Below are 257646 nucleotides of genomic sequence, written 5' to 3'. Positions count from 1 at the left end.
TGTGAAGGGAGGTGGCGAAGGGAGGTGGCGAACGGAGGGGATGGCGGAGAGACGCCCTCAAGACCCTGCTGAGCACGAGCACGGACTGCCTGCCACCCGGGCTCCCGTGTCCTTGAGAGGTAAGAAAACGTCCTCACTGCCGGCGCCGCTGCTCACTGGGCGCTCGGGCAGCACAGCTCCCATCGGTCCAGCAGCCTTCTTTTGACCAGCGCGCCTCTGAGCCGGGTCTGCAGCTCAAGGTCGCCCACAGGGGGCTCCTCGGGCTTCCGGGCTCCCCGGGGGCAGGGGAGCCGGCAGGCCACAGCGCCTCCGAGCCCCGCTCATGGAGAGGGGGCGCGTCGTCCGAGCAGGCCACCCTCATGGCCACCAGCTGCGTGGCTGATGGTGACACGTGGCTCTGAGGCTGCCGCTTCCGCCTCGCGACCCGCCCCTTCCCGGCCCCGGACCAGGGTCTGCTTTCTTTCCGGGTCTGGACGTCCTGTGGGGCTCCACCCTCTCCCCTTCTGTCCCCGGATTACCTCCCCCCCACTCCCTATCCTGGGCGAAGTTGATCTTTGTCACGTGCTGGCCTCGTGTCCTCAACTTGGAAACATTGGCACAAGGTTGCCTTCGTTTTACTCCATCTAGTTTCTGGAGTTGCGGCTCTTGTCTGGGAATACACATATGAAAGGATGCGCTGAGACTGGTTCCTGGAGGGGGCACGGGGTAAGGCGGTGACCGTAACGGGACACGGGGAAGACCCGACTCTCCCCAAAGGCGTCTGACCTTCTGTCCGTCAGGATGTGCAGATTCCTCAGCCTGTGCACGTGTGAGGAGGGCTCTTTTCCGGACCCGTGTAGCACGACAGTAAACAGGGTTTTGTTTACGGTTTAAATAAAGGGAACAACCAGAGGAGCATTTCGCTTTGGTGAACAAAGAGGACACAGATGCGGGTTTTCCTTGGGGCCCAAATCCACTCCCAGCCAGGTTTCGTGGTGGCAGCTGGAGGGAGCCGTGGGGACCTAGATGTCTTTGCCGCTGTCCGTGCCTTTCTTCCCCGTGGTGCCCTCAGGGACTGCCCCTGGATCTGAGTTCTGACTGTTTACTGCTCTGGAATTTCCGTTTTGCTGGTTTGTGGCGTGGCTGCTGCAGCCCTGGGGCTGTTGGGTGTGGGTTTCCTCAAGCACGGCGATGTTTATATCCATACATGGCTCTGCAGCATTTTTTGGAAGAGAATTAAAACCAAAGTAACTGCCATGATAAGCGTCCATACCCTTGGCTCCTACCAGACCTTCCGGTAGAACTTGGAACTGGTCAGTTCCGAGGAGGATAAAGTTAATGATAATAATACTTTGCACTTGGTCTAGCAAAAATATTTTGAATACGGTGGAGGCAAGGATATGAATGTTTGCTTGGCACTGTTTATCAGGAAGTGCTTCTGCTTGTTTGTTATGTTAGGGCTTTGTATACAGAAATCAATTTTTCCTCTCTCACCAATGGGGGGCCACATTTCTTGCCAGTTGCTACATCCAAAGTTTAACAGGAAGTTGCCGTTCATATTTAAATGGTATATTTTAAAAACATATCTGTAAATAGCTGAAGACAGGACGGCTGAAGGTGTGGAGTTGTTTAATATTCTCCCTGACAGATATTTTTGCTCGTGAAATTACATTTCAGTAGTTGTAAAACAGGAAATTTAAAAGCACCAAATCCAGGAGATGGTGACATTTTGATGCTTATCCATCTTTGAATCTGTGGAGGTTCAGAGTTACTCAGGGGATAAGGATTTTTTTTGGTGGGGAGAGGGTGGCTCTGAAGAATTATTCTTAGTTGTATCCAAACATATAATAGGAGAGCAGGAGATAACCTGGGAAAAGCAAAGTGCATACCAGTATTCTCCCCTAGTTGAAAGGGGGGGAGAAAAAGCCCCTTTATATGCAGCATGGTAGCTGTCTTTTCTCCAATAATTATTAAGAGTTTTCTTGCATATCTTTCACTTCCTCCAGGGGCCATCTCCCCGCTGTGTAATAATACATCACCTATGGGGACTCTTTGGCATCAATAAAACAGCACCAGAATGATGGGTTGGAGCTGTACACATCCCAGCAACAGGTCCCTTGGATGGGTATTAGGGCAATCCGTCTCCAGCACAGGGCTCGGGTAATGTATTATTCACAGGATAGAATCACCCAAGGACCAATACACTCTGGCTGTAACTCAGATCAACCCAAGATGCAGCTCCAGGTTGCTTATTGGGTCTACACAGCAGTAATTCAGTATTTTGTAATCCTTTGGAGTCAGAGATCTTGCTACAGCAAATCTGGCTTCAGATCCAGGGGACTCTGTTACCCCCACAAACCAGCAGACATCAAGTCTGTGCACCACAGACCCATGGCACCGGCTGGCTCAAGAACTTGGAACGTTCTTTGACTGCTACTTAGACGTTTGTCTCAGTTAAGGAAAAACCAATTATGTGTTTATTCTGCAGAAGCTTAAGGGCTCATAAAACTGGGGAAAAACAGACTTCTGGTTTAAGATGGTGGATTTTTCACATGGATTTTTCTTTTTCCTTCCAAATCCAATGAGGAGTTACAAAATGAAAAAATATCCCCAAACAGGAAGGGGGTTGGAGAAAGGGTTATAGGCAAATAAGACATTAAAATGGATGTAGGGAGATAGAGAGCAGAAGGCATAGGTAACAGATGGGAAAAAGCCAAGGATCGGTGTGCAGTGCAGAGAACATGGCAGTGGGGCTCACAGCAGTGGCCAGTCCTCCCAACTGAACACAGAGAGACTGGAAAGTGAAGGAGGGCATCAAACAGAATGTTTAATTAAAGGTTTGTCAACAGTTGTGCCAATCGGTCCCTTCTCTAAATCCCCGCTCACTTCACAGGGAGAGACCAACATTAGATATTTACTCCTAAGCAAACTAAAAAACCAGAAGGCTCTTCCTAAAGACATTTGACCAAGGAGATCCAAGGTTCCTAGTGTCAGTATTGGTGACTTCCCATTCTAATATCAAAGAATGGTCCCAAGAGCACCAGCATCCTACTTGTGAACCCTAAAGCAAAGTCTGCTGGTGCACAAGGCCAACCCCACACATGATACTCCGGTCCAGGCCTTTTATTAGCTCAAGGGTGTGGCTTGTTGACAAGACACAACATGCCAGCTACTGTAAATACGGTCCTTCAACCTCAAATATGAACAGAGGACTAAACATAACCAGACACATGGGGAAAGCTGGCCATCTGTAAAAAAAAAAAGACCAAGAATATTGAACAGAATAGCTGACTGCATGAGATTAAAAACACAACCCAGGGAAGAGAGGGAACCTGACAAATCTAGTTAGTATCCTCAGAGAAATCTGGGGGAGATTTTGCATCCACAAAATCAGAAGTGGATGCTGTGAAAAGAGAATGAGAAGGAGCGGTTTTTGTTTGTTTGTTGTTTGGTTTCTGGCTTAAAACAACAAAAATTCTTTCCTTCACAGTTCTACAGGTTAGAAGTTTGAAATCAGGTGTTGGCAGGTCTGTGCTCCCTCTGAAGGCTCTAGGGAAGAACCCAGAAGGCATTTTTTGAAGCTAAACATTCAGATGAAGAGCTGAGAGATAAAGTTGAGGAAACCTTTTGGATGTGAAACACAAGAACAAAGATATAAAAAATATGAGAGAAAACATAAGGGACCTAAAGCATTACTCCAAGAGGGCAGCACCCAACTACTATCCATTTTCAGACAGAAAATGGAGAGAAGAATATTACCAAAGAAAAATAGAGATTTTTTTTGTTCTTTTTTTAAAATTTTTTATTGAAATATAGTTGATTTACAATGTTGTTTCAGGTGTACAATAAAGTAATGCAGACGTATATATATATTTCTTACATTCTCTTCCATTGTAGGTTATTACAAGATACTGAGTATAGTTTCCTGTGCTGTATAGTCTGTTCTTTTTGGTTATCTATTTTATATATAGTAGTGTGTATATTTTAATCCCAAACTCCTAATTTATCCCTCCCCCCACCACCTTGGTAACCATAAGTTTGTTTCCTATTTCCGTGAGTCTATTTCTGTTTTGTAAATAAGATCATTTGTATCCTTTTTTTTAGATTCCACTTACATATCATACGGTATTTATCTTTCTCTGTCAGACTTACTTCACTTAGTATGATAATCTCTAGGTCCACTCATGTTGCTGCAAATGGTATTATTTCATTCTTTTTTATGGCTGAGTAATGTTCCATTGTATATATGTACCACATCTTTATCCATTCATCTGTCGATGGACATTTATGTTGTTTCCATGTCTTGGCTCTTGTAAATAGTGCTGCAGTGAACATTGGGGTGCATGTATCTTTTGGAATTATGGTTTTCTCTGGATATATGCCAAGCAGTGGGATTGCAAGATCATATGGTAGCTCTATTTTTAGTTTTTTAAGGAACCTCCATGCTGTTCTCCATAGTGGCTGCACCAGTTTACATTACCACCAACAGTACAGGAGGGTTCACTTTTCTCCACACCCTCTCCAGCATTTATTGTTTATAGACTTTTTGATGATGTCCATTCTGACTAGTGTGAGGTGATACCTCATTATAGTTTTGACTTCCATTTCTCTAATACTTAGCAAAGTTGAGCATCTTTTCGTGTGCCTCTTGGCCACCTGTATGTCGTCTTTGGAGAAATGTCTTTTTAGCTCCTCTGCCCATTTTTTTTACTGGGTTTTTTGTTTTTTTGATATTGAGCTGTATGAGCTATATGTATATCTTGGAGATTAATCCCTTGTCAGTTGCATCGTTTCCAAATATTTTCACCCATTCTGTAGGTTGTCTTTTTGTTTTGTTTATGGTTTCCTTTGCTGTGCAAAAGCTTTTAAGTTTAATTAGGTCCCATTTGTTTACCTTTGTTTTTATTTCAGTTACTCTAGAAGATGTAATCCAAAAAGGTATTGCTTCGATTTATGTCAAAGACTGTTCTGCCTGTGTTTTCCTCTAGGAGTTTTATAGTATCTGGTCTTGCATTTAGGTCTTTAATCCATTTTGAGTTTATTTTTGTGTATGGTGTTAGAGAATCTTCTAATTTCATTCTTTTACATGTAGCTATCCAGTTTTCCCAGCACCACTTATTGAAGAGACTGTCTTTCTCCATTGTATATTCTTGCCTCCTTTTTGTAGATTAATTGACCATAAGTGCATGTGTTTATCTCTGGGCTTTCTATCCTGTTCCATTGGTCTATATTTTTGTTTTTGTGCTAGTACCATACTGTTTTGGTTACTGTAGCTTTGTAGTATAGCCTGAAGTCAGGGAGCCTGATTCCTCCAACTTTTGTTTTTCTTTCTCAAAATTGCTTTGGCTATTCGGGGTCTTTTGTGTTTTCATACAAATTTGAAAAATTTTCATTCTAGTTCTAAGAAAAATGCAGTTTGTAATATGATAGGAATTGCATTGAATCTGTAGATTGCCTTGGTAGTATAGTCATTTGGACAATATTGATTCTTCCAATCCAAGAAAATGGTATATCTTTCCATTTGTTTGTGTCATTTTTGATATCTTTCGTCAGGGTCTTATAGTTTTCAGAGTACAGGGCTTTTGCTTCCTTAGGTAGGTTTATTCCTAGGTATTTTATTCTTTTTGATGCAGTCGTAAATGGGATTGTTTCCTTTATTTCTCTTTCTGATATTTCATTGTTAGTGTATAGAAATGCAACAGATTTCTGTTTGTTAATTTTGTATCCTGCAACTTTACCAAATTCACTGATGAGCTCTAGTAGTTTTCTGGTAGTGTCTTTAGGATTTTCTATGTATAGTATCATGCCATCTGCAAACACTGACAGTTTTACTTCTTTTCCAATTTGGATTCCTTTTTCTTCTCTGATTGCTGTGGCTAGCACTTCCAAAAGTATGTTGAACAAAAGTGGCAAAATGGGACATCCTTGTTGTGTTCCTGATCTTAGAGGAAATACTTTCAGCTTTTCACCATTGAGTATGATGTTAGCTGGGGTTTTGTCATATATGGCCTGTATTATGTTGAAGTCAGTTCCCTTTATGCCCACTTTCATGATAGTTTTTATCATAAATGGATATTGAATTTTATCAAAAGCTTTTTCTGCATCTATTGAGATGATCGTATGGTTTTTATTCTTCAGTTTGTTTATGTGGTTTATCACACTGATTGATTTGCAGATATTGAAAAATCCTTGCATCCCTGGGATAAATCCCACTTGATCGTGGTATATGATCCTTTTCATGTATTGTTGGATTCAGTTTGCTAGTATTTTGTTGAGGATTTTAGCATCTATGTTCGTCAGCAAAATTGGCCTGTAGTTCTCTTTTTGTGTGTGTGTGGTATCTTTGTCTGGTTTTGGTATCAGGGTGATGCTGTCCTCATAGAATGAGTTTGGAAGTGTTCCTTCCTCTGCAATTTTTTGGAATAGTTTTAGAAGTTTAGGTGTTAATTCTTCTCTAAATGTTTGCTAGAATTTGCCTGTGAAGCCATCTGGTCATGGACTTTTGTTTGTTGGAAGCTTTTAAATCACAGATTCAATTTCAGTACTTGGAATTGGTCTGTTCATATTTTCTGTTTCTTCCTGGTTCAGTCTTGGGAGATTGTACCTTTCTGAGATTTTGTCCATTTCTTCTAGGTTGTCCATTTTATTAACATATAGTTGCTTCTAGTAGTCTTTTATGGTCCTTTGTGTTTCTATGGTGTCAATTGTAACTTCTCCTTTTTCATTTCTAATTTTATTGATTTGAACCCTCTCCCTTTTTTTCTTCATGAGTCTGGCTAAAGGTTTATCAATTTTGTTTATCTTTTCAAGGAACCAGCTTTTAGTTTCCTTGATCTCTTCTATTGTTTTTTAGTCTCTGTTTCATTTATTTCTTCTCTGATCTTCATGATTTCTTTTTTTCTGCTAACTTTGGTTTTTGTTGGTTCTTCTTTCTCTTGTTGCTTTAGGTGTAAGGTTAAGTTGTTTATTTGAGATTTTTTCTTGTTTCCTGAGGTGAGCTTGTATTGCTATAAACTTCCCTCATAAAACTGCCTTTGCTGCATCCCATAGCATTTGTATTATGGGTTTTGGGTTGTTGTGTTTTTGTTTTCCTTTGTCTCTAGGTATTTTTTGACATTTTCTTTGACTTCTTCAGTGATCCATTGGTTGTTAAGTAGCATATTGTTTGGCTTCACGTTTTTGTGTTTTTTTTTTTTTTTTTTTTTGCGGTACGCAGGCCTCTCACTGCTGTGGCCTCTCCTACTGCAGAGCACAGGCTCGGACACGCAGGCTCAGCGGCCATGGCTCATGGGCCCAGCTGCTCCACGGCATGTGGGATCCTCCCGGACTGGGGCACAAACCTGCATCCCCTGCATCTGCAGGCAGACTCCCAACCACTGCGCCACCAGGGAAGCCCTGTGTTTTTGTTTTTTTGCAGTATTTTTCTTCTCACACTTGATTTCTAATCTTATAGCATTGTGGTTGGAAAAGTTGCTTGATACAATTTCAATTTTCTTAAATTTACTGAGGCTCACTTTACGGCCCAGCATGTGATCTGTTCTGAAGAATGTTCCATGTGCACTTGAAAAGAATGTGTATTCTGCTGATTTCAGATGGAATGGTCTATAAATATCAACTAAGTCCATCTGGTCTAATGTGTCATTTAAGGTCTGTATTTCCTTATTGATTTTCTGTCTGGATGATCTGTCCATCAATGAAAGTGAGTGTTAAAAGTCCCCCACTATTATTGTGTTACTGTCAGTTTCTACTTTTATGTCTGTTAACATTTGCCTTACATATTGATATGCTCTTATGTTGGGCGCATATATATTTACAATGGTTATATCTTCTTTGTGGATTAACCCATTTATCATTATGTAGTGTCTTTCTTTGTCTTTCGTAACAGCTTTCATTTTAAAGTTTATTGAAAGTCTATGCTACCTTGGAACTTCCCTGGTGGTGCAGTGGTAGAGAATCTGCCTTCCAATGCACCGGACAGGGGTTCTATCCCTGGTCAGGGAACTAAGATCCCACATGCTGTGGGGCAACTAGGCCTGTGCACTGCAACTACTGGGCCTGCATGTCCTCAACTAGAGAGCCCGCATGCCACAAACTACAGAGCCCACATGCTCTGGAGCACACGCACCACACTACAGAACCCATGCTCTCTGGAGCCTGCACGCCACAAGTAGAGAGAGAAAACCTGCATGCCACTACTAGAGAGAAGCCCGTGCGCCACAACAGAAGATCCCATGTGCCACAACTAAGACCTGACAGCCAAAAATAAAAATAAATAAATAAATAAAATAAATAAATACTAAAAAAACAATAAAGTATATGCTGTGTTGTAGAGAGCATATATATGAGTCTTGCTTTTGTATCCATTCAGCCAGTCTGTGTTGTTTGGTTGGAGCATTTTATCTGTTTATATTTAAGGTAATTATCAGTATGTATGTTCTTATTTCCATTTTGTTAATAGTTTTGGATTTTTTTTGTAGGTCTTCTTTCTTCCTTTCCTCTTTCGTTCTCTTGTGGTTTGATAACTGTTTTTAGTTTAGATTCCTTTTTCTTTTTTGAGTGTGTATATCTATTATAGATTTTTGGTTTGCAGTTACCATGAGGTTTTGCTATAGCAGTCTATGTAAATACATGATTATTTTAATTTACTGATCTCTTCATTTCAAATGCATTTCAAATATCCTGGATTTATACTCTCCTCCTCTTATGATTACTGGTTTTGATACCATATTTGTGTGTATCCAACCTTTCCTACCTTTACTGTATGTTGGCCTTTACCAGTGAGCTTTCCCATTTTGTACTTTCCTTGTTTCTCATTGTGGCCTTTTCTTTTCTGGCTGGAGAAGTACCTTTAGCATTTGTTGTAAAGCTGGTTTGGTGGTGCTGAACTCTTTTAGCTTTTGCTTTTCTGTAAAGCTTTTGATTTCTCTGTCAAATCTGAACGAGAGCCTTGCTAGGTAGAGTACACTTGGTTGTAGGTTTTTCCCTTTCATCAATTAAAAAAAAATATTTCTTTTACTTAGTTGTCTTTGGCTGCACTGGGTCTTCGTTGCTGCATGCGGGCTTTCTCTAGTTGTGGCAAGTGGGTCTACTCTCTGTTGTGGTGCATGGGCTTGTCATTGTGGTGGCTTCTCTTGTTGCAGAGCACGGGCTCTAGATGCACAGGCTTCAGTAGTTGTGGCACGCGAGCTCAGTAGTTGTGGCTCATGGGCTCAGTAGTTGTGGCTTGTGGGCTCTAGAGCGCAGGCTCAGTAGTTGTGGCGCACAGGCTTAGTTGCTCTGCGATATGTGGGATCTTCCCAGATCAGGTCTTGAACCCATGTCCCCTGCATTGGCAGGCAGATTCTTAACCACTGTGCCACCAGGGAAGCCCCCCTTTCATCATTTTAAATACATCATTCCACTCCCTTTTGGTCTGCAGAGTTTGTGCTGAAAAATCAGCTGATAAACTTATGGGGATTCCCTTGTATGTCATTTGTTGCTTTTCCTTTGCTGCTTTTAATATTTTCTATTTATCCTTAATTTTTGTCAGTTTGATTACTATGTGTCTCAAACTCAAAGCGTGGTCCTCCTTGGGTTAATCCTGTAAAGGACTCTCTGCACTTCCTGGATTGGGTGACTGCTTCCTTTCTCATGTTAGGGAAGTTTTCAGCTATTATCTCTTCAGATATCTTCTCAGGCTTCTTCTCTCTCTCTTTTCCTTCTGGGACTCCTGTAATGTGAACATTGGTGCATTTGACATTGTCTCAGAGGTCTCTTTAAACTGTCCTCATTTTTCATTTTTTCTTTATTCTGTTCCAAGGCAGTGATTTCCACCACTCTGTATTCCTGGTCATTTATCCATTTTTCTGTCTCATTTATTCTGCTATTGATTCCTTCTAGTGTATTTTTCACTTCAGTTGTTTTATTCTTCAACTCTGTTTGGTTGTTCATTATTTTTTTAAATTCTTTGTCAGAAACTTTGTGGGGCTTCCCTGGTGTGCAGTAGTTAAGAATCTGCCTGCCAATGCAGGGGACATGGGTTTGAGCCCTGGTCCGGGAAGATCCCACATTCTGCGGAGCAACTAAGCCCATGAGCCACAACTACTGAGCCCGTGCTCTAGAGCCCATGAGGTACAACTACTGAGCCCACGTGCCACAGCTACTGAAGCCTGCGCACCTAGAGCCCATGCTCCGCAATAGGAGAGGCCACCACAATGAGAAGCCTGTGCACTGCAATGAAGAGTAGGCCCCGCTCACTGCAACTAGAGAAAGCCCCCACACAGCAACAAAGACTCAACACAACCAAAAATAAATAAAATAAAAAGTATATAAATTTTTTTAAAAAAAAGCTTTAAAAATAACTTTTTATAACTTCTTGCTCTATGCCTCCATTCTTTTCCCAAGTTCTTGGATCATCTTTACTATCATTACTCAGAACTCTTTTTAAGGTAGATTGCCTGTCTCCACTTAACTTAGTTGTTCTTCTGGGGCTTTATCTTGTTCTTTTGTCTGGAACATATTCCCTTGCTGTCTCATTTTGTTTAAACTTATATTTGTATTTTTTATATATGTATTTTTATATAGTAGCTTAGTTATGCTTCTTGACCTTGGAGAAGTGGACTTCTGTAGGGCAAGTCCTATGTGTCCCAGCAGTATACTCTCCTCTCATCACCCAAGGACCAGGGACCAGCTGGTCTCAGGGTAGGTTCTGACCTGTGTTTACAGACTCAGTTCTGCAGGTTAAGGAACATAGTTTCCTTTCTTCTGGTGTCTGCTCCCTGGTGGGTGAGGCTGGACTAGAGGCTTGTATAGGCTGCCTGGTGGGAGGGACTGTTGCCTGCCCACTGGTGGATGGAGTTGGGTCTTGGCTCTCTGGTGGGCAGGACCATGTCACGGGGCATGTCTAGAGGTGGCTGTGGGCTCAGGATGTCTTTAGGCAGCCTGTCTGTTGATGGGTGGGACTGTGTTCCCACCCTGTTGGCTGTTTGGCCTGAGGAGTCCCAGCACTGGAGCCTACAGGCTGTTGGGTGGGGCCAGGTCTTGGTGCTAATGTTCCAAGCAAGATGTCAGCCCTCAGATGAGTACTCTGTGTATGTTCGCCACCAGCTTTTATGTCCCAAGAGAGAGCCACAGCTGCCCCTTGCCTCCCCAGGAGACCCTCCAAGACCAGCAGGTAGGTCTGACCCAGGCTCCTTTGAAGTCACTGCTTTTGCCCTGGGTCCCAGTGTGCATGAGATGTTGTGTGTGCCCTCCAAGAGTGGAGTTTCTGTTTCCCTCAGTCCTGTAAATTTCCTGCGATCAAGACCCGCTGGCCTTCAAAGCCAAATGCTCTGGGGGCTCCTTCTCCTAATGCCAAACGTGGGGCTCAGAACTCTTCCGTCGAAGAACTTCTGTGATATAATTATTCTCCAGTTTGTGGGTCACCTACCCAGGGGAGTATGAGATTTTTTTCTATCATGAATGTGCCCCTCCTACCATTTCATTGCCATTTCTTCTTTGTTTTTGGACGTACAGTATCTTTTTTGGTAGGTTCCAGTTTTTTTTATTGATGGCTGTTCAGCAGTTGTGATTTCGGTGTTCTCATGGGAGGAGGTGAGCTCAAGGTCTACTACTCTGCCGTCTTGTCTTCAATCTCAAGAGTATATTATTCTTATTCAGGATACCCGTGTTCCTCTGCCTCACAGTGATGTTGTTGCCTTGGTTAAAATCCACACTGCGAATGGGAAGTCCCTCACTGAAAAACAGAGACTCTCAGATTGGCTTAAAATTCTGCCATATCCTGCTTATAAGGTACATGCCTTTGCTCTCAGTGCTGGGCAGTCTGAAAACACCACATAACAGAGCAGACAGAAGTGTCAACAGGATGACCAGGTCCAGAGAAGGTAGGGAAACCGGTGGGGCAGTCAATCATCAGGGAGGCCCGAGCCCCAGTGTACAGCTGCTCATGCTGCAACCCCGGCTGTGCTCCAAATAGAGATATTTTAGACATAGATCTATCTTCTGGTTTAACATGGCAGAGAAAACACCTGAATTTATGGTTGCTTTCTCATAAAGGAAGCAATTTCAATAAAATGAAAATGGGGGGATAGATCTGTAAGGGCAAAGAGAATGCGAGGAGAGACTGAAGCAATCTGTTTGGAAGCTGGGAGGTAGATGGCTGAGGAATAACTGTTAATGGACCCATGAAAGCTGAAGTCTACACTAGGGGAAAATCTAGAAACTGAAGAACTACCAAAAGACTCTGGAGTTGAAAGCATCAGTTAACTCTGAATGAAGGGATTAGGTGAGGCTCAAATGAGGAAGAATGTTTGAAAATCTTTACATGAAGTAGGTAGACCTCCTGGGATTCCCTCCCTCATCCTGTGCATCCTGATGAGCATCACCCTCTTGTGATGAGCAGAAGAAAGCTTAAAAAATCATAATTGAAATCTTGGAAACAAATCTACCCATCAAACAGGATTACTGGACTTCTATTTTACCTGATGATAAATGTAACAGGAATCAGATTTGTCCTCTCTTCTAAAACAACTAAAAATCTGGAAAAATGAATGAAACTGAATTGTAGGGCAACTTGAAATGGCCTATTGTATGTAATTGGAACTCTAGAAGGAGAAGATAGTGGGGTGAGGTTGTGGTAGGAGACAGAAAAAACATTTGAAGAAATAATGGCCGTAATTTCCCCAATTTTGATGAAAATTATAAATCCACAGGTCTAAGGAATTTGGTAAACCCCAAGCACAAGAAATGTAAAGAAAACTACACAAAGACACATCATAATCAAATTGCTTAAAACCAGAGGTAAAGAGAAAATCTTAAGAGCAGCCAGAAAATAAATACACTGCTATTAGATAAAAGTGATAGCAACTTCTTGTTGGAAACAAAGCAAGCCAGAAGACAGTGGAGCAACATATTTATGTACCAAAAAGAAAAAAACATTGTCAAACTAGAATTTTATACATGGAGAAATTGGGAAACACTAAAGCAGAAAAAAGTTACCACTTGCAGAAACAAACTAGAAGAAGTTTTAAAAGAAGTCATGGAGACAGAAGGAAAATGATCCTAGAAGAAAAACTGGATCTGCACAAAGGAATGATAAGCACCAGAAATGATGTGTATGTGAATATAAGATTTCTTTTTTTGTTTTTAAAAAAGTTTTAATTTTAAATATAAAAATAGTAACCATAGAGTTTATAACATATGTAAAATCTAGACAAAATATAGCGCAAAATTCAGGGGAGGAAGAATGGAAATATACTGTTGTAAAATTCTTATACTACACACAGAATGGTATAATATTACTTTAAGTGAGACTGTAATAAGTTAAAGATGTATACCATAAACCCTAAAGTAACCAGTAAAATAAGAAAGTAAAGGCTTACAGCTAATAAGCCAAAAGAGGAGATAAAATTAAATTATAAAAATACTCAATCTAAAAGAAGCCAGCACAAAAGGAAAACGGGAACAAATAAAAGATGAGACAGGGGCTTCCCTGGTGGCGCAGTGGTTGAGAGTCTGCCTGCCGGCGCAGGGGACACGGGTTCATGCCCCGGTCCGGGAGGATCCCGTGTGCCGCAGAGCGGCTGGGCCCATGAGCCATGGCCACTGAGCCTGCATGTCTGGAGCCTGTGCTCCGCAGCGGGAGAGGCCATGACAGTGAGAGGCCCACATGCCACACACACACACAAAAAAGATGAGACAAATAGGAAACAAATATCAAAATGATGTATTTAAACCCAAACACATTAATAATCAGACTAAATGTAAATGGTATAAACATCCCCAATCAAAAGGCAGAGGTAGTCAGAATGAATAAAAAAAACAAGATAACTATTTGCTTTCTAAAAGAAATCCATTAAAATATAAGGACACAAACAGGTTAAAAGTAAAAGTTGAAAGAAGGCATACAAGGTAAAAAATAGATTTTAAAAATTTAGATCCAGTAGTCAAACCAATTTAAAGAAAGAAGGAGTGGCTCTCAGAGAAATTAAATTTCAGAGTGAAGAATATTATTAGGGATAAAGAGGATAATTTGGTAATGATAAAAGAAGCAAGTTACCAAGAGTGTACAAAACAAATGGAAGCATTAATGCACATCATAACAGAACTTCAAAATTCTTGAAGCGAGAGTGAATAGAATTGTAAGGAGAAATGGACAAATCTTCTACTCTCAATAATTTGAATAAAAAGTAGATCGAAAATCAGTAAAGATATAGAAGCCTTGAACAATACTTTCAACCAACATGTTCTAATTGATATTTATAGAACTTTACACTTAACAACAGAAGAATGCACATTCTTTTGCAGTACATATGGAACGCCCACTAAAATAGTATATTCTTGGGCAATAAAAAATTCAATAACTGTATAAGAATTTAAATCAAACAGTCTGTTCACTGATCACAATGGAATTAAAAGTTAATAATGTAAGGATTGCTGAATATCTTCAAATGTTTGGAAATTAAACAGCACATTTTAAAATAACCCAAAGGTCAAGGAAGAAATCAAAAGGGAACTGAATCAAAATGAAAATGCAACCTATCAAAATTTGTGGGATGCAAAATTTGTGGGATGCAAGTATGCTTTAGTTAGGGGAAAATTTATAGTACCAAATGCATATACATTAAGTCTCCTACATACGAATGAGTTCCATTCCAAGAGTGCGTTCGTAAGTCCAATTTGTTCATAAGTCCAACAGAGTTAGCCTAGGTACCCACCTTTTACAGATAATGCCAGACATGTGAACTAACTTACATGATTGGACATGCAAATGCATGTTTGCCTCTTTGAAAGTTCACAACTGGAAGGTTTGTATGTAGGGGACTTACTGTATTAGAAAAAAGAAAAGTCTCAAATAAATTACTTCAGCTTATACTATAAGAAATAAGAGGGCTTCCCTGGTGGTGCAGTGGTTGAGAGTCTGCCTGCCGATGCAGGGGACACAGGTTCGCGCCCTGGTCCGGGAAGATCCCACATGCCGCGGAACGGCTGGGCCCGTGAACCATGGCCGCTAAGCCTGCACGTCCAGAGCCTGTGCTCCGCAACGGGAGAGGCCACAGCAGTGAGAGGCCCGCGTACCGCAAAAAAAAAAAAAAAAAAAAAAAAAAAAAAAAAAAGAAATAAGAGAAAGAAGAAAAATTAAACTCAAAACAGAAGAAAAGAAACAATAAAGAATATAAATAAATAAAATAGAGAATAGAAAACAAAAGAAAAAATCAGTGAAACCAAAAGTTTGTTCTTTGATAAAATCAATAAAACTCAAAAGCTTCTTGCCAGAAGTATCAGAAAAAAATATCAAAGATACAAATTACCAATATCAGGAATGAGAGAGGGGACATCACTACAGACTTTATATATATTAAAAGGAAAATTATAAAGTATTATAAATAACTTCATATGAGTTAGTTTAATAATTGAGATGAAAGAGACTTCCCTTGAAAGATATAAACTTTCAAAGCTCACTCGGAAAGAAACAGCCATAATAAAAAACAACATTCTGATACTTGCTACAACATGGATGAACCTTGAAAACATTATGCTGAGTGAGTAAGCCAGACACAAAAAGACACCTGTTGTATGATTCCACTTGCATGAAATATCTATAATAGGCAAATTTTATAGAGAGGAATAGAGGTTACGGGACTGAGAGGAAGGGGAAAAGCGGTTTACTGTTTAATGGGTACAGAGTTTCTGTTTGGAATGATGAGAACGTTCTGGAAATAGTGGTGATGGTTATGGGACATTGTTTATGTGCTTAATGCCCTTGAATTGTATATTTAAAATATTTGAAATGGTAAATTGTACATTATGAATATTTTATCACACACAAAAAATAAAAAGAATCTGAATTTGAAATAGATAATCTGAATCAAAAATACATAATCTGAATATGAATAAATCTATTAAAGAAATTTAATTTGTAAGTAAAAATCTTTCCAAAAAGATGACTCCAGGCACAGATGGCTTCGCTGGTGTATTCTGCCATACATTTAAGGAAGAAATAATATCAGTTCTATACAAACTCTTCCAGAAAATTGAAAAGGAGGAAATACTTTGCAACTCATTCTGTGAGGCCAGCATTACTCTGATACCAAAACCAGACAAAGACATTATAAGAATACAATACTACAGACAAATTCCCTTCATGAATTTAGATGCAAAAATTTTTAACAAAATTAAGCAGAGTGAATCTAACAGTAAATAAAAATTACAATACATATTGCCAGGTGGGATTTTTCCCAGGAGTGCAATGTTAAACATTAAAATCAAGTAACTCATCATATTAGCAACCTAAAAAAGAAGAATCACGTGACCATCTCAGTATATGCAGACAAAGCATTTAACAAAATCTAACATCCATTCCTGGTCACAACGCTCAGCAAAGTACAATTAGAAGAGAACTTCCTTGACCTGATAAAAGGTGTCTATGAAAAAACTATAGCTAACATCAAATTTAATGGTGAAAACCTGAATGCTTAAAGCAACAATAAGATACTGCCACACACCTGTTAGAATCTAAATCCAAAACACTGACAACATCAAATGTTGGTGAGGATACAGAGCAACAGGAATTCTCATTCATTGCTGCTGGAATGCAAAACACTAAATCCACTTTGGAAGACAGTGGTAGTTTCTTACAAAACTAACCATATGCTTACCATACAATCCAGCAATTGCACTACTTGGTATTTATCCAAATGAGTTGAAAAGTTACATCCACACACAAAAACTGCACACAGATATTTATAGCAGCTTTATTCATAATTGCCAAAATTTGGAAGCAACCAAGATTTCATTCAGTAGAAGAATGGATAAACTGTGGTACATCCATACAATGGAATATTATTCATCACTAAAAAGTAATGAGCTATCAAGCCATGAAAAGATATGGAGGAAACATAAATGCATATTGTTAAGTAAAAGAAGCCAATCTGAAAAGGCTGCATACTGTATGATTCCAACTGTATGACATTTTGGAAAAGGTAAAACCATGGAGACAGTGAAAAGACAGTAACAGATGTCCCACTCTGGGGCAGGATGTTGATAGTGGATGAGGCTGTCCATGTGTGGGGGCTGGGGTGTATATAGGAATTCTCTGTACTTTCTGCTCAATTTTGCTGTGAGTCTAAAACTGCCCTGAAAAATAAAGTCTATTTAAAAAACAAAAAAGGAAAAGCACCCACAATGTTATGTTTCAGTATGTTGTGCTTTGTTAGAAAAATTCACCTTTCCCTCACAAGATTTCTTTTGTGATTATTACGTTGTACCTCTAAGAAAGTGATCTTTTAAGTTTAAAAAAAAAAAAAACTGAATGTTTTCCCTCTAAGACAAGAAACAAAGCTAGGATGTCTGCTTTCAGTATTTCTATTCAACCTTGTCCTGGAAGTTCTCGTCCATTCAATAAGGCAAGAAAAAAATATAAGGCATCCAGATGGGAAAAAAGAAGAAAAACTGTCTTTATTTATAGACATGATCATCCTTGTAGAAGTCTTTACAAAATCTACAAAGAGCTACTAGAGCTAAGAAGTAGTTACAGTAAGATTATAGGATATTTGATCCATGTACAAAAAAAGTTAATGTGTTTCTATATACTAGCAATGAATAATTAGAAATTAAAGTTTCAAAAACAATACCATTTACAGTAGCATCAAAAAATTAGATATTTAGGGATAAGCTTGATGAAAGATGTGAAACACCTTTATGCTAAGAGAAATTAAGGAGGATCTAAACAAATGGAGAGATAATGCCTTGTTCATGGATCAGAAATCTCAATATTATTAACAGGATGGGTCTCTCCAAATTGATGTATAGATTTAACACAGTCAGAATCCCAGCAGATTGTTTTGTAGATATTAATTCACTATTTCTAAAATTTATATGTAAATGCAAAGGACCCAGAATGGCCAGAACAACTTTGAAGAGAAGAACAAATGAGGAGGGTTTTCACTACCTGATTTTCAGACTTATGATGTAGCTACAGTAATCAAGTAGGATGGTATTGGTGTAAAGATACACAAGCAGATCAGTGGAGGAGAGGAGAGTCCAGACATAGACTCACACATGTATGGGCAATTAATTTTTGAGAAAGACCCCAAGGCGATTCAAGGAGAAAGGGATAGCCTTTTCAATAAATAGCACTGGAACAATTTGATACACATATGCAAAAAAAAAAAGAACCCTGTTTATTGGTTTACATTGGATCATAGACCAAAATGTAAATCCTAAAACTACACATTTTCTAGATAAAGAAAACATAGGAAAAAAATCTTTGTGAGCATGAGTCAGGTAAAAATTTATCAAAACCGTAATTCATCTAAGAAAAAATTATTATATTGATTATGGTGATGGTTTCATCGGTATATACATATGTCAAAACTTATCAAATTGTATATTTTAGATGTGGACAATTACATATTAATTATACTTCAATAAGGCTGATCAAAGAATATTGCTGTAGAAAGGAGGATTTAGAACACAAAAATGATTTTGGAATTTAAAAATAAAAAAGCAGAAATGAAATATTTAGTAGAAGCCTGGAAAGAAAGTTGAGGAAATCTAATAATTAGAACAACTTCAACAAAGAAATGGAAAATAGAAGCTAAAAGCTAAGAAAATTAGACTAAGGAGGAAATGGAACAGTTTAAATTATAGAACTTTCAAAAATAGAGAAGAAAGAAAATGGAGGGGCAATATACCAAAGAAACAACTCAAGGAAATTTCTTGCACACAAAAGACTGGATTTCTAGTCTGAGGGGTTTACCACTTGTCCAGCACGATGAGTGGAAACAAAGCCACACAAGACACACCAGTGAAAAGTTTTAAAACACTGGGGACAAAAAAAAGGCACTAAAGTTCCCAGAGAGAAAGAATAGGCCCACAAGGCCTAGTATTAGTCCTGTATTAGACTTCTCAGCAGCAAGGCTGAAGGTAAAGGATAAGAAAGACCTTCACAGTTCTTGTTGAAAATGATGTCTTAGAATTCTGTGTCCTCAGACTCTCATCATGCTGTTACTAATGGACACTTTCAGATATGCAGTGTCCTGAATTTTAAAAAAATTGCTCATATTTTCTTTCCCAGGAAAGGGGAGATTTTTTTTTCTGTTGAAGAGTTTGGGGATGAATTTGTGATAGGTACATAAAAAAACTAAACAAATGGAAAAAAAAATTGCCTCCAGTGAAAACAAAAAATTGTATAAGAAAGAAAATTTTAACGTACCACATGCTACAGCCTCAAATAATATATACAGTCATAATAATATAAATGCTAAATATTGATTTGTCCAAAAATTATTATACCATTCTATTAGAAGAATGGGAAGGGAAAGAAATGTATTTTAGGGTATGGGAGTGGAGTGCGAGAGCTGAACCCTTATTGTCCATTGTCTGAAGTAAATACATTATATTTAAAATAAACAAAAATCAATACATTGGAATTTAAGCATGTGATTTACAAATATAGAGGCAAATATCAGAGGCTAAAAACATCAGAAGTAGTGGCTTCTGGGGTGTGGAAAGGAAACAGCTAACTTCATGTAAGACCTATAGAACTATATGATTTTTAAACCATGTAAATGTACAACTTTTATTAAAATTAAAAGAACAAAGACACTATAGAAGAAAGTTTCTCAGAACTGAAGAAACATAGTTATCTCCGGACTAAAAGACCCTCCAAGCTCCAAGTAGGACAGAGAATAAAAGATTCATGCCTTGATGCAGACTCAAGAGATTTCAGGACATCACACATAAAGGGAAATTCCTAAAGCTTCCAGGAGAGAAGAAGTCATCCTTGAAAGAGCAAAAATAATGCTGGCCTCAGACATCTTACCAGGAACATTGGATATTAGAAGAAGAAAAAATTCTGAAAAATATAATTTAAAACCCAGTATTCTATATGAAGAAAATTGTTATGCCTGTGAGAAAACAAAGAGTTTTAGATTTATAAGTACTCTAAAAACTGATCTCCAAAGCGCTCTTTCTGTTACTGCAGGATATATTCCAGCAAAAAACTTCAAGAAATAGTAGAATTAAGAGGCTTGGTAATCTCAAAGATCCAGCAAAGAAAAAATAAGGCAAATAAATATTCCAAGAACAAAAAGTTATGTGAGAAGCTCATGTCTGCGTCTAAATGTGAAGGAAGCAAAGTGACATGAATTTAATGATTGACCATTCGTGATTCTTGTAGTTAATGACACTGGACCCACAGAGAAGGAAATAAAATCCTACTATCCTGACTGACTTTGAAGGAACAGTATTTACTAACTCATAATAGCGTAAACAGTGTTTATTGTTTTTTAGATTTTAAGAATCAGCTTATGGACAAAACATGAAAGAATTATGTTCATAAAATAGTATATAAAATTATCAACTCTGACAATTTAAATGTTGTCAGGGTATAGTTGAGAGAAATTAAGAGATTGTCTGAAAACAATAGAAGAAGTAAGATTAGGTGTGAGACAATGTTTCAAAGGTAGCCAACAGAAAAATTTAAATAGTAACTCTTAAAATTTAGAGGAGGGAGTAGTGTGTTAGCTAAAGCCTGTGTTTCATAGCAAAGAGTCAAGCTGAATATCAAGATAGAGCCATAGTGTGCTAAAATTAAGATGCTAACCACCAGAAAAGCCAAATGCAGAAATGGTTAAAGATGGCCCCAAAAAAAAGGATGGCAGCTTCTGGGACTGTGGGTGGGGAAGGGAACGGAGTGGGTGGCCTTTGCTTTTCATTATGTGGCCTCTTCTACCGCACGTATTCAGAAAAGCATTTTGAAATGCTTTAAATGAATAAAATAAAATAAAATGTTGATGTAGTGCAAGCCCAGACAGTTTTTCGTTTCTGTTTGTCTTTTCTGTTTTGCATTGCAAGTGCCTGACTTACTCTCTGATCGCCTAGGCATCCACTTCAAAGACGGCTGTCTCGGTAAACACACAGCCAGCCACAGGGCTGGATAGAGAGCCAAACTGCCTCCTTCACTGAGGTTCCCCGTTTTAGAGATCTTGGTTGATTTCAATAACTAACCATTTGGGCCACTTGGGGTTTTTTTTTCCCTTCCTGCTCTTGTGTTTTAAATTCAGCAATAAATAGTGAGCGAGCCTGTGAAACCCTAGGCCCCTCCCTCAACCCCAGTAAAAGCAGAACCCCAGCACCGAGAACTCTCTGTGTGGCTGTGTAATTTCCAGGTCCTGTAGGTAATGAACCTTTATTTTCTCCAAGTTTCCTGATGGCTGTTGCTGAAGGGTATCTTGCAGTCATAATAAGAACCACAAGGGCCCATCCATCCACAACACTGGTTATTGATAGGCGGAGACAGGCACAACACAGTTGCATTGTGAATAAATACATCCTTGTTCTGAGAACTAGATGTGAAAAAGTTGATAGTGAAAAGCAGTGTCTTAGACCATCAGGACACGAGGGTCTTCAGCATTTGTCATCAGGCTTCAGGATGGTGGCCTTGCTGGGAGTAGGAGGGACAGTCCCTTCCTCATTAGGACTTCTGCAAAATTAAGGATAAGCTTACTGTGGACACAGGGTGTTGTTTTGATGGCTGTGTGTGTGCACGCGCGCATGGGTGTGCGCATGCGTGTGCCAGGTGGATGATAAGAAAAGTGTCCGAGTTATGAATCAAAGTGGCCGAGTGGTTTTGGTAGAATGTGATGTAGAAGACCTAAGAACAGAACAAGACTAAGTATAGAAGAAAGTCCATTATTATGACCTTTACTGATAGAGCCAACTGCCAGCTGGAACTCTCCCCCAGCCCCTCCACCCGCCGCCGCTCTGACAGATTTCTGTAGTGGCCTCTGCTCGGAGAGGGTCCCTTGCATGCTGGTCTTATGAGAGAATCATGTAAGAAAGCCCAGGTTAGTTCAGAAGACTTGGAGACCCTTTTTGCTTCCTGTTTACCCGCCTCCTCACCCCGACAGCAACCTCTGGGTTCCAGCAGACAGACCCCAGTGAGCTGGCAGCTGACCCGCCACCTGGCAGGTGCCCACGGCCTCCTGTTCTCCCAGTTCCCTTCCCGTCTCGTTGTGGGAGGTAGTTCCTACATTGCATGACCTCTTACATGCCAAGCTAAGCCTCCAGTGGACCATGTCTAACAGCCCAGGTCACAGGCCCAGTGTCCGAAGGCCTCGGAAACGGCAGGCATGTGGGCCCAGCCCCAAGGGATCTCCCTCCTCATGTTCACCCCTACCACCCCAAGAGCCGAGGTGCATAAGGATGGCGTGGACAGCCTCGGCGACCCCTGAATTTCAGCATCAGTGAATGCTCTGACCCTTAGATCCAATCCGGTGTTCAGGGTTGGTGGAATCTGTACATCCTTACATATTTCACATGGAAAAAATCCTCACCTGGGCAAAAATGCAGGCCATCTTGCCAGCCCCTTCAGGCTATTTTCAGTGCCATTGTCTTTTCCACTAGCACTTAGACTCTTATCTTGATTGCATTTGTTCAGTTTTAACGACCACTTGGTTATCTTTGCCTTTGGGGCTGTGGGTCGGACCCTTTTGGCATCTGTGGGAAAAGCTTTGAGTGATGTATGTCTGCACGGAGGTAGTGTGCATCTCGGTCTCACTTAAAACGAGAAACCGCGTCACCTTCGTGTGAAGCTCTGAGAAGAGCAGTGTCAGGGCCGTGTTAGAGGATCTGGGGCCAAGATGGGCTATTAACGCTTGGTTGGTCTGAAAGGCTCCCAGACACCCACTGACATGGTGCATCCTGATTGCTCCTCCAGCATGAGGGATGACCCCTCACCCCACATCAGGGTTTGGTCCAGGTCCCTGGTGACCGCCAGCGGGAGCACCCCCCTTGCCTGGTGAAGCACAGGGAGGGGTCGATGTCACTGCAGATGCGCTCGGCTGGAAAAGCGTTCAAATGATGGGCTGGTGGCAAAAGTTTGACATTTCGATATCTCTTTGCCTTTTAACGTGCTCATGTGGGGACAGCCTGTACCTGCTTTTCTGCTTTAATCCATCATTTTTCTCTGGGCAAAAGCACAAAATAATACAGAATAGGAAGAATTTTGGGTCCAGCGATGGTAGGTACAGCCAGCTCTCCATGAACCTGACAACACGTAGATTAGTCAGAACATGGTTGGCTCCCTGTTCCCGTGTGTGGCAGACGTGGATGACAATTTTCATGTAATTAGAGAACAGTTCAGTAAATTACTGTATCGTAGATTCTCTTTAACCCGTGGCTCAGACAACCCTAGGACTGCTTACAGCCTTGACACCGACAGTCCAAACATTGTCATTATTCTATAGATCCCCAGAAGGGCTGGTTAATGTAGAACTGCAGTCGCTAACCCTTAACCCTGCCCCCTCTTTTGGACTAGAAGACAGTGCTGTTGACATTCCTCCTGGACTCCTCCTTGCAAAGCGCGGTGTGTGTCCCCATGGCCTCCTGCCTGGTGTCCGAGCTGCCCCACGTGCTGTGTCTCTCACCACGCCTGCCCCAGCAAAGCAGAGTTCACGGAAAAGTTCACGGGTGCCTAGTCCCATGGGGCAGAAAGGGCAACAGACACAATTCACGTTGGGTTATATATAGGCATAGGTGTCTTACTGACGATCAGAAAAACATTTCTGGGGGGAAAATAAGTAACAAGAAAATGGAGGAAAAACAATTGAAAACTCAAGAAGACAGATAAGATGTGAAAGGAAATGACAAAATAGAAGAAATAGGAATTGTTTGGGAGGGGTGCCTGTGACTTGGACAATTGTCCATTTTGCTGGGGTGTCAGGGTGGGTAGTGGGAGCAGGGAAGGACCCTGGAGGGTGGGGAACGAGCACAGCAAATGGGTGCTGCGGCACTCCTGGCCTGGGCAGATCCCGCTGGGGCCAGGATGGGAGGGGGACTGGCAGGCAGAGGGGTGCTTCCCAGGTCACCCAAATACTGCCTGATACACCAGCTCGCAAAACCTCCCTGGCACGAGCCACTTCCGAGCCACCACTTCTCCCACGGATGCTGCTGCCTGAGGCCCCAAGGGTTATTACTGTAGTCTCAGATGTTTCATTTAGTCTTATCTCCCTCCCTGTCGGTGTCTTTCTTTGTTTTTATTTATTTTTACGTTATTTTAATCTGTCTAGATGCCTAATGGCCTGTATCTGAGCTCAGCAAGATACTTTGAATGGTTTGAGTAGCTTGATTCCTGGCCCCATCAGAAGGTGTTCTGAATTCTTAAACCAAAACCTTCGCCTGGCACTTCTTAAAGTATTAGTGATACCCTGCCCTCCCCAGTTCCAGCTGAAGCATTTGGTCCCCATCAAGAGTTGCCAGGTTTAGCAAAGAAAAATACAGGACAGCCAGGTAAGTTGGAATTTCAGATAAATAGCAAATCGTTTTATAAGTATATCCCAACTATTGTGTGGGATATACTTCTACTTAAAAAAATTTTTTTTCCCATTCTTTATCTGAAATTCAAATTTAATTCAGCATCTAGTATTTGTCTGGCAACCCTGCCAACTAATCCTTCAGCCATTCTAGGAAAGCACTTAACCTGCAGGCTCATATACACTAGACCCATGTAGTCCTATTTATCGCCTAGCAATCACCCATATTGTTTGTTCATGGTGTGCACATCTCTGTCTGGATGCAGACAGCGGGCTCCAGGGGAAGGGGCTGATCGCACAGCTCGCCTTTGAACAGTGGTAAGGCCACTGGAGGGGAAGATGTGGGGCACTCACCAGCTCTGCCAGAGGTGGGTGGGTGGGACTTGAGGCTCTCTACACTGAGTTCTGGAATTGGGGAGCTGGCCCTGGGAGTCAGTGTGAGCTCAGCTTCCTGAAGGGTGAAGGAGGCCCCTCCTCACCATCTCCAGCAGGTACTGCCCCAGCTCTTCTTGAACCCCTCCCGCTCAGGAGGCTCATCACCGCATGGGAGCACAGCACCTGTGGGAACAGCAGTCCCTGTCGGTCTCCCCTTCAGCCCAAGTCCTTCATTTTCCAGCCAGGGAAAGCCTGGCTCAGGAGGGAAGGGCATTTCCCTCAAAGCAGGGTGTCCAGTGAGGCCTTCTGATCTCGAATCCTGCTCCTCTCCCAGTGAACTCTGCATTCTGTTTCCTTCCTTCCCTTCACCTTCCTTCCTTCCTTCCTTCCTTCCTTCCTTCCTTCCTTCCTTCCCTCCCTCCCTCCCTCCCTCCCTCTCTCTTTCTCTTTTTTGTTTTGCCTATTAGAAGACCATAAACAGTTGTTATTTTTTCATGTCAAAAAGGACATGTGTCCCAAAGATGTGACTAGAGGTCGTGGGAGGTTTGTGTGGACTAGTGGGGGGACCCCCAAAGGGTGGAGTGGGGCTGCTCCCCAGGTGACAGGCATGTAGTTACTGCCGCTTCGCAGCCCGTGGCCGACAAGGGGAGCGCAGTGGCTTGACAGGAGGATTTATTTCCACCAGCGAGAGAATGGCTTATAATTTACAGCCCACTGAGCCAGCTTCCACCACATCATTAGAGCCTTCTTTTTGTAGACAGTAATAAATTGTCTTATCACCAGTGCTGACATAACATGCTCCTTTTTAAGTACACCATAATTTTATTTTTAAGAGAATATTCATACTTGATAGCCTAGCTCATGGGCATGTGAATGCTGCCCCGGAGAGAAGACTTTTTCTTTTCTGTTTTAAAAAAGAAGGTATAATTCAATTTCCAAATACCACTGGCAGGGTGTTGCCTTCTAAACAGACATTGGGGGCAGAAAGATGTTTCTAGACCCTTGATAGACAGAGTGCCTTGTCCTTCGGTAGGGAGGCATCAAAAAGATGAAAGCAAGACACTTTGAATGGTTTGCATTGCCTTGATTCCTGGCCCCATCAGAAGGTGTTCTGAATTTTTGAACCAAAACCTTCACCCGGCACTTCATTTGTAAAGTATTAGTGATACCCTGCCCTCCCCAGTTCCAGCTGAAGCATTTGGTCCCCATGTAAAGTTGCCAGGTTTAGCAAAGAAAATTACAGGACAGCCAGGTAAGTTGGAATTTCAGATAAATAATTGGTGTAAGTATATCCCAACTATTGTGTGGGATATATTTATACTGAAAAATTTTTTCATTGTTTATCTGAAATTCAAATTCAACTGGGCATCTAGCATTCATCTGCAAGCCTACCAGCTAGTCCTGCAACTGCTCTGTGAAAATGTGCACCCTGGGCTGGTCGGCGGTGCCCGTCCTCAGATGTGGCCACGCTCCTGCCTCTGGAGGAAGGCCATGGGGTGTGGGTGCATCCTTGGGCTTTGTGTCCCAAAGGACCAGTTTTGCCCCCACCCAGGGCACTCACTTTCTTGAGTTCCTCTGACAGGGAGGTGACACAGGCAGAGAGTGGAGGCAGCTCCGGGGCTGGTGGGCACCCCACCCAGGGGTTCCCCAGCTTGGAAACCCTGGCCTCCCTCCTGGCCTCCCTGGGCCGGCTGCTCCAGACACGGCTCCTCCCTCCTCTGTCTCCTCTAGGGGCAACGGTGTAGCCTGCTGACCCCGGGGGCAGTTCTGGAGGGACCCTGAGTGCCCAGGAGCACAGCCCTGGGGTGGGGATGGCAGAGATGGTCACCATCAGCCAGTGACTTCCCCAGGCCTGTTGCCCGTTTCTGCCGACCCCCAGGTGGACCAGGGGAGGGTTCTGCTTCCCCGCCCTCCAGGCCTCGCGGGCCTTGCCCATCATCCAGGGATCTCGCTCACTGTCTGCGGGACAGGACAGGCACCTCTGGGCGTGACTTGGCTTCCTCCTCCACCTTTGTCTTGTGCCTTCACAACCACCCCTCCACCCTGACTACAACATTCACTTTTATCTGTAAAATGGGAGGAATCATAACCATTGTACGGGGCGGCTTTAAAAACAAATGAGACACAGATGTACGTGAAAGCCTGGCAGAGGCCTCAGTAGGACATGAGTGTTTCTCTTCCTTGCCCCCGCTTTGTCCTGCCTTCCTTGGCCCCCACTTCCTCCTTCCTTCCTTGCCTCGCTCCCTCCTGACGGCCCTGGGGCTGTCTGTGCGCCGCATGCTCCTTCTGTGTCTGGGATGTGGAACATCTGTCTCCGTGGAGCGGCGCCATGGGGCTGGCCGGCCTGGAGCACATTTGTGCTCACACACCGCACACAAACTTCTGCAGCATGTGTTTACAGGTAGCAGTCAGATGTCTGGCCTCATAATCACACCTCTTACGTGATGCTGTCTAAGCGCAGGGCACAAGTCAGAGCACTTTATCTACCTTGACTCATTTGAGGTGAACACAAATTTTGTGCCCATTTTATCCTCAGTTGGGAAAACCTAGGCCCAGAGAGGTTAACTGACTTGCCTGAGGTCACACAGCTAGGAATGGCAGAGCTGGAATGAGAACCTAGATGGTCAGTTCAAGAATCTCTGCTCTAACCACAGTGCTCCACTGCCTCTCCTTCTCCTGCCTGGGCATCTGCTCTGTCCAGACCCTCCCCTGCCTGTTCCAGGAGACAGGACCTGAGCTCACTTCCTGCTGTGCTGTCTTGTGGTACTGCTTGTGCCCCAAGCCCTCCATGAAGTTTGGCCTGAGAGGTGCAGCATTTTGGCTGTGAGCGAGAAGGTTCCCAAGGGTAGGGACTGAGAGAACGAGGGTGACGACCTGTGACCCATGATGACTACATGCTTGGGGGGAGCACGCTGCTCCATGTTGCTGGTTTGTAATGAAAGATCACCTTACGGGATTGGGGTAAAAGGGGCTTAGGAGAAAGAAAAATAATAAGGGAATTAGCCCTGATCCAGATGAAGACAGCTAGACGCAAAATCGTATGGGTCACAGAAATATTGTTTGGTTACCAAATTTTCCACCTTTTGGAAATGACCGTATGGAACGGCAGGCTTGGTGGCGTTGTTGGTGGGACTGGACATGGTGGCCAGTGGCCTCGCACAGGGCAGAGGAGTTCCTGGGTCTCGCTCCCTGAGGAGAAAGAGTGCTGGGCTTGCTGGGGCTGCAGTTCACGCTGCTGTGTTCCCTGCTGCTAGTGCGTCTGGGTGGAGAGAAAACACAGCAGGAATGATTTTGGCTGGGTTGGGGATTTGGGAGAGTTTAGACTATAAATAGTGAGTATATAAAAAGCCTCAAGTGGATTTTTGGAAGCCCTAAATTCACCACATAGATCCAAGCAAGATAACAGTAACCATTTAGGTTTTAGTAACATCTAAATGTAACTCGGCACAGCGCCCTGCCACCCCACGCTTCTGCTGTCACCACAACCCCTGCCAGCATCTGCCAAACCAGAGACACACGTCTCAGGAGCTTTGCTGCCAGCCTGCTGGCTGCCCTTGAGGTCCTGGCCCTGCATGAATGACCTTGCCTCCTCTCCATGGAGGGGCCGTTTTAAGTCTCATCTACAGCGGAGGAAACTGAGGCCTAGCAGGCGAGGTGACCTGTCCAAAGTGACACAGCCAGCAAGCACTGGGCTGGATTCCACCCACTACCCAGAGCCCACCCCACTGCCCGCTGCCCCGCCCTGCCTGAGACCGGACTCCGGGGCCCGCACCAGGGCAATGCTGCAGGAAGCTATGTTCAGGTCAGCAGAAAATTGAAGCAGCATGTGGAAAGGAACGTGGGTGCCTTTGCGTCTTGCTTCTCGGGGCCTGTGGTCACCAGGCTTCTCTTGTCTCTAGGCCCCTTGTTTCACGTGATACACCGACTTGTCATAAAGCCCCTCTGCGCTCCTGCAGCCCCGGCTCGGCAAGCCCAACGCCTGCCCTGGTCCTAGGGCTGCTTGGCGTCGATGAGACCCGGCTCTACTGCCCTTGGCCCTGGATCTGCGCTGCTCTTGGCCACCTACAGTCAGGTCTTCTGGTCTTGATTCTTTTAGCAAAATCATTGTCACCTGATACTGAGGGCTAGATAACCTGGATGGTGTGACATTTAGGATGACAGCAGTCATATTTATAGGAAAAACCCAGGGCTCCAATGGATTGTATTTAAACCTGTAGGATTCCCTTCACAGTCCTACCTGCCCACGTCAGACTAGCTTATCCTCCTCCAAGGTTCTGGAAGAGACTGCTGTAGGAAACCCCAGAAGGAGGTTCTAGCTTGTTTGTATAGGGAAAAGGCACCAGGTCTGAGGCTTCTTCCTACCAGGGAGGAAAGGGAGGTCCAGGGAGCCCCAAGAGCTGGAAAGCAGCTTCTGAGACTCAGCCCCCAGTCGGCACTGAGCTGGGTGTGAGAGATTCCAGAACCAGAACATAAGGCAGCACAGCCAGGTGAGCAGCTCTGCCGGGGGACAAGAGGGAGAGGGCTGGGGCAGGGGAGGGATGCTTTTGGTGAAGGAAGGCTTCACAGAGGAGGTACCCTGCGGCAGGAGGAATTTGCATGTGGGGGCGGGGAGGGGAGAAAGGCACACCCAGGGAGGAGGTGTCGAAATCCAAGCAGCCTGGGCCTGAAGGGCTGGTCCATCTGGGAAGGTGGTTGGCCCACGATGGGGCAGGAAGAGCAAGAAAGACAGCGCCAGCTTGCTAAGGCCATGAGGGCTCTGCCTCATGGAGTTTGGTCTCCACCCTGTTGGCTGCAGACATTCACAGTGGTCTTATTAGTAGGCTCCCAAGAGCACGTGGGAACCAGGCCTCAGGTCGAGGGTGGGGTTAGAGGGGCAGTGAGCTGGAGCAGAGAGCCAGGTTGGAAGTTATCCTGACAGTCTGTGTGTGCAAGGTGAGGCCTCCGCTGGGACAGGAGCCCAGGGGGTGGGGAAGGATGGGGAGCCAGGCAGGAGCCAGGTGAGGGAACAACACTTCCATGGATGTCACAGGGAACGTTTGAGGCCAGGGTCTGGGCAGGGCAGAGGTGAGCAGGCTGGTGTTTTTAAGAGACCAGAACGGTGAGGGTGTTGAGTAAAGAGCTAAAGGTGTGGGACCCAAAGTGTGTCCTTCTGAAGATGGGAAGGGCTGCAGAGAGCCATGAGGCTTGGCTGGTCGCAACAGCGGGAGCGTCTCTCCTCTGCTTTCCACTTCTCTTGGCATTAAGTCCAAATTCTTGCCAGGGCTGGTGAAGCTGCCCCAGCCTGGCCTCGTGTCCCTTCTCAGGCCACCCTCCTTTCACTATCAATGCCCCTGCCCCTTTGTTCCTCTTCTAGCTCTCCCACCACACCACCTTCCTCCTGCCTCAGGGCCTTTGCACATGCTGACCAACTGCCAGGCGCTTTGCCTGGAGCCGGGTGATACCGGGGGGTGGGGGAGTCGGTGTTAATGTCGGGTTGCCCCTCCCTTCCCCATCTCAGCTCTTCCATCATCCATGTCACCAGTTCCCTCCACTGTAAACACTTGGTGCAGTCTCTGTTTTCCTACTTAGACCTGACTGATGTCTGCTCATCTAGGTATTTCCTGTTTATTTCTTTGAGCTCAGCTTAAAAGTCACTTCCTCCGGGAAGCTCAAACCATCCAGTTCAGTGCTCTTCCAATATCTGACCAACGGGCTGTGCATGGTGGGTGTGGAGGCTGGCGTGGGTTGTAAGGGACTTCTGGGGCTGCAAGGACTTTGGTTTTGCTCTGTTTGAGCCTGGAAGGGCTCTAAGCTGGGGAGTGGCCTGTGTGACTCTGTTTCACATGATCCCCCGTGTTGAGGGCTGATTCAAGGGGCAAGGGCAGAATAGGGAGGGCATTTAGGAGACTGCTGAGTTATACCAGGGGACATGTGAGCGTGGCCTGGCCCAGGGCGGTAGCAGTGGGAGTGGTGAGAAGTACTCAGGCTCTGGATGGATTTCCAAGGTAGAAATGACCAGATTCCCTGAGAGCCTAGACTCGGGGAGGGGTCAAGGGGGCTGCAGGCTTTGGGGCTGCCCTTTACCATGATAGGAAATCTGGGGGTGGGTTAGGGGGCTGGGAAGAGCAGGAGCTCAGTTTGTGTGATGAGCCTTAGACGCAGAGGGGAGATGTCTTCAGTGTCTGGAGCTCAGGTGTGATGTCCAAGCTGGTGACACAGGTTGGGAACCATCAGCTGGTAATGGGCACCCGCAATGATGAAAATGACTGATGTCTCCGGTGGGGCGATAGAGGTGGGTGGGCGGGGGAGAGGGAGGAAGCCCAGAACTGGGGCTTGGGGCCCTTGATGCTAAGAACCAGCAGTGGAGACTGAGGAGCAGCCTCTGTGCTGGGGGGACCAGCGCGGTGGAGAGGGGTGTCCCAGAGGCCACGTGGGAAAGGCTTCAGGGATGAGTGGTCACATGCTGCAGGAAGGGCTCGGGGGACCAGGGCTGAGAACTGGGCCCTGGCCTCTAGCCACCCGGGGCAGTGGTGACAGCAAGCAGGGTGTGGCTTCAGGCAGTGAGGGGTGATCTGATTGGCATGGGTTTGAGAGCGCCAGAGAGAAACTGAGACACTGGGTGGAGACAACTTTTTGAGAGTTTTGTTTTCCTATAAAGGGAGGAAGAAAAATGGGAGGGTAGCTGGAGAGTTCGTTGTTATTGCTGTTTTAAAGATGCTGGAATCACAGCAGCAAAGAGAGAACTCAGCAGCTGGTGCAGGGACACCCTTGAAGAACCACATGGCAGGGCTGGGGGGGCGGCGGGCGCAGGGGGGCGCCCAGGAAGGGAGTGGGTTCCTTGGCAGGAGCGGGGCCCCCTCGGGCAGCAGGGTTGGGAGACAGAGCCCACGGGTGCAGTGGGAGAGGACGGTTTTCCCTGAGAACCTGATGAAGAAAGACGCGGGGCCTCGGGAGAGTGAGGGTGGGGACAGGGTGGGAGGTGGAGAAAGGAGCATGGGGATTTGCACGACTGCGGAGGTGTGGATGGTGCATGTCAGGGAGACGGGTGGCTGGTTCTCCATCCGCCGTCGGCTGCGGTCGCAGGTGCCGACACAACGGAGAGCCAGGCGCAGAGTGACCCTTAGGTGAAGAGCCAGGTGACCTTCTCCAGGGCCTGGGGTGGGGGGTGAGGGAGCCTGTTTAGGGTGGGGGGCAGGGCGCTGGGAAACGTGCAGATGAGGAGAAGGATCTGGGAGAGGAAAAGATGAGTGTGCTTAATTGCCAGAGCAGGAGCCCACGGGGTGGGGGTGGGGGTGGGAGGGTTCCCTGAGGAACCAGGGAGGGGCAACCAGGGAGGGGCAGCTTGGAGGGGGCGGGGGGACAGAGAAGAGACCGACCGCGTTGCTGCCTCCGGCTGCAGCAGCCAGTTCCTCTGCTGCACCCAGCCCGGCCCCTGAGATGCACGTTCCCCATTATCTCTTTATACACTCGGGTTCCCGAGACAATGGTTGTCTAGAAAGGACTGGATTTCGAGCTCTTCTCTCCAGCTTGTGCCTCGCTCAATTTGCAGAGAGTGGGGGGGGCGGAGCCCAAGTTCCTAATTTATTCTCACTTGGAAAGAGTGCTCAGGCAACGAAGCCAAAACTCATCCTGGCATCAAAGGAATGATGTCCTCACCCAGGAATAAGACGCAGATCCCGCTGCCCATCTGCTGGGCTCGGGTAGAATGCAGTGCGATCCTGGGGGTCTGCTTGGCATGGGGGGGGGGACTCTTCCTTCCCTCCCTCCTCCTTTGTGTTCTTCCTTTCAATAAATATGCATTTGCAGTCTGAATCTATATGAAGGTGATGGAATAGAAAGGGAGGGGAGGAGATGGTAGGCCCAGCCAGCAGCCTTCCTGGACCAGCGTCTTGCTAGCAGATCTCTGATTTTACTCAGTCTGGGGCGGTGATGTTTCCCCAGGAGGAAAACCAAGACTGATGCAAACCAACGTGGGTGACCCCGCTTACTCTGTCAATGATTACCTGGGAGGGGGAGGGTTTGTGATCCAGTTCGGGTCAGTGGGGCCTGAGGTGAAATGGACTGGACATTGGGTGTGTTCCCCTAAGGAGATGAGACAGTCAGGAGAGGGAAGGTCGCTCCTGCCATTCCTTCCTTGGAGGCCATCTTGAGATGCCCCAGGGTGGGGCAGTTGTCTCTGTCCGTGAGGAGAAGGCCAGGCAAAGGACAGGAAGGCTATCTTGAGCCCTGCTGTCACTGAGCTGCTGAATTAACAACCCTGGATCCAGCTCTCACCAAATTCCTGTTCATGGGATAGTGAGTCATCTTTATTGTCCACGTGCCTTTTACTTGGATATTCCAGTACTTGTAACCAGAGGCATCCTAACTGCCGCGGCAAGGAGAAAGTAAACCATTGTGGTTTTCTATCACATGGGGCGCGGAGCCTCCTGGGAGCCAAGGCAAGAAGGGAAAACAGAGAAATGGCAAAGCTTTCATTCTTAGTTGGGAAGAGCTTCTGAGGGAGTTTCAGCTGTTTTGCTCCTAAATTCCTTGTTTGACACTAAATTTTTGCCTGGGAGTTTATGAAAGGAACACTGAGATACATAATTGCTAGATTCAGGATAATTGTTTTGCAGGAGAAGCAGTTTTCACAAGACTCTTAAGACAACGAGGATCTAGGTATAAAGGGAGAGTCTAACCAGAGAGGCAAAGAGTGGGTGGGAGTGGGGTGGGCAGAGAGCTGCTCCACGCACCCCCCAAGATGGTCAACCCCCCACCTCGAAAGGAGTAAAGCCCAATATGAATCAGAGCCCACACTGAGGAGATGATGAGATAAACTGGCAATAACACAGAGTGGAAGGTGGAGCAAGACAGAAAGGGAAGACCCCTGACCCACCAGAGCGAGAAGGATTTGGGGTGAAAAGACTTGGAGTCATTTGGGGGACCCCTGGTTTGTAGAAGCCCTGGGCCTGGATGCTTTCTCGGGACCGGGGGTGGGGGTGGGGTGAGGAGACGGGGTGTGTGTGGAAGGGGTGGAAGGAGGCAGTGGTCTACTCTTCTGCGGGCCCACTCTCATCACAGGCCCACTCGCTATGTGGCGTCTGTGTCAGCATCTCCTGTCCCCCAGGCTAGGGACCATGTGTGTTATCCAGGCTTGGTGTCAGGGCTGTCAGCTCTACAGAATGCGTCCTATCGGGCATCACACCTCTGAATGCTGTGTAGTCTAAACCATCCAGGTGTTCTCCTGAGAGAAGGGTAGAATTTGAAAATTCACACTAACCAGGCGATGGGAGACCTTTGCTTTGCCAAAGGAGTCAAAACAGATTTTCATTAAAAACACGGCACTTTCTGTACCTCTGCTGTAGAATGTTAATAGATGCCACAAAAAGAAACATCAGAGCCATTTGAGAGAGTCAAATAGGCATCTCCACTGCAGTACGTCTTGGAGGCATTAATGCCATATTCACCAAATCCAAGAGACACCCTTAAGTGGGAGATGCGCCAGGAGTTGACATATTGCTGAGAAAGCAAAAGTGTCCAAGTTGGGAAGTGTCATGGGGACTCTTCCATTCATGTGCCAGTGAAAGGCTGCACCGTTGGTGCAGGAGAAGATGAGAAATAAACCCACCACCAGAGAGGGACAGCAGGGAGCCCCCTGGCCTGTCCCCTGGCCATGGTGGAGGCAGGGAGAAATGCTTGTACTGATCATTTGAACCATAAGCTGGTTCTCAGCTGGGGGTCACACCACCCATGTGGTCCCCAAGGGGTCTCAGGAGCTGTGTCCCAGACCACTGGGGGGAGCAAACACAAATCGTCTCAGGAAGAAGTCAATTTCGGTCAATTTCGGTCCAGGCCAGTGGTGATCACAAGACACTGGACTGTGAGATTTTCCCCGATTTCAGGGATGTTAAGATGTGAGGAAATGTGCAACTAGGCCTGGTGGAAGGACAGGACATTTATGTGCCCGTGAACCCCACAGAGGGACAGAGTGTGCAGCCTTGCCCATCTTACCCCACTGGACGCTCCTGGTGCCCGGCGGCAGCAGTGGTCACCGGTATCACCATTTGCGCAGCGTGTACTTGGTGCCAGGCTGGGCAAGGGGCTTGGCCCCTGTCAGCTTTGACTGGCTCCACAGATCCCCTGCATCGGCACAGCATCATTACTGCCATTTTGGCAGAGGATACTGGAATAGCTTTGCCCGGGGTTGCACACAAGTGGCAGGGAAGCTCTGCTGAGTGCGTGCTCTTCTCCCACATCCTGAAGGTGGTGCCCATCAGACGTTCTTTGAGGGATGCCACCCCAACCTAAACCTACCGAACCTAGCACACTTCCGAAGTTTTAGAAAACTTCCCTTCAGAAGTTTTAGAAAATGCTAATACAAAGATGTGATATTTATGCTAGTATCTTCCCAAATCAGACAAGAGGAGGTGGCATCACTGGGAAGATGTTACTGAATTACAGTGTGTTCTCATGCCCACCATTGATCCCTTCACAGCAAGTACAGGATTACACAGCTGGGGCCAAGGGGTGCCCAGTGCTGCCCGGACCACTTGATAGCAGAAGACTTCACATAGCCACTTGGGGTGTGTTGAAACAGAATTTGATCCAGAAATTGCCTCCTTCCGAAGTGGTTAAGATTCCGCGCTTCCAGTGCAGGGTGTGTGGGTTCTATCCCTAGTCAGGGAACTAAGATCCCACATGCCGTGTAGTGTGACCAAAAAATAATTTTAAAAAATAATAATAAAATTTTTAAAAAAAACCGAAAAATTTCCTGGCTCCAGTCACCTTTGTGGTCTATGTCCTGTCCATCCACAGGCCTGCTGACCTCAGACTAGGGAAGCAGCAGGCCCCCCACCCCTGTCCCTACAGAGCTGTGTGGCCCTCAAGGGCCATCTGGAGAGCTGGAGCTGGAGTGAGTGGTAAACCCCCTCCCTACAGGAAGACGAGGCAGGTCTTATTGCAGATCCAGTCACAGTGCAAAGGGCTGGTCCTTCTGGGATCAAGCTGTCCTGTCACCTTGTAAATCAATGAGCAACCCACAGCAGGTGCTTTAAGATGTTCATTTTGGGAAGCTGGGCTCCCGACAAAATTGAAGCCAAGATATTGTCTGGGCACATCCACAGTAAATGTAAAGTTTACCCCAAATGAGCAGATCTATTAATAAAATAAATTCGGATCCCTCCAAATAAAAATTCAGATGCATTTTAGTCTCCTCTCAGTTCAGTGGGCTGAATCCCTTAATCTACTAAATTATTATGGAAAAACCCTTATCTCTATCTGTCAAAATCACTGCTGCTTTGGCAGTATCCTCTGGGGACACATGAGCCGCTTCATAATAACTTAGACTATGTGCATTGTAGCCTTAGCTTGAAGAGGGTCACGTACTTGAAGGAGTACAACACAAGGTCCAGGACAGGGTCGAGGGACAGTCTGGCCAACAGGGGCCAGAAAGGTGACAAGTGTATTGCTGGTAAGTGACAGAGGGAGGCCTTTAATCCAGTGTCCCTCCTCTGTGGGCAGCCAGGGTGGCATTGGGAAGAGACAGGCTGTGGGTTCTGGGTACTGTTTCTGCCCTGTCAGGGCAGTGCGATTTCCCGCAGGGCAGCCCAGCCTGTGCTAGGGCCTCTGTCTCTCACGTGGGCAGGGTGAGGCCATCTGCAGGAGGGAAACTCAGGGCCTGCATTCTGCATCGTGGGCTGAGCCCACTTGGCCAGGGGAGGAAAGGGAGGACAAACTGCATTTAGTGCAGAAAAGGGAAGAAAGTGTGGGAATTCAGTCCCCAGGTTCCAGAGGGGCCCCTGGCAGGAGCACTTGTGAACAAGAATTTGGCTGGTCCCTGTTCTCCCACCTCCACTGGGGTGAGTCACGCCAGCAGAAAGGATGAATCATGTGGGTTATGAAACCGAAGGGCTCCTGAGAGGGAGGCTGGAAAGGACCCGGGGAAGCCATCGGCATGGGTCCTGCTCTGTCCCCACCTGCTCCTGCCCCTCGTCACCGACCTTCCACCTGCCACGCCACAGTCTCGCACAGTGAGCTCTCTACAGCAGCCCGAAGGCAAGGGGCTGCTCCTGGAGACAGACCATCAGGGCACGATTCCCTTCCCACCTCAAGGGCTTCCTGGCCTAGTTTTTGTTTCTTCACCAGCCGGTAGTAATCAGGGTAATAAAGGCTTGCTTTCCACATGTGGCCAGTTGGGACCAACACCCCTTGGGAGGAATGGGAGAAGAGATCCTGCCATTCACCTGTTGCAGGTGTGAACATTTCTGCAGCTCTCCAGGTGCACCAAATAAGTCTCTGTTGGATTCTAGGCTGCTCCAGGCAGCCGGGGCCAAGATGATTCCACTTACTTTCCCACTGATTGGTCCCAGGTCAGCGGGAGCTTTTAAGAGTCTACACAGCTAGTGATCACCTACCATGCGGCAGGCTCTGCGCTCATGTAAACATTTATCAACATCCGATTGCAAGGCCAGCGCTCATGTCATGCCCTAAACAGCCCCACGGGGTAGATAGCTACTGTCACCCGCTATCACAGGTGGAGCCCTGTGCTCAGAAAGGACAGCAACTTGCCCAGGATCACACAGCTAGGAACTGGACAGCTCGGGATCCACAGCACCGTCTACCCCGCAGTGGGCTGCAACCTCGGCTGTCCCCCGAGGTTCCTCCCGAAGCCAGCTAATCTGCCAAACGTCTTTGCCCGCCTCACCAAGCCCCTTCCATCAGGCCTAGCTCTGAACGGGCCCTGACCTGTCTTTCCTTGTGGCTTCTTGCCCCAGAATCCAGGACCTAGGGCGAGCCGCTTGTCTCACGCAGGGACGAGCAAGAGCAAGGCCTCGCACGCAGGTCAAAACACCATCAGGCAAATGAGGCCCCCAGGCTGCCCTACCAGAGGGGGGCGCCGGCCCCCAGCCCGCCAGGCTGGGAACGGGACTCACCTGAGACAACCCGGGCCCTCCCGGACGCCAGTGGAACGCGTGTCCCGAGGGTCCCCGAAGTCTGCGGGAAGTTCCAGGCGGGAGCTTCGCCCCGGGCTCGCGAAGGTGGGGTGCGGGCCGCTGAGCGCGGGCCAGGGCGCCGCCGGGCCGCGCGGGCGGGAACGCGCGGCGGCCGTCCCCTCCTCCCTCGCTCCCGCCCGCAGCGGCGGCGGCGGCGCTTCTCCGGCGCGGAGCGGCTTTAAAAGGCGGCACCCCACCCCCTGGCGCACTCGCCGCTCGGGCGCCGAGCGAGCCTGCCGTTGCCATGCCTCCGCGCGCGCCGCCCGCGCCAGGGCCCCGGCCGCCGCCCCGGGCCCCCGCCGCCGCCTGGGACGCGGACACCGACACGGACACGGCCGGCGCCGGCGGGCCCGGGCTCCGGCCGCTCGCGCCGCGCCCCTGGCGCTGGCTGCTGCTGCTCGCGCTGCCCGCCGCCTGCTCCGCGCCGCCGCCGCCGCGCCCCGTCTACACCAACCACTGGGCGGTGCAAGTGCTGGGCGGCCCGGCCGCCGCGGACCGCGTGGCCGCGGCGCACGGCTACCTCAACTTGGGCCAGGTGAGTGCGACCGGCCCGCGCGCCCGAAACTTTCCCGGCCTCCGGCGGGCGCGGCGCGAGGGGCCGCCCTGCAGGGAGTCGCCTGGGAGCGCGGCGCGCGGGGCCCTCGGCGGGGACGCCGGGGCAGGCCCGGCGCTACGGGGTCAGCGCCCCGGGTGCGGGCACCTGCCTAGCCGCGCGAGAGGAGAGCCCGTGGCGGGAGCCGTCCTCCGTGTCCCCCGAGCTTGTCCCGCCGCCGACGCCGGCCTCTCCGCGCCGGGCCCTCTGACCTCGACGGGCCGCGCGGGGCTCAGGAACCTGTGCGCGGGGCTCAGGAACTTGTGCGCGCGCCGGAGGGGCAGGCGGCTGCGGGGGTGACGTGCGCTCCCTAGGTGTCCGCGACTCCCGGAGGGAGGGCGGCTGGTGCCTGCGCCCGGGAGGCGCGGGACCGGGCAGTCGCGTCGAGGGTCGGAGGCTGCGGTCCCGCGTTTGAAACCCCTCCAGGCTTCTGGCGGCGACGGCGGGGGTGGAGGGAGTTGGCTTTGTTTCTGGGCCTCCGCGCGGGGTTCTGATGGTAGTTTTCTGCGGACCAGATGTATGACCTTAGGCAAGTCACTTCCCGTCTTCTCCATCTGTCCGGACAGTGACAGTGCGTACGTGCGCAGTGGTTGCGACGATCCTGTGTTTTCTGGCCGCAGGGCACCTGCCGGGTCTGACCCTGGCCGGGGAGCCAGGCGTCCTCCCGTGGCCTCGCCCTCAGGACTGCTGTCAGTTAGCAAGAGGGGACAAACTCCGGGCACAGAGGGTGCATAACTCCAAAGGACCTCGGTGGCAGGTCCCTTTTTCCAGCTCCAACCCTGCAGGGTGGCAGTGGGGCAGGTTGATCCTGATTTATGGCGGGGGGAGGGGCCGCAGCAGGCTCAAATGTGCGGTCCTACCAGTGGATCTCTCTGTGCAGTGAACAAGTCTCCTACAAACTACACACTTAGAGGATCAAATGGAGTGACAGGGACGCGCGCGCTCATAACTCAAGCCCTACTGCCAAGTGGCGTTAAATTTAGTTTCATCGTTATCCGTGACAGAAGCCAGCAAAGTGTGGTGCGGCCCTAATGTAAATGACATCTCTTTGCATCCTGAGTCTAGTCCAGATGCTGCTAATGTGAGATGTGCCACCTTTGGGAAAAGTGGATTCTACCTGTTTCAGCTGTACTTCACACCACAGGTTAGAGTGTATCTGAAAGAACCCATCACATCCTTTGTATATCTTTTTTTGTTGTATTTTGACCACTCAAGTCTGTCCAAACATCCTGTGATTTAAGATTTGCCTTTGAGTAGCACTGGCTTCAATTCTCCCTGTGGTTCCTAAGTCTCCCTGGTTCACGGTCCAGACTGAAGAAGGGGCTCCTCAGGGTCCATCCGGCGCCTTGCTTGCCCTGTTGGCTTAGGGCCCCAGCTCCTGCTAAACTTGGCTGCTCTGCCCAGATGGTCCAGCAATTTGTCTTCCGCTAGAAGTGACTCTTAAATGGCGTGGTAAATTACAAATTACAAAGTGCCTGGGTTTCTGGCTCTTATAATTAAATGAGCAGAGGGGAACTGAAGTTGAGTGGAGAGCTCCTGGACATTGCAGGAGAGAGGCATCGTGACTCCCCCTCATGACTCCTGTCCTTGGGGATCAGAAATGCCAGTCCCCTGGCCACGCCCGATCTTTGAAACAACTTCTGTCTGACTCACTGAGTTGCTTGTGCATGAAGTCTGCTGTCCTCACTTTGCCTGTGGGAGAGAAGTTTGCTCAAGGGTGTGCACCCCTCCACCCGGGACCTTCTGGGGGAGCGTTTCAGTGTCTCCCCACTTGGTCCAGGGCAGCCAGGGTGGACTGCACACAACGTGGTCGCTCAGCCTGGTGGGCGTGCTTCTGGGGCTGCCACTGGAGGCACTCTCAAACGGAGGGGCTGGTTGGTTTGGGATACGAGCTGTGTCAGGCGAGTGTGTGTGTGTGCGCGCGTCCACGCGCGCTTGCAGTTACTCAAAGAGGGCCTGTTATTCTTTATTCCCAAACCTGCTTTCCTGCCCACCTCCCCCAAGTGCATTGCTAATGTGGAAAAGGCCTGGAGCACTCCACCTTCTGCCTATTCACTAAGAACTCTTTAAAAACCTTATTTGCCTTTTTCAGCCAGGAGAATTTGTGACTCATAAATAAGATGTAGATATTATTAGCTTTGATTTATGGGTGAGTGAACTGCGGTGAAGCATGGGCTGGAAGCTGTTTGTGTTCACACAATAAGAGTGTGTCACCTCCAACAGTTGTGATTCGTCCACTTCGTCTCCTGCTACGTTCTCTGGTCCCGGGTCTCCTTTGGGCGACTCTTTCCCCCAACCCTTCATGGGCAGTTAGTGTTATGCCCGGTACCTGCCCTGACTCTTTTTCTCCCAAGTCTTTGCTGCGCTCAAGTTCTGGCTTGATTGCTTTACTTTCTTTCTTTCATACAACTGATAACCTGATTCTGTTTATTTTATGTGGTGCAAAGGTAAATTAGACCAATGGTTTTTCATCTTTCTTGAATCGTGGGTCCTTTTCAGAGTCTGATAAAGGCTCTGGATCCGCTCCATTTAAAAATATGCATCATCAGGAACAAGACAAATGAGCCTCTTTTGGCCCCGGGGGCCCCAGATAATGCAACACAATTTACAAAAAAAGGAATAAAAATTGGGAAGAGTCAAATGTCACTCTTGACAGATGACAAAATTAGCCACAAGGATAATCCGAGAGAACCTGGAGACCAACTAATGAGAGAGTTGAGTGGGTGCTTGATCAACAGGAGCTGCCCGACAGTGGCCACAGCTGCAAAGATAAGAGGAATTATAATTCCCTGCAGCATAGGCACTGTTAGAGACTTAGGAATAAATCTTAGAGTAGCGCGAGACTTGCGTGGAGAAGATTACAAAACATTTAAAGAAGCATTAGGAGAAAGAAGGCCTGAATGATGGAGAGACAGATTATGTTCTTGATGGGAGGGCTGACTGTCACAGGTCCCCTGAATTAACGTGTAAATTGAGTGTCATCTAGTTGTGATACCGATAGGTTTTGTTTTCTTTTTAAGCCAGGTATGAGCTATTTATTTATTTTTGATTTTGACAATTTGGGAATTTTTATCTTTTAATAGTGGAATTTGACATATTGACATTTACTGTTCAAACCATGTGGTATTCATTTTTTTTAACAAAGTATTTTTTTAATTAAAAAATTATTTTAACATCTTTATTGGAGTATAATTGCTTTACAATGATGTGTTAGTTTTCTGCTTTGTAACAAAGTGAATCAGCTATACATATACATATATCCCCATATCTTCTCCCTCTTGCATCTCCCTGCCATCCTTCCTATCCCACACCTCTAGGGGTCACAAAGCACCGAGCTGATCTCCCTGTGCTATGCGGCTGCTTCCCACTAGCTATCTGTTTTACATTTGGTAGTATATATATGTCCATGCCACTCTCTCACTTCGTCCCAGCTTACCCTTCCCCCTCCCCGTGTCCTCAAGTCCATTTTCTATGTCTGCATCTTTGTTCCTGTCCTGTCCCTAGGTTCATCAGAACCATCTTCTGTTTTAGATTCCATATATATGTGTTAGCATCTGGTATTTGTTTTTCTCTTTCTGACTTATTTCACTATGTATGACAGATTCTAGGTCCATCCACCTCACTACAAATAACTCAATTTCATTTCTTTTTATGGCTGAGTAATATTCCATTGTATATATGTGCCACATCTTTTTTCTCCATTCATCTGAAGATATATAGATTGCCAACAAACACATGAAAGGATGCTCAACGTCACTAATCATTAGAGAAATGCAAATCAAAACTGCAATGAGGTATCACCTCACACCAGTCAGAAGGCCATCATCAAAAAATCTGCAAACAATAAATGCTGGAGAGGGTGTGGAGAAAAGGGAACCCTCTTGCACTGTTGGTGGGAATGTAAATTGATACAGCTACTATGGAGAACAGTATGGAGGTTCCTTAAAAAACTAAAAATAGAACTACCGTATGACCCAGCAATCCCACTACTGGGCATATACCCTGAGAAAACCATAATTCAAAAAGAATCATGTACCACAATGCTCACTGCAGCTCTGCTTCCGATAGCCAGGACATGGAAGCAACCTAAGTGCTGATAGGTTTTGATATGGAGTATGAAATCACACAAAGGAAGAGTAGGGTCTTGGAATACCAGAGACAACTCTGAGAAGGGAGATGGGCAGCGTCTCTGCCACTATAAGCCTTGGTGATCACAGCAGCTCCGCCTTGGCCCAGTGATGGTCTGGTCCATTGGTGGAGTTGACTCCAACCCAGGCATATGTGGGAGCTTGTATGTAAGCAGAAGAGGCTCATGTGGATGGGAAGTCTGGGCAGTTCAGTAAACGGCGCTGAGAGGGCCGACTCTGCAGGGAAGGGCAGCCAGACCCTCACCTCACACTCCATAACAACAGACTCCAGATGGAATGAGAGCCTGAATGTGTAACTGCCATGGAAGGCCTTTATGACATAGGGAAAGGAAAGGATTCCTTTTTTAAAAAAAAACTTATTTTACTGAATTATAGTTGATTTTCAGTGTTGTGTTAATTTCTGCTCTACAGCAGAGTGATTCACTTATATATACATTCTTTTTCATACTCTTTTCCCTTACGGTTTATCCCAGGAGATTGGTTATAGTTCACTGTGCTATACAGCAAGACCTTGTCGTTTATCCATCCTATGTATAATCGTTTGCCTCTGCTAACCCCAAACTCCCAATCCATCCCTCCCCCACCTCCCGCCTCCTTGGCAACCACCAGTCTGTTTTCTATGTCTGTGAGTCTGTTTCTGTTTCGTAGATAAGTTCATTTGTGTCATATTTTAGATTCTACATATAAGTGATATCGTATGGTATTTGTCTTTCTCTTTCTGACTTACTTAGTATGATAATCTCTAGGTCCATCCCTGTTGCTGCAAACGGCATTACTTCATTCTTGTTTTATGGCCGAATAATATTCCATTGTATATATGTACCACATCTTCTTTATCCATTCTTTTGTTGATGGACATTTAGGTTGTTTCTGTGTCTTGGCTATTGTGAATAGTGCTGCTACGAATATAGGGGTGCATGTATCTTTTTGAATTAGAGTTTTGTCCAGATGAATGCCCAGGAGTGGGATTGCTGGATCATATGGTAGTTCTATTTTTAGTTTTTTGAGGAACCTCCATACTGTTCTCCATACTGGCTGTACCAATTTACATTCCCACCAACAGCGTAGGAGGGTTGAGAAAGGAAAAGATTTCTTAAACAAGATGCAAAAAGATCAAATAAAAAAGGGAAGAGATTGATCCATTAAAAGTTCTGTATAATAAAGGCTTCATAACAGTTGAAAAGCAAATAAGAGAGTAGGAAAAGTATTTATAACATATAACAGATTAATGCGTAGATTATTTAAAAAGTTATAAATCAATAAGAAAAAGGATAAATGCCAGGTAGAAAAATGGAGAGGCATGTGAGTAGGGAATTGAATGAAAAGGAAACCCCGATGAGAAAAGATGCCCAGCCTCCCCGGGAGCTGTTGGGGCAATGCACCTTCAGGCAGTAATCCCATTTCACACCTATCTGATTGGCAGACTGGGAACGTGTTAGTATGAAGTGTTGCCAAGGCTGTAGAGGAGCTGGAACTTTCAGATGCTGCTGACAGAGTGGAAATGGGGACAACTACTTGGAGAGTAATCTGGGGTCAGGTCACATCAGCAAGTCCACATCTCAGCTTTGTCATAAGAAACTCTTGCACAGGTGCACCGGGAGACTTGTACCAGAATGAACGCAGGGGCATTTTTAAACGAAGGGAAACACAACCTAAATATCCATCAGCAGAAGAATGGAGAGACATATCGAAATAGCCACACCATGGGGTACTCAACAATACTTAGAAATGAGTGAGCTAGGCATGTATCTACACAGATAAATGTCAGAAATAATGTTGAGTGAAAGAGGCAAGTTGCCGATGTACAATGTAATAGTATTTATGTAAACTTAAAAAAACACTGAGCCATTCTGTAATATTTATGAATGTTTACACATGTAGTAAAAGTATAGAAGCTTGGGCTGGAAGGATCCACAGCAAATTCTAGTTAGTAGTAGAATTTCAAACTTCATCTGCAGTGTTCTAATTCTTAATGCACTTTGTAGACATATATGTAATATGTGCACTTGTAGGGACTTCCCTGGTGGCACACTGGTTAAAAATCTGTCTGCCAACGTGAGGGACAAGGGTTGGAGCCCTGGTCTGGGGGGATCCCACGTGCCACGGAGCAGCTGGGCCTGAGGGTCACGGCTGCTGAGCCTGTGCTCTGGAGCCCGCAAGCCACAACTGCTGAGCCCACGTTCCACAACTGCTGGGGCCCGCGTGCCTGGAGCCCGCGCTCCGTAACAGGAGAGGCCGCTGTGGTGAGAGGTCCACACACTGCAGCAAGGAGTGGCCCCCGCTCGCTGCAACTGGAGAGGGCCCGCACATAGCAAAGGAGACCCAGCGCAGCCATAATAAATAAATAAATAAATAAATAAATAAATAAATAAATACACACACACACAGTTGTATACAGACATCCATAAGTACATGCATATATACATGTGCATATTTATACGGGTATACACGTACACCTACACATGTGCACGTACACAGAGATACACATGAAATGTTAAAGGGGGGAAAGAAAAGAAAAATGCACATCATACACACATACCGCTGTCTGTGTTCCTGGGCCACCTGTGGGCATACAGGTAGCTGTGGGCCCAGCATGAGAAGCCCGTGCTTTACACTCCCCAGGCTGGGCTGATCCACTTGTCAAGGAAATGGTGACCTAGGGAAACAATGCCTGGCTGCAGCTCACGGGGCTGTTGGGAAAGAGCTGGACCCAGAGCCCAGGAACCCTGCTGCTGGCCACTGCCTTCTCCCTCTGCCAGGCTTCTTTCTCCCTCAGGTCAGTTTGTGGCAGAGGTGGCCTCACTCCAACCTACATCGTTACCTTTGACACTAATGACTCTGAGAAAAGACAAGTTGTTTATTCACGTGAAGAGAAAGGCAACAAGCCATTTGCACAAACCAAATCACAGCAGCTCAACGTCTGCAGCTCTTAGAAGTGATGTTTACTTTTAAGGTGGCGCTGAGGCACCACGCTTGCCCTTACGTTTCTGCTTTGCCTGGGGAATTGACTAATTTGTTGGTTCTGAGTCTGAACATAAAACGGTAGGCTGGCTGTCAGGGCCCTAAAAGATCTAAGAGCCTTCAATGATTTTGAACTTGCCTTAAATAGTTGTACTTAAAATAGCTGCTGAGTGGAGCATACCTGGCTCAGAATTTCAGGTGGGCCTTTGTCATTCACTTGTCAACAGAGGAAAATTGTCATGCTGTGGATGGCTTGTTCCTACAACTGAAAACAAGCTGAAGCTTTAGCTGGGTGTTAAAATAATGAGCCAGAACTTGTTCCAGGGAGTGTTGGGAGGGGCAAGGGGAAGCCCTGCAGCTTCCCCAGTCACCTGCAGCATAGTTCTCTGGTATTGATTTTCGGCTGGAGGCTGTCTTTTATGCTCTGAACCAGGAGCCATGCTGGTGGCTGGCCTGCAAATGGCAAGGGAGAGGTTCTGGTGTGAGCTGGGGCTGGGGGTACAAACAAAATTGGGATTGTGAAGCTTGTGTAGTATCCCACCTTCCCATTTGCTATCTTTATTCGGATGGTAATGGATCAAAGTGGACAGGGTTTTATTTGATGGGGGTGGCGGTGGAGAGATGCGTGCCAGGCTGAGTTGCAGTACATGGAGCCGGGAGAGCTCCCAAGGGCAGCGTCCGAGGGGGACTCAGAACCAGGCCGGGGTGGCTGCCTTGGCTGTCTGGTCCCTTGGGAGGGTTTGAGCTTCTCTAGGCAGAAACCAAGGGTGCAAATGAGAAACACAGCGGCTGATGGGGTGAGAGAGCCAGAGGACTGTCTGGGGCCCCCTCCCTGGTCTTGGGCTTTGCAGGACTGTCCACATCTTGGGGAATACTCCGGGATCCTCGGGGTCTCTGAGTCTCTGCACAGATCTTGCCTCTAAAACGTAGTTCCTCCGGTCTAACCCAGCCCAGCCAGGCGCTGACACCCTCCCCCTGCTCCTCCCATCACCCTGCCCAGGGAGGCCTTCTGACTGCGCTTGTGAGCGCCATCTCCTTTCCAGCCTGGACTGTGGCGTGGCCTCGCACTGACCGGAGGCCCTGGCGTGTGCTTGCGCCTGGCGGGCAATTCCCTGGGAGTGCTGTCGCCCACGGAGCCTCATACCACCCTGCAGGCAGGTGTCAAGGGCCTGTTTTACTGTGAAGAGATCTCAGGTCCAGTTAAGTGTGACTTGCTGCAGGTTATAAACCGGTGACTGACAGGCCAGGGCCCAAAGCCCTCCCATTCGGCTCGCCTGCCCCGTCCTCCCCTCTGGCAGAGGAACCTCACCTCTGTGTCTCAAACGAGGGTGAGCAGTGGACAGACCTGCCAGCCGCTGTCCCTCCTTCCTGCCACCTGCTTATGTGCACGCAGGGTGCTGGAGGTGACGTGTTCCATCCTGAGTAGCTGCGCTGGCTCCTTCTCATCAGCACTGAGACTCACAGTTCTCCACGTGGAGGGAAAAAAACCAACCCCTCCCTAGGATGCCACACACAGTCCCTCAAAGTCTGCACATTCTCCAAGGGACTGATCCTCCTTTGCTGCGAACCTCCTCCTCTATGTGTGTCCCCGTCCACAGGGGGGACCACCGTCCACCGGACGCTCAAGGCCTGGAAGTCACCACTGCTCCCCTGCTCCCGCGCCTCCTGTCCTGTCCATAACCAAGCTTGTCTCTTTGGCCTCCTGGATGGCTCTTAGGTCCCCCCAGCTTCTCCCCGCCACCACCCGGCACAGGCCTGGGCCTCTCACCCGTCCATGCCATGCAGGCCCAGTCCACTGCCTTCTGCTCCGGCCCCGCTGATCCCCTCACTTTGTGCACTTGCTTCCCTTTCAGCTTCCTTGTGCTGTTCTTTCTGCCTAGGATGGCTTTCCCCTGCCCACCTGGTCAGCGCCTCATCCTTCCTGGCCATCTGTGGCCGGACCTGACTTCCCCAGCTCTGCAGATGTGCCCTCTGGGCTCCCAAGCCTCCATCATCCTGACCCTGTCTGCTGGCTTGTGTGTTTCTGCCACTGGGCTCTGGACTTTGTGGTGCCTCAGTCCACATCGGCTCTCTGGTTGCCCTCTGAGATGAGGTCCGATTCTGCCGCTTCTCTGATGGCAGAGCCGTCTTCCCAGGGCAGCCTGGGCCCAGCAGACACGCCCTCATTTATTCAGCCAGTGTTTGTTATGTGCACGTGTGCGGGTGCTGGGCCCTCAGAGATAAGGAAAACATGGCCCCTGCCCTGTGAGAGCCTTTCAGTGGAGGGCAGGATGTGAGCATTTTGACCGAGCAAGGTCAGGCTCCTCTCGGTGTCTGGACTGAACCATCTCCACCCACACCTTTTATCTTAATCCCTTGCTTCTCAGAGTCACGCTCAGCCGGCAGCTCCCGCCTCTGCGAGGATGCATGGGGAGGAGCCGGCCCGTGATGCTCTAGTTTGCTCCTAGGTCTGGTGGGCTACACACTGTGGCCCAGCCGTGCCCTGGAGCCCACCGTAGATTCTTCAGATCCCAAGGGTCGCATCATCCTGCTGAGTCCTGGGTCTTCCTGAGGTCCGGTGCCTCTGCTTTAGGAAATTTTGAAGACCCGGCAGCAGGCATAAGGCCCTCGGTCCAGTGCTGCGCAGAACGGGGATGAATAGCCGTCAGCTGTCGGGAGGGAGCCTCACGCTCCACAGGATGGGATGGGATCAGCAGCTCAGTTCCCATGGTAACCAGCCCATCAATGCCCTCAGTGTCAAGTCGATGGCACCGTGGAGAAGAAGAAACAGTCTCATTGTCTCCCCCTTGGCCGCTTGGGCACAAACCAGCCGTGCTCCACAGGGCTGGACAGCCATGGGCCACCGTGGGGCACGATCCAGCCAGAAAGGGGCCGTGGGGCTTCAGCTTCCTAACCCTTCCTGGGGCCTCATAAATTCCTACCGCTGGCCAGCATCTGTCACTTACAGAGTCCTTGTTGGGTGACTGTCTTCTCAGTGGGAAGAAACGGCCCATCCACCATGGGGGTGGATAAACTCTGTCCAGTGTCTCGGTCGGGTGCTCGAAAGGGACCTCGGTGTCCAGACCTCCCCTTTTTGTTTGTGCAGCGGTTCTCAGAGATGACCTCCTGTGTTTACTTGACCAGAACCTCGTTGCCCCCTCAAGGCCCCAGCCCAACCCGGGGTCTTTGTCAGACTGCCTGGGGTGGACAGTCTGGGCAGGAGGGGGTGAGGGGGAGGGCAGGCTGGCCTGCTCATCAGATAAGGGCCTGGAGTCCCCTGGCCTGGAGGAGGCGAGGCTGTTCCTCTGCTCACCCGCCCTCACCCTGTCCTCCAAGCCAGAAACCAGGGCATCGCTGAGTTTCCCTCCTCCGCTGGTGCCTGTCTGCTGGCTGCAGCTCCTTCTCTCTGCCTCCTGGTCTCGCCTGCAGCCCTTTCCCTGCCTCTGACAGTGCCTGGGTTACTGCCTCACTGCTCTCTAGGCCGTTCCCCACCTCGTGCTGTCGTTTCCCTGCTTTGAAACCCACAGAGGCTCCTCCACAGCAAAGCCTGACAGGCTCAGCCCTTGGGGAGCGAGCTGTCCCCCTGTCCCTGCCTCTCCATCCTCCACACAGAACCCCTCACAGTTGCCAGATGCTCCAGCCGGTCCAGACCTCTGCTATGCTGGAAATGTTCCATGTGCCTTTTCTTTCTTTTGCACCTGCTATTTGGGGGCAGCTTTTTTAACCTGGGTGCCCATTCCCATGTGGTCCACTTGGAGAACCTGCTCTTCTTCAGGATTAGCTGAAGTACTGTTTCCTGACCTGTCTGCTGCCCAGCAGGGCTGAGCTCTGGCTCCCAGGCTCCAGGGCCACGGCCTGCGAGGGTGTCTGTCTCCCCACCAGACCGCAGCCCCTTGTGGTCAGCGTCTTTGTTCTTTTTGTTTGCTCATGCCCCGGCCCCGCCCTCAGCTCCCACACCACCTCCCAGAAGCACCTGATGACTGTGTTTTCCTTAGAAGGGGGTCACTTGGTCACTGGGTTCCAGGACCCCCATCACCACTGCCGCCGGCCAGCCCCTGCGCTGTTCTTACTGTTCACCAAGCACTGCTCTGATCATCACCCCAGAGCCCTATTACCCCGTTACACAGAGGAGCAGACTGAGGCACCAAGCAGCTGAGTAACTCCCTAAGGCTCAGTCCAGGTCAGAGCAAGGCTTTCCACAGGGGCGCCTTCGATTCCAGCGTCCACGTCAGGAAAGGCTGCAGAGAGCAGGTGGCAGCGGGGCTGGCCAGGGAGCTGGAGTCGGGGTCTTGTAACTGGTAAGGCAGAGGGTGCAGTCCAGGCAGAGGGAAGGCTGAGACACAGGGGTGCCCTGGGAAGGTACCTGCACTCTCCCAGCGAGGCAGAGGGCTCGGCTGTACCTTCGGACCCTCCCTTCTTATCAGGCCTCTGGCCCCGGGCTTCACTTCAAAGGCTTATCTATGCAGCAATGAAGGCAGCCCGGAGCTTTGGAGTCTAAGAGCCTCAGGAGCGGGGAGCTTTCCTTGGATGCCTCACCAGCCTACCGGAGCCGGAGGAGAGTAGAAAACTGTCAAGCAGACACCCAGGAAAAAAACCAGAACTGGAGAGAAGGGGCTTCATGACCCAGGGTTGCACAGAGAGTGGCACAGCCTGGAGGTGAAATGGTCATTACTTGATTTTTCTTTGTATAATACAGAAAGAATACGCGATATAGAAAGTTTGGAAGATATGGAAAAGAGCAAAGAAAACTTAAAAAATCATTTATAATTCTTCCACCCAAAGATAATCACTGTTAACATTTTGGACCGTGTCTTTTCTTTTTTTTTTTTTTTACACTGTGTGAGTGTGTGTTTGTGTGCGCGCATGTATCTGTATATATATCTGTATATACGGATGCACACACTCACACAAATGTCTTAGGCAAATAAGGTTGTACAGTTTTGCAGCTGTACTTCCCAGGTCTATAACGGTTCTGTGGTACAATTTTTTAAAAATATTTATTTATTTATTTAGGCTGCGCCAGGTCTTGGTTGCGGTGCGCGGGATCTTTAGTTGTGGCATGTGAACTCTTAGTCACAGCATGCCTGCGGGATCTAGTTCCCTGACCAGGGATCGAACCCGGGCCCCCTGCATTGGGAGTGCAGAGTCTTACCCACTGGACCACCAGGGAAGTCCCTGTGGTGCAATTTTTAATGACTGCTCAGTGCATCATTTAGTGGCTGGCCCGTAACTTACCTAATCTTTCCCCTGACATTTAGGTCAGTGGATTCTTTGTGAGTCCTCAGGAAGGTGGATATTGCTGCTGGTCTGGAATGCCAGCACCGGGTAAGGAGGTGGATGGGTTCCGTCCCTGCCCGGTTGCCTGCTGCCAGGCCTCACAGCCCTGGTTCCCACGCCCGTCACTTTCCCCGTCTCCCCACCCTGATAACTTGTGCTTAGTTCAACTCATAAGGATTGTATGCAGTACTTTTTCCTTATTTTATAAAGTTACACATGTATTATAAATATTCTCCCGTCATAAAGATTCAAACGGTGCAGATGTATAAAGAAGAAAAACCCCAAATCTCCTTCCTCCCCTCATCCCATCCTCAACTTAACCTTCCCCCCAGACGCCACCACTGTCCACACGTTAGTATCTGTGTGTCCTGTTTCACAAACACATTGGCACACTTACATGGAGAGTTTAGGGGGTTATTTTTCACGTAAACGGGATTGTGCCAAACATGTTTTTCTGCACCTAGCTTTTCTTAGCCTAACAATACATCTGGGAAAGCTTTCTACGCAAGTACACAGAGATCTACCTCATTCTTTTGAAACAGTTTAAAGCTATTGTATTGAAGCAACATATTTGGTTTACAGCATTGACTTAATGTTATTTGATTTGCCTCCAGGTTTTTGGGGGTTTTCTGGGGGATATTATAAACAACATTGCAGTGACCATCTTTATTCATCCTCTCTGTGCACATGTATGAGAATTTCCGTAAGATACATAATAGCAAAAACAAGTAGTAGTTAGAGTAGTGAATAACGATTACAGACACCTACTGGCCCTTATGTGCTTTCCTGGAATTGACTCGTTTAATCTTCTTAGAAACCCTGTGAAGTAAGTACTGTCATTATCCCCATTTTACAGATGAGGAAACCAAGGCACAGAAAGGTTAAGTAACTTGCCCATGGTTGCAGAGCTTGTAAGTGCCAGAGCCACGATTTGAACTGATATGGTCTGGCTCCAGAGACTGGGGAACTGCTGAGGCAAAGCTGTTTTCAGCATGGGGGCGGGGGGGGGGGGGGCGTCGGTCCAGGCAGGTGGCTCCGAGTGGCACTGCCCCCAGAAGTGTGTGGAGGCCAGGCCCTCAGCGGTCCTGTGGGGAGGTCATCAATGCCCGAATTTCTAGTTCTTACAGGTGAAAATGAGCTCTCGTGGTTGTTTTGCCTTTTTCTGATTACTGTTAAATACTTCTTCATAAAGTTATTCATCACTTTAGTTCTTCTCTGAATGTCTTATCTTCTTTGCCCATTTTTCAGTTGGGTTATTTCCCTTTTCTCCTGATGGTCCAGTCGCTGTATTGTGGATATGAATCTCCTGTCTGTAAATAGACTCTCCCGTCTGTCACTTTTCTTTGAACGTTGTTCAGAGGGTGTTTGCTGCTTGTTTTCGGAAGTAAAATCCGCAGTTCCCTTTGTTTGCAGGGCTTTGGGCTGGTCACTTGATGTAACTCAGAGTGAACAAGACAGGGTCCCTACCCACAGCAGAAAAGAACTTAAGTAACCGTTGCAAGAGGAATACTGGAAATAATACAGGGGTGAAGTCCACATGCTTTAGGATGATAGGAGAGCGGGGCTGATTTTCACCTGGGAGGTTCAAGGGTGGCTTTGTGACCAGTGGCCTTTGAACCAGACCTGGAAGGGTCCATGGGTTGTCATAGGCAAAGGAGAAGCGGGGAGCAGGTGGGCCATGCGTGGGAGCATTAATCTGCGTCCCGTTGGGAAGCAAGCCAGCTCAACGGCTCAGGCAGAGGCACATTTACAGCGGGGCTGCTTCTAGACGTGTGAGCGGCGTGACAGAAACCAGCCAAGGCTGTTGGCCAGCGCGGAGGGGGAGCTGCTACCCACCTCGGGCTGAGGGGACAGAGGGAGGAAACAGGGTCAGCAGAGCCTGTGAGACCTGGGGTGGTGAGGATGCAGCCTCCTGGCACCTCCCACTGGCTCAGCCCTCAGGGGGTGTGTTGTCAGGAGGGGTGCAGGGCAGGGCGGAGAGGAGAATACCAAGAGAAGGAGCAAAGTCCTGGGTACGATGTCATCAGAGGGCAGAGGAGTTCACTTGCTGCTGCTTTTATTCAGCAGGCATTTATCGGGTGCTGGCATGAAGCCTGGCACCATGCAAAGGACTGAGCGGGTAGAGGTGTATCCGGCTGGCGTTGCCCCTGGGGACGGGGCCTCGGCGCCACCATTAACTCTCCGAGTGTCCTCTTGGCGGGTACGGCAGAGGTATGTGGTTGCAGCCCTGCTAGACCCCACGTACCTGGATCTATGCCTCCTTGTTCCAGTCGGGGTTTATTTAGGTATGTCTGGCTGAAGACAGATTTTAACACGGAAAAATAAGTCCATTTGTGGCCACTAGGCACTCGGTCTAACACACGTCTTGATCTTCTGCTGTTTTCCTAAACGTAAACAAACAAAAATATCCGTATTTGGGTTCCTCTTGATAAAGCCCAATTTCTGTGAAAAGAAAAGAAACCTTATTTCTGTTCTGCTATCAAAGTAGCCGTTCATGGACTTCCTTGGCAGTGCAGTGGTTAAGAATCCACCTGCCTATGCAGGGGACACGGGTTTGAGCCCTGGTCCGGGAAGATCCCACATGCCGCGGAGCAACTAAGCCCCTCTGCACAACTACTGAGCCCACGTGCCACAACGACTGAAGCCCGGGCACTTAGAGCCTGTGCTCTTCAACAAGAGAAGTCACTGCAGTGAGAAGCCTGTGTGCCGCAATGAAGAGTAGCCCCCGCGCGCCACAACTAGAGAAAGCCTGCTTGCAGCAACGAAGACCCAACGCAGCCATAAATAAATAGATAGTTAGATAGTAGTCGTTCATGCCTGAGATCTTAGGCACGTCTCAATTTCTCTTTTGCAGGAATATGAAATTATTAGCTGCAGACAAGCAGCGGGATTTGTTTCAGTAGCTTAAACAAATTTATATACCACAACTTTGTCAATTCCATGCCCTCACACCCCTCCATTCAAGTTCAAGATGCAAAAACCCATTTGTAGGAAAGGAAGCTTTCTGTTCCCAGAGTTTCGTGTCCTTGTATAAAATGAACTTTCTGGTACTTTCTAGGTCTTTTTTTTTTTTGGTTTGCTTTCTCAAGGAACATGGTTTTCTACCTTCCTGTGATATATGGCCACAGCAGGAACATCCTAAAACCAAATTGTTACTTCTCACACCGAGTAGCCTTGAGATCCAAACAAACCCCAGAGGTAGAGGTGGGTTCGCGAAGTCAGGAAGACCATCTCTGAGGCTCGTGGCCAGGGGCCAGGACTGACCACCCCACGTTATGACAAGCTGTGTCATCCTTACTCCAACTGAGGAAGTGCGTTTCCAAATCCTAACCAGGAGCATCTTTCCACTTTCCAACTTGACTTTTACTTGCAAAGAGCCCTGGATGTGTTTCTGTTTTCTTCTTGTGTCAGAAGTTCGATTGCTACATAGAACCATTAGAAAAGCCTCTCTGCAAGCCAGTTGGTTTGTCTCACTAAAATTTGGTCTTACTTTCCAGCAGTTGGTTCCTTTCCTGAAGTTTGTCACTTGCGGTGCCTTGAGCTGTGCCAACGGCTGTGCCAGCCTGGCCTTGTCTTGGGGCCAGGCAGCCGCTCAGCCTCCTCCCCGGGGTCTCCCCAGCACACTCACCTCCTCGGGGGAGTCTTGAAATGACTCAGCGCCTCCACTGAGACCCCTTTTCTCCCGGCAAAGCCAAGGAAACTTGTTTGCATGCTTGCCACTGCTTTTCTCCCCTTGGTGTTTGTGTTTCGTATGAATCGTGTGGTCAGGCTGCATGCATTAGACTCCAAGTCTCCAGGCAGGGCTGTGTTCCTGCACGCACCCTGGGCACGGAAGAGATGCTCAAAGATTGTTATAGACAATGGATGCAGCCAGGAGGGAAGAGCCATCTTGCTGGAACTGTCCAGTTTGTTCTAAATGACCGCCTTTGTCCTGAGGTCTTTTGGGGGAGTTTTGTTAGCATTGAGCCCAGTTTGATTTCTGCATCAGCCTTTCATAGCAGAAGATGACATGTTGGCCGCTGTGACTAGCCTTCCTGTGGCCAGCAGGAGCGGGTGCCATGGTTTCCCCAGCAGGTCGTGGTGCTTTGCTGAGAGAATCAGACGGACACGTGTTTCCATCCCTCAGAGCAAGACACCAGCCTGCCTGTCCCCCTGCTGGTTTCTCAGCAATCTGGGGGCAAACTCTGTTTGACTTTTTTCCCCCAGAGGCTTATGGAGTTTCCTGGGTTGTTGAGCTTGTGTATCACAATTCCTTAAGTTTCTGAGGTCCACCAGCAGGAGAATGGATAAACCAATGTGATGTATTCCTTCGATGGGCATCTTTATTCAGCAATAAAGAGGAATAGGCAACTGCTTTGTGACAGCGTGGATGAATCTCAGGCTTTGTACAGAGTGAAAGAAGCCTCACACAAGAGAGCCATCTGACTCCATTTCTAGAACAGGCAAAACCAATCTGTGGTGGAATAAACACTAATCTATGGGGTGGGGATTGACTGGGAAGGTAAGGTGCATAGGGAGACTTTCTGGGGGTGATGGCTATGTTCTCTATCTTGATAGGGGCTTGGGGCTATACAGGTACACACGGTTATGAAAACTTAACAGATGTATAACTTAACAATTACTCATTTCCCCATGTGTAAATTTTACTTCAAAAGAAAAAATCTGTAAGCAAGTATTGAACTCCCCATTATGATGTATATTTTGAAGTATTTAGGGGACGTATACCGATACTGCAGTCTACTTTGGAATGCACTGGAAATAAGATGGATTGACAGATGGATAGAAGCATGGATAGATGGAGAGGAATGTGATAGAGTCACTGTAGCGATTGTCAGTGGTGGAGCCAGGGCAGTGGGTATTTGGGTGTTGGCTGTACAGTTCTTTCAACTTTGCTGTTTGTTGAAAATTTTCACAGTAAAATGTTGGGAGAAAAAGATCTTTAGGGTTGTGGTGGGGATAGGACCGATTTGGAAGACATCCCCTGCTGTCCTTGGAGACATATCATAAATCTGTGTGTAGAGATAAGGATGAGAAACCTAGGGATTTCCTGGGGCCAGTGAGGTCATCAGAGAAAGCCCCATGGAATCTGGGTTTGGGGGACGTTTGCTTTGGTAAGGTGTGTTCTGGGGTCACGCCCGCATCTGGAAGGATTACTGTGGCTCCCTGAGCCCTTAACTTGCTTGTTTCCCAGGAGCAGAGCTTCAGCCTGGGGAGAAGCACCCAGTCCACGTAAAAGAGCAGAGTCCTGCTGTTGAAGGACCTTCCTGCAGGTAGATAAGCCTGCAACAGACACCCCTGGCACGGTGGTGCTGGTCTGGGCTGCTGGCCTGCTACTTACCTCCTTGGGCCTGTTCTGCAGTGCTTTTCTAGTTCCAGGATTTGAATTATTGACTTTGTACAGAACTTTCAGCCTCTCTTGAGTCATTGGATTGGAGAGCTGGACTAGCAGCCGTCCTGCGCGGAGTCCTAACGGAGGGCTGTCCTAAGCTGGGATCCTGCCCCTGCCTTGCTCCAGGCTGCCCCAGGCCAGACGCACCAGAGATACTGCCCTCAGGCTCCTCGTCAGAGAATCTCTGCCTGAGAGAGGAAGCTCCCCGTCTGCTGGTAAATTTAGGGCATGTGTGAGAAGGCGGGGTAGGGAGAGTGGAGAAGAATGAAAGCATTATTCTAGGAAGCTTCTTTTATTTATAGATTCTCCTAATTCTATTAAAATGAATGCCGGAGGGTTGTAAAACTTGGAGCACGGTAACATAATAGCCGTGAAAGGATGTTAAGTGAAAATAGAGAACGATGATAAAGTAAGAAGAGTCTTAGTACTGAGAGGAAGATGTGACATTTTTCGGAAGTAAAATCGTCTTAGAGCACACTGTACAGGGAAAGTGAATTAAAATAAGGACTTGGGGGCTTCCCACTTGGTGCAGTGGTTAAGAATCTGCCTGCTAATGCAGGGGACACGGGTTCGAGCCCTGGTCCGGGAAGATCCCACATGCTGCGGAGCAACTAAGCCCATGCGCCACAACTACTGAGCCTGCGCTCTAGAGCCCGCGAGCCACAACTACTGAAGCCCGCGCACCTAGAGCCCGTGCTCCAAAACGAAGAGAAGCCACCACGATGAGAAGCCCGCGCACCACAACTAGAGAAAGCCCACGCGCAGCAACGAAGACCCAATGCAGCCAAAAATAAAATAAATAAATTTATTTTTAAAAAAAAGATAAGAAAATAAGGACTTGGTTAGGATAGAACTTGGAAGGAAACAGAAAATATTTCATAATGAAAAAGAGACAGTGTTAACTGACATTACACTAATTACATTATAGCGACAAATAAAATGTCATCGTTCTAAAAGGAAATAAAACTAATTATATACTTAATGCGTTTTAAGAGGAGTTGGCAAAATAAGATGTGTTAAATATGAGAAATATGTAAACAGCCATAAGTTGCCCGCTTTGTTCTGGCAGCCGGGACAGTGCCTTATCTCCCACATGTAAAACAAGGGATCTTTGATTCCTGACATAACATATTAATGGGACAAAAAACTAAGTAGCCCCTTATATTAGAAAAGCTGGAATCAAACAAATGCTTTTAAATGGATGAATTGATGAATGAATGAAGAGTTTAAAAATACACACTCAAAAGGGAAAACAACAGAACTACCTTCTAAGATAAAAATCTAATGAATGAAGGCATGAAAGAAGGTGCTTCTCTTTACCGCCAGTAACTTAACCTCTTTGTGCTTTTTCTACTGGAGAACGGAAGTTATTGGTGCCCCTGACAGGTGCTTGGAAAAAGCCAGGCCCAAAGTGGACACTTACGCATGTTAATACTAATAATATTATCATCACGGTGATGACTGTTAATACCAAAAGAGGGGAATGACATGTCCTTTCAATGTCAGGCATCGGAGTCAGACTAGGAAGGCACCGTCTGTTTTTCAAGTTGGACTTCAAAGCTAGCAAAAGGTGTCATGGAGAAGATTTCAGACATACTGCTTCTTTTACCTTTCATCTTTTCTTTGGGAAAAGACGAGCTGATGTGAAAAGTTTAGGGTGGGAAAGATAGAAGTTAAGCCAGACCAAGAAAGAGCCAGTGAGCCATGGTTTGGGAAGCCAGGACACCCCAGCCGCAGAGCCTGCCCACCGGCTCCCAGGGAGGCACCTGGCCAGTGGCCGCTCCAGCCAGCCCCACATGGGATGCGCCCTCCTCAGCCGTCCCCCTGCCTGGCAAGCTCAGCCAGACTCATGTCCACCACCAAGGATGCAAAAGAGGACACTCCTGCTTGAAATTAACTAGTTAATGATCCTCTCTGGAGGATGAAAGAAAATTTTAGATTAAGTAAAACTTATTATCAGTTAGCCTGTGTGGGCACCTGGGAGCCAACGCAGAAGCTCAGGAAGGAATAGTTTGTTACCTGGACCCGGCAACCTGGGGCCTGGAGCAGCTCTGTACAACGTGCGTTTGCCTGTTGATTACAACCGACAGGTCTACTTTTACTCCTGACGGAGAAGAGTGTGCCTGGGGATGCTGGATTTTATCCTTTTCCCAAACTGTTTTTAGTCTTGACATCACTCAGGAGGGATTGCACAGAGCACTGACTCTCCTAATTCAATGAGCAAGAGTCGTAATCGGACTTCAGGCACAGGAGGGCAAGAGGTGGTTGTTCTCTCTTCTGCTGCTCTTCTTGTAAGAGCCAAATCTCCCCACAATGGGTGTTTTTCATTTTATCAGGCAATTTTGATCTGGTAGCTCTTGCAGTCAGAGCCAGTGGCCAAAACACAGACTGTAGGATCAGAAGAGCCGGGTTCTAATCCCAGCACTTTGTCTGCAAATTGGTCAGCAGTTGACGAGCCAGTTGACATCTCTGGGTGTCAAGTCATGCATTGATCTATAACGTATGATTGTAATAATCACTTTCTAAATAGCGTTCTCATCTGGCTGTTGTGAGTGTCACGGTGTGGACCTCAACATCTGCATGACTGAAAAGGGATGGTGGTTATTAGTGCAGCTGTGAGTGAGCCCACTGGACCAACAGATGCTCTGTGCAGGCCTCCCGCGTGGACACTGTGACCACCAGCCCAGGGCCCACTCCCATTTACCAGCGCCTGCTGTAGCTTCTCCCCCACATCTTGCCTGGGTTGGTTCCATATTGATTTTGAAGGAGCTGTGGAATGCCGGGTGTTTGAGGCATCCTGGGGTCACAGTCCATCTTGGGGTGTGAGAGCTGAAATATGAAATGATCAGATTGCTACAATTTAATTTAAGCGGTAATCTAAAAGCTCCCCTGCTGAGAGTGGAGCGTGTTCATTCTGCTGAGGGATAAGACAATGTGCCACCAATTTCAGAGCATCGTGGGACAGTAGCTCGGGATGCATTCAGCTGCTAAACAAGAAGGTGGTGCCTGAAACAAAGGCTCACACAGCACGTCCGGAGATGGGCCCTCCAGGGTTGGCGCGGGACCTATCGGTGTCTCCCTCCCCTTCAGGCCTCACGTCCAAGTTCCAGGCAGGAGACAGGGCTGGGGGCAAAAGGTGGAAGGGTGAAGTCTTTCCCTTTTTATTCAGGAAAGGTCACCTTCCCCAGGGACTTGTGCTGACAGCTCTTGGGATAGAACTATGTCCCTGGCTGGCTATGCTGGCTACAAGGGAGTCTGAGAAATCAGGATTTCAGATTCTACAACCTCTACAGAAGAGGCGGGTAGAAGAGAAAGTGTTGGAAATTGAGGTAGTGTCTGCCAGCCATGCATCACAATGGCTGTAGTACGCTTCTAGTGTCTTATGGAGAATCAGGAAGGAGGGCGTCTTGTGTTGTAACAAGAGAGAAACCGCTTCTTAAAGTTGCTCAGAGTAAGCAGCAGTTCAGGGAAGGGCAGGCTCTGACTTAGCTGCTATGGGAACACAGAGAGCACCAAAGAGGCAAGCTGGTCTCAGGACTTGCTCTCCAGCCAGGGAGACACCTGCACCAATAACCAACCAGTAGAATGTGGTAAGTTGGCTGGGAGGAGTGGAAGTGATACTGGAGGACTGGGCAGTGGGGGATCACTTGTACGTTCCAAAGGAAAATACTGAGGAAGACGATGATGATGATGATGATAAGGGTAATGATGGTGAGGATGACGATGGTGATAAGGATGAGGACAGTGACAATGACAAGGATGGTAAACGCTTATTGGGCCAGAAACCGCTCTACATGCTTGATCTCATTTACTCCTTACAGCCACCTCCTTACCACTGTTAAAAGATAAACCAAGGCATATTGAAAATTTTAAGAATTTATTTGAGCAAAAATCGATTTGAATCAGGCAGTGCCAACAGGAAGTGGTTATTAACGCTGTACAGACAGGAGCAAGACTTTTATAGGGGAGACACAGAAGCAGAGCAAGGAAGCGATTTGATAGGCTGTAGCTGCAGCAGTTGCCTTATTTGGGAAAGCCTAGTTAGCTGTTCCTGATTGGCTGTCCTTAGGTTGTGATTTCTTAACCTTGAGGCATTTACAAGCTTGGGTTTGGCTGCTTGTAAATGCAGGCTGCTAAGGCCTTAGAGCCACCTCAGCCTAATGGCCTCCTCGTGTGATTAATTTAACCCCACCCTGCCCCCACCTCTCCAACCCCACAGGGTAACCGCTGTCCAAACAGTGCATGTAGCACAGGTGAAGAAGACATGCTTAGACAGTACCTTGCTTTGTTTCGCTTTTGAGCTCTCTAAAAATGATATACTGTGTGGTGTTCTGGGACCTCCCCCCCAGCCCCCTTTACATGTCTCTAAGGCTCAGCCACATTGTAGCCACAGCCCCAGCTTAGCTGTGGTTCATTTATTTTCACTGCTATACAGTATTCATTGGCCAACAAATCATGATGTATCTGTCCTTCTCCTGGCAATGCATGTTTGTGATTTTTACGAAGAACATTGTTGCTAAGAACAGCCTTGTGTGTGACCTGTGGTGACCTGTGGTGCGCATATGCCAGAGTTTTTCTTGGGCACATGCCTAGAATTGGGATGACAGGGTTTATGTGTACTGGATACCAGTGCTTTATCAGTTACAAGTGAGGGAAATAGTATTTCCCAGTTTGTGAATTTTTTAAAAACTTGTGTACGTGTCTTCTGATTAAATAGGAGAATTAACTTTTACGTAATTGTATGTATCAATCTTTCCTCTTTTTTATAGCCGTTTTATTAAGATATAATTCATGTGCCGTGTGATTTACCTATTTAAAATATACAATTCAGTGTTTTTAGTGTATTCACAGGGTGTGCTACCATCAGTGCAGTCAGGTCTAGAGCATTTCATCACCCCAGGAAGAAACCCCACACCCACTGGCTGCTGCTCCTCGTCCCGTCCCCACTCCCCCAGCCCTAAGCCACAACTCATCTGCTTTCTGTCTATAGCTTTGCCTGCTCTGGACATTTCATAGAATGGAATCATACAGTATGTGGTCTTCTTTGTGTCTGGCTTCTTTCCCTTAGCGTGTTTTCAAGATGATTTTGTAATATGTACCAGTACTTTATTCTTTTTATTTCCAAATATTCCACTGTATGGATATACCAATATATGGATGTTTTATTTGTCTATCAATTGATGGACATTGAGGTTGCTTCTGCTTTTTTGGCTCTTATGAGTAATGCTGCTGTGAGCATTTGCATGGAAGTTTTTGCGTGGGTGTGTACTTTCACTCCTTTAGGATAATATTGAGGAGTGGAGCTGCTGGGTCACTTGGTAACCCTATGTTTGACCTATTGAGAAACTACCAGGTTGCTTTCTAAAGCGGCTCCACCATTTTACAATCTCTCCGGCAGTGTATGAGTCTTCCAGTTCCTCCACACTGTCATCAACACTCGTTATTATCTGTCTTTTGTACCCATCCTAGTGCTGTTCTGGTTTTGGTTTGTGTTTCCCTGATGGCTGATGATGTTGAGCATCTTTTCATGTGTTTCTTGGCCTTTTGCATGTCTTCTGTAGAGAGATGTCTGTTCCAATCTTTTGCCCATGTATTGTTTTGTCTTTTATTATTACATATTTTAGATGCAAGTCCATACCAGATAGGTGATTTCCAAATACTTTCTCCCATGTCGTGGGTTATCTTTGCACTTTCTTGGTGGTGCCCTTTGCAGCACAAAAGTTTTTTTTTTTTTTCATCCATTCTTTCTCTGGCTTTTAGTTGGTATGTTTAGGCCATTCACATTTAAAGTGATTGCTGATATCATTGGCTTAATATCTACCATGTTTCTAATTGTTTTCTGTTATATTTGTTCTCCTTCCTGCTTTTTCTACATTCTCTGATTATAATGGAGCCTCTTAGATAATTCTATTTTATCTCCTCACTTAGCATATCAATTATAGTTCTTTAAAAGTCTTTTAAGAGATTTCCTTGGAGTTCACAGTATGCATCGTTAACTAATTTAAGTCCACCTTCAGATGGACTTCATGGGTAGCGCAGGTGCCTTGTAACAGAGTATTCCCAATTCCCCCCGCCCCGCCCCTGGTGATGCCAGTCTCTTCCTCTGTGGATAGCGCTTCCTCTGCTCTCGTTGAAGAAACCCTTCCTTACCTGAGGTCAGAAGGCTCGCCCAGGGTATCACTCAGCATCACAGAAGGAGCAGACAGCACCACGGCCCTTTCTTTATAATAGCCCCAGCCCCCCACCCCAGAGCCAAAGTGGGGCCATGGCCATTCCCTGGCGTGCCTGCCAGGCTCTGTGTTCTGGAGCTGGGAAATGACCCAGCAGGGGCCCTCGGGGGCACTGGACACAGCGTCAGGGAGACCTGGTCCATGAACAAAATAAAACAATACAAGGAGCGTTTACATCAGTCAGAGACAGGACCCGTGGGCCACGGTGGCATTCAGGGATGTGGGATCAGTGCGAGTTCAGAGCTCAAGTCTCATAGCTGCCAGGAGGTCTGGATGCCCCTCCCGCAGTGCACCGCCACCGGGAGGGGGCTGCAGGAGCCTGGGGAGGTGTGAGGAAGGGCTCTCCCCTAAAGGCACCCGGTCTTTCTGTGCTTGCTGTGGAGCTCTGGGTCTGGGCACTGAGATACTGGGGATCCCCACTGCAGGGCTCTGCAGCAGCTGAGTAGGCTTCGGCTTCTCTGTGTCGAGAGGCTGCCCCTCTTTTCCTGGGTCTCACTCCATCTCTTTGCTCGGGGTCATCATCGCACCTACCTCCTGGCCTCCATCGGCTGTGCCCACCGCTGGCGTCTGCCTCTCAGAATCCCGTGGTTCCCACTGAGAGGCGCTGGAGCAACCCTTGGTCACCTGCCTGACAGAGAGGACGGCCACCTGGAACCCTTGAAGGGTGCTGCCCTGCCTCCCCCAGGCACCTTCTGAACTCCTTGGTGAGGGGTGGCTGAGCAGGTTTCAGAGAACAGATCCCTCCACTGACCTGTTTCCTGGGGTCCCCACTGACCACCCACAGCAGCATGTTGGACCCTGCAAGAGATACAGTTGCTTGGACCCCACTACGGCCCTGCTCGATGAAAACCCCTGTGGGTAGGCCCAGCCGTCGGGTGTGATGAGCCCCTGGGGACCCAGCGCCCTCGAGTCTGGAGAGCCACTGCCTCACGGGCATCGGTAGTTCCAGCATCCTGACCTCACCAGCCATCAGATTTAGTTCACTCTCTATGTTGATCGGCCAATCTTACCAACTGTAAACACACCCTGCGTATCTGAGTTACACATTACACACCCCGTTTGTGGGGAAAGGACCCGTATCTGCGAGTCTGGCTCTGTCTGGACCATTTACATCCCATCCGCCTGCTCTCGTGTGGTCCAGGCTCCTGCTGGTACATACCGGCTCTCTCCTCCCAGGGTAGCTCCTGGATCCCTGGGACGCAACTCATTTTGTGGGTGTAGGCGGCGAGGGGTGTGGACTGGGTCCTGAGGAGAGAGGCCCCCCCGCCTGCTGTGAGGCAGTAGCTTTTCTTGCAGAGGTGAGCCTTTCCCCTCACAGCTGGTGAGAGGGTTGTTTCTGTAGATCGGGCAGGTCAGTTCTCTGTTGCAGCCAGTGTCTGCCTGGCTCTGATGGGCCCTCTTCTTCCCACCTTTCCCAACTGTTACTTACCTAGGAGTGTTGTGCGTTTCAATTTTTTTTTTTTTTTTTTTGACTCTGGAACCTTAAAATCACACTCTGGGGCTGCCATGGGGGGGGGGCCTTCTGGTTCTCCACATGTGTTCTTAGTTACTGATTCTTAGCTTTTAATTTCTCCTTTCCCCCATGTGTGCTCTCTAGGGTCATAAGCAGAATCGACCCAATTTTACAAGCTTTGCAATCACATTTGCCATGGCCCCTGTTCTCCCAAGGCCCCACCTCCTCCTGCACTTCATCCCAGTATTATTATGTGTAATCACGGATGCTCTGGATTTGCGTGTAATCCAGTGCTGTGGATTACCCTCAGTCACACATGCACACACACGTCCCCAGCAAGGTGGTTATCTCAGTGCTCCGGAAATGTATGCACAACCCAACCGCAGTATCCCATTTTGAGGGTCTATTTTAGGATCACTTCCAGTAACAATTACTTTATCAGTCAGGGTCTCAGCAGGAAAGATTAGGCTACTGTGAGGAGGGTAAATAGATAGACTCACCTTTTCCAGAGATGTGGGTGGACTGTTAACAGCAGAGTTGCCTTTATCCCATGGCCCTGAAGGAATAGGGAGGGAAAAGTGGTGGAGCCTGGGAGGAGAGCTGTCTTCGACCAGGTGCCTTGAGAAGAGCAGTGACTTTCAGGGAGACACGGCAGCCTGAAGAGACCCCACAGGGAGCGTCAGGGGAGTAAATAGGACAACTTCACTCTCTCCGTCCTCCCTCTGCTACCTTCCCAAGGTTTTCCAGGGCCAAACCCATCCTCAGCCAGAGAGCTCACTGATGCAGTCCTTGTTACTGGGGCTGAGAGCCGGGGTTGGGGGGGGTCGGTGGGGAGGAAAGTATTCAATAGATTTAGGGAGTTAATTAGAAGCTATCTGGCCCATTCCCGTAAGTTCTAAAAGCTTTAGTTAGACTTCTCACACTTAAGTACTTAATCTGACTCCAGTTTGTTTTTGTATTTGATGTGAAGAAGGGATTTAACTCCCCCCTACCCCATGAATTTCCCAGCATCATCATTTGATAAGTCCCTCATTTTAATTGATGTTTCCTGGTAAATCAAGTTCTGTATTGGCATGAGTTTTTCTCTTTTCTGTTCTGTGAGTTTATCTGTCCTTGACCCAGTGCATCACAAACTTTCATACTGTAGCCTTATAATAAGGCTTGATATTTTGTAGGACAAGTCTTATTCTTTTTCAGGAATATCTAGGCTATTCTTGGCCCTTTGTTCTAACATGTTAACTTTGAATCAAGTTTCACAAAACAAACAAACAAAAACCCTGTTTGAAATTTGACTGAAATTTTATTTAATATATAAATCTGTTTGATGTATTTGTTATAGCTTTATGATATGGGGTCCTCCTGTCCATGAACATGGTATGTCTATTTATTTACGTCTCCCTTAATGTCTATTAGCAAAGTTTTATAACTCTCTCCATATAGGACTTACACATCTTTTGTTAAGTATATAGGTACCTTAAGTTTTCTAACATTTGTTGCTAGTATGTAGAAATGCAATTTATTTTTAAAAAATACTGTTCTTATATCCAGCCACCTTGCTACAAACTCCCTTATTCTTTCTAATAATTTGTCTATAAATTTGTTATGGTTTCCTAAGTAGATAGTCATATCACCAGTGAATGATGGTAGTTTTGTTTCTTCCTGATCAATATTTAAGCTATTTACTTATTGTTGGTGATCCTGGACCTTCAGTATAATGATAAATAAAACATTGGTTATTTGGACATTCTTACCTTGCTCTTGATTTTTTTTTTTTTTTTTTTTTGCGTTATGTGGGCCTCTCACTGTCGTGGCCTCTCTCGTTGTGGAGCACAGGCTCCGGACATGCTGGCTCAGCGGCCATGGCTTATGGGCCTAGCCGCTCTGCGGCATGTGGGATCTTCCTGGACCAGGGCACGAACCCGTGTCCCCTGCATCGGCAGGCGGACTCTCAACCACTGCGCCACCAGGGAAGCCCTGCTCTTGATTTTAAAGAGAATACTTTCAATATTTCCTTGTTAAGATTGATATTTGCTATTTGTTTTTATAGATAACTTTTTAACAGGTTAAGAAAGTTCCCTTTTCTTTCTAACTTGCTAAGAGCTTTTTATCATGGGTTTTGCATTTTAGCAAAAGTTTTCCTGCATCTCCTTTAATCTATTCATGTAATGAATTACATTTATTGATTTTCTAATGTTAAAATACCCTTGCATTTCTGGAATAAACCAAACTTGGTCCTGGTGGACTACCCGTAAAACTTATAGGCCTGTTTGTGTGATAGAAAAGATGTTTAACTACTGCTTCAGTTTCTTTAATGGAAAGCCTGATGTCTTGTATTTCTTTCTTTGTTAGTTTTTATAATTTTCCAGGGACTTGTTCATGTTGTCTAAGTTTTCAAATTTGTTAGCTTACCATCGTTGATAGTGTATCCTTATTATTTTTAAATTCTCTGCTTTATCTGTGGTTATATCTCTCCTTTCGTTCTCTTCTTCCTAGGTTTTGGCCTTGTTTATTCTCTTTATTATAAATTTATTTTCAATTTTTGCAGAATTCTCCTAAATTTATCTCCTTTCTTCACTGGTTTATTTACTTTTAAAAATTTTTAGTAAGACACTTAATCTCATGAATTTTCAGTGTGTTCACTTCTAATCGGAGCACCTAAGGTTATACACTTCCCTTCCACTGTCATGTTCACTGATGCTCCTAAGTTGTTGTATGTAGTATTCATTCACTCATTCCATTCTACGTATTTTAAAATTCCCATTATGGTGTTTTCTTTGACCTATGAGTCACATAAACATGTTTGTTAATTTCCAAGTGTGTGGGATTTTTGAATCCCTCTTTACGTTACTGACGTCCAGCTGAATTACACCGCCATCAGAGACTGTGTTGTCTGGGAGATCAGTTCTTTGATGCTATAGCAGACTTGCTTTTAGCTCTGGTCGTGGGTCAGTTTTTGAAAATGTCCTGTGTGTCTGGAAAAGAGTGCTGTCCTCTGTGGTTGGGTGCAGAGTTCTGAGCCCTCTTGAACACGCCTCTGGATAGAGCTGCTCAGACCCTCTGCATCTCCGTTGACTTTTTGTCCACGCGCCTCTCTGCTCTCCGGGGATATCTCTGCCTTACGGCTTCTGGAGTTGGGGCTCATTAAGGAGAAACAGATTTGGGCTGACCGTGGAGGATGAGGAGGATTCTGTCCGTTGTGGGGGGGCAGCTGGACGAGAGCAGCATGAATACTGGTGGGAGGAGGGCCAGAGAGAAGGGGCAGTTTGGGGCAAGGACCAGAGGCCCTGGGAAAGGCCTATTTTAAGAAGAGAGGCAGGAGAGAGTTGTTGGAGGGCTAAAAGAAGGGGACCCACAGGAGGGAGAAAGCCGAGGGGCTTTGAGCTGAGTGGGCCTGTGCTGTGGTGGAGGGTGTCCTCTGGTCACTGAGAAGCCCGGCAGTGCTGAGGGTCTAATGTCATGACAGCTTGACCAGGCGGGAAGGATGCCCTTAGCTGTGCCGGGGACTGGAAAAGCAGGATGGCTGAAGGTGGGAGGGACAGGCAGTGTATGGTTCTAAGGACAACATGGTTGAAACAGTGGCCCCAAAGGACCGGGCTGGGGTAGATGGATGGGGCAGGATGGACCAGTGATCGGGGCATCCAGGTCATGATGGACGGGAGGGGAGAGTCGTGGCGAGGGAGGGGTTTGGGTGTGGGGGCCTGGCTGGGAACGTGCTCACGGTTGCTGGAATGGGGGGGGTGGTCTGGGAGAGAATGAGGGGAGTGTTGAGGCCAGGGTGTCAGGAGCGTTGTTTACCAGGGTGTCAAAGTCATGTGTCAGTGGCAAAATGGTGATGAGAGGAGGGTGAGCCCTTTGACAGTGGCATGAGGGGTGTAGCCAGGAACACGTGGTGGTGGGTGGTATGGACTCAGGGAAAGGAAACTCGGGTCGGCCTGCAGGCGATCTTTCCTGGGAGGGGCCTACGGTCACGTTTCTGAGAGTGAGGAAAGCCGTGAATAATCAGGTCAGACGCCAGGACTGAGAAAACCAGGACACACACAGTATACTGGGGGGTCCCAGGCAACTGGAGGCTTTCAGCTAAGACGAGGCTGTGTACGGAAATACCAGACCGGTAGAGGGATGTTTGTTTGAGGCTTTTTTTTTATAAGTTTATTTTGTTTTATGAATTTATTTATTTATTTGTTTTTGGCGGTGTTGGGTCTTCATTGCTGCGCGCCGGCTCTCTCTAGTTGCGGCGAGCAGGGGCTACTCTTTGTTGCGGTGTGCCGGCTTCTCATTGCGGTGGCTTCTCTGGTTGCGGAGCCCGGGCTCTAGGCGTACGGGCTTCAGTGGTTGTGGCTCACGGGTTTAGTTGCTCTGCAGCATGTGGGATCTTCCCTGACCAGGGCTCGAACCCCTGTCCCCTGCATTGGCAGGCGGATTCTTAACCACTGCGCCACCAGGGAAGTCCCTGAGGCTTTTTAAAAAAGTGGTCAACTGTGGTAAAATATGTGTAACATAAAATGTACTATTTTCACCATTTTTCAGTGGACATTTTAGTGGCATTGGGTACATTGACATTGCGGTGCAGCCGTCACTACTGTCCGTCTCCAGAGCTCCTTGTCTTGCAAAACTGAAAATTTCTATCTAGTAAACACTAACGTCCCACTCCCCTCCCCCTTCACCCCTGGCAACCATCATTTTACTTTCTGTCTCTATGAATTTGGTGACTCCCAAGTGCTTCGTAGGAGTGGAATCTTACAATATTTATCTTTTTGTGACTGGCTTATTTCACGCAGCAAAATGTCCTCAAGATTCATCTGTATTGTAGCAGGTCTCAGGATTTCCTTCCTTTTCAAGGTTGAATTCCGTTGTGTGGATAGAGCACATTTTGGTTATCCATTCGTCTCTCAGTGAGCACCTTTGGCTCCTGTGACTAGTGCTCCTGTGAACACTGGCTTACAAAGATCTCCTTGAGATCCTCTGTTTCTAATTCTTTTGGGGCATATACTCAGAAGTGGAGTTGCCAGATCATATGGTAATTTTATATTTACCTTTTAGAGGAACCACAATGCTGTACCATTTTACATTCTCACCAGCAGTGTACAAGGGTTCAAATTCCTGCACATCCTTGACAACACTTGTTATTTTCTGCTATTTGGGTTTTTTTTTTTATAGTAGCCATCCTATCTGGTGTGAAATAGTATTCCATTATGCTTTTGGTTTGCATTTCCCTAATGATTAGTGATGCTGAGCATCTTTTTATATGCTTATTGGCCATTTGAATATCTTCTTTGGGGAAATGTCTGTTCAAGTCCTTTGCTCATTTTTAATCTGGGTTTTGTTATTGTTGAGTTGTAGGAGTTCTTTATACATTCCGGATATTAGCCCCTTTTCAGATATATGACTTGCAAATATTTTTTCCTATTCCATTTTTTGTTTTATTTTTAAAATTAAAAAAAATTTTTTTTTGGATTGCACCACAAGGCTTGTGGGATCTTAGTTCCCCGACCAGGGATTGAACCTGGGCCCTCGGCAATGGGAGCACAGAGTGCTAACCACTGGACTGCCAGGGAATTCCCCTATTTTTAAAAAATAATAGGGATTCCCAAGGGTTCAGTGAGAGGAGTTAGGAGCAGGGCTGGGTGAGGACATTCAGGGGGTAGGGGGTGGGGAGCGGGGACCTGAAGGAGGCTTGGGGGTGTGGAGTGCGTGAGCAGTTGGTGTCTGAAGCTGGGGCGATTCACCCACGTGGGTGCCCAGAATGAGAGAAGTTGGGCTGTCACATTACATGGCAGTGGATACGGCTGGCGGTGGATTAGGGGGTCCACACGCGCGGCTTCCCCCGGCACGCAGGTGCGATTCACAAGCCCTTCCAAACTCTGGGATCTCCAGGTGCCCGGAGCAAGGCGGTGAAGGCTTCTTTGACTTGGGGGCAGGATAGCCTGTCAAGACAAGTTGCGTTTTAGTTTCTTTTTCTGATCTTTTCTTCTTTCCCAAAGCCTCTCTCCCTTGGCTGAGAAAAGGCACACGTGCAGCCATTCTGGTTGATGAGGCCTGCAGAACCACAGCAGAACTGCTGGCGGTAAATAACCAGGCGTAGAAAAGAATTCTCGAGGAAAGTTCCATGGCAGGTAGGGGTCATCAAATGAAATGGAAGGCAATTTGTTTCTCTCGAGGTGAGGCGCATGTGGAGGAGTGATGTAGAAGCTGACAGAGAGCTACCAAAAGCTGCTAAACGTAGCTTGGATTTGGGGAAGAAAGAGGTTTGAGAGGTGATGTGTTGAGTAATTAGACCATCGCTGAGAATCTGAGTCACCATTTGACAACATTCACGTCTGTCGTTGTCACTGGGGAGAAACATCACAGAGCAGAGGTCTTTGAAAGGAGCTGATCTACAGAGAACTCCCTCCAGGCTGCTGGGTCTGTTCCTCTCGGGGAGACCCCTGAGAGGGGTATGTGCTGTGAGATGCAGAGCAGGGCGGGGGGCCCTAGAGGTGGGAGATGGTCCCCAGAGGGGGGAGTGAACTCAGAGGGTGTGGCAGGCGAGCCAGGTCCCACGGTGGCCCAGGGGTGTGTGCAGCCCCCCAGGTGTATTTTATTCTAATTAGAATGCTTTTAGAAAATTGGAATAGTTATTAACATTTAAACATTGGGAGGAACTCTGCTCAATATTTTGTAATAACCTAAATGGGAAAAGAATTTGAAAAAGAATGAATATGTGTATGTGTATAACTGAATCACTTTGCTGTACACCTAAAACTAACAAACATTGTAAATCAACTATAGTCCAATATAAAATAAAAATTACAAAAAAATAAACGTTGGGAGATTTCAGATAGGAATTTAAGTTTCCGGCTTCTCTCTTTTTTTTATACCATTTTATTCAAGAAAAAGAAATTCAGTGCTACCTACTTTTTAAAAATAATTTTTTTTAAATTGAAGTATAGTTAATTTACAGTGTTGTAAATTAACGTCCCTAATTTATTCCTCCCCCGCTTCAGCTTCTCTTGAAAAACGGAAGAGCAAGTCCCTTCCTCACAGCGAGACAAGGAGGGAAAGTGACCCCAGAGCACCTGTGTCCTGTTGGGTCTCGGGACAGTTGCTCCCTTTGCCACAACTTGGCTCTCCCTTCCCCTTTGCCCATCATCCTCTGGCAGGGGGGCAGGTCCTCACTGCTGACCCAGCTCTGGAAGAGAAGCCGCTGGGCCCTGGGAGCGCAGGTGTGCGGCCGCGACCTTGTGGGTCACCCGGAAAGCCCTGGACCCCGTTCCCCTTGGAGGAGACGTGTCATCTGTGTTTGCTGATGCGGGTGTGGAAGTACCAGCTCTAGGCTCCAGTGAGTGGTGATCATAAATCAGACAGAACTTCACAGAACCCAGTGAGCGAGTCACCCGGAGTTTGTCTCTACAGACTTGTGAGCATGAATGATGACAGAAGCATGAATTCGTTTTACAGAACTGAAAAAAATGGCTCAGCCTGGGATTGATCGTATATTGCAACCTCATTTTATACGAGTGGATGAAAATAAGAGGGACAAGAAGTTAAGTCGTAAGTCCATCTCAGGGACATGAAACATCCTGAGGATGCCCGGACAGGGCGGGCAGCGTGGGGCATGCATGGAGGCCCCCAACCCTGCGGGTTCCCACGTGCCCCCAGCGCAGACCTGGCCAGTCGCGGATGGGGAGTGTTCGCACTGGCCTTTCTGGCTCTGTCTAGGTGGGATTATTTTCCCCACAGGGACCACTAATAAAGAGGGGTATGTTTATGGGTTTTTTAAAAATCTTTATTTATTTATTTATTTGGCTGCACTGGGTCTTAGTTGCGGCCCGCAGGATCTTTTAGTTGCAGCATGCATGTGGGATCTAGTTCCCTGACCCGGGATTGAAACGGGCCCCCTGCATTGGGAGTGCGGAGTCTTAACCACTGGACCCCCAGGGAATGTATATATATGTTTTTAATTGAAATCAAAGGGCAAATGGGATTTGTTACCTAACTAACTTTGCAACTGGCTTTGTTGCAAACCATTTTTTCCCTCCCAAAGTGGGATGTATATTATTTCTTACAGAAATAATATGAAAAAAGCTACTTGAACGACAGCCTGCCATGTGTCAGGCCAGGCCCCATTCACATGTGTCGTGCCTCATTTATCCTCCCAGCAGCCATGGGGGGGTGGGGTGGAGGTGTACTGTTATCCCATTGCCTGGAAAGGGAAATGGAGGCAAAGAAAAATTAAGGAACTTGACTGGAGTCTCTTTTCAGTTAAATGGAGGAGCTGGCCGGGCGGCCTGGCTCCAAGGCCACAGTCGCAACTTGGAGTCCCCCCGCTCTCCCCGTCCCAAGTCCATGTAAGGTGGTGACCGGGGTCCCTTTGCTGTCACCTCCCTGCCCTGGCCCCATCTTTCCTTGAAAGCGCGGTAGAGAAGAGGTTCTCTCCACTAGTAGGACGCCAGCCTCTCCAAATGTGGGTCCCCGTTTCTGTCTTAGGGAGTATTTGGGTAGCTTGTTGCTCAGAGATGAGATCTGAGTGCCAGCCGGGCAGGAGGGCTTCCTCTGGGGCCCTCCTTGCCCTGCTCTGCGGTGCTCACTTCTGGGGGCCTATCCCCGGAGGCAGGTCCTGAGTCGCGTGAGCCCTGCAGGACCCCAGAGCCTGGAATAGCGCCCAGCTTGAGAGCTGCTCAGAGCCTTGTGGGGAGAGTGGAGGCGTGAGCGGGCAGTCGTGTGGGTGTGTCCAGGGGTCAGTAAACACAGGAAGGTAGCTGAAGGGCAGCGCCCCGTGTGGGAGGCGTTCATCCAGCCGTCAGTCAGTCGTGTGCACAGTCTTAGTGAATCGTGGGCAGAGGTGAGAGGGCTGACAGAGAACAGGGTAATCTGTTTTGTCCCGCTTTCCTTTCAAACAGCGACTTCTCACCTACAGATTAGTGCTTTTGAAGTTCTACTTTGAATATGAAAGTTCTGTTGAAATTTTTTATGGCCAAATATTCCATAAGCCATAATGTTAACATGAAAGGGGCAGAGAGAGAAGCTGATCCAGCTCCTCCCGAGACAGAGTAGAAACGGAGGCTGGCAGCCACCGCGGTCCCCTGACCCCTTAATGCAGCAGCTGTGTGAAAAGTCCCAAATGCCGCAGTAAAAGGGCCCAGATGGAAGTAGTTGTACGAAGCTGTTGTAGTTTATAAACCAAGATGTGCTTTGCAACCAGGTGAGGGTGTCACGCGAGTTGGGTGTTGGTGAAATCATGACAGCTGACTCCCCAGCAACTTCTTCACTTTGAACTGCTGGCGGGGGGTTGAGTCACAGACGCCAAAGGACAGCGTGTGCTTCTCTTTCCATCTGTTCTTAATGGGCATTATTGAGTTTGGGCACTGACGTGCTTGGACTGAAGGTTTCCGTGAAATCTAAACCTCCTGTCTCAGCAGGGCCAGCCCCTGAGAGGCCAGCTTCCAGGGTGGGTCATGGGGCCCCTGGTCAGCAGACCTTCAAGGCTGTCACTTGGGATGGGTGTCAGGATATAAGGAAGCTGGGGTGATGGGCTCAGGTCCCTCCCTGGTGTCTCTTTTCCCTTTAGGGGAAACCACATAACTGAGAGGAACATAGGATGGGGCTGAGCTGACTGGAGCCCAGAGTAGTTAGTAATGACAGCCGAGCAGCGTCACTGGGCTCTGTTTCTGTCCTGGGCTCTTTGGGGCTGATGGCATCTCCCCATCTCAGGCCTCCACATGCCACTGTCCTGGGAGCTGAGGTCCCCAACACCCAGCGTGACACCAGAGAGGAGCCAGTTTTAGGAAAGGGGGGCAAGAATGTAGAGGAGATATATTTTTTTAATGGCGGTAAAATATACGTAATAAAATTTACCATCTTCACCGTTTTTAAGTGTCCAGTTCAGTGACATTAAGCACATTGCTGTGCAGCCATCACCACCATCTCCAGAACGTCCTCATCTTCCAAGAATGGAACTCTGTCCCTCTCAGACACTAACCACCGCCCCCAAGTCCTCACCATCTGCTTTCTGTCTCTGTGAATGTGACTGGTGCCTCAGATAAATGGAATCAAACAGGATTTGTCCTTCTGTGTCTGGCTTATCTCACTGAGCATAACGTCCTCAAGGTTCATCCGTGTCGTGTTGTAGCAGGTGTCAGACTGTCCTTCCTTTTTTAAGGCTGAATGATAGTCCCTTGTGTGCATAGAACACACTTTGTTTATCCATTCATCCATCGATGGGCACTTGGGTTGCTCCAGCTATTGTGAATCATGCTGCTGTGAACATGGGTGTACAAATATCTGTCCGAGTCTCTGCTTTCAATTTTTTTTTTTTTTTTTTTTTTTTTGCGGTACGCGGGCCTCTCACTGCCATGGCCTCTCCCATTGTGGAGCACAGGCTCCGGACGCGCAGGCTCAGCGGCCATGGCTCACGAGCCCAGCCGCTCCGCGGCATGTGGGATCTTCCCGGACCGGGGCATGAACCCGTGTTCCCTGAATCGGCAGGCAGACTCTCAACCACTGCGCCACGAGGGAAGCCCCTCTGCTTTCACTTTTTTTGGGTATAAGAGCTATTTATTTTTAAAGAGAAAAATTTTGAAGATTAATTTCTCTAAAACACTTTTTAATTTCCCTTAGCATAATTCCTCTCAAATGAGAGTTTTTGATATTAAAGTTTGAATTTTAAACATCTTTTTTCATAAGGACAAAAATCTTTTTTTTAGCCGTGCCACGCAGCATGCGGGATCTTAGTTCCCCAACCAGGGATTGAACCTGTGCCCCCTGCAGTGAAAATGTGGAGCCCTAACCACTGGACCACCAGGGGAGTCCCTAAAAATCTTTTTTTTTTCTTTTTTTCATACCTTGTAGCCTCCTGACCTGCCTTAGTCAAGTTTCCCCAAATTGCAGTCCAGCACTGGCCCTTCTTTCTGGGGAGCCTGGGAGGGGGCTGGTAGGACCCAGATGGGCCCTCCCCAGTTTCCTTGGGTGCTCAGGGGATCCCCGGCATTGCTGGCCCCGCAAAGTGTGCTATGCATGGCCATTGTGCTGAAGGTCATGGACATCTTTTACTCCACTCACAAGTCTTTGCCAAGAGCAAATCTGGGCATGTCTGTCCCAGACTGTCTCTTCCCTGGCTAATTTTCCAGATGAGAGTTTCTGAAGATAAGGCTCTCCCCCTATGTCTTCCATACTCAGCAAGAAAAAAGTCAGCAGCAGGCCTCCTAGAGTGGGGAAAGTCCAGACCGAATGTCTAGATCCCCTGTCGCAAGGACCACGGGCTGCTTGCAGCCCACAGGTTTGTTTTAGGCGGGCCGCACAGGGGTGTTAACATTTTAGAATTAGTGCCAATGTACTATTAAAAACTTGCAAGAGCTCATGTAGGATCTGAACGTTGGCTTCTCTGGAAGATTTCCAGCGATCTAGCAGTACTGAGTTCCTGACTCTTTATCCACCCATCACCTCCCGGTTGTGGGGTCCCTGCCTGGGCCCTGTGGGCGTCCAGGGTACCTCTCCCCACTGGAGACCAAACATTGCAGAGCAGTTAGCAGGCAGTGGGGACACACGGGGTGAACCCACCCTCACCATCAAATCAGCCACGTGGGTGATGGCTTAGAAATCTGGCAAAATGACTAATTCCGGACAGCCATAAAGAAACCGTTAACCAGTAAATGGCTTGAAATGAAGAGCTTCAAAAAGGTTGTAGAGTTTTTCAGATGTCTGTTTGTGAATATTAAAGGTATAGGTTGAGGCCAGATGTATACGTTAACTGTCCTCACCTGAAGCTAGACGATTTGGCTTGGTGACTTCAGGGAAGAGAAAATGCAGTCTGCTAAGTAAAAATTAATGATTTTTCAGGAATTTGTAGGAAGTTGGGCAGCTTAATTGCACTCTTTGGGTGGATACACGTTGAAGAAAGCAATCTGAGGAGACTAGGAAATTGTGTAACAGCCTTAACTTGGGTCAGAATTGTAATTACTGTAGTAACAGAATGTTGCTGTGTGTATCTGTGACTGAAATGGGAAGCAGGATTTTTTTTAAATGCTTTTGAAAGTAACAACAAAATGTCCATTCTCTCTCTCTGGACTTCCTTAATTATAAATACCATAAATACCAAGTAACTCACTGCTGGCTAAATATAGGTTCAGTGGCCATCTATATTTATAACTTTCTAAAGGTGGAAGTCACCAGCGCCAGGCTGAATTAATTTGGTGTGTAGGTTTTTATAGGCTCTAATTAGTTATGTTTTTCTTAAGCAGACCCACTGGGATGAATAACATTATATAACTGAACTCTGTTTGAAAGTGACGCCCGTCACTTTCAAACATAGACTCTCCTCCAAGAGCCAGAGCCCTTGAAGACACAGGCCCTGTAGACCAGGAGTTCCGGAAGCTGGCCCACTGCAGCTGTGAGCAGCGGGGCTCAGGACATCTGTTTCCATCCAGGGGCAGGCTATGGGAGTGATAAAGTGAATACTTTTTTGCAAAGTCAGAAGCCTCATCTGCAGCCCACTGGCTTCTGAGGCCTTGAATTGGGACACTTTGTGACTTACCAGCTGTTCCCCTGAGGCAGATGCCACTGTGCTGGCCTGGGGAGGTGGGTGGCATCCCCGTGGACTGACCAAAGTATGTGCTTGGCCATCCCCCACCCCCCCCACACACACACCAAAAGCCAGCTTGCTGACTTGAGGGCTTACAGCATTGCACCTGCATCTGAGGTCACGTCCATTGGAGGCCTGAGTGGGCGGGTGGACCTTTGGAACCATCAGATGTCATTTGGGGTGGGTCCGGCATGCTCATCGGTGACTTTGCTGCAAAGCAAACGTGATAAATTAGATGAGGTTCTGCTCCTCTGTTCCCGAGGCTCTGCAAAAAACACCAAGTCATCTTCTTTTCCTCCAGGAAGGCAGGGTGCGCCCCAGCTGGCAGCACCCACGGATCCCTCCTACCTCACACCTGCCCTGTGTAAGCAGGGAGGTGATCTGAAGCTGGCTGTACTCACATTGACAGGAAAAAACAGGACAAGAGAGGCTCTTTCTGTAAACACCCCCAGCCCAGGCCTCTCCCCCATCACACTTGGCTTTTGCCCCTTCCTTGCTGGGCTCTGCAAGCTGTTTATGCTCCTCCCCACCTGTGGTCACTGAGATGCTTCCTCTCCACAGCCGGCCACTTGGAGGGAGTGCAGAGCCCTGCACCGCCGGCCTCGCTCAGCCCCGTGTCCCTGTGACTGGACGTCAGAGGGGCCGGCTCGGGTCCCGCCCGGGCCACACAGCTGATGGGAGGTCGGCCTGCCTCCACGGCCTCAGGACTGTCCTGGGAGGGGGCTAGAGAGAGCCCAAAGGCAAAACAGCTGGGAGGCCTGGGGTCTTGGTCACAGCCGAACTGGACAGCCCTATGTAGGTGGACAGGGGAAGACATGTGTCCTTCCAGTGTTACTCAAGGTCTGTTCATTTCACCAAACATTTCTTGAGCTCCTGCTGTGCCCCAGGCGCTGCCAGGGCCTGAGGATTATACAGATGACAGTTTCTGCCTTTGAGGAGCTTAGCGTGGAGGGAGGAAGGGAGGGAGGGAGGGAGGATAGGCTGTGATGGGTACATGTAGGCAGACCTGGGCCTGGGAGGTCCACGAGGGCTTCCTGGAGGCAGTGACAGCTGAGGTGATGGTTCAAGTCAGAGTTGGAGGTGGCATTGTTGGTGTGAGGTGTCCAGCATGCGCAGGCTCGGGGGTGTGAAAGAGCATGCAAGGGTCCCTCAGACACCGCAGCGTCGCGGGAGAACAGAAGGTGAGGCAGGTGAGGCCAGGCCTGTGCTGGAGAGCTGGCCTGGCCTGGTTGTGGAGCATTCGTGTGCCCCGTGAAGGGCTCGGGCTTCATGCCCCTAGAGGGGGCAGAGCTGGCATGGCAATGGCAGTGTGATGGAGTCTAGGAGGCCAGCAGTGCCCTGCCCTGGTCCAGGCAGGGCGGTGGTGCTGCCTGCCCTGGAGCGGGGTCAGTGGGGAGCAGCCAGGCTCGAGAACCATTCAAGAGGTCGCTTTCAGAGGGTTTGATGGCTGGATGCGCGCGGAGGATGGTGGTGCCTCACCAGGATGAGGGATTCCTCGGGAGGAGGAGCGGATCTGTGTGGAGGTGAGGGCAGCAAGATGGTGTTGATCTAAGGATGGATGCTCTGGTTGTGGCTGGGGTCGTCTCACCCCAGGTGGTCTGCTGAGAACAGGGAGGACTCAGCCCTTCCAGCACACCGTGCTCAGGGCCCCAGGCAGGGCCAGTGGGGGAGTGCTAGGCAGGAAGGGGAGGAGGGTAGGGGCCTTCTCCTGGAAAGGGCTGTCCTCGGGGTTTGACATGATCCGTGGCTGCAGCTCAGCGTCTCCTGGGGATGGGTTTCAGAATCTACATGCCCAGTTGTGTTCCAGTCCTCTAGAACCAGAACCTCCATCTGGGGGCAGGTCTGGCCCACAACAGGTTTGCTCCAAGCCTCAGATGCAGAGGTTCTGAATTAGGGTGACCTGCAGTGGCCCTGGAGGTCCACTCGGATGTGAGGGCTGTGGGAAAACCAAAGACTTGCCTGGTTGCATCTCAGGGCCATTTATGTGTGAATCTTGCATAAACACACACAACTGTATACACACAAACATAAATATACACACAAATGTGAATACACAACATGTGTATATATACACACACACATCTGTGTACACACACATGCAGTCATACATCTATATACATACATAAATACACAGACACACGCCCATCCATCCACACACACACTCACACACAGACACAGTGCAACAGATGTGTGCGTGGGCCGTAATAGTGTCTGTCCTGATTGCTGCACTGGAAGGAAGGAACGTGAGCCCCGTGAGGCACTGGGCTGTGTGTGACCGAACTGCTGCCGGGGACCAGACTGAGACGAGTGGGATCCCCATGGCAGTGATGCTGCCCGTGTGTCTAGAGGCAGAGGGGCGGTGGTTAAGGGTGTGAACTCTGATTCACCTCCTGACTGTGCTGCGTGGTGGGGGTGGGGGTTGAGCGAGTCACTTGACCACTCTGTTAAGTGGCGCCTCTGTTTCCCTGTCTGCAAGATGAGGGCGCTCCTGGCACCTGCCTCATAAGGTCGTTGCAAGAATCAAGTTAATGCATCTGGACTCTCAGCTTGCGGCCTGGGTGCTGTTCTTGTTATGAACCAGGAGCCCCCAGCAAAAGTCGGGGTCCTTAGTGGCTGTGAAAAGGAGGAGGGGGACTTGCTGTTTCCTATAACTCTATACCCTGTTAACCGTCCAGATTTTGTACCGAGTGCATATATGACTAGGTTGTTTTTTATTCTTTTCATTTATTTATTTATAATATTTATTTATTTATTTGGTTGCAGTGGGTCTTAGTTGTGACAGGTGGGCTCCTTAGTTGTGGCATGCATGTGGTATCTGGTTCCCTGACCAGGGATCGAACCTGGGCACCCTGCATTGGGAGCTTGGAGTCCTATCCACTGCGCCAGCAGGGAAGTCCCGGTTTTTTTAAAAGTGTCTAAAAGAGCAGAGGTCCCCAACCTTTCTGGCACCAGGGACCGGTTTCATGGAAGACAACTTTTCCACGGACGGGGGCGGGGGTTGGTTCAGGCGGTAATGCGAGCGATGGGGAGCGGCAGAGGAAGCTTCGCTCGCTCTCCTGCCGCTCACCTCCTGCTGTGCGGCCCGGCTCCTAACAGGCCTGGGGGTTGGGGACCCCCGTAACAGAGGAATCTGTTAGAGAGAAGCCACATCCAGCTCTCCTCACTATGGGTTCTTTGATCTCGTTTCTTCCAATGTTCTGGCTGAGAACTCTTAGCGAGGTTTTTAATGATGTTCTAATGATGTTACCAGTTTTATCAACTAATGTGTATAATTACATATCAGTGTCGAGTGAAGGGATGGGAGCATCACAGACTCAGCGGATTGTTCATTTTCTGTAGTGGCAGGCTGAGAGAATGACTCTAATTAACGCATTGTGAAAATATGAAGGATACGAAAGAGAAAAAGCATTTATGGAAATTTTATGTCGTGACCGACACTCCCCTCTCACCCACCCCCGAAAAACACAACAAAAAACACCTCGCAGACCGGAGACCAGGTTCATTGAGGAAGAACAGATTGAGGTTCTGGGGGTTCAGCGCTGAGCAGGACTGGTAGGCAGCCTGGGAGGACGGAGAAGAGCTTCTATTCCGTGCTCCGGAGGAGGAAGAGGAGGCTGCCAGGGCCCTCGGGCAGCAGGGCTCTGTTGCAACCGCCGCCCCTGTGTTGACGGAGCAGGTTGCTTAGGCGCTGGCTGTGGAAGTGGTGCCCAGAGCATGGGCGTGGTGGCCAGGGGAGCACAGCAAGGCCAGGCTGAGGGACAGCATCCAGGATGGCCAGGGCTGCCGAACCAGGACGAGCGCCTACTTTAATGTCAATGCAGATGCCAAGTAAAAATGAGAATGTTTTCTTTTTTAAACATCTTTCTTGGGATATAATTGCTTTACAATGGTGTGTTAGTTTAGAATGTTTTCTTTCTTAGGGGATTACCCTGAATTTAAGACGTCTTTGTGCCAACCCCACCTTTTTGTCTATTCTTCTGCTTCCAGCTCTTGTCAGTTTGACCCTCAAGCAGCATCAAAAGTGTAGCAGTAGGTCCTGAGCCCTAACTGTGTAGCTGTTTGTCATGCTGTGTAAGATGTCATCCCCCTGTTTGTCTGTGGGCACAATGGGGAGAGTTGGCTCAGGAATTGGGAGACCCTGAGGGTAACGTTGGGCTTAACCCCCCTGGGCCTCAGTCTTCCCATCTTTAAAATGGGGTCATCTCCGTGGTTCCTCCCCCCACCCCTGTCTGTGAGGCCAGAGGACAGTCAGCTGTCCCTCATGTTTAACCAGGCCAGTGGCCACGTCCCCAGAGTGATCTGCCCTCCTGTCCTCTTATCTCACGAAGGTACCCGGAGAGCTCAAGGGGCAGCTCCCAAGTGGGGAGGGCATAACTGGGGTTGACACAGCTGTGGTGGGGGAGATGACAGGGTGGGCAAGGGGGACGGGGCAGGAAATGGCTATGTCGTAAATGCCACGTCATCCAAGCTGGGCTGTGTCCCGCTTGCAGTCAGGGCACCCGCCTCCTGCTCTGCCATCCCTTGATCCTTTCCAACCTTCTGCCTGTCTCGGAAACCTCATATTCCTGACCCAGGCCTGATGCCAGGGGGCGAGCTGGGCAGAGGGCAGCACAGCGTGAGTCAGACAGACAGGAGTGACCCGGGGGGCATCAGACAAGGATGGTGCTTCGAGAAAGGGCAGCTCAGTGACTAGGTAAGATGCTGAAGGCGCTGGCCTTGCAGCTGCACTTGTGTTTTTAAGCAGAGCCCCTCGGTGTGTGGACTGGTCGTCCCCAGCCCTTAGAGAAACCATGTCCAACCTCAGAGACTTTGGTGGACTCCCTAGACACACTCAGCAACAAATGCTATAAATCGCAGGTTGGCAGACATTTTCTGTAAAGTCCACATGTGACGTGTTCTAGGCGTGGGGGCCAGAGGGTCTCTGTAGCCACCACTCAACTGTGGCATCACAGCATGAGAGCAGTTGTGGGCAGAAGGTAAGTGGACGCTGGTGGCTGTGCCCCAGTAAAGCTTTATTTATAAAAACAGGAGTTGTGTGTATGTCCAAAAGAATGGAATGCAGGGTCATAGACTGATACTTGCCTACGTGCTCAGAGCAACATGATTCACAGTAGTCAAAAGGTAGAGGCAACCCAAGTGCCCATCAGTGGATGAACAGATAAACGACCTGTGACTTGTACACACAATGGAGTATGATTCAGCCTGAGAAAGGAAGGAAATTCTGACACCTGCTACAGCATGGGTGGACCTCGAGGACATCATGTTAAGGGAAACAGGCCAGTCACAAAAGGGCAAATGATCCTGCTGAGACAGCTAGAGTTGTCAGATTCCCAGAAACAAGAAGCAGATGGTGGGCGCCCGGGGCTGGGAGAGGGGGAGGGGGAGCTCGTGTTTAACGGGGACAGAGTTTCAGTTTGGGAAGATGAAAAGATTCCGGAGGTGAAGGTGGTGACGGTTACATGACAGAGCGAATGTGCCCAGTGCCCCTGAACTATACGCTTAAACATTGTTACAATCATCAGTGTTATGTCTATTTTACCACAATTTTAAAACTTAATGTAAAAAACCAGAACGTAGACCAGATTTGACCCATAGGCCATCGTCTGCCCACCACTGCTCTGAATGAGTTAGTACTTGATAACCACACAGTGTAGCCACAGCCTTCGGGATATTATGTTCATCCAAGCTGCAGAGGGTGCCCAGGCCTCTCACAGTATCTGGATTCCCTCCTGAGCATCTGGGCCCTGTCTTCCTCCTTCCTTCCTTTTCCTACCCTTGCAGTCATTCCAGCGTCAGGCGGCCCTTTCTGTCCCGTGCCCTGTCAGGCCTATGTTTGCCTGACATTCAAATCTTTGGTTTCAAGGAAGGAAGGTGTCTCTCCCCATGCTCTCACACCGGCTTCTGGAGGGGCAGAGGGTGGATGGAGGTGCACAAAATCTCAGGGGGATCTGGAGGGCCGCTTCCAGATTCCTGAATAGCCAGTGACCCAACTCCCTCCTTTTTTCCTGAGTCAGATTCCAGCTTTTCCTGCAGCTGGGCAGGAGGGGGGCCTTGGCTGGTGTCCCCTTCTCCCCTGCACCTAACCCTAACCCAGGCCCTCCCCCTCCCCAGATTCTAACCCTAACCTAACCCTAGCCCAGACCCTAACCCTCCCCAGATCCTAACCCTAACCCAGACCCTCAGCCTCCATGCTGGGCTGGATATAAGCTTCCAAACAGATGTGGCATTGGCCATTGCTGCCCTCAGGGGCAGTTGGCTGGGTCAGGACTGTGAGAACCATCTGTTCTTCCCTTGAATTGCTCAAAGAGAATGACTCGCGTCAGCTCAGACCGTCTGAGCCATTGCTCGGGATGTAGCTGGATAGGGGCAGAGGCAGGGGCCTGGGTGGCCTTGGGACTGGCCTTTGAAGAGAGGCTTGGCTGCTCTGAGGCCAGGTGCTGCCCTGAATGGCTTCCAGGGCTACCCTGACATGGGTCTGCTTAGGGTCAGCAGCTCTTCGATTAATCCATCCCCTTGCCAGCAAATTTGATTCAACTCTTAGTTTCTCCACGTCCCTCAGTGGAAATTGACTTGAATGCCTGGAGTTAAAAGACCAAAAGTTGTGAAACATCTCCCAGGGAAGGTAGCAGCTTATAAGCAAACATGCTGATTAAACATTGCTGTAAGTTAAGACTCCATTATTGCTAAATAACAGCTCTGGCTTGTTCTAGGAGGAGCCCTTTGACATACATAACAATTAACTTTGTTGAAGAAGTGAGCAGTTAACTGTAGGAGGAGGAAAAAAAGTGCTTTTGTGCAAAATAGGGCAGAAATAATGAGGTTTATGATGGTAGAGCAGTGTCTTGGGGTAGGAAATGAACTGAGAATCATAATTGCAGAAAACTATGTATAGAGCACTTACTACCTGCTGGGCACTCAGCTGGCTCTTTATATATGAAGAGCTGTACCTGACTCTGTACATATATATAGAGAGAGAGAGTCTTGGAGCAGCCCTTAAACGTAGTAGTTAGTTTTCTCACAAGGAAACTAAGACTCATGGAGGGTCTGAAGCCCAGGTCACCCAGCAGGAATGGTTGAGTTGAGGTCTGTCCTAGACCCAGTGAAGGATTGAAGGAGCCTTGGAGAAGAGCCAGAGAGAGAATCCCAGCTCTCAGTACGGCCAGGATTTCTCGAACACCCACTAGGTTCAAGGCACTAAACTAGGCACTGTACAGATGATACCTGCTTACCCTCATGACGATCACGGTATTCACTGTTCTGTGCTTGTAAGCGACAGAAACACCCTGGAGCAAGCTTAAGTGAACAAGGACGTTCTTTATTTCAAGGACAAGTGGGTGTCTCTGGAAGCTCAAGAACAGGATGCATCCAGACTGCCAGGCTTTCTAGCAATGAGCGCTGAAGGCTGTAGTAAAGTGGGCTCTCTCTGTAGATACTTGCTTGATCTTCTTGTGGAAAGATGTGGAAATGGCCACTCAGAATCTCCACGTCCCTCCAGGTCTCTGCCTGGGCCGGTCCACTCTGCTGGGGATATCTTGTAGCAGATGCAATGTCTGTGAGTAGAAGGTCTTGGTGAATTGGGTGGACATTAGTCCTACTTAAACAACTGCATGGGGTAAGTAGTTTTATCCCCATTTTACACGTGAGGAGTTGAGATTTGCAGGAGGTGAATCTTGCCTGAGAGATCACACGATCATTGGCGGTGAAGGGAGTGGGCAGGGCTTGGATTAGGTCTATCTGACTGGAAACCTAGGCTCATCATCACATCTAACTGCTCTAGAGGACAATTCACCCTAAATTCACTCTTTAATCAGACACTGGAAAAGAAACTAGGATGGTTTAGCCTGAGAAGGGCAGCGTGAGAGTCTATATAGTATTCGGTCAGAAAGCTCTCCTCTTCAGTTAGAAAGCTCTGCTGTCAAGGATGGTGACCAACCAGCTGTTTTCAACAACCAGTGGAAGTTAGAACGAGAAGCAGGTCTTCTGAGAACAGTGTCCTTATGCTCCGGGGTCGTGAGATACGAGAGCAAGTCGGTGCTGCGGGGAGTGGCCAGCGGGAGCAGCCCATCAGAGGGCCACATTCACTGCCCCTCCACGTCCCCTCCAGGCCTCAGGCTGAAATCTGTCCTGACAAACCACTGCTGGCAGAAAACTGGGACACCCTGGGGGCTTGGATGTTCTCAGCTGACCTTTCCGCAATCCCCAAGCAGATGAGGCCGAGTGTTTGCCTTGGCTCCCTTGTTGCACTTGAGAGTGAATGTTCATTCTTAGATATTTCAGTTTACCCATGGGGTGGAAAGGATGGAGTTTGTTTATAAATGAATATTTTGGTGTAGGCCTGACTTGACACTAACTTAGCTACTTCAGGGATGCTTGACCCTAAATGAACATTAATTCATGTCTAAAAAACTTGGCCAAGATAATACAAACTTTAAGTGATATGACCTCATCGCAAGATTTGGGGAGTGTGTGCTTCATTGGAAAATACTACCTAGTGTTGTTTATCCAAAAGGAGTCTCTGAATCGACCTTCGTGTTCACAGACGCTGAGTCTGCCAGAGACTTGAGTGGGGAAGTGTGACGAAGGGTATGTTTCCTTTGGGAGCAGGACGAGCCTCTCAGAGGAGGATGTTTGTGGGATGCAGAATTTTGAAAGACTGTATTGACTGGTGATATCCTGCTTCTTGTTTTGCAGATCGGAAACCTGGAAGATTACTACCACTTTTATCATAGCAAAACCTTTAAAAGATCAACCTTGAGTAGCAGAGGCCCTCACACCTTCCTCAGGATGGACCCCCAGGTACAAATCTCTGCTCCCTATGCAGGGTGCTTTTTTAGGGCCTAGGGTATTGTTTGCTTATTTTGGGGGTCTGTGGTTCTGAAAATGCCTGAGTCTGAGTTTTAATGGGATTCTAGATAGCCTTTAGTTTTCCATATCCACTTGGAATAAAACCAGAAAGATGTGCAGCTACATATCAGACCATCTAAAGGCTCCAAATATTCGGGTTCCTTGGGAGACTTGGGAATTTAAATTCTTGACTTCAGTTTGAAGTAACAATCAAATGACTATAGATCTAATATTTTAAATCTTTAAAAATCAACAAAATACACAGTAGTCAGAGGCGATAAATGTGTGAATCTTACCCATAAAGGCTATGCAATTCAAGCTAGCGTTTTTATAATGAAATTAGAATTTGGACAAGTGGATGTTTTTGTGATTGTCATAACACATATCTTAATGGTTACCATGAACTTAAAAACCTGGGAAGTAAATGTAACTCTTTTTTCCTTAAAAATTCCTGTGATCTCTGAGATGAAAACAGATGTAATTTGAAAAGAGGCTGACATTTTTAGTATAGTTCATATTTATTGGGTGGTTAATTATACTTTCTTTCTGCATAGATTTTAGATTAATATTTGACAAATATCAATCAACACTTGGTAAGATTAAAAATGTCAGATGGTCAAGTGAGCCTTTGATGACTTCATTCATTCACCAGGTGATTTTGGAATACCTGCTATGTCACGCTGTGTCCACAGCAGGGCTGTCAGAGTGGATGGTGGGGCTGACAGTCTATAGAAGAATATGTGATATGTCACAGGGCATTGAGCGCTATGAGGGACAGTGAAGTTCAAGTGAGAAGCAGTAGCAGCCCCAACAAAGAAATGAGGCCGTTGGTAAATCGTAGTTTTAGAACATGGAAATCACCTTCTCTTAAAAGCAATGTGTGAAATGTTCACTTGGGCTCCAAAGCTGGCACGTGTCACTCCTTCAGTGATCCCCAGAGAACATGGATAATAAAGTTTCCTTGGGGAAATTGGCCTTGGTGTTGTCCCAAGCCACCCCACTGATAATCGTGGATACTTTTGTGTTGGCGGAGCTGGGGGTAGTGGGAGAGATGGTGTATCCCTGAGAACTGTACCTAAAACATTTCTCCAGGACATGACCTTGTGGTGGTCTGGTTTTAAGAACATGAGGAAGTGGTCCCTGTGAAACTAATTCGTGCAGTTGGGCTCTGACAAGGTAGACATGTAGTGTATGATTCTGAGTTCATTTTATAGGTGGGTAGAAGGATGGATGGATGGAAGTGTGGGTGGGTGGACAGACTGAAGGAGATAGATAGCAAATATTGTGCTAATACCATTCTTCCTTCATAGCAGGGAAAGGAATTTAATGTTTTTGTTTTGTTTGTTTGTTTGTTTAATTATTTATTTATGCATGGATGCATACTGCATCAGGTCTTAGTTGTGGCATGCTGGATCTTTTAGTTGCAGCACGTGGACTTCTTATTTGCAGCATGCGACTCTTACTTGCAGCATGCAAACTCTTAGTTTAGGCATGCATGCAGGATCTAGTTCCCTGACCAGGGATCGAACCCGGGCCCCCTGCATTGGGAGCACGGAGTCTTACCCACTGGACCACCAGGGAAGTCCCAGGAATTTAATGTTTATGAAGGGATTAGTATGTGCTCAGGCAGCTTACATGCATCCTCCCACCTGACTGTTTGGGGCTGTGTTTATACCCGTGTGTGTTCATGCCATGGAGCTTGAGGGAATGCTTTTCAAAGGGGCTGGTGTATTTTTTTTTTCCTCTCGGAAGCAAAGCCAGGTGGTAGTAGCTCATTCCCACAGGATGGGGCCACTGGAGAAGGGCCAGCAGACCCGAATCACTGTAGAGCTGAGTGCAGAGTGCCCAGCCCGTCACCAAAGACATGTGGGTTCTATGCGGCTGCGGGGTCGGGGGAGGCGGGGTGGGGGGGCTGAGGTTCGCAGTGACCAGTCACCTGTCAGAGTGCGGAGACGTTTCTAAGCTAGGAAGGGAGTTGCTGCAGTGCCCTCCACAATTTCTCTTAAGCAAGCAGTGGTCTGTCTTGTGAGGACCGCATGCTTGTTCTCTGTCCAAAGTCTTCGGAGCTATCATTCCCACAGAGGGAGTCACAGTGAGGTGTGCGCTGTTTGCATGGGGGAGCCCCTGCCCGCCCCCAGCCCTGTAGAGATGTGCAATGAGAAGAGGATGGGACAGTGGATTTCTTGGTCCCCTTTCTGTCACTGACGAGGGTTCTTAGCCTCCTAATCAAAAGAAATTGATAAAAGCCCAGACAAGAAATTCAGGCAAGGCTTTATTGGGGCCCCGCTGCAGCAGAGGGGAGCGGGAACAAACAACAGGTACCGTTGCTAGCTCCCTGATGGGGGCTGAGCCTGTTCCTTATATGGGGTGAGGGTAGGGGGTGTGTCCAGAATTCGGGCCAGAGGGGTGGCTTAGGTGGCAGTGAGTGCAGGGGGCACGCACAGTACCCTGCGTTTGCTCCTGATCCCTGCATTTGCTCCCTGCTCTTCAGAAGTGGCAGTTGGGTTTTCGGTCTTTTTGTATCTTGCTGTCCCTAAATTGCCCCAGCTGTGCACGCATGCAGTTACTTTTTTAGTCCCTTATAGTTTCTTTGTATTTTGTTGCTTGAGGAGACGTTTGTCCAGGTGCAAGCACTACGGCAAAGGGTCCCAGGTCCCAGGTCCCAGCCTGTCTCATTTCCTGAGGGATTTTGGAGAATGAAGCTGTTTCTCAATTGTTAGAACTATTTCTATTAGTTAGACGTAATCTGTGTTTTAGGCCCCCCCCCCACTCTTTTTTAGTGATTAAATTTTAAAACTCTTAAAGGTATTCAACTCAACTCCTCCATCCTTCCTTCCAAAAATATTAATTATGCACCTGCTGGGTGTGAGGCCCTGTGCCCCAGGGGATGCAGAGATGCCCGCCCAGCGGGTCTCCGCTCTGTCAGCACCAGCGGAGCAGGACACTGCAGCCCGAGCGTCCGGCTGAGGAGAATTCCGGGCGGGCCCCAGCCAGCCTCCTCCAAGGCATCTGAGATGATGGGCTTGGGCATTGTGGGTGGGTTCAAAGTACGGCATTCAGTCTGGGTCTGAGGGCAGGGTATTCCGGTCATCAGCTGTGTCCTTGAAGGAAAGAGCAGGAAGGAGAGACTTCCAAAGGCTATGGCAGTTAAGTTTTTCAAATAAGAATCCCTTTTGTACAGAGCTTCTTAATAAGCTCCTGGCAGGGCCGCTATCAGACCATCCTGCCAATAAAGAGGAAAGAGAGAAAAGGTAAACAGCCCTCACATTCCAGCACCGCCTGCGACTCCCACGTGATTGGCTGATTGTTTCCTACAGTTCTAATTAAATGCTTAGCCCCAGGGAACGCACATAGACATCTGAACCCAATTCCGAATACAAATTCAGAATTGTGACTGAAATGCCTCTGTTTAAATCAGTCTCGTTTTAATGCAAACCAAATCAATTAGCTGTCACTCTAATATTTACTCTACCTAGTCGTTCCAGTGAAATATTGGGTAAAATTAGCTATTTTACAAAAGTATTTAGTGTTACCTTGTCCTGCAGCACCAGGACATTTTCCCACATGAGCAAAGCATTTTTGTGTCACCTTCTCGATTGGAGAGTTGTGTAATTAATATTATTGAGAAAGGGAAAAGATGATTTAATATTATTCAGAGTCATTGGAATGCGGTTGCCATCGTGTTTGAATGACCAAACTGGAGATGAATGTTATAGGGTTTAGGATAAAGCTCAATCGAATGCAGATGGTATTTTATTTTAATTAGCTCCAGTCCCTATTGTATAAAATTGCTTTGATAAGTGATGGAATTTACAATCCACCCCTACTTCGTGTGAACGCTGATAGAGTGTACATTTGGTGAACGAAATGGAAGCAACACACGAGCGGGAGGGAAGATTTAAGACTTCAGCCACACGTGCACACACGTTTATTAAGCATCCCTTGGCTCCGATCTTGCACCAGCATCGTGTGGTTGTTTTCCTTCCATTCTTAATCACCTTTACTTGATGTTTTTAACCACCTTTGGAAAGGGCCATTTTGCTCGAAGGGGTTTGTGGACCAGCCCTCTCCTTGGGAGAACAGCCCGACTGTTCTCAGGGTGCAGTATCAGTCACTGGGTTTTTCCCAGGGCTGTCATTTAAGCCAACTGAGGGCATTTGTTTTTAACTTGTTCTTTTGCCAAAAGTCGGGAGAAGGGTGGATGTTACTGAAGCACCAGCCAATAGCTGTAAGGGCTCCCAAATTTTTTAAAAATTACTTGTTCTGATTACGTTCCAAGCTGGCTTATAGTTCAACACTGCTGCTGCATCTTCCAACCCTTACATTTTAGAATGATGACTCTGGTTCAGCCCTTCCCTTGCGTGCTCAGCCAGATGGATGACGGAAATGGGAGGATAAAGATGTTATTGGGGGGCCCTCGGTGGCTCCTTCCGGGGTGGTGGGAGGCTTCGGGTTGACGCTTTGTTTCAGTCCTTCAACGCTCAGGAGCTGGAAACTGATTTCCAGGGCCGGAGTGGGCATTCTGTTTTGTAGGATGGGACTTTGCCCCAGAGTGTAATCAGAGCTCAGTTTTTTTTTTTTTCCAGCAGTGATGCAACGTTTAAGCAGATCTTTCCATTAACCACAGAGGGAATTTTATCTGACAGTCTTGTGTGCTAGAGCCATTTGGAGTGCAAACAAACAAAAAGTTCCTGGCAAATAGCAGCACATAGACAGGAAGTGACCACATTGATCTGGGGGTTGATGAACTGCGAGATGGGCTGGGGGGAGGGTGGGCTGCCACACGGGGCCCGACAGGTTCACCCGCGTGGGGACAGCAGGGCTTCAGCTGTCTTTTCACGTTTCAGCACAACCCTGCTGGGTCTAGTGAACTGGACGCTACCAGTTGGTAAGCAGTTAGAATTTTCAAATAGGCTTTAAAAGATGGTGCTTTATGATTTCACCGGCAGGCTCGACGCTTCCACTTAGATGCCTCCAAGATGTCTCAAAGTCACCGCATCCCAAAGCCGAGTGACCATCCCTGACCGCACCTCTGTCTCACAGAGAAGCCACCCCCTGCCCCATGCCCGTTCCCCACCCTCCGTCCACCACCCATGCAGCCCGTGCCCCAGGCCTGTCCTCTGGTACCTGGACGCTGCACAGCCCCTCTCACTGGCCAGCTGTGGGCATCCTTGCCCAACACCAGTCTGCTCTCCACTGTCCCGAGGGAGCCTATGAAACACGCCTGTCATGGTGCCACCGCCCCTGGGAATGCCCTGCCCAGGTCCCCCTTGGTCTGGCCTCCCTGTGGCCCCTGGACCCCCGCCACGCTGGCCTTTAAGATCCTCATCGGATGACATTTGCCCTTTCCCCCTGCACAGCCTTTGCACATACTGGCTACCCCTGTGTCTCTCTCTGGTCTCGGCCTGTGCATCCCCGCCGCCGGGAGCTGGCTCAGCGGCTGCTCCTAGTGGTTGGGTGTCAGCGCTCTGGGTCTGCGAGGTCCCCTCAGCATCTGCCTTCCCCAGGGACTCCAGGAGCGGAGGGGTCGTGGCTGTTCAGATCTTGTCCCAGCACGGAAGTGACAGGGCCAGAGTGCGTCTGGCCGTGTTCGCAGCTGCCCGCTGCTGCAGGGGACGTACCATCTTAAAGGGTTTAGTGGTCACTTGGGCGTCTCCCTCCATGAGGGTCCCAGCGCTGTGAGGGTGGTGAGGAGCCCATCCATCGGCTCTCGTGCCCCCACTTTGTTCCTGTAACGTCTGTTTCCTGGCCGCCTTGGAGACAGTGCCAGGACCGCAGGCCCAGGTGGGAGTGAGGAGGGGTTTCATTTGCTGGGGATCCAGTAATGACAGGGACCAGGGACACGGCTGGTGGGAGCTGCAGGTGGTTCCAGGAGGCCTGGAGTGCGAGGCCGGGCAGAAGCCGTGAGAGGCAGGGGGATGGGGGGCGGGGGGAGCTCGGGGTGAGACGCACACAGCCCGCCTTGTGCCGGGGGGTGTCACGTTCTCCAGGGCCAGGGCCGCCCTCACTTGCTTTCACTCCAGGTCCGGCAGGCTACCCAGTAAATAGCAGACAGACCCTTAGTCAGTGTTTATTGAAACAGATCTCAGTTTTCAGGGAGTAGGTTCACATAGCAAGTTGTATCTGTTACCATTTGCTCATCAACTTCTTTTTACCTAAAGGACTTTAGAAGTATCTTGTGGCCTTGGTTAAATTGTGACAGAAGCCTTGAAGAGGGCTTGAGTTCACCAGGCTGCAGAACGATGGACATGGGGCCTGGGCAGCGTGCTGACCAGCGTCCGGCTGGTGACCGTGGAGAGCAGGGCTCCTTCGGCCGCCTGTCCGTCCTGTGTGAGTGGAGGCAGGTGATTCTCGGGGATGCGGTGCTTCCCGTCAGAGCCCTGATTTCCCGAAGTCCATTCATGTTTCCCAGTATTAGCAGGAGGAGTGGTGCCGGCTCTCACCAGCTGTAAGTGGTCACCTTTTGGCCCGTGTAGTTCAGCTTGGGTGGAACGAATTCGAGAAGTGGCCTGTTGAGGAAGGGGGGACAGGCCTGGGTCCCCGCTTGCCTCTGTGATGTGGGAGGAGGAGGGGGAGGTCTTCTAGGCTGAGTTAGATCAGCTTTTAGATTTTTGGTTCGTCTTCCTTCTCCTCTGCCTCTTCTACTGCCCTGACTCACGGATTTCCATAGCAACCCGGCATCTCCTCCCCACCCCAGGTGGTACCCTCAGGAGGGCTCGAGCGTCTCCCTGAGACATGATCTAACAAGGCTGTTTAACCATCACTCGCTTGTGGGGCTGGTGCCCTCTGCCCCAGGAAGATAAGCGTGGGAGTATCAATCCTCGTATGCAGTCGGACCCCAATCCACTTGCCACCTCCACGAGCCTGGCTGAGTCCCATGCTTCTTACCCATGTCGGAATCACAGGCCCCTCTGCAAAGCTGATGGAGGTTGTGGACATTCTCTCTCTCCAGAGGAGAAAAGAAGTCATGTGCTCATGTCCACGCTGCTCTGCATACAGCTTCTGGGGGTTCCTGGGACGTAAGCCTGCCCTTCCGTCCTCTAGGATCTCTGGGCCCCAGGTGGGAAGTCCCCAGCTTGGGTACCACTCAGCTCCTACGTGCCTGAACCATTGCCTGTCCTTGCAAACTGTAAGGTGACGCGCACTTGTCAGGGAGGATTATTTTCCTTTCTTTGAATACTCACTTGGTGAGTTAACTTCTCAGTGCTCTTCAGCTGGTGGAAAGTTGACCCAACACGTGTTGGGACAGTTGTTGAGAGCAGTCGGTGTTGACGGGACTTGAGATGTAAGGGTCCAGGCTGCTGAGTGCAGGGGTCACAGAAATGGGCTGGTTCGGCCCCTCCCTCAGCTGGAGGCTGAGGCACAGAGGACGGGGTCAAAGGTTGACCTTCCCCCATGCTCCCGCTGCACTGTTCTCTCCTGGAAGAGGCCTGAGGATCTGGGGGCCCCTGGACGCTTGGGGGTCTGGCCTCTGACATCTTCCAAGGATTTGCCCTGATCTGCAGGCAGGGCTGCCTCTGTCACAGCAAACGGTGGAGGGAATCCCTGTCCTTACACAGTGACAGAATGAAATGTCCTTTGATGAAGATAAGGGGAAAAGAAAAGGGAAAGCTGGCCAGAGCTGTCTCCCTTGCCCTGGACACAGCTGTGCATGAACACGAACCCTAAATAGAACGCACTGCTCTTCCCCTCGCACCGGTGGAGATCTGGAGGGTATGGGGACGAGGATCTCGGAGAACAGCCTTTGTTGCCTTAGCTCCCTCTCAGAGTAAAGCCCCTGGAGCCCCTTCTAGGACCCACCAGCTCCTAAAGATGCCCTGGGGCTTCCCGAGCCTGGTGGAGCCCGTTAGAGGGCAGGGCGTAGGCGTGTGGTGGCTTTGGGTGGAGTGCAGGGGTCATTCATGCTCTCTCTGGTGGCCTTGGCTCGTAGGAGGAAACTTGAAAACAACGTGACAGCAACCCCCTTTTGCGCTTGTTGAACCCAGGACTGATGTGCCAGGCTGCCTTCTGTCCTGGCAGTGTCCCCGTGGCCCCGGGAAGAGGATGCACTGGGGCTGCCCAAGGCGCGCCTGCCTAGACGACGCTCGGACGGCTGTACGACCGGCAGTGCAGATTGGGATCCTGCTCGTTTACATGGCTTCTTTCTAAGCATCTTTTTATTTTTTTTAAAACATAAAGTTTTTTAAGGGAGTAGTTTATTAACATTCTTTTTTAAAAAAAATATTTATTTATTTGGTTGCACCAGGTCTTAGTTGCGGCAAGTGGGCTCCTTAGTTGAGGCTCCAGGGCTCCTTAGTTGTGGCATGCAAATGGGATCCAGTTCCCTGGTCAGGGATTGAACCTGGGCCCCCTGCATTGGGAGCGCAGAGTCTTATCCACTGCACCACCAGGGAAGTCCCTCTAGCATCTTTTAAGTTTACCTCCTCTTATCTACAGAGTGACATTCAACAGATACCGAATTTTAATTTGACTTCTCAAGAAGAAAGCTGGAGGAAGCGTTGCCTCCAAAAGAAAGCGTTGCTCTTCATCTCTTCATGAGAAGATGATAAAGTCTTCGTGACAAGAATGTTTAACGGGAAACATACAGAAAATGGATAAAAGGAAGAGGGTCAGAGTGAAGTCCCACCTTCAAAATATGACTTTGAAGAGGTCAAGACACTTTATACAGGTTTATAGAGGTTTGCCCAGGAGAGATACTCTGTGTTGAGCTGGGGTTGCAGGTGGCAAACCTTGCTCATGTCCAGAATCACTGATCTTCCACAAAAAGTCCACGGAGGTCACCTGGGGGTCATGAAGACCCAGTCGCACTGTCTACTCCAAAGTGTTTCTGAAAGTCTGACTGTGGTTACAACATATTTTATATCTGAAGCGTATTCATTTAACTTCATTCCTTCGTTCAGGGAGCATTTAGTGAACTCCTCTGTATACTGTGCGTCGCCTGGCACACAGAAGTATAGTGGTGAGTGAAACACAGCCCACGCTGTCCGCACAGGCCAGTGGGGAGCAGAGGGTAGTCACACCGACCCTGGACACATCCGACCACAGCTGCGGTCCGTGCCGGACAAGTCAGGTCAGGGAAGCCCCTCGCCCCTGGCAGAGACACACCTAAGTTTGCAGCGTCAGCTTTCAATTTGCCTTTTCAGGAAGAAGGAGGACAGGACTTTAGTCCAGCAGATCTTTGCTGAGCAGGTCCCTGTTACAGGCAGGTGTTGGCTGAGAGCTGGAGAAACAAGCGTGACGGAGACGCATCCCTCCTTCTGGGGGAAAATGGGCTTCTGAACAGATGATGTCCATGTCCTGGGGTGGAGGCAGCATCACCACGCACACACCTGTGGGGGCACAGGAGCCCGGGGGGCCACCCTGGCCTCCCTGGGTGTCAGGGAAAGATGCCAGGGTGGGGAGGGTTAAAGTGGAACACAAGTAAGTTGGCCCAGTGAAGGGGCACCGTGAGAGTCAGGCCTGTGGGGGGGGGGTGCCAGGGGGATGAGAGGTGGGGCTGGAGGAGGCCCTGGTTGGGGGTCAGACCACATCATGCATCAGTCATGGGGCAGGGTCACCCCAAGAGTCACGTGACTGTCCAAATGCCAGGGGATCGTTGCCATGGTGAATCTTTGGGATGGGATCCTGACCCCTTGAGGAGATGGAATGTGTGACACTCGTGTTGGAGAGGATCCCAGCTTTGTTCTGACTTGGGGGACAGGTGGGCTTTAGTGCTGATGAGTTAGGAGAATCAGGAGGGTGAGAGGGACCTGGGTATAGGGGGCAGGACCCACCTTGGGGCAGCTTTAGTTTCAGAGAACGGCAGGGAGAGGTGTCCAGGGCCCTGAGATGTGCCGGGGGGAGCCGTTAGGGTGGGGGCTGCAGGCTTGTGTAGGTGAGGCTGCCAGCCAGAGCTGGGTACACTGGGATGGCCATTCTGTTCTGGTTTTTCAGATACTGGGGGACTTCCCTGGTGGTCCAGTGGCTAAGACTACACATTCCCAATGCAGGGGGCCCAGGTTCGATCCCTGGCCAGGGAACTAGATCCCACATACCGCAACTAAGAGTTTGCATGCCGCAACTAAAAAGATCCCACATGTCACAGCAAAGATCCTGCACGAAGTTAAAAGAAGTAAAATTTTGGGTAAGAGCTGCTGCCTTGAGTCCCACCCCCGCTCCAGTGCTTTTCCTGCAGCCTCAGCCCATCCTCTGGGGGCCTCTGGATCCTCCGTTTAGCAGGACAGCCTCATGGATTCTCAAACATTTAAAATCTCAACCCTGATCAAGGCTGTGATTTAAACCTGTATCAGTCTCCCAGGGCGGCTGTAACAAATGACCAACAACTGGGTGGCTTAAAACAACAGAGATGCGTTATCTCACAGTCTGGAGTCCACAGGTCTGAAGCTGAGGTGTCGGCAGGGCAGTGGTCCCTCTGAGGGCTCTCAGGGAGCATCCTTCCTTGCCTCTTCCAGCTCCTGGTTCCAGATGCTCCTCAGCTTGTGGAATCTGTCTTCACAAGGCCCCCTCCTCCTGTGTCTCAACCTCCCTTTGCCTGTCCTTTGTAAGGACACTTGTCATTGGATTTAGGGCACAGCATGACCACATCACCAGAGCTTTAACTTAATTACATGTGCAAAGACCCTTTTCCCAAGGGAGGCCACATTCACTGGTTCTGGGTGAATGTACCTTTTGGGAGGCCACCAGTCAACTCTCTACAAAACCTAAAGAGAGTGATGTGGAATGAGCAGGGCCTTTCTTCTCAGCGATATTTCCCCTTCCTTCACTCCAGTGATCTGAAGGCTTTGCAGAGTGATTGGTTCTCTTCCTAAGAAGCTCAGCTCTTACCACGCACGCTTAGTCGCAATGTGTATTTTAACGTGCCCCAGGCCCACTCATTTGCAGGCTTACCCGGGTTTAGGACTTACCTTCCAAGTATATTCCTATGGCCTTGAAAGGCAGACAGTGTGTACTGCTGTCTGCCCCCTGCCTTTTTCACCAAGAGAAGGTCTGAACACCTCCTCAAGGAGTTCTGAGGGATCTGATGAGCAGAGCACGAACGAAGCTACAGTGTAAAGTGACAGCCGGGCAGACTGCCAGCAAACTATGACGACTTTCCTCTTGCACGAGCCCTCTCCGGGGAGGAAGCGTGCTGCCAGTTCTCCTGAGCATCTCAAGTTGCTTTTCCTCGTAGAGATCATCACAGGAAGAACATCACAGTCTGGCCCCCTCCCAGCCTGACTCTCCCCATCACCACCAGCTCACCGCTAGTATTCCTTCCTCTGCAGTTTTTTGGAATAGCTTCAGAAGGATAGGTGTTAACTCTTCTCTAAATGATAGAATTCGCCTGTGAAGCCATCTGGTCCTGGGCTTTTGTTAGTTGGAAGTTTTTTAATCACAGTTTCAATTTCAGTACTTGTGATTGGTCAGTTCCAGCTCACCGTCTGTTTGCGAGCTCTGCAGAAGAATGAATTCCACGAGCGACACACGTCCTTAGGGATCCTGATTGTGTGTTCCTTTGTCATAAAGAGCATCACTGTTCGTGATGAGGGTACCTTTTGGGAAAGCTAAAGTTTCAGGCACTTGGATTTGGGTCATCGGCACCCCTGACCTTCCCGGAGAGGCCAGCTGGCTCTGGGTTCCAACCTGAGGGGCCCCTGAAGCAGAGCTCTGGGTCTGAGCTGGAGGGTGGGACAGGGGCCTTGGTCCTGGATGGGAACCAGTGGTATTTACACTCATACTCATGTTCCTAGAACCTAGCGCCGGACACACAGTGAGACTCAGTGCAGCTTTGGTGAGCGAATAAGGGACCACGGGGGTCGTGCTCTCCAGAGAAATCAGGGCAAATCTGGGAAAGGCCAGGATGATGGGATCCAGGAGCCCCCGCCCTTCCCTGGAGTTGGGTGAGAAGCAAGGCAGTGGCTGGAGCCTGGAGAGAGGAGACGGGGAGCAGGCTCTGACCAAGTGACCGCTGGCTGAGTCAGCCTCTGTGACTGGGAGGTCACCTGTGAATCCACCTCCACAGACCTGGCGAGTAATTTGTTATATCCAGTTCCATTGGCCTACAGTGCCTGGCTGTCTCTCAGAGTCTTACAATGACCTGTCTCGGGAGAGGGCTGCTCCGGGACCACGCCACAAGGAGAGCCTCCAGCTCTGCCGTGGGCCCTGGGCCATCACAGCCGACCCTCAGAACTGTGTGTTAAGTTGGGTTCTTACCCAGAGCCCAGGAACGACTGGAGGCCAGGTGCCCTCACTCTTTTATCCCACTAGGGGATTGTTCTGTGACTTCTGGCAACATGCTTCCCCATGTCACCTGCCTGATTCGGGGGAGTCACCTACTCAGGCTTGGAAGAGGAGGGTTCACCTCCTCTGGGACAGGAAGTAAAGCCTGGTGGGCACCACAGTTGGAAGGCACTGGTACCAGTAAAATGGGTAGTGAGTCAGCCAGGCAAGGTGGACGGGAGCATCCCGGGAGCTAGGAGCTGTCAGTGGCTTGCCTACCACTGTACTTTACAACAGGTTGCCTAGCAGGTTAGGAAATACAGTCTTAGGTTTTTGATACTGAGTAAAGCTTTCTGGTTCAGGCAGTAATATATGAGGAAGTTGCAAAATGCCATCAGAGGGTGTTATGAGCAAAGTATCTCACTGTACAGTTTTATTTTCCATGGAAGTATCTATCAGTGGCAACTATAAATGATCCAGGACTTGGGCCTGGGCTTGTTCTAGTGCCTAATCCAAATTGTTTTTGAGCTCTTTGCGGCATTTCCCAGGAAGCTGATCTACTGGTGTTTTGCAGACAAGTCACATTGGTGGGGGGACAGGCTGTGATATTTCTTTCTAAGCATTTTGTCCTGGTGACCAACAATGCCTTGAGATCAGTCGTCACTCTTAGATGTGAATGAGGCTGTCCTCTCCTCCCTCAGGACCATGTGGGGAGGTCGAGGCTGAGCGGTCTGAGGGGAGCAGCTTGACCCTTGGACTTTGTGCCTTCATTCCCCTGGGGTCACCGGCCTTGGCCTGGCCTCCAGGTCAGCCAGGGTCCCCCATCATCACCCTCCCGGAGGCTCCATCCTCCTTCTCCCCTTCACCTTCTCTGCCCTGGGCCACCTGTTGCCTTCTTGGAGCCTGCATCACACCCTGTGCTGTGTGGTGGGAGCCCCTGACTGGAGCACAAACTTCTGAGAGCAGGGCCTGCTGCCCCCATCCTGCCCATCTCAGCCCCCGGTGCAGAGCTGAGCCCCAGCGGGAGGTGTACTGAATCGGGGGCCCATAGCAGCAGGACCAAGAAAATGTTTCGGTTCAGGGCACAGGAATTCAGGTCCCACATCTTTTAAAAGTGAAAAAACTCAGACTTCCCTGGTGGCGCAGTGGTTAAGAATCTGCCTGCCAACACAGGGGACACAGGTTTGAGCCCTGGTCTGGGAAGACCCCACATGCCGTGGAGCAACTAAGCCCGTGCACCACAGCTACTGAGCCTGCGCTCTAGAGCCCGTGAGCCACAACTACTGAGCCCACGTGCCACAACTACTGAAGCCCGCACGCCTAGAGCCCGTGCTCCGCAACAAGAGAAACCACCGCAATGAGAAGCCCATGCACCAGAACGAAGAGTAGCCCCCGCTCGCCGCAACTAGAGAAAGCCCGAGCGCAGCAAAGACCCAACACAGCCAATAAATAAAAAAATAAATTTTAAGATAAATAGGTAAATAAATAAAAGTGAAAAAACTCTTCCACCTTGAAAAACTCTTACACACACACACATGTGAGGATAATACAGCCATGTGCCAAGCAGTGATGTGCATGCTTTATATGCCAGTTTATATGCCAGTGCTCCCTCATGACAGGCCACAGTGATGCCCATCATACAGGTGAGGCCAGGGAGGCTAACCGACTGGGTCACACAGCTGGTGAGTGTGGGGCTGGCTTTTGAATCCAGGCAGCCAGCCTCCTGGATTCCTGCTCTTAAATAACATTTATCCTGCCTCTCAAGCTTTTTTCCTTGGTTGTGAAGGCAGATCATGCCGATTGAAAGAAGTTTATAAAACCCTTAAAATAATTTTAAAATTTAAAATGAATAATAGTGTCACCATCAAGGAATTGCTGCTATTAATAGTTTGCTGTATCCCTTTTTAGGTTTTCTGTACATGCTTTGGTACCATGTTTGCAGAAGCTGCTAAAAATGCCAATATGTGGATTATCATAATTAACCGTATCCTCCCTGTAAAACATTATACTTCCAACTCCTGATCGCCATTTGACCGGTTTCTCCCCTCTTTTCACTCTTTTCATACCCTTGCATGTCTTTCCTTTTAATTAGGGACAAGGGTCACCAGAGAATCTGTTGGCAACTTCACAAGGTCTTTTTTTTTTTTTCAGTAGAATCATTTCAAACTCTATGAGAGTGGTCCTATTCCCTCCCCTACAGACCCAGACTAGTTCTTGTCTTTCAAATATGATCACTTGAAGTGAAAACATCTCCTTGGAATTTACCATCCAAGACATCTAATAGACACAGACGTTCATGGAAAAGGACAGCTGGAGCACCTACGAGGAGGCCACGTGAAACCAGGAGATCGTTTTTAAAACAAAAAGTAACTGCGTTTCTTCCCTGGTAGGTGAAATGGCTCCAACAACAAGAAGTTAAACGCAGGGTGAAGAGACAGGTGCGAAGTGACCCTCAGGCCCTTTATTTCAACGACCCCATTTGGTCCAACATGTGGTACATGGTGAGTAGGGCATGGGCCTCTCTGTCCCTGGAGCGTTTGTAGTGCTGTGTTTCTGAGATGGGTCAGTTTCCCCCAACAAAGCTAAATTCTCATGACAGCTCCAAACAGACACACTTCATCTGAGCGTAAAACTCCTGTTTTAATGCTGTGAGGTGCAAGCTTTCTTGTGAAGTTTTTTTAATTATGTGAAAGTCCAAGGGGAGGGGCTCTTTGAGCAGGGGAGCGATTGGCTGCATGGTGTATGAGTCACTACATGGTGAGTAGTGAACAGAGCCCCTGAAGGGCGGTGGGTGTCCTGGGAAAGTGATGGACAGATTGCCGGGGCAGAAGAAGCAGTAGACCCTCCACGTGGACCGTTCCCAGAAATGGGTGGTAGAAAGAGGATTCTGCTCTATCAGGCACGGGAAAGCATTTTCTCCGTATTCCCTTACGAGCATAGGAGCACCTCTGCTGGGTTTGCAGGTCTGTGTCAGGTGTGTCTGTGGCGGGGGGCTTTGTGTCTTCTGTGCCTGCAGCATTGTGGCGACAAGAACAGTCGCTGCCGATCAGAAATGAATGTCCAGGCGGCGTGGAAGCGGGGCTACACGGGAAAAAACGTGGTGGTCACCATCCTGGATGATGGCATAGAGCGGAATCACCCCGACCTGGCCCCAAACTATGTAAGTCAAGCCTTAAAACTGGCAACTGGCACGCAGAGACATTCAACTGCGTGGGTCATTAAACAAGGACACATTTATAAAACGATAAGGTGCCTACCCCTCCCTATATCAGACAGTACAGAAAACTGAGCAGGGTGGGCTGGTGAACCCAGCTCCCCTGCTACCCGGAGCCAGGGGTTCGCAGAGGGATTCGTTCACATGTTAGAGGGTTCACATGTACTTCTGGGAACGGGTCCTAAGAAACTCAGAGACGTGTGCATGGAGGTCGCCATCAGATCAACATCAGCGACGTGAGAAATGGCAGGGTTAAGACGTGGGCTTAGGACCCAAACTGCTGGGGCTCCTGTCCTGGCTCTGCGGCTTCTTAACCCTGAGACCCCGGGCAATTTACTTGACTTCTCTGTGCCTCGGTGTCACATTCTGTAAAATGGGGTTAGTAACAGGACTACTACCTCCTCGGGTAATTGTGAGGATTAAACGGCTTCATAAATGTAAAGGAGAGAGCCCAGCACGTAGTAAATGTGAGAAAGGTATTTAGTATTATGAGGCCCCTGGGGTACAGTGTTGTCTTAATTTCTGCTGTGCAGCAAATATGCATATATATATATTTTTTTCATGTTCTTTTCCATTATGGTTTATCACAGGATATTGAATATAGTTCCCTGTGCTATACAGTAGGACCTTGTTGCTTATCCATCCTATATATACTAGTTTGCAAAAGATGACAGTTTTGAAGTCAACCATCTGGAGAGCTTTTATAATGTGTCTTAAAAGGATGTTAGGATATTACACGAATACTATGATTATAAGTATATACGCAAAAACATGCATATTAAAAATACAAGATGAAGGACATTCTGACACTTGCTACCACGTGGATGAACCTTTATCTGATGCACGCGACCACACGGATCAGCCACATGGATGAAGACATTATCTAGGTCACAAAAGGACAAACACTGTACGCTTTCACTTACATGAGGTCCCTAGAGGAGTCGAATTCATAGAGACAGAAAGTAGATGCTGGGTGCCAGGGGCTGGGGAGGGGGATGGGGAGTTCGTGTTTCATGGGGACAGAGTTGTAAGTTTTGCAAGATGAAAAGCGTTCTGTGGATGGATGGTGGTGACGGCTGCCCAGCAGTGTGAATGTACTTAAAGCCATTGAACTGTGCACTTAAAAATGGTCAGGGTGGTCAATTTCGTTATGTGTATTTCCCACCATAATATATATACATACATATATATATATACGTGTACAAAATTTTATATATATATATATAGTTATAGTTATAGTAAGGGAGTACCAAGTGTGCATTTTTCTCTCTTTCCAATTGAGGCATAAAAACAATTTAAAGCAGGGCTGTGATATGCCAGGCCATTTCTCTTCGGTCACGAGGGTTTCATTTCTTAGGATTCCTATGCGAGCTATGACGTCAACGGAAACGATTATGACCCGTCTCCGCGATATGATGCCAGCAATGAGAACAAGTATGTCACTTGGTCACTTGGCCGGCCCCTCCTTGCTTCCCTTTCCGTCTCCCTGCAGTCACTGTTGAGCTGGCCCACAGTCGGGATCCTGGAACTGTGACAGGTCAGAGGCACCTCTCCGGCTGCCTGGCTGGGTCTGGGGCTGAGCCAGGAGCCAGCCCCACACAGCCCTTCAGGCACAAGGCAGCCTCGGTGGATTCGGCCCCTTCCTAAGGGGTGTCACCCCTGATGGTCAGCTAGCAATGGATGTTGGACCAGCATCGTTCCTGTTCGAAACACTGTTGGATTTGAAAAGAGTAACCCTTAAATCTTGTGGTCTCCACAGCCGGCTGTGTTCAGACCACAGTGCATGGGTCAATATCCGAGCCTTTCTGAGTCTGTCTTTGACCTCACGAGGGAGGTGGCAGAAGAGTGAATGATGCTGGGTAAATCGAGGCCCAGATCCTGGGCCTGGCTGTGTGCCTCTGTGCAGGCTGGGTGATGTCTCGTGGCCTGAGGCTCCCCATGCCCCAGGGCTGTGGGTGGGCGTCGGGTGATGGGTGAGGGACACACACGGAGGGTGTTCAGTCAGTGACGCTTGTGATCATCACTTTGCAAATGAAGGCGGGAGGTCTGGAGAGATCAGGTGACTCGGCTCCGTGGGTGGCAGCCCTGGGGGTGATGTCCACTTTCCCCAGCCCAGCCCTAGAGCTTGTTTGCTGTGTCCTGCCTGTCGTTTCTCAGTCAGCATGCCCCATGCCGCATGCCCCAAGCTCTTCTCATTCTTCCAAAAATATTTAGAGAAGAACAGAAGCTGTTTCTTTCTTCTCCACTGTTTTTTTGGTTTGGTTTTGTTTTGTTTTTAATTGTATTTTATTTGTTTTAGTTGTGCCGGGTCTTAGCTACAGCTCACCAGTTCCTTTAGTTGCGGCATGTGTGCTCCTTAGTTGTGGCTGGCGGGCTCCTCAGTTGTGGCATGTGAACTCTTAGTTGTGGCATGCATGTGGGATCTTAGTTCCCTGATCAGGGATCGAACCCATGTCCCCTGCATTGGAAGGTGGATTCTTAACCACTGCGCCACCAGGGAAGTCCCTTTCTTCTCCACTGTTGACACGACGCTTGCCAAGGTGTGTCTTCGTCCATAATATCTTAGGTTGTGGTTGATTTGATTCTGGGGTTCAAATCCTGGTGCCCACAGGGTGCCGTGCAGGGAGGCTCGGCCGGCAGACGCAGTCAGCACGACGGACCACGGCGCTCCAGGGAGTCTGCAAAGGCCCCAGCCTCACGTCCCCAGGTGCCCTTCCCACTCAGCCACCAGCACACCAGTGGTGCAGGGCGCCTGGTCTCCCAGCCCCGAGTGCAGGGAGCCAGGAGGGATAATCCAGACACTGCACAGTGATCCATGAAGGGCAGGATTGAATGCTGAGTGGGACGGTGGGCTGCGTGACTTGGGAGCAGCCCTGGCTGTGGGCGCACGAGGTCCGGAGGACAGAGGGCTGCCTCCCCAGGGCTAATGCATGAGCCCTGGACTAGTTTCAAAGGTGGTTTTAAAGTTGACTCAGTGATTCTGATCCCCTGTGGACTCTTCTCAGAGATATGCTCCTTAAACTCGCCGGTATTTTTTGGCTTCTGCTGGAGGAACTGACCCGGTGCAGCATGTTGCAGAACGGGGTCATTACCCGAGGGGAGCGATCTGTTTTTCAGGTGGCCTCTTCCTAGTCTGTCCACCGCCGCTGAGTGTTCCATTTCGAGCTTTCTTCCTCGGCTCCTGCTGCAATGGCCGTGGGAAGGGTGGGGGTGCTGCCCGAGGGGAGCATGGGGTGGGAGGAGGGGGACACAAGAGGACACAGGATCTAGGGTCTCGTGTGTTCTTACTTCAGCTCGGCAGCCAGGCAGGCGTCTACGCTGTGTTGTCAGTCGCGGGGACGCAGAGCTTGGGAGGAGGGATGCTTGGGCCCCTGGCGCCGGAGCAGGAGACTCAGCCTGATGCGGGAGCATCGTGTCTGCAGGGCGGCGGGAAGGCCTTGCCAGCCTACGGGGTGCGGGGTGGGGGTGGGGAACGGGACGGTCCAGGCCCGTGCAAAAGCCCACTTGATGCCCCTCCCGGAGCAGCCATCAGAGGGCGGGGGGCGATGGGAAGGGATGTGGGGAGAAGGCTTCAGCATCCTCCCCGGGCTTAGGGATAATGACTGTTCTTGCAGGAGAGCTGAGCAGGGCTGAACCCACTGCAAGGTGCTGGCGGAGTCCTAACTTCGTTTTTTCCTTTGCCTCAGACACGGTACTCGCTGTGCGGGAGAGGTCGCCGCTTCAGCCAACAACTCTTACTGCATCGTGGGCATCGCGTACAATGCAAAAATCGGAGGTAAGGCCCAGGAGTGTGCTGCCTGGGGGCTCGGGCCTGGGGCAGGGGTACTGCACGTGTCCCTGCTGCGAGTCTCAGCAGTGGCACTTCCGTTGGCCTCGGTGGCCGAGTCGGACCCTGGGCCTGACCTCACGCTGCCAGGGGCCTGGAGGCAGAGGTGTTGCTCACTGGTTTGCCTGAAAAGCCTCCGCGGGTCCTGAGGGTCCGGCTGCTGACTCACCGCTGTCAAGCAGACCAGTCCTAATAGGCCGCCTGGGTCCCCTCCTGCTGCCCATCCTGCCCTCCCTCTGACTCTCCCAGCAGGGTTTACGGTTTTCACTTGGGACGAAGGCCTTTCCTTGGCCCCAACTCCCGCTCGAGCATCCTGGCCCACTGCTCCTGCCCTGTCCCTCGGCTTTAGCCAGAGGACATTTGTCATAGTGTCCCCCGGAGATGCCCGGTCTCCCCTGTTTATGACGAGCTGGTAACATTTGCCTCACCCCAAAAACCTCTCCCCGCTGCTCTGTTCTGCTCAGTCCACCCATGACTTACGGCCTCTCACGCCCTCTCTGCTCCACGGAGTGCTCCCCAAATCCAGGTGTCCCCCCTCGTCTTGTTTACTGAGGGAGGTCAGCCTTCCAGGTCCCTTTAAGGAGCACGCCTGACCCTGGGTGTCTCTGGCTCTGTTGTTTGGTTTCTCCATTTGTGAGTCAAGCTTCTTTTGTTAGGATGGGGCTTTAGAGCAGAGTCACACGTCTTCCATGCCCCCCGCCCCTGCCCCTGCCCCCGCCCCCTGAGCCTGGCAGATTGACAACTCAGACTGGCAGACAGTAAGTCAGTAAGTCCTCTGCAGTGCCTGGTAGGTGCGCATCACTGAGCTGGCACTGAGCAGGTGTGACCGGGGCAATGAATTGTCCTCGACCGTCCACTTAGCCTTGGGGCACTGGCTCTCGGTTTGGAGGTGCTCACATGCACACTGATGGCCATGCTGGGATGCCTTCCTGGGGTGTGGCCTTCTCTGCTGCTTTGTCTTTGTGGAGGTGGTTTAGCTCCCTCAGCTCTACTACGAGTAGCACAAGGTGGAGAACTCTGGGTCACGAGTCTTTGGGGAATTTCTTGAGTTTTGAAAATAGGGTCCCCAGCTTTCACTTATTTAGGACCCTCTGCCTGCTGTTTCCCTTGGAAACCTTTGAAGTGGCTGGGATTTAACCAGCCATCATTAACCACCAAGGGCGTGTCCTGCAGAACAGATCAGGAGACTGTCACCTGGCCTCACTTCTTTGTGGATAGTTCTTTTACGTTGAGATGTGTAAGTTCTCCTTGGAGCTCTTGATGAGTGAAGAGCCACGAGAAGTCTCTCTGGCTGACCTGGGTACCAGTTCCACTCCCACCACCCACTGGCTCTGTGTCCTTGGACAACGGGTATAAACTGTCTGTGACACGGGGTTGGGTTTGCAATGGAGACATAGTGTGGGCTTGAGGTTGGCATTGACCCAGGGAACCCGTAACAGCCACGTCTCCAAGGCTGCTGCATACAGCTGTAGCCTCTCAATACAGGCAGCCGCACCTCTTCCTGCCCCTCCCTCCAAGCCCACCTCTGGACAGGGCAGTCTTCAGGCACCTCTAACATAGCTTCTCTCTCCACATGTTGACACAAAGCAGGGAATTTCTCTGAGATGCCCCTGGTGTGACCATGAGCTCTACTTTTTTATACCTTTTTTATTTTTAAAGTTGTTGTTCAAGAGATTAAAATGGATATCCTAATTTATTCCAATCTATGTGGAACTAATATTATACCACTTCACGTATAGTATATAAACCTAAAACATTATTTGAGTTCACACTCACTGTTGTTCTTTATGCCATTGTTTTTGTGTTTTACTTCATATATTATAAACCCAATGTTTATTCTTATTTGAACAGTTGGCTTTAAAATACTTATGGAAAGAAATATACTTACCTACATGTTTATCAGTCCCAGTGCTCTTCCTTATTTTCTGGCTTCATATTTCTTCTGACTGGCTTCAATTTTTCTTCAGCCTGAGAATTTCTTTTAGTATTTTAGTATTTCTTTACATGTAGGTATGCTGGGAAGAAGTCATCTTAGCTTTTAGGTGAAATTTATCTAAATTTCATCTTTATTTTTGAAAACAATTTTACTGAACATAGAATTCTAGGCTGACATGTTTTTCTTTCAGCCCTTTAAAGATGCTATTCCATTGTCTCTGGCATCCATTGTTTCTGATGATGAGTCAGTTGTCATACTTACCTTATTGTTGTTCCCCTTTATGTAACGTGATTTGTTCCTCTGGCAACTTTTTTTTTTTCTCCTATCTGTGCTTTGTCTGTGACTATAATGTCCCTTGGTGTAATTTCTTTCATATTGCTCCAGCTTGGGGTTAGCTGTGCTTCCTCCTGGGTAATTATTCATATTACTTCTTTTCTAAATCAAATTTGGAAAAATTTCTGTCAGTACTTTTTGCAATCCTGTTTCCTCTCTTTTCTCTTTGGGCACCAATTATACTTGTTAGATTGCTTGATATACCTCACAGGTTGAGGCTGTGTTCATTTTTTAAAATCTTTTTTTATCTGTGTGCTTCAAATTTGATAATTTCTTTTGCACTGTCTTCTTCAGGTTCACTAATCCTTTCTTTTGTTGTGTCCAATCTGTTGTTGATTCCAAATGATTTTTTTTTTTCTTTTCTACTCAGATATTGTGCTTTTCTGTTCTGTGATGTCCATTTGGCTTTTTTTTTTAAATATTTTCAAATCTTTTCTTACATTTCACTTCTCTTCACCCATTATACCTATATATTACTTTGGACTCTTTAACATACTTATGAGTTATTTTACAGTCTTTTATACTAATTCCAATACCTAAGTCATTTGTGGGTATGTTTCTTTTTTTTCTTTTTCCTGTGGAATGCCTTCTTCACTTTTTTCTTTTTTCATATCTTTGTTGGACTATAATTGCTTTACAGTGTTGTGTTAGTTTCTGCTGTATAACAGAGTGAATCAGCTACATGCATATGTATATCCCTATATCCCCTCCCTCTTTTGTCTCCCTCCCACCCTCCTTATCCCACCCCTCTAGGTGGTCACAAAGCACCAAGCTGATCTCCCTGTGCAGGGCAGCTGCTTCCCACTAGCTATCTATTGTATATTTGGTAGTGTATATATGTCAGTGCTACTCTCTCACTTCGTCCCAACTTACCCTTCCCCATCCCCGCGTCCTAAAGTCGATTTTTACATCTGTGTCTTTTTTCCTCTCCTGCCCCTAGGTTCATCAGAACCATTTTTTTTTAAGATTCCATATATATCTGTTAGCATATGGTATTTGTTTTTCTCTTTCTGACTTACTTCATTCTGTATGACAGACTCTAGGTCCATCCACCTCACTACAAATAACTTAATTTCATTTGTTTTTATGGCTGAGTAATATTCCATTGTATATATGTGCCACATCTTTATCCATTCATCTGTCGATGGACACTTAGGTTGCTTCCATGTCCTGACTGTTGTAAATAGCGCTGCAGTGACCATTGTGGTACATGACTCTTTCTGAATTATGGTTTTCTCAAGGTATATGCCCAGTGGTGAGATTGCTGTATCGTATGGTAGTTCTATTTTTAGTTTTTAAGGAACCTCCATACTGTTCTCCATAGTGGCTTTATCAATTTACATTCCCACCAACAGTGCAAGAGGTTCCCTTTTCTCTGCACTCTGACCAACATTTATTGTTTGTAGATTTTTTGATGATGGCCATTCTGACCGGTGTGAGGTGATACCTCATTGTAGTTTTGATTTGCATTTCTCTAATGATTAGTGATGTTGAGCATCTTTTCATGTGTTTGTTGGCAGTCTGTATATCTTCTTTGGAGAAATGTCTGTTTAGGCCTTCTGCCCATTTTTGGATTGGGTTGTTTGTTTTTTTGATATTGAGCTGCATGAGCTGCTTATATATTTTGGAGATTAATCTTTTGTCAGTTGCTTCATTTGCAAATATTTTCTCCCATTCTGAGGGTTGTCTTTTCGTCTTGTTTATGTTTTCCTTTGCTGTGCAAAAGCTTCTAAGTTTCACTAGGTCCCATTTGTTTATTTTTATTTCATTTCTGTAGGAGGTGGGTCAAAAAGGATCTTGCTGTGATTTATGTCATAGAGTGTTCTGCTTATGTTTTCCTCTAAGAGTTTTATACTGTCTGGCCTTACATTTAGGTGTCTAATCCATTTTGAGTTTATTTTTGTGTATGGTGTTAGGAAGTGTTCTAATTTCATTCTTTTACATGTAGCTGTCCAGTTTTCCCAGAACCACTTATTGAAGAGGCTGTCTTTTCTCCATTGTATATTCTTGCCCCCTTTATCAAAGATAAGGCGACCATATGTGCATGGGATTATCTCTGGGCTTTCTATCCTGTTCCATTGATCTATATTTCTTCTTTTGTGCCAGTACCATACTGTCTTGTTTATTGTAGCTTTGTAGTATAGTCTGAATTCTGGGAGCCTGATTCCTCCAGCTCCGTTTTTCTTTCTCAGGATTGTTTTGGCTATTCGGGGTCTTTTGTGTTTCCATACAAATCGTGAAATTTTCTGTTCTAGTTCTGTGAAAAATGCCATTGTTAGTTTGATAGGGATTGCACTGAATCTGTAGATTGCTGTGGGTAGTAGAGTCATTTTCACAGTGTTGATTCTTCCAATCCAAGAACATGATATATCTCTCCATCTGTCTGTGTCATCTTTAATTTCTTTCATCCATGTCTTATAGTTTTCTGCATACAGGTCTTTTGTCTCCTTAGGTAGGTTTATTCCTAGGTATTTTATTCTTTCTGTTGCAGTGGTAAATGGGAGTGTTTCCTTACTTCTCTTTCAGATTTTTCATCATTAGTGTATAGGAATGCCAGAGATTTCTGTGCATTAATTTTGTATCCTGCTACTTTACCAAATTCATTGATCAGCTCTAGTAGTTTTCTGGTAGCATCTTTAGGATTCTCTATGTATACTATCATGTCATCTGCAACAGGGACAGTTTTACTTCTTCTTTTCTGATTTGGATTCCTTTTATTTCTATTTATTCTCTGATTACTGTGGCTAAAACTTCCAAAACTATGTTGAATAACAGTGATGAGAATGGACAACCTTGTCTTATTCCTGATCTTAGAGGAAATGGTTTCAGTTTTTCACCATTGAGAATGATGTTGGCTGTGGGTTTGTTATATATGGCCTTTATTATGTTGAGGTAGGTTCCCTCTCTGCCTACTTTCTGGAGAGTTTTTAATCGTAAATGGGTGTTGAATTTTGTTAAAAGCTTTTTCTGCATCTATTGAGATGATCATATGGTTTTTCTCCTTCAATTTGTTAATGTGGTGTATCACGTTGATTGATTTGCATATATTGAATAATCCTTTCATTCCTGAGATAAACCCCACTTGATCATGGTGTATGATCCTTTTAATGTGCTGTTGGATTCTGTTTGCTAGTATTTTGTTGAGGATTTTTGCATCTATGTTCATCAGTGATACTGGCCTGTAGTTTTCTTTCTATGTGGCATCCTTCTCTGGTTTTGGTATCAGGGTGAGGGTGGCCTCATAGAATGAGTTTGGGCGTGTTCCTCCCTCTGCTATATTTTGGAAGAGTTTGAGAAGGATAGGTGTTTGCTCTTCTCTAAATGTTTGATAGAATTCACCTGTGAAGCTATTTGGTCCTGGGCTTTTGTTTGTTGGAAGATTTTTAATCACAGTTTCAATTTCAGTGCTTGTGATTGGTCTGTTTATATTTTCTATTTCTTCCTGGTTCACTCTGGAAGGCTGTGCTTTTTTAAGAATTTGTCCATTTCTTCCAGGTTGTCCATAATATTGGCATATAGTTTCTTCTAGTAATCCCTCATGATCCTTCGTACTTCTGCAGTGTCAGTTGTTACTTCTTTTTCATTTCTAATTCTGCTGATTTGAGTCTTCTCCCTTTTTTTCTTGATGAGTCTGGCTAATCGTTTATCAATTTTGTTTATCTTCTCAAAGAACCAGCTTTTAGTTTTATTGATGTTTGCTATTGTTTCCTCCATTTCTTTTTCATTTATTTCTGATCTAATCTTTATGATTTCTTTCCTTCTGCTAACTTTGGGGGTCTTTTTGTTCCTCTTTCTCTAATTGCTTTGGGTGTAAGGTTAGGTTGTTTATTTGAGATGTTTCTTGTTTCTTGAGGTAGGATTGTATTGCTACAAACTTCCCTCTTAGAACTGCTTTTGCTGCATCCCATAGGTTTTGGGTCGTTGTGTTTTTATTGTCATTTATGTCTAGGTATTTTTTGATTTCCTCTTTGATTTCTTCAGTGATCTCTTAGTTATTTAGTAGTGTATTGTTTAGCTTCCATGTGTTTGTATTTTTTACAGATTTTTTCCTGTAATTGGTATCTAGTCTCATAGCACTGTGGTTGGAAAAGATACTTGATACGATTTCAGTTTTCTTAAATTTACCAAGACTTGATTTGTGACCCAAAATATGATCCATCCTGGAGAATGTTCCATGAGCACTTGAGAAGAAAATGCATTCTGTTGTTTTTGGATGGAATGTCCTATAAATATCATTTAAGTCCATCTTGTTTAATGTATCATTTAAGCTTGTGTTTCTTATTTATTTTCATTTTGGTTCATCTGTCCATGGGTGAAAGTGGGGTGTTAAAGTCCCCTACTATGATTGTGTTACTGTTGGTTTCCCCTTTTATGGCTGTTAGCATTTGCCTTATGTATTGAGGTGCTCCTATGTTGGGTGCATAAATATTTACAATTGTTATATCTTCTTCTTGGATTGATCCCTTGATCATTTTGTAGTGTCCTTCTGTGTCTCTTGTAATAGTCTTTATTTTAAAGTCTATCTTGTCTAATATGAGAATTGCTACTCCAGCTTTCTTTTGATTTCCATTTGCATGGAATATCTTTTTCCATCCCCTCACTTTCAGTCTGTATGTGTCTCTAGGTCTGAAGTGGGTCTGTTGTAGACAACATATGTATGGGTCTTGTTTTTGTATTTATTCAGCCAGTGTATGTCATTTGGTTGGAGCATTTAATAATTACCTTACGTTTAAGGTAATTATTGATATGTGTGTTCCTATTACCATTTTCTTAATTGTTTTGGGTTTGTTTCTGTAGGTCTTTTCCTTCTCTTGTGTTTCCTGCCTAAAGAAGTTCCTTTAGCATTTGTTGTAAAGCTGGTTTGGTGGTGCTGAATTCTCTTAACTTTTGTGTATCTGTAAAGGTTTCAATTTCTCCATCGAATGTGAATCAGATCCTTGCTGGGTAGAGTAATCTTGGTTGTTGGTTTTTCCCTTTCATCACTTTAAACGTGTCCTGCCACCCCCTTGTGGCTTGCAGAGTTTCTGCTGAAAGATCAGCTGTTAACATTATGGAGATTCCCTTGTATGTTATTTGTTGTTTTTCCCTTGCTGCTTTTAATATTTTTTCTTTGAATTTAATTTTTGATAGTTCGATTAATATGTGTCTTGGCGTGTTTGTCTTTGGGTTTACCCTGTATGGTACTCTCTGTGCTTTCTGGACTTGACTACTTCCCATGTTAGGGAAGTTTTCAGCTATAATCTCTTCAAATATTTTCTCAGCCCCTTTCTTTTTCTCTTCTTCTTCTGGTACCTCTATAATTCGAATGTTGGTGCGTTTAATGTTGTCCCAGAGTTCTCTGAGACTGTCCTCAATTCTTTTCATTCTTTTTTCTTTATTCTGCTCCCTGGCAGTTATTTTCAGCATTTTATCTTCCAGCTCACTTATCCGTTCTTCTGCCTCAGTTATTCTGTTACTGTTTCCTTCTAGAGTATTTTTAATTTCAGTAATTGTGTTGTTCATCATTGTTTGTTTGCTCTTTAGTTCTTCCTGATCCTTGTTAAGTGTTTCTTGTATTTTCTCCATTCTGTTTCCGAGATTTTGGATCACCTTTACTATCATTACTCTGGATTCTTTTTCAGGTAGGTTGCCTATTTCATCTTCACTTATTTGGTCTTGTAGGTTTTTACCTTGCTCCTTCATCTGTAACATATTTTTTTGTCGCTTCATTTTTTTTTTTTTTTTTTGATGGGTGGTGCTGTATTCCTGTCTTACTGGTTGTTTGGCCTGAGACGTCCAGCACTGGAGTTTGCAGGCAGTTAGATAGAGCTGGGTCTTGGTGCTGAGATGAGGACCTTCAGGAGGCTGCACTCCAATTGATATTCCCTGGGGTCTGAGGTTCTCTGTTAGTCCAGTGGTGTGGACTCAGAGCTCCCACCACAGGCGTTCGGGCCTAACTTCTGGCCTGGGAACCAAGATCTGGCAAGCTTCATGGCACGTTAAAAAAAAAAAAAAAAAGGAAGAAAGAAAGGAGCAGTACAATATCAACAATAAAAAACAGTGGCGCAGTGGTTGAGAGTCCACCTGCTGATGTAGGGGACACGGGTTCGTGCCCCGGTCCGGGAAGATCCCACATGCTGCGGAGCGGCTAGGCCCATGAGCCACGGCCACTGAGCCTGCGTGTCCGGAGCCTGTGCTCCGCAACGGGAGAGGCCACAATAGTGAGAGGCCCGCGTACCGCAAAAAAAAAATAAAAAAATAAAAAATAAAATTAGGATAAAAAATATATTAGGAAAAATAAAACTATAATTGAAGCAGCTGCAACAAAGTGAAATAAAACCACAGCAGAAAAAAGAAAAAAAAAGGGTGGGTGGGGGCAAAAAGCCAAAAGGAGAGATCACTAACAAAGTATAAAGAGTAAAATAAAATTAGAAGAATAAAAGATTTATTAGGAAAAATAAAAATATAAAAGAATCAACAACAGTGAATCAACAAGGTAAAACAGAATCCCAGTGTAAAAGAGGAAAAAAGAAAAAAAAAAAGCCTTGGCTATGGGGGTGTTTAGGCGGGGGGGGGGGGGGGGGGGGACTTAGGCAGGGGTGGGGTTTAGGGTGGGGCAGGACCTAGGCGGGTGGGAGGGGTGATGATTGAGCGTGGGGCGGGGCCTCTGCTTAGGACCTGAGTGAAAGGGGAGAGGCAGCAAGTCGAAAGGAGGGCCTCTGGAGTGTGGGGTTCCAGAGGTTGGAGGTAGGGCCCTGAGTGAGGGTTTGTGGGTGGAGTTTAGGCCCAGCACACTGGAGGGGGTCTCAGAGGGCGTCTCCGAGTGTAGAGGTAGGGGCCTGGGTGAGGGTGTGGGGCGGGGCTTGGGCTCTGCATGGCAGGAGGGAGGCTCTGAGCACAGAGGATTAGGCCCGGGAGCCCAGCAGGCTTCCCGGTGCCTAAGTGGACGGGGAAAGCATTGGCCGCGTTCCCTTCCGTTCCTTCACGCCCCTCCCCCGCCGTCTCCCCCAGGGTCTGCCCCCTCGCCGCGGGACCCCTAACCATGGGTGGGTCCCACTGGGTGTAGGAACTCTTCCCCTCCCCCAGCCACTGCTCAGGGTTGCCGGTCCCGGAGGTCTGGCCTTTACTTTTGCTCCCCCTTCCCTCCCTCCCACTCCCTCAGGACCCACGTGTCTGGAGGGGGCCTAGGTGGGCAGAGGATCAGGCCCAGGATTTCAGCAGGCTCCCGGGAGCCCAAGTGGGCAGGGGAAACCTGGCCACGCTCTCTTTTGTTCCTCTGCCCTCCCCGTGGTTCCCTAATTTCCCCCTTCGGGCGTGGGATCTCTTCCCCTCCCCCAGCCACCCCTCAGGGGCACCAGTCCCGTCCTGCCTCCACTTCACCTCCCCCTTCACTCCCCTCACGTCCCATGTCCTACCCGGTCGCTGGGGGTTCCTCCCGTCCCCTTAGGTGTCCGTGGTCCCCCATGGGTGCCTGGTAGGTGCCCTAGTTGTGCGGAGCCATTAATTCCTCATCCTTCTAGTACGCCATCTTGACTCCGCCCCATTTCTTTTTTTAAAAATTGAAGTATAGTTGTTTTTCAGGTGTACAGCAAAGTGATTCATATGTGTGTGTATTTGTACACACAGATATACATATACGTCTTTTTCAGCTTATTTTCCATTATAGGTTATTACAAAATATTGAATATAGTTCCCTGTGCTATACAGTAGGTCTTTGTTGTTTATCTATTTTATGTATAGTGTGTACCTGTTAATCCCAAATTTCCAATTTTAAGTCAAAGACAAATATGATATCACTTATATGTGGAATTTTTAAAAATATGATAAAAATGAACTTATTATCAAAACAGAAATATACTCACAGACATAGAAAACAAACTTATGGATACCAAAGGTGCGGGGAGGGATAAATAGGGAATGTGGGTGTGTTTTCAATCATTGATATTTCTTTTTACAACGTGCACATTTGCGCATGTCAAGTAATTTTTTATTGTACACCGGAAATTGTTATGCTACATTGTGGGGACTCTTGATCTTATTATCCTTGAATACTGTTGAGTTTTGTTCTTGCAGTCAGTTCAGTTTGAACTTATGGAGGCTTGATTTTTCCTTTTTTTTAGGATTGATCTCTTTCTGATTTGTCCTTAGCCTTAGAGAAAATCCTTTAGCCCAAGCACATAATCTTTACTCTTAGGTAGTGTGACCCTTTTGGTATTTCAGCGGAAAGACTGAAGTGTTTAGCCAACACCTCTAACTTGGCAAGACTCAAACTCCAGATTGACTGCCCTGCAATGGGCAGCAGCTGGAACATCTGCTCACTCACTCATTCAGCCTCCAGCTCTTCCTTTCCTCCTGGACTTCTTAGAGAGTTGCCTAAACGTGTTTAGTCCAGCGGTTAGCTGAGTGTTTGAGGGAAGTTTCAGTATGTCCTCTTCCGTAGCTCTCTCCTTTCTAGGATTTCTCTCGATTTCCACCTGCTCTAACAATCCCAGACTCCATCCCACGACTCCCCAGGAGAATAAGATTGCATTTTTCTGATGGAGTTCTAGCTTCTTTGCATCAAGAGAAATGGGGAGTTCCCTCAGAGGAAAAGTATAAACTCACATCATACCCAGTATTGTTGCTCTTTTAAGAACTGAATTGCCTGCCCCTGCCTTCTTATGGTAGCTTTCCAATGCCCTTAAAAAGGTGGTGTTTTCTTAAGTAAGTATTTAGTCCAGGGTTTATAGTTATTACTTTTAGAAGAGTTAGTGTGATAGAAGCTACTCTGCCATTATTGACACTAAAACATGGTTTCTATTTCTTTACCAGTTAGATGGTGTATTAGTTATCTATTGCTGCATGACAGTTACTCAAACAAACATTTGTTATCTAGTACAGATGGTGGCTTAAATGAGTGATTCTGGCTGAGGGTCACTCATGAGTTTGGCTGTGACTGTAGTCTGAAGGCTTGGCTGGGACTGGAGTATCCACTTCCAAGATGGGTCACTTCTTTGTTGTTGGCTAAAGTCCTCAGTTCCTTGTTGGCTGTTGGCAGGACGCCTTGTTTCCTCAACATGTGTATCTCTTCATGGAGTTCTTAGAGTGTCCCCATGGCATGTAGCCAGCTTCCCTTATTGCAGGTGATTCAAAGAGAGAACCAGGAGGAAGCAGCAATGTTTTTCTTATGACTTAGTCTTAGAAGTAACATACTGTCACTTAGGTCATACTCTATTCTTTAGAAATGAATTCTACATACACTCAAGGGGAGAGAAATTAGGCTGCACCTTTTGAACGGAAAAGTGTCAAAGACTTGTGGTTATGGTTTAAAATCACCACAGATGGGCTCCTAAAAGTTTGACTATATATTTATACAAATGGAGTAATTTTTTCTACCAGATTTCTTTGTAGAATTGCATGTTTCTTACGTTTTATCACATAAAAATAAATCGAATGAAAGTAGTAGAATTGTCCAAATTATGTATTTAAAATAATATGCTTGCTAGAACATTACTAATAAGTCCAGATAACTCCAAAATATATATAATGCTGTATCAAAGTGCAGAAGAGCACAAGGAAGGTAAAATATCATCTGGATCCTGGTAAAAGCAGGAATAACCAGTACTTACTGAGCTCTTGCTAGATCACAAGCACTGATCTAAGGTCTCTGTATGTATTGTCTTACGTAATCTTTACAAAACACTATGTCATTGATGCTACTTTTATCCCCATTTCACAGGTAAGGGCCAGAAAGGTTATGTAACTTTTGCCAAAGATCAAACCAAGCTGACTTCAGGCCCCAGCTCTTAGTTTCTGCTCTTCAACAAAAATCTTTAAACCGTATATACGAAGTGTGGATGGACGGGTGGATGGATAGATGGATGGACAGTATTATTTCTTTAACATTTGATCATACTATACAAATGGTTCCTGATACATGATGGTTTGACTTATGATTTCTCAACTTTACTGTGGTGTGAAAGTGATACACATTCAGTAGAAACCCTACTTTGCATTTTGAATTTTGCTGCTTTCTTGAGCTAGCGATATGCAGTACAGTATCTCTCATGATGCTCGGCAGTGACAGCCACAGCTCCTGGTCAGCCACACAATCACAAGGGCAAACAACTGATAAACCATTCTGTTTTCACTTTCAGTATAGTATTCAATAAATTACATGAGATATTCAACATTTTATTGTAAAACAGGCTTTGTTTTAGATGATTTTGCCCAACTGTAGGCTAATGTAAGTGTTCTGAGCATGTTTAAGGTAGGCTGGGCTAATATTTTCAACTTATGATCCATTTACCAGGATGTAACCCTATCATAAGTCGAGGAAGATCTGTACTTGTTTTCAGTAAAATATACTAAGTTTAATTTTATGCAAACTTAACACAAGAGAAAGTAAGTCAACCTGAATATTGCCGAACTTCAGATTTAATTCTATGTTTAATTTTATTTGTTTACTGTTTAACTTTATGCTTAATTTATTTGGTTTATGTGAATTTAACAGAAGAAAAAGAAACAAGTTTAAAGGGAAGGAATTGCTGAACTTCACGTAAATACTTCCTTATAATGAGATATTTTCTCAAGTGTCCCTCTTTTATTGAAAAAAACAAAGCCCCAAGATTGTGACAGTCTTTAAGAGGCCAGGGTTACATTTTTTTGTTGTTGTTACATATTTCCCATATTGAGTAATTAGCATTTACTTCAGTTTGTTCTCACTTCTTCACCCCACACCTCAATATTAGTTTTTTTTTTTAATTTTCTTTTATTATTTTTGGCTGTGTCGGATCTTAGTTGTGGCATGCGGTCTCTTCATTGTGGTGATCAGCCTTCTCTCTGGTTCCAGCACTCGGGCTTCTCTCTAGTTGTGTTGTGTAAATTTTCTTCTCTCTAGTTGTAGTGTGCAGGCTCCAGAGCGCGTGGGCTCTCATGTTGAGGCGTGGGAGCTCAGTAGTTGCAGCTCGCGGGCTTAGTTGCCCCACGGCATATGGGATCTCAGTTCCCTGACCAGGGATCAAACCCGCATCCCCTGCATTTTTTTTCTTGCTTCTTTTTTTTTTTAAATTGGGGTATAGTTGTTTTACAATGTTGTGTTAGTTACTACTGTACGGTGAAGTGGAGTTCCCTGTGCTATACAGCAGGTTCTCATTAGTTACCTGTTTTATACATATTAGTTTATATATGTCAATCCCAATCCCCTGCATTGGAAGGCGGATTCTTTACCACTAGACCACCAGGGAAGTCCCTAGGGTTTTTGTTTATTTTCTTTGATGTTGTTTTTGCATTGTCGGGGTTCAGTATTAACCGTCTGTCACTATGATTCTCACAGTTTTTTAGTCTTGGTCACCACCATCATTTTCAGCACAGTTTTTCCATTCCTGAGTAATTTATTTTGATTCATTTCTTAATTCCCTGGACTTTGCCACCCAGTAACGTTTTCAAGAAGGGCCAACAGGTGTTGTTTTCTTTCATCTTTGAGAAGTTCTCAAGTTTGCCTTTATACCTGAATTATATCTTTTATATATTACAGCCTTACAGACCTTGGTAAACATCACCTGTTTGTCTTCTGGATTCATTGTTGCTTGGAAGAGTTTGAAGCCAGCCCAACTTCTTCCCCCTGTAGGTGATGACTTTTTGGCTTGGATAGGATTCTTCCTTTATCCTTGAAGTCCAGTAGCTTTGCTGGGCCACCTCTGGCTGAGGATTATTCTATAGCAGCTGTTCTTGGGATTCAGTATCCTTAAAAAGATCTGGGTATTTTTAACATTTTAGGCAAATTTTCTTGTCATGATTTTTGAATATTTTTAGCTATATATGTTCAGTTCTGTGCTCCCTGTGTACCACTTATACATATATTGGATCTCTATTTCCTGAATTCTATATCTCTTTCTAAACATATTAACTTATTTCTTTTCTATTTTATTTTTCCTCAGGCTTGTCCTCTGTGTCTCTGACAGTTTCCCCAGTGCCTTTTTCTCCCTAGAGAAAACCCTAATATGGCTTTCATTTCTAAAAGTCTTTAATTTTTTCCATCTGTTTCTTTCCTGAGGATGAACACACTTTGGGCCTCTTGCTTTTGTCTTGTTATTTCTTCATGGAATCCTTGTATCTCTTTGAGCTCTTGCTTCATAGAGAAATCATTTTTTCTTTAAATTTTGGATATTATGGAGAAATGTTTGTTTATAGTTTTCATCATTTTCTTGCACTTGTTATGCCCCCTTTTTCCTTATTTTTTGCAGCATTGTTGCAGAGGTGTCATGCTAGTCACTTTCTGGTTATGATTAATGACTGGCTGGAGAGGATTGAGGTCTTTCTTTCTAGGCCAGTAAGATGCTAAAATGTGGGAAGGAAGAGAAGGGGGAGTGAGCTAGGCTGTAGGCACTGTGAACCCAGATCCTTCTCGTCTGCCAGTCCAGTATCTCTGAGAGATCCCCTCCCCTCACCAGTGAATTAGCATTAATTCATTATATGCGGACACAGCAGGGACAGGGGCATATCTGACTGCCACTTTTCCTCCTCCAACAAATCATGCCACAGAAACTGCCTGTTCTTGGAAAGATGATGTATTTGTGTGATTCCTGGTCAGACATCACTGTTTCTAAAATAATGGGCATTTAGGTGGCTTTTCATTTTTGCTATAAAAGCAATACAGTGTGGCAAAGAAACAAACTCCCCTAGCCACCCATGCCCCAGTCATATGGACCTGAGGTGCATCACTACTTTGTGGAGAAATTATATGCCCTTGGGAATCACAGAGGCATGTGTCATCTTTATTGTTTTCACAGAGGAGAGTGGATCACTCCTACATGTTTAACTGGAAGTCCCGAAGTTTCATTTCAGAGAAATTTCAATTTTTAAAAAGTTGTAGAGCTGTACGTTGATGATTTTTGCCCTTTTTTCTATATGTAATATTTCAATAAAAATCTGTTTAAAATTTTTATGATGTCACATTTGTTAGTCTTCCTTTATGACTCTTGGGTTTTGGATCTTGCTTAGAAAAGCCCAAAATAATAAATCTGTTTTATATTTCATCTAAAAACTTAGCTTTAGAAGAATAGTTCATCTTGAAACCTTCATGGTTTTGCCTTTTCTGTTAAGCTTTTTAATCCGTGTAGAATTTATTTCTGTGAATGTTGTGAAGGGGAAATCTAACTTTTTCTCCAGAATTAATATTTAGTGATCTCTACATGCCACCTTTATTATATACTAAATTCCCCTATGTGTACCGGCTCCTCCATTATGTTTCATTAGTCTTTTAATCCCTAAATAATACTTCATTTTAAATTATCATGGTTTAAGAAGATTTTTTTGATAACTGATAGGATAAATTTTCTCTTAAGGTTCTTTTTCAAAAATTTCTTGGCTATTCTTGCACATTTTCTCTTTCAGGTGAACTTGAGAATCTACTTATCAAGTTCCATAAAAAATCCTGTTGGGATTTTGATTGGGATTACATGGAAATTATAGATTAATTGGGGGAGAATTGACATCTTTACAGTATTGAGTCTTCCCACCCAGGAACATGGTATGTTTTTATTTATTCAGGTCTTCTTTGACATCATTTAAAATAGTTTTATCACTGTCTTCATATTGATCTTATGCATTTCTTGTTAGGTTTATATCTAGGTTGATTTTTTAAAAATTATATTGCTAATTATTATTGAAATGGATATAGAAGAACTTGATTTTTGTGTGTCGTTGTTTTGTACCTAGCCACCTTAATGACCTCTATTGGTGCTATTATTTTTTATTCTCTTGGCTTTTCTAGACAGGTATAAATAAAAGCTGTCTGTAGATGGTGGCTTTTATCCCTTTAATATTAATTACTGTCATTTCTTTTTCATGTCTTATTTCAATGTATAGGAACTCCTGATGAATAATTAATAGTGGTTGTCTATAGGTGTTGTTGTTTTGTTTCTGATGTATACAGGAATGATCCTGTGTTATACCATTGGTAGGTGTCTTCTGTAGGTTTCCTGCAGTTACTCTTTATTAAATTAAGGAAATTTTTATATTCCTAGATTTCTAAGAGTTTTGATCAGGAATGAATGTTGAATTTTATTACATGCTTTTAAAAAAAGCATTTATTGAGGTGATTTTATTGTTTTTCAACTTTACTATTTAATCTGTTTAAATGTAGTAAATTTCAGTAATAGATTTCCTAACACTGGAAATTTCACCCTTCCATTCTTGGAATGAGTTGTATTTGATTGTGAGTATTGTTCTTTTAATACAGTGCTGCATTCAGTTGTTAATATTTTATGCATGGATTTTCCATCTTTATTTATAAGATAGATTGAGCTACAGTTGCTCTTTTTTTTGTGATGTCCCTCATGAGTCTGGGTATCAGAATCAAGCTGGTTTTGTAGAATGAGTTAGGAAGCTTTCTAGCGTTTATTGTGTTCTGAAACAGTTTATATACTGTGGACATTGCCTGGTTTTTGAAATGTTGGTAGAACTTATTAATCAGTCTGACCAGACATGGTGACTCTTTAAAGAGCTAGGTCTGTTCAGGCTTTACATTTCTCCTTGAGGGAATTTTAGTAGTTAAATTTTCCTAGAAAATCATCCATTTCTTCAGATTTTCAAATATATGACATACGAATTTTATATCATATTTTCATAATTAAAAACTATATTCTCCATGTTTATAGCTATAATTGTTCCTAATCTTATTCGTGGCATCTCTCCTTCTTCCCTTGATCAGACTAGTGAAAAATTTGCTATTTCCTATAAAATAGGTTTTTCAGGGAACTAGATTTCTTAAATTTAAATACAATTGACATACAACATTATACTGTTTCAGGTGTACAACATAATGATTTGATATTTGTATACATTGTAAAATGATCTCAATAAGTCTAGTTACCATCTGTCACCCCACAGTGTTATGAACTATTTTTTCTTGTCGTTTTAAGATTCATTTTCTTAGCAGTTTCAAATTTGCAGTACAGCATTATTGACTATATTCACCATGCAGTACGTTATATCCCCGTGACTTATTTACTTTATAACCGGAAGTTTGTACCTCTTGATCCCCTTCACCCATTTCCCCCCCACCCCAAACCCCCTTCCCTCTGGCAACAACTAGTCTGTTCTCTGTACAGTAGTGCCCCCTTAACCATGGTTTCGCTTTCTGTGGTTTCAATTACACGCAGTCAACTGTGGCCTGAAATACAAAGTGGAAAATTCCAGAAATAAACAATTCATAAGTTTTAAATTGCACGCCCATCAGAGTAGCATGATGAAATCTCGCGCCAACCCGCTCAGCCCTGCCTGGGACATGAATCATTTCTTTGTCTAGTATATCCCTCCATTAGGCACTTAGTAGTCATCTCAGTTATCAGATGGATGTCGCAGTAACACAGTGCTTGTGTTCAAGTAACCCTTATTTTACTTAATAATGGCCCCAAAGCCCAAGGAATAGTGATGCTGGCAATTCGGATATGCCAAAGAGAAGCTGTAAAGTGCTTCCTTTAAGTGAAAAGGTGAAAGTTCTCGATTTAATAAGGAAACAAAAAAATCATATGCTGAGGTTACTAAGATCTATGGTAAGAACAAATCTTCTGTCCATGTAATTGTGAAGAAGGAAAAGAAATTTGTGCTAGTTTTGCTGTTGAACCTCAAACTGCAAAAGTTATGGCCACAGTGCATGATGAGTGCTTAGTTAAGATGGAAAAGGCATTAAATTTGTACAATAAGATATTTTGAGAGAGAGCAAGAAAGAGACAGACTGCATTCACATAACTTTTTTTTTTTTTTTTGCGGTACGCGGGCCTCTCACTGCTGTGGCCTCTCCCGTTGCGGAGCACAGGCTCCGGACGCGCAGGCTCAGCGGCCATGGCTCACGGGCCCAGCCGCTCTGCAGCATGTGGGATCTTCCCAGACTGGGGCATGAACCCGTGTCCCCTGCATCGGCAGGTGGACTCTCAACCACTGCGCCACCAGGGAAGCCCTTCACGTAACTTTTATTACAGTATATTGTTGTAATTGTTCTGTTTTATTCTTAATGTTGTTAATCTCTTCCTGTGCCTAATTTATAAGTTAAATTTTGTCGTAGATGTAGGTATGCATGTATAGGAAAATACTTAGTATATATAGGGTTCAGTACTATCCATGGTATCAGGCATTCACTTCAAGTCTTGGAATGTATTCCGCATGGGTAAGGGGGGACTGTAGTGTCTGAGAGTTTTGTTTTGGTTTTTAGATTCAGCATATAAGTGAAATCATACAGTATTTTTCTTTCTCTGTCTGGCTCATTTCACTTACATTCAAGGTCCATCCCTGTTGTTGCAAATGGCAAGATTTCATTCTTTTTTTTTTTTTTTTTTTTTTTGCGGTACGCGGGCCTCTCACTGTTGTGGCCTCTCCCGTTGCGGAGCACAGGCTCTGGACGCACAGGCTCAGCGGCCATGGCTCATGGGCCCAGCCGCTCCACGGCATGTGGGATCTTCCCGGACCGGGGCACGAACCCGTGTCGCCTGCATCGGCAGGCAGACTCTCAACCACTGCGCCACCAGGGAAGCCCAGATTTCATTCTTTTTAATGGCTGATCATATGCCGTTGTATATGTGTCTCAGATCTTCTTTATCCATTCATCCATCAGTGGACTCTTAAGTTGTTTCCATATCTTGGCTACTGTAAATAATGCTGCAATGAACATGGGGTGCATGTATCTTTTTAATTAGGGTTTTTATTTTCTTCGGATAAATATCCAGAAGTGGGATTGCTGGATCATATGGTAGTTCTATTCTTAATTTTTTGAGGAGTCTCTGTACTCTTTCCCATAGTGGCCGCACCAATTTACATTCCCACCGACAGTACACAAGGGATCCTTTTTCCCCACATCCTCACTAACATTTGTTATTTCTTGTCCTTTGCATAATAGCCATTCTGACAGGTGTGAGGTGATAGCGCACTGTGGTTTTGATTTGCATTTCCCTGATGATTAGTGATGTAGAGCATCTTTTCATGTGCCTGTTGCCCATCTGTATGTCTTTTTTGGAAAAATGTCTATTCAGATCCTTTTCCCATTTTTTAATCAGATTGTGGTTTTTTGTTATTGAGCTGAATGAGTTCTTTAGGATATTAACACCTTATCAGACAGATGGTTTGCAAATATCTTCTCCAATTCAGGAGGTTGCCTTTTTATTTTGTTGATGGTTTCCTTCACTGAGCAGAAGCTTTTTAGTTTGATGTGGTCCCATTTGTTTATTTTTACTTTTGTAGCCATTGCCTTTGGAGTCACATCCAAAAAAATATTGCCAGAGTGATGGTAAGGAGCTTACCACCTATGTTTTCTTCTTGGAGTTTTATGATTTCAGGTCTTTACATTCATGTTTTTAATCCATTTTGAGTTAATTTTGTGTATGGTATAAGATATTTGTCCAGTTTTGTTCTTCTGCATATGGCTGTCCTGTTTTCCAAATACCATTTATTGAAGAGATTGTCCTTTCCCCATTGTATATTCTTGCCTCCTTTGTTGTAAATTGACCATATATGATTGGATGTATTTCTGGACTCTGTATTCTGTTCCACTGATGTATGTTTCTGTTTTTATGGCAATACCATACTATATTGATTGCTATAGCTTTGTAATATAGTTTCAAATCAGGGAGCATGATGCCTCCAGCTTTATTCTTCTTTGTTACAATTGCTTTGACTTTTATGGTTTCATACAGATTTTAGGATTGTTTGTTCTAGTTCTGTGAAAAATGTCATTGGAATTTTGATAGGGATTGCATTGGAACTGTAGATTGCTGTAGATTGCTTTGAGTAATATGGACATTTTTTACAATATTAATTATTCCAATCCATGAACATGAAATATCTTTCTGTTCATTTGTGTCATCTTCAGTTTCTTTCTTCAGTGTCTTATAGTTTTCAATGTACAGGTCTTTCACCTCCTTGGTTAAATTTATTCCTAGATGTGTTATTCTTTTTGATGCAATTGTAAATGGTATTAAGTCTTAATTTCTCTTCTGATAGTTTGTTGGTAGTGTATAAAATGCAACAGATTTTTGTATATTAATTTTGTATCCTGAAACTTTACTTAATTTATTGGTTCTAACAATTATTTTTTTGTGGAGTGTTTAGGGTTTTCTATATATAAAATCATATCATCCAGCAATAATGATAGTTTTACTTCTTCCTTTCAAATTTATATGCCTTTTATTTCTATTTCCTGCCAATCACTCTGGCTAGGACTTCCAATACTATGTTGAACAAAAGTGGCCAGAGTGGGCATCCTTGTCTTATTCCTGATCTTAAGGGAAAAGCTTTCAGCTTTTCACTGTTGAGTGTGGTTAGCTGTTGGGCCTGTCATATATGGCCTTTATTATGTTGAAGCATGTTCCCTCTGTATCCACTTGGTTGAGAGTTTTTATCATAAATGGATGTTGAATTTTGTCAAATGTTTTTTCTGCATCCATTGAGATGGTCATATGATTTCTATCTTCATGTTGTGTATCATGCTGATTGAGTTGCAGATGTTGAGCCATCCTTGTATCCCTGGAATAAATCCCACTTGATCATGATGTATGATCCTTTTAATGTATTACTGAATTTGATTTGCTAATACTTTGTTGAGGATTTTTACATCTATGTTTATCAGGGATGTTGGCCTGTGTAATTTTTTTTTTTTTTTGATATCCTTGTCTGGTTTTGGTATTAGGGTAGTGCTGGCCTCATAACATGAGTTTGGAAACATTCCCTCCTTTTTAATTTTTTTAGAAGAGTTTGAGAAGAGTAGGTATTAAATCTTCTTCAGATGTTTGGTAGAATTAACCAGTGAAGCCATCTGGTTCTGGGCTTTCGTTTGTTGGGAGTTTTTTGATTACTGATTCAATCTCCCTACTAGTAATTGGTCTATTCGAGTTTTCTATTGCTTCATGATTCTGTCTTAGAAGAGTGTATGTTTCTAGGAATTTATCCATTTCTTCTCAGTTGGCCAATTTGTTCATGTATAATTGTTCATAGTAGTCTCATGATCTTTTGTATTTCTTTGATGTCAGTTGTAATGCCTCCTTTTTCATTTATGAGTTTATTTAAGCCCTCTCTTTTTTCTTAGTGAGTCTAGCTAAAGGTCTGTCAATTTTGTTTATGTTTTCAAGGAACCAGTTTTATTGACCTTTTCTATTGTCTTTTTAGGCTCTATTTATTTCCACTCTGGTCCTTATTATTTCTCCACTTCTACTAACTTTGGGCTTCGTTTCTTATTTTTTTAGTTTCTTTAGTTGTAAAGTTAGATTGCTTATTAGAAATTTTTCTTGTTTCTTGAGGTAGGCCTGAATTGCTATAAACTTCTTTCTTAGAACTGTCTATGCTGCATCCCATAGATTTTGTTATGTTGTATTTTCATTTGTTTCAAGGTTTTTTTTAATTTCTCCTTTTATTTCTTCATTGATCCATTGGTGGTTCAGTAGCATGTTGTTTAATTTCTACATACTTGTGATTTTTCCAGTTTTCTTCTTGTAATTGAGTTCTGGTTTCATACCATTACTTGATATGATTTCAGTCTTCTTAAATTTATTTAGATTTGTTTTGTGGCCTAACGCATGATCTATCCTGGGGAATGCTCCATGTGCACTTGAGAAGATTATATATTCTGCTGTTTTGGGATGGAAAGTTCTGTATTTATTAGGTCCATCTTTTAAACATCATTTAAGTCTGATGTTTCCTTATTAATTTTCTGTCTGGATGATCTATCCATTGATGTAAGTGGGGTATTAAAGCACCCTACTGTTACTGTATTGCTGTCCAATTTCTCCCTTTAGGTCTGTTAATATTTGCTTTATATATTTAGATGTTCCTATGTTGGATACATAAATATTTATAAATGTTATATCTTATTATTGGGTTGACTCCTTTATCATTATTTAATGCCCATCTTTGTCTTTTATTACAGACTTTGTTTTAAAGTCTGTTTTGTCTGATACCAGTATAGTTACCCCAGCTTTCTTTTGGTTTCGCTTTGTAGGAAACACCTTTTTCCACCCCTTCACTTTCAGTCTGTATTTGTCCTTACATCTGAAGTGAGTCTCTTGAGGGCAGCATATAGTTGAGTCTTGTTGTTGTTGTTGTTTATCCATTCAACTATTAATAAACATTGGAGAATTTAGTCCATTTACATTTAAAGTAATATTGATAGGAATGTATCAATACTTACTGCCATTTTGTTAATTGTTTTCTGTTTTGTAGTTTTTCTGTTTCTTTCTTGTTATCTTACTTTCTTCCCTGTGTTTTGATGAGTTTCTGTATTGTTACGCTTAGATTCCTTTCTTATTATCTTTTGTGTATCTACTGTAGGTTTTTGCTTTGTGGGTACCATGGGACTCACATACAACAGCCTATATATACAACAATGTATTTTATGTTGATAGTAAGTTAAATTTGGGTGCATTCTAAAACCACATTTTCACTACCCCCCACCACACTCTATGGGTTTTTTTTGTTTTTTTTTTTGCGGTACGTGGGCCTCTCACTGCTGTGGCCTCTCCCGTTGCGGAGCCCAGGCTCCGGACACGCAGGCTCAGCGGCCGTGGCTCACGGGCGCAGCTGCTCTGTGGCATGTGGGATCTTCCCGGACTGGGGCACAAACCCGTGTCCCCTGCATCGGCAGGTGGACTGTCAACCACTGCGCCACCAGGGAAGCCCCACACTCTCTGTTTTTGATGTCACTTTTTACATCTTGTTATTTTATCTATCCCTTAACTAATTATTACAGTTATTTTTACTACTTTTGTTGTGTCATCTTTATACTAGCTTTATAAGTGATTAACCCACTTCCTTTCATGTATATTTACCTTATTTACCTTACCAGTGATACTTTCACTTTCAGTTATTTTCTTATTACCAATTAGTTCCATTTCTTTTCAGCTTAAAGAAGTCTCTTTAGCATTTCTTGTAGGGCCAGTTTAGTGGTGATTAACTCCTTTAGCTTTTGCTTGTCTGGAGAACTCTTTATCTATCCTTCAATTCTGAATGATAACCTTGCCCAGTAGAGTATTCTTGGTTGGAAGGTTTTTTTTCCTAGCACTTTGAATATATCATGTCACTCCCTTCTGGCCTGCAAAGGTTCTTCTGAGAAATCTGCTGATGGTCTCATGGGGGTTCCCTTGTATATAAAAAATTGGTTTTCTCTTGCTGTTTTTAAGATTCTATCTTTAGCTTTTGACATTTTAATTATAGTGTGTCTTGGTGTGGGTGTCTTTGGGTTCATCTTATTTGGAACTCTCTGAGATTCCTGGATCTGGATGTCTGCTTCCTGCCCAGGGTAAGGGAGTTTTCAGACATTATTTCTTCAAAAAAATATTCTTCCCCTTTCTCTCTCTTTTCTCTTTCTGCATTCCCTATAATTCGAATGTTATTGTGTTTGATGTTGTCCCATAGGTCCCTTAAGCTATCTTTGCTTTTTTAAAAAATTCTTTTTTCGTTTTGCTTCTCTGTTTGGGTGAGTTCCACTGCCCTGTCTTCTGCTCACGGATCCTTTCTTTGCCTCATCTGGTCTGCTGTTGAACTCCTCCAGTGTATTTTTCAGTTAAGTTATTGTGTCCTTCAGCTTTGTGACTTCTGCCTGGTACCTTCTTATATTTTCTGTCTGTCAAAATTCTCACTGTGTTCATCTATTCTTCTCCCAAGTTTGTTGAGCATTTTTATGACCATTATTTTGAACTTGTAGTTGGTAAATTATCTCTGTTTCATTAAGGTTTTTTTCTGGGATTTTTATCTTGTTCTTTCGTTTGGAGCTAATTCCTCTGTTTCCTCATTTTGCTTGACTCTCTGTGTGTGTCTCTGTGTTAGGAGAAACAGCTCTCTCTCCCAGTCTTGACAGGGTGGCCCTTGTAGGTGATGAACTTTGTTGTTTAAACTTGCCCTCATTCTTGGTTGTCTCTTGAACTACCTCTTTGATTGTTTCAGACCTGTTAGCCCCAGAAACACAATCCTCTCTGGCCACCAGAGCCTGGCACACAAGGGCATCCCATGTGTGGGCTGCATGCACCCACTGGCTTTGGGGGACTGTGGGGGGCTGCGGCACTTGCCTGCTGCCCCTGATGGGGCTACAGCAGCAGTGCAGGGGGGCCGGGGAGGACAGGTGCTAACAGGTTAGAGTCAGAGGGCAGAGGGCAGAAATGGCACCTGCCAGCCTCATTCCCTGAAGAGACTCCCAACAGGCTGTTGCTCCTTTGGCAGATGTTTTAGGATTTTCAAATGAATCTTTTTCACACAAGGTCAAGGCTCTTTTCAAGCTTCTGCTTTTGTGCTGGGTCCTGGGGCGAGTGAATCTTCATGGGAGCCCTTTAAGGGCAGAATCTCCATTCCCTACAGCCCTGTGGTCTCCTGGACATAAGCCCCATTGGTTTTCTTTCTTTCTTTTTTATCAAATAAAGATATTTAGTCTTCAGTTTTATTGAAAATGTATTTTCAGGTGCAAAAGTGAATCACCTCACCCCCAAACTCCTTAATGGCTAAAACTAACCCCCTTAATTATTTTTTTTTCACTTTCCCCCAAATGAAACATTTTTATTGACTACAAGTTGTATGTGGGTGGATGGGAATTGTTTATCAATTTTCAAGGTACTGTTAATTACCCACTGGTTTTTATTCCCTTTAAGTGGAGTCTTTATGGTAGGGAACACTGCTTGCTCCCCTTCCCATTTCCTTCTTTTTCTTTAATTATTATTTTTTATTTTTAAATTTTTATTGGAGTATAGTTGCTTTACAATGTTGTGTTAGTTTCTGCTGTACAGCAAAGTGAATCAGTTATATATATATATATATATATATATATATATATATATCTCCCCTCTTGTTTAGATTTCCTTCCCATTCAGGTCACCACAGAGCATTGAGTAGAGTTCCCTGTGCTATACAGTAGGTTCTCATTAGTTATCTATCTTATACATAATAGTGTATATATGTCACTCCCAATCTCCCAATTCATCCCATCCCTCCATTCCCCCTTGGTATCCATAAGTTTGTTCTCTATATCTCTGTCTCTATTTCTGCTTTGCAAATAGGACTTTGCACTTCCACTGCAGGGGGCACGGGTTCAATCCCTGGTCAAGGAACTAAGATCCTGCATGCTGCGGCACAGCCAAAAAGTAAAAAAGCCCTGTTGGTTTTCGAAGCTAGACATATGGGGGGCTTGTCTCTCTATGGCAGATCCCCAAGGTTGGGGTACCTGACATGGGACAACAACCCTCTGGCTCCTCAGGGAGAAGTTATGTATTTGTGAGATCCCTCCAGACTGTGGGTCTCCATGCTGGCAGTGGGGGGTGGGGTGGGTTTGGCGAGACCATGTCCCTGCCTCTCCTACCCACCTTGATGTGGCCCTTTTATCCTTTGTTGTGGAGTAGCTGTAGCTACTTCTCAGGTTCTGTTCAGAAGAAATATTTCCACTCCTTCCTTCTCCTTCTGCCAGTCTCCATACCTCACTGAGCATCCCCTGCCGCCCCCTCTGGCTTCCAGGTGTTTAATTGGTCCCCCTGATTCCTCCCTGAAGAGCTCGGCTTTTTGCCCTGTCCCTCTGGAGAGCAGGCGGAGGCAGTGGAATGCACAGCCGTTTTGGAGCCGTCACAACTCCTGGCAGTCCAGAGCAATCTGCCTCTTCCTTTGCGCTCTCCTTGATCTCCCTGAATGGGGCCAGTTTCAGATTTCAGCCCGGGAACTACGGGGTCGCCAGCCAACACAGCTTCAGCCTGAGTCCCAGCTCCACCCTCTCAACCCCTGGAAGCCACCTCATCTCCCTCCCACAGCTCAGACTGATTTTTATTTTTTGATTGAGTTCTTTTATTTTCTAACACATAAATTGCTATTTTTGTTTGTTTATTAATTCTTCCAGCTTTTAAATTTTTATTATTTTTTTCCTAACTCCTTTGAATAGAATGTTTTGTTCTTTATTTTCAGGCTTTGATGTGCTTTAATAAGTAATAAACGTTTTTTTTCCTCTCATTACCTATCTCTGGCTTGATTATACAGTGCTCTTATTGGTATTCATTTCTGAATAATTTTTTATTTTGGCTTTGATTTTTTTCTCTATAACTCAAAAGTTATTTATAAGGGATTTAAGTTTTTTTTCCAACTGCATAGACTTTTTTGGTGCTCCTTTTGTTGCTGATTTTTAACTTTATTGGGATCAGAGACTGCGCTCTGTATAATTTCTGCCTTTCTGAATTTGTTAAAAAATTCTTTATGTGGTTCAGTACATGTTCAGTTTTTGTCAACATTCCAATGAGTATTTGAGGAGTAGTTTTATTCTGTGCTTATTGAGTACAAAAGTCTATATAAATTAGATCAGAGGTTGCCACCAGGAGCCCACAGGCTGCCTTGGCCTGCAGATATGTTTTGTACAACCCATATAAGTTTTTTTGTTGTTGTTTTTTTCTTTTGCGGTATGCGGGCCTCTCACTGTTGTGGCCTCTCCTGTTGCGGAGCACAGGCTCCGTATGCGCAGGCTCAGCGGCCATGGCTCATGGGCCCAGCCGCTCCGCGGCATGTGGGATCTTTCCGGACCGGGGCACAAACCCGTGTCCCCTGCATTGGCAGGCAGACTCTCAACCACTGCGCCACCAGGGAAGCCGTTGTTTTTTTTTTTTTTAACTTGAGGAAACACTTACAAATCAAGAGATTTTATGTAGAAAATAGGGATTTGGGGTTTCTCTTGAAAAAAATCAGAAGCTCTGGCTCTGCTGGACCCTCATTCCTTCATGGCGACACTTAGCTGGTGCTGCACAGTGGCTGCACTTCCAAAGGATGGTTTAACCGTCCCCCTCACCTGTCCACGTCAGCCATTCATCCTGCCTGCCTGGTGCCTGTAGGGGCCTCATTTGTCACCTGTGGCTGCAAGAAGCTCATTCAGGTGTTTGGACGTCTTGTGTTTTGTCTACCTGGTCTGTTTCTGAGAAGGGATGTTAGTCTCCATATGGATTGTGGATTTGTCGATTTCTCTCAATTTTTGGTGTATGCATTTCATAGTTATAAGATGTACAAAAGTTATCATCTCATATTGATGTCATGAGCCTTTCTTTAATCAATATAAAAATCCCCTCCTTGTCTTATTCTCTTTTTGCCTTTAATCATTCTTTGGATGATAGTAATATCACCACACCTATTAAATTATTTTTATCGTCACTTTCTTCATATGTTTTTCATCCTCTATTTTTAACCTTAGTTTTGCAATCAGCATGTATCTGGCTTCATTTTTTTTTTTTTTGATACCATCTAAGAGTTTTTTGTTTTTGTTTTTTTAATTTGTTTATTTTTGACTGCATTTGGTGTTTGTTGCTGTGTGCGGGCTTTCTCTAGCTCTGGAGAGCGGGGGCTACTCTTCGTTGCAGGGCGCGGGCTTCTCGTGCTGTGGCTCCTCTTGTCGCGGAGCATGGGCTCTAGGCATGTGGGCTTCAGTAGTTGTGGCATGTGGGCTCAGTAGTTGTGGTGCACAGGTTTAGTTGCTCTGTGGCATGTGGGATCTTCCTGGACCAGGGCTCAAACCTGTGTCCCCTGCATTAGCAGGCAGATTCTTAGCCACTGTGCCACCAGGGAGGTCCCTCTTTGGTCACCTTTTTTTCTTTAATCTTCTTTCTTTTATGTTTACAAAATCTTTTTCTCTACTAAGCCATTCATTCTTTTGAAAGATATTTTTGAGTGCTTGCCGTATATATGGATGGCTATCTAGGTAGTAAACTTTCTGAGTTCTTGAAGTCTTTATTTTCTTCCAACAAATTAGGCTGAGTTTAGATTTTAAGTTCAAAATAACTTTCACTGAGAATTTCAAAAACCTTGTACCCTGGTTTTTTGGCCTGCAGTGTTTCTGATGAGGCATCTGGTGCCAATATTAATTTTTGTTCCTTTTCAGATCACTTTCTTCTTCTTCCAGAACCTTTCAGGATTCTTTTCTCTTTTCTTGTTCTGGGATTTGACCTGTGTGTGTTGATGTGAATTTGTTTTCCTTTTCCTGCCTATCCCTCAGTGAGTTATTAACCGTTTTTCATTATACTCCAACAATTATGTGAACTTAACTGTAAAGGTGGGCCAGTTTCTTTGTTCACCGTTGTTTAGATTTGAGATTGAAATTCAAAGACTTCTGTGCTTGGCTTCAGGAAATTCTTCTGTTATTTATTTGACTCTTTTGCTTTATTTTTCCTCATTCCATCCTCCTAGAACTCTTATTAGACAGATACTAGATGTTGGCCTCTTCAGACTTTCTATCCCTTTGACCCTTTGTCTTAGGTCTTGAGAGAATCCCTAAGCTCAGTTGACCAGTTCTCTGACACACCCTATCTTTGCAGTTTTTACATTTTGAAAAGAATTTACCTTCTAGGATTTCTAATTGATGTTTTCAACTAAATGTGTATTTGAAATAATTATAGATTCACATGCAATTGTAAGAAACAATACACGGAAATCCAGTGTATCCTTTACCCAGTTTTCCATCATGGTGATCTCTTGTTGAAACTACAACTACATCTCTTGTTGAAACCAGGATACTGACGCCGATACAGTCAAGATACAGAACAAGGTCACAAAAGGGTCCTTCATGGTGCCTCTTTATTACCACAACCACTCTTGCCCCAGTCCCTTCCTTAACCTCTGGCAACCACTCTTTTGTCCTCCATTTCCATAATTTTCTCATTTCAAAAATGATGTAAAACGGAACCATAATTTGGGAACCAGGAATGTTCTGGGAATGTCTTCCTCTTGGAAAAGTGAATTAACTCTAAGGACCAGTTAGTGACCAGCATTAAGAAATCACTCTGTTTCCTATTACAGAGTATCCAAGCACACTGGCCAACAGAGTTTGTTAAATACTCTGTGGTAGGATTAAATCATGGTATTGATAAATAGAAATATGCCAATTACAATGTATACATAAAGATGCTCCATTAATATCAGCGTTATAGATGCCAGAGAGTTAAATGTAAACTTTCCCCCATCATACTTCCTGAGAAGGAATTACATTAAAATTTAAACAAAAATCCAAAATTTTTGAGTCCAAAAGAATTGACTGAAAAATCTCTTTTTCTTTTATTTTTAAACTTGTGGAGAAATGAAGTTCAAGATTCTTCCTCCCCAGCTGTCTTACTCACTTTTAGCTAGAGGTTGTAATCAATGTCTGGCTAGCATATATTGATTTTTAAATCAATAGAAATATTACTAACTTTTTTATGTTCAAATATTTTTTTCTCCAGTTTGTTAATAATTGTTATTTAATATTGATGTTAAAAATTTTATTTTTATGCGGTCAGAGTAACTTTTTTTTACATCTTTATTGGAGTATAATTGCTTTACAATGGTGTGTTAGTTTCTGCTTTATAACAAAGTGAATCAGTTATACATATACATATATCCTCATATCTCTTCCCTCTTGCGTCTCCCTCCCTCCAGAATAACTTTTTATCTTTAATTTCTGACCTTAGTTTTGTGATTATTATTGTCTAATTGATTTGTAATAAAGCTCAATAAAACTTGAAAAAAAAAGGAGATGCGTTCCCAACCCCCAAACCCCCACCCCAAGTCCGCATCAGAGGGTGACTCTAGTCGTTGGGTCTGCTCTGCGGGCCACATGCTGTGCTTCCACCTCCAGCTCCTTCATAGCTGCCCCAGCTCAGGGCCAGGGCCACATGGCGAGTGAGGCCGGCCTGGGGAAGGCAGCGCTGCCCAGGGACCCTGGGTCATCCTAGGTGTGGGAGGGGGTCCTCAGAAGTAGGGGCCCGCAGTTCCCCAGGTGCGGTGGGGGACCGCAGGTGCTAGCTGGTGGGTCGGGCAAGGAGGGCCACCATCTTCAGGGTAGAGGTCGTGCAGCAAGGCACGGCTCTGGAGGAGCGTGCCTCCAGAGTGTGCCTCCCTCCTACCCCAGGGAGGAAGCCTCCACTGGGACAGACCCAGAGATGAAGACACTGGGGAAGCATCAGAGTTTGGCCAAATAGCACAAGAGGCAGGAGGCGTCTACAGATGCGGGAGATGGGTGGACGTATCTACCTATGCATGTATCTACCTATGTGGTTCTCGTGCCCAGGGGAGAAATGAGGAAAGGATGGCCAGTGAAGGTTCCAGAGAGCGGGGCCCCACGTGCCAGGAATGACGCCCAGAGAGACATAAGCTAACAAGTGGAAAAAAAAAGGAACCATATACCATGTAACCTTTGGGATCGGTGCTTCTCACTCAGCATGGTTCTTCGAAGATTCATCCAGGTTGTTGTGTATATCTGTAGTTTATTGATAAGTAGTATTCCATGGTATGGATGTGACACAGTTTGTCTAACCATTCACCCGTTAGGGGACATCTGGGTTGTTTCTAGTCTTTGGATATTACAGGTAAAGCACCTAGAAACATTGTTGTATAGGTTTTTGTGTGAGCATTGTCTTCATTTTTGGGGGATAAACATCCAGGAGTGCAGTTGCCGGGTTGTATAATAGTACATGTTTATTTTTTTAAGAAACTGGGAAATTGTTTTTCAGAGAAGTTCTACCATTTGACCTCTAACAATGTATGAATGATCCGATTTCTCTACATACTTGCCAATGTTTGGTATTGTCACTGTTTTTTTGTATTAGACATTGTGATAGGTATATCATAATATCTTATTAATTTGCACTTCTCTAAGGCTAGTGATGTGGGGTATCTTTTTATGTGCTCATTTGCCATCCATCTATCCTCTCCAGTGAAATGTCTCTTCATGTCTTTTTCTCATTTTCTAATTTTTAACTATTGAGTGTTGAGAGATCTTTATATATTCTAGCTACTTGTGCTTTGATGATTATGTTGTTTGTGAATATTTTCTCTCATTTTGTAACATGTCTTTTCATCCTCTTTAACCAGGTCTTCTCCAGAGTAAAATTTTTAAATTTTGATAAAATCCAGTTTATTAACTTTTCCTTTTAGGGTCATGTTTTTTGGTATCAATCTTAGAACTCTTTGCCTTATCTTAGATTCTAAAGATATTCTCTGTTTGTTTTTTTCCTAAAAGTTTTATATTCTGAGTTTCATTTTGAGAGATCCAATTTGAGTTAATGTTGTATAAGTTATCAGACTTAGGTCAAGGGGTTTTTTGGTTTGTTTTTTGTTTTGTTTGCCTATGGTCATCCAGTTACTCCAGCACCATGTGTTGAAATGCCTGTCTTTCTTCCACTGAGTTGCTTTGCACTTTTGTCAGGAGTCATTTGGGCATATTTGTGTGAGTTTATTTCTGAGTTCTCTGTCTGTTCCATTGATCTATGTGTCTGTCCCTCTCCCAGTGCAGCAGAGTCTTGATTATTATAGCTACAAAAAGTTGTGAAATGGGGTAGACTGATTGCTCCCACTTTAGTTTTCTTTTTCAAACTTATATGAACTTTTCTAGTTCTTTTGCCTTTCCATACAAGTTTTATTATTATCTTGGCAATATCTACGAAAAATATCTTGCTGGGGTTTTGGTAGGGATTATGTTAGACCTGTACATCAATTGGGAGAATTGACATCTTTACTATGTTCAGTCTTCACAAACACAATATCTGTCTTCATTTTTTTAGATCTCCTTTGATTTCTTTCATCGGCACTATGAAGCTTTCACTATGCAAGTCCTATACATGTTTGGTTAGATTTATACCTAAGTATTTCATTTTATTTAAGCAATGATAAAAGGCATTGTACTTCTTTCTTTCTTTCTTCTTTGCTGTGCACAGGCTTTCTCTAGTTGCCACGAAGCAGGAACTACTCTTCATTGCGGAACACGGGCTCTAGGTACGTGGGCTTCAGTAGTTGTGGCACGTGGACTCAGTAGTTGTGGCTCTCGGGCTCTAGAATGCAGGCTCGGTAGTTGTGGCACACGGGCTTAGTTGCTCCACAGCATGTGGTATATTCTCGGACCAGAGGTCGAACCCGTGTCCCCTGCATTGACAGGTGGATTCTTAACCACTGTGCCACCAGGGAAGTCCCAGGCATTGTATTTTTAATTTTGATGTTCATGTGTTCATTGTTAACATACAGAAATATAACTGCTTTTGCATGTTAATCTTATCTCCTGCAACCTTTCTGAATTTGCTTATTAGTTCTAGGAGTAGATTCTTTAAGATTTTATACTTGATAATGTCATCTACAAATAAGGACAGTTTTATTTCTTCTTTTTGATCCTTATGCCTTTTATTTCCTTTTCTTGTTTCGTTGCCGTGGCTAGAACTTCCAACCTAGGGCAGACATCTTTGCCTTGTTCCTGAGTTTAGGGGAAAGCATTCAGACTTTCACCATTAAGTACAATGTTACTTGTAGGCTTTTTTTGTAAATACTGTTTAGCAAGTTGGTGATGTTCCCTTCTAGTCATAGTTAGAGAGGTTTTTTTTTCTTCTTTAAATGAGTAGGTATTGAATTTTGTCACTGCTTTTTCCTCATTGAGTGACATGATTATGTGATTTTTCTTTTTTAAATTGTCAATATGGTAGGTTATACTGGTTGAGTTCTGAATATTGATCCAGTACTGAATCTGGCCAAGCCCCACTTGGTCATGGTGTTTCCTTTTATATATATATATATTACTGAAACCTGTTTGCTAATATTTTGTTAAGGATTTTTGTGTCTGTGTTCATGAGGATTCTTGGTCTGTAATTTTCTTTTTCTTTCTCTCTCTTGCTCTTTTTTTTTTTTTTTTTTTTGGTATTGTCTTTGTACTATCAGGGTAATCCTAGCTTCAGTAAATGAATTGGGAAGTGTTCCCTCCTCTTTTATGTTCTGGAAGTGATTGTGTTGAATTGGTGTTAATTCTTTAAACTATTAGTAAAATCTTCCAGTGAAACCATATCTCTTTGGCGGGGAGATTTTTTAAAAATTACAAACTAAATTTCTTGGAAAGTTATAGGGTTGTTCAAATTATCCTTTTCATATTGGGGTGAGTTGTAGTAGTTTGTGTGTTCTGAGGAAGTGGTGCATTTCATCTAATTTATGAAGTTTATTTGTGTAGAGTTGTTTGTAATATTCCCTTATTACACTTTCGATGTTGGTAGCATCTGTGGATATATTCTTTGTTTCTTTCCTGATATTGGTAATTTGTGTCTTCTTTTTTTTTTCTTAGTCATTCTTAACTGGAAGTTTATCAGTTTTATTGATCTTTTCACAAAATTAGCTCTTTGTTGCACTTATTTTCTCTAGTGTTTTTCTGTTTTCAATTTCACTGTTTTCTGCTCTTTATTATTTCCTTCCTTCCTCTTGCTTTGGGCTTATTTTAAAGCTCTTCTTTTTCTAGGATCTTGAAGTGGGTGCTTCGCTTACTGATTTGAGACTCTTCTTCTTCTCTGGTGTAAACAATGGTACCATAAATCTTCCCCTTAGCAATAGTGTAACCGTGTCTCACAGATTTTGGTAGGTTGTATTTTCCTTTTCATTCAGTTCAATGTTTTGTTTCGTTTTTCCCTTGAGACTTCCTCTTGGACCTGTGGATTTTTTTAAAGTGTGTTGTTTTGTTTCCAGCTGCCTGGAGATTTTTCTGTTTTCCGTCCCTCGTCAGTTACTAGTTGGATTCCATTGTGGTTGCAGAACACATTCTGTAGGAGTTCAGTTCTCTTAAATTCATTGAGGTCAGGGTCTAATCTATCTTGGAATACGTTCTGTGGGCCCTTGAGAATAACGTGTATTCTGTTGTTGCGTAGAATGTTCTAAAAATGTTTCTGAGAACCTGTTGGTTGATGGTGTTGAGTTCTTCCTCATCCTTTCTAATTTTCTGTCTGGCTGTTCTGTCGAGCGTTGAGAGATGTTCAAGTCTGGCAGGGTGGTGGTGGCCTCCCCATCCCCGGGCTCTGTCCTGCCTCTCGGCCTCTGAATGAAGCCTGCCGCTGCCTACGCCCAGCCTGGGTGCCCCTGCCCTGCTCCTCTGGCACTGCTCTCCCCTCGGCAGCAGCCTCCTCGCCCAGGCCCTGCTTCTTCCCTCCCCTCAGATGGCTGCTTGCTGTCTTCCCGCAGTTCCTTGGACATCTCATCTGCCAGTCTTGTTTCCAGGGCTGTTACAGTTTTATTCATTTTCTTCTCTTTTTCCTGTTATTTCTAGGGATTCGGGCCCGTAGTAGAGGTGGACCGAGGGCTTGGTTTTCATTCGTGGTCCGGGCTCCTTAGTATTTTTATTGTGATGGTGCTAAGTGCTATCACTGGTTGCTGTTACTTACCAGATGCTTCACCAGACATGTATACTCGTCTGTGCACCTCAGAATGATTCTGCAAGTTGGATATTATCATGGCCACTTTACACCTGGGGAAAGTGACAGCCAGAGGAGTTGCCTGCCATGTCCAGGTCCACACAGCTGCTGAGGCAGGCCTGCTGACCTGGAGCCCGGGTTGTCCCTTTGTGGCTGCGGGTCTCTGATGCTGGACACAGGGGTGGCCGGATGAGGACAGCTGTCATCAAGCCCTGTGAGCAGGAACAGAAGCAGGAAGGAAGGGTCCATGGTGTGCACGTGTATTCTTTTCCTTGTTTGCATTCACATTCCTTCGAAAGATATTTCAGCCTTGCTCTCTCTCTCAGCCTCAAATGTACTAAGCTGTGTGCTCTGTCCTTCCTCTGATAATGGGGCAACGTGGGAGGTGGAGGGAAAGGATGGCGGGCCTCACCCCGTCCTCTCTCCTCACTTAACCTCTCTTTACTCTTTCACTCTGTTAACCTTTTTTCTTTTTTTTTTAATTTCAGCCCTATGTTTGATTTTCCCCTCCTCACTCCTTGTAATGCTCCTTCCCTCTTTCCCCATCTGCTTCTGGTCAGCATTGGTGGTGGGTGGGCTCAGACTTGCCTGCACCTACCAGCCTTCAGCTCATCATCATCATCATCATCATCATCTCCATCATCTCACCTGCCAGGTGAGCTCCATAGACAGGGCCCTCCCTGCCGGTGCCTTGAGAGGCCCCTGGGTGTGAGCCCAGCCGCTGCATCATGTCCTCCTGGCTTCATGGCCCCTCCCAGCACCCTGTGAGACAGGCTTTCTGGGCAGCCAGCTGTCCACCCGACCCCGCCCTGAGCAGAACTTGCTCTGTCAGGGAACCTGCAAGGCAGGCAGTGAAGCCCTCACCCCTTTAACTCTAAAGGGCATCAGTCTTTTGGGGAGTTGCTCCCCTGAACTGATGCTTAACAAGATTCAGACACTTCCCTGGGTCAGGATGGTGTCACCTGGAGCACAACCTGTCCTGCGTCCAACTTGGAGAAGCACCCCTGGCCCAAGGGACAGATCCCAAGGCTGCTAGGGAGCAGGGCCGTGGGCGGCTGCCAGGAACCCCTCCCGGGCCTGGCAGATGCCCTGAAACTGAAAAACTCTCTGCTCAGGCTCCATGAAGGACGTGCATCTTTTCAGTCTGTTGACTCTGTTTCTGGGAAGGAAAAATGAAACAGCAGCAGGCCAATTTCTCTTGGTGTTTTTGTTCTGTTTTGACTGGGGAACTGAATCATGCCTTTCTTTTCGCAAACATGAGACTGTTAAGTACATAACAGCTAAATTAATCCTTGCCCATATATTAGTTAATTATGTTAATTCAGACTTACAGAATTCAGTCTCATTAGCGTTTCCATTCAGTAGTTTAGGCTTATGAGTGTTTTAAGAGGACAGTTTAAGCTACAATTTTTTTTTTTTTTTTGTGGTACGCGGGCCTCTCACTGTTGTGGCCTCTCCCGTTGCGGAGCACAGGCTCCGGACGCGCAGGCTCAGCGACCATGGCTCACGGGCCCAGCCGCTCTGTGGCATGTGGGATCTTCCCGGATCCGGGCACGAACCCATGTCCCCTGCATCGGCAGGCGGACTCCCAACCAGTGCGCCACCAGGGAAGCCCTAAGCTGCAATTTAATCTTCAAAGGCTCCAAGTGCATTTTCCACTGCAGGAGGATTCTAAATACCTTGCGAGGTTTGGGAGGATTTAGTGACCGTGGGCAACTACAGCCCCACATTCTCATCAGAGACTCCCCGCCTGCTGGGTCTGGTACCCCGAGGCTAAGAGGAACCTTGGGAAGGAGGAGATCGACAAGCGTGGCCACAGCTCCTGCACCGTGTCCCCCTGGTGGCCATGCCCCCGCCACGCTGCCCTGCAGCCCCCCCGCCCCAAGGACAGGTGAGCCGGTTCTAGGCTGCGTGCTGGGCTTCCTGAGGTTGTCCTCACAGACACTGAGCAGGAAGCAGCTCTGCTTCTGGGGGTGTGTGAGGAAGGCTGGGGAGAGCACAGGGAGCACGTCCAAGCCTACGTGACAAGCCGGTGGCCTCTGTTCTGGGTGGTGTGACTGTCTTATCGCCACCGTGTTCTGGTCTCTGTCAAAGGCCAGCTCAGGGCATGTGCTCACGTCCTTGTCACAGGTGCACATCCGCTAGGGCTCCTCGTGTCCCCACTTGCAGGATGGATACTCGGGTCCCCATCATGCTCTTCTGTCCCAAGCTGCCAGCTCTCACTGGATCGCCTTGTTCTCTGGCCCCTGCTCCCTGGTGGAGAGACCACGAAAGTCAGTCTGCGTTTCAAATCTCTAGAGCATTGCTGAGGTTCTTCCACTCTTCTATAGTTCTCTGAAAAATCAGCAGAACCTGGTTATGAAAGAGTGACCTGTTTTAAAATAGAGATTTCATTACTATTTAGGTATGACAAGGCCCATAGATCAGGAGACAATGGCCATTGAACAGAGTTTGTTACTCACAGTTCCCAAGAGGATGGGTTATGCCTGGCGTGGAGGACACGCGGAAAAGCACCAGGGTTGGTCGGGGGGCAGAGGGAGCGAGGGGACCTGTGGGCTTCAGCCTTTATTGTGGTTTCTGCAGGAAAGAATGGGCGAGGTGGGGTGAGCAGGCTTAGGATGGGCTAGTTTGAATCATTTCAGGGCTCAGGGCTTAGGAGCTGCCCCTGGTTGTATGGTACCAGGCCCTGGGCTGATTAGGGCAGGTGGAGAGTAACCCCAAGTGTAAAAGCCCCATAAAGGGGGGGTGCTTGGGGGTGTGAGCTCTGGATTGGTTGGTTTGCATAGGAAAGATGTGCTCCTGGGGTAGTTCTGGACCATATCCAGGAACTGGCCAGCCCTGGGGCATGGGGGTGTCGGTCCCTGCAGCGTCAGCAAGGCCCCAGGATGTCAAAGCATCAGAATACAGAAGATAAGAGACCCGGTTCAAGGCCTACCTAGGAGGGGCCCGGGGCTCCGTGGCAGGACAGGCCCGTGAGTTCACTGGGGCACCACTGGCTCTAGCTGTGTTTCCACTACAGAGGGAGATTGGGAAACTAGCAGGAGGCCAGGGGGAACTTGGCTTGGCTGTCAGCCGCGGGTCTCCAGGCACTTCGTGTGACAATGGCAAGTGCAGATGTGGCTCCCAACCCGGCCGACCATGCCCCCCGCCCCGGGTCCTAGGAGGAGGCTGTCACGTGTGGGTGTATTTAGAGATCTGAGAGCCCTGTTTGTCTTAGGCCATAATGAGAGTTAACAGAAACCTTTTAGGTTTTTAACATTTCTAAACAACTGTTGCAACCTCACTTGGCCCAGAATGACTGTTGGTAGAACACAATGTACTGTAGTTTTAGTGGGGGGAGAAAAAAAAAAACAAAAACCAATTCTCTGTGGATTTATGAAAATAAACTCAGAATTAATGAGCAAAATTTGTTGGGGAGGCCTATGTGTCACACTCAGGAAGCTACAGGCTCATTTTACTTGCCGCTTTTGTTCTAGCCTTGCCATTCGTTTGCTGAAGGCAAAATACGTTACTTGTAAGTAAACAAAAGTGGCCCCCGTGTCCTGCTCCCCTGCCTTCCTGCAAACATTAATCACCGGCTGACTTCTCTGTGTGTGTGTGTGTGTGTGTGTGTGTGTTCTCCCTGTTACCTTTTTTGGGGCTTACCAACAGAAATGTATTTTCTCTTGGTTATGGAGGCTGTTGAGTCCAAGATCAAGGTGTCGGAAGATCTGGTTTCTTCCGAGGCCTCTCTCTAGACCAGCACATACGGCTGCTTTTCACTGTGTCTTCTCGTGGTTATCCCTTAGTCTGTGTTGTCCGTGTCAGAATTTCCTCTTCTTAAAAGGACACCAGTCGTGTCGGATGGGTGCCCACCCATGTGACCTCATTTCAGCTTAATTACCCCTTTAAAGACCCCGTCTCCAAAACCAGCACACTCTGATCTTCCTGTTTACTTTTTTAAAATTGTTTATTTATTTATTTTATATCGAAGTACAGTTGAGTTACATTGTTGTATTAGTTTTAGCTGTACAGCACAGTGATTCAGTTTTATATATATTTTATATATAAATATTCTTTTTCAGGTTCTTTTCCCATATAGGTTATTACAGAGTATTGAGTAGAATTCCCTGTGCTATACAGTAGGTCCTTGTTGGTAATCTATTTTATATTTAGTAGTGTGTGTATGTTAATCCCAAACTCCTAATTTATACCCACCCTTTTCTCCTTTGGGAAAAGACAAATAACATATGATGTCGCCTATATGCGGAATCTAAAAACAAAATACAAATAAATTTATTTACAAAACAGAAAGAGACTCACAGACATAGAAGACAAATCCATTGCCTTTGAACATGGAACTTCTTCAGGACGTTTTCAGGGGAAATGCTGTGTCTCGGGCTGCTTCACATGGGCATCTGCATGTCCACGGGTTTGCCTTGCCTTATACAAGCCTGTGGTTTGCAAAGTCCCACCATAAGTTAGGAGCAGGAAAAGGGAGGAAGGACGGGTCACTATGAAAAAAAATGTTTTGTTTTTTTTAAAAATAAATTTATTTACTTATTCATATTTATTTTTGGCTGTGTTGGGTGTTCGTTGCTGCATGCAGGCTTTCTCTAGTTACAGCGAGCAGGGGCTACTCTTCGTTGTGGTGCGGTGGCTTCTCTTGTTGCGGAACACAGGCTCGAGGCGCATGGGCTTCAGTAGTTGTGGCACACGGGCTCAGTAGTTGTGGCTCATGGGCTCTGGAGCACAGGCTCAGTAGTTGTGGTGCACGGGCTGAGTTGCTCTGTGGCATGTGGGATCTTCCCGGACCAGGGCTCAAACCCGTGTCCCCTGCGTTGGCAGGCGGATTCTTAACCACTGCACCCCCAGGGAAGTCCCGGTTGGTTTTTTTTAACTTCATCAAGAGTCTTGTAAAATCATTGCTTTCATCAGGTTCTCCTGGGGCCTTGAAACTATCGTTGGGTGCAGGCCATTTTATGGAAAGTTTATTGTTTCCTGCTAGGCAAGCTGTGTGATGCTTCCCTGGGGGACTGAGCCCTGGCAGCACTAGGAGGTGTCCACCCAAACGCAAACCTGTCGGGCCCTGCAAAGCCCCGCTATCCTCCTCCTCACACTCCTCCCACCTGGTGCCGCAGACGGGCCCTTGGAGTGGACGGCTCAGGCCTGCTCATCCTCCCCTGGGAGCCCTGAACCCAGCCCACTGCTGAGTCGTGAGCACGCTAACAACCATGAGTGGATCTGCCATCCAGATGATTTGTCCACATTATTTTTGTACCTGACAGTTTATGGGAAATGGGTCTTTATTTTTTCATTGGAGAAATGACTGTTTTCTTCAGTTTGGCGTTTCCAGAGAGCCATTCACATTTAAAGCTAATATTGGAACAGCAGGTTTCCACTGAAAATATTTACCTTTTCCTTGTTGGCAACTTGTCAGTGTAGGGGAAAATAGATGCTTCATTAAAATCTAAATACATTATGCTTTCTTTCTCACACGTCAGTCACTCTTCCTCCAAGTTGAGGAACATTGTGAGAAGTGTTGGGAAAGCATTCTGGTCTTATGTTTTTACTTATTTTAGATGTCATCTGGCATCTTGTTCTTGTTCAAAAAGAGGCATCCCAACACCTATCACTGGCATGGAGAAGCCCTAGGATAGCAGGTTAAATGTCACCCCTAGGACATCAGAATTGATGGTGGCTTCAGTGTGACCGGCGGGGTCTCTTGCCCTGGAAACTCCATTGCCAAATAGAAGGGCATAAAGAAAGCAGCTGCCGTTTCTCAGAAAGCACAGGGCCCCAGTGCCTTAGCAAATAGTTAATTCCCCCGGCTACCCTGGCAGGTGAGCTTTGTGGAAAACAAGGGCTCGGACAGGTTGAGACCCTGGGCCAAGGTCACACGCAGCCGAGATGAGATTCCACCCCAGGACCGTCTGACCCCTGCTCTCTTCCCCCAGCTGTGAGCTGCTCTTTATTTTGCCTGGGGCCCCGCCTCTGCCACACCACATGGCCAACGTCCTGTACTCGTTATGGCCTCTCCTTGGGGTTTGTGGCTCCAAGAGCCTCTGGGCCTAGTGTCTCTGATGTAGCCAAAGAGACGAAGGCCCTGGGCACATAGACTAGCAACTGGGAAGGATGGTACTTGGGGCTACCCTGAGTCTCCTCGTCCACCCAGAAATCTGAGAAAGGAGAAAGTGCGATGAGCTGATGCAGCAGAAGGGGCCCTGCCCCACGACAGATGCCCACAAACCCAGAAAAGATTTGGCCCTCGTTATAACCCCCTTGATCTTCAAAGGGAAATTGGCTCCCACTTCCTTGAAATTAAGAACCTCTGTTTATCAAAAGACACCATAACAAGTGAGAAGACAAGGCATCAACTGGGAGAAGATGTTCACAACATACATAACCAGGAAAGGATGAATTCCCAGTACAGGCAAAGCTAAGCAGTGTATCGTGCAGACAGTTGTATTAAAACACCCGTTTTTAAAGGCAATGGAAAGACTAGTCCGAAATTCTGAGCAGTTTCCTCCGTGAGGGGCAGGGCTTGGGTTGAGGCCACAGTGGCTCAAGTTCATATTTTCCCTAGATGAATGTTCATGTGTGTCTGTTATTTTATTAGGCTTTATAACTAACATGTTTGTGCCAGGCAGTCCTTCATACATGCCAAATAGTAAATGTTTTAAAAATAAAGGTAAAAAGTAGTTATTAACAACCCCCGGAGGTAGGTTTCACTGTCCCCGTTTTTACAGGTGGGGTCAGACTAGCTGCTGACACACACTGGGTACTTACTGCACTCCAGGCACTTTATATGAATCGTTTTTTTCAGTGTTTATGGCTCCTCTATAGATACAGTCATTTTCATCATCACAGTTCATAGAAAACAGAAGCTTAGTGAGACAAGGTAGTTCTTGCAGTCACTAGCTGGTCACGACTGGTGGTCAAAGCAGGGCTTCCCCCATGACCTGCCCCATGTCCCTCTCGTGGGTGAGGGGGTGACCAGGCGTCTACCCCCACTCGTCCTGTGCTGCCGTCTCCATGTCTGAACGATGGTGGCATCCCCACGCTGTCTACTGCCAGGCACCTGAGGTTCTGAATCACTCAGGCGGTCGTAGACCGGGAGGCCCAAATCACAGACAGTTACGTCCCACAGTTCTGGAGGCTATAAGTCCAAGATCAAGGTGCTGGCCCACTGGTTCCCCATGAGGCCCACGTGGTGGCTGGCAGACGACCACCATCCGTGTCCTCACACGGTGGAGGGGACAGGAAGCCAGGGAAGGGTGCTAATCCTGCCCTGGGGCCACCCTCCTGACCTCACCTAAACCTAGTTACCTCCTAAAGTCCCCCCTCCAGATGCCCTCACCTCGGGGGTTAGGGCTGTAGCATATGAATCTGGAGGGACACAGCGTTCAGTCCATGGTAGGCAGGGATGAGGGGAAGGGAAATAGATGGAGAGCTGGCAGGTAGAGCGGATGGTGTTGAAATCTATCTCTGCTGCTCCCTTTTAAGGCCGTCCAGCTATAAGGAGCTGGTTCTCTGATGACCTCAGCCCCTTCCTCGGTCAGCACCCATGTGGCTGTGAGTACTTTTGTTGAGTTTTTGATGTCACCCGGGCCTAATCTCACTCTTGTTTTGCCGTGAATGTCTCTGACATTGTGTTTGAGTACAGTTTCGAGGTTCTAAGAGCAGGAGTTTCCAGTAGCTTGGTGTCCCAGCTAAGCATGGGGCCCGGATGCTGTGCCCAGCTCCCCGGACAGCTGTGCGGGGACCACGGTCCACACGGGGACCAGTGGCCGTGCGGGACCAACACCTGCATGGAACCCCCCACCCACCCACCTTCCATGCGACTGTCACGGGCCTGTGCTTCCAGGCATCCGCATGCTGGACGGAGACGTGACCGACGTGGTGGAGGCCAAGTCCCTGGGCATCAGACCCAACTACATCGACATTTACAGCGCGAGCTGGGGGCCGGATGACGACGGGAAGACGGTGGACGGGCCCGGCCGACTGGCCAGACAGGCCTTCGAGTACGGCATTAAAAAGGTGTGAGTAACCCAGAGCTGCGAGGGAGCCTCAGGGATGGGGGGAATAGTGAAAATATTTAACAGTGAGAAATCAGAAGGAATAAAGCCAAAAAGAATATTAAAAAGACTCTCAGTCCGACAAACCCAAAGATGATCTTTCAAATGCTCTTTTAACTCTTCTATGCATATGGAAGGAACTGGGTTCCCTCACCTTTTTTAGAAACAAATATGGGACCATCTTCATGCTGTTTCGCAGTATGTCTTATCAAACAACCAACATGTCATATAGGTAAGAAGAAATCTTGTCACATAGGTAACAATAAATAAACTTGAGGGACTTCCCTGGCGGTCCAGTGGTTAAGACTCCATGCTTCCACTGCAGGGGGCGTGGGTTCCATCCCTGGTCGGGGAACTAGATCCCACATGCCATGCAGTGTGGCCCAAAAATAAATAAATAAATTTGAGCAGCATACACACAAAATTAGAGTGACACAGGGGAGAGCCCCAAAGCAGGACGGCGATGGTGCCAGGACCAGAGCGAGGGAGAAGTCATTTGGGGGCTCAGGGAAGTGGCCGTCCACCAACGAGAGCAGAAGGACATCACCTCATTACAGAGTAGCTGTTCCGGAAAGTACCAGCTGGTCACTCACCAGCCCCCTGGCTCTGAGCCTTGGAGCCTGACTGCCCCCAGCTGAGGGGTGTATGCAGGTGGGTGGTGGGGATCCTAGACTAACCACCCGGCCTGTTAACTGGGACAGTGCAGGTGGAAGGGGTGTCTGGGCCTCGGCCCACCTGCTCACAGGAAACCCGAGCCGGGGAGCTGTCTGCGTCCATCACGGGGAGTGTGCTCACCCAGCACCCCCGAAGCAGCAGGTCTTGGCCAGGTTCCCTCCCTGCCAGCTCGCAGCCCAGTGTGTTTGGGGTGGACCCCACTGGGGGCTACACCGAGCAAACATCTGAGCATGGGCCCTCCACCCCCCGGCTGAGGGGGAGCTGGCAGGCTCCTCTCGGGAGGTCCAGCCCAGTCACTCTGTGGTCATCAGTTCTGGGTCCTTGTGAGTCAGAAAAGCCTGGAGATGTCCCAGCTCTTACAAGCACGGTGGCAAGGCAGATTTATGGGTGAGGACAACTTCTTGGAGCAGACACAGAGCTGTGGTCAGCGTCCGGGTGGCCCTGGGAGGCCCGGCAATGCTGGCAGGGTTGGGTCAGGAGGTCCAGGCATCCCCAAGGCAGGGTTTATACCTCTGACTTCTACAGGAAACAGGACGGGGGCCAGGTCAAGCCCATTTTATTATCTATATTTTAAAAACATTTTTAAAAAGTTCTTATCTTATTGTAAACCATACATGATTAAAATGTGGTTAACAAATAAAATAGTACCAGAGGATTATAGTGAAAGCAGCCCTTATCGCTCTCTGCCCATCCCCCCGTGGTGCCCCACAGAGGAGCAATCCTGAATTCTGAGCAACACCGGCTACATCCAGCTCTCAGGGGAGTGTGGAAGGTGCGGAGAGGACCATGTGGTTCTTGTCACAGTTTCTTGAAATACTGAAGTCACTTCATTTTTTTTTTTTTTTAGTCATTCTGAATAAAATATGCCACATAGGGAGCCTTAGATCGCAGCTGTCTGAAGTTGTCACTGAAAATCCTCCTAGAGATTTGATGATCTCAGACCGAACCACATTCTCCCATCTGTTTTTCCTCCTCGATGCCCTGTTTGTCACCTATATCCTTTTTCTGTAAAATCTGACTTCATCTTTGGTAGATGGTGTGGGTTGGTGGTAGGAGACATCAGACCCTGTACTTTGGCATAAACATGTGTTTGATGTTGGTCCTCGTATGGCTTGTCACCCAGAAGGGGAGAGTCAGTGTCACTGTGGCTGAAAGCACTGGCTTTGTCCAGATGCCGGGCATTTGCTAGCCCTCTGAGTCCATGGATGAGGTCTCCGCTTCCCAGGCAAGATGCTCAAATACGTTCCGATGGTGTTGAGGTGTGGTGGCTTCCTGAACAGAAGTGCAAGTTCATAGCCAGGGTTGAAACGTCCCCTGGAGCCTCTGTCCTGTGGCTTCCATAGGAACAGAAGACCCGGAAAGTGAAAATGCAGTCCTCAGCGATGGCTCAGACCTGGGTGCTTCCTCTGCCTCGTTCCCACGTTCCCTTTCCAGGAAACTGTTTTCAGAAGGGAAAGAGGCTTTGGACGCCTTGATGCCTGTGAGAACTCATGGGTCTAGTGGTACCTGCAAAGTGCAAGGTGAAGAGATGCAAGTCTTTGGCATTTAGGCCTCTGTTATTCAAAGTGGGGTCCCAAGCAGCAGAGCTGGCATCACCTGGGAGCCCGTCAGAAGTGCAGAATCTTGGGCTCACCTGGACAAGCTGAGCCCAAGTCTGCGATGTAGCGAGACCCCCAGGGATTCTCCTCACAAGTGTGAGAAGTGCTTTTTGAGGCCATTCTCCATGCTGCTGGAGCAGTAAGATCGCTTGCCCTGCTTTGCAAGATGACAGCCTTTGATAAATAATTTGGAGTGAGGTGAGGAGTTGGAGGTGAAATAAAGACAGGCTCTGACGGGTTCAACACCCTTTCATTCCAATTTTCGTTGGCTTTGAATGAGCTTCTGATTAATCTTTTCCAACAGGTAGTTATGGGCACAGACACATGCATGTCCTTAGTCCTTTGTGCCTTTTTTTCCAGAAGGTTGCCATTTTTGCTAACTGTAAGTAACCTTTCTGTCGAGCTGTTGGCCGTTTGGGCAGGTCTGCCTTCGAGATGTGGAAAACGGAGTGGACGAGGCAGTTTTGAGCCCTGGGACTGGGCTGTCCCTCGAGCCTCAGGTTGGAACTGGTGCAGATGTGGGAGTGAAGACAAATAGGCAGAAAAGGGTGGGGACCTGTGGTCTACTTGGTCCAAAAGTGGGGTGTCCTGGTGCTTCTGGAGCAGGTGGGTGCCCTCAGTCCGGGTGGACTTGAGCTCCAAGGGTGTGTCAGGCATCCTGTCAGAAGCAGCGCTTCAGTCGGGCTACGGGGAATTGTAGGATTTTGTTGAAAATTTTCTTTAAATTGGCCAGTTGTTGGGCCTGAGTGTCAGTTTCCTCCTGTGTGTTTGGACAGGAGTATCCTTGGCAAGGATGCCGGAGCCACCAGCCCACGTGGAGATGGGTATTGGCACCTCTCTCTGGGGCTGGCTGTGCCCACCAACGGTCCAGCCTTTCGGACCGAACGGGTCGGTTCTGTCTTGGAACTGGTGTTCTTCTTTAGCTGGTGTTTGTGGCTGGGATGAGTGTTGGTTGGATCCCATGGGTGTGGGTTGGAGAGGCTGCAGGAGCTCCCCTGACCTGCTACTGTCTTACAGCGACTTGCTGTCACGTGTGTGTCCTTAAATGTGAAAAGCTACACACAGGTGAAGCCGCTGGCTTTGGTTGCGCTGGCAGTGTGGCCGCTTCAACGCTGACCCAAGGGGAAGCCCGGGGGCGCTCTCCTAGGATGGCCCCGGGGTGTTCTGGCCCTTGGCCCTCGTTCCTGCAAATCCTGGGCCCGCCGCTTTTCTAGGAGCTCTTCTCCAGGAAGGATGCTTCTGCAGCTGGGTTTTCAGGAAGTTTTGCCCTCTTCCTCAGCCAGAAAAATTAACGTCATAAATTCAGCCGTCAGCTTTCATCTCAGTGTACTTGGGGACGCTGCTTGGTCTTTCTGATCGTGGGACATTGCAGTGGAAATCACTGGTGTTGCTCTGGGACAGAGCAGCTTGTGTGAGGGCCTTGATTTTCCCGTGAAGAACAGGGAGGACTTTCTGGGCCAGCTTCTCAGTCTGACATTGTGATTCTATGGTGTCATGGCTGTTGCCGCCAACACTACGAAAATTGGAACGCCAGAGCCCATCAGCCCACAGACCACGCACTGGGCAGCCTCTGTCTGGTCTGAGTGCATCCTCCTCGGCCCCCTCCCTCTTCATGGGTGGAGGGGGACGCTGGACAGGGGTGAGACCAGCTGGGGGTCCATGTGGGCTGACGCCTGTCCTCTCCCCTCCAGGGCCGGCAGGGCCTGGGCTCCATTTTCGTCTGGGCGTCGGGGAACGGCGGCCGAGAGGGGGACCACTGCTCCTGCGACGGCTACACCAATAGCATCTACACCATCTCCGTGAGCAGCACCACGGAGAATGGCTACAAGCCCTGGTACCTAGAGGAGTGTGCGTCCACCCTGGCCACCACCTACAGCAGCGGGGCCTTCTACGAGCGCAAAATCGTGAGTCCTCGACGGAACCCCGGGGGATGAGCTCCTCGTCCCATTCTCAGGAGGACGGGCCAGTCAGGGCAGTGTGTACCTGGCGCCGGGCCCAGCCTTGCCGTCAGGGAACTAGTTGTGCCTCAAGGTAAACCCCAGGCCCTTGGCAACCTTCCTCAGACCCTGCCTTTCTAATTTTGGCACAGAGTACCAATTAAAACCCTCTCTGTCTCTAGGGATCTAAAAATAGCCTTTAAGAAAGGAGTGTATTCTCAGCGCGGTGTCTTTTTTAAGCTTTCTGTGTTCTGTGGTCACATCACTTGGGATCCAACTGGCCTGTTCAGTTTCAACGTGCAAAACAGAGTGAGAGAAAGTCTTGCTTCTATACGGAAACAGTTTAGAAATCTGAGTGTCCTAGGTGTTCCCTTCCTCACAAAAGGACTTTTCCAGACACTTGAGGTTGAGAGTGGTTCTGTCGGTTACGCTCACTTCAATGAACACAAGTGCGGTTTATCTTTTAGAAAGTAACTTTTAGTTTAGTGATGGGTGAAGTTTGTGCTTGTTCCTTCCCTACGTGCTTTCCTACTTTGAAAAAATGTAAGAGGGGAGGGTTTCAAGTTGAAATCAATGCAGAATTCAAATGCACAGTCGTTAAGATGGTTTTTAGACCTTTAAAAAAAGGAGACCGTGGTGCTGGCCAACTGGTTTAACCTGAAAGCTCACTGGCGTCTTTTCATTTCTCCTGTTGCCTGGCCACTTCTTTAGACATTACTTGCAGGCATATTTTTACATTTTTCTGCGGGAGCGTGCAGGCTTCCCGTTCCCTGATTTGCTCTGCACCAGTGGGAAGGTCAGCCGCTATCCTCCCACCGCCAGCCTGGCAGCAGCCCGGGCTGTTTCACGAAGGTATTAATTTATTTTCCTTTTCTACTGGACTGTGCACCCCTGGGATGGGGCTGAGATTCTGAATGGTGTCCTGTTCATTTAGGAATCTAGCTCATTTGAACACGGACTTGCTGGAGTCTCATTAAGCAGAACCTGACAGAGGCCTTGGCTGGAGGGGGCAGGGAGGTGCTGTGTGCCGGGGACTCTGTGCTGGGTGGATGCCATTCCCCATCCCTGGGAGCAGGGCTTGCAGCTTTATTTGCTTAATTAATCACACAGCATCTGCAGGTGTGTACGTGTGCATGCGTGGGCACACACCTTAGCTGCAAAATGCCTTAATTTCTTTTTCTTTTTTAAAAAAAATTCTCTGAGCCCTAATGTATGGTAAGAAGGGTGTCGTTGGGCAGAGGGTGAAAGAGAAAATCACACTCCATTGCAGCTGCTGTCCTGGTGCTCGTCCCTGGTAGTATGGGTGGCAGGTTGTTTTTGTTTTGGTTTTTGTTTTTTCCCCCAACTCAACAAGGCCAGGTGTTTGCTCTGAGTCCCTTAGAGACCCTGCCAGGGGGTGAGCCCCTTCCCTGGATGGTGGGCAGCTCGCGTCTGCACGTTCAGGCAGGTGTCCATGGAAATTGGAGCTCGGGCCCCTCGTCCTCTTCCGTTGCTACAATGCAGCGAGTACCGACCTGCGAGGGATTGCCCGGTGCTGAGACAGGGCTTGTGATCAAATCAGTTGCACTTCTAAAGAGGCATCTCTCCCTCATTCATCCACTCACTGAGCACAGCCAAGTACCAAGCAGGATGTAGAGTTTCAGGAAGGGGCTGCCCACCTCCCTGTGGGGAGGCCCCTCTACTCATGCCCCTTTCTCTGAGGCTGGAGAGCCAGCCACGGGCCTTACCTGCTCTTGGGAGCTTGGTGTCCTGCCCACACAATCTCATTTTCCCTCACTGGCCACCTTTGACTGAGTACAAGCATGTGCCAGGTGCCAGCTGTGCTTTCACAGGAGCCCCGTGAAGGACTTGGCATTAAGCCCCTTTGCAGATGAAGATCCTGGGGTCAGAGAGGTTGCATCCTCATCCCTGCTCCCTTGCCCTCCCCAATGTCAAGGTCCTGCTGAACTAGGAGGGGGGGAGGAGGCTGGTCTCCACCAGCATCCCTGTCGAATCTTTCTCTGTGTGTGTGACACGGGCTGGATCCCTCTCACTGGTGATGGTCGGCCCAGCTGAATCATGAGGAAGGAAAATGCTGTGTTTGGAAGAGGATCTGGACTGTTACCACAGGGGAAATTCGTTCTCAAGGGTTTTGCAGATGGGTTGCTGGAGGCTTACGGTTGGTGGGTATATTAGTCTCCTATTGCTGTCATAACAAATTGTCCCAAACTTCGCAGCTGGAAACAGCACAGCTGTGTCATCTCACAGCTCTGTGGGCCAGAAGTGCTGCAGCCTCCACTGGGTCTCACGAGGCTGATGTCCAGGTGTTGGCCGGGCTGTGTTCCTTTCCAGAGGCTAGAGGGAGAATCCATTCACTGTTCATCCAGGGTGTTCACAGAACTTAGTTCCTGGTGGTTATAGGACTGAGCTCCTGTTTCCGTGTGGGCTGGCTGCCGAGGGCTGTTCCCAGCTTCTGCGGGCCACCCATGTTCCTGGCTTTTGTCCCCCCAGCGCCCTCTTCAAAGCCAGCAGGGAGGGTCAGGTCCCTCCTAAGCCTCATCTCTCTGACAGACTTTTAAGGGCCCTGTAATTACATCCCCGACTTAAGTTCAGCTGGTTAGCAGCCTTAGTTCTACCTGCAAAATGCATGGGAGTCACACTAGGGCCAGTGTCCCATCCAGCACAACAGGCGTCTCCCAGCTGTACCCACGCGTGCTTCTCCGTTTCAGTTCAAAGGGAAGGTGCAGTCAGGCTGGACTGTGGTGAGGCCCAGAATCAGTGCCCACCCCCGTCACCGAGGGACACAGGTGTAGCTCCTGCTGCAGACAGAACTGGGTGCTCTGGGACACTGTCAGCTACCTGGGAGGACGTCCTGGTGGAGAGAGTGCTCTGTGACCTTCTCTGACCAATGGCCGATCTCTGGCTCACGGCAGAGATGCTCTCTGGGCCAGACGACACCAGCACGTGTTTCCCTGCTCTGAAGTCTGGAGTGACTTGGGGGTTGTTGATGGGGGCCCTGGCAGGGGGTCTTGGCGTGGAGGCCCCTCTGTTTCATTCTGTCTCTCTGTTGAGTCTCGGGCTGCATCTGCAGTGGTGGGGGGCTGTGGCCTTAACCCCCTGTTCCTACCCCGCCATCACCGTGTTGCTGCAGGGGGTGCCAGACACGCGGAAACCTCCGTTGCCAAGGTGTGTCTGCATAGCACCTCTTCCATCCCTGGGGCTAAGGTCACGCCTGCCCGGGGCAGTGTCCTGAGCAGCCTCTGACCCGGCTGCTTGCTGCCCCTGCCCAGGTGACCACGGACCTGCGCCAGCGCTGCACCGATGGCCACACCGGGACCTCTGTTTCAGCCCCCATGGTGGCCGGCATCATCGCCTTGGCGCTGGAAGCAAAGTAAGTTCCCACCTACCTTCCCTCCTTTTCCTTTTTTTAAAAAAGTGTTTATTGTGGTAAAATACACATAACGTAAAATTTATGTTTTACACACCATTTTAAGGGTGATGCTCGTTAAGCACATTCACTGTTGAGTGACCGTTGCCACCACCCATCTGCAGAACATTTTCGTCTGCCCAGACTGAAGCCCTGTACCCGTCAGATAGCTTCCTGTGTGGTCTGCTTGGGCTTAAACAACAGAAACGTACGATCTCACAGTTCTGGAGGCTAGAGGTCTAAGATCGCGGTGTCGGCAAGGCTGTTTCCCTCTGAGGCCTCTCTCCTTGACGTGTCAGTGGTCACCTTCTCCCCGTGTCCTCACGTGGCGTCTGTGTGTGTGTGTTTAGATCCTTCTGTAAGGACACCAGTCACGTTGGATCAGGGCCCACCCTAATGACCCCATTTCACCTTAATTACAGACGCCCATCTCCAAATGCAGTCACGTCTGAGGTCCTGGGGGTCAGGGCCTCAACGTGTGATTTTGGGGAAGGGACGTGCAATGCAGCCCATAACACTCCCCATTTCCCCCTCACCCAGCTCCTGCCAACCACCGTTCTAGTTTCTGTCTTTATGAACCTGACTCCTCTCGGACTTCAAATTTGTGGGATCACACAGTGTTTGTCCTTCTGTGTCTGCCTCACTTCACTCAGCATAGTGTCCTCCAGGTTCACGTCAGGATTTCTCCTTAATGGGCATGAGTGGCTTCTTCCCTTCTCTCCCGTTTTCAAGCTCACAGTCTCCTGCCCTTCGCAGGAGCACAGGGAGCCGGGGGGGGGGGGTGCCCCAAGCCTGCACCGCACCCCCAGACCACACTTTAGGCTGATACAGCTGTCCTTTGTCAACTGTAGTTCATAAGTTGACAATACGGTGGTGATGTTTTATCTGCTTTAAGCTGAATGAAAGCCCTAGAGTTGTCAATGGGTGGAAGGTTCAGAAGAAGAGAGTCTACTACACATACAGTCATGGGATCAAAAACAGATTTTAGTTTAAATATCAAAACTGGCTCAGAACAGCCCAGCCCTTTGAAGGAGTCATTTGCCGCAGGTGAGATTTTAAATGATTCAGCAGTTATATTTGGGTTGCTGCAGTCCTTCTAATTATGTATGTTTGCTCGTTGATTTGCATCAGGCGAAAGAGCGTAAAACTCAAATGCTACCCATTTCACAAAGAAAGAGCTAAATATCTTTGATTTTCAGGCCAAAATGATAGCTTCTGTGTCCTGAGGCTCATTTAAAAAATGCTAAATAGTTGCTTGTGTGGGAAGTTGCTTTCATATACTTGGTGATTAGTTGTTTTATATTTTCTTTCCTTCCTTATTGGAAACATGGAAGGAGTTTTGTTAGTTGAAACTAAATAGAAAACAGACCCCGCTTTGTGCCGGATTGTCCCATTAAACTTGGCCTGTGGACTCATGAATTCCCCGATCACTGCCTCATCGTTTTAGCTCATCCTCAGAATTTTACAGGTGGTAGGTCAAGCACACGTCATTGGAAACAGCGTCCACTTAGAGCATTTAAACACATAGGGTTGGTCCAGGAAGGAACTTGGTGTAACCAGGGGCACTGCCGGCCTCAGCTGAGGGGCTTTGGAGGCCGGGGTAGTATCTGGACAGCTGCTCACGTGTGCAGCAATTTTGCTGTGGAAGGAGGCCGGGCAAAGCCAGGTCACCTGGGGGGAGAAGCTCTCGGGGGTGCAGGAGGCCTGCAGGCAGCATGTGACAAGGATGAAGGAAGAGCCTTATGTGTGAGAACCACCCCCAAGGCCTAGCAATCCCTTCTTCACTTAAAAAAACATTTTAAACACCATTTCTTAGACATGTTTTCATACAACTATATATGTGATTTCAGTACTATCATCAAAAATGAAATGGAGTTTCTCCTGGTAAGATGGTTTCTCACATCCTCCCTTTCTAAACCCTTTCTGTGTCAGCTCTGAAGCCCAGGCTTCCTGGCATCTGTGCTGAGCTCCCGGGGGGCTGGCTTTCTCCATCCTGGGTGGACCCTGCAGATGTGAGGGGTGACGAACCCGGCCAAACAGGGGAAAGGGCGGCAGGCACATCTGCCGTCTGGAATCCAAAGCCTGTGCGTGCGCCTCTCCACCAGAGGGCAAGGCCGTGGGCCACTCGGGGCCTCAGATCCTCCTCTAACAGTGAGGCTGGCTGTGGTCCTCAGAAGGGCAGTGGATAAGGGGAGGATAGCAAGTCAGCTTGTGCCAAGAAAAGGTCTGGAAACTGTACTGATGGGAACAGTTGGGATAGGCAGCCAGGAGGCCACTGACTGGCCGGGGACCAGCACAGTGTCAAGAACGTGGTGGAGAAATCAGGGGAAGCCAGGGCTAGAGCCCAGAGAGCGGGAGACCCCAGGGAGGAGGAGTACACAGGCCCCCCAGGACTCAAGCCACAGGTGAGCTTCTAGTACTAAAGCAGGCAAAGCATTTGTTGGGAAAGTAAAATAGTGCAGCTGCTGTGAAAAACAATGTGATGGCTCCTCAAAAAATGAAACAAAGAATTACCATATAATTTAACAATTCCACTTGTGAGTGTGCACCCAAAAGGACGGAGAGCAGAGACTCGAAGAGATATTTATACAGCCATGTTCACAGCAGCATTACTCACAATAGCAGAAGGTGGAAGCAACCCAGATGTCCATCAGTAGATGAATGTGGTCTATGGAATGTCATTCGGCCTTGAGAAGGAAGGAGGTTCTGACCCCTGCAGCAACGTGGACGAACCTGGAGGACATTATGCTGAGTGAACTAAGCCAGTCACAGAAGGACAGATACCTTGGGACTCCACTTCTGTGAGGCACCTGGAGTCATCAAATCCATAGAGACAGAAAGTAGGATGGCCTGGCCAGGGGCCTGGGGGAGGGATAGGGAGTGAGTGAGTGATGGGGGCAGAGGTTCAGTGGGTTAAGATGATCACGTTCTGGAGATGCACGGTGGTGACGGCTGCATAACACGGTGAATGTGTTTAATGGCGCTGAACTGTACGCTTAAAAACGGTTGAGATGGTACATTTTATGTTACATATATTTGCAGACACACACACAAAGAGTGGGCAGTTGGAAAGATGCCTGTGAGGACTGGCCAGGGCAGGTGCTATTTAAGAAGAGGTGGCGAAGGCTACGTCCAGGGAGCTCCCGCTGTTGTTTTTTTTTTTTGGCTGTGCTGTGTGGCCTGCAGGATCTTAGTTCCCCAACCAAGGATCGAATCCATGCCCCCTGCAGTGGAAGCACGGAGTCTTAACCACTGGACTGCCAGGGAAGTCCCCAGGGAGCTCCCATTCTTGTCTGTGTTGCGGTCCTAGTGCTGTGGACAGAGCAGGATTCTGAGAGCATCATTGTCAGGTGGATCCTGTTTTGAGGAGTGTTGAAAAGGCAAGCAGATGTATCTTAGTGTCCAAGGTATCTCATCTCTGCATTTTTAATCGTGGGCAAGTGTTCTTTTAATGAAATGTTTCTACTCTGCACCAAAATGAATATATTGTTAATGTAGAATTACTAAAATCTCAAATTCTAGTGTGTGGGCAGTGGTCCTGGACATGGTGTCTGAGTAGGTGATGGCTGGGCGTGCCCCGGCCCACGGAATGCTCACTCACATGGTAAAGACTAGTCCAGATTGTCCCAACACGTGCTGATACGTAAGGCTGTCCTCCCCCCGGGGCCAGAGTTTGCCATAGAGCCTCATACAGACTCAGGTGGATCGTGGTAGCAAGGCTAGGCTTTAACACTGTGGGTTTTTGGTCACCCATTGTACTATCTTATCTTAGGGTTTGATGACTAGAAACCGTTCTTTACAAAGAGGTTGTGACGTTGACCCTTGACAAGGAGGGGAGCCTGCGGAGCCTTCCTCAAGTCCAGGCACGAGGCCGGCTCCCAACGCCCCACCTCTGATGGGCCTTGTGGCCGCCTTACAGACCCACATGAGTACAGCCGTCTGTCCTTGTGTCATTGCAGCAGCCAGCTGACCTGGAGGGACGTCCAGCACCTGCTGGTGAAGACGTCCAGGCCGGCCCACCTCAAAGCAAACGACTGGAAGGTGAACGGTGCTGGTCATAAAGGTGCGGCCAAGACTCCGGGGCTGGGTGGGTCCTGACCTCCTGGAGCCTGTATGGGCGGGGACATGAATTTCTCAAAAAGAACCCCCAAATAACATTAAGTATGTGTCACAAGAATGAAAGGTAGAAATCCAGTAGTTTAATAAGGTCACTCAAGTTCTGGGCTTGCTAAGCCTCCCGACTTCTGCCACGTCAGGGGCCACCTGTACCAGTATGGACTTCATGGTTCTCTTTAAATGGGCTTGCCTATTTTTTTTTTTTTTTACACAGAGAAGTATATTTTAAAAGGAAGCTCTGTTACATCTAGTTAATCATGGGTTTGATGTGTAGTTACGTTTTTTCTAACGCACATTAAAACAAATCCATAATTATTAAGATACATGATGTTTGCTTATGTGCCACCTAAGGACAACTTGCATTCTCAGCCCTGGGTAGCTCTACAGTTTTGAAACTATCCCTCAGTTTCCTGACCTGTACAAGGAGGACATTGAGATAGTTATATAAGTTACTTTCTAACTATAAAACTTCTGTCAGCAAGCCCTTGTGTTTTAAAAGGGCTCTGTCCCCATCATAGCCTGGGACAGACCCAGGTACCATGAAATCAACCCACAGTCCAGGCTTGTAACCCAGATATTTGGAGCCTCTTGAGCAGGTTATTATAGGACTGTGCCACTGGCTTTGTTTGTCTTGCTTCTTACCAGAGATACTTGAAAAAGATTTACATTCAGCCATGGTATGTTAGGGAGGACGTTTTTTCCTTTTCTTTAGCTCAGGTCCCGCTATTTCGACACCAAGCCTGATACTACTCTGAAAAATACAGGTCAAGCATTGTTACCCTAAGTTCCGAGGGACATTCCTTTTAATAAGGAGGCCATTGATTAGGCCTGATGCATCCTTGTGTTGCAGGAATGTCTGTGGTAGTGGCGTGCTGCAACAAGAGCTGACCTACATTGCGATTTTGGCCTAATTAAATAGGAAAAGAGATTGTATCTAGTTCTTGACCTTGCCTCTTAAATTCAACTCTGAAACTCTCCTGCGTTGGCCAAATTAAACACCAGCTTGGGCCAGCCTGTGTGCTGGGTGATGCTGCTCTCCCTGAATGCCCTAGAAATTCAGCAGGGAGAGCAAATGGCAGAAGAGATGAGCAGAGCCTTGTTTTATTGTGCTTATTGCACGTCGTGGTTGCGTGAACTAAGGTGTCGCATGTTTTGCTTTTCATGTCCGGCTCAAAATTCGGGGAGCGCAGATGCCAGGAAGTCCCTTTTTTTTTTTTTTTGCGGTAGGCGGGCCTCTCACTGCTATGGCCTCTCCCGCTGCGGAGCACAGGCTCCGGACGCGCAGGCTCAGCGGCCATGGCTCACGGGCCCAGCCACTCCGCGGCATGTGGAATCCTCCCGGACCGGGGCATGAACCCATGTCCCCTGCATCGGCAGGCAGACTCCCAACCACTGCACCACCAGGGAAGCCCAGGAAGTCCCTTTAGTATAAAGAAACTCGCCCTCATCTTACAAAAAGAAAGTACTAGGCCCTCTCAACACTTCCTTTATTTTGCACCAAAATGGGACGTATTTTCTGCCCCTCGCTCCTGACCTGAAAGAGTTGGGAGAGTAAAGCAGCTGGGAGTGTCCTCAGAAGGACGGGTGCTGTGGCCCGGGGCTCTCAGGCGCTGGCAGGGGCCCTGCAGCCCTGGAGGGACACAGGTGGCCTGTCCCTGGACGGTGGTGGCGGTGGGGAGCTGGGTCTGAAGGCCCTGTCTTTTCAGTTAGCCACCTCTATGGATTTGGCTTGGTAGACGCGGACGCCCTCGTCATGGAGGCCAAGAAGTGGACTGCAGTGCCCCTGCAGCACAGCTGTGTCGCTGTCACAGACAAGAGGCCCAGGTGAGCTCGGTTCTTCCGGTGTGTCCTTTGGACTCTGCTGGAAGGTATTTCGGGGATGGGGGAGATAGGTGTTCACACACGCATTCCTGTGCACATCGGTGAGGACATGCGTGTGTGGGTGCGCGCAGTGCGTCTGTAAACATGTCTGCATTTTTTCTTGTGGATTGTGAAGCAGGGAAAGGAATCGATTCTTGATCCAGTACTGTTTTGAGGCCTTTTGCTGTCATTGTAGTTTCCCCTTTTGTCAATTGCTCCATTCTGAGGCGTCCATCCCTCAGCCTGAACCCCAGCCTAGGATTGGAACTTCTTAGCCGTAATATTTAGCAGAGCCACCCAGACCTGGGAGCTGCCCTGCTGGCTGGGGGCGATGGGCAGCAGCGCCAAGCGGCCTCCGAGAGGCTGGAGCCATAGCTCTGGCAGCTCCACCGGCCCCGAGAGTCCGCAGTGAGACCCCATTGGTCCTGGACCAGGGTGGCAGCCCCAGCTTCTTCTCTGTGGCAGGAGAGGGTTTAGTATCCAGAGTGCACAGCAGCACGGTGTCACTTTTATCTGGACTCAGATAAGCTTAAGGTGTAAACACTGGGATTTTTTTTTTAACATCTTTATTGGAGTATAATTGCTTTACAATGTTGTGTTAGTTTCTGCTGTAGAGCAAAGTGAATCAGCTATATGTATACATATATCCCCCTATCCCCTCCCTCTTGCGTCTCCCTCCCACCCTCCCTATCCCACCCCTCTAGGTGGTCACAAAGCACCGAGCTGATCTCCCTGTGCTATGCAGCTGCTTCCCACTAGCTATCTATTTTATATTTGGTAGTGTATATATGTCCATGCCACTCTCTCACTTCGTCCCAGCTTACCCTTCCCCCTCCCTGTGTCCTCAAGTCCATTCTCTCTTTTTTTTTTTTTTTTTTTGCGGTACGCGGGCCTCTCACTGTTGTGGCCTCTCCCGTTATGGGGCACAGGCTCCGGACGCGCAGGCTCAGTGGCCATGGCTCACGGGCCCAGCCACTCCACGGCATGTGGGATCTTCCCGGACTGGGGCACGAACCCACGTCCCCTGCATCGGCAGGCGGACTCTCAACCACTGTGCCACCAGGGAAGCCCTCAAGTCCATTCTCTATGTCTGTGTCTTTATTCCTGTCCTGCCCCTAGGTTCATCAGAACCCTTTTTTTTTGGACGGCGGGGGGATCCATATATATGCGTTAGCATATAGTATTTGTTTTTCTCTTTCTAACTTACTTCACTTTGTATGACAGACTTTAGGTCCATCCACCTCACTACAGATAATTCGATTTCATTTCTTTTTATGGCTGAGTAATATTCCATTGTATATATGTGCCACGTCTTCTTTATCCATTCATCTGTCAATGGACACTTAGGCTGTTTCCATGTCCTGGCTACTGTAAATAGTGCTACAGTGAACATTGTGGTACATGAGTCTTTTTGAATTATGGTTTTCTCAGGGTATATGCCCAGTAGTGGGATTGCTGGGACATATGGTAGTTTTAAAAAAAATCTGTACGGAATTCCCTGGCAGTCCAGTGGTTAGGACTCTGCGCTTCCACTGCAGGGGGGCACAAGTTCAGTCCCTGGTTGGGGAATTAACATCCCGCATGCTGCGTCGCATGGCCAAAAAAATCAACTGTAAAGTAAATAAAATAGCAAGAATCCTATTCCGTTAGGAGAGGAGATCAGATTACTCTCCTGAATTCTGCTGTTGCCGCTGTCCATTGTATCCTTTTCAGAATGGTGTTACTCTAGGCTTTAAAATTGATGAAGAATGGAATGCATTTCTTTCTCTCTATAACTGTTTATTACCTTTGGAAAATGTGTGTTTGAAAAGAAAAAGAAATGATGGGGTGATTAAAAGGGATTCTTGCTTTATCAACAAAGATAGATCATTCTCTTTGAGCTCGCCCCTTCCTTAAAGGCATCTACCTCTTATAGTATGCCCTTCTGCTATAAAATGTTGAGAAAAGTGTTTCTTGCTGATGCCTTGCATACAGTAGAAATTCAGAAAGTATTTGTTGGATGAACAGCCACAGAAGGATCTTTTGAAAAATTGCATTTCCCTCCTGCTGCTAATTGTGAAGACTGACTGCCGGGTTATCCCTCCAAGGCCTGAGGAGCTGGTAGGCCAGCAGGCGAGTCTCAGCCTTGACATTTGAAAGCGTCGTTTTCTCTGGGGAGCCTTAGACTGTCAAACTCAGGAGAAAGTGGAAGGTTTTCTGAGATTAAGAGGCCTTTTGCATTCTTTTGCTTGGTTATTTGGAAGACCCCTGGCACACAGGCACTCAAGCTCCAGGTTAGGTGGTGCTGGACTCGGGGGCTGGGTCCCACCCGCAAGGCTGCCCTCTGCCCTGCCGCGTCCAGGCTGCAGCCCTTCCTTTCCACTGGCCTCCCCGTCGGGGCAGCTCCTGAATGAAGCATTCTTCTGCTGCCAGAAATAGTTTTAAGATGGGAGAGTGGTGCCTAGGTGGCGAAGGGTTGTTTTTATTTTTATTTTATTTTGTTTTTTAAGTGCTGGTACACGAAGTCTAGACAGCATGGGTTGAGGGGCGCAGCCATACTACACAGTGTGACATTGTTCCTGTCCTTTGAGGAAAGGTCCCCGCAAATTCCAGCAGACGGGAAGAATCGCACTGCTGTTTCTAAGGGAAAATCATCTTTACGTGTAGCAGTTTCAGACTCTCTGGAATATTCAGCCAATCTGCTGTCCCAAACCTCAACTGCACATTCAGTTGTTCCCAAGGACATAAGGGCCGAGAGAGAGACAGACAGCCAGGTGCTCCCACGTGGAAGGCAGATACGTGTTTAGCCCTGATAGCCTCATCTCCCGGCAGAGCTGCAGCCTGCCTGCCAGGGTCGCTTGAGCCAGAGCTGCTGAGCACCCCCAGTGCTTATGGCTGGTTTCCTTCATCAGGGTTCTTGTCTAGCTTTGCCTAAGCTACTGGGACCATTTAGCTTAAAGATGAAAAGGAAGTCTTCCCGCACGCCTGCTTCTCCCTCTGCCTCTCCCTGCTCCCTCTCTTCAGATGTTTCTTGATCTGGGGGTCCCCAAAGACAGCTGTCCACTCTCTTGGCCTCTTTCTGGTTTTTCCTTCTCATTGTGGAATCTTAGGATGCCGTGAATGTCCCAGACCTGGCTTCAGTGCTTCCTGTGGAGAAGAGCACAGAGAGAGGGAGGGAGGAAGGGGGGAGGGGGCCTCTTTGGCCACCCTTTGCGGACCCATGTACCCATGGGACACGTTTCCCTGTCTTCCCTCCTGAGTATAAGGACCAGGCCACCCTACTGTGACCTTCAGAGAACAGTGTTCCTTGCTATTAAGTGCAGGCGTCCTGGCAAGGACTGTGGCCACACCTGCCAGTTCTGCGGTGACGTCTGAGCCAGGGGGCCTGGGTGTCCATGGTCACGTGCAGGGCAGGAATGAAGAGCACTGACATCCTTCTTAACAACTTTGAGCCTCAGTTTCTTCTTCTGTGACGTGGGGATGTAAAACAGCTCCCAAACCTCACACCCTGGTTGGGGGTTTTGAATGAGTGAATATACGGGGAGTGCTCAGAACAATGCCTGGCTCACAGTAAGGGCCTGATAATTGCCGTCCATCACATTCACCTACGTATTTACAAGCAGCGTTGTTATAAAAGGACATCACATGCAGTCTGGTTTCATGAAATACCAGAAGAGTAAACAGCATGTGGTTAGTGCACAGTTAATTCTTGAACATCTAGAAATAGATGGTCTGCTCTGTAGATAAACCTAAATATTCAGAGCTTTTAGTTTTGACGTATATTTTGTGTGGTGGGTGAGTTCTTTAATAAAAGACAAGCCGCACTAAACCACGGGCTGTCAGGATGGTAATCTTCCAAACCTGCTGAAGCTGAAGACGAGTACGTAAGTCCTCTTTGCTTTGGAGGACTCTGGCTGTCTTTCCAGCGCGAAGTTAGGAGACATGGATGTCATAGACCGTGTCGCTGTAGCCTGGGTTTTTAAAGATGCGAGGGAAGTGCCGGCTAGAAAATCCTGCGAGTCAAATAAGATACTTAAAAGCTGGGCCTCGTTTTCATTCACGGGAATTATACTAAGCTTGATTTTCTTCTTCACTTTTTCAGAAAGGCTATAAAAGTGTTCACTTTATCCTCCTCTATCCGACACCCACAGACTTCCAAATAATTCTGCACAGGCAGATGGCACTGGTCATGATCCTCTTTACCCTCCTGCAATTGACAAAAGTTCTGAGGAGATTCAAAACCATCTGTGCCCAAGACCAGGCAAGAACGTCTTCCACGTGTGTTTGAATGTCACAGCAGAGAGTCGGGCTCAGCGCACATTTTCACGGGTGTCATCTGTAAGGCCCGTAACAAGCCGTTCTCTATCGCAGACGTGCCCGTCGAGTTCAAGGGATTTCCCCTCCTGCTGCACCGACACGCAGCACTCGCTGAAAGCTGCATAGGCTGTGCTTTCCCCGTGGGTGCCTGAGAGGTGGGTCAGACACCACGGCCTGTTCCGGGGTGGGGTCGGTGACAGGCTGTAAAGAGACAGCCCAGGGAGATCTGGCAGCGCCTCGGAGTTGGGGGGCCTGGCCCCTCTCGTTCCTCGCCGCGCCCACCCCTGCAGGCCCCTCTCTCCGGGCGGCTCCCTGACCACCTCCACGACCCCAGGGACTTCTTACTGTGTCTCAGGCGAGACGGGCTAAATCCCCCACCCCCAGTCCCTAGATGTACAGCATCCAGACTAGGGGTGTCCGCATGGCCTTCCTGCAGAAGTGAGTACAGCTTCCCCCGACGGGTCTGTGATGGCAGCCCCCAGCCCCACCCATCACAGCCTCTCTCCTGCTGTGCTGCTGGCCTTTCTGCTCCTCTTGGCCTAAACCTGACTCTAGGGCGGGGCGTGGTGCTGGACAGAGCAGGCCAGCTGAGGGACGCCAGCAGGGCCCGAGTGGTCCCCCAGGGCACAGCGGGTGCCACGCTCATGTCTGAGCACAGGCTGGGTCCCGGGCAGGATCTGCAGAGAGGGTGGCCCTGTGACTCCTTGGGTCATGGCCATGGGGACCATCTCCCTCAACAGGATGTACCCCAGGGGAGGACAGCCCCGTTAGGGCCGAGGGGCGGGCGAGGGTAGAGGGGTGTCAGTGCTCTTCGTTGTGACCACGGACACCCAGGTCCCTGGCTCAGAACCCACACGACCTCACGCAGAACTGGCAGGTGTGGCCACAGTCCTCACCAGGACGCCTGCACTTAATGCCAAGGAACACCGTTCTCTGAAGGTCACACTAAGGTGGCCTGGTCCTTCTACTCAGGAGGGAAGACAGGGAAACGTGTCCCTCTGGGCAGGAGCGCATCCCAGGAGCTCAGGCAGGATGGAACCACGTCCCCCAGGACACGTTCCCTCCATCCCTCTGCATCCCGGCTGTGGGGCACACTGGCTCTGAGACGGGAAGGCACCTTGGCCTTGGCTACCTGCAGGCTCCTGCAGTCTCAGTCAGCTGCCACCACCCAAGGGGCCGGGCCCTGGTGTCTGTCATGCAGCAGGTCAGCTGGGCTGGCCCGGAGCACCTGTGTGGCTGGACCCATGCCGGCCCGACTCCAGGGCTCTGCAGCGGGGCTGTGGCACACAACTGGGGCTCACGGCTCTTCAGGCAGCTAGAAGCCCCTCTTTCCTGCTCTGTATTGTGCAGGTTCCCTGCCCTCCCAGCCCCTCTCCAGGGCATCTGATCCGTGCCCGCCGGCTACTGTATGAGGCCGCTGCTCCTGGCTACCTCCATCATGGCATCCTACATGGGCCTGGGTGCCTTGAGGAAACTCAAGGGGTGCTCTGCAGTCCTGCGCTGGGGGTGACCGTACCCAGGCCCTTGACCTTTGTTCTGTCTCCTCATATCCCTTTAGTTAACTGTTTGTTTTCCTGCAGCCCTTGTCCTCCTTAGCTTTTTTTTTTAAGACTTTTTGATGTGGACCATTTTTTAAAAATCTTTATTGAGTTTATTGCAATATTGCTTCTGTCTTACGTTTTGGTTTTTTGGCCACAAGGCATCTTAGCTCCCTAACCAGGGATCAAACCTGCACCCCTTGCATTGGAAGGTGAAATCTTAATCACTGGACCACCAGGGAAGTCCCCTTATCTTATTTTTTGATGCAAACCTGTTTCCCCAGGCTTCCCTGGTGGAGCAGTGGTTAAAAATCCACCTGCCAATGCAGGGGACACAGGTTCGAGCCCTGGTCCACGAAGATCCCACGTGCCTCGGAGCAACTAAGCCCGTGCGCCACAACTACTGAGCCTGCGTGCCACAGCTACTGAAGCCCACACGCCTAGAGCCTGTGCCCTGCAACAAGATTAGCCACCTCAATGATAAGTCCACGCACCGCAACAAAATGTAGCCCCTGCTCACCACAACTAGAGAAAGCCCACGCACAACAACGAAGACCCAACGCAGCCAAAAATAAATAAATAACCAAAAAAAGAAAAAACCTGTTTCCCCCACATTGTGAGCGCTCCCTACTTCTAAGACAAGCAGTTGAAGTTGAATGATACCATGATTCTCATTGTTCACAGTAGTTGTGTTCTATGATGTCACTACAAATGCTGACTTCATGAATGCAGCACCGTCTTCCTGGGAGCCTCTGGTCACGACACTTTTGTCAACCGGTCAATACAGAAACTTGTTTTATATGTGTTTCTGTCTAGAGACACTTTAAAGTGTATAGTTGACTTATTTGACAATGAGCCATGGTCGGCGGCACTGTAACTCAGGCCTGGATGATGCCTGAACCAACACATGGATTTTCTCCACAAGCCACATCAGTGCCTTCCTGTGCTTAGGATGCTAGCCAGCACTGCAGCACTGTGCTTGGGGCCATTTTAAACAGTGAAACCACCAACAGAAAGCACAAAAATGTGAAAAACGTGGCACTCGGTAGACCAGAAGAAGGACATTTGTTTATAGTATGAGCTTGTTTGACCTCAGCTGGGAACACACACACTGGGCAGTTCACATATTCTGCCTCTCTCTCTGCAAATGACCACAAACGCACCACAAGTATTGATTTGAAGTTATAAATAAATTTTAGTGAGTAGGTGAATTTGCAAATATGGACTCATGATAATGAGGATTGACTGTAATTTCCTTGTCTCCCCCCACCCCCATCAGATTGAGCCTTAGAATTGGAAGGAATGTTTAAAGTCAGCTGATTTAGCCCCTTCATTTCACATAGAAGAGAAATATGTGCCATAAATTTAAACACTGTGTGTTTAAAACACCTTACAGCCCAATTAATCATGGGCAGCCCTGTCCGAATTAATATACTGGATTAGCCTCTTTTTTTTTTTTTTCAGCTCAATTTTATTTGCAGCCTAAATGATCGTCTGTGGTTTGATAATCAAAAGTAATTTCATCTAAGGAAAATCCTAAATGTGGACTAACCTGAGTAAGAAAGTCACAGAATCGCTGCCTCAGACTCTCATGACCCTCCTTCCCAGAACGGTCATCCTGGAACAGAGACCCAGGAAGTGACTCAGAACCTCCTTGCTGTCCCCATACAGATGGCCCCAGGCCCTCCCACAGGCCATGTTGCCTTCCTGAGTCTAATAAGTCTGTGCCAATGAACCCCTCTCCATCCAGTCATGACCCTTTAGAAGGTCGGTGCAGGGATTTCCTGGTTGACCTTCATGCATGACCCTCCGTTGTCATGGTCCTCGGCTCTGCAGCAGCCTCTTCTCCCCCAGACAGATGCCAAATACCACAGGGGGAAGGACACTGCTGCTTTCTGGTTCTGCTGGGTCTCCAGCTCCACGTGACCTCAGGACTGTCGGGGGAGGAACTGAGCACTGCCCGCTTGGCCCCAGCCCTGCGCGTGGAAAGGTGGCGTCACCCTGGGGATGCTCGGGGCCAAGGCACAGGTCTGGCCTTGCAGCTGAGCTGGGAGAGGTCTTCAAGGTGGGAGTGAGGAATACAGGCAGACCTTGGAGATATTGTTGGTTCAGTACCAGACCACTGCAATAAAACGAGTCACATGAATTTTTTGGTTTCCCAGTGCATATAAAAGTTACGTTTCCAGTGTGCCGTAGTCTGTTAAGTGTGCGACAGCATTATGTTTAAAAAGACAGTGTACATACCTTAATAGAAGATACTTGATCGCCAAAAAAGGCTCACCATGATCTGAGCCTTCAGTGAGTCATAATCTTTTTGCAATAGTAACATCAAAGATCACTCATCACAGACCTCCAGAACTTTTAATAATAATACTGAAGTGTTTGAAGTATTGTGTGAATTACCAAAACGTGACAGTAAGTGAGCGGATGCTTTTGGAAAAGTGTCGCCGACAGACTTGCTTGTCGCAGGGTTGCTGTAGACCTTCAATTTGTACAGAACGCAATTAAGCGAAGTGCAGTGAAAGGAGGTCTGCGTGTGCTGACCTGTAGTGGCTTCCCAGCTTGAGCAGAAAGACGCGGGGAGGGAGAGAGCTTCTGCCCATGGCCCACCTTCTGCTGCTTTTCCCAGCCACTTGATTTACTAGAAAACATTTTTGCCTCTGGCCCTGAATGTCACTGATGCCGTAAGATTCTAAGCGTTGTGAGCGCCTTGAATTTAGTAAACTGTGAACTTGTTTCTATGCATTTTCAAGCAATTAGATGGTATTATGTACTAGAGAATACTGGAGGGAGGTACCAGGAAGTTACTATGAAGCCTGTGGGCTGGTCAGGAGAAGGGAGCTGCTGAGGGCCCTTAGGATGAAGGAACATCTGGAAGGTCCATAATTAAGTCTGACGTGTGGCTCAGCAGGAGGTGCCACGTCTCTGTCCCCAGAGCCCTCTTCTAAGGAGGGCAGCCCCCAGAGCTTGAATATCACTGGGTCTGGAGGGAGGTCTTATAGGACCTTTTACTGCTCAGTTCCCCTAGGTCCTGGGAAGATGGCTTTGTGCACAGACAACAATTTCGGAGTTTAGTAGCAGAGGAACATTTTCGGTTATCTTGGGAGCTTTAAGATCTCTCTACATCAGTTTTGGTGATTAAAGTACAACTTATCTGTGTTTGTGTTTCTGTGCATTGTTTAACCTAAACCCTGCAGCTTCTGTGCGTCAGACTGGCCAACCTTTGTGACCTCAGGGGCCTGGCAGCTGGGGTCCCTGAGCCAGAGTAAAAACAGCAGATTGCAAGAGGCTTTGACAATCTTGTTGAGAATGTCACATGCCCTGAACTGCGCTTTCCTCTAGATGTCCACACCAGGGCTGGGCCCAGGGAGGCGGCCGTGAGGGGGATCGGGCCGCCCTCTTTTTTCTCCTGCTCCTATTCTCTGAATGCCTGAACCTCATCCCTAAGATTAAGGTTTCCTGGCTGGGATCCCATGTCTGTTTCTAGAGCAGGGTGATTGCTCCACATCCTAATTGGCAAATGGTTCGGAGTGGGGGTAGATACAGAGTTTAAAACTTCATTATGACTTTTTTTTTTTTTTTTTTTTTGCGGTACGGGGGCCTCTCACCGTTGTGGCCTCTCCCGCTGCGGAGCACAGGCTCCGGACGCGCAGGCTCAGCGGCCATGGCTCACAGGCCCAGCCGCTCCGCGGCATGTGGGATCTTCCCGGACCGGGGCACGAACCCGTGTCCCCTGCATCGGCAGGCGGACTCTCAACCACCAGGGAAGCCCCATTATGACTTTTGTTTCTGTTTCACCCCCATCTTGCTCTTCAGCCCAGGAGAGCATGGGGTTGTTTAGTGGGTCTTCACACGGAGGGGTCCCCTCCCCGCAGCACCCACGCTGCCTTCTTAGTGCAAGAGGGCCGGGAATAGTTTACCTGGAGATACATGAGTGCCCGGTGGGGCTGGAACTCTCCAGAGCTTTCTTTTCTGCTCTGAGTCTCCCGCAGCGGGGGGCCCACTGACCTGTAAACACAGACAGTGAAACTTGGGAGAAGGCAGTGGAAGAAATCAGCATCTCTAAATCAATTTAGGATGTATGCAAATCATGTTTTCAAATATTTAGAGAGTCTCTGAGGGAGTTACATCACTGTTTATAAGTGTTTTGATTGTTTTTTATGACTCGGGCCCAGTCGAACCAAGCGACGTAATTCCTGAGATAGTGAGCCCACGCTGCCCCAGAGGGAAGTCGGGCATAATGGGAAAAGCGCTCCCCATAATAAACAGAGCGCTAGCCAAGCGGCGGGGAATTATTCCTGTGCTGCTGGGCGGAGGGTGGCCTTTGTTCAGTTTACAGACCATTAGGGTGAGCCGCGGTGGTGCAGACTCAGAGGGTGGCCCGGCTGGGGCTCTGCAGCAGCGTCGTGTGCAGGCTTGTCTGCTCCATCTGGGGAGCATGTGAGAAAATCCTGGTGGAACTGAGTCCTGAAGGACTGGGGCTTGGTGCCTGTCCTCAGATTCCACCCCAGAAGATAAAGCTCCCCTGAGTTTGTACAGAGAACTGTCATCCACTCCCTTCACGGGGCGGGGGAGGAAGGGGCCCCCAGCCTTCAAGCAGACGGTCCTGAGCAGACCATCTCCTGTCCAGTCACTGTGGCCTCGACCAGTGCATTCAGCACAAGAGGCCAGGTCTGGCCCTGGGTCCCTTGTCTGTCTCCTCTTTCCTAGTTTCTTGAACACGAGTGTGGGTCCACACAAGCTGGGCACCTCTGGGGACTCAGAGCCTCAAACCCCAGCTCTGCCTCTCAGTAGCTCTGTGACCTTGGGCACGGTCCTGGATCTCTCTCTGGATCAAAAGGGTCGGTCCTCGTGAATTCTCACAACGGGGGCTGGTGTCCGGCACGCAGCCAACTCAGGAAATGTTTGCTGTTGTTATCATTCAGCATCACGACTTCTACCTTCAAGGCCAGTCTTTGAGACAGAAGTGCTGGGGTTTTAAAGCCTTGCAGACCCCAGGCGTTGAGGAGATGAGCTGGCCAAAGGGTTAGAGCACCGAGGGGCCGGATCCATGGGTACGTTAGCTGAGTCTGCACAAGAAGACATTCTTTAAATGTCTCTAAACAAAAAAACAAAACAAAAAAAAAAATGTCTCTAAGCAAATTCCAGAATGATAAACCTCTTCTGGGCAGGTGATGTAACCCCGACAGGCACTTCTGAGTGTGAGACCAAGGGGCTGCGGCCGGGAGGCCTGGATCCGTCCCCCTCGTGTGCGACTGAGGGCTTCGGGTGCCAAGTACTAAGCCCCTCCCTCCTCCACCAGGAGCATCCCCGTGGTGCAGACGCTGAGGACCAGCGCCCTGACCACCGCCTGTGCCGACCACTCGGACCAGCGTGTGAGCTACCTGGAGCACGTGGTGGCCCGCATCACCATCTCCCACCCACGCCGAGGAGACCTGCAGATCCACTTGATTTCTCCCTCAGGGACCAAGTCTCAGCTTTTGGCGAAGAGGTAAATCTAGGCTGGCCTGGGGGGCCGGGGCGGGAGCCGGGCTCACCTCAAGGTCACATGACCCTGTAAGGCACCTGGCACATTGCGGGTCTAGCTGTTTCTGCCTCTTGAAGACACTCACACGTAGACCCAACAGACCTGAAAAAATAGCCTTCTGCAACCTGCCCTTCAAAGCTGCCCTGGGAAACTCTCCATTTCGGGCAGTAAGTAGTGACAAAGGTTTGTGGTGGTTTCATTGCTTAGTGGAGAAATGCATGGAATTCTGGCTATGACTTCATTGCTGAGGTCATTGGAGATCATTTTTATCGTATTCATTCTGCATTTTAAGTGAGAACGTGTGTCAGAGGAGCTTGTGTCCTGGGGTAGAGCCTGCACGAGCAGGAGGCTCTGAGGGAGACAGACGCACAGGTGTTGGGAGGCTTCTCTCTGCGGAGGTCTTGCCCATGCACTAGGATGGTCCCTGTGGAGCAGATGCTCTGAGAGGGAGGCTCTGGACTCTTGGAGCCCAGTGCATAGTTTGTGGTGCCCAGTTTGTGCAAGGCTGTGGAGTCCTTTCTTTGACAGACTTCGAGACAAGAAGAAGCGCTTTGCTGCGTTTATGTGACTTGCGGGTCATCGGAGTGAAGGGGTATCGGGAGCTCGGGGGGGGGGCTAGAGGGTCCTGGGCCTCTTTTTCCGGCTCCTTCCAGCTACGAGGCAGAGGGAGAAAAAAGGTTTCACGGGCAAATCAGCATTTCCCGCTTCTCTTGAAAAACGGAACTGGCAGTCGTGCCCAGTACCCCTCAGGATGCACCCTGAGACTGCCCTGCCCGCCGGACCGCAGCCCCCGCTGCCTGCGTGCTGCACCTGGGCCCCCTGGCCTCATTTGGGTCCCTTGCCCAGGACTGCAGCCCTTTCTTGGGGCTGCAGGATTCAGAAATGGGGGTGAGTGACAGCCTCCAGACAGGACCAGGCAGGAGAGGGGCCCTTTTTCTTGATGCCCCTCTGTCCCCAGCTGCTCTGCATGACACAGAGAGAGGCAGTCGGCCTCCATCAGAGAGAGGGGAGTATGCTGTGTCCTCCTGGGCACCCCCCCTGCCTCCCCAGCAGCCCAGTCTCTCTGTGGCAGGAGACTGTGGGCCCGCCCTGGGCTTGTCCTCAGTGCGCTGGACACACCCGGGGACCAGACCCTGGCTTCATCAGCTCCCAGGGCTTGGGCACCAAGCTTGGCCCCTGCTGGTCTCCCCCCTCACAGCACAAGAGTGACAGGTGGCATCTCCCCTCTGAAGGTAGGCCCAGGCCACCCTCTGCACGTGGGATGCCACCATGGGCACGAGTATTTTGAGGGTGCCGGCTGGCAAGCTACAGCTTTGTGCTGTTTTGCAACCAGAGTTGTTACTATTAATCAGAACTTTTAGAGATTGCCTTTAAAAGTCCAAATTTCTAGTGTTTCTTGAAAAATTGGAAGCTGTCCAATACTGGGCTCACGTTCCAGGGCAAATAGTCACTAGAGCACCGCAGGGCCCTGTCCTTGCACCAGCACTGAGGCCAGGTGTGGGCCGCTCGTGCCCAGGCTCTCATGAGGTCACCTCGCTGGACCCCCGTTTGCTCCAGGCCAGATGCCTAGAGGCATCCAAGTTGACAACCCTTGAATCTGAGGCAGGAGCTGGGTGCAGACTCCAAATGGTGGCCTGCATTGACCTTGAGCACGAGGAGGCTTGGGGTGGGGGCCGCAGTGACCAGGAAGGGCTGGCGTGGGCTCTGGAGCCCAGAGGCCTGAGCTCACAACCTGCTCCTTCACCTCCCAGCAGGGCATGTGGGAGCTGGCCACCACTCCTCAACTCTGGAAACGTCCTGTGACCCCTCCCTCACAGTTAAGAGTATTACAAGAACTAGATGTGATGATAGAGGTGGAAATGCTGGCATGGTCTCTGGCTCAGGGGCTGGCTGTGCTCCCATCCTGCTTACACCTGCCTAGCCGTCAGCAGAAACCTTCCAGCACCCGGCTCTGTGTTCATCCCTTCCTAACTTCCATTCCTCTGCTCAGGCCCAGGGTTGGAGCCCCTGGGATGAGAGAGCGGGCGCTGCTGAGCTCACCTGGTTCACAGCTGCTCGCTCCCTGGGTCACGCTGAGCCAGCACCATCAAGCATGCTCAACCCGTCCGGAGCCACTGGGCCGTCATCTGAGTCGTGGGAATTTGGTTTTTTCCAACGCAGTTTGTGTGATTATACCAAGAATTTGTGTTTTAGGATCCAGTCGCTTCTCGGCCTTTTGGCTAAGATCAAGTGTAGGATCGATTACCTTCTACTTTATTTCACATCTTGCTTAATTCAGAAGCTTTTTTCGGGTTTCCAGGTGTTTTTTGCTCCGAGTAAGCTGACATCTTAAGTACCTCAGCCCTTGAAAGAGCTTGTCTTTGTTCTGTCCCCAGTGCCCTAGATTCAGTCTGGCATCGTGTGTGAAGATCAGCCTTGACCCTTGTGGTTTCTTAGAAGAAAGTAGAGGTTTTCCCCTCCCCGCACTGTTCTCCACGCAAAGCACATTTCCTTGATGAACATTTTTGTACAATGGCTGTTTGGAGAACCCCCAATTGGGAATTGAATCTGACATCACACAAAACATGTGTCTGAATTTCTGATGAACAGTAAAGAGCCTCTACATTAAAAAATTGTTATTCCAAAATAGAGATAGAAAATTAGGCTGTGAAGGAAGAGTCCAGAATTGTTCCTTCTACAGAGACTGAGGGGCCCTGGGTGCTGGAGAGGGAGGGTGTCCATGAGTTGCTCCCTGTTTCTGCCTGAACCAAGCGTGAGAAAATGGACCGGGGCCGAAGGTCCAACAGGAAGGACCTTCTTCCAGTCTGGAAGGACCGAGGGGGCTCTTGCACCTGCAGGGTACACGGGCCATGGGAGGAGCGCCCAGGGGTGCCTCCTGCCCGCAGTGGAAAACCACCAGGCCTGTTGTGTTCTCTCCCCCAAATGCAGCTGTGGAAACCTGCTAAGCCCTGGAGATTAAGGGACAACATCTTTCCCACAAGTTTGAGTAGTTGTTCATTTTTTCTTGCTTGTATCTTCTGGAGAAGAACCACAAGAGCTGGCTCTCAGACAAATGTGAAAGATTCCTTCGTTCCATAAACCAGCATTTTAGAAAGGCCTCCTTTGTGATGACCTTGCGGCTTTGGGGGAAGGATGGTGTGGCCCAGCCTCCATCCAGGACCTGGGGGTCACAGGCTCTGTAGGATGCCTACTGCGGTGGAACATGGGGGCATTCGTTGGTGATGGAGAGAACCCAGGACAGGAGTCAAAATGCCCTTGAGGGCATTCCATCTCAGCCAGTCACTGGAGGGGGGACCTGCAGTAGATGCCTACTCCCGGGGCCTCTGGTCTGCGAATTAGGGTTGGGGGAGGAGCCCACCGCTGACCCAGCCGCTGCCCTATGCTGGCGCCACCTGTGCAGCCTGACTGCCTTCCTTTCAGAGTGTTTGGAGACCCGGTGAGGTCACGGAGGTGAAGGTGCCGTGCAGGGCTGTGCTGCACAGCCAGGGCCTGAAGGCATCAGCGTCTCCTGCACCTTCACGCCAGCCACGGGCCAGGCCCCTTCCGCCCTGGGAGGCACGTCAGCCAGCTGTGCAGTCACCTGGGCATAATTCCCAGGCAGGAGAGCCCTCGGTGGGCTGGTCACCCTGGCCACCATCCCTCTGGGGACCCTGTGTCCTGACCCCACGTTTCCGATTGCAGGTTGCTGGATCATTCCAACGAAGGCTTTACAAACTGGGAGTTCATGACCGTGCACTGCTGGGGAGAGAAGGCCGAGGGGGAGTGGACCCTGGAAATCCAGGACATGCCATCCCAGGTCCGCAACCCAGAGAAACAAGGTCAGTGGGTCTTGGGAAAGTCCCAGCAACTTTTGTATTTCGATCCTTTTCTTAACTCTAGACTTTTATTCAACTGCAGTACCTGGATCATTCCTTGCTGTTGTTTTTTCTTGGAGGTAAAATTTACATAATATAAATGTCACTGCTTAAATTGTTGTTAAGTGTACAATTCCATGGCTTTCAGTGCCTTCACAGTGTTGTGCAGCCGTCACCACGATCTAATTCCAGAACTTTGGCATCACGCCGGAGGGAAATCCCAGTACCCATTACACAGTCATCCCCATTCCCCCACCCCTCCCAGCTCTTAGCAACTCCTCACCTATTTTCTGTTTCTGGATTTGCCTCTTCTGGACATTTCATATAAATGGAATCATACAACACGTGACCTTTTGTGACTGGCTTCTTTCATTTAGCTTGATGTTTTCAAGGTTCGTCCGTACTGTAGCAGGTGTCAGTGTTTCTTTCCTTTATGTGACTAAATACTCTCCCACATCTTGTTTATTCATTCATCAGTTGGTGGACAGCTGGGTTGTTTCTACTTAATAGCTATTATGAACATCCATGCACACGTTTCTGTGTGGACATGTGTTTTCAGTTCTTTTGGCTGTATACCTAGGAATGTAATTGCTAGGTCATATGGTAACTGTGTTTAACTTTTTGAGGAACTGCCGAACTGTTTCACAGTGGCCAGACCCTTTTACATTTCTGTCAGCAAGATGTGAGGATTTTAATTTCTCTACCAGCACTTTTTTAAAATTATAACCATCCTACTGGATGAGAAGTGGTATCTCATTGTGGTTTTGATTTTCATTTCCCTTATGATCAGTGATGTTGACCATCTTTTCATGTGCTTCTTGGCCATTTTATATCTTCTTTGGAGACATGTCTATTCAAGTCTTTTGCCCACTTTTAAATTAGATTGTTTGTCTTTTATTATTGAGTTATAATCATACAACAAGAGTTGAGTAAGAGTTCTTTAAATATTCTGGATACTAGACCCTTATCGGTTAATATGATTTGCAAATTTTTTCTCCCATTATGTGGGTTTTTCTTTTCACTTTATTGATAGTGCCCTTTGGTGCACAAAAGTTTTGTTTTTTTGTTTTTTTTGCGGTATGCGGGCCTCTCACTGTTGTGGCCTCTCCCGTAGCGGAGCACAGGCTCTGGATGCACAGGCTCAGCGGCCATGGCTCACGGGCCCAGCCACTCCGCGGCATGTGGGATCCTCCCGGACCGGGGCACGAACCCACGTCCCCTGCATCGGCAGGCGGACTCTCAACCACTGTGCCACCAGGGAAGCCCTGTTTTGTTTTGTTTTTTAATTAATTAATTAATTTTTGGCTGCATTGGGCCTTCGTTGGTGTGCACAGGTTTTCTCTTGTTGCGGAGAGTGGGGGCTACTCTTTGTTGTGGTGTGTGGGCTTCTCATTGCAGTGGCTTCTTTTGTTGTGGAGCATAGGCTCTAGGCACTCCAGCATCCGTAGTTGTGGCACATGGGCTTAGTTGCTCCGCAGCATGGGGGATCTTCCCGGACCAGGGCTCGAACCCGTGTCCCCTGCATTGGCAGGTGGATTCCTAACCTCTGCACCACCAGGGAAGTCCCAAAACCTATGTTTTCTTCTAAGAGTTTTATAGTTTTAGCTCTGTACGTTTAGGACTTGGATCCATTTTTAATTACTTTCTGTATGTAGCGTGAGGTAAGAGTCCAAATTCATTCATTTGCACGTGGCTGTCCAGTTGTCCCAGCACCATTTATTGCAAAGACTATTCTTTCCCCGGTGAATGGTTTTGACACCTTGTCTAAAATCAATTGGCCATAAATGTATAAGCTTGTTTCTGGACTCCCAACTCTATTCCACTGGTCCATAGGTCTCTCCCTATGTCAGTAACACACCGTTTTGATTACTGAAGGTTTATAGTAAGTTTTTTTGTTTGTTTGTGTTTTTTTGCGGTATGTGGGCCTCTCACTGCTCCCATTGCGGAGCACAGGCTCCGGACGCACAGGTTCAGCGGCCATGGCTCACGGGCCCAGCCGCTCCGCGGCATGTGGGATCTTCCCGGACCGGGGCACGAACCCGTGTCCCCTGCATCGGCAGGTGGACTCTTAACCACTGCGCCACCAGGGAAGCCCTGTAGTAAGTTTTGAAATCAGGGATATGTGGGTCCTCTGACTTTTTCTTTTTCAAAATTGGTTTGGCTAATCAGGGTCCCTTGCAATTCCATATGAATTATAGGATCAGCTTGTTAAGTTCTGGAAAAAGGGTAGTTGGAATTTTGATAGAGATTTTGCTGAATCTGTGGGTCAACTTGGAGAGTATCGCTGTCTTAACATCATGAAGTTTTCCCATCCGTGGACACAGATGTCTTTCCATTTATTTAGGGCTTCTTTCAGCAGTATTTTGTAGTTTTCAGTCTACTTCCTTGGTTATGTTTGTTCCTAAGTAGTTTATTCTTTTTGATGCTATTGTGAATGGAATGGTTTTTTCAGTGTTTTCAGATTGTTTACTTCTCTGGTAATTTTTGCTCCCTTTCATAACTCTTAGCTAGTAGTCGTCTGTTTAACCCATCTTTATTAAATGCCTGCTACTGTCTAGGCATTGATCTAGGTGACAGGGTACATACACCAGGAAGGAAAAGCACGTAACTGTGATGTCTTGTCCTGTAATCACCACCGAGGTGCTGAGCTCTACCGAAGTCCCTCTGTCGGGTTCCTGGTGGAGTGCAGGGACTGTGCTCCAGTCTGGCTTGTCTGTGGAACAATTTTACCCAAGGTTTGTTTTCTCTGATCAGCTGTTCCCTGTGGCCTTCTCTGCAGACATGCTCTTCTTTTTGATGACCCTAAACCCTTCCTCTGCCCTGATTCTTTTCTGATTCTCTGTAAAACAGTTTCACGGATTTTTTTTTTTAATCAGGGAGAAGGGAGGAGCATTGACTTGCTTTATGCAAAAAAATTGACTTTAAGTGATCAAGTCGTCTCTGAGGTCCCCCTACCCGCCCCCCAAATCACTTTCTTTCTGCCTTTAAAATAATAACTATTATGCAATACATTAGTGGAACAAATTCTGAAAATACAAAAACTTAACATTTTAAATCACTTGAAATTGACGTCTTTTAAAACTAGACGCTCCTCCTCAATTAGTCCTTTAAAAGCCCCGGAGTGCATCGGCCCTATTAAAGGTCCAGGGTCGGCTTGTCAGGCCGGCTGCATCCCCTGCGCCACGGGCAGAGGCAGGGTCCCCGCGCCAGCCGGCACCACCCCAGCCACTCGTGCAGGGGAGCAGTGAAGGCCGTGCATCCACACGCCACAGCCAGCTGACTGTTGGAAGCGCGGGATGAACCTGGTGGGTGTTTATGTTTCTCAGCACTTAGTAAGTCAGGGCTCCTCTCTGGACCTCAGCATCCTCAGCTGGGACGTGGAGCTGAGCTGGATGCTCTCCTGACCGTGGCCTGTGTGGTACGTCCACATCCTGGAAGGGGCCTTGCTGGCCTGGATGCTCCTCTGTGCTCTCTGGCCTGTCCGGACCCCACTCCTCTTCCAGACCCAGCTCCAGACAGCCTACTGTGGGGCTGGGTGGGCACAGAGCAGGCAGGCGCCTAGGAGACCCCGGTCCTCCTCGTCTAGCGCTCCCACTGGGGTTTTGTCGACACGCAGGTGGTGATGCAGTGTGCCCGGTGGTGCCCGAGATGCGGCAAGGCCAGATTGAGCCGAGCTGTGTGGACTGTCGTCAGGACTGATGTTGGTGGGACGCCCTGGAGGGATTCTGAGCAGAGGAGGGGCACGGTCTGAACCACCATGTGGACAGGGTCACTCTGACAGCTGGATCAGAGTGACTGAGTGTGGCTGGAGTGGGGAGAGGGCAGAGGTGGGGGGGGGGCAGTTAGGAGGCCATTGCAGTGTGAGGTGAAGGTGACCCTGACTGGGGCGGGGGGGCAGCAGTGGAGGTGTTGAAAGCAGCCGGTTCCTAAAGTAGAGTCAAGAGGACATGCTGGCAGATCAGACGTGGGTGCCAAGAGGGGAGGGGGCCCCGAGGACTCCGGAGGTTTGTCCTGTGCGTCGGGAGAAGGAGTGCAATTTCCTAGATCTGGGACATCGCGGGGGAGTGGGTGCTGGGGGGAGGGTCAGGAGCTCAGTTTGAAGGTGCCTGTGACATACCCAGGTAGAGCAGTGGACCTGGAGGCCGGGTGCACACATTTCAGTGCTGTGGGCAGATGGCGGGTCTTGAAAGCCACGCGTGTAGACGGGCTCCCCCAGGGGTGAGTGGGGTGACCCTCTGCCTGCAGGATGTGGGCACTGGAAAGGAACCTGTTTCCGTAACGATTCCACACGGGTGCACATGCCGAGCTGGGGGCTGCTTCGGTGCAGTGCAGAAGTGCGTGCCGTGCACCTCCCCACCACCCCATCCTGCCCATCCACTCCCCGCCTCGGGCCTGCACCGCACGTGCTGGCTCTGCCCTTGTCCTGCTGACATTTGCTCTCTGGAGTCTGGTCCTCCGGCGGCTGCTGTGTCCCCAGTGCCTCCTGCTGCATGGCTGGTGATGGACACAGAAGATGTCTGGTGAACGAACGAGGACAGGTGTGATCAGCCTGTGACCGATGCTCTGCCTGCTGCAGAGGACACAGCCTTAGTGGAGGAGGGGGCAACCCCGAATTAAGTCCTGAGACAGGCCGTCTCCCTCCCTGAGTGTGGGTGGCATCTGGGCCTGGGCCAGTTGAGACCGGTGCAGAATACACACCCCCTGGTACCTTCTAGCTCTGACCTTCTGTGACCTGCTGGACTCTGGGGGGCGGGGACCCTTCCTTCAGTGTTGTCACAGAGGGTCTCCTCGCGCCTACAGTGGCCCCGGGGGTGGGTTCATTTGTCTGAGCTTCGCCCTGTAGAAACACCATTCCTGAGGCTGCCTTATGGAAACGGGTGGCCAGTGGCTATTGACAAACCACACACCTGCTTCCCGGGCAGGACGAGGTCGGGCTCTCCGTCTCGGCTGCCCGTTCAGCCACCTGCTCAGCCGTTCAGGCGCTACCTAGCACCTCCTCCCCGAGCGCAGCCGAAGTCTGCGTTGGCTCCATCGGTATCTCTGCACATAGATGGGGGCGGGAGGGAGAGAGTAAGGACTGTGACAGCCAGGCCCTGAACCATGCAGGTCAGCCTGGCGGGACCTCAGCCTGCGAAGGTGACACAGAAGACCAGGGTTTCCCCCTGACACAGACCCCGAAGCCCAGTAGAAGTGCAGGCCTTCGAGGTGCTGTTGGTGCTGAGGCTGTGATGGGTCCCAGCGGGCATGTCGTTCCCTCCCTGGTTGTCAGCTCAAGGTGGCCTGTAGGTACCGGGTCTCCGTTGGCCTCGGTGCCAGACATAAAGGAGCAACACACGGTCACGGCCCTCAGAAAGCACGGCCCCTGTCCTTCCTCTGCAGTGATTCCAAGAATGGGTCCTGGGGCACGGGGCTGCGTCTCTGTTCATTTCAGTCCCCCTCAAATCTCTGCATCGTAATTGCTTAAAAAAAAAAAAGCCAGTTCAGTTCCAGTGGTATGCTGGGTGAGAGTGCTCTAAAATCTGAGATAAGACCGGGGCTTGCTGAGTAATTCAGTTGTCTGGATGACCCGCTCCCTCAAGCAGTACTCACCTCCTGTCACACTGAGCCTGGTTTATGTTGTTAGTTTTAAAACTCTTTTTTTTTTTTACAACTGAGGAGCAGATTACTCATTCGTTTTTCTCTTCAGTTCCTGGGCCAAGGAGAGGGTGTGTCTTCTCCTGGGATCACGCTCCTCTGGAGGCAAGTTAGGGATGGGACTGAGTACAAATTCTGCTTCACAGCCAGGTTGCCTTTGCAAGTGGTGTTTCAATCATTCCCATCCACGTTCAGCGCACCTTTATTGAAATCTAAATCAGTCCCAACTTGGGGCTACTAGGACCTTGCCTTGCCGCTCGCTGGGGGAGCAGGGCTGGGCTCAGGTGTGGTGGGGAGGGCACCCCAGAGGCAGGTAGGCTGGCTGAACCCCCTCCCCCAGCACTTCCCCCACAGGCCACACCACCACCACATAGAGAGAGGCCAGGCCCAGCACCGCAAGCCGCCAACAGCACCGTCAGAGCAGAGCAGGGGTCCCATCCTGCAGAACATCTCTTGGGGAAGAGTGGCTGCATTTTACAAAGTTTCCATCTCGAATGCGCTAGCTTTTCAGTTTGGGCACTGAATGCAGAAAGTTCCAATTCTCTGGGAAACGTGTTCTTCATTCTCCTGCATCTGCCTGGGGCAGGCCTGGGGTCGGCTTCTGGGGCCCCTGCTTTCCTGAATCGCTGTTGTCGTTGTTCGGGCTGTCATAGCAGAGTGTCATAGACTGGGGTGCTCGTCAACAACAGGCATGTCTCTCTCACAGTCTGGAGGCTGGAAGCCCAATATCAGGGGCCAGCATGGTCGGGTTCCGGTGGGGGCCTCTTCCAGGTTGCAGACAGCCACCTTCTCCTTGTGTCCTCACAGGGCAGAGGGAGAGCTCGCTAGCGCTCTGGGATCTCTTTCGTGAGGGCACTAATCTCATTCCTGAGGAGCTCCCCTCATGACCTAATCACCTCCCAAAGGCTGGGGGTCGGATTTCAGCATATGAATTTGGGAGGGACGCAAACTCATACATAACGGCATCTGGCCCCAGTGCTGGGTCTCTTCTCCTTTAGGATGAGGATGGACAAACTTTCCTCCGGAGCTCACTCGGACGTGATGACCTGGGCCCAGTAATTGAGGGGCGGGACCTTCCCATCCGCCCTCCTCACCTTGAGCTCATGCTGGTGATCACACCTAGGGCACAAGGCAAAGCCTGTACAGCTGCTGGCATCAGGCCAGCCTCCCAGCCTAGGTGTGCACACTGCTCCGCGTCTGGGTGCAGGGAGGCCCCCAGCACCCCTGTGACCTGGGGCTCCTGCAGGCACCCCTGCACATGCGCGAGGCTGTGGGTCCTCCCTGCTCGGCTGGGATCAGCCCAGCTTTGAGCAGCATTGGGATGTCCTCCCTTGGTCTTCTCACTCATTCACACACTTACCTGCTACGCGCTGAGTCCGCTGGGCAGGCACAGGGCTGAAACATGCTTCTTCCTCCCTCCCCTATGCACCCCCGAGCACCCTGCTCAGCGCCCCACGTGGAGACTTTGCTGGGGCTGTGGTTTCTCTCTGTGTGGGTCCCGCACTTGCCCTGCGAGGGGGAGTCAGGAGCCATCGCTGTTTGAATGGAAAGCATAATCAAGCATCCTTCCAATCCTCTTTCTGTGATCACAACAGATATCTTATTTAATGGCCCCAACAGGACTTAGTCTTACGTACTTGGCATTCACATCGTAATAGACTTTCTGAGACAATTGATGGCATTTAAAAAAATCCTGTTGTTCTCCTGAACTCAGGGAATTCACTTTTTCCCTCAATTAAAATTTCTCTTTTTTTCTCTAATCTTCCCTCTGTTTTCAAAAGAGCAGCAGCCCACATGTGCCAGGCTTCTCTTGGTTTCCATAGCATTTCCAGACTCTCATTGAAGGAACAAGAGAGGAATATGATGATAACGAGTGCTTATGTATTTTCCATTAGGCACTGGGTGTTATCTCATTGCTAAAAGTCCATATAAAATCAGGGCATCTTAAACAGAGTCCTAGCCGATAAGGAATGAAGGTTTATGAAAATAAAAACGTCTTATTGCTAGCGATACACACCACAGTATTTACAAGTGAAATGTTAGTGGTGTCTAGGATTAGCTTTAGAACACTCCAGGGGTGTGGGATGGGAAAGTGGAGGATGGGGAGGGCATGAACAGACGAAGTAGGACGGGCCGAATATCCATGATCGTTGGGAGTTCATTGTACTGTTTTCTCTGTTTTGTGTTTATTTGAAAATTCACATCATGAAAAGTTTTTTAAAATACATGTATGGGGAACATCTCTTCCAAAGTGGTCAGAAGGAAGAACTGTTACGCAGATTGGGCTTGCACAATTAAATAAAGATGTAGGTGCTTTAGAGTAAATACACCTCAATTTTCCACAAGTGTGAAAAAAAAAATGTTCAGTACGCCACTGAAGAACTAGTTTCTTTGGACTTTCTTACCCTCAGACAGTCAGTCTAAAATCTATGAAGGAATATGGCAGGGTCCCAAACTCTTGTGTGTGCATGTGTGTAAGTGTGTATGTGCCTGCACATATGGGAGTGGGTATCGTATGTGTGTATATGTGTGCCCGTAGGTAAGTTATCTGTATGTATACATGTGGATGTGTGTGCGCGTGCATGTGTGGGTGTGGTGGGTATGCACGTGTGCGTGTGTGTTTGCTTGTTTTTAAAGAACCAGCACAGCCTAGCAGTTGAGCCCTGGAGCTGGCCTGCTCAGCAGACCCCTGTCCTGCGTCTCACCAGCAGTGGCCCTGGATGGGTCACTCCTCCCGCTGAGCCTCAGGGCCTCCTCTGCATAGGGCTGTTGGGAGGATTAAATGAAGCGGCACATGTGAGGTGCTCAGTGTTACGAAGCTTACTCCTCATGGCAATTACTGTGTGTTTTTATCCTCCTTCTGTGGGAGAGAAAGCTGGTTCAAGCCCCACATAGAGCCTGACTGAGCTCACCTAGCGTAAGGGCGCAGCCTGGAGCCAGGTGTGCTTCTGCACAGACGGGCCCGGCCCACTCCATCCCTCCCGGTGGGTGAGTCCCCACGCACCCACCCAAGGTGCACCCAGCAGGCACCTTTCGTGGATGTTTTCCTCTTCAGCCCTGTGGCCAGTGCTTTTCACGCGTCCGGCTTTAGGACGTTTGTAGTTGGGTTTTTTACTTTAAAGTGTTGCAATTAGAAGATAAAAATCAAATGAAGTAACAAAGGCTAACAGGTGCCTGGTACCAGGAGCATCTGCTGTGCATGAGGGTCAGGGCTCCTGGGAAGCCCTCCTCCTGAGAGGCTGCCTCACCTGGCCTGAGGCTCCAGGGAGCACTTGACTTCTGAGACCTCACTATGATTGATAGGTATGGGCACGGTCCTTTATTTTTTTAACCCACTAGAGCTCTTGAAACACAATAGGCACTTAGGATAGATAGTTACTGATCTTTAAGGGTTTTTCCTGTACACTCTGTGCCTGGCTTCAGTATCATTGATTAATCCATTCTTAGCAAATCTACCATTTTATAACACTCCCAGCAAATATCACCATGAAATTAAGGGATGTGGGGAGCTCCACTGAATGATTATAAAGTTCTCTGGAAGAGTGAGACTAGGGAGAGAAATTCTGAAAGAATTAAATGCAGATATTTAAACATATTTTTAAACTATAATAACTGTTGATGCCAGAATAGACAGATGAGTCAAGGGGACCAGAATAGATAGTCCACAAATAGAGCCATGTAGACACACTAACAAATAGAGCCGTGTAGACACACTAAGTGTAACATTTCAATCTGGCGGGGAAAGAATAAAGCGTTGAATAAAAGATATTGACAATTGGCTCACCATTTGGAAAGGAAATCATTATATTGGTAGATTTATACCCATAAAATTAGAAACTTCTGTTTGGCAAAAAATACCGTAATATTAAAATTAGAAAAATATTTATAAAATATTTTGGACAAACTTGAGTCATTCGCAGATGGTCTTTTTCACTTCTCTGTAGCCGAAGGACTGCAAACTTTTCCTATGAAGGGCTTTCTGGTCTCTGTGACAACAACAACTCTGCCATTTTAGTGCAAAAACAACCACAGAAAATATGTAAATGAAGAGCCTACTGTATTCTAACAGAGCTTTACAAAAACAGGCTGTGGCTGAAGCCTGTTTACATGTTGCAGTTGAACTGAGTACATGCTCTGTTACTTGGTGATGAAGAGGCCTGTTTATTTGGGGTTTTTTTTGGGTTTTATTGTTTTTTTTTTTTTTTTTTTTTGCTGTACGTGGGCCTCTCACTGCTGTGGCCCCTCCCGTTGCGGAGCACAGGCTCCGGACGCGCAGGCCCAGCGGCCATGGCTCACGGGCCCAGCCGCTCCGCGGCATGTGGGATCTTCCCAGACCGGGGCACGAACCCGTGTCCCCTGCATTGGCAGGCGGACTCTCAACCACTGCGCCACCAGGGAAGCCCTATTTGGGTATTTTTTGAGGCATCCCATCCAGGCCCCATTTTCCCACACATGGAACCATATTGTCCCTTGTGATGGTAAGGTTTTAACAACTTACCAGTGCTCTGGGGGGAAATTATGTGTGTCTGTATATCACATACGTTTATTATAAACTACTGACACAAAGTACGTGTAGAACAAAATTTACAAATAAAAATAAAAGATGCCCTCTTCATACTGTAAATTCCATGTAGCCCATCGATACTCAGAGAATGCTTTCATTAATTTTCACCAGGGACTTCCCTGGAAGTCCAGTGGTTAAGACTCTGTGCTTCCACTGCAGGGGGCGTGGGTTCAATCCCTGTTCAGGGAACTAAGATCCCACGTGCCGTGAGGTGTGGCATGCATGCATCAATCAATCAACAAAATTTTCACCAAACTCTCTTATCCATGGCCAACCTATGGATGTAGTTGCTGAGCAACTGTCTTTCCGACATAAATATAGGTCTGAACTTCATTCGTCAACAACACAAGCAACTTCTTTGCTGAATTGGATAATAATTTTCAAAAACTGGAATATTTTCATAATTCTTTATGCCACTCCCAGTGTAATGACTATAAACACAATACACTCTTAAGTTTAATCTGTTACTAACATTTTCTCTGTCACTTTCAGTCTAGAAAATCAACAATAAATGAAGTCCTTATTTATTGCATTTGTCCATTTCCACGTATAAATTCTCCACCATGACCAATTTCAGGCTACCAAGGTGTTGACTCTGAAGATAAAGTTGGGAGGAGACGCACAGGCCACCAGTAGAGAGTATTTCCATCATGTAGACAGAATAGATGTAAATAACCCCCAGAGTATAGGAAATGACAAGATAAAGTAATTAGGAAGTGGTGATTTCTGAATATTTGTTATCTTTGTTCTCAATATAATTTAATTGTAATTTTATGTGGTTTAATTTGTAATAATGGTTATGTTAAGAACCCGCTCACAACATTCTTGAAAGTGTTAACAATCAGCTGTATTAAGTCAATGTGAGCTGGCCCAGCACACCCCTGCATATTGGGAGTTGTATAGGTAGAGGACTTTCTTTCTTTTTTCTTTTTTTAAATTTATTTTATTAAAATATAGTTCATTTACAATGTTGTGTTAATTTCTGCTGTACAGCAAAGTGATTCAGACACCCACTCCATTCCTCCGTGACCCACTACCCCCTTGGCAACCACAAATCTGTTCTCTATGTCTGTGAGTCTGTTTCTGTTTCGTAGATAAGTTCATTTGTGTCATATTTTAGATTCCACATATAAGTGAGATCATATGGTATTTGTCTGTCTTTCTGACTTACTCCATTTAGTGTGATAATCTCTAGGTCCATCCATGTTGCTGAAAATGGCATTATTTCATTCTTTTTTATAGCTGAGTAATATTCCATGATATATATGTACCACATCTTCTTTATCCATTCAAGCATCAAGGCACATTTAGGTTGTTTCCATGTCTTGGCTATTGTGAATAGTGCTGCTATGAACATAGGGGTGCATGTATCTTTTCGAATTACAGTTTTGTCTGTGTATGTGCCCAGGAGTGGGATTGCTGGGTAATATGGTAGTTCTATTTTTAGTTTTTGAGGAACCTCCATACTATTTTCCATAGTGGCTGCACCAATTTACATTCCCACTGACAGTGTAGGAGGGTTCCTTGTTCTCCACACCCTCTCCAGCATTTGTAGACTTTTCAATTATGGCCATTCTGACTGGTGTGAGGTGGTACCTCACTGTAGTTTTGATTTGCATTTCTCTAATAATTAGTGATGTTGAGCATCTTTTCATGTGCCTGTTGGCCATCTGTATGTCTTCTTTGGAGAAATGTCTATTTAGGTCTTCTCCCCTTTTTTTGATTGGGTTATTTGTTTTTTTTGTTATTGAGTTGTATGAGCTGCTTGTATATTTTGGAAATTAAGCCCTTGTCAGTTGTGTCATTTGCAAATATTTTCTCCCAGTCTGTAGGTTGTCGTTTTGTTTATGGTTTCCTTTGCTGTGCAAAAGCCCTTGTAAGTTTGATTAGGTCCCATTTGTTTGTTTTTGCTTTCATTTCTAATGCCTTGGGAGACTGACCTAAGAAAACATTGGTCCAATTTATGTCAGAGAATGTTTTGCCTGTGTTCTCTTCTAGGAGTTTTATGGTGTCATGTCTAATATTTAAGTCTTTAAGCGATTTTGAGTTTATTTTTGTGTGGTGGGAGGGTGTGTTCTAACTTCATTGATTTGCATGCATCCAGCTTTCCCAACACCACTTGCTGAGGAGACTTTCTTTTCCCCATTGTATAATCTTGCCTCCTTTGTCAAAGATTAATTGACTGTAGGTGTGTGGGTTTATTTCTGGGCTCTCTATTCTGTTCTTTTGATCCATATTTCGGTTTTTGTGCCAATACCATGCAGTTTTTATTACTGTAGCTTTGTAGTATTGTCTGATGTCTGGGAGCATTGCTCCTCCTGCTTTGTTCTTCTTTCTCAGGATTGCTTTGGCAATTCTGGGTCTTTTATGGTTCCATATAAATTTTGGGATTATTTGTTCTAGTTTGTGAAAAATGTCATGGATAATTTGATAGGGATCGCATTAACTCTGTAGATTGCTTTGGATAGTATGGCCATTTTAATATTGCTAATTCTTCCAGTCCAGGAACATGGGACATATTTCCATTTCTTTGAATCATCTTAAATTTCTTTTATTAATGTTTTATAGTTCTCAGCATATAATTCTTTCACCTCCTTGGTCAGGTTTATTCCCAAGTATTTTATTTTTTTGATGCAATTTTAAAAGGGATTTTTTTTTAATGTTCCCTCTCTATTTCATTGTTAGTGTAAAGAAACGCAACTGATTTCTGTATGTTAATCTTGTATCCTGCTACCTTGCTGAATTCGTTTATCAGTTTTAGTAGTTTTGTATGTAGTCTTTAGGGTTTTTTATATATAATATGTCATCTGCATATAATGACAATTTTACCTCTTTAGGTAAAGGCCTTTTTTTGGGATGAGTATACTTTAAGGTGGATACGTTCAATTGTGACCCAGGCTCAAACCTTACAAAGTGCTCTGCCCCCAACCCCAAAACTCCTTTTTATCCCAATAGCCAGCCCCCCTGAGCAGAGCCTTGGTCCCTCCCCAAGGACCAGACAGCACAATCAGGAGCTCTTATTTCATTGGTTTATTTCTTTCCAAGACCCACTTGGAGGAGTAAGGTCTAATCGCCACTGGTTTAACTTCTTATTTACTAAATCAAACTACTTTTTTTTTTCTTTACTAAGTCTTGCTAATCAGTAAACAGTCATCATTTGAATTCTCAATATGCTAAAAAGTCATTTTTCCAAGCGGGATAATTAACACAGTATTTGGTATAAAAAATTCCGTACACAGGCAGACACCTTCTTCATCTCAAATCCCATGGTTAGATGATTGCAAACAGAGGTTTATACCGTTATAGCCTTAATATGTAAGGAATCACTAAGAAGTCTCACAGATCACTAAGAAATATGTGAAGCATCCCACTAGAAAAATAGGCAAAGAGCTTGAAAGAGCAATTCATGAAGAAAAATGACAACCAGTAAACAAAAGCTATTTAATCTTTGCAGTAATAGAAGAAAGTACAAATTAAAACAGAGACAGGAAGGTGAATATCAGGATAACAAGCAAACAAGCGGAAGTTCCGGGGATTACAAAACAAAACCGAGAATGTGCCTGGCCTTCTGCAGGTAGGGCCACAGCATGATCTGGTATAGAGAGCCTGAATATAGACGTAAAAAGGCCTGGGTCCCGGTTCCAGCTCCACCAACTACTGCGTAGGAGACCTTGTGAGTGATAATAACTCCTTTGTGGGCATGTTTGGGCACCTGATGGGAATGAACATTTCCAGCATGACCTGGCACGGGATGGGTTGTCATGGAAGCTCAGTCCCTTTTCCCCCGCTTCTCACATGTATAGGTTCTAACCGCAGCCTTTGGGAACTGGTCCATTTTCCCTCCGGGAAAACTCCAGCCCAGAGGGAACAGGTAGAGACCTGCCTCCACACCTTTGAAGAAGATTAAACTGGCTGTGATTCTGGAGAGCCCAGGAATTTGGAAACAACAGAATCCAGGGGTGCTGTGCTGAGGACATGCTGGGTTGCCATCCAGCCAGTTCTTTCAAGTTTGGAGCTCAGCAGGTCCATTTCTATCCTTTCTTCTTCTTAAGCAACATTTTTTCCAAACAAAAGCAAAAATTTGCTCACAGCTTGGTTTTGAAACTGCTGTGAGCAGATAATACACGGCAAACTGCCCTGGCCCTGAGTGGCTCTGTGTGCATGCAGTGAGCCCTGGGGCAGAGCCATGTAAGATGTTCCCACACGTCTTGGCTTTCTTTGGAGCTGGCCCAGAGCACCTGACTCCACCGGCTCCCTTCCGTGGAATCCCATCTTTGGGTTTCTCCTTCCCCCAAACCTGAAAGGTGAAGCCGGGGCAAGATCAAAGAGGTCCAGGCAGCATGTGGTGTGTTTGCCAAAACGTGCGAGTAAAGCTGCAGGGGCCCAGGTGAGTTACGAAGCTGGAACCTGCGCCCCATTCACGCTGACCCGACTGAGAGGAGGCAGAGTCTGTGAGAAGTGGGTGGCGAGAGGGAGACCAGGCTCCGCAGAGCGCGGAGTCGGGCGCAGCATTCAGGCCTGGGGACCCTGCGTGGGGCGAGCCCAGAGCAGAGCCTGGCAGGTGTGATCTGAGTTCCTGCCAGGCCACTTTCTGGCCTGGTTCTGGAACCTCTCAGCCTCCCTTCCTGCACACGTGTGACGCGAATAATAGTATCTGCATCACAGGCCTGGGTGAGGTCCAAATGTGGATTTTATATGAACAGGTACTTGGTGAGGAATTTTGAGGTTTTAGGGTTATGAGCTGAAACATCTAAAGCACTGACTGATAACTCTCAGTGTTACGCTCTCTCTTCCGTGTCATGTTCTGCATTCCTGCCTTAGCAAGCTGCGACGCTCCCTAGAATGGAAGGGAAGGGACCAAAGAAAGCCCAGGGAAGTCATTCTTTTCGAACTTTACTTGTGGTAGTTCATGCCTTCTGCATTGAATCCTGTGTGTTGATTACACTTTACTCCTTACATCTCACACTGCACCCGCCATGTGCTCCCCAGGTTGCCTCGGCCCCGCTGCCTTGGGGCCTCGCCTCTTGACCAATGGAGAGGTCTGTCCCCACGTCAGCTCCCTCAGCCTCCACCGAGGTGAAGGCTCAGCTAGGGCATAGCTGCCTTGTTCCCACACAGGTAGGAGCTGCATTGGCCAGAGGGGGCCAATCCAACCCAAGAGGACATGAGGAGGCTGTAACTTTTCTCTCCACTTCCAAGTGACATGTGAAATCCAGGCTTCCCGGTGTCGACTGAAAAAAAAATGCACAACCTAAAGGTTGAGAGTTATGTTTTATTTGGCTGGCAAAGCTGAGGACTTAAGCCCGGAACACAGCCTCGCAGATAGTTCTGAGGGACTGCTCCAAAGAGGCAAGGGGGAAGCCAGGATGTACAGGAGTTTTTGCAACGAAGTAGTCAAAACATCAGAAGACTATTGTCAATTAAAGAAAACCAGGGACTTCCCTGGCAGTCCAGTGGTTAAGACTTCGCCTTCCAATGCAGGGGGTGTAGGTTCGATCCCTGGCCAGGGAGCTAAGATCCCACATGCCTCGAGCCAAAACAACAAAACATAAAACAGAAGCAATATTGTAAAAAATTCAATAAAGACTTTAAAAATAGTCCACATCCAAAAAAAAAAAATCTTTAAAAGAAAACCAGACATCTCAAGTTAAGGAATTTAGTGCTATTCTGTGTATAGAAAGATGCAAGATTCTGGGCTCCCTGAAGTCATTCCTTTGATATGCTCCTCAGCTATCTGGGGCCAGTATCCTGCTTTTCTCCATCCTGAGTCCCCTTACGGTGCACCGTTGGGGGTGGCTGCAGTGGCCAAGGGTGACAGTGGGCAGCCCCTTTGTCTCCATCTGAGTTTCCTCAGGGCTCACGACAGGGTGACTGTAATGTGATGGCTTGATGGCTGCAACATCCTTTGTTCACTGATACGGCAGGTGCTATTTTAGTTCACACCAGCATCTAGCCACCTGGAGGGGCAGGTAGCACACCTGGGAGTGCACGGGAGGTTTGCCCAGGGAGAGCCGAGAGAGAGGCCTACGTCCTTCCCACATGCCCGACAAGACCCATTCGGAAGACCTCCCCTGGCCTAGCAACCTGCTGCTTTGGTGTGAAGTCGCAGCCAGCTTGGTACTTGTTTCCCCCTTCCCGGCCGCCCCTCCTCCACACTCCTGTTGCCCCAGGACTGCACCTCCCCGTCAAGCCTTAGCCCCTGGGCTTTGGCGCAGTGCTTGCTCTCTAGAGAATGTTGCCTAAAGTGTGTGGTCAGTGGCAGACTAAGTGTGCACTTCAGTAATCCCCGTGAACTACTGCGAGGGGTGGGTCATCACGGGCATCCCATTAGAACTGGTTGGGTGTGATTCTGCACTACAGGAAGTGCGGGACGTGGTCTCTCCTCTCTCCCCGGGGCTCAGCCCTTGGAACATGGCTATAATAAGCAGGTGTTGAATGATGGAGTGAATGTAGGTACCCGCAGCCCTGAACCTTGTTTAAATCAAGAGCTCATATAATTTGAATCAACTGTTTTCAGCTGTGCACACTCAGTAACCCGTTTAATAATCAGTTAAAAGAGGTAGAAATTAGTGTCTCCGGTGTGACTGTTCCTTCCCTTTTTGCGTCATAAAACGTTCCATGGTTTCTTGCGTTGACTTTAAAAAATGCGGAACGTGAGACCTGCGAGTTAAGTTGTATTGGGGGCAAAATGAGGACTGCAGCCCAGGAGACAGTGTTTCCAATAACTCTGAGAAACTGCTCTGACGGGGCGAGGGGGGAGCCAGGATATATAGGAATTTTGCAACAAAGAGCAGGTAATTGGGAAAGTCAAAAAATTACTGTTAAATAAAGAAAGCCAGATATCTCAAGTTAAGGAATTCAGTGCTTTTCTGTGTATGGGAAGATGCAAGAGTCTGGGCTCACTGAAATCATTCCTTTGATGTGCACCTCAGCTATCTGGAGCCAGTATCCTGTATTTTCACATCCTGAGTTTCCTTAGGGCTCACCGCAGGGAGTGGCTGCGGTCTGATGGCTGCTAGATGGCAAGTATTCTTTTCAGCCCTGCGTTTCCTCAGGGCTCACTGACTCACGTTGGAGGGCTGCAGTCATTGATGACTGTGACATCCTGTGTTTATTGATATGGCGGGAAATATTCCATTTATAAATATACCATTTATCCCTTGATTTCTGTTCAGTAGCTCTTTCATACACTGCCTCCTCCTGAGAGCATAGCTGTTCTCATTTTCTTGCTGGTGTTACTGACCACGGTTGAATTGACATCTGCTTTGAGCTAGACTTCACTTCCAAAAGAAGAATGGAGATTTTGCAATCTGTGTTTGATGGCTCAATTTATCTCGTACTGGCAGCTTAGATTTCAAGCATGTGCCTTCTGTGCTGGCTTCCAAGTTTGTCACTAAGCTCTCATTTCTGGAAAGTGTGATTATGGAGAATCGCTCCCGCTTCCTGGAAAGAACTGAGGACTCCGGGAGGTTTCCAGGCACCATACACACGGTTGTCCAAAAGTTCCACGTTTTACCCCATTTGCTTCGAAAGGACTCAGTGTTTCAGTTGGTCTCATTGCCTCCCTTCTGGTCTTTCAGGGGACTGTTATAGTGGTGCTGTTGCCCAAAGTCTCCTAGTTCAGGAGAAAAGGAAGCATGATACCCTGTTCAGGTGCACGTACGTGAGTCGTGGCTTTGTTCATCACCCTATGTCTCGCCTGGTCGTGGATGTAACAAAGAGATGAGTTTCTTCTTTAATATTTCATTTTTGCAAATAAAATACAAAATGTTGATGAAGGTGAAAAAGAAAATGTATGGGAAGAGGAAGAACTCTCTTGAAACCCCTTCCTCAGGTTCTCCACTGTTGCATCAGGTACAAAGGTGCACCTGCACTGGTCAGCATTCTGGCAGCCAGATTCCCCCCCACCCCCTGCGCCAAGAATATGTAAGTGCATTTAATGTTTGAACATTTGAACTTTGTTATTTTCAGAAGCACATCATGTTCAATATGTCTATCTTTCTACTTGGTGTTTTTTCGTCTTGACGGTTTTTTTTGTTTGTTTTTTTTGGGGTTTTTTTTGTTGTACGTGGGCCTCTCACTGCTGTGGCCTCTCCCGTTGCGGAGCACAGGCTCTGGACGCGCAGGCTCAGCGGCCATGGCTCACGGGCCCAGCTGCTCCGCGGCATGTGGGATCTTCCCGGACCGGGGCACGAACCCGTGTCCCCTGCATCGTTAGGCGGACTCTCAACCACTGCGCCACCAGGGAAGCCCCTCGTCTTGACGTTTTACTGCGTTCTAACCGTGCTGCGTACATAACTTTGTATTTCTTTCTGTTACTTGCATATCAAGCGCTTTTTCATGTCAGTTTATATCCTTTGTGAGCAGCATTTTATGTATTTTTATAATACTTCACCAAGTAGAAATACCATCATTTATTTAGGCATCCCTCTATCGTTGGGACGCATAGATTGTTTTCTGGGGGGTTTGCTATTATAAACAGACAACTTAGCGCAGAAAGCTTTCTCCTAAATTTAAAATTATTTTCTTGGGATTGTTCACCGGAAGTAAAATTACTAGGACAAATAAGCGGTGGAAACCACAAATATACCTACACTGGATACATTTTACTAATTTGCTTTTCAAAATGGTTGAACCAATATACAACTTCATCAGGCACAAGTAGGCACTCATTTGCCAGCTCTCGAGGAGATAAATGATATCTTTCCTTAATTTGCATTGTGATAATAACTAAGGAGGGTGAACACTTTTCCAAATGTTTGTGTACAAAGTGTGTGTGTGTGTGTTTTTAATTGCCCTTTCTCCTGTTTTCCAGAGGATAGTCAGTATTGTTATTAAGCTAATAGGTACTCCATGTAAATCTGTTTGATTTGGGTTTTTTTTTTTAGTATAAGGTAAATATTTTTCATAAATTGCTAACGAATTACCCCAGAACAAAGATAAAATCAAAATGTTAAGAGATGCTGTGGGCTTCTGCATCTGGCAACAGAAAGACCAAGAATAGGACAACTAGCAAAACAACTAAAATATACAAAACAAGTTGTGAAAATAAGTCCAGCCATATTGATAGTTTCAGTAAAGGTAGATTGCTTCATTTAGAAGACAAAGATTGTCAGATTAGATTTTTTACATGTGTTTGCTGTTGTGCCGGGCATATTTCATGTACCTACCAGACCCCTGTCCACTCCTGTCTGCCCCACTCTGACTGAGGCTGGTCTATACACAGACTCTCTGCCTGTGGCTGGTGGTGGAGTTCAGCCAGGGGGAAACTCCAGCAGGAGAATGGAAAGAGGAAGGAGATGTTTTTTTCAGAGTTATTTATCCCTCCAGCATCCCTCGGGGTCACAGCCCCACCCTCCCCTTGCCATAGACTCTTGTACATTTATGGGCTAAACCCCCCTTCTGTTTCTAGCCCCGGGGAACTCCATCATCCCTTGTGGCTCTGTTTTGCTCTGCTGACACCTCTGTAAATGGTCTCTTTATTAAAGCCTTATTGGATTATCCTAGTTTAGTTATGCTGTCTTCTTCCTGCTTGGACAGACTGATGGAACTATATGTAAGAACAATACCTAAAATATAAGAAAACTGCAAAGTTAAAAATAAGGTGGATGGGAAAAGATAGACCAAGCAAATGCTAACCAAAGAAAGCTGATGTAGTTACGTTAACATCAGACAAACAGAAATGTTATGGTGAAAAGCAATCCCAAAGCTGAAGAGGGTCACTGTGCGTTGATAAAAGATTTGGTTCAATTCTAACTTGGCCTCGAAATATATAATGCAAAAATTTGTTAAAGCTCCAAAGAGAGAAAGACAGACTCACACACAAGGTGGGAGATTTAGCATACCTCAAATATATTTGGTAGACAAAATAGCAAAAATCAGTAGGAAGAGAAGATTTGAACTTCACAGTTGACAATTTAGGTCTAACTAATGGACCTACACCCAACAAGCAAAGAATACACTCGCCTTTCAATCGCAGGTGGATTATTCTTGAAAATTGGCCACGTAGTAGACCATTCGGCAAACGTCAGAGTATTTCCAAGGATTGGTAGTATATAAGCCCTGTCCTCTGAGATTACAGGTAAGAAATCAAAATTTAAAAGATAACTAGAAAAAGCCCATACATTTGATAGTTGAAAAACACTTCTAAACAACTCAAGTGTCAAAGGAAAATAATCATAATTTAATAGGGAGGGACTTCCCTGGTGGCGCAGTGGTTAAGAATCCACCTGCCAATGCAGGGGACACAGGTTCGAGCCCTGGTCTGGGAAGATCCCACATGCTACGGAGCAACTAAGCCCATGTGCCACAGCTACTGAGCCTGCGCTCTAGAACCTGTGATACACAACTACTGAGCCCGTGTGCCACAACTACTGAAGCCCATGCGCCTAGAGCCTGTGCTCCACAAGAGAAGCCACCACAGTGAGAAGCCCACACACCGCAATGAAGAGTATCCCCTGCCTGCTGAAACTACAGAAAGCCCATGTGCAGCAACAAACACCCAGTGCAGACAAAAATAAATAAATAAAATAAATAAATTTATTTTTAAAAAAGGATAATAATAATAATTTAATAGGGAATCTTTGGAACTGGATGATAATAAAAATACTGCATATCCAAACAGGTAATGCAGGTGAAGTAGAGATGAGAGAGGAACGTACGTTCCCAACTGCATGTGTTAGAAAAGAAGAAAGGCTAAAGATTGATGGTAGGTGCTTTGTGTCCACCTAGAGGGGTGGGATAGGGAGGGTGGGAGGGAGACGCAAGAGGGAGGAGTTATGGAGATGTATGTATATGTATAGCTGATACACTTTGTTTTACACCAGAAACTAACACGATATTGTAAAGCAATTATACTCCAATAAAGAGGTTAAAAAGAAAAAAGATTGATGGTAGAAAATGACCAGTAACATAAACTCAAAGAAAGCAGAAAAAAGGAATTTTTAAACTAGCAGAAATCAATGAAATAGAAAACAAACGTATGTAGAGAGAATTGACAAAATCCCTGAGTTGGTCCTTTGAAGACACTAATAAAATTGATAAACCTCTGGGAAGACTGGTCAAGGAGAAAACTGAGAATATAGTTGACCCTTGGACAGCACAGGTTTGAACTGCACAGGCCCACTTAGATGCAGATTTTGTTTTGTTTTGTTTTCAGTAAATAAGAACTACAGTCCAACACAGTCTGTGGTTGGTTGAATCCGCAGATGCAGGGCTGGCTGTAAAGTTATAGATGGGGGTTGGCACCCCAGACACCTGCGTTGGTCAAGGGTCATCTGTATATAATTTCACGAATGAAAAAGTAGAATGTTATTATAGATCCTATATACATCAAAGTTATTATAAGAAGATATTATAAACTTTGTGACCGAAATGTTAAGTGAAATGACCAAAAATAATGTAACAGCAAAATTGACACAAGAAGAAACAAAAATTGAAATTGTGTGATTAAAGAAATTGATTCTATAATTTAAAAGAAAACTCAGGGCTGGATAGATGCACTGGCAGATTCTACTAAACATTTAAATGGAAGAAATGTAATGTCAATATTCCACGGACTCTTCCAGACAGTAGAAAAAGAGAGAAAAAGAGTCCCAGTTAGTTTGATGAAGCCTGAGTATCCTTGATACCAACTCGCAACAGCCCACTATGAGAATGGAGACTTTTCAGCCAGTGTCACTTGGGAACATAAATAGGAAAATCCCAAGTTCAATATTAACAAATTAAATCCAACAGTATTTTTTAAAAGTTTCTCTTTTTCCTGTCTTTTTTGGATTAAATATTTTTGAATATTCCATCTTATTTCCTTTAGGATTTTTAGCCTATTTTGTGATTGTCGCTGTAGACTTGGAGTTAATAGTCCTCCCCACTTTCTGCTATAGTTGTGTGCTATATGTAACTTCTGTACATATTACAAACTCCATCTTGCAGGCATATTTTTGCTTTAAAGGCAGTCATTGTCTTTTAAAGAAATTAAGAGAGAAAAAAAAAAGCTACTCTTTTATATTTACCTACATGGTCACCATTTCTGGTCCTCTGTTCTTTCCTGTAGATCCAGATTCTCATCTGTGACCATTTTCCTTCTATCTGAAGAACTTCCTTCACCATTTCTTATCATGCTGGTCTGCTGGCCATGAATTTGCTCTGCTTGGATTTATTCCAAAATATCTTTATTTCAATCCATCTTCAGTTTGTTTTTAAAAATATGTTTATTTATTGACACACTGATTTTGACTCTGCTTAGAGGACGTCATTGTGATGGTGCTGTGACTCCACCCATTTTTTAAAATTAATTTATTTATTTTTGGCTGTGTTGGGTTTTTACTGCTGTGTGTGGGCTTTCTCAAGTTGTGGTGAGCAGGGGCTACTCTTTGTTGTGGTGTGCAGGCTTCTCATTGCGGTAGCTTCTCTTGTTGCAGAGCACAGGCTCTAGGTGCACGGGCTTCAATAGTTGGGGCACATGGGCTTCAGTAGTTGGGGCACGTGGGCTCTAGGGCACAGGCTCAGTAGTTGTGGTGCACGGGCTTAGTTGCTCCGCGGCATGTGGGATCTTCCCAGACCAGGGCTCAAACCCGTGTCCCCTGCATTGGCGGGTGGATTCTTAACCACTGTGCCACCAGAGAAGTCCTCCACCCATTTTTGAATGGCTATTTTCTCTAGATATTGAATTCTAGGTTGGCAGTATTTTTTGTTTATTTATTTTTGGCTGCATTGGGTCTTCGTTGCTGCATGCGGGCTTTCTCTAGTTGTGGCAGGCGGGGGCTACTCTTCGTTGTGGTGCATAGGTTTCTCATTGTGGTGGCTTCTCTTGTTGCAGAGCACGGGCTCTAGGCGCACGGGCTTCAGTAGTTGTGGCTCGTGGGCTCTAGAGCGCAGGCTTAGTAGTTGTGGCACACAGGCTTAGTTGCTCCACGGCATGTGGGATCTTCCTGGACCAGGGCTCAAACCCGTGTCCCCTGCATTGGCAGGCAGATTCTTAACCACTGCACCACCAGAGAAGCCCTATTTTTTTTTTTTTTTCATTTCAGCACTTTAAAGATAATACATTTTCTTCTCATCTCCATTGTTTCTGGTGGGAAGTGCTTGCATTTACTATGAAAACAAACGTTGTTTACATCTAAGCTATCTAGCGTGCAAGGATAACATTTCCTTTCTCATTTTGTTCAGGCTAGCAAGTTTGCCAAATACAAAATCAATAACCCAAAAGTGCGTTTTCACATTTCAGCATGCAGAACTTCTAATCATTCTAAGTGCCTCACTGCTAAATATAGAAGGACCTCCACACATTCGAGAAGATTATGCAACATTAGAACAGACACAAGCCCTGAAGAGAATAAACTTGGAGGTTAAGAGGGAATTCAGGCAGGAAAAGCACAACAACACAGCAAAACTTCAAAAAAAACTATAGTTGGTGTCCCAAGGTAGAAAACCAAGTAGGGAAAAGGCCAGTTCTTCCCTCCTGTGTTTCTCTCCTGTGTGTCTCCTTTATTGTTAACACAGAACTCTTCACTTCTGGTACTTCTAGTCACCAAATGTGTGGGGGTTTCCCCCCACAGCAAACAATTCTCTGCGGCACCGTCTGGGTGTACTCCGATGCACCTCAATTCTGGTACCACCTACCCGGGGACAGAGTCAGGCCCCACAGGCTAAGGGCTCAGTCCCACAAGACTGTCCCCCGCACACATACACACACTGCGGACACCAGTTGTAAGCCTGGGTTATCACCTGTGCTTTTGACCGACTGCCCCGTAGATCTAAAGACCCCCTCCTTGGGTTCAGTTAATTTGCTAGAGCTGCTCACAAAACTCAAGGAAACACTTGCTTACATTTACCAGTTTATTAAAGGCTGTGATAAAACGGTACAGGTGAACAGCCAGAGGAGGAGATACACAGGGTCTGTGAGGGTCCCTAGTGCAGGAGCCTCTGTCCTTGTGGAGTTGGGATGCATCACCCTCCTGGGTGGATGTCTTTACCCACCTAGCAGCTCCCTGAACCCCATGCTATTGGGAATTGACAAGGGTTTTAGGAGCCTTGTGCCAGGAACCGGGGGTCGAGACCAATATATAATTTCTATTATCTCATAGGTATCCTCAGGGAAGATAAAGTATTTCAGTGCTGAAATAAGAACAGGATGCTGCATTTTAAAAAGGAACATTGGGAGGACCAGATAAATGACTTGAAATTTTAAAATATGAGGCAAAAATTAGAAAGGCAAGAGATAGGTTGGAGGAGGAAACATCCCAGAAAATGAAGAGGGAGTGGGGTGGGCATGTGGAGGATAGTGTAAGAGAAAGGATTCTCGATGTCCTGGGTAAGGAGGCATTGGACGATGGCTAGAATTCAGGAGCTTGGACAGAGCACGTGAGCATCTACCCTAGAAGGGCCCCCTCGGAGCCTGACAAGAGGCTGAGTCTCAGGCAGGACGCGGAAAGGTGGAGAGGGTGGGGGGAAGGACCGCTGTCCCGTTATAGCCCGTGTAGCAGACTCTGTCTTTTCAAACCGTTAATTTATTACTTTGAACTAACTGAAGAATGTTGAAAGATGGTATTTTAGTGTTCTCTATCTCACCCTGTAGGTGCCATTAAGAAAAGTGAGGTTTTTTGTGTGTTGCCAGACTGTACAAATGATTGTTCTTTACCTGATATGTGTGTTTCCACACTTCACCCAAAGAAACACTGGTGCTTGGGATTCTGAGATACTCCTTCTGGCACTGAAAATACCATTTTGAAGGGTTTTTATGGCTACAAGATCATAGAGAAGATTCTCCCATCTGCCCGGCTTTACTTCCGGCTCTGGAGGTGTGCACGCATGTGTGTATGTGTGCATGTCCATAGGGGACACCTACCTGTGTGCACTCTTCCTTCTTCTTTTCTAGGCCATTTCCTAAATTCTATCTTCCTACCTCTTGCTTGCCATAATGTGGACTTAAAGCACATTTATAACTATGTTAAATTCATTGAGTCAAGGTTGATATTTCTGTGAGTGTATAATAGTTCATATAATGGCTTTATTGAAATATAATTCACACAGCATAAAATTCACCCTTTTAAAGCATCCTTGTATATTTTTATAAACAGAAGGAGTAGTGCCTTTTTTATCCCTTTACCCAAACCTCTGCATTAAACTTTGTAAACAGGTTACCTGCACCTCAGAAGGAAAAGGCTTCCCCTGGAGTGTTATTTAGACTGAAACATATTTCTTGATTATAGGCTTCTCTTTCTTTACTGTGTTTCGACTAAAGAATTTCTCCCTGCATGTTGTAAATGTTGTGGGGGGGGGGAGAATTAATAAATTCTTTATAGTTAATAGCTTCTCTTATGGCCAAAGAAAACCCAAGAATTCAAAAGTATTAGCTCAGAGTCCTTAATCTAACAAAAACTTTCCCCTGCTCCTAGCTGGTTTGTCTCCAATTGTAAATTCCCCTCCCAAGGATTTTTAACGCTTAATTCAAAATGCTGGAAGAGAAAAGCTTCATTAGTGCTGGTACTTTCTTATTGGCAAATTCAACCTCAGTCTTCCCTTAATTCTCGTTCTTTCTTTGAATAGGAATAATCCTGTTTGTTCATTACAAATTCAATTCATTGAGGGGGAAATGCATTGAAGATGGTGAATGATGATAAAGCCATTTATCGGCAGCCTCTGGGGCATTAGCTAGGATTATCCTCTGCCTCTCACAAGCAGTGCTGGCCCTGAGTGTTTAAGCAGGTGGATTTGCCGTTCCTTCTTCTAGGGGCTCAGGAATCTGATGGAGAGAAAGCCAGGGAATTTGGATTTGGGCATCTTTTCAGACCTCTTCCAGGAAACTAAGGAATGAATGATACTAGTTGAGTTTTGTAAGGGTAAGCTTGAACAGGCATGCTGACGTCTTGACTAGTAACCAATACACTCTTGTTAAAAGCTTTGTCCAAAGCAGACCAACATTCCGGAGTCCTCCCACCTCTGGATGGCAGTTCTGTGGAGTGTGGACTGGGTCTCTGGTCTGGTGTAGCCCTGGATCGTTCTTCTTCTGCTTCTTCCTTGGTTCTTCCCTCCAGGTGTCTCATCTCCTCAACGCTAGGGCAGGCTCTAGGCACGGTGAGCGTGGTGGGACCTGGTCCTAGCGTGGGCTGGACCCTTGGGGTCGTGGATAAGTGTTGACTCAGCTAGAGGAGAGGACCACCCTAAAGCCTAGAGCCCAGAGATGCGTGTTCCTGTGCATCTCTGCCTTACTCTGTGATGCCAAGTCACTGGTGTCTGATCCTTCTGACTCGCCCCAGGTGGGACAGCGGGTTGAAGGTGGGCTGTATACCAGGTGGGCTTCTTCCCAGGTGCGCTGTGGTCTCTCACCTGGCAGTTTCTGAATCAAGCCTCATGAGATGCCAGACTCCATGAAGGGGTTATTGGGCCCCTTAACATTATGTGTCAAGAGCCTTCACAATATTGTATTCTCTCCGGGGAATCTACCTGGGGAGAGCAGTTCAGATGCAGCAAGTGATATTTCCTGCAAATTCATGTATGAAAGCAAAAATGAAAAGGAAACTGAAACACATGTTCTGTTATAACCTATTATGAGAGATTGGTTACGAAAATGCTTATATTCATACAGTGAAATAGTTTGCTGATATTTTAAGATATCAGTATATTAATTTAGCAAACATTTATTGAGCACACATCCCAGAAACTTGCCACACGCTGAGGCCAGTATGCCACGTAAGAAAGGCACATTCCTGCCCACGTGACACCTCTGGTCTGATGAAGGGGAGAAGACAATAAACGGGTGCATAAATGATTTCTGGATGTGATTAACATGATGCTGAGTTAGAGGAGAAAGAGAAATTGCTGCCCTGCGTGATTTCAACTATGTGAAAACCAAACACGCATAGAAAATAGCCAAGAGGAGAATATGCCACACAAGTTAGAGGTGATTCTTATTTTCTTATTTGTTTCAGTATTTAATAATCATCCCTCTTTTATAACTAGGAAAAAATAACTTAAAAAGAGAATTGCAGGGCTTCCCTGGTGGCGCAGTGGTTGAGAGTCCACCTGCCGATGCAGAGGACACGGGTTTGTGCCCCGGTCCAGGAAGATCCCACATGCCGCGGAGTGGCTGGGCCCGTGAGCCATGGCTGCTGAGCCTGTGCATCCGGAGCCTGTGCTCCGCAACAGGAGAGGCTACAACAGTGAAAGACCCGCATACCGCAAAAAAAAAAAAAAAAGAGAATTGCACTTCAAATTATGCCATATACTGGAATACTTGTTTTCATGTCTTATGAAGGCAAAAAAAAGACAGACTCCCTTGGTAGAAGTAAAAAGAGCATGTTCACCTTTAAGTACAAAAAAAAAGGAGGAAAATGTCTCTAGAATCACCACTATCTAAACCTTACCCTCAGGTCAGGTTGTCTGCACGGAACCTTTTAGGACAGGGGAGGTCTCCTTCCCTCCTCCTGCCGTCTCGTCTCCCTGCCGCTCTCTCCTCTGTGCTCCTAACTCACCAGCACGGCACCTGGGCCCTCAGAGGCTCTAGTGAATATCTCTTGCAGATGGAGAGAAGGAACAGAAATTTAAACCAAGTATGAGCAACCATCTTCTTGGTCCACTTGTAAATCTTTGGTACAAACGTGGCAGAAGTGCACTTTTTTTTTTTTTTTTGCGGTACGCGGGCCTCTCACTGTTGTGGCCTCTCCCGTTGCGGAGCACAGGCTCTGGACGTGCAGGCTCAGCGGCCACGGCTCACAGGCCTAGCCGCTCCGTGGCATGTGGGATCTTCCCGGACCGGGGCACGAACCCATGTCCCCTGCATCAGCAGGCGGACTCTCAACCACTGCGCCACCAGGGAAGCCCCAAAAGTGCACTTTTAATGCATCTTCGAAGTTTCATCACTTGTCCCTGGCAAATATTTCTGGCAAATTTCTGAATTTATAAATTGCTTCCAATTTTATCAAATCAGAAAGGTGTCAAGCTCTTAATCATCTGAAAAGAAGCTCAGCTTCTTGTGTCAATAAGAGAAATGCAAAGTGAACTTCTCTGAATTGTCAGATTGTCCATCCAAAGCTGTGAGGAAGCAGGTATGTTGGTATATTCCTGGCAGGGGTGTGATATGACCAGACCCCATGGAGAGCAGTTTGGCAATGTCTGTCAAAATGACAAATTCACATCCTTTTTGATCCCTGCCCCTCCCCCACACCATTCTACTTTTAGAAATGTAGACTACAGATACACTTACACATGTGAAATGATATGCTCCTTAGATTTTATTTAACAAACTGTGTGCAACAGCTCCCATATGACAGTCACTGTTCTATATCTCTTACCATCATTAAAGTCATTTAATTCCCCAAGCTACTCTATGAGGTAGATATTATTATTATTATCCCCACTTTACAGATGAGGAAACTGAAGAACAGAAAGATTAAGTACTTTGCCCAAGGCCACACAGCTAGTAGGTGGCAGAGCCAGGATTCAAACCCAGACTGTGCAGCTCCAGGGTCCTTGCTCTGCCAACCTCAACAGGTGCCTCCTCGTGTGACCACAGTTATGGCACTGTTTGTAATTGCAAACATTTGGAAACAATTTACGTGCCTGTCAAGAGGGGATTGTTAAGTAAGTGACGCGTTACCTCTCTGATGCAGTGATGGAAAGATGACCAAGATGCATTTTAATGGAAAAAGAAAAGTGCAGAAGGTGCTCCCAGGTGTGTTGGTAAAGGGGACAGGGCAGAGTATGTGCTTGTATTTGCTTGGATAAGAATAAAATACCACCGGAAGGGTGCTCAAGAAACAGGGAACCGGTTGCCATGGAGAGAGATGGTGGAGAGAGATGGGGAAGCAGCTGGAGGGGGACTTCCACTGTGTTCCCTTTTATACTTGTAGATTTTGAGCCATTCACATTTGTTGATTATTTGGAAGTGTAAATCAGAAGCCCTGAGTACCACAGCTTTTTCATGTTTTTTTTTCCCTTGACCATATAACCAATTTGTTTCTAGATTTTTAAATTAAACTCAATTTTTAAAATTCATGTGTGTGAAAGGTAATATAATATATGCCATGGTTTGCTTGTTTTTTTAATCAAACAATCCAGAAGAGAAAACAATAAAAATGAAGTCTCTCTTCCATTCCTGAACCCCAGCCTCCCGTCCCGAGCCCCTCCTGCAAGACAGCTCCTACTGCTGGTTTCTTGGAATTTTTTCTTTTCTTTTCAGCTTTATTGAGATATAATTGACATGTAGCACTGATACGTGTAAGGCATACAGCATAATGACTTACACATATTGGGAAATGATTGCCCCAATAAGTTTCGTTAATATCCATCATCTCTTATAGACACACACAAAGAAAGAGGAAAAAAACTAGGTTTTTTCCTTGTGATGAGAACTCGTAGGATCTGCTCCCTGGTTTCTTGGAATTCATTCTGCTCTCCCCCCTCCCCCAGGGCGTGTGCCGATCCCGAGCTTGGATCAGCCCCTCTTCTCTTGTTTGTCCTACCAAAACTCTATCCGAAAATAAGAATCTAATTTTAGTGATGAGGCCTTTGGTGGGTGTTTTTGGAGACATCATATAGGATTGAAATAAATCCCGATTCAAATTATAGCTCACGGAGCCCTTGTTCCCTGCCCTGTAGTTATTATGCTCCCCCTTAATGACAGTTCATCACCCAGCAGTTCAAATGTCCAGAGCCTTTGTGGTTTTGAAATGTAGCTTTAATTTGATCCCCGGGAGTTGAGAACGGATGATCGTTCATAGACAGGCCCTGTGTTTGCTGCACCTGCACCCGTGTGAAGTATCGATACTTCTCCTGTAAGCGTCGCTCACTGCGTTAGGGAAATGGCCACGGAAAGAGGCCGGCCCTTTGGAGACCATGTCCTGGGAGACAGCTCAGGACGGTTCTTTTTTTTTATTTTGCGGTACGCGGGCCTCTCACTGTTGCGGCCTCTCCCGTGGCGGAGCACAGGCTCCGGACGCACAGGCTCAACGGTCATGGCTCACGGGCCCAGCCGCTCCGCGGCATGTGGGATCTTCCCGGACCGGGGCACGAACCCGCGTCCCCTGTATCGGCAGGCAGACTCTCAACCACTGCGCCACCAGGGAAGCCCCAGGACGGTTCTTTTAAGTCGAAGGACCCACATCCTTCAATCCTGGCCAGGCCAGGAGAGGCCCAAGCAGTTCAGGGCCTGACTTGGGGGCTTCGGAGGCTGCAGGCTTTCAGGACCTGGGGCCTTAGTTGGCCAGGATGATGGTTAAAAAGAAACGGTGCTGCTCTGTGCCCCGCCGTGGGACAGAATCGATTCGTGTCGGGTTGATCCACTTCCCAATAAACCCTGAGGGGCTGGGGCAGCCGGAGCCCATTAGCATAAGCCACATGTCCTCCGGCAGGTCACACTGGCCTTCGGCCCCTCGCCTGAGTGACAGTGACAGCAGTGACCTCTCCGACATGGTCACACAGTCCCAAACGCTGGGCACACCACGGTGAGAAGGGAAGCCGGCCCATGGCCCATGGTCACGTCCAACCCGGCCCTTGTGTGCTTTATTGCATCAGGGATCCCGCCTGGACGTTGCAGGCCAGGTCTCCCCTTCTGTTCTCACCTGAGGGTACTGAGCAGCATGGGCCTCGCTCCCTGGTGGAGGCGGCGGTTGTGGGGGGGGCGCCTGCTGCCCCCGCCCCATCCCTGTGCACAGCGGGCTGCTCTCCCATGAGCCTCTGTCCTCCCCCCACACCCAGACCAGCGTGGGTGCCAGGCATCCTCCCGTTTCTGAGGAGGCCCTCCCCACACCCAGCCTCGGTGGACATTTGGGTTTGTGCCACCCACCAAACTTGCCCACCTGCCCTGGACTAACTGGGATGGAAGGAGCCCAAGACGCAGGATGGAGCATCCAAAAAGCAGGACTCCTCAGCGTAACCCAGTTACCACATTTGGGGACAATGGGACAAGGCTGAGTGCCAGGCCCCGCCCCAGATCCACCCACTGGATGTTCCAAGATGGGGAGGGGGCTGCTGCCCATCATGGGGGTGGGGGCTAATGAGGGGAGGCTGTGCCGAGACCCAGGGGCGGAGACTGTGGCCTGGGCAGGAGGTGGGTCCCTGGTCCCCAGATGACGAGGAGGGGAAGATGCTGGGCTCAGAGCCCTGCTGTCGGTGGGAGGGCTCGGGAACCTGAGCCCGGCAGGGCCAGGCACTCCCGTGGGTGACAGAGGCCCCCGGCCAGACCAAGGGGCCAGAGCACATCAAGGGCTTCCCGAAGGAGGCTCTTGACCCTCGGGTGAGTCTGGGTCCGGTGCCTTCCAGGGAAGTTGAAAGAGTGGAGCCTCATCCTGTACGGCACGGCCCAGCACCCCTATACCACCTTCAGCGCCCATCAGTCTCGCTCCCGGATGCTGGAGCTCTCGGCCCTAGAGCCAGAGCCACCCAAGGCTGCCCTGTCGCCGTCCCAGGCCGAGGTTCCCGAGGACGAAGAGGACTACACAGGTAATGAACCTGAGGCCAGAGGAGATGCTCATTTTTCCAGTGTAGCTCTTAAAACGTGGGCTGTTCCCGGCGGAAGGCGGGGCTAGGGTTGTAGGCCTTCCTCTTTCCTGGGAGTCGTAATAATGATGGTAATTTGCACTCACAGCTCCTCCCTCCCATGGCTCTCCTAATATTTTACAGACCAGTAAGTATGCTTCAAACCAGTAAGTACTCGCCAACCTTCCCAGGCCGGGAATAGAGGTGCCCTATGCCCAACCAGAATGGGGACTTGCCGCCTGGCTAGTGACACTCCTCTGGGGTGCCCCCTTTTCATCAGGGGCCCCCGTCTTCAGTCTCAGCCTCCTGACCCTCTCCCTAGTCCATCCACTTTCAGTCCTTGTGACCAGAATGTGGGAAGGACCAGGGTGCTACCGGGAGCCCAGGACGGTTGGGCTGAGTGAGCACAGCCAGGAGATCTTGACCCGCCCAGGGGCCTGGGAGAAAGACCCAGCACAGGGTCTCAGACCTGATGTCAGAGGACACTGATGCTGCAGGAAGCAGCTCAAGCCTCTCACAGGAAGTAAAGATGCCTCGTTGCAAATCCTCTTCCTCCTGCTGCGCCCCTGCAGGGTGGCCCTGGGCTCTGGGCCTGCAGCGCTCCACGCTGAGAGCTGGGGCAGCATGCAGAGGACGTTCCCAGCTGCCGGGCTGGGCACAGTTTCGGTCAGCGAGCTAGGTGGCAAGCTCTTCCTTTCTCTCTGAACCATCCCAGCGATTTGTGAGAAACGGAGCCTTTCTGGTTGGGCATATTTTCCTTAGCTAAATGTTACAGCTACTTGATAAATGATGGGTGAGATCTAAGAATATTGATGCTTTGAGTTATCTAATAGCTTCTGAAGAAAAAAAGTAACAAAATGGGAAACTCCACCAATACAGATCAAGCATAAATTATGGCCGATTCAATTTTAAACTTCTTCTAGCGTGCCTTTAAAATGGAGCATTGAATTATGTATGGACTAATCTGCTCTGTTTCCCCCTGTGATTTATAAACTGTGGCAAGATTCAGTAATTATTAATAAAGGACTGATTTCCCCCCCCCTTAAAATCTGCTATGACTCTAACCTCACACTGTCCTGGAATCTCACTCTAACTGTTCTGCAGCCCAGGCCGCTCAGTCCTTCCCAGGCCTGGCCCAGGTGGTTAGAGGGGTCTCTGGGACTAAGGTGTGTTTCCGACACTTGGGGAAGTTCCGTGCAATCTCAGGGGCAAGTGGGGCGTGTGCACCAGTCACGGCAGGAAAGAGCGAGAGAGGGGAAGGGGGCAGGAGGGGTGTGGCGTGGAGGGAGAGGAGGAGAGGGCTTCAGGGGGAGGGGGAGCAGTGTGGAGGAGCATCTGGTTGGTGCCCTGGGGGGAGCCCTCCGAGTCACAGACAAACAAGCCCAGGTGCAGAAGCCCAGGGACAGAGAGAGGGTGCTGGGTAGGGGAGATTTTGAGGTGGGGCGATGATTCTCGAAGACTTTCTAAATATTTATTTATTTATTTGGTTGCGTATGGTCTTCGTTGCAGCAGGTGGGCTCCTTAGTTGCGGCACGTGGGCTCCTTAGTTGCCAGCAGGCGGGCTCCTTAGTTGTGGCATGCAAACTCTTAGTTGCGGCACGTATGTGGGATCTAGTTCCCTGACCAGGAATCGAACCCAGGCCCCCCACATTGGGAGCGCGGATTCTTAACCACTGCGCCACCGGGGAAGTCCCTGTTGATGCTTTCTGTGGGGCTTCATGCGCAGCTGAGGGGTGAGCTGGCAGGGGAGGCTGCGTGCCTTTCGGAGGCGGAGCTGGTCATACAGACAGTGGGGGTGGGGGGCGCGGGGCGCCGCCCTCTGTCCGGCAGCGGGGGCGCCAAGCAGCGCTCTGATGGGGGCACGCAGGTGGAGGGCCAGCTCTCCCCGGGACAAGGAGTAAAGGGGAGGAGGTGAGTGAGGGCCGGAGAGGGGAGTCCAGCTGCCCATGGACAGTAAGGATCCCAGGACGGAAGGGGAGCGGGGCTCCTGGGGGGGCTCAGGGGTGTGACAGGCGCCTCGCCAGAGCCATCTGGACAGCTGCCCTGTGAAGGGGTCAGCTGTGAGGTGGACACGAGTAGGGGACGCTCTCAGCCACTGTCACCACAAGTGGATTGGGATGAGGCGAACAAGGACCAAGTCAAATGAGAATCGATCCCCAAATCGAGTGAGTCTGGGGCCTGGGAAGGGGTGGGGGCACCTTGTGCTCCAGCACGACCCCAGCGCCCTCCCCCACCCAGACCACAAGGAGCGTCTAGTGCATCCCCAGGGATGCACGCGGCTCTGAAAGGGGTTCACGGGGGGACCCACAGTGAGAACCTTGGAAATGTCAGCAGCGGTAAACCTTCAGGGAGGGAAGCCAAATACAGCTGAGTCTAACACTGGGAAGGTCTGGAGGCCCTTTAAAGAGGAATGAAGAGGGCTTTGTGCCCCTCAGCAAAGACCCATTGTGGGTGGCAGAGAATGGGGACTTTTGTCTTTCCCTCACGTCCCCAGGAAACTCTGGTGGCTGGCAAGACACCTCTTCTTTGCTTCTGAACTCACTCCCCACCCCCTCCAACAACTAAAACCTTGTAGAAGGTTGTTTTTTCTTCCACGGACTCAAAAACTTGCATAACGCCCCGCCAGGCCCCTCCCTCCCCACATGGGGAGGCTTTCCAGAACCATCTCCCAGAGGAGGAAGAGCATCGGGGGCCAGGGGAGGTGGGGGTCCCAGCACAGCACCGGCCCTGGCCCCCAGATGAGGAGGACACCTATGGAGGGGCCGCCCGGCCTGAGGGCAAGAGCCAGTCAAACTGGGCTCTTCCCCGAGGCGCAGGTGGAGGGGAGACCTAGGACAGGGCGCCCGATGGGGTCCCCCAGCTCCTGCGTTTTTCTCCGTCACTTTGACAACACCACACAGACTTCCAGAGTTAGAATTTGGGGATCGAGGGAAGACAGGATGCCCCCCTCTGAGGGTGAGAGAGACGGGAGCTGAAAAGGGCTCATCTCCCGCCCACCCCAGACCCACCAGGGTCATGGAAACCCACCTGCCTCCTTCACCGCGTGTGAGGGCCGTGGCGCATTCTGTTCCAGCCTCTCCCGCTTAATTTCCGTCGGATCTTCATGCTTTCCTTCACGATGGAAATCAGAGTTGGTGGCTGGTCCAGCATTGTAACTCCGCTGCAGGGGAGGACGCTGCACGCGGCTGTCCCCTGCCCCTCCCGCCCCGCCATGGCTGCTCCTCTAGAACCTCACAATGCCTGCCTTCACCCACCCGGGTCCTCACCCACCACCGGCTGTCCTGCCTGTCTCGAGTCATCAGACCCTCTGACACTGGAGCCCAGAGCCAGGCTTGGCTCCCAGCTGCGGCGGGTCCCACAGGGGTGGGTGCTCTGGCCCAGCAGGGGCCTGTGAGACCCGGACATGGGGTCCTAGGAGACTGGACGTGATTGAGAAAGCATCTCTATGGGTGAAAGGAAATGCTTGTTTCTTTAAGGTGTGTGCCATCCGGAGTGTGGTGACAAAGGCTGTGATGGCCCTAACGCAGACCAGTGCTTGAACTGTGTCCACTTCAGCCTGGGGAGCGTCAAGACCAGCAGGTAAAGGGCTGGGCCTCCCCTGCGTGTCCTGGAGACGCCCAGCGTCCCGCTAAGGTGGCCAAGCTGTGTTCTCCACCCCCGCAGCCTGGCAGCATACTTAGGAATTAACCAAACACCCCGGAAAGGAGATCACCCTGAGGGTCACTGCTGGGGAATTTTATGTTTTGGTAACCTTTTATTCTCATCTCATAAATAACTCGTGACCATGAGAACTCAGAGGCCGTGGCATTGTTTTGTCTGTGCTTATGAACTTTTTTCTCTCCATTTTGCTAAACAAAAATGGGTCGTATTGAGCATGACAACCACTTGGGAACTGCAGACAAACGTCATCTTAAGGGCCGGTACGGTTCTAAAAGTCAGCACAGTCGGCCGTGAATGAGAAGCCCCCAGCCCTGAGCGCCGGGTAGGGGTGCAGCCCTCCTGGGGAGCACACACCCACCAGGGCTCTGGCAGGGGTGCGGCTGGGACTCTCAGGGTGTCCCCGGGGCCCAGACACAGCCGCAACCTCCCTGCGCTGGGCGAAGACGTTTGTTCTGCTGGCTGGACACAGCCTGGAGACCACTCACTGCCCGTGGGCACTGTCAGTGGGGTTTTGCCGGAGCTGAACGTTCCAAAAGTCAGATACCGTCATGGTGTTGCCCAAGGAAGCCAAGCACAACCTGCGAGTGCCCCCGCCCCCCTCGGGGAACCTTTGAAAGGGCAGGCGTCCCAGGTTCCCATGCAAGCCCTCAGCCCTCCCCTGCATCAGGAACTTCTCAGGGGCATTAATGGTTTACCTCTGCCCTGGGGCCTTTGTTTCCTCAGAGTCTGCTGACGGGGAGGCAGCTAAGGCTTCCCTCCCAGCCAGCTGCCCTGCCTTGGCCTGACCCTCGTGCTGCCGGGTAGCCGTGGGGCTGGGGCCAGTAGGAAAGTCCTCTCCCGATCTGCTCCCACAGGAAGTGCGTGAGCGTGTGCCCCTTGGGCTACTTTGGGGACATGGCAGCCCGCCGCTGCCGCCGCTGCCACAAGGGATGCGAGACCTGCTCCGGCCGGGGCCCCACCCAGTGCCTGTCTTGCCGCCGCGGGTTCTACCACCATCAGGAGGTGAACACCTGTGTGACCTTCTGTCCCACTGGATTTTATGCTGATGAAAGTAAGTGTGTGTCCCCGGGCCTAGAAATCAGGAGTCAGCCCCTCTCTGGGCTGGGGTCCCCTCTCCTGGGAGAATTTTCCCCACCCTCTGCTTCCTGTGTACTCTGTCCTGAGAAAGGACCCTTAACAGGAGGGAGGGAGAGAAGATGAAATCAAAGCCCTCGGACCCTGTGAGTGGATAGCAGTTCACACCCAAAACCTGGCCAGGGTGGTTCAAAGTGACTCAGAAATGGAGCCCCCGTAGTCGGGGGTTGTCACACTTCTGTAGGTCAGTGTCCATTATTCAGGATGGACAGGGAGGTAGCTTGAGCCAGTGGCTCTCAGGCTCAGACCGATTTCAGACATCCAAGTAGAAAGGCTGCCGGGTAGGCCCTGCGGTCTCTCTTGGAGCAGTGGATGTGGGCGCTGGGCGGGGTGCGGGACCCAGCACCCGCTTGTGGCCTTGGTGGTTGAAACTGGGTGAAAGCCCCTCCCAGCAAGAGCCGCTAAGCTGAAACCGGGGTCTGAGGCCAGGGAGGTCTGCGGGTCTCCACGAATGAAGAGGAGCCTGCTGCCGGGCATAACGGCTCAGGGGGACAGGTTGTTCTTGGCTGTGCACTTTACATAGTGACCACACTCCCAAGAGGTGGGCGACGCTTTCCTCACCTTGCAGGTGGGGAAGTGAAGCCGAGCGAGGCCAAAGGGCCCACAGCTAGCAATGACCCAGTGAACTCAGAGCAGCACAGGCGTCCTGCCATCCTGCCTGTCCTGGGAAGTGGAGTGGCTGGGCTCTGGGGCCAGGACCTCATGCCAAGGTTTGAACGCTCACCTCAGCCTGGAAGAGGCCAAAGAGAGGGCTTGGGTTAAATTGATGGAGGACAGTTTTCAGCTGACGTGTTGGCCGTTGTGCAGGGAGGGGGCAGCGCTTCCCAGAGCTCGCCTCTGGCCCGCATCCCACAGGAGGGGTCCCATCACAGCGTTGCTCTCACTCCTCTGGGGAAGGAGCCAGGGATCCTTAAGGACATATAAAGCCATGGAATAACCACACTCTTTAGAGGGGACACAGAGTCATGCAAGACACGTTTCACAGGCTTTGCAAACACCTGCCCTGGGCTGCAACCAGAACTGTTTTCGGGGCAGAGGCTCCTCCATCCCTACCCCCCACCCCACCCCTGGGCAAAAACCAGCCACCTCGGTCACCCCGAGAGTCACCCCCAGATGCCCTCACTGAGCCCCTGCAGCATGTGTGTGATGCCACCTGTGGGGCCCCGAGCACAGGGTGGTGCTGACCGGGTGCCAGGATGAGTGACCTGGGTAATCACCGAGACCCAGGGCTTCCCCAAAGTGTGGTGGGTGTCAGAGATTCATGTCTGTGCAGGTGACCGCCAACGTGTCAGTAAAGACGCCTGTGAGGGCCCTGGGTGGGTGGGGTCACTCAGGGGAACCCTCAGGCCCCACCGGTCACACTTAGGAAGCCTGGCACCTCGCTAAATTCTGCTCCGCTGGCTCCAGTCCCGGGGGTAGATGCAGGACTAGAGCACGTTTCCTCTGGAAAGGGCCCACCTCCAAGCCTCAAGGTCGTGTGAGGACTTCACTCCAGAAAGGAGGTGCGAGGCCTGTGACCTGACACCTGGGCACGCAGTCTCCACATGCCTCTGGCGGTCGGTCACTATGTCACCTGTCTAGAGGCAACGCCGGTGACGGCCGTTCCATCAGCCCCACCTTGGAACACCCGAGTCTCGTTCGCCCGGGTTTGATCCACATCCACTCTTCCCACCTCTTCTCTTTTCCTCCTCTTATTTTTCTCCAGATCAGAAAAACTGCCTTAAATGCCACCCAAGCTGTAAGAAGTGCATGGATGAACCAGAGAAATGTACTGTCTGTAAAGAAGGATTCAGGTAAGACCCTCCCTTCAGACCTGAGGCACGGCCTTGGGTATATGCTGGTATAAGTGTCTGTCATTGATTTACCAAGTGTTTGCCTCCTTTTCCTAAAAGCTAAAATTTCAGAGGCCCAAAGCCTTTCAGGATACAGATTCCGAGTCAAAATCAGATTTCCACTTAGAGATTGGTGTTTATGATAGAAAGTCAGAGGATGGGGAAAATGTCTACATTTTATGCAACATTTGGAGAATTGGTAAGAGCGAGAGTGGATCCTCTCATAGAAAGTAGGGCTGGCGGCTGGAAGGGTAGGGAGTTCTAACAAAGCACAGAGCTCCTTTTCTTAGGCACCGAGCCCCACTCACTCCAGTTTCCTTCCCAGTCTGGATGACTGAGGGAAGGGCAGAGGGGGCTCGCTCTCTGGAGATACTCTGTAAATTCCTGGTTTGCCCGGCTCCACCAAGCTCAGCCCACGCCTCCTTTAAAAGCATCTGACCGAGCTAATGATTTTTTACTAGAATATTTTGGAACGTTGGTGTAGCCTGTTTACTGCCACCAAATATACATTACTTCTTCCTTGAAGTTATCATCTAGAAGCTTAGAAATCATTCTGTGCAAAATTGTGCTATGGACCCTCCCGCGATCCAGTCTTGAACCAGGGCCTGCACTTTAAGGAAGAAAGGGACGGGTCAGCGAGGGCAGTGAGCAGGGGCGGGGCCGGGGGGCATCACCGGGCTCTTGTTAAAATGCAGGTGCTGGGCTTCCCTGGTGGTGCAGTGGTTGGGAGTCCACCTGCCGACGCAGGGGACGTGGGTTCGTGCCCCAGTCCGGGAAGATCCCACATGCCACGGAGCGGCTGGGCCCGTGAGCCATGGCCGCTGAGCCTGTGCATCCGGAGCCTGTGCTCCGCAACGGGAGAGGCCGCAGCAGTGAGAGGCCTGCGTACCACCAAAAAAAAAAAAAAAAAAAAAAAAAAATGCAGGTGCTGACCCAGCAGCTCTGTGACTCTGCGTTTCTACCTGGCCCCCAGGGGACAAGGATGCTGCCGTTCCTGCAGCCTCCCCTCCCCTCAAATTCAACCCCCCAGGGTTGAATTCTTTTGCAGTAAGGAGTGATGGAAGAAAACCAGCATTTTACTCCAGCTGCTCTCACCAACACTGCCTCATTTAATCTTCACAGCAACCTATGACGTATGTGACATATATGGCATTCTTCTTCACATCTTACTAACGGGGAGAGGAACAGTTTCCGGGAGCAGCATGACTAAGGTTCCCCAAGCCCGCCCCACCTCCTCCAGATCAGGGGATCGGAGAGAAGAGGGTCCACTGCCCCACGCTCCTGGGAGTCGGGAGAGGGAAGGGGGACAGGACCCCAGAGTCACACGTCATGCCCGTTCTCTGACCCAGGGAGCTGGACGAGGCAGGATGAGGAGTGGAGGGGTGACATGTGGAGGAAGGGGAGCCTCAGAAGGGAAAGGCGGAGAGGTTCAGCTGGCCGCCACTGGGGCCTGGGAGCTCGGCTGTGGGGACCCTCCCGCAGGGCCCCCCACCCAGGCCGGAGACTCAGGGTGTCAGTGGGAGGCACTGTGTTTCCAGCTCCCTGGAGCCTGTTTCCCAGTGGGGATGTGCTGGAGGGGGCGGTTCATCCCTGCTCCTGTGGGTCAGGTAGGGGAGAGGAGGTCAGATGCTCGGGCCAGGAGCTGTGTCCTGGGGAGAAAATGCCTCTCAGGCAGCAGCCCCCCAGGTGGAGGCAGCGGTGCAGCCGTGACGAGCAGTCAGAGAGGGCTGTGGACACTGAAACATCATCAGCCGTAATCCACAGAAAGCTTCCTTTTATTGCCCAATATCCTCTTTAGCTGTGGCTTCAAATCATCGGTCCCACTGAAGCAGTGGGGGCGGCGGAGCCGTGCGTCCATCTCTTTAGGCTGGGAACATCCATTAGTAAAGACTTGACTGAACAGCTGGGGGCCGGGACGAGAGGGAGCCCTGGGGTCGGCCTCCGCCTTGATACAGAGATGCTTTCAGCCCCACCGATGTCCCCCCCACCAAGCGCAGGAGCCTCTGGCTCTCACAGACCCTGCGGCATGTGTTTGATGTGTCAGGCAGCAGATCCAGCTACAACATGTGCAGCAGTGAGCTTGGGAACTGAAGCAGCCGTGGCAGCCAACACCCATTCACACTGCTGGGTGCCCGACATCTGCCAGGGTTCTGTCCTCAAAGTAACCTGACCACGCAGGAGCCTTGGCGGACAGCTGAGGGGACGGAGGGGCAGGAAGCTTGGCTGGCCTGCCCGGGGTAGGGGCAGAGGGTCTGCTCCAGAAGCCGTGCGCTCACTGCCTGGCCGAGCGAGGTGAGGGAGGAAGGCCAGAGCCACAGCAGGCAGGGCTGCTGGGTCCCAGGAGCGGATTTTATCTCAGGTTCATTGTGAAGCACAGAAGGTTTCCAGCAAGGGCGAGGCAGGAGCCCACTGGGACTCAGGGTCAGTCTTGCTGCCACCCCCCCTCACGCATCACAGATGCCAAGGCTTCACCCAGGGCTGCGCCCAGTGAGACCGAGCCAGTGGGGTGACCCACCCGTGCTCGAGTTCTCCTCGTGGGCCTTGGGTTCTAGCGTGATTGGTGTCAGTGAAGAGAAGGTGTCACAGAGCAGAAGAGCACAGAAGGCGTGGAGGGCACAGCCTCCCGCACAGGGACCGAGGCCATGGGGCTTTGGGAAGGAGCTTCGGGACCACCAGCCACCAGAAGGCGGAGACTCTGCTTCCAGGCCCGGGTGTCCCTTCCAGCCGGCCTCGAGATGCTGCAGGACAGCTTTGCCGCTTTCATTAGTTCAGAACCTTAAGTGACTCCGAGAGCTGTGCTTTAGCAACCTTCAGTTCCTCTCATGAAAGACATTTGAGGGCAAATCATAATTGAATTAGAGCTTTGGAAAGGATATAAAAGACTGCCTTTTTTTTCTTTTCAACAGCCTTGCACGGGGCAGCTGCATTCCAGACTGTGAGCCAGGCACCTACTTTGACTCTGAGCTGATCAGGTGCGGGGAATGCCATCCCACCTGCCAGACCTGCGTGGGTGAGTTCACGGCCTGCGGGGGCCACATTTGGAGCCCAAGTTCCCCAGGCCGGTGGGCTGACTACCTGGAAACCCAGAAAGCCCTAGGACTTGCGGGCTTCCGTGGGTGTTGCAGCATTAAATCCCAGAAGCCCTACCAGGGGCTGGGAGAGGGGAAAGGGGAATAGTGATTAATGGGTACAGAGGTTCAGCTTGGGAAGATAAAAAATATCTGGGGATGGATGGATGGTGGTGATGCTTGCATAGCAATATGAATACCTAATGCCACTGAACTGTGTGCTTAAGTGGTTAGTATGGTCAATTGTATGTTACGTACATTTTACCACAATTTTTAAAATTAAAAAAAAAAGAAAAACCACAAGGGCCCACTTGGAGCAGCCTGGGTTTCCCGGTGTCAGGAGCCCAGCCAGGTAGGGGATGCTTTCAGGCCGGGAAGGATTGCTAACTGCTAGTGAGCTCTTGCGTGGAACCCAGCCCTTGCCTCAGGGTAGCAGTGCCGGAGTTTCACGATTCATCGATCTTCGGGGAGAGGCTGGGCAAGTTCCCGTGGTGAAGGAAGAAGGCTTTTTAAAACATAGCCTTAGTTCCTTGTACCTGTCTTCCCTATTTTGAACATTTTACTCAAAGAGGAAAAGATCTCTGTAAACAATTTTATGTGTATTGTAATTTCCCACAGAGATGATGGCATAGCTGCCTTCCAGGCGCAGTTTTTATGCAGAATCGCAGAGAATGATTGTCTTGTTGGGTTTCGTGCTGCAGACTTGTTGGCACCGGGATATTGTAGCACATTCTGAGCTTGTGGACGCATACGTGTTTCTGATTGAATCTTCTCCTCTTGATCCTCCTTCCTGACCCAGCGCTTTGGTCCTTGTTCTAAGAAACCCACATCAGGTTGAGTTTTTGCTGCAGTAACGCTGTAAGAATTAGGTCTCTGCTGAGTCACTGATGCCGTAACATGGGTCCCGGGATGCATGGCAGGACGGGGCAGCCGTCCCAGTGTGGCCACGTGAGCCCATGTCAAGGAGCCCTTGACCCTTGACCCGAAGTGGACATGCCATGGCAAAGACCAGCACTCTCAAGGCCTTTGGAAGATGTGCCTTCCTGGGGCCCCCTCCTGGGACAACCCCTGCAAGGCAGGGGCCCAGCAGCCTTTCCTAGCGTTTGCCTCGTGGCCTGTCATTTTCATGGTTTCTTTGCCTCATTGTTTAGCCCACGTTGAAAGAGCATCGCCGATGTCACTTGTTTAAATTTCATAGGCACTTGAATCCATAAAATTCAGGCGTGTAGCTTTATAATGCTTTTGATTTCATTTATTCAGTGTGGTTTCCTTTGTCTGCATCCCCACACTGCCTGTTGGCAAACAGTCTCTCACTCAGTCCAGAGACCTCTTTGTCACTTGAGGGGTCAGGCTGTCCAGGGGTCTCCCCTGCTCCCCACACCTGCCTGCCCGGGTTCCCTGTATGCTCTGGGACGTGTGCATCCACCCCGGCCACTGCTAGGACAGGGACCCCACCCACTTCCAGCGCTGAAGGCTCCTCGCTGCCTGTCACGGTCCCTGTTGGGAGCCCCTGGCCACCTGGCCCTCCCCTCCCAGCTCCCACTCCGTGACCACTGCTGCTCCCCGCCTGTGAGGGGCCTGGGTGCGGTGTGGGGAGAGTCGTGGTTAGGCACGAGTACAGCATGGAGCACGGTGGCATCTGTCCCCACCCCAGGCCAGCAGTACCTTGGGACACTCAGTGGTGACTCAGTAGGAATAAGCCTCATCCCATCCTGGTCCAAGTACCCAGAGCCTCTGGCACAGATGATGTGATCCCTTGGGGAACCCGTCTGCCTTGGGTGGGTGCAGGGGACCCGGCAGGGCATGGCGCGTGGGTCAGCGGCTAGCGGCCAGTGGGGCACATGTGTGTGGAGTTGAGGGGCACGAGGGCCAGTCCTCACCCAGGGGAGCACGACATGAAATAGCAGATAAAAACCCCCATGACAGGTCAAGAGAGAGATGGCAGAAGAAAGGAACGCGTTTTGTATCTTAGCACCCTTCATAGCACGTTTTTCCTGCCTTTTGAATAAGGGCCCTGTGTTTTCACTTTGTCCCGGGCCCCACAAATGATGCAGTGGATCCCGCCTAAGCATCACCCGTTTTGCTACGATTTTTATGATGTGTCCGCTTTTCAAGTGTCTGACGCCTGGAAAGCCTTGTGACTAAATGGAATCCCTGAGAGACTTTGAATTACAAAGTTCACAGTGTTTAGTAGTAGTGAAAATAGTTGCTCTAGGAGATCTGTGTTGACTCAGCTTTTGTCATCGTGGTAAAAGATCCGGGACATAAAACCTGCCACTTTGGAGTGCGCGCCTCAGCAGCACTGAGCACCTTCACGCTGTCATGGGGCCGGCGCCTCTGCCCATCCCAGGGCTTTCTCTTCTTCTAACCCCAGCTGAACGGGTTTCATCCATTTTTTTTTTTTTTTTTTTTTTTTTTTTGGCGGTACGCGGGCCTCTCACTGCTGTGGCCTCTCCCGTCGCAGAGCACAGGCTCCGGACGCGCAGGCTCAGCGGCCATGGCTCACGGGCCCAGCCGCTCCGCGGCATGTGGGATCTTCCCGGACCGGGGCACGAACCCATGTCCCCTGCATCGGCAGGCGGACTCTCAGCCACTGCGCCACCAGGGAAGCCCCATCCGCTTTTAAGTTTAGCAAATTGAGCATTAAACTAGGAGCAAATAAGAATGAGTGTTATTTCCCATTGCGGAAGCTCCTAAGGCACTGGGGACCCTGGCGGCCCGGGCAGTAGGACATGGGTGATGGGGGTTGTGGGGGGCACCAACGCCAGATGCTCCCTGCAGATAAGTGATGGGGGCTGGGGCACAAGAGCAGCCGTCCATCCAGAAGGACATAAACTGGACGCATTTGTGGGGCGGCTCTCCCACTGCGTTGCTGCAACAGAGGGAGGACACCCCCATGGAGACCCCAGGCGGGTGGGCAGCTACTCCTCGTGAAGGCCCTGGAACCCCAAGGGCTCCCGCTTCTGCCTCACGCTCACTCCTGGGTGAGCTCAGAATCCCCTTCCAAGCTGGAAGCTATGGTTCTGAGAGCAGAAACCAGCTGCCGGAGCACCAAACCTCGGGACTTGCAGAGCCGCCCTGCAGACCCCCGTCTGCAAAGGGGTCCTCCCATGACGCAGCCCAGAGTCCCCCCGTAGGTCCAGAATTCATTCCACCTGTGCCTCAGCTGTCAGGCCTCAAGCCGAGACAGGACCACAGTGGGGGGAGGTCTAAGGAGGGGCTGTGGTCTCCGTGAGCATCTGAGATGATTTCTCCCTGAGTTCGATCCTCTAAGCCGCCAGCCGGTGGCCACCTCGCTGCCTCTCTGATGCTCCTTGGGGACTCTGACACGGAAGTGCACACCCAGCACTGACTTGTCGTTGGCCTGAGTGAATGAACAGATGGGCAGACAGACAGATGGACAGCACGGTTTCTTCTCTCTGGACCACTGCCTGCCCAGGCTGATGAGGCCTCCTGACTGGGCTGCAGATTTTCCTTCACGACCCTTGACCCTTTGTTCAGAGCTCTTGCCTTTTCTGTCCCCACGCCTCACCCCGTAAGCCCTTAGCTGTTTTTTCTCTGTTGAAAGAGTCCTGATCCTTCACACCAAATACCTGTCAACCCCAGGCCCCCAAACCTCTTCTTTCCCTTTTCCCACATATTCTTACACCAAGTTCTGTCCACTAGAAATACGATGTGAGCTACTGATGCAGCTTTAAGTTCCCTCAAGAAACAGGTGAAAATAATTATAACATCTTATTTAACCCCATGTATCTAAATGCCATCATTTCTACATGTAATCAATATTTAAAAAATCAACGAGCTACTGCACTTTTTTTTTTTTAACTATGTCTCTGAAATCCGGTGTGTAAGTGTGTTTGGCCAGGCCACATTTTGAGAACTCAGAGCTACCTGTGGCCGCCCTAGCCGGAATCGGGCCCAGGCCTGCTGGGGAAGGAGACACCTGGCATCAGGGCCGATGAACGCGGCCCGGGCAGCGGGAGGTGTGCTGAGCTTGATGCAGCCTCCGTGTCCCCATCCGTGAGATGTGGGCGTGAGGCCCACCTCCCAGGAGTGGCGAGGCGGGCCCAGTGCAGATGCACAGTGGCACCTGGGTGAATCTAGCTGTGTGGTGGCCTTGGGGCGTCTGAATAGGACCTGGATCTCACAGGTGCTGCAGCAGGTCTTGGACACGTGATGGGCAGGTGGGCGGTCCCTGACCTCTGCTGCTTTTCCCGTACCCCTCAGGGCCCAGCAGAGAAGAATGTATTCACTGTGCCCCAAACTTCCACTTCCAAGACTGGAAATGTGTGCCAGCCTGTGGCGAGGGCTTCTACCCCGAGGAGATGCCGGGCTTGCCCCACAAAGTGTGCCGAAGGTATGTGCGCGTTCCAGGCAGTCCTCCTGACTTAGCCCGAGATGGCCGGGGAAGGGCGGTCAGCGGTGCCTGTGGAGGAGTGGCAGGAGGGCTGGGTCTGGTGGCCCCTGTCCCAGGGGCTGGGGGCAGGGTGTGCCATGTTCCACGACAGCAGTGGGTGCAGTGGGCAGACAGGAACCCGTTTACAGAGGGGGGGACCCTGCAGGTGGTGATGGCCAAGGTCACAGTCAGGCGGCGGCCCTCATGCCTTTGTTCACGTCCTGAGTATCTGTGGAGACCTACTGTGTATCCGGCGCTGTGTGGCTGGGAGGGCAGGACGCGGAGGACGGGGCCCTGACTGGCGGAGCCACCACCCCGGGGCAGACGCTAGGGAGCCCCACCTGCACCCCGGACCACAGTGTGTTCACAGCATGTCATTAAGGAAACCATGTGTAGGATTTGTTTAAAATTTAAATTGGATAATTTAGAGAAAATACAAGATCCCGACAACTTCCTCATTCTAAAGCCTCTTCCAGCCAGTGCAGAGATGTTATAACCCTGCTCGTTCTCCTTTTCCGCTCCCTCCCGTGTGTCCGCAAGGCGCACCGTCCTTTTTTGGGGGCTCTGAGCAGTGTTCTCTCTTGTCACGGGATGCGGGCAGTGAAGGGAGAAGCCGTCTGCTTGGTGTCCTCTTGTCCTGCTGAATCTTGCCTCATGTCAGGCCTCATCACCTGGAGCCCAGGAACAGGGCAGGGCAGTCTGTCTCGTCTAGGCTGAGAGTGACGATGAGGAGTCTGCAGGTGACCTTGAAGATCATGATGGTGGGAGTGGGGAAGGGACCGTCCCTCTGACGTAGACTCAAAGAGGGAGCCTCAGGCGCCCACTTCAGAGCAGTGCAGGGAGACCATGCCCACCTGGCAGCTCACAGCTGGGGACCCACAGTGGGGATCTTTGAGATCCTCTCAGGCTGTGTTTGAGAACTCTTGTGGATTGTAACCTATTCTTTAAAACAAACAAACAAACAAAAACCAACAACCTATGTGAGCAAATGAGAGACCACCTGCTCCTTGCGCTTGTGGGACCCACTCAAAGAGGGTTAGGGTTTCAGCCCCACTACCCAGCCACCTTCACCCAGCCTTGCTGAGTCCCGTGAAGGACCCTCGGCACCGGTGTCTGAAGTAAAGTTTCATTTTAACCAGCCAGCTGGTTCCAGGGTGATTACCCTAAGTATGGCAGCCAGGGACAATGCGGAATTACACAGTGATAATCAGTTTCGTTTGTCAGACACCCTGGCTCTCAGAGGATGCTGCGAATTCCCACGAGTATGGCAGCCAGCCCCCGCAGGGCACCCAGAAGCTATGGGGTCCCCAGTGCCAGGAGGCAGGGGGCAGGCAGCCCCCGTGAGCCCCTCCTCAGCTGAGGAGGGCAGGAGCTCCCTGGGTGCTCACCTCCACGCGTGGCAAAGCTTTCAGTCCTGGAGGAGCGTCCAGTGCTGGGGCTGACACAGCAGGCCTCAGAGATAGACCCCCAGGAAGCGCCCTGCACGGGACGCCTAGGTGGTGAATTGCAGCACTTCAGAGAATTCCCGTCTCCCGAGTCCCAGGGCTCTGGAGACCCCTCAGTGTGGATGCCTCTGGAAGGACAAATGGCCTTGGGCCTCTCCCCACCGAGGCAGCAGCAGCGTTCAGAGAGCCTGGCTTCCCGAAGGCCCCAGAATGCTGAGTGCCGGCCCGGGCAGCCTCGAGGGAGCGAGCAGCTAGGCAGGGCTCATGGGGAAAAGCCGGGCCGGGACGCAGGCCTGCCAGGTCGGCAGCCTGCATGCCGAGTCGAGACCCGTTATGCTGAAGCCCACGGCCGAGAACAGTCCATGATGAGTATCTCAAAAGAGGCGCCGGCCACCCCAAGACTTAGGAAGAGGACCTAGAAGGGGGATCAAGGACCTCTTTGAAGACAGAGCAACTCGGTGGGGTGTCTGCCCCCCACCCTCCTACCACCCTCCCTCCCCCTGCCCCTCCTGGGTATGTTGAGGCAGGGCAAGAGTCAGGCAGGCCTTCTGCTCTGTCCTGTGCCCAGTGTGACGAGATATCTGCCATCTGACTGTCACCTGGAACTGCCTAAAGACGGGAGGCGGGGAAGTGGTCCAGCAGCAGGGCAGGGAGAGGACTGCATCGGGCGCCGCCCTGCAGAGTTTGGCAGGACAGTCGCTGTGGTGTTTGCGGGTGAGGGCAGAACCAGAGGCGTCTTGAAAGCCCCCTGCCGAAGAGAACCACCTGCCAGGCACGGTAACCTTGACGGAGGAGCCAAGAGGGTCTCTCGGAGAAACAGGGGCCCCGAGGCAGTTGGGGGAGCGGCCTGGTGCCGGATTTTTCCCCAAGCCGGGGCCTCCAGATCCGAGCCCAGGCTGGCCGACACCTGACCGAGGCCTTGTGAGGCCCTGAGAGCGAGCCCGTCCGAGGCTGCCCGGGCCTCTGCTTGCGGAACGGGGAGATGCTGAAAAGTGGTGGGTTGAGCTGCTGCATCATGGTCATTTGTTACATGGCCGAAGAAAACCGACACAGCCCCGGGGGCTGCCGTGGAGATCCTGAGGCTCTGTGAGGCTGAATTTGGAGAAGAAAGAGAGCTGTGTGCAGCCGGGTCTCCACTGTAGCCGCCCCCTTACTGTTTATAGCAAAGCAGCCCTCAGCCAGGGCCTTCGAGACAGCTGACCACCAATTACATGGCTTGGCTTGGCCCTAGCTCCTGTCTAGCAGACATCATCTGTGAGAGAAGCGGGAGTTGGGGGGAGTGGTCCCCTGTGCAGTGGCATGAGGGGCCTGTGGCCCGGCCAGAGCGGTGCAGCAGGGGCCGGGCCCTGGGATCTTCCCCAAAGTGCGCAGTAAGAGTCTGCACGTCGGGCCCTGTCCTCCCGCTCCAGGGTCTGTGAGGGGGGAGGGCAGGCTCTTGCTGCAGGAGGATGCGGTTTGCCTGTGGGTTTACACGTTTATAAACATAAACTATGGGCCCGAACTCCAGTTTGGAGGTGCCCTCAGTGACCCCAGGAGAACAAAAGCCAGGCTGAGGGCCTGCTGTCCCGGAGGCCCCATGCAGGCAGAATCCATGATGGCACCTGACCCCGGCACAGGCCCACTCAGGAAGGAGGCCTACAGTGAGCCGTGCTGTTGGCGTCTGGTCGCTGCCTGGGAGGTGGCATCTGTCCCAAGCACTGCCTACCTGATGCCCCGCCCACCCTGTCCGAGCCCTGCTCCCGGGCCTGCAGCTGACAGGGAGCTGGGAGGTGGGTCTAGGGAGACCCAGTCCCTGGAGCTGGACGCGGAGAAGGCAGCAGGTACAGCCCAGGTCCCTTCATGGCCCAGAGCAGGAAGGGGCGTCGGCAGGCTCTTCTGTGAAGGGCCCGACGGTGAGTCGTTTAGGCTTTGCTGGCCGTACAGTCTCCAGAGTAGCCGCTCAGCTCCAGTGCCACAGACGCAGCCACAGACAGACGCAGATAAACGCACGGGACGGTGGAGTGTGCCGACCCTCCCACCCCCAAGGTCATGGCACTCTGTCAGCAATAGTCCTGGGTCCCGTCTCCGGGACAGGTCGAAAGGGCATCCCCACCCTCTGTCCGACGTCACCACAAAGGAGGCTCAGCCCCGGCTAGCCCCAGGGTCATGTCCATCACATTCAGGGGAGCCTGGCCCCAAGCCCCAAGAGTCAATGCTGACATCCTCAGGGAGCCACCTGTGGCCACAGTGCCCAGGAGGGCATCCAGGTGAGCCACGGGGAGGTTCAGAGACCTGGGCCCATCCTCAGCTCCAGGCATCCTCCTGCCAACTGGCCGTGACCGTCTCCGCGCTCCCAGGGCAATAGAGGAGATACATGCAGATGCTTGGCCAGGGTCTCGGGCCGTCGTGGGGGGCACAGTTACAGCCAGGGGGTGCAGTGCGGGAGGGCGGGAGGGCTCTGGGAAGGGGCCTGGAGTGACTGTGTCTCTTTCCCATCTGGGAACCCGTGTTCCCCTGCAGGTGTGACGAGAGCTGCTTGAGCTGTGAAGGCTCCAGCAGGAACTGCAGCCGGTGTAAGACAGGCTTCACACAGCTGGGAACCTCATGCATCACCAACCACACGTGCAGCAACGGTGAGCATGGGTGGGTGACCGCCCTGAGCTACCTCGGGGCTGCCCCGGGCAGAAGAGAAAGGAAAAGAAGATGCAGGGACTGCAGTCCCTTGGACAGCCCTGTGGCCCCTCCTCTCAGTGACCACTTGGCTCTCCCCTGGGCCTCCTCCCTTCCCTTTAGGCCTCTCACATTGACCAGACAGGCATCTCCACTACCAGCACAGCTAGTGCGGGTCGGTCCGTTGAGTAACTCTTACAAATGATTCTGTTCTCGCACCGTTCCCACTCTCCTGCCATAAGCCCAAGATGGCCTGGGTGTGGTGACATGTGTTAGGAGAGGCCAGACCTTGGAGGTCAAAGTCAGGAGGCCTGAAGGCTCTCAGCCTCCCTGCACATGTGTCAAGGCCCGCGTGTCCATGGGAAGGACCTGCCTCTGTGCTGTGGGAGAGCCCTGGTGCTCTAAGCCGACAGGGAGAGGCAAGGATGGGCTGTGAAAACAGGATCTCAGAGGAGACCAGCTTGGGGATTCCGGGCAAGAGAAGGCTTGGCAGGGGACTCTGGCCTGGAGACCCAGTGCAGGGGCCGTGGGCAGACGTGCCATGGCGAGAAGGAGCCTCCATGGCTCAGCAAGCCTAGGGAGGAGCAGTCTGGGGCTGGCTCTGGGCACTGCGAGCTGGCAGGCGTGCAGGAGAGGGTAACCGCCAGTGCCATGCTGTCCGTGGGCACGGAGCTGGCACCGGCCCTGGCCTGGCAGAGCGTGAAGCCCGCGGAGAGCACCCTGGGCACGCCCTGTGAACCACAAGGTGGTTTTCTTGGCTTGCAGAATTATGTCCCTTCAAAGGCCAGGAAGCTCCTGATTTAGGAAGCCACCTCCTTGGGTTATGTATCCAGCCCGGGAAAGGGAGGCTGTCCCCGGGGGGGTCTCCCGGTTCCCATGAATGGCAACATCCTCAAAAGCCAGCTGCCGAGGGGAGGGGCCAGCCTCCACGGCTCTTCCCTTCCCCCTCAGCCTTTCCCTCTTGGTGACCCCCTTCCTCTCCCATTTGGTGTGTCCCCGGGATCACGGCGTAGCCTCCATCCTGCCCCTGCCAGGCCTGACCCCATCTTCCTCCCAAGTCCCCCAGCACAACTGTCCAGGAAGAGGAACAGGGACCACAAGGGCTCTCTGGCACAGCCTAGGTGTCCCCAGGCCCCGCCCACTCCCCTGCCACCCCGAGTCTGCTTTTGTCTCCCAGACTCAGCTCTGGCCTCTGCCGCGCCAGGCCCACCACATATCACAGGGGTGACTGGGAGGGCTGCCACCCCCGCTCCCACTATGTCCCCAGCAGAGTGGGGTGATGGGAACAATCCTAACTGGCCCCCAAATCTCACATGTCTCTCCTTTCTCCTTCCCGGGGGCCCAGCCGATGAGACCTTCTGCGAGATGGTCAAGTCCAACCGGCTCTGCGAACGCAAGCTCTTCATCCAGTTCTGCTGCCGCACCTGCCTCCTGGCTGGGTAGGGGCGCCCGGCCGCCCGCACAGGGCAGGGCCCCTCCTGTCTGTCCGTCCACCTTCCTCCAGGCTGTCGGCCAGAGTCTGTTTCAGGAGTGGTACCCTGCATCTGACAGCTTTATCTCCCCAGGAGAGAGGTCCTTCCGCAGCATCTCTGGGCGCCCAGGCCAGGTGGGTGAGGGCTTCGAGGAGGTGTCGGCGATGTCCTCTCACACCCTGCTTGCTGGCTCCATTCTTCTGGCTAACTCACAACGGGAACAGAACCAATTCCAGGAATCCACAGCTCCGGCTTCAGAGCAGCTTCTGGAACCATAAGTTTACTGAATCTTCGAGACCAAAGCAGAAAGGCAGGATGCTTGGTGCATTGCTCTTCTCCCCGTGCTTTTGGGCAGCCCGCAGACCCCTGGGCTGTGCCCCTGCGTGATGGAGGGCTAAGGGGCATACCTGCTCATCTGCCTGCCACAGTCTGGGGGATGGTTTGGTCAGACTGTAAATAAAACAGATTTTGGGGCTTCAAACGTGTGACCACTGGGGATGGAGCATCTATTTCTCCATAATCAGCGACTTCTGAAACTGCAGCCATGGCTTAGGAAGTCTAATCCCAAACGGATGGGTTGGAGGGACCCTCCTTCCTCTGCCGCCCTTTCCTCTGAGGGAGCTGAAGGTCCCTGGTCTCTGCATCCTATCTGTGTCTCTGGGAGTCTCATGGCCCAGATGAACGGTCACCTCTGCCTAACACAGAGGGTCCCCAGGAGGCGTCCCGGGGGCTGGCCAAAAGGTGCCCCAACGACCAAGCAATTCTTCCTACCAAAATGTAAACCCAGCCTGTGAACTGTTAATTGTCTGTCGTGTCCCATTTTGTGGAATTGCTTTGAAAATACATTGGCCCTGCTTTCCAGGAGACTTGTTCTTAAGGTGGGCGCCCCTGCGTCTGTGTGTGCTATGAGCCTAACGACACGGCTGGATTTATTTTTGCCAAACCTGTGTGGGTATTTTATAAGCTACGTGTTCTGATTTTTACCAATGTTAATTATTTTGACAAATATTTCATATATTTTCATTGATATGCACAGATCTGCTTGATCAAGTCCCTTTAATATGGGAGTAACATTTGCCTTAAATTTTTTCGAGCTCGTTCTCCATTTCGTCCTGCTCCCGTCTTTGACTGTAACACATTTGACGAGTCCCCTGTGAGCTGGGGGGGAGCCCAGCTGTTGTTTGTTGAATCCACAACTCCAAAAATGAAATCCACAAAGCAAATACAGTGTTAACCCTAAATTAATAAAAGAGTTAACATTTCATGGCAAAGGAGCCTGTGTTTCTTCCCAAGGCACAACGTTGAAACGTGGGTACCGGCCAGTGTGTGAAACGGCTTTATGTGTGCTTTTATTTCAAGGTCTTTGAGCTTTAGCGAATAATGCTGCAGCAAAGTCGTGGGAGAATCCCAGAGTTCCAGCTCCAGGGTGTCCTTTGGCAAACAGACCTTCTTCAGGCCACAGAAGCCCAGACTGCAAGCCTCTTCACCTGGCTGCGAGTGTGATTTCGTTAGGTCACAGCTTGTCTTCCACACAGTGGCTGAAATCCCCGCACCTGTGGGCTCCGCACTACATGGGATTTTTACCCTGGCCTCTCTGTGAGGTCGGAGTTGTACTTACTAGGAGTCCTTTGTCTGCACATTATAGGAAATGCGCTGACTAGAACTGACTTGGGAAAAGACAAAAGTCGGGGAGGGCCGTTGTTTTGGGATTCCAGGGTTGTTTCGGAATTTCAGGAAAGATGTAGCCGGGGCTTGGGAGCCCTGGGACAAGCATTAAGTGTCACCTGGACCCTCATTGCAGCAGTGCCTCCTCTCTGTCCACTTGATGGGACAAATGACAAAACCACTCAGAGCTCCCAAGAAAAATTGGTGCCCATCCAGCCCTCTAAAGGTTTCTGAATCTGCTTCGGGCCCGGGTTCGTCTGCCTTGCATCTGTGTTTGCCCGGTTCCACCAGTTCTGGCCACAGGGACACGTGGCCCCGGAGCCCTTCCAGTGACCACGTGGCCGGAGGTGGGGAGCAGCGTGCAGCTCTCGGAAAGCGGGGGGAGGCTATGCGACCTGCCAGCTAGCTGCCGCCACGAGCAGGACTTGGCCCGAGTTGTCAAATGTGACGTAATGAAGGACTGAGTGAGTGTGTTTGGGAGACAGTAGCCAGGACTGGGCAGAATATCAGTAAGAATTCAACCTCCACCAGGAGCCTGATTGAATTAAAACCAGCAACTTGCTAAGCACCTCTGGTGCAGGGCACCATTTTAGCCCCTAGAGCTTTTTGTCCACTGAGAATTCATGGTTTAACATGTTTGCAACTGAACCAGAAATCAAGTCCTGTTATTACCAAAGGACACCACCTACAAGAAGGCCAGCGGGCAGCACATACCCGCCCGGCAGTGGCTGAGCCAGCCTGTCCCGGGGCTGGCGAGTGCAGTGCGGAGTTGAGAAGGTGTTCACAAAGGCCTAAGAACCAATCACCCCCTTGTTAAAAGGGACTGACCACATAAAATGCCTGTTTGCAAATGGTCCGACCTTAAGATTATCTGGACTCTGTTGGGGCAGGACACATCTATGGATTTTGTTCTGCATGATGGACTCGTGGGGCATGTCCTCTAAACCCCTCATTTCACAGACCGAGGCTCGTAGAGCTGAAGTGACTTGTCTGGGGCCACCCACTGGCGAGGGTGCTCCATCGTGTGCCCCGGGAGGGAGGCTGGCTCTTGGCAGGAGGGATGGTCACTTCTGCAGCTGGCCAAACAGGGCCACGATGCATTCAGTTTAAGCTGTCTTCATTGCCAGGGGATGACATTTTTCTGACCTTGTCCCCAAAGTCTTTGGCACCTCACAGTGGTCCCCAGATGCATGTCCCCATCCCTCCCAGGCCACTGCTGATTTTATACGTTGTACCTCTTCAAAGGGCTGGGGAGAATTGCACTTTTTACAGGAGATGCACTTATAGTGGGAAGGAGGGGGGTGAATGGAGCTTTAAGTACAAAATGGCGGTGGGGGAGGGGGGCAACATAGTCTAAATGTGGCCAATGGTGCAGTTCCCTTGAACTTGGGGGACTGCCCTTCATTGCATTTAAATCATTGATAATGTGGCTGGAGGACCCTTAAGCCTGCAAGCTTGGGGCCCCTGGGAGCATGTGAGGGGTGGAGGTTTAGATCACAGGACGCAAACGGGAAGGAGGTGGAGAAGTGAAGTAAAAGGAAGGTTATTTTAATAAGAACAAGCAAGGGTGATGGAAAGTAATACACCATAGCCATTCTCTGGCACTGTAAGGTTCTGCCCAGCCGGCTGAGAGGCAGCTAGGGGCCGACTGTCATGAGAAAGGAGTTTGCATCCTGTCCCAGACTTCTCGGCTGCTTTCCTTCATGAGCCAAGGCTTTATCCGTCCTGCTGGTTGTCTCAGAATGTCCTGACGCCCCAGGCTCTGCGGCTTGTCCGTGCACGGAACAGCGCCCCCTACATGACACAGCGGCTCCTACCACCCAAAGCTGCCCCTCCCCTGGGCACCCCCCCACTCTGTATCAGCTACACCAAGGGTGGTCCTGTTGAGCAGATGGGCACCAGCGTGCCCAGAGCAGAGCACATCTCATTGCAAAGACAGTGGTTCTCACCCAGGGGGTGATTTTTGTCTCCCTGGAGACGTCTGTACTGACATCTAGTGGGTAGAGGCCAGGGATGCTGCTAAACATCGTGGAATGCACAAGACGGTCCCCGCAGCAAAGAATTATCCAGCCCCCAAAGGTGCCGAGGAGGTTGAGAAACCCTAGCCAAGAGAAATGAAATCAAAAAAGAAAACCTGTTCTCAACTTCCTAGAGATACCCTAAAATGAATAAAACCAGCTATAGCTTATGTCCCTGTTTGTGAGCTGAAGCAAGGGAAACCCATACTACTTTCCTTTTTTAAAGTAAAGAAATAAACCCTTCTGGTTTTTTTGTTTTGTTTTGTTTTTGTTTTTTAACATCTTTATTGGAGTATAATTGCTTACCCTTTTGTTTTTAATTGAATAAGAGAAGGGCTTGTCAAATCAGCTCTCTGGTCTAAGGACTCCACCTGGTGGTTCTCTCGGGAATGAAGTTTGGATTGTTTTCTTTATTTTGAAACAATCAATCGCAAGGCAAAATTACAGAAAAGTTGCAAGTACAGTACAAAGAAGTGTTTTCCTGAACAATTTGAAAGTAAATTACCGATGTAATATCCTACCACCTCCTAAATACTTTAAATTATTTCCCATAAACAAGGATCTTCTCCTACATAACCATGGGGATCAGGAAATTGGTATATTCCTACCATCAATCCTCTGACTGGATTCAAGTCTTGCCAGCTGTCCTGATAATGCCCTTAGCAAAAGGGTCCAATTTAGATCACTCTCTGCATGTACTCATCAGGGCTCTAGCCTTCAATCTAGAACAGTTCCTTGATTCTTTGACTTTCATGACCTTGAACGTTTTAAAGATGACCAGCCAGTTATTTGTAGACTGCTCCTCAATGTGTGCTTGTCTGAGGTTTCCTCATATTTCCATTCAGGTCAAGCGTCTTTGACATGAATCTCTCCGAAGCCATGCTGTGTTCTTGTCATTGCATCCTAGTAGGTGATACAAGACTTTGACTTGTTCCATTATCGGTGGTGTTAACTTTGATCAGGTGATGAGGGTTCCGTCCCCTACGCACCCCCGCCCCTGGGCTATGAAGTGATGCCTGCTAAAGGATGTCCACTCTCCAACATTGTGCTGATGATCCCAGCCAAAGCAATAGGGCAAAACATAAAGAACTGGTATAAGAATTGGAAAGGCAGAAATAAAACGTTCATTATTCTCAAAGAGCAGGGTTAGGCATGTAGAAAATCCAAAAGAACAGTTATAGATTAATGATTAGAATTAGTAAATGACTTCAGCAAGACTGCTGGATACAATGCCAGTATCAATTGTATTTCCACTGTAAATCAACTGTATTTCAATATACCAGCACTCAATGGTTAGAAAATGGAATTTTTAAAATAGAAGATACTGTTTACAACAGCATCAGAAACTATTAAATAACTAGAATAAATCTAGTAAAAGAGGTATAGGACCTCTACACAAAAGCTATAAAACACTAAGAGAAACCAAAGAAGATCTAAATAAATGTTTATGGATTGGAATACTCAATATTGTAAAGATAAGAATTCCCTTCAGGGACTTCCCTGCTTGCACAGTGGTTGAGAATCCACCTGCCAATGCAGGGGACACGAGTTCGATCCCTGGTCCAGGAAGATCCCACATGCCATGGAGCAACTAAGCCCATGTGCCGCAACTACTGGATCCTGCACTCTAGAGCCCGTGAGCCACAACTACTGAGCCCACGTGCTGCAACTCCTGAATTTCGTGTGCCTAGAGCTCATGCTCCACAACAACAGAAGCCACCGCAAAGAGAAGCCCATGCACCACAACGAAGAGTAGTCCCTGCTCACCACGACTAGAGAAAGCCCGCACGCAGCAACGAAGACCCAACGCAGCAAAAAAAAAAAAAAAAATTCCCTTCATCCACAGATGCAATACAATATAAATCAAAGTGTGGGTTCATTTTTAGATACAAGATTTATCTAAAATTTCCATTCAAATGCAACGGGGAATAATAACCAAGACAATGTTGAAAAACAAAGTGGCTCTTTTTTTGAGGCGAATATCAAGTTTTAAAATAGAGCTTAGGGCTTTCCTGTTGGCGCAGTGGTTGAGAGTCTGCCTGCCGATGCAGGGGACATGGGTTCGTGCCCCGGTCCTGGAAGATCCCACATGCCGCGGAGCGGCTGGGCCCGTGAGCCATGGCCACTGAGCCTGCGCGTCCGGAGCCTGTGCTCCGCAATGGGAGAGGCCACAACAGTGAGAGGCCCGCGTACCGCAAAAAAAAATAAAGTAGAATAGATCTTATTATTATAAAGACAGTAAGATGGTATGCAAAAATAGGCGACTAAACCCATGGAACAGAATAGCTAGTCCAGAAGTAAATCCTCACATATTTAGACATTTGATTTATGAAAAAGGAGGTAGCACTGTGGCACAATGGTGAAAGGATGGGCTTTTCAATAAATGGTGCTGGATCAACTGAATACCCAGATGAGGAAAAAATATATCTTGATCCCTACCTCAGAGTATGTATGAAAATCTATTCCAGACAGATTGCAAATCCAAATGTGAAAGGGGAAACAATAAAGCTTTTAGAAGAAAAGATTTATAATTTTGGCATAGGCAAAGATTTCTTAACGAGGACTCAAAAAACATTAACCATATAGGGAAAAGTTCGTATATTAGACTATGTTAAAATTAAGAACTTCTGTTCACCAAAAGACAGCATTAACAGAGTGAAAAGGCCACAGAGAGAGGGAAGATAGTTACTGTACTTTTATCTCACAAGGACTTCTATCCAAAAAAAAAAGCACCTACAAATCAGTAAAAAAGGACAGCCCAATAGAAAACCAGACAAAACACCTAAACAAACACTTCACAAAAGCTAATTAAATGGACAATAAATATATATTTTTTAAAGTTCTCAACTGTGTTAGTAATCAGAGAAATAGAATGAAAACCACAATGGGATACCACTACCAACCCACCAGAATGGCTAAACTTAAAAAGACAGGCGATACCAAACGTCAGTAAGGAGTATAAACTGGTACAACCACTTTGGAAAATTAGTAGTATCTACTTAAGCTGAAAGTAAGTAAACCCTATGGCCCAACAATTCTATTTCCAAGTATATATCAGTATATGTGTTCACTTAAAGATATTTATTATAATGCTAGTAGGTGCACTATTTATAATAGCTCCAAACTGAAAATTACCCATGCTCATCAACAGCAGAATAGACAAATTGTGGAATATTCACACAGTGAGAAACTATATAACAACGAGAATAAATGAACTACATCTACACACAAACAGGTTAAGCAAGAGATGCATAAGGTACAATTGCATTTTGCATAAATACAAAACTAGGCAAAGCCAATCTACGCAAGATGTTAGATTAGTGGTTACCATTGGGGCAAGGGTGTGGCTGGAAGAGGGCAAGAGGTGTGCTTCTGGAATGTGCAATCTCTTGTTCTTGATCTGGATGTCAGTTGCTTGGGTGTGTGTAGTTTGCAGTCTGCTGCATGTATATCATGCTTCAATAGAAAGTTCAAAAGGAATCAATTCCAGGGGAATTGGAGAGCTAAATGTGAAGGATAAAACAACTGAGCCTCTAGTAGATAACACAGAAAAACATTTTGGAGATGAGGGAAGATTTCTCAAGACACACACGTGAATACACATACACATAAACTGAACTATGTAAAAATTAGAAACTTCTGGTCATTAAACAACACCTTTTCATTAACGGTGAAAAGGTCAGTAAGCAGAAAACCCTTTCTGGGTCCCAGACCTACATGACCATAGTAAAAGTGTCCTCCCCAAGATAGGACAAAAGACACTGTCAATGGGCAGGGCTTCTGAGCTAAGAAGTTCACCTTCTGATGTCTGTTCTTGAATCGGACCCTTTGAAAGCTTGTTTCTTTTTCAAAATGGGAGAGGCAGTCACATTCTTATCCTTTTGATTCAATTTACAGCCCAGATCATGATTTGGTGATTTGGGGAATAAGATGTTTTCCTAGACCAAAATGGATTATAATGAGGATGTATGTGAGGACAGTATTTCCACTCCCTGTGAGGTCTTTGGTATTTAAGCAGTTTTAACCAAAAAAAAAAAAAAGTGAAAGGTAAACCACAGAGTATACTCATATCCAGAATATATAAAGAAATCCCATAATGAATAATAATAAAAGGCAGACAACCCAACAGAAAAAGATGGGCAAAGACTTGAATGGGCACTTTGCAAAAGATATCAAGAGTGGACAACATATACAGAAGATCCTCAACTTTATTAGTTATTAGAGAAAAGCAAAGCATTAGTGCAATACCACTACACACCCACCAGGATCGCTAAAATTATAAAGACTGACCGTGCAAAAGCTTTGAAGTTTCATTAGGTCCCATTTGTTTATTTTTGTTTTTATTTCCATTACTCTAGGGGGTGGGTCAGAAAGAATCTTGCTGTGATTTATGTCATAGAGTGTTCTGCCTATGTTTTCCTCTAATAGTTTGATAGTTTCTGGCCTTATATTTAGGTCTTTAATCCATTTTGAGCTTATTTTTGTGTATGGTGTTAGGGAGTGTTCTAATTTCATTCTTTTACATGTACCTGTCCAGTTTTCCCAGCACCATTTATTGAAGAGGCTGTCCTTTTTCCACTGTACATTCCTGCCACCTTTATCAAAGATAAGGTGTCCATATGTGCATGGGTTTATCTCTGGGCTTTCTATCCTGTTCCATTGATCTATCTTTCTGTTTTTGTGCCAGTACCATACTGTCTTGATAACTGTAGCTTTGTAGTATAGTCTGAAGTCAGGGAGCCTGATTCCTCCAGTTCCTTTTTTTGTTCTCAAGATTGCTTTGGCTATTCGGGGTCTTTTGTGTTTCCATACAAATTGCGAAATTTTTTGTTCTAGTTCTGTAAAAAATGCCAGTGGTAGTTTGATAGGGATTGCATTGAATCTATAGATTGCTTTGGGTAGTAGAGTCATTTTCACAATGTTGATTCTTCCAATCCAAGAACATGGTATATGTCTCCATCTATTTGTATCATCTTTAATTTCTTTCATCAGTGTCTTATAGTTTTCTGCATACAGGTCTTTTGTCTCCTTAGGTAGGTTTATTCCTAGATATTTTATTCTTTTTGTTGCAATGGTAAATGGGAGTGTTTTCTTGAAGACCTAAATAGACATTTCTCCAAAGAAGATATACAGACTGCCAACAAACACATGAAAGAATGCTCAACATCATTAATCATTAGAGAAATGCAAATCAAAACTACAATGAGATATCATCTCACACCAGTCAGAATGGCCATCATCAATAAATCTAGAAACAATAAATGCTGGAGAGGGTGTGGAGAAAAGGGAACCCTCTTGCACTGCTGGTGGGAATGTGAATTGGTTCAGCCACTATGGAGAACAGTATGGAGGTTCCTTAAAAAACTACAAATAGAACTACCATATGACCCAGCAATCCCACTACTGGGCATATACCCTGAGAAAACCGAAATTCAAAAAGAGTCATGTACCAAAATGTTCATCGCAGCTCTATTTACAATAGCCCGGAGATGGAAACAACCTAAGTGCCCATCATCGGATGAATGGATAAAGAAGATGTGGCACATATATACAATGGAATATTACTCAGCCATAAAAAGAAACGAAATTGAGCTATTTGTAATGAGGTGGATAGACCTAGAGTCTGTCATACACAGTGAAGTAAGTCAGAACGAAAAAGACAAATACAGTATGCTAACACATATATATGGAATTTAAGAAAAAAAAAATGTCATGAAGAACCTAGGGGTAAGGCAGGAATAAAGACGCAGACCTCCTAGAGAACGGACTTGAGGTTATGGGGAGGGGGAAGGGTGAGCTGTGACGGGGCGAGAGAGAGTCATGGACATATACACACTAACAAACGTAGTAAGGTAGATAGCTAGAGGGAAGCAGCTGCATGGCACGGGGATATTGGCTCGGTGCTCTGTGACAGCCTGGAGGGGTGGGATAGGGAGGATGGGAGGGAGGGAGACGCAAGAGGGAAGAGATATGGGAACGTATGTATATGTATAACTGATTCACTTTGTTATAAAGCAGAAACTAACACACCATTGTAAAGTAATTATACCCCAATAAAGATGTTAATAAAAAAAAAAAAAAAAAAAAAAAAAGACTGACCGTGCCAATGAGGCTGACGTTGGAAGTGATGGAAACCCTAACACACCACTAGAGACTGTGGAAATTATTTCAGCCTCTTGGCAGTGATCGTCAGGCATTATCTATCGACGATACCACATCCTATGTCCCATTAGTTCCACTCCTGGAGAAATTAAGATGCATGTGCATCAGATCCACGCACATGAAAATTTATAGCAGCATTATGCAGAACAGCCCCAAACTGGAAACTCTAATGTCCATGAACAGCAAAATGGATAAGTTATGGTGTGAGAGACACAATGGAATTCTATACAACAGCAAGTAAACAAACCTCTGCTGCCTGCAACCTGGATGGATTCCAGGCACGACACAGAGCCGAAGAAACCAGGCACAAAACCAGATTGCATGAGTCTATATCAAAAGCAAGCAAAACTAATCTATGGTGTTGGATTCGCAGTTGCCCTTGGGGAGGGGTGAGGCGGGCAGGTTTTCCGAATAGTGTTCGTTTAGGCGGCCAGCGGCGGCCACGCGGGTGTGCTCACTCTGCTGCAGATTTCTGATCTGCGCGCTTTCCTGTGTACCAGGCTTCAACATGAATATCTAATTGTCTGTAGAGCACAGGCCTAACCACAAATTCGACCGGGGCGGGCGACCCAGCCCGTCCTCATCTGGTACGCCGGGGGCCAAAATCCGGGACCCATCACTGGACCCACGGGTGGAGTGAGGACAGTCACAGCCTCCCTTTCACCTCACGGTGCACGGATGCACGAGAAAGTTCCCTTTCGGGGCTTTCACATTTTGTTAACTTGCGGACACAGCTGTCTGGACTCGGGGTCCCTGCAGACCGCGGCGGTGCCAGAGGAACAGAGCCAGAACCAGAGCGGAGCCCGAGCCCAGGGGCGTGGCTCCTCGATTGCTTCGGCCTGGACGCTGCTCAGCCCGCGCACGCCGGCGGCGATTGGTGCTGCCTGGCGCGGGCGCCGGCGCGGGCGCGGGGCATGCCGGGACGTCAGTGCGGCGAGAGGAGCGGGCGGCGAGGTGGGCGGGAGGTGGCAGGATGGTGAAACTGACGGCGGAGCTGATAGAGCAGGCGGCGCAGTACACCAACGCCGTGCGGGACCGCGAGCTGGACCTGCGGGGTGAGTCGGACGGGGGCGGGCGGTCCGGCCTCCCCGCCTGCCAGGCGGCCCGGCCTAGCCGCGTGCGCCAGGGCCGGAGCGTGGCCGGCGGCCTGCTTCCCGTGCTCCGAGCCGGGCTGGGTCCCGCTGTCGTCGGCGAAAAGCCGTCTCTGGGCCCTTCCGAGGCGCCCCTCACCCCAGCTCTTCCCCGCACACATGGGGCCGCCGCGATGCTCCGGTAGGACCGCGGGCCTGTGCCGGGCCAGCCGGGCGGGCTTCGCGGCCTGAGCCGCTGCGGGACCGGGAAATACACGATCTAGCGGTTGCGACCCTCGTGCGGAGCGAGACGCGTTAACTTGCTGTCGTGAGAGTGTAGACAGGGTAAGGGAGCGAGGAGACGAAGTACGGGACAAAAGCGATTGTCTTCCCGATATATGCTCCTCATTGGCTTCAGTCGTCTTTTCCCCCTTTACCAGAACATTGCAAAGAGCGGACTGTGGGAGCGAGGCTGGCGCTGCCCGGTGCCTGCTGAAGGGTCGCGGAAGCCCCCGAACTGTTAGGTTCCTGTAGTGATTTCCGCCTCGGCGTGCAGCTCGTCAGCATTTTAAGGGGCGGCTTCTCCGGGGTATAAGATAATTAGTCTTGGCCTGAGATTGGCTCCCACGGGGAAAGCGCGGTCGCCGGAGCAGCACGGCTGCGGGCTCTGCTTTCTGCTTGCTTTTTTGTTTGCTGACAAAACCCAGTACTTTCGTTTTGTTGAAACTAAGTTTCTTAGAGAAAGGTTCAACCCAAGCGTAACCGACCGCTTTCACAGTCTTGGCACAGGTGATCCCTGCCTTCTCTCTGAGTCTGAAGTGCACCCCAACGTTGAGGAGTCTTGTTTTGGTGCAGCACTTACTTTGATGTAGCCCTTACAGCTCTGCACTGTGTGCTTTCACCTTGGCTCGTTTAACTTCTTTTTTTCTCCGAGCACTTAGCACAATAATTATGCCCGTGTTAGACAAATCAGGGAGTATTTGAGTTGTCCACAGGGTGATTTACCATTGTGTGTGAACTATTGACTTTCAACTCTGGGTTTGAGCTGGGGGAGGTGAAGTAAGGGGGAACTGTCATGATATCATGAAGACATCCCAATGAGTTCTAGGAATCGGGCCTGTGGGATGCAAAAGAGGTTGAGGGCTGTTGTCCACCATGTGTGAACAACGTTTGGACGCTGACAGTTAAGCAGCTCACAGCGTAAAGTCCTCTTAGGCCACTTCACTAGCTCTGGGGCCTTGCTTAGAGCAGCATTAGGCACCTTGTAAATATTCTTGAAAACTGTTAGGTACTAGTTACTGCTACTAAGTATTCTCATCATTACTGCCCTTGTCACCATCGCCATCTTCATGTCCACTGCTAGACTATAAGCTTCATGGCAGCTGGGACTTGTGACTGTCTTGTTCCTTGTACTATGTGCCAGTACCTGGCAGTGTCTGGCAACGGCATAGGTGTTAGGTAAACACTTTTGGAAGGAACATTAGCTGTGAGTCCAATTACATGAAATGCTGCTAATGTTTTAGGTGCCTTTTAATTATATTAATATTTGTGTGGGTGTTTTTTTTTCCTCCTTTTTGCAGGGTATAAAATTCCTGTCATTGAAAATCTAGGCGCTACCTTAGACCAGTTTGATGCCATTGATTTTTCTGACAATGAAATCAGGAAACTGGATGGTTTTCCTTTGTTGAGAAGACTGAAAACATTATTAGTGAACAACAACAGAATATGGTAATTGTCTACCAGTGGAAAGTAGCTTTTTCCCCCTAGAGTAAATGTTGCAGAGTTCCCTGAAGAAGTTGCAGTATATACTGCCAGTTAAACCTACATATTTCTTTATTTTTCTTTTTAACCTACATATTTCTTAAATGGAAAATGAGCTGCACTTGTCTCATACAGATCCAGAGATTAATTTGTCATTGGTCTAGTCTTATTTGCATTTATTCAGAAATCTTGTGTGTATATATATATGTTCATGGTAAGTTTCTAATTTAAGTTAAAAACATGCTGCTTTGTACATATTTTGGTTGATTTCTAAAATAATAATTAAAATTATCAGAGGGGTCATATTAAAGAGATAACATAAAATTCAACAATTATATTTTTGACTGAACATCTCATTCTACCTCAAATCCTCTGCTATTTGTTTTTCTTTAACTGCAGCTGATTTTTAGAATATTGCTTATTGAAATTAAGATTTTTTTTTGACCCACGTTCATCATCTCTGTAAATTTTGTTGGAGAAAAGTTATTAAAGGTCTATAGACAATGTCTTTAAGAAGTTCTGGGTGTTGAGTTGCGTTTTTTTAATAGGTGTATTTCTCATGAGTTAACTATTCCGTTGTGGTTTGGTTGGTGTATCTTGTGCTTGAGCTGTGAATGCAGAACCACTTGTATTTCTGTGCTACCTGCACACAAGTCCTGAGATGAGCAAAGTAAGTCTATTTACACAGGACTTTCTCTTCGTGTTAGGTCTCATTAGATAGCGTAGCAGTGGAAGGAGCCCCCGGCAGCTTTCAGGAGGCATTTCAGGAGGCATGGGTTTTAAAATCATCCCACTTCTGTGACCTCAGACAAGTTTCCTCTTTGTGCCTCATTTTCCTTCTGTTAGAGTGTTGGAAGAAAGATCTCTAAGGTTCTTCCCGCTTTGAAGTCCTCTGGGCAAGGGCTTAGATGAAGTTGTTAGCTTACTTAATTTTTACTTTCATTAAGATTTTTTCTTTTTATTTTAGCCGTATAGGTGAGGGACTTGATCAGGCTCTGCCCTGTCTGACAGAACTCATTCTCACCAACAACAGTCTTGTGGAATTGGTAAGTTGAACAGGGGAAAAACGTATTTGCAGGGAGGAGTTAAAGGTACTACATGCCTTTTATAGAAAACTTGGAAAATCCAGAAAATTATCTCATCATCCTTTTTCTTTTCTTAATTAATTCAGGAAAAGGGCCTTTTTTGGTTATGTGTTGCAAATATCTTCCCACTCTCTAGCTCACCTTTTGACTCTCTTAGGGTCTTGATAGAGAAGTTCCTAATTCAAGCATAATCCATTTCATCAGTCTGTTGTTATTAGTACTTTTGAGTTCTGTTAAGCTTCCCCTACCCCAGGGTCATAAAGAAACTCACATATTCTGTTTTCTAGAATCACAGTGTCCAGTATGGTAGCTATTAGCCACAAGTGGCTACTTTGAATTAAGATATACTAGAATATAAAATACACTACAGATTCTAGAGCGTTAGTACAAAAAAAAAAGAATATAAACTATCAATTTTTTTAAACTGACATTGAAATGGTAATATTTTGGAAAATAGGTAAAACAATGTATTATTAAAATTAGTTTCTCCTGTTTTAATGTCACTACTAGAAAATTAGACATGTGACATACATTAAATTTTGTTGGAGAGTTTTATTCGAGAAATTATTGTTTTCCTCCACATTTAGATCAACGATCCATTTGAAATCTGTTTTTTTTAAAAAAAAACATTATACTTTCTTTATTTTTTTATAAATTTATTTATTTCTTTTATTATTTTTGGCTGCGTTGGGTCTTCGTTGCTGCGTGTGGGCTTTCTCTAGTTGTGGCGAGCGGGCTTCGCATTGCGGTGGCTTCTCTTGTTGTGGAGCATGGGCTCCAGGTGCACGGGCTTCAGTAGTTGCGGCTCAGGGGCTTAGTTGCCCTTCAGCATGTGGGATCTTCCCGGACCAGGGCTCGAACCTGTGTCCCCTGCATTGGCAGGTGGATTCTTAACCACTGTGCCACCAAGGAAGCCCCTGAAATCCAGTTTCTTATAAGATAGGGGGCAAGTTTCATTTTCTCTATTTGAATATGATTATTCTTATGTTTTTAAATTTCTGCTCTGTGTATAATTTTTAACAAAATTGAGCTTATACTGTACATTGTTTTGCAACCTAAATTTCTCACTTAAATACTGGATGTTTAAGTTCATATGATATAACTTGATTTAAGGTTATTATGCCCTTAACCCCTCCCTTCCCTATTTCCCTGATTGTTCCTTTCCTGGTGGACGAGGTCTATAAGCTTCTTTCAGATTCCCAAAGGAGTACTTGACTCCAAAAGTAAGAAAGCACTGATCTGAGGGCATGTCCTTTCTAAACTATATGAGGTATGTGCGTTCATAGGGAACTTGTGGCATGATGGGGGCAGTATATTCTGTGTGTTGTAATTGTGTTTAAAGCTGTTTGCAAAGATGAAGGCTGTTTGTCCGATCAGTCACCGAAAGAGGTGTATTAAAATCCTGCATGATAGTGGATTTGACTGTTTCCTTGGAGTTCTGTCAATTTTAGTTTTATATATTTTTAGGTTATTTTATTTGATACATCCAAATTTTATGTATCTTACTGATGAAATAAACCTTTTATGTGTGGTGACCCTCTTTACATCTTATTAGTGCTGTTTTACCCTGGTTGTCTATTTTATCTGCTGCAGTATACCAAAACAAGCTTTCTTTCAATTAGTATTTGCATAATCATTTTTTTCATCCTAACTTTACATTGTTTTTCTGTACTTATATTTTAGATTTGTCTCTTGAAAACAGCATATGATAGGATTCTTTTTTTAAATCCAGTCTGAAGTCTGACTTTTAAATGAAATAGTCTGTTTATGTTTAATGTAATTACTGGTATATTTGAGTTTATCTTCTTTCTTTTCTAGAATTTTTTATTTGTTCCATCTATCTGCAATTCTTTTTCTCTCCTGTATTGCTTGCTCTCTCTTTTTTTTGGCATTCCACTTCTCCTTCTGATAGTTTAGAGATTAACTAATTATTAAATAGACTCTGTTTCTATTCTTAGCATCCTAGGAATTAGCACACCCATATTTATCCAAGTGTAAAGCAGTTAACCAGCACCTCTACCTCCTGAATAATGTGGCACCTTAACCATCTCACCGCCCCCCACCCCCCCGTGAAGACGTCACTGTGTTTTGCACAGTCCATATGTGTGTCTGTGTGTGCGACTAAATTTACCGTTCTTCCTTTCTTTTGGTTTTGCAGCTTTATTGAAGTATGATGGACAAATGAAAATTATATATGTTTAAGGTGTACAATGTGAAATTTGATATATGTATACATTGTGAAATGATTACCACAGACTAACATATTCACCACTTCACCTAGTTACCTTTTCGTGTGTGCAGTGAGAATACTTGAGATCTACTTTTTTATCATATTGAGTACACCATATGTTATTTTTAACTATAGTCGCAATGTTGTACCTGAAATCTCTAGAACTTATTTATCTTATAACTGAAAGTTTGTGCTCTTTAATCAATAGCTCATCTCCCCTTTCCTCCACCCCCTCAGCCTCTGGTAACCACCATTCAACTCTGTTGCTGTGAGTTGGACTTTTCTTGAGATTCCACATAAAAGTGAGGTCAGGCAATATTTGTCTTCCTTTGTTCCTTTTTGGATTGTTCTCTAGATTTCCTTTAGTGATGGTGTGCCAGTAGCAAGCTTTAGAGCTCCCTCCCATGCTGTTGTGAGGTATTTAAAAGTGGCAGCTTTCTGAGCACCTGGCTGTGTTGCCCTCTCCTGCTTTTACTTGTACTTTTTTCCTCATTGTCCCTCTTGGCCCTGTCCCACTTAGTTCAGATCTGTTCTAGCAGTTTCTCCTCCATGTGGGGCTTTGTTCTGGAAAGGGCACAGTTTCTGGTGGAGTGAAGTCCCAGATTGCTCGAGCCCTTCAGGCGTCATCACACACTTAATGTGTTCATTATTGGGACATGCCTATCTTTTGCCTATCCTTTCTCAAACTGGGTACCTGTCAGTCGCTTTGGAGTTCTCGGGTCTCTTGGACGCCTCTCTGCCTTTCCTCTCTTCTTCCTTTATGGATGTTGTCACCAGGCAAGGCATGTAGCTCTCACAGTAGTTTGTCCTCACTGGCTTCTGTGTTAGGTTCTTGCCAGAGTACCTTTTCATCTAGTTTGCTTGTAGTTGACTGTACATTTTGGTTTTCCTATCCTTGTGGCACTGTGTTTTATGACATAATTTGGGAAGATTCAAAAGCTAACCTGCCTTCTTCCCATATACGTTTGTTTTTTTTTTTCTTTGCGGTACGTGGGCCTCTCACTGTTGTGGCCTCTCCCGTTGCGGAGCACAGGCTCCGGACGCGCAGGCTCAGCGGCCATGGCTCACAGGCCCAGCTGCTCCGCGGCATGTGGGATCTTCCCGGACTGGGGTACGAACCCGTGTCCCCTGCATCGGCAGGCGGACTCTCAACCACTGCACCACCAGGGAAGCCCAATATATATGTTATTTTTTAAGTGTACTCCTTGTCCTTGAAAATTTTATTTGAAGAGGTTTGGGGGCGCCTAGAATAAAGCTGCCTTCCCTCAAAGATGACATACCCGTGTTGCTCCCAGGCACCAACAGGAAAAACCACCTTACACCAAGATCACGGTTTGAGGTTCCCTATGTGAACAACTTGCTCAAAAGTTACAGAAGTTTTCACATTGCTTTCTTTTCTCAATCACTGCTTTAAGCTCAGTAGTCCTTTTGAACTTGCTACAGGAAATGATTTTTTTTTTTTTTTTTTGGTCTCTTCTGCTGTTGAGACAGAAACTGTTGTGGCCAAGATATTAAGTTTAAGAAGCTCAAATTTATGAACCAGGGTATTCAGTAGAAATGTGCCAAGCATCTGTGATGTGCTAGTGTTGTGCGGTTCTGGGGCAGGAAAAACAAATGCATAAAAGACAAGATCAGTCCTTGCTCCAAAGGCATCCACCGTTTCACAGTATCAAAATGGGGTGTGGTATTCGTGTTCTTACCTGTGGCTGTTATTTTACAGGGTGATCTGGACCCTTTGGCATCTCTCAAATCATTGACTTATTTAAGGTATGGAAATTATTTGTGGTGGTGACAATAAAGTCTTTTAAAATTACCAGCCTTGATCTTAAAGTCATCAGTTAGTAAAAAGTACCTTTAAAAAACAAATACTGAAAGTATTTCCTTTGGGCTATGTTAAAATTTCCGTAGTGTTAAGTTCTTATGACATTGAAATGTGAAGAATAGTGAACTTTGCCTTACTTCATGGACTCATTAGATTTTATTAAAATGGACCTCTTGAGTGCTGTGCTGTGAACAACATTGGCACTGTATTGTTCCTTTTCTTGTAGTATTCTAAGGAATCCTGTAACAAATAAGAAGCATTACAGACTATATGTGATTTATAAAGTTCCACAAGTCAGAGTACTGGATTTCCAGAAGGTGAAACTAAAAGTAAGTATTACTCTGTTGTAAGTCATTATAGATTGGTGTGTTTTCCTTTATACTTTCGTTACTGACTTTTTAAATGGCCCAGTGATTTTTATCATTGGTTTATAATGAGAATGGGGAGGGGGCGCTAAGTCAATTTTCGCATACGGTGTTTATGGTGGGACTTTGAGTTCCGGTTGTCTTGTGTGGGGCTGGCCTTTCTAGAGGTGGCACAGCCTCAGAGCCGCCGTGGGCACTGTCACAGCAGACGGCCTGCTTAGATGCACTCCCTGTGGGGAGTGTAATGTAATCCACGTTTCAGTACCTTTAATTGTTAGAATGATTTTCCCTTTATTGGGGGATTTTTTTTTTTTTTTTAACCTTCTTAGTTCCTTGAGAGCCCCTCCTTGAAACTCGGAGAGGGAACTTTCTTCAAGGACCTTCACCAGAAAGGCGACCACTGTGTCTCCTTTTAATGTGAAATTGGCTTCGTGGTATTTTCACCAGCCCAGAGTATTCCAGGAGTTTTCTTCCATGTTTTCTGAGGAATGCATCTAAATGCATGTGGTATTCCTATTTCCATTAACTATGTGTGTGGTGTCGCTGTAGGAGCGTCAGGAAGCAGAGAAAATGTTCAAGGGCAAACGGGGTGCACAACTTGCAAAGGATATTGCCAGGAGAAGCAAAACGTAAGATCCGGATGTCCAACTTCACTCCACTTCACCTTCAGAAACATTATCTGTCTGGCATTTTGCCTCCTGCAAAATGAAATGAAACACCTGTGACTACTACAGTACTAAATTTGCGTGATGATGATCCGTGACCATCAGTGGTCCATGTATCACATGAGATTTCTACCAGGGTAGCAGAGCAAATATTTCAGTATTCAGTCTTAGTGTGATATTATATACGTCCTCCTTTCTCTGTAGGAAGATGAACTGGGTGGTGTTTCTGAAGGAGAGAGTTTCTTGTATCAGTTTGTTAACAAAGATAAGATACTACACTGGTTGAATTACTTTCAAAAGCTTTTGAAAGTAAAAGAGAAGCAATTTCTATTGGTCTGGATTTGACAGTTTTGTACTTCCCTCCCCTCCCAAGTTTCAATCCAGGTGCTGGTTTGCCAACTGACAAAAAGAAAGGTGGGCCATCTCCAGGGGATGTGGAAGCAATCAAGGTAATCATGTGTTAGGATTCTTGGACTGGAGTGAGCTGTTATGGGTTTAGGACACAAAATTATGTAATAACCCAAGTAATAAATCAAACACTGCAAATTTTCCCCACAGTTGTTAGAATCCAGCTGTATTTTTGTGTAAGGAAAAACTAGCTTAAAGATATCATAGGACCAGACTTTGACTTGAATTAATTATATGAGCCAGTCAAAGTGGAGGCAGCTCTGGTCTTTCTCATTTTCCCAGGATGTGTTTTATTTGAACAGTTAGTTACCTTTGCATGCTGTCTTAATTTTTACTTTGAAAGATTTGCTACCTGAAAGATCCTGCTTGATGAGAAATCCTAATTTTATAATACTGCCTCCTAAATTATCCAGTAGCATAATTCCAAATAGGTACTTCAATTAGCTAAGATTTTAGGACACGAGCAGCGATTATTTGCTCTCTTATAATAGGGTCTATAGCTGTTTACCAATTTTGGAAATTTATGATTTGGTTTTGGGCTTGATTTCACTGTGCCAGTAAAATTCTTCCCCCAACAAAGAACTATTTAATATTCCAACTCAGAAAGACGGTGTGAATTCCTGTGAGTGTTTTCTGGGTGGTGGAGGCTTAGATGAAAGTAACTGTCCGTCTCCATTGTCTCCTGGCATCCAGAATGCTATAGCAAACGCATCAACTTTGGCTGAAGTGGAGCGGCTGAAGGGCTTGCTTCAGTCCGGTCAGATACCTGGCAGAGAACGCAGATCAGGTAACAATGTTCTGTCTTTATTTCCAAATTAATGGTACACTTGGAGTGATTGCAAAACAAATGGTACACTTGGAGTGATTGCAAAACAGTTTAGATGCTACGACCCAAGAATGCTACAATAGTGCCTCATTACCACCTAATCTAATCCACACAAAATGCCTTTAAATGCTCTTTGAAGAGAAATCATTTGTTAAAGAATGTTATGTTCTAGGACTCTGGGGTTTTTGTAAAAGTTGAGACAAACATTATTTCATAGCCATGGAATGAAAGCGAACAGTGGAGGTGACCGTGTTGCCTTTGACCCCTGTCCATGTAGGCTAGCTTAGCAGATGAGGACACAGGCTCCAGAGCCAGACAGGCTGAGGGTCAGAGCTTAGCTTCACCAGTTCTGTCCTTGGGTAAATTTCTTAATCTCTACTTACTCTTAAATCTGTGTCCTTATCTTTAAATCTGAGATAGTGATAATGGTAACCTCAAAAGGTTGTTGGGAGCACTAAGTAAGATACTTCGTAGGTAGCACTGAGCATAGGGTGTGAGCCCTTCTGATAGTAAATGCCAGCTTTGTGTCAGGCAGACTGGTGGACAGTTGGGTATAAAGTGAAAACTACCCCAGACCGTGCATATTACAAGTTTGATATGAATGTAACTGGGACCTCTGTCTAGACTGGCAGCTCAGGGAAAGTTTCCTTGGGGAAATAATGCTGGAACTGAAGCTAAAAATGAGTAAGACGTTAATTAGACCAGTGGTTCTCATCCGTGTGGTCCTTGGGGCCTTGGGGCACACATTTTTGGTTTCCTGGGTGACGATGGAATGGGGGTGCATAAAGCACCTCTGTGCCTACATGGGTGGTTGGCTCCCTGTGCTTGTGCTGGCTCAGGTGAGAGGCAGGCAGCTTCACCAACGTGAAGTGAGCTTGCCACTTCAAGGAGAGCAGCTAGTGTTTGTTACCAATGATAATCAAATTTTCAAGCAGAAATTAAAAGCTGGGAAAATTTTTTTCCACAATTGTAACCTTGACAGTTTCCCAGTACTTCCAGACTTCTCTGCGGAAATTGTTGCTATTAATGAATGTGATTTGTTTTATATAACATATAAAGAAATGGGTCAACATTTGGAAGACCTGTATAACTCAGTGAACAATGTTTTCCAAATGATGTTACAGAGTTATGCATCCATTCAGAGTACAGAATAAACCGGTGGATTTTCAAGTCAGAGAGTATGAAAAGTTCATTGATAAGGTTTCAGACTCCACACTGCAATCTAACCTTTAAGAAACTACCACTTTCAGGACTTCCCTGGCAGTCCAGTGGTTAAGACTTGGCTTTTACTGCTGTGGGCCTGGGTTCGGTCCCTGGTCGGGGAACTAAAATCCCACAAGCCAAGTGGTGTGGCCAAAAAAAAAAACAACTACCACTTCTGTCAAGTTTGGGCATAGTATCAGAAAAGAATATCCACAACTGCCTGCAAAGACTTAAAATACTCCTCCCTTGTCTAACTACATGTCTGTGTGAGGCTGACTTTCTTCATACCCTTCAATCAAAACAACATACTGTAGCAAGTGGAATGATGAAGTCACTACACGGGTCCAGCTGCTATTTGGCAGACATTACAGAGATGGGCAAAACTAGAAAATAATGCCGACTTTCTCACTAAATATTTTTGTTTTAGAAAATATTGGTATTGTTATATTTTATAAAAATATAAACATTGTTACTATATAATAGATTTATTGTTTTAATGAATTACTGTTTTTCAAAATACTTTTAATTTTCTAACATACTATCGATAAACGTAATCTACTTAAACAAAAGCTCTTTGGGTCCTAAAATTAAAATATTTGAGAACCCCTGAACTAGACAAAGGCAGAATGGCATTCTCGGGGCAAGGAACTGCACTGGCCTTAAGAGATCCTTGCACACTTGGACTGAAGGAGGACAGTGTGAGCCAAGGTCAAGGGATGGGGGGGAATGTGGTGAGACGGGCAGCAGAGTGAGCTCTCAAGTCCAGCCCCTCCGGGGACTGCAGGCCTGCAGTCCCCATGCCGGAGGAGGTCTGCGGTCCTGAGAACAATACAGGTCTGTCAAAGGCTTTCAAGACTCCCTGGTAACAGCTTGGGGGAGGAAGCTGTGTCTAATTGCTTATTGGGACTGCAGTATGACAAAATTACTGAATTAATTTGCTTCCCCTAAAGTGTTTTATTTGAGCCTTAGGCTAGCTTTGGATTTTTCAGTGTCATCTAAACATGCGGGCACATTGAGGACAGGAAGATGGAGATTGTTCCTGGTTCTGTCAATTTCAGTGGGCCCAGGCTTCTGAGTAGCAGCACTTCCTGTATCTAGAAATGTAATGTTTGGGTCTAACTAGAAACAAACATGAGAAATTTTCCCTAACATTGACAGGGTTAAAACATTTCCTTTATCAGAATACATTGACTAAAATATCTGCAATAAATTGTTGACAAATAACAACTGTTTCATTGTTGTTGCCATATTTTTCTTAATTTAGAGACATAGTCACTAACTGACTATCCCCAGCATGTGGTAGGTATTCCCCCCCCCGCCCCTTTTTTAAATCTTTTTGAGTGTTCCCAGTTTCTTTGCCCATAGTAGTGGCAAGAACAAAACACAAAGTGTAAGCTTTTTGTGTTTATAAAAAATGAGTTATCAGGCTTCCCTGGTGGCGCAGTGGTTGAGAGTCCGCCTGCCGATGCAGGGGACACAGGTTTGTGCCCTGGTCCGGGAGGATCCCACATGCCGTGGATCGGCTAGGCCCGTGAGCCATGGCTGCTGATCCTGCGTGTCTGGAGCCTGTGCTCCGCAACGGGAGAGGCCACGGCAGTGAGGGGCCCGAGTACCGCAAAAAAAAAAAAAAAAAAGAGTTATCAGCTTGACTAGAATGGCAGGCAAAGAGTTTGACTTGCATAAAACACCTTTGTGACCCTTCCTCTTAGGAACTGACAATCCTTTCCAATACCTGCCAAAGATAGATGGTCTCCAGACCCTAAACTCCTCAAGGCAGAGGCCGCTGTTGGGCTTTTGTACCTTGCCCAGGGCCTGGCACACAGCAGCCTCACGGATGGGCGTTCACACACTGAGCAAGCACGTTCTCTAAAATTGATATTACTTCCGGCTTTGTGTTTTTCTCTAGGCCCCACTGATGATGGTGAAGAGGAGATGGAAGAAGACACGGTCACAAATGGGTCCTGAGCAGGGTGGCCTCTAAGGATCTCAGGACATACAAGAGTCCACTTCAGACAGGTCCTGCTTTTTGAATAGCTTTGTTTGTGTCAGCAAGGTAGAGTTCATAAGCATTGTTGAAATGCTTAAGACTGCTGGTAATTTTGTAATAAAAATTTTGAAATCTAAATGCCAGTTTTCTATCAATAGTGCAAATAAAGGACGTGCTGTGCTGCGGATTGCACATCATTGGGGTGTATGTGTGGTGAGACCTGGACGTGTGGGAGTTGGAAATGCAGGAGGGCAGATCTTGTGGGTAGGCTTCCCAGTCCTCATGAAATGTTTAGGTTTTTAAATTCACAATAAAACTTACAGTTATCTGTGTGCTGCCACTGATTGTCAGAATTTGCGATCTGGGGTGCATTTTTTTTTCTGCATGAAAAATAACAAGAGCTTTGTTAAAGGCAGCCAGGCTCTAGGGCTTTACAGAAGTCAACATCCTTTAACGTTTTTATTTAACCCTATGTACAAACATGCAAACGATGAACTGCTGGTTGGGACAGTTAGAGGGGATGTGATGTCTGCCTGTCAGTTGGTGGGATTTGTGCAGAGCAGCAGCACGTTCCAGCGCTGAGGACGCAGTGGAGGAGTTGGGGCTGCCTGGCAGCCCACTAAGGCATGGTGTCCAGCTCCTGGGTGCCTATTACAGTCCTAACACCCTGCTGTGGCCAGTTTGGGCTAATCTAAAAATCAAGGTGGGGCTTCCTTGGTGGCGCAGTGGTTAAGAATCCTCCTGCCAATGCAGGGGACACAGGTTCGAGCCCTGGTCCAGGAGGATCCCACATGCCGCAGAGCAGCTAAGCCCGTGCACCACAACTACTGAGCCTGCGCTCTAGAGCCTGTGAGCCACAACTACTGAGCCCACGTGCCACAACTACTGAGCCCACGTGCCACAACTACTGAGCCCACGTGCCACAACTACTGAAGCCCGCGCACCTAGAGCCGGTGCTCCGCAACAAGAGAAGCCACTGCAGTGAGAAGCCCACGCTCCGCAATGAAGAGTAGCCCCCGCTCGCCGCAACTAGAGAAAGCCCGTGCGCAACAACGAAGACCCAGTGCAGCCAAAAATAAATAAAATAAATTTTTTAATAAATAAAAATCAGGGTGGTGGAGGGGAGTGCCTTCGCCAGCCATCTTTTCTCATCTGCTGGTGTTTGTGTTGTTTTTTAAAGCTCCCTGGATGATTTCTAAATGTGAGAAGCACTCCTCTAAATAGGCCCTGAAACAGTTTGGGGTGATGCTGATGGACTAGTTGCTGTTCGTGCAAGGCATATACAAGATGCCTGGGACACGAAGAAACTCCTGCTTGGAGGAGCTGACAGTCTAACTGGGGAGACAGAACCTCACACAGTAGTGGGGCTAAACCTCAGTGCAGTAGCAATGAAGAGAAAAGAATGGGTAGAGCCTTCAGAAAGCTTCGGAAAGGAGATGGAGCTTGGGCATCAGGAGGACCTGGCCTTTAGATTTCCTCAGTACAACCCTAGACCAGTGCCTCTCCAACTCCAGTGCACTGTGAACCCTGGGGGTCTTGCCAGAGTGCAGGGTCTTTTGTGGGGCCTGAGGCTCTGTGCTTCTAGCAGGTTCCCAGGAGCTGTCCATCGGAGGATAGCACTCAGGATTTCTAGCCTTACTGCTCACCCCTTCCTTACACCTTCAACTCCTTCCGGGGCCGTCCCCTATGATCTGTTTACTGATTGATTACAAAAAGCACTTCTCTTTCTCTTTGGAGGTAAAGTGTGGTCTTACCTGCCTCTTCTTTAGCAAATCATTTTTCTGGATGATTGTGCCATGTCAGGAAGGGCCTGTGCTGTCAGGAACCAGGATTTATATTCAGCCCCTGGCAGCACTGAAAAGGCCTCCCTGGCAGAGGCCAGCCTACTGGGTGTCTGAGTGACACTTGCAGCTTCTGATGGAGGGGATAATGTTCAAAAAGCCAGGTGGTAACACTTTAGCTCTTGACAGTGGAGTAGGTACTTGGCGTGAGCTCAGACTTGGGTCTGGTTTTCACTCAGGTTGGATTTCAATATTTTGATTGCTAGTGCTGTGTCCATCATCAGTTTGGGGGCATTTCCCTGATGGACCTCCCTACACCCTCCCCAGTCATGATTCATCTTTCAAAGCTCCCTCATCTTTCAAAGCTCCCTCATCTTTCAAAGCTCCCAACAGGAAAGGTTTACAATCCCATGACATGACCAAAGCACAAGACTGCAGAAAAGCCACAGCAATTCCAGAGGGCTACAGGCCCCTGAGCTGCCCCCTCCCCTGCCAGCTGGCTGATCCTCCACCCCCACCAACAACCGAGGAGGGAGGGAGGAGAGGGGGAGGGAAAGAGAGAGGAAGAAAAGTGTGTCCTGAGAACCCTGCTCCACTCCAGGGACCGCTCACCCCAGCCTGGCCTTGCTCCACACTTCCCTGCCTGAGCTCTCCAAAGAAGTTAAACTGTTTGCAGATGACATGACGCTATATGTAGAAAATCCTAAAGATGCTACCAGAAAACTAGAGTTCATCAATGAACTCAGTAAAGTTGCTGGATACAAAATTAATACATAGAAATCTGTTGCATTTCAATACACTACCAATGAAATATCTGAAAGAGAAATTGAGGAAACAATTCCATTTACCATTGCATCAAAAAGAATAAAATACCTAGGAATAAGCCTACCTAAGGAGGCAAAAGACCTGTACTCCAAAAACTGTAAGATGCTGATGAAAGAAACTGAAGACCGTATAAACATATGGAAAGAATGGAGGTGGGGGAATCATGCTTGTGGTCTCCAGACTATACTACAAAGCTGCAATAATCGAAACAGTATGGTACTGGCACAAAAATATATGGATCAATGGAACAGGATAGAAAGCCGAGAAATAAACCCATTTGTGGTCAATTAATCTACAACAAAGGAGGCAAGAATGTACAGTGGAGAAAAAAATCTCTTCAATAAGTGTTGCTGGGAAAACTGGACAGCTACATGTAAAAGAATGAAATTAGAAAACCTCACACTATATACAAAAATAAACTCAAAATGGATTAAAGACCTAAATGTAAGACTGGATACTATAAAACTCCTAGAGGAGAACAGGCAGAACACTGACATAAATCGCAGCAATATCTTTTTGGATCCATCTCCTAGAGTAATGGAAATAAAAATAAATGGGACCTAATTAAAAGCTTTTGCAAAGGAAACCATGAACAAAACGAAAAGACAATCTACAGACTGGGAGGAAATATTTGCAAATGATGTGACCGACAAGATTAATTTCCAAAATATACAAACAGCTCATATAGCTTAATATCAAAAATTAAATCAAAGAACCCCAATCAAAGAAAGTCATGGCTTCTTTATCTGAATGACGAAGATGTTCTTTCACACTTCTTAGAACCCAGATTAAAACATAAGTCCATCAGATAAATGGAAGCAATTTTAAAAATAAAAAGAGGGATAGAAATTTCATTTGTATATACATGGGGGAAAAGTGTTATTTTTTTTAAAGATCAGAATTTTGCAAATTTTATGGATGGTAAAAACTGTTCCATTTTCCATGTACTCCCTTAGGTTTACCAAATCAAACTCTCTACAATGAGTATGTCTAACACTGAGCTGTTTTAAATTCTTATTTTCCCGTCATCAATGGCCAAGTGCAGAGGTCATCAGGAGGTCAACTCTAATCCACCCATGGACATGGCAGCCTTGACTACTGATGTTCAAGCTAGACACCATCAGCAGAACCACATCTCCTAACGTGGGTGAATTTCTACTCGTAATCATGGATGGAAATGGGGAAATCAAAGGATATTCTCTATTGAGAATCAAAGTTGTAGATCCCTATCATGGGTTCATTACTTTGAATGTTTGACCCAAAACACATACATCTATTGCACCATGCCCAATTCTACTATCTTTATAAGATGCAGCCTTACAGTGAAAGAGAAACAGGTGCAACAGCAATATCTCATCCTCTCTGAAGCCCCTAGACTCAGAAGTTTTAAAGGCAAAAGAAAATCATACTTTTCCTGAACAAAAAGAGTAGAGGCATTTAAATTTAAATTTAAATTTGGAGTCTGTCCCATCCCTTAACTGTCACGTACACTCTCTTTCCACATAAGCCTGAGTTTAGGATGTGTTGTTCAGAGATTGTATTGTGATGAATGAAGTATTTTTTTATTCTTTAAAAAATATTACTAATTTGTTAAAAAGTGATGGAGTGAGCATAATACTAAATTTCACGATTTTTTTTTACCAGAATACTGAGATGGACCACCTTGAAGTCCAGTTTTTTCATAAGAGTCTTTATTCAGTGACAGCATTAACTTTCCTATAAAGCAAATAATCTCCACAAAAGAAATGTTAAAAATATGACTCATGCTCGCTGACTAAAAGAAAGCAAGGCAAACTGAGCAGTTAGATATCAGTGTAATAAATTATATACGTGAATCTTACTGCAGCATTGTTTATAATAGTGAAACTGGATGTCATCAAATACCTATCAAAGACGGAATAATTAGACAAATCATGGTATAAAAAATAATTAGGAATTAAGAATGAAGGGAAGAAAGACTTATTAATAACAATTGAATAAAGCAAAGCTTTCACAGGGAAATAAAGGAACAAAAACAATTCAGACTTCATTTCTGGTTCAGCATGTGAAGAATTTGGAAGTTGCCATTCTAACAACAAGTAAAAACTAAACAAACTGAAAATCAGTAAATTTTGTTAGATCTATCAAAGAATTGAGGTCACAGGCAAATTGCCGGCCCCCAAATCAGAGAGGCAGACAGGTAGGTACAAAGAATCTCATTTACTGAAGCAGAAATGTGCAAGCAGAAACCTCCATGGACACCAGGGAGGAAACCTGAACCGCGATTGACAAATTGCTGGAGGCTCAGTGCAGCAAGTGTAAGAGTTACAAACTCTAGGGGGGCCCAGTGTTAGGGAGGGTCTTAGAACCTCACCCACTTTTGTGAGTCTTAGCTTCAGAATTCCTACCAGGTTCTCACTCTGAAAAATTGGAGACAGTGTGCTGCATGTCCAGCAGGGGAACAAGAAACTGTTTTGAAATAGGCCCACAACATTTTATTCTTCTTAATGAAGCCTGCCCTCAAGAGAATCTATTTTACCAGACCCTAAACAACTTGGGATTTAACAGAACATAACTGACCTGAAGGAAGAGAAATACCAAAATCCAGCCCTCTCTAGAGAAACCATATGAATGTAATACATGTAAGAAAAGCAGTGGCTAGAGAGCAAACCTTCATCCAGACCAAAGAACTCATGCTACGTGCTCACGAGGCTCTGCTCCGTGTCATCTTCCCTCTGGACTCGGGTTGATGGAGCAGTCTCTATCTGGATACTGCCTTTGCCAGGGAAAGAGGAAAATCATGCACTGGTTCTGAAGCATGTGCTCACATTTCTTTCCCTGTTCATCAACCCCTTTGCCGTGACTGGAGAAACAAAGGGCAGGGCTGTATAATCCTCCAGTGCATTGAATGTGGGCGAATCGTAGTCCAGTTCCACACCAGGCTTAAGATTTTTTGTTTTTGCAGTATGCAGGCCTCTTACTGTTGTGGCCTCTCCCGTTGCAGAGCACAGGCTCTGGACGTGCAGGCTCAGCGGCCATGGCTCATGGGCCTAGCCACTCCACAGCATGTGGGATCTTCCCGGACCAGGGCACGAACCCGTGTCCCCTGCATCAGCAGGCGGACTCTCAACAGCTGCGCCACCAGGGAAGCCCCCAGGCTTAATATTTTGATGTTTATCTTAGGAGCAGTGGAAAACCACTGAGTACATTTTCCATTTTTAATAAATCACCCTGGCTGTAGTGAGAACAGCAGAGTGGATGTGGGGAGAAACATTAGGAGGTCATTTCAGTTTTCCTGGGACAAAAGATAGTACTTTAGACCAGGGCCCTGGCAGTGGAACTGGAGAGAAACCAATAGACTTAAAGACAGGAGGACCTAGTGCTGTGCAAATGGAAGCAGAGGTGAGTGAACATATGGCCCCAGGAGGGTGGAAGAAACACAGCAGACCTGGCGTCTCATGTCTCACCAGCTGCAGCTCCAGTCTTCTGGAAAGACAGCTAATCCATTCTCTGTTCTTAGGTTCCCTGTTTTCTCATAAATCACCCTTCTTGCTTAAAAAAAAAACAAACAGCATGATCTAAATAAAGGAGGGAACAAATGGATTGATTAATAGGGTGACCTGACAATAAGTGACAGAATGACCAGGGGTATTAATTGACGTCCCCAAATGTTCAGAGTGAAGAGAAACTAGACTCGTCCAGAAGAAAACAGTCTCCCCGCTGAGCCTGCCTCACAGGGATCCCTCCCTTCCCCACCAACACATCAGGGGTCTCTGTTCTTCCAGGGAGCCATGACCAATTTCATCTGTGACAGAGAAAGGGAAGCAGAGAGGGAGGTGGATGATGGATGGACTCCATGGAACCTCCACACCATCCTCTCCTCCCCTCCATGTGGCCTCCCTCTATTTCCCTTTGAGAGCCCCAAACTTGACTTCAAGTGGGAGAACTTGGGAATCACAAATGCCCCAAAAGATTTCCTGGGGCAGCAGCAGCATTGGGCAAGCTCATAGGGACCTAGAGCTGGGGGTCTTCACAGGCACGGAAAGAGCTGATCCTCCTCTGCCCTGGGTGCTCTCAGCAGCCATGAAGGGGAAGGATTTAGATGCACAGCTGTGTGATTGTGGACTCAACTCAGCCCAGCTTTGCCATGGGAGAGTTGTGGCTATTTTCCACGGTGCTCATCGGCTGACTCAGCTGGAGAGACATGTTCTAAGACCCAACCACAGCATGTCAGAGCTGAGGGGGCTCCAGGAACTCATTTTCCCCAGTGCCTCTTCAGATGAGAAAGCAGAAGCCCAGAAAGGAGGAGGAATTCCTCAGGGCCACACGGTGGGTGGCAGAGCGGGACTGGAAGCTCACCTCCAGATGCTTCATCACACAAAACTTGTTCCCTTTTGGAGGCTCCTGGGTGATACCCACTAATCAGAACAATTAACAGTCCTGAGAACCCATAGCAGCATGTAGTAGGTGCTCAGTGGATGTTTGTTGACTGAATAAATGATTGTAACGGGACACAGAAACCAAGCCTTGAGGCTGGAAGGGGATCCCCAATCCTCCCTCTTTTTTTTAAATTATTTTTTTATAAATTTATTTATTTATTTTTGGCTGCTGTTGGGTGTTCATTGCTGCGCACAGGCTTTCTCTAGTTGGGGCGAGCGGGGGCTACTCTTCGGTGCAGTGTGCTGGCTTCTCATTGCGGTGGCTTCTCTTGTTGCGGAGCACGGGCTCTAGGTGCGCAGGTGTCAGTCGTTGCGGCACGCGGGCTCCAGAGCGCAGGCGTCAGTAGTTGCGGCTTGCGGGCTCCAGAGCGCAGGCGTCAGTAGTTGTGGCTCGCGGGCACTAGAGCGCAGGCTCAGTAGCGCACGGGCTTACTTGCTCCGCGGCATATGGGATCTTCCCGGCAGGGTCCGAACCCGTGTCCCCTGCATTGGCAGGCGGATTCTTAACTATTG

At 47.8% G+C, this 257646-nt stretch overlaps 2 protein-coding genes, 1 non-coding gene and 1 pseudogene across 7 annotated transcripts; 3 read left to right on the top strand and 1 right to left on the bottom strand.

Moving 5' to 3' along the window:
* The first annotated feature begins 37732 nt into the window (after nt 1–37732).
* On the top strand, nt 37733–228131 carry PCSK6 (proprotein convertase subtilisin/kexin type 6). 5 transcript variants are annotated; one of them, XM_060005281.1, is made up of 23 exons: nt 37733–38132; nt 84874–84978; nt 99615–99725; nt 100241–100384; nt 101796–101872; nt 104125–104213; nt 146136–146204; nt 146497–146669; nt 150672–150884; nt 154187–154287; nt 158283–158386; nt 160146–160263; nt 171436–171624; nt 175342–175478; nt 206971–207150; nt 207296–207334; nt 210663–210765; nt 211701–211897; nt 213686–213773; nt 216719–216822; nt 221108–221237; nt 225221–225333; nt 226716–228131. In XM_060005281.1, exons 1-23 carry the CDS (start codon nt 37842–37844, stop codon nt 226811–226813), a joined length of 2973 nt encoding a protein of 990 aa, XP_059861264.1. In that variant the 5' UTR covers nt 37733–37841; the 3' UTR covers nt 226814–228131. The 5 variants fall into 5 exon arrangements, with proteins under 5 accessions (XP_059861264.1, XP_059861266.1, XP_059861265.1 ...); XM_060005283.1 differs by lacking the exon at nt 146136–146204; XM_060005282.1 differs by lacking the exon at nt 207296–207334.
* TRNAG-CCC (transfer RNA glycine (anticodon CCC)) lies at nt 50375–50447 on the bottom strand. The gene has a single exon. It is a non-coding gene; the product is annotated as a tRNA-Gly (tRNA).
* On the top strand, nt 173860–174018 carry LOC132421321 (U2 spliceosomal RNA; annotated as a pseudogene).
* A 9457-nt stretch (nt 228132–237588) lies between the features above and the next one.
* SNRPA1 (small nuclear ribonucleoprotein polypeptide A') lies at nt 237589–250292 on the top strand. The gene is made up of 9 exons (XM_060005280.1): nt 237589–237742; nt 239338–239485; nt 240486–240564; nt 244554–244600; nt 244882–244984; nt 245570–245649; nt 246059–246134; nt 246787–246880; nt 250029–250292. Exons 1-9 carry the CDS (start codon nt 237661–237663, stop codon nt 250085–250087), a joined length of 768 nt encoding a protein of 255 aa, XP_059861263.1. The 5' UTR covers nt 237589–237660; the 3' UTR covers nt 250088–250292.
* Nucleotides 250293–257646: the final 7354 nt, after the last annotated feature.

The sequence above is a fragment of the Delphinus delphis genome, chromosome 2 (genome assembly GCF_949987515.2).
Source record: "Delphinus delphis chromosome 2, mDelDel1.2, whole genome shotgun sequence".
Lineage (NCBI taxonomy): Eukaryota > Metazoa > Chordata > Mammalia > Artiodactyla > Delphinidae > Delphinus > Delphinus delphis.
Note: the sequence above shows the minus strand (reverse complement) of the source record. Positions and strands in the feature narration are given on the sequence as shown.

Coding starts and splice junctions, on each gene's coding strand:
- PCSK6 (XM_060005281.1), top strand. CDS start 37,842: ATGCCTCCGCGCGCGCCGCCCGCGCCAGGGCCCCGGCCGCCGCCCCGG. Junction 104,214..146,135: donor GTACAATGCAAAAATCGGAG/GTAAGGCCCAGG, acceptor CTCCCTTTTAAG/GCCGTCCAGCTATAAGGAGC. Junction 210,766..211,700: donor GGGAGCGTCAAGACCAGCAG/GTAAAGGGCTGG, acceptor CTGCTCCCACAG/GAAGTGCGTGAGCGTGTGCC.
- SNRPA1 (XM_060005280.1), top strand. CDS start 237,661: ATGGTGAAACTGACGGCGGAGCTGATAGAGCAGGCGGCGCAGTACACC. Junction 240,565..244,553: donor ACAACAGTCTTGTGGAATTG/GTAAGTTGAACA, acceptor GTTATTTTACAG/GGTGATCTGGACCCTTTGGC. Junction 246,135..246,786: donor GGGATGTGGAAGCAATCAAG/GTAATCATGTGT, acceptor CCTGGCATCCAG/AATGCTATAGCAAACGCATC.